Genomic DNA, 288,358 nt, shown 5'->3' with positions numbered 1-288,358 from the left:
CAATTTGTTAAGAATATGTGCATTTACTTATTCAAAACATTCATATCTCACAGCAACACTGAAATGAGACATCACATTTTATAAACGCATCCACCAGCAGTCATCCGTGCCCTACAACAGTGTGTGCATTTACAGTCGTCCTCTCTCTATCTTTGTCTCTCTCTTTTTGCTCTCGTTTACCCCCCAACACACACAGCCGTTTCCCCCTGACACTCTTCTCTTTCAGACTAAACAATTGTGACTTGGCTGGGAAAGAGCTTTGGATCCAGATGCTACTCCTCTGGCTTCCCCCTTCTCTCTCCCGCTGTCGATTGCTTTAATTGGAGTGGCAGGCACAGATACTCTCTCAACGGACGCAATGCACCGGGGAGCTCCCACTCCTGGCAGTAGTCTTCCATTAGCGCTCCAAATAAAAGAAAGTTGAGAGCTGTTTTTCAGGTGTTTATCGCGAACTCAGCTTCAGGCAGCTGCTAACTATTCTCCCCTCTAGCTTTTGCCTTCACATAGGTTGTTCGAAGTTTCTCGACCTTTAACACATGGTCTCTCTGTGGATTTTTAAGTCTGTATAATTAGCAGGTACATATATGTAAAGGTGCAATAAAAGAAAAATAACAATAATTATTATAAGTAAAGTAATACACAGGTAACACAAAGTTAAAAATGCAAAGAGTTGAGGAGGAGATATTTACATATTAATTTATACTATGAAAATGGATAAGTGTATAAAACAAAGAGATTGGTGCCTGGATTGCTAATTGGCCAATATAGTCCTAAACACAAAACATATAATTTTTATAAATATAAATAAAAATAAAAATATATGTTTCATATATAAAATTACATATAAAAATATATAAATTCATTTAAATCATAAAAATTCATAAAATGTATATTTAAAATACAAAAAAAGAAAAATATATTTAATAAAATAAAATAAAAAACTGAAGCTACAAGTTTAACAGGTTAAGTACAACAATAATAATAATAATAATAATAATAATAATAATAGCTACAAGTTTAACAGGTTAAATAATAATAATAATAATTAAATTCATAAAATAAATACATTATTTTTTTTAATTATGCAAAAAAAATACAGTTAATCATGTTACCCTGACATGTACATACATTCTGTAGTAATTATTGAAGCCTATTTCTGCCTTATAAGAAAAAACAAATAATATTGCTTTTTGTAAATAAAATCATTATGTAAAAAGTTTAAATTAAAAAGAAAAATTATGAGATAAAAAGATAAATAAATGTTATAGCATAAAAAGTCAAAATTCATAATTTTATAATTTTCATAATAAAGACATTTTAGAATTATGGGATACTAAGTCATAACTACATTTTGCCTCTTTTTTTATAATTATGACTTAGTATCCCATAATTTAGATTTTCTAAAATTATGACTTTTTATCTCATAATTCCTAATTTCTTTGCTTTTGGGTTGGAAATATGATTTACCAAAGCAATGTTTCCCCCCATATATACAATAATATTTTTCTCATAATCACAGGCAAGTGTCAGGCATAAGGACTTCATAATGGCCACCTATAAAAGCCAAATCCAAGACTAATCTAGACATGCTTATGCAGTCCCCGTCCCATCACCTTAACCCATGCATGACATTTGCAAGCCACTGAATTCATCAAGGCTTGAGTCCTGGAGGGATACGGCACAGTCACAGTCAAAAAAAGTCAAGAAAACCCTAAAACCAGGCCACCTCACACTTTCCTCACCTCTTCATTCAGTCATCTTGGCTCAAAGGGTTGTGTGTATGTGTGTGAGTTTGCAGCCAGACCTCAGGCTTTGAGTTTTATACCATGTCCCAAGAGTATACCACACTGTTACAACTAAATTAACTTTTCTTGCGCTGATTTTACCCGACTTCCCCTCAAATTTGTCCTGAAATAAATCACACACACACAAAAATGGAAAATTGGAAAAACTGGGGCACAAATTTCCTCTGCTGTGATCCACCCTTTGTCAAGAATTGTCAATAAAACTCTGATGTGTAAAAGTCTGTGCTCCAGCTTGAGCCTGACTGGTTTGACCTCCTCCATCAAGGACCCCCAACTTCCTTTTTCTTAATTTCATATATTTTTTGAAGAGGGATAAAAAGAGAGGGGGGGGGGGCGTCCAGAAAGAGCAGTGAATGTGGTCAAATCCCCTAGTGCTCCAAACTCTCTCCCTTTTCAGCACATTTCTAAACAGCACCTCTCCGACCTGATTCCAAAATAAAAGAAAACATGGAAAGAAAAACAAGAAAGCAGCACAAAAAGGCGGAAATGTTATTTAAAAGGTACCAGACCACATCATTTTCCACTGATATTATATACTCCCGGTCCGTATCCAAAATATATACAGGCTAGAGGCCAAGAATGTAAAAATAAAATACATAGACTCAACATCTGGACAGGGCTTGAACAAAACTACTATTTAATCACCACTGAATAACGTATTTTTCCATTTACACTCTTTTACATTTACATTCTTTTTTTTTTTTTTGCACTCATTTATCCTCACAGGGGCCTGCTACTTCTGATCAGGGCTTGGTTTTCAGCCACGTTTCCTGCATAGCTGACAAAATGCTCATTTATAGTATAATTATCCATTGTCTGATGCACACATTGAAGACTTTGTGTTTCCATAGTTTCATTTTACTGCATACCTGGTGCGTTGATGGTTCAATATCTACTTTTAGGGTTTCTGTTGGCAAAATAAATGGGTAGACTTTGGCAGCGCAGTGTCTACTGTAATAGTTTGTTTTAGTTGCGGGTTCATGTCTTGCTTTGAGAGCTCCCTGGATGCTCTCCAGCTCCTTGCCCCATTCCAAACGGAAATATTTACTCCCTTAATGAACTGGCCAAGAGGACTCAGACAGTCAGTGATTACAAGAGTGAACGGTATGTGCAAGGTGTCTGTAACAGTATGATTTGGCTCCCTGGAGGAAACCGCCGAGACTCTTTATAAAGTTATCATGCATGTCTTATAGTTCAAATGACAAAGTTGCATTGGCGCATTTTAGCTGGAAAAATAATGCTTTTAGATATGCTCATCTAGACTCATTTATATAAACATCAATGTCTACTCTGCACTGACAACATATTTGGCCTTTTTGAACTTTGGAAGGATGGAAGGTAAAATGCTGGAGACATTAATCCAACACAGGCCTCTATAGAAATTAAATGAAATTTTACGACGCTACAAGAATACTTTTTGTGTGCAAAGAAAACAATAGTAATGACTTTATTTAACAATTTCTTCCTTTCCATTAAAATTTTCAGCACGCGTTCATGACAGTACCACGACACATGCGTGTGTATTCCTCTGCTCGTAAACAAGGCTCAGCACATCTGGGTTCGATGTCAGAATGCCGGATAGTAACAATGAAATCCCCTATAGTGCCCCATTGCGACCCCTGGAACAGAATCCCTGGTCTTGAAACCAGAAATGACTATTGGGTTCCACTACCTGCAAAGTCCCAGCTTAACCCCCTGCGCATATGCATCAATACAATCTCCATTAAATTTAGCACAGATAGAGCTGTCAGGGCTGTCCATCTGGAGAAGGAAGAGCTGATAAGCATTTATCGCACAAACACACTGTCAGGATCCTCAGGCGGACTCGAGTCAGCAGACCTGCCCAGCGAGAAGACACTACATACAGTTACCTAGCAATTTTTTTTTGTCAACCTAGAAAATGTCCTCTTGGGAAGATCTATTCCAGTTCTTTTCATGGGCCAATTCACAATCACTCTTTAATCACGTCTTCAAATCCGTGGCGCGTGGAGACGTGCGTGTCTGAGCCCCGGTGAGCGTAGCATCATTTGTGTACACATCTCACTTTATCAGATAACCTGGATGAGCTCCTGCGTTATGTGCTAACTCAATTCTGCTCTGACAGGGCAGATCAGAGATGCCGATCCGCCGACAGTCGTTTACATGCTTCGTGGACTTCACTGCGCAACTTATCAGAATGCCACATTAAAGACCCCTGCAGGAGTCCCTCCTGATAAGCATCTGAATATCTATACAGCCCAGTGAGGATGCTTACACACACACACACACACACACACACACACACACACACAAACCCCTTTCACATCACAGCAGCTGAAATCTGACATGCTGATATTCTAACTAATAACCTGGTAAACATCCAGCTAACCTCCTCCTGCACCACTTTTTCACTGTCTCTCTTGTTGCTTCCAGGCTTCCGAAAACTAGGAATGCAAGCAAACACATAACTACTGTATTTACTACTGGTGTAATTACATTAAAAAAACATCAGAAAACATTTGGTAACATTTGGAATTACTAAGATTTCAACAGAGTGCAACAGCTGGATTCTGGAAGTAAAAATCCATTTTTTTTTTCACCAGAGAAAAACTGATTTTTAATGATTCTGTATAAACCTTTAAAGACAGACCTACCACAAGATGTAAGGTTATTGATGGCATATGCTTCTGTTGAGGCATCAGTCAATGTAATTTCAACTTCAGTTTTTAAAATATCCTATATAATAGCCAAAATCCATGTGAAGAACTGCACTGTGAATCCAAAAGAGAAAAATCCATTAATAAGAAAATCTTTCCCACTCCCAAAAAGCATTCTAATGTTGTATTTGAGTCGCTCTCATACTATATAAATATGTCTAATGTTTTCTAATGATGGATCTCTGGACATCTTTTAGCTCAAATAATAAAGGGCGATGTTTCTTTTTGGGGGCTGTTTTGTGTGTTTATTTATTTATTCATTGAAAGAAACTAATACTTTTTTTTCAGCAAGGATGCATTACATTGATCAAAATACATTATTTTGTTACATTGTTACAAAAAAAAAATACATTTGGAAAAAAAAAAAGCAATTCTTTTGAACCTTATATTCATCAAAGAATGCTGAAAAACACTGTATCACCAAACAAAAATATTAAGCAGCACAACTGTTTTTAACTGTTTCTTGAGTAGCATATCAGCACTTTAGAATGATTTCTGAAGAATTGTGTGACACTGAAGACTGGAGTAATGATACTGAAAACTAAAATATATCAAAATAGAAAGAATTATTTTAAATTGCAATAATATTTCACTAAATTATTATTTTTGCTGGGGTTTTAAATTGCAATAATGTTTTAATAATTTGTTAGCATTTAAAAAAAAAAAAATCTACATTTTACTGACCCCAAAGATTTTATTTTTATTATTATTAAAAATATATATTATTTTATCATTTATACTGCAATACATATACTAACTCTCCTATCTGTGCTAACTTCACACACACACTGCCTGAACATCATACACACTACACCCTCACAGGGCAGGGGCTGATATAAACAGAGGAACACAGTAATACAGCCTGTAAAATGCACCAGTAAACACCACAAACAAACATGAAGCTTTAATGAGAATAGGAAAATATGTTTCAAGTCTGCATTGTTATTAAAACTCCTATTAAGCCTGAGTTTATGGCAGAAACTTCTGTAAAAGCCTGTATTACAATAAGCCATAAACCCCAGTCTGACCACTCAATGACAAAATCTGACACCGCAAACGAGACGTGGGACTTGGGTTTCAGCAGATTTCAAGCTTTTCCATTGTCTAATCGAACTGAAACACCACATGAAACCTGCTCTCCTAACAAACCCGGCCTCTCATCTGCATGAGTAAAACTCCTCTGTAAAAGCCATGTGTCTGAGAGCAATTTGTTTGTCCGTACAGATTTATTTGTGTTTGGGAGTTGGAGACGTGCTTCTGTTTGTGAGGTCACTGCACCCCCTGTTCTCTCCTTTTCTCAACAGATCAATGTTGCCCATGCACTCGCTCCCTGTGTCACCTATTTATAGACTCATCAATTGTTTTCCATGTACACATCTTTTCGTCTTTTTGTTTTCGTGTCCACTTTTTCCATCGAGATCTTTTATAAGCTGCTGATGTCAGTGCTCTGGTGGATACTGAAACATCAAATTCTTGGATAGAGAGTGCGATAAAAAAAAAGTGAAAAGAATGAAAGAAAAAAACCTAAATTGTCATGCAGAAGTCAGTCAAAACAGAGGTCATTTACATACAGAAGTCTTAAAGGTACAGTACCAAATGCAAAAATGAGAAATTTAGACATTAAAATGTTTGAAATATGGATAGAGAGTGGAATTATATATGTAATTAAATATATATATGTAATTAGATATATAGATAGAAAGAAAGAAAGAAAGAAAGAAAGAAAGAAAGAAAGAAAGAAAAGAACTACTCTGGCATGCAGAGGCTAATCAAAACAGAGATTATTTACACAATGAAGCCTTAAAGGTACAGTACCAAAAGCAAAAAAGGCAAAAAAAAAAAAAAAAAAAAAAAAGAGATAAATTATGGCTGTTTGGGACCAGGAAACCTTGACTAACATTATAAGTGGACTTCAGGGAACAATGCTACAAATGTTTGGAATATGGCGCCTTTAACATAAACAATTTCACTTGCATAAGATGTGTCACTTCCAAGGAAAACATTACGCAATGCACTTTCTCTCACGTTAATGTTACACTGCCTCTGAGTTGCATAGCATTGATGTCACAAGCAACAAAAATCTTTTAAACATGTTTTATTCATTAGCAGGATGTGCAACATATGTAATAATTCACCCCGCAATGAAGAGCTGTGAAAAATATGTGTGCTGAACATTGAGTCTCTTCTGAAGCAGTAAATATGAGTGTACTGGGAGGAGTTTGAGATGAAGGATGTCTTCCTCACTGCTTACCTCACATGCATGAACAAAAATGCTCTTTGTGCTTGTTTGGGCACAGTCAGCTGTATTGTGCTGCAAATGAACAGGCACACACTGTAGGTCAGCTGGTCATTGAACACAAATGGCCACAATGATTCAGTTGATTGATTTGCTGTCTGAGGTTAATCACGTTCAGAAGTGTCATGCCAATTCATACATTTTTCAAATGTAATTTCCTAAAAAAGCACATATTTATATCATTGAGTGTTGGTCTAAAACATTGTGGTAGAAATAATCTATTTACATGTCTAAATTTGGTTAGTTTAATTGAGCTGCAACTTTCACAGGGCTTTGGCGTCATGTCATTCAAAAGGAGTTAAAAAATAAATAAATCAAAAATAAATAAATAAGGTAATCTTTGGTGTCCTAAATGATTTTTTTTGGCATCACTGATCACGATCCTTCATCGTTATCAAGTGTGAAAGGGGAAGAGTGTAAGACAGCTTGAGTAAAAGGCTTTGAATGAATATCTGCTGCTGGCTTCATGTATTCCACATGGTCAGCTTTCAGTTGTTTTACTGTCCTGAACCCAACAGAATGCTGGAAACACTGCTCTTGGCTAGCTGACCCTCCCTGCCTCTGACCACAGAGCCCTCCTCTCCACCCCGAAGACAAACAACAAACTGTAATAGAGAAGAAAGACATTTCAATTCCCATCAAGCAGACCGCAAACATGTGCGGCTTAGTGAGGGCAACAACTAAATCTTGGTGGAGAAAATTTTTATCAATTCACAAGAGCAGCTATAACCAGTGTTCTCCATAATCTGTAGATTCTGAGGTATTTTAAATCACTTCCTTTCACTTATTTTTTAATTGTGAATGCATCATTCAGATGACCTTCAATAATAATATATATTTATTATTTCCTAATTTTTAGCTATATATTTCTTTTTAGGTCAGGGGTAATACTGTATTTTGATTTGATACACAGAGTTTTTGAGCAGTAGTAATACAACTGCTGATCTGACTGAGAATGCAGAGACCGTTAAGTGTCTGTTTCTGGAATCTGTCAGTCCAAAAAGACCAAAATTGATACTTTTCTTTCTCTGAATTTGAAGCATGCACAGAGCGCTGAGTTTTGATGGACAGAAATCAAGTAGCTTAGTGTCTGAGATGAAGTGAGAATCTAAACAGAATGGGCTTCTTCTTATGGAAAACAAATTGAGATTTCAGTTTAGTGTTTGACTATTAAACAGTAGAATTTCTGTGAGTGGGAATTATTTAGAAACCTGGTCATTTTTTATTAATTTTAGGTATGGTGATTGAGGATTAATAATTCATATCACCGTTCCCCCCTTTACTCATTAAAGAGCATGTTTGAGATTACGTTCCACTGAGCTGAAAAATAAAAGTGACAGATTTGAATAGATGGCTTTATAAATCTTCAGCACAGGGGAACAGATAGACAGAGAGATGGAGAGATACAGTAGCATATGTTTTCTCTTTCTGTTTTTCTCTTTGTGGGGTTCTGGGATCTACAACCTTAAAAAATGCCAATAGAAAAGATTAAAAGAAGGACAGTTTAACCTAAAAATTAAAGGTCTGTCAAAATTTACTCACTTTTACCTGTTGTCACAGACTTTTTTTGAAAATTAATATTTCATTTGAATACATTTTTAATATTTATTTGAATACTTTCTCTGAATACTTTGATTCAACAAGGATGCATTTATTTGATCTGACCCTTACAAAAAATAACCATTAAAATTGTACTTTTTTTTTTTTTTTTTTGCCGTATTGATTACCATTTGTTTAACCATAGTTTTACTATAAATACCATGGTTAGTGTAGCAATACTCTGGTTAATTTGTTAACTACAGTAACTGTTTTTTTTGTTTGTTTGTTTGTTTTATTTGTAGTAAAACCATGCTTGATTTTTGTAAGGAGAAATGACAGTAATGACATTTAAATGAGCAATATCACATGAGTAGACGTGAGATATGGCTGTATATCAGCATGGCTGTGATCCGGCCATAGACATGTGCCTATATAATATAATATTACATATTAGATATGATATAATCACAGCGTGTTGATATACAGCCATGTCTCATGTCTATGAGTGCTATACTGCGTTTATACAACAGTTCGACGGCACGAGTGTGTAATTACCATAGACTGCTGAAACCACACCCACCTAGCTCGACGGCAGTGTGAGCAGCGGCAATCTTCCTGTCACTTTAGTGGCCACGCCCTTAATTATGCAGAACTTTAAGGATTAATATAATTTAAATGGAGTTATAAAAAAAAATTCACCCCCCTCACAGTTGTCATGAAGGGCAAAAATTAGCTATATAGCTATATATTAGCTATATAGATTTTTGAACTAGGCTGTAAACATGTTGTCACAGATTTTGGTGCAACAGCGGAAAAATGACACTAAAATCACCATCACGAACAGGCATAATAAAATATTATTTATTAAATAATAATAAAACAACAACAGCATATCATAAAAGTTGCTAGTCAAAAGTACAGCGTCAGTGCTCTAATATAAAGCATTGAAGTTACATAAAATATAACATGATGAGATTTTGCCCTCAGCCAAAACGATTTGCTCTGGAACAAATAATGGATTAATGTGACCAAAGATTTTTATCAAATAAAATATTCACAATTTTGTAAATTTCATTATCCTGAGTGGCAAATTCTTTATTCGTAAATGCTGATTGTCAAAATCTCCTCTTTTATACAAGGTTTTCTCTAACAAACTTACTTTTTTTAAGTCTTTTAAAGTTGTAAAAAATGTAAAAGCTATGTCAATTGTAAGATATTACAAATCTATTTTTGACGTCTAGTGAATGTCTTTTCTTTAATCATCTTTGGAGCTTCTGTCTTTGATGCCTGTTTTTCTCTAATAATGTTGTTTACAAGTTCTCTAAAATCCTTTTTTTTTTCTGCTGCGGAGCTTACCCCAGTGCAGGCTTGGCAGAAGTGGGCATCGAGGGTGCATAGCGGCCGCAAAGGGGGCACTCGCGAGCACCCTTCTGAAAGCTAAAATGACGAATGGGACACCCTACGGTCTTGTAGACTTAACGGACACACGCACGCTTCCAGAAAGATTCCAGAAAGAACTATTGTATAAAATGTTATCATTTTTTTAAAACAGAATAAAAGTATTTGCTCCGAGGCGGAGCAGCAATCTCGCTCGTGGGGTTCACAGCTGGATTTGGCAGAGGGAATGGAGACGGGCAAGTCCCTATCTTCTTCCTCACCTGCCAGATCCAATGCCCACTCTCAGGGACTGGAAGCGCGCTCCGGCACTACTCCCCCCCGGGGAGCGGGCTCGGCGCTACACCTGTCTTCCTCCGAGGAGGTTGATGTGGTGGGCATCTATGAGGACTTGCCCCCTCAATCGCCCCAGTATGAGGAGCTGTTGGAGGTGGTTACTCGTGCCTTGGCCAAGTTGAACATCGATTGGCCCTTCGAGAAAAAGGCTGAACCGCAGAAAAGCAAGTTGGATGAGCGCTTTTTGCGAACTAAGCCGCCACCTCCATGCCGGAGCCTGCCGTTTTTCCCCAATTTACACAACGAGGTGTGATTTACACACCGAGGTGTGCAAATTGTGGGCGAAACCATTCTCGGCCCGCCTCTTCATTGGAAACTTGGAAACAACTGCCAAATGTGTCTCAATGGGTCCTGCACACTGTAGAAAGAGGCAGTTTGGTTCTCCTCTACCTCGGTTCAACAGGATTACTCCCACCCTGGTGGGCCCTGAGCAGGCTCTGGTTATGGAACAGGAAGTGCTTACTCTCCTGAGGAAGGAGGCTATCGAGGATGTCCCTCCTCATGACAGAGAGTCCGGGTTCTACAGCTGGTAATTCATAGTTCCAAAGAAGGATGGAGGGTTGCGTCCCATTTTAGATCTGCGTCTGTTGAACCACTCAGTCAAGCGACAGAAGTTCAGGATGCTCACACTCAAACAGGTTGTGTTTTAGATCAGGTCCGAGGACTGGTTTGTCACAATAGATCTAAAAGACACATACTTCCATGTCTCTATCCTTCCCAATCACAGGACGTTCCTGAGGTTCGCTTTTGGGGGAAAAGCGTACCAATATCGGGTTCTTCCCTTTGGCCTTGCACTCTCACCTCGCACTTTCACGAAGTGTGTGGATGCAGCACTGGCTCCACTGCGACTCCAGGGCATCCGCATACTAAACTATATCGACCATTGGTTGATTTTAGCTCAGTCAGAGCAGGAGGCGGTTCGGCATCGAGATGTCGTTCTCGCCCATATGAAAGAGCTGGGGTTAAGACTAAACGCCAAGAAAAGTGTGCTTTCTCCATTACAGAGGACCAGGCGTGGTGTGGGATTCAACCATGATGCAGGCACGTATGTCACCTGCTCGGATCGAGTCGATCCTCGCCGCAGTCGCGAGAGTGAGAGAAGGCCGTTCACTCACTGTCAAGCAGTTTCAAAAACAGCTGGGTCTGATGGCAGCTGCGTCCAACTTGATAGCTATTGCCCTGCTGTACATGAGACCCCTACAGCGGTGGCTCAAGACCAAGGGGTTCTCCCTGAGGGGAAACCCACTTTGCATGATCAAGGTCACGCGGTGCTGCCTACGTGCCTTGGACATGTGGAGGAAGCCTTGGTTCTTGTCTCAGGGCCCAGTGCTGGGAGCTCCTTTTCACCGCATAATGCTAGTGACGGAAGCGTCCCTCACCGGCTGGGGTGCGGTCATGAGTGGCCACCCTGCCCACGGTCTGTGGAGTGGTCACCATCTCACGTGGCACATCAACTGCCTGGAGATGCTGGCCATGCTTCGAGCACTACAATATTTTCTCCCAGACCTAAGAGGTCACCATGTGTTGGTCACCTCTTACATCAACCACCAAAGAGGTCTAAGCTCACACCATTTGTACAAACTAGCGTACCAGATCCTTGTGTGGTCCCAGGATGAACTCCTCTCGCTGAGAGCAGTTCACATTTCTGGGCATCTCAATTTGGGAGCAGACATCCTGTCGAGGCAGGGGTCGAGGCCAAGGGAATGGCGGCTTCACACCGAGGTGGTGAAGCAGATTTGGAGAGTTTTTGGCCAGGCTCAGGTGGACCTGTTTGCGACTCATCAGACATCGCACTGTCCCCTCTGGTTCTCTCTGACTCATCCAGCTCCACTGGGGCTGGACGCCATGGTACATACATGGCCGAGGCTTCATCTGTATGCTTTTCCCCCGATTGCTCTGCTCCCAGGAGTTCTGGAGAGAGTCCGGGATGGGGTCCGGCTGCTGCTGTTAGCCCCGTTCTGGCCGGGTCGAGTATGGTTCTCGGACCTGATTTCCCTCCTCAACGGCTCTCCATGGGAGATTCCCGTCAGGAGGGATCTCCTCTCACAGGCGGAGGGCACTATAGTCCATACCCATTCACACTGGGGGCGTTCCCCGAAGCGTTTCCGACGCAGCTTGAGTTCCTGAAGAGGAACTGAAGACTTTAATGGCTGCTGAAAATTCAGCTTTGTCATCACAGGTATAAATTGTGCTTTAAATTATATTAAAATAGAAGTTAACAGTCATAATATGTAGTGCGTTATGAAGAGTTATTTTAAATTGCAATAATATTTCACAATATTACTGTAATGTTTTACTGTATTTTTGATCAAATAAATGCAGCATGGGCATAAAAGACATCTTTCAAAAATATCCTGAACCTAAACTTTTGAACGGTAATTTATATATATTTATAAAATTGTTTTAATTCCAACTCCAAAAAATGTAGTATGGATATACATTTTATTTTAGAGAGAGAGAGAGAGAGAGATTCCAACTCCAAAGAGAGAGAGAGAGGAGAGAGAGAGATATACATTTTATTTTAGAGAGAGAGAGAGAGAGAGAGAGAGAGAGATTTGAAAAAGACAAAGAAAAGAGGTGGCAGGCAACATCAGAGGAGTCCAGGGTGAAAGGACGGGAAGTGGTGGACAGAATCAGGCCGCAGAAAGAGAGAAGAGAGGAATAATGGATGGTAGAGATGCAAATGTATGTTTGTTAATGATGGTGGCGTGATAATGACCAACCATCTGAGCAGAAAAGGAGCCGGTCTTATCTTATACCATTCAAGCACGCCTGGCCTCACCTGCCGTCTGTAGGGCTGCCACATGTCACACACACACACACACACACACACACACACAAGTCACAAAACAAAGGCCGGCACTGGTGGGCCGGAATTGGTGGCAAAAATCCTAAATGAAATCTTTTAAATATGCAACAGCTATTGGCAATTAAACCTGCTTCTGCCTTTAAAGAGATTAGTGAGGCTGAAGAGTTAGACAGAATGATGATCTTGACACACCCCCACCCTCACCCAGAATCCTTTGCTGTGTCCTATTCTTTTGGAAATAATTGCTTGTGTGTGTGTGTGTGTGTGTGTGTGTGTGTGTGTGTGTGTGTGTGTGTGTGAAATGAAAGAAAGATTTCATTCCCAATGTGACACAGTGGGAGGAGTCAGTTTGCAGAGTGTTTATTTTGGGTGTGTTGGCCCTCACTCACTCACTCTCCCTCAATCTTCTGTCTGAACACACACGCACACCGGCGAACAAACACAATCTGTGTGAGCAGTGGGCACGGAGAGACCAGAGCCTTATCTGCAGACACAACAGGGCCGACAGAGGAAACAGGCCGGGGAGAAAAGACAGACCTCCTCCCTGACACACAAACACACACACACAACACACAGTTGTTGAGGAATGTTTCTTGTTCTGAGTGTGTGGTTGAACTCTGCTCTCTGGGGGCACAGTGAGTTTATGCTGTCTGAGGCACTTCCACGTCACATCTACTGCTACATGTCTTGTAAAGATAGTGATAAAAGTTGCATCCAAAACACATACTCATTCTACAGCTGCAACTATAGTTCTTCTCAGAGGAGCTTTTTATTACTCAGAGGTTGCTTAATAAAGTTCTCATTTACAGTATGTGTCATTTACAGGAATAGTTCATCCAAATCACTTGCTTTTTTCCTTAAAAAAAGATAAAGGCGACCTTTTCAGGGTAGTAGCATGAGATCTTTGCTTCCATATAGCGATGTACATCTGAGTGAAAAAGAAAAAAGTAGAGTGGGACTTTGTTCTGTTCTTTGGCTGCTGATCGGATGGGGACAGATCTGAATGAAAGTGTGCAACTGATTTGTAAGAAACAGGTGGGTTTATGTGGACTATCAGTTATGGCATTCTAAACATTACGCCAAATAAATAATAAAATACAGTTTTATTGGGAATTATTGTATCAATAACATGCATATAGAAAATAGATTTCAGTTCATGTAAAGTCTGTGAGTTGAACTGTAGAACAGGATCAAATGGAACTCCATCATTCACAATGATTTTGTGAATTGGATCATTAAAATAAAACCTAAAAGAACAAATCAGACATTACAACTTCCCTCAAAAGCACATGGGAAAGTAAATGAAATAATTTTCATTTGGGCCAGTGTGAACAGAGCATTATTTATATGCTGTTGTAATACTTGTCCCTTTAAATTTTATTTGTCAGGAGTACAACTTGTCAGTAAAACTGAAAAATGAACAGATGAAATAAGAGTATATTGGCAAATCGGAATAGTGATCTCTTCTGAAGCTCTAAAAGATATACTTATATGTGAGATTAGAAAGGTCTATTTCTCAAGTGAAAAAAAAAAAATCCATCTGATCTCCATTTAAAGCACTTTTCCTTAACATTTTTGTGAAACAATACTTATGTCAATATGCTTTAGATGATTTTACAATACCATCAATGACTAGATCTTAGAGTGCCGTCATTGAATATTAAGGGATTGACACAAGCACAGTGACTGAGGCCATAGGGTAGCAAGTGGTACCTTGTTTGCATTCATATCAAATGAGAACCCTCTCTCGTCTTGTTTTTTGCCCTTTATATTCATTAGGGGGAATCAGTCAGTCAAGACCTCTCCCATGGAGAACTGAAATATGTCAAGATGGCTCTTCCAACCAAAAGATGTCTGAATTAGTCCTCAGAGAGCACAAAATGCCTTTCCATCCCCGCTGGAGGCCTGATGCCCTGTACAAGTGAACATCTATGCACTTCAATAACATGCAAAAACTTCAACACACATAGATGTTATTAATTTATGCTTAGGTTTTTCAATTTAATCACCTGTATAAATTGAATTTTCAAAAGGAATTATGGCCAATGTATATTTCAAAACAAACATATATTAACAAAAGAGCTGCTTTTTCTTCTCTCTACGCTGCAAGACCTCTCTTTTTTTAATTGGCACATTAACCCGCAGCAAACACTTATGAAATGAAGCGTGCTATAAAGACTTGAATGCACATATATGGAGGAGTAAATAACTAGATTAATTTTGCAATTAAGCACTTACTGGAATCCAAGGTTGATAGGTAAAATTAAATAAATGAATAACAAATGAATAAAATGAAGCAAAATAAGGTTTAAAAATAAATAAATTATGTGATCGTAATTCTTTCACTGAGATGAGGTGCAATCAGTGCCTAGTGGCTTCAGACGGACATATAAAGAGACTACAGAATTGATTTCATGTCTGTATTACGCTTGCATTTTAACCTTGTCACCTGACAGAAAACAAATAAAGGCACTGGCATTTTATCTCCTCGGATACTGCATTGAGTTTACTCACGCCAGTCAATATTGTGTAAGTCACTTGCCACAATCTTTTCAAAACCATGCTAACATACTGTGGCGATGACGGATTCAGCTTAAACTATGAAGGGAGGACCACCATTAAACGCAAATATTAAAAAAAAAAATCTCAATGTGTAAAAGGCACTTCTTCGAAAAGATGTTTTGAAAAGCATGCAAGCAAAATAGTCAGGGATCTTTTTAAAATATGCATTTACTAATATGTTTTGTGCATTTTGACCTCTGTCCAACGTATAACGTAAGAAAGAAAGAAAAAGTATTTGCTATTCACATACCTTTGCGCAGGCTAGGTGAAAAAAAAATACTTTTTTGTGTAGAAACTAGCAGGCTGTTGCCTTCTAATAACTTGACTAAAACGATCAGTCCTGGAAAAAGAAACATATCTTTTTATCTCTAGTTTTCAATTATTAGAACCTTGAAAGGACACACATATTCCTGCCTTGGATGCAGACTACAATCCTCTCTTGTTTAAGCCAATTAGCGGGTAGCAGAGGCCAGCACCTTGAGAACTCAAAGGTGGTGAAAAAATCAATGCAAGTTAAACCTTAAGTTCAGATATAAACAGCTGGATAAGTTGAGATCAATAGAGTTGGATTCTGGAACAACTGGTCAATATATCATCACTTTAAACGTACAAGCACCACAAGGCAAAAATGAGACGTCGCAAGCGGGTGCGGATGAGTCTAGCATGGCTAGAAGATGTTAATGACTGTGGTACAGCAACCCCAAACCGATAAAGTGATAACAGCCCAGCATTGATTCAATAGCCGTGGAACGTAATGAAAAACTTCTACTTTGTCCGTATTGATTTTCCTCGCTTTTGTTTGATTCCTTCCGGAGGCTAATTCACTTGTTGCCAAGTCTTAACACAGACATCACCAGTCAGCCTGGAAATAAATAGCAATACCACAGCCACGCTTCCACAAGACAAGACATTTATTACTGATTTCGTCCACTTTTTTCTCTCTCTCACGCTTTTCATTTTCTCGATTTTCTACTTTTATCTCATCTCCTGCTATCCAGTTTTTCCCTCTTGGTGTCTGTCAGACAGAACCCCCCTTACATTCACAGGAATCTCAAAATGACTCAGTACGTGTTTATCCAAGATGGTTGCATAAATTATTTATGTGAATGCAGTTACGCACACTGTTCCAGAAATTCATGTGGGAGAATATTTATTGGAACTTGTCGGATTTTCAGCCAAAGCTTCCGCATGAGCTGTGTCATCAAAAAACACTTGCCATAAACAATTCACAAATTGTTTAAACAAACAGAACTCTTGGGAGGCCCTCAGAACTCAGGGTTGTCATAGTAATTTAGTTTAGTTTTTATTACTTTTAGTGTTTTCTAGTTACATTTTATTTATTTATGAAACAATTAGTTTTTATTTTACACTATTTTTCTTACAGTTATAATAAAAAACTTTTTTACAATAAAAATAGATATGGCTTCACACACACACACACACACACACACACACACACTATAATAGGATTCTTCACACACACACACACACACACGCAAAACATCATCAAGGTAGCACATGCATTCCAGTAGCGCAAACAGTAGAGCAAACTGTCAAGGTCACAAGTTCGAATTCCCAGAGAATTAATATACCTTGAACTACATATACCTTGAATGTTATGTTGCTTTGGATAAAATCATATCCTAAAGTGCATAGTTTATAAAAAATAATATTAAGAGGAAGAAGAATGCCATTTTCATTAAATTGAATATTTCATTGACTTGTTAAATATAATGTTCATAATCTTAAATGATCACTTACAATTGACCAATTAACTTTTTTTTACTGTAAATTCTTTTTTTGTTTACTATTGTAAGTACTAGTGTATCAGCATTTACTTTTACATTACCTTTTTTTCAGGCTGTCTACTGTTGCTTCTATTTCTATCTTATGTCATTCTCACATTTGCTTTTACAGTCATGAAAATGTATTTTATTTTAATTCCAATTATTCCTATTGTTTTCATTTACTTTTTGTTTTAGTTTCATTAACGCTCATAACACTGGGCTTGTTGTGTCAGCCTCATCCCCTGGAGCAGCTTGACCACCAGCTATTCTCTTATTCAGTTTCAGTCTACCAGCGCCTTGATTCATAGCAGCCATGCCTATGGAGCTCAGTAATTATTATCTGGCACTGACAGTGACAGTGTACGAAATTCTTGGAGTATGTCAGAAAAATTCTCTTGTCCATGTTCCACGGTCTTTGTCATCTCTCCGCAGTGCCATTCTTTAATAAGAACGCTCTTTTGTCCGCATACAGTGGGGTGAGATCATCTGAGCGGCTACCCATTGGAGTGAGTAAGGGGCTTTTGAACGGCATGTGGTGGATAGATCAGGGAGGCAATTACATTTTCAACAGTTCATTGTGTCTCTGGAAGGAGGAGGACAGGAATAGAACAGCTTCCCTTGCTCTTCAGAAGGATGGCCTGACGTACAGCAGGGCCGCATGAGCCTGGCATGGCAGCCATACTAGGGTCACAGGCACACCTTGACCTTGTGACCTTTGTGAGGGAAGTCCTCACAAAACAATCTGACATACAGACCTAATTAAAAATTTAGCATATTATGTATTATATTAATAAGAAGCGAGCTGTTGTACTGGATATCCCAGTGGCTGTAGAATTATGATTTCAGGAGGAGCATGGCTGCATAGTTTCACCAAGCTGTGTGCTAACGGGGTGTTTTCCACGTGGATGACTAACCGAAGGGCTGTTTTCCAGACAATAACATGTGGAGAGCATTAAGCACACTGTCTCAGAAATCTGCGCCGTTCCGCTGGCCCCTCACCTACTGCACGGCCAAACCTGCCAGACAGTACCCGCACCACCAGGATAGTTTTCACAGCTGGCTCAAATTGACTGGAAAAGAGAGGAGGAAAAAGAAAATGAATTGAATGAAGGAAAGGAGGAGTGAGGTGGAACTGAAAGAGAGAGACAAAGAACAGTGTAAGATTACAGAACAGATGATGTACCCTACACACACACACACATACTGTACACACACAACACATATGTTAACACATAGTGATCCCTCTGTTTAGTTTAAATTAAGAATAGATTATTTTAATGTAAATAATTATAAAGCATAATGCAATCAATGAATGAATCAATAAATAAATTCTTCCTTGGATAGACTGACTCAACACCATCAAAGCAGCACATATGGCCCAAAACATATTTACAAATATTAACAAAACTGAAATAAATAAATAAATAATCAGTGTGATGGTTCACACAGACATTTCCGGGAATGCCCACTCATACATTTGTAATAATAAAATCTTCACAACTTTTAATTTTCATTTTATTGTAAATTAAACACTGTTGAAAATCAATACATATAATTTTCAAGAGTAAATGTATGTATGTATGTACTCATACATTTGTAATAATAAAAAAATATAATTTTCAAGAGTAAATGTATGTATGTATGTACAGTATGTATGTATATATGTATGTTTTTTTACTAGTGGTATCAGTACATGCAAAAGTGTAATACTCTTTTAAAAAAGTTTAATAATAACCTTGGAGTATGAATAATAGTACCAGTGATTTTTGCCTTAGCAAGCACAGCTAATAATCACATATATGAAAAATAGAAACATTGTGCATTAAATTTCAAATTAATTAACAGTGAAAAACACCAACTAAGAACATTTAAAATGTAGCTGGTGCAGTTCTTCCACTTTGCAAAGCATTTTTAAAAGAGCCAAGCATGTAAATTTTAGCATCCATCAGACCCAAATTGGCATTTAAATGTCCCTCTTATTTTATTCCCCCAGGGAACAGGCTTACAGAGGGACTGGAACGGGCAGGAATCATCTAGACTCTACTCTGCATGGAAGGTCCTCTTTGTCACCCAAACTCCCCTCCAATGTCACAAAACAATTAATACACTCATACATTTTTAACTCTAAACTCAATTAGAAGAGGAATGGTAAAATATGGCGGAGGCAGAAGCGTTAGTTGCAGTGGCAGGGATGACATTTGCACTAATGAAGCTGGGTCGAAACACGAGCCACATCAATCATCAACACGTAAGAAGGAGTACGAGGCAGAGCCATAAGGGTAATCAGAGTGGAGGTAGCTATGCGGGAAGGACACGCCAAACACACTAACATCTTGTTCTGTTTGAACTGAGTACTGTGGCGCATGTATAAAAAGAGTGCTGAAGTGTTTCTTTCAGAGGTCATGACCTGCCACTGACTCCAGCTCCATGGCAGATATAGCCTTAAAGGAACAGTTCACCTAAAAGTGAAAACACTGACTCCAGCTCCATGGCAGATATAGCCTTAAAGGAACAGTTCACCTAAAAGTGAAAATCCTTTTTTTTCTAAAAATCGTATAAAAACACCTATTTTGAAGAATATTCAAGCATTTTTGGGTTCCCACTGAATTCCACTATATGAACAATACTGGAAATCTAAACTTTGTAGTTACCAACATTATACAAAATATCTTCTTTTGTGTTCAACAGACACACACTGTACATTTTGTACAATCAGCTTACACCCTACTGACAGTTAGTTTTAGAGATAGACCTTATTTTTTTTCTAAAAATCGTATAATCCATACGTTCAAATTCACACAAAATCATCACCTCATAAAATACTTAAGTTTTCTCATTAAACTATTTTTATGATGAGCATGAGTAAATACTGACATTTTGGCTGAACTATCCAGATAAACAACAGCACATTTGACATCTAACTTACTTCGCCACATACTGTATGCACAAAACAAGCCTTTGGTTGTTGAAAATAATTGCTTATCACCCGCTTTGGAAAATACCTGGAGATTAGCATCACTTCAAAGCTGTGGACATCCATGACCTTCTCCAGATTTCCTGATGCCACTTAATCTCCACACAGGAAGCATGCTTGGACTATTTGTGGAGTAACTAACATGCTGGTGTCATATCTTGTCCGAGTGTTGTGAGCTGTAGGTGGTAGGGCTTGTAATTTTAGTGCAGCAGTTAAAATCTGACACCTCTCTTTGGCTATCACCAGATATGCACATAAGTCTAATTAAATGATCACCTCCATTCTGCGGTAATTTTTTATTTTTATTTTTTTGCTCGCTCTTTTCTGACGCGGGGGTGGGTGCTATAGCCGTATAGGGGGCGATGGGGGATGGGGGCTTGTTAATTACCACATAAGAAGCATTAATGACTCGCCTCACCTCCATCTCTATGAGGAAAGGTCACAGGAACAGTATTCTCTATTAATCTCTCCAAATGTGGACACACACTGACCGTAACATATCACACAGCCACTGCAAAGGTGTTCAAAATTCAAAACATTTGCTCTTTTTCACCTTAAAAGGGCCAGCTTTGTCAACAGGGGGCTAGCACAATTAAAAAAAATTAAAAAAAAAAAAAATACATTTTAAAATAATGTACATTTAAAATAAGTCACAGATATGAGAAACATTCACAATTATTACCTTCTATTTTCTCCTTGGCCTTCATAGTTATATTAAGTAAAATATTATAGCTTGTCTAAATCGTACATTTAGACCTTAAGACTTCCTGAACCACACTTTGAAATATTTTGTGCATAAAGAATGGTTAAATTAGTTAGAAGTAAGACAATCTCGAGGCAAATTATAGACATCATAATACCTAAAGATATTAGCTTCAAATTTTCAGCAGAACACTAACACAAACCAAAACAGCAGTATGAAACCACAAATGAAAGCAGCATCATTACCTATGCATGGATATCTCTATTTGACCTCTTCTCTTTCTCCTTACACTGTGATTGGCTTGATACGATGCATGCCCTATGTCTTCCATGACCTATTAGTATGCTAAAAGCACACTACATATGTCTAAACTCATCCATTATCATATACATATATATGTATCCCACTGAATATTCAGGAGTCGTCAGGGATAAATTTCTGTTCCCAGTTTGCTCATTAAGTCTCATTTAAAATCCAGTATTACAATACTCACTTTTATAAGATTTGTTTACACCTAAATTACATAAACATCAAGGAAGAGGGTTTTTAATGAGAATTAAATAGAATAATTAATTTTAATACTTGATGTTCCCAAATCTAATAAGGAAATGGGAATCCCTGTGTGGCACAGCACCGAAGACGCACATTAATCTAAACAGACAGCTTGGGGAAAGGAAGATAGACCTATTTGTACACTGCGGTTAACTATTACGTTCACTTAACTAGGCTCCTTAATTATTTATTTCTGGTTTCTTGATTAAAAAAAAATACAGCACAGACCAAAGAGACAAATAATAATAATAATAATAAAGTACAAGGGAATAAAGAAAAAAGGCAAAGGAATGGCTATAGAAAAAAGAAGACTGAAACGTTTTTACGCATAAAAAAGATTGCCCTAACCCTGTCCATCCCATCTCCTTTCAAAGTGTACGTACATTTAGAGAGGTAATTGTGATTGGACATTCGTTTAACTCTTAATGACAAGATCACAATTCCCATCTACCAGAAATTTCTGGACATTTTACAGTTCCATTCTTTCACCATGTTCCAGCATTATTTAGATACATTATTCCTGATGCATATTAATGAGAAGCCATGGACAAAATAATGAGAAGGAATAAAAGGCGGATATTGGGGGTGGAATGACGCATCTCAATATGAATTGGAATAAAGCGAGGTAAGTAGGAGGAGGTATGGACTTGAAAAAGACAAATTATGAGAACACATTATTATTCAAACAAAAGGCAAACTTTTGTCATACAGGGACATTCATTTAAAAGACGTCTTTTGATGAGTCCAGGTATGATAGCTTACTTAAGTAGTTTTATTTAAAGGTAAAAAAAAAGCCTGGGATTACATTGAGAAATCAAATGATTAAATAAGTGTGCGAAAGAGCACAAGACCTTCTCCAGGGTCAGATATAAGTGATATTCTTTAGTGGTAGTCTTTGTGCACATTAAAATCAGGTCGCCATATTTCCCATCTCCTTTGCACTTGAAATAAAAGCCAGATTTAACAAGATGCAATTACTGCTGTCTCCCAAACTGTTTTTAATTAGGAGCTTATTCATGGTGTCTAATAGAGTGCAGTTTATCCAATAAAGCTACCACATGAAGCTTCAGTGCACACGCTGAGCTGAACATAACCGCTTGTTGTTGTTTTTGTTGTTGTTTTGTGTCATCCTCCCTGCCCCCTCATGCCCTGCTCTTAAAAAAAAAAAAAAGTGTCTGCTCTAGGGTCGACCGGCTCAGGCTCATTATCTCAGACCCCGGCAATAAAGCTGCAGTGACCTCAAAGGGAAAAGAGGCTTGGTTATGTTTGCCACAATATGACATTTGGATTCCATGAAGAAATTAACTAATAAGGGAGCATGCCTGCAAATAATAGCCCTGAAAATAACCAATGAGACGTGAAAAACACCAGCTCTCGGAAAAGGGGAGAGACTGAAGAGCTCTCCGGTGGTTCTGTACAGACAGACACCAACTGCAGAGAGCAAAACGAAACAAACACATTCACACAAATGAGTCATTTCATTTAGGACAAAGTGATTTGGTTAAGGCATCAAATAAATCAATAAATTAAATTAAATAAGTGATTGTATGACTATAATAGGACAAAAGTCTACTTTCTACAAGTTCTCACAATATGGGAAAGGTGTACTGCAGATCCCAAAAAGTTGACCATATGACAGTATGAACCAAGTCTTCTAAAATCCATACAATAGTTTTGCATGACAAACAAACCAAACTTGAACACTTAAGCTCTTACTCACTAATAATCTCCAATTTCAGGTCATTAACTCAACAAATTAGAATACTTCATAAGACCAAAAAAAAAAAACATTTTTTGTGAATTGTTGGCCACCTGGAAAGTATGTTCCTTTACTGTACATGTACTCAATACTTGGTAGGGGCTCCTTTTGCTTTAATTACTGCCTCAATTCGGCGTGGCATGGAGGTGATCAGTTTGTGGCACTGCTGAGGTGGTATGGAAGCCCAGGTTTCTTTGACAGTGGCATTCAGCTCATTTGAATTTTTTTGGTCTGTTGTTTCTCATTTTCCTCTTGACAATATCCCATATAATTCTCTATTGGGTTCAGGTCTGGTGAGTTTGCTGGCCATTTAAGCACACCAACACCATGGTCATTTAACCAACTTTTGGAGCTTTTGGCAGTGTGGGCAGGTGCCAAATCTTGCTGGAAAATGAAATCAGCATCTTCAAAAAGCTGGTCAGCAGAGAAGAAAGCATGAAGTGCTCCAAAATTTCTTGGTAAACGGGTGCAGTTACTTTGGTTTTCAAAAAACACAATGGACCAACATCAGCAGATGACATTGCACCCCAAATCATCACAGACTGTGGAAACTTAACAGTGGACTTCAAGCAACTTGGGCTATGAGCTTCTCCACCCTTCCTCCAGACTCTAGGACCTTGGTTTCCAAATGGAATACAAAACTTGCTCTCATCTGAAAAGATGACTTTGGACCACTGGGCAACAGGTCCAGTTCTTCTCCTTAGCCCAGATAAGACGCCTCTGACATTGTCAGTGGTTCAGGAGTGGCTTAACAAGAGGAATACGACAACTGTAGCCAAATCCCTTGACACGTCTGTGTGTGGTGGCTTTGGATGCCTTGACCCCAGCCTCAGTCCATTCCTTGTGAAGTCCACTCAAATTCTTGAATTGATTTTGCTTGACAATCCTCATAAGGCTGCAGTTCTTTCGGTTGGTTTGTGCATCTTTTTTCTTCCCACACTTTTCCTTCCACTCAACTTTCTGTTAACATGCTTGGATACAGCACTCTGTGAACAGCCAGTTTCTTTGGCAATGAATGTTTGTGGCTTACCCTCCCTGTGAAGGTTGTCAATGATTCTCTTCTGGACAACTGTCAGATCAGCAGTCTTCCCCATGATTGTGTAGCCTAGTGAACCGAGCTGAGAGACCATTTAGAAGGCTCAGGAAACCTTTGCAGGTGTTTTGAGTTGATTAGCTGATTGGCATGTCACCATATTCTAATTTGTTGAGATAGTAAATTGGTGTGTTTTTTTAAATGTGAGACAAAACCATTACAATTTAAAGAACCAAGGACTTAAACTACTTCAGTCTGTGTGCACTGAATTTATTTAATACACAAGTTTCACAATTTGAGCTGAATTACTGAAATAAATGAAGTTTTCCACGACATTCTAATTTATTGAGATACACCTGTATATATATATATATATATATATATATATATATATATATATATATATATATATATATATATATATATATAAAGCAACAACCAAATAGTTCAGATTGTTAGTCAAATGAATATGTGAGATATTGTTTCAGGCAGATATTTATTTGTGGAATGCTTATCTTAATCTCTGTGTCAAACGATCAGAATAACAACCTCTCTACAACCATCTAAGCATCTCTCTGCTCTCAGCCACTCTCCCCCTCCATCACCGCTGAATGACAGGCTGAAAAGTGCCTCAAGGAATGACTTCCCATTCAAACAATGGCTAGGATGTCTGTTTAATTTGCAATTGAAGGGCATTAAGATAATAAATTCATTTAGTAAATCTAACAAAAAAAGCCTGGCCATCTCTGCTTGGCTGGTTTGAGAGAGAGCAAGTGCCTCATCTTAGGTGCGGCACATTTTCTTTCTATTCCTTTTTTTTTTGGGTGGGGGGGGGGGCTTAATTATTAGTTTTTAACGTAGTTATTATGCAAATGATCCCTTTTAGGGGCTTCGATGTATTGTATTAATATTTCCTTTTTTTACTCTGACTGTTTGTTAACTGTGATCTCAAAGTGTCTAATTATGGACACTAGAAACGAGGGTGAAACCATATCACGCAGGTCCAGCATGGTTGATGATTCCAGTGTCCAGTGCCAGATTTTAACACCTTTTCCACACTGTTAGCTTCAGTAACCAGCCTGCCACCCACTATGTCCCAGTCTGCTTACAGTTGCAGACAGTGCATTGTAATGAGTAAAAAATTCTGCTTCAGTTGCCTCTCTCTTTTCATTAAAATGCTAAGGTACCAAAAGCCCATTTAAAAAAAAAAATATATATATATATATATATATATATATATATATATATATATATATATATATATATAAGAAGAAGAAAACAATTATTTGTATTTTTCCTGCTAAATGATCTCTAACACATTTCTTATACCTCTCCACACTGTAATTTTTTTTAAAATAAATAAATAATATAATTAAAAAATGTTAGTTCACAAAAGTGCAGCTGTTACTATTATGTTAGTTTTCTTAATTGTATGTTTTTCTGTTTTGTTGTAGTTTGCTTTAAGTTTTGTCTCCCCACTATTAGAACACTGCTGTAAACCCTAAAAAGAACCATTTTTTAATTCAATTAAAATGTATAGTGAATAATGTTGAAATAATAAATTTTTTAATTCAATTAAAATGTATAGTGAATAATGTTGAAATAATAATTAATAAATAAATGATATTTTTAGGAATGACAGATGTGAGGAAAACTCTCTAGTCTAGAAAGTCATACAGTTTCAAATTTGTTTTTATTATTAGTTATTAGTATTAGTATTAGTATTATTAAACCATTGAAAGCTATGGCTGTGAATAAAATCATTGTGATTATTCTTTGGAAAGCCTGAATGACATCCGGTGGCTTTGTTTCTGCAAATCATTAACGTTAAAGTTTATCAAATAAATGATATTTTTAGGTTAACAAATTTTTCTTTTCAGTCTGCAAACAAATTTTTCAGTCTAAATACAGAAAGTGTTTGCAGTGTGAATTGTTAAAAGCCTACAGTACAAAAGCCTACTCAGCATTTTCAACATACCAGATACACCAAAGAGTTCGTAAAACTGATTCTCTGAGCTTGGAGAGGGACAGCAAATGGATTCATACTGAAAACCCCAGCCCAAACCTCCTATTGCTGCAAATTTGCTAATTCCAAATCGCTTTCTCCTTGAAGTGAACTGAAGAAACTGATACAATACCATGACAACACAACAAAGATGTGACCACTAACATGACAACTAATGAGTTGTGACGTCCAAACCCAGGGAAAAAGAAAGAGAGAAAAAATCGATAACGCATCTTTAAATATTGTGATTTGACTTTGAACAAAGTGACTTTTGAAGTGAAAGGAGCCGTTTCCCCCGTTTTCATTTTTCCCCCTATATTTTAGTGCTCCCCCGCTCTGTCATGCAAATCCCCATTCAAATTATTCAAGTATTAGAGCCCTCAGCACTAATGTCACAGAGACAAAATGAGATGGGGGACTTAAGCACCTAACGAACAATGAAATTTCAAAGCCCTGGGACAGGACAATTAAGCAGCAGGCTTAGCCAATGATGAAAATTTATTGCTATCTAATACATATTTCTATTTTCTGAACACTAACCAATTTGAATGTGATTAAGGGGGGGAGGGGTCTGTTCATTAAAGAACAGCAGCTATAGAGGTCTATATTGGAGGGTCTTTTGATGTTAAATTACAAATATGCACATGAAATCTTATTTATTGTCTTTTTTGGCTGGCATTGTTTCTTTTGGTGCCTCTTAAATGGCTTTTTAACCCTGCTCGCACCGATTCAATGGGGAAGTGTTAATGAGAGAATCTGAAGAGGAGACGCTTTTGGAGGTCTGGGATTGAGAATGTTACATTATCGTTTTATTCTTTTTTCCTTTCATTTTAATGAAACTGGCCCTCCATTGTTCAGCCACTGGCCTTTTTGCTGTTATCAGAACCCCGGGGTTTGACACGAGCAGGGGCCTTAGAAGGGCAAGAGAACCAGGAATGTCTGGGAACGGCCTTTGTGCTTGACTGAAGTTAGATATTCCTGATCTGGATGTTCAGCTCTTTATCAGCACATAATTCACTCCTCAGAAGTGTGTTTTGACATAAATATGATCAAACGTCACTTTAAGAGCAGAGAACAATGGCTGAAAATGGCACCTGCACTATAGGGCTTCTGACAATAGTGTCTATCCGAGTGACGTACTAATGTTAATTGCACTCTTTTGATAATAGACCTCAAGATCGCAGCTGAACATTTCGCTGGAGAAACTGTGATGACCAAATCCAGGCAGATATCTACTCTAAGACGTCTTCAACCACCGAGATGAAGAGAGAGAAAGGAAAATGAGAAATTTGGTATGGAATGCAGGAATTCTGGGAACGAAGGAACAACGGGGTCTTTGTTATTTACCCGGACAAAAAAAAAATCTAATTTCCAGTGCTATGAAGAGCAATGTGCACACACATCTCCCTCTCTCTGTGCAGAGGGTATGTGCCGATTAATTCCTTTTAATAAATGCAGTCTCAGGCACAGTTTAACAGGGATAAAGGACATTTTCATTAACTTTCTTTATATTTAATGTTCAATTAGTCCTGGGTATAACTGGACACTAATAAGATGGAAATATGGGCAGGAATTAATGTTCCTTCAGGAATAGACCCTTTGATTGGTTTTCACCCCGTGGTGCTGCTGAACCCTTGGTCCACGCCGTGCACCACTGCCTGTATTAACTATGTTTACTGATGCATAGGTGTATTTACATGCATTCATAAGATGATATTATGTATACATAATATGATTTACAGATGTTGATTGAGGTTGATTAGATTTTGAAGTGGAGATAAATGTGTGGTAACGATGCATGATACATTTCAAATATCAAATGAGCATTTCTATGAAACAATTTTCTGTCCTACTGTCCTGCATGCAAAAACAACAGACAATGCAATCAGTGTAGTCTGATTCATGAATAAATGACTCTCATGAACCAGATCATAAGTACATAAATAATTAATATAATATAAATAATAATGATAATAATTAATGTAATGAATGAAGGAATGGAAAGAAATGTATAGATACATGTGCCCACAAAAAAACCAAACAAACATAACTGAATAAAGAAGAGAATGATAATAAAATAATTGCGCAAATATAATGAAGTGCACATATAGTTAATGTTGACAGACACAGTAAGGTTGATAAATAATATATATATATATATATATATTTATATTATATATATATATATATATATATGTGTGTGTGTGTGTGTGTGTGTGTGTGTGTGTGTGTGTGTGTGTGTGTGTGTGTGTGTGTGTGTGTGTGTGTTTATAAATAAAACAAAGTGTTTGCACGTTTTTCTGGCACTGTGTAAATATAAGATTTTTAAATGCAGTTGTGAAATGTTCCTGAAGTTGAACTGATGTGTTGAGTTACTTGTAGGGTCACACATAATTATTGGATTACGGTATTTCCCTGTACAGTTTGTTCTGTTATCTGTTGTTGAGCCTATAATTCTTTATGGACTGAGTGTCTCAAGGCTTTAATATTCCACTTTGCACTATTTTCTCGAAAAACCCTTTAAGATATCAATTTCACAGAGATTGAAAACAGAATGGCAATGAGACATGCTTTCACACTAAACAGGAAAATGTATTGTCGGCGTCCTCCGATTTTCTCGCCAGTGGATTCACACCACTTCATTGCTTTTGATGTGTGGTAATGGTGATTACAGGTCATATTCACAGCGGAAATTGACATGGTGTGCGTCATCTGTTTTATGAATAATTTTCACATGCGACAAAACACACACAGACACATACTTTGGTTGTGTGTAGGAGAACACAGAGAGTTCTGCGCTTTCTGCCACCTCTCTGCACGCAAAGCCACATCCTCTCGGATGTCTTCTCAGTTGTGCCGCCAGAGTTTAAGAGTCATGGCGGCCAAAGGAAAAGGCTGGCTCAGGGAACATATGAGGAAAGACCTACCGGGGAGAGAGGGAGAGAAAAGAGGGAGGGAGGGCACCAAAAACAACTGGAAAGAAACATAGGCCAAAGGAAGCATGACCCTTGAGTTTCTGGCTAGTGGAAAAGCATTGAGAGTGTGACTTTCTGAATCCCTCCCTGTCTGGGAGGGAGACGGGTGGGAGGCGGATGGGGAATCCCAACGCAGCTATTGAGAGGACCTGTTCTCTGGAAGAGGAATTGAGAAAGAAAAAGAGTGAGCAAGAGAGCTGGTCAGGGTCCAAAAACAATGACCTCATCACTGTGTGCCATCACGAGTGGCGGGCATGGCCACTTCACACACTGAAACCCAAAACCGTGTTTACACCCACGTAAGGTCATGATATAATGCAGGTGAATTCCAACTAAAACTTTTTACATTTTAAGCAAGAGTATGGTTGGCTGTTTCCATTAAAAGTAAAATAAGAAGTGATGTCTCATTATGAGATCTAAAGTCAAGTTGTGAGATTAAATAAAGTCACACTTCTGAGATCTAAGGTCACATTGTTCAATATATAGTCGCTACTAAATAGAATTAGTCTTTTTATGTGCTTTACATTCACAATCACAAGAAAATAAAGTTGCAATTGTGAGTTATAAGGTCTGTTGAGACATTTACTGTACAGTCACATTGTGAAAAGTCAAACTGTGCCATATGAATTTGGAATCGGAATTGTGACGAATTGAAATGGAAGTTGCAAGAAGAAATGCAATGAAATGCAAGATAAGACACATTGGCAAAAAAAAAAAAAAAAGAAAAGTAAATAAATAAATAAGTTGCTATTAGAGAGAATCACGATAATGAAAATGTAAGGATGCAATTTGCAATTCCATGATATTAAGTCCCACTGCAACATATAGTCACATTGTGAAAAATAAGTCATATATAAGTCAAGCTGTGACATATTGCCAGTAGAATTAGGCCTCCATATCTACATGTGTCTCACAGCGGTGTCGAGGGGAGCTAGTTGCGTTGTAGCTCATTTGGTGCACTAGCAAAAATATATATAAGAAAAACTTAGAGTGGAACTGGGAATGGTACAAGGGGGTGACCTTGTTGCAAAAGGACACAGGCATCATGACCTCTTTAAACAGCCTTAGGGAGCACTGTAAATCTGTGCTGTTGTCATGTGTCACTGTACCAACAAAGCTCAAGTGTTCCCCCGGTTTCATCAGAGACACACAGGCATTCAGCAGTACACCTATATTCCTGACCACAACCATAAATATCTCTAATTGAAGAGGCATGCATAGGCAAGGGTGGGTAAAGAGGGGAAAAAAACGAGGATTTAACTCTTTAAAGACACCTCAGCCTTACTCTGGATGAGTGATGTTGCTATTTAGCGTGTAATTTCGCCCGGCGAGACAAGTGGCCATCTTTAATGTGATTATTAAGGGAAATGAGTGCGTCAGATCAGATAGGGCCGGCGTTTTAATTTGCCTCCAATTTTGCCTGTTAGTGAGGCACAAGGCTCCCTCGGGAAGAGACGGTGATAAAGAACTTGAGCATAAATAAGCAATCCCTCTCCCTAAGCAGAACAGATAAATAACAAACTCATAACAACACAAATTTCAGCATGCAGCAGGACTACAGAGCTTGGAAATGGTAAATGGAAACTAAATGCATTTTTTAAACTTTTATAAAAATAAATAGTTTTATGTAAAGTTTTGTAAACCCCCCACATAACTCCCTTTTGAACATTTTAAAATTTAAATTTTAAAATTAGGTATGCAAGATATTACAATTATGGTAGATGTTGATAATTATGTTATGGCCATTGGTCGATAAAGGACCATTCATGATATCATTCCTCTGTGCTATTATCATTATAGTTGTGGTGTGGACTCTGCTATTCTTTTAAATTTAGAATGATTTTTACAACTACGGTATATCGTCATCCTTGGTGTGAATGTGCCTAAACTGATAAATGGCCGATATTAAAATTCTATATTGTTTTGTCAATATAGAATATTCTGCAAGCTGAACAGAATATTCTGTCAATATTCTGCTGAACAGAATATTCTGTCAATATTCTGTTCAGCTTGCTTTAGCTTGATCATAATAAAAAAATAAATAAAAAAATAATAAATAAATAAATAAATATATAAATAAATAAATAAATAAATAAATATATATATATATATATATATATATATATATAAAAAATAATAAATAAATAAATAAATATATATATATTTATAATAAAAAAAAAGCCTCCCTTTTGCATTTGTTAGGTGGATAGCATTTCTGTAATTAAAACAAATAATTGATTCAGTAATTAAGTCCTAAATGTTGTGTCTTAAGATATCGCAAAGCGCCAATACTGTATCTGTGATTATGGGGCTAATATGTGTGAAATGCCCACTTACATCTGACAAGCATAGTGATTTATCAGTTTTACAATTAACTAACAATAACAGATAACCTTGGAATCCTCCTACACTCACAGCCAGAGTAATTGGCCTTCAGTCGTGCCCTGTATTGTCTATGGATGAGAATGTACTGAGGAGATTTCACTGAAATTAAAATGCATACAATGCCATTTAGAGCAGAACAAGATGTTTTTGTTTGACTGCTTCTGGGTGATTTCCCCCCCATCCAGCTTTTTACAGAGACAGCCAGGGCTTGGGTGGAGGGGAGGAGGGTTGGCTTGCAAAAAAGTGGAATGGATTTCTTGATTAAAAATGGCCTTTTTCCCCCTTCTCTTCACTCGCAGGCACAAGGAACATAGACACGCGGAAAACATGCCGTGAATCCATATGCCTCAATATAAAGTGTTGCATCGTTGTTAATTCCCTTCATTAGTCTCTTCCTAGATGGAGGATTTAATTTGTGGTTGTCTTTTAGACAGCTTGTGAACCAAATTGAATTTGCAGACACCTCTCCACACACCGACATCTGTGTTGTCAACCTCTCCTCAATTCATTTTTTGAGCCGCTCAATAAATCAACTGAGATTACAAACAGAGTTAAAGATAGGTAATTAAATAGAGACCCTTCAGTCGCTCTCTCATGCTTTCTATCACTCATAAACACAAAGGCAGTGCCCATAGAGAGTGTTTTATTCACTATTGCATAGTAAAGGTGTGTTTATAACAAATTTAAATCAATTCTGTTCTTGCCAGACAGTAAGTTGCCATATTGTAATGTAATTTACATTCTGTCCAAAATAGAATGATGGATTGGCTTCTTAATGGGCAATTCAGAATTTCAGTTGTGCTAAAGTACCAGAAATGACATCAATCTGTTTCCTTAACAATTTTGGTTCATGAAACTTCATAAAATGTGCTTGGTATTTGAAATATTCTTTTGAATTACAGAAATAAGGTACTATATTGATGTATTGTGTATATAAACATAGATAATGGTGTTGCAAGTCATAATCATTTTACAATATAGTACGGTGTTCATACGATAATACAATATTGCTGAATTACAGCAAAAAAAAAAATTTGTTTAGCACAGTAAAATTTAATTTATTAACAATTACAATAAAACTAATTAGTTTATATATATATGATTGACCAGCAGACTGACAACAATGAAATACTCAAAATATGCATTGTACAAGGTGAATAGTTGGGATGAACTGAATGTGTTTTAAAGACACACTAAATAAATAAACTAAGATAAATAATAAATAAATAAATAAATAAATAAATAAATAAATACAGGTTAATTTAAACAATGAATGAATGAATCCATATCCATATACTGTGTGTGTATATATATATATATATATATATATATATATATATATATATATATATATATATATATATATATATATATATATATATATTGTCAAGGAACAAACATACATAAAATTCACAATTCAAATTACTTTGAATCATTTGTCCAAAACTTTTATCCAATGTAATGTAATGTCTTAAAACTCAGTGTGTTATATCATGTGCTGTATCATTGATTCCAACCTTAGCTGTCATTCTGCCATATCACAGAGCCCCACCTCATTCCCATCGTAATTAAACCAATAGTCGGTTTCAGTTAGCGCACACTTTTTTTCTCCACATGCCTTTATAGAAAAATTAATTAGTCAATTAGCCAATTAACATCTGAACAGGGCTTTGTGTTAACAAGCCTTTTACAAGCAGTGGTAACCCTTCAGTAATGACACCGAAGCCTGCTGGCATCCAGGGACTCTTATAGAGCACACACGCTCCCCACTGCTTGCGTAGTGACAGCTTGGCTTTCCATCTGGCCCACATTACAAGAACACTAGCATTAGGGAAGAAAGCTGAAACAAAAACAAATACAAAATAATCGCTGTTTGTTTTCCATGTGCAGCATACTTGTGCACATCTTCCAGCCAAAAGCCCTCTCGTACAGCTGTAATAATTTGGCCTCTGCTTTCCTGCCACCAGTATAAATAAAGCTGATAGATTCAAGTAATGGCTCCCGGATCAAATAAACAGACAGAGACCCCTTGCGATTTGTCATCCCCCCTCTCTAAATCATATTTGTGTACGCGATACATTTCCTTTGCAATAGATTCTGCTGCCATGCACATGCGTGTTCTTGTTAACGCTATGTACCTCGTGTCTACAACAGTTTTGGTGGGAAGGGGTGGAAGGTATAGCACAATCAGGTGAAGGAGCTCCAGAAGAGTGTCCCAAAAATGATCTTTCATTTGAGGATCGAGTATAATTTACAGCATCCCTGCTGATAGTATATAGCAGCTTGCACTCTATTTGGAAGAGAGGGGGGAAAAAAGCAAAGGGCTCCTTGAGAACGTTTATTTTCTCGTCCCGGCCCACTAAACAATCCCTAAAAAGGGAGAGCAGCTGTTTATAGGTTGTTTGCAGAGCAAGCATTGTTTTCTGTCTCACATTTTTTACACCAAACCCAAATAAGCAAAGGCAAGTGCTTTTGATGAACAAGTGTCACTATTATTTAGACTGACAAACTCAGATTCACACAAAGCACTTGTGCCTTAATTTTGGCGGTTTTTGACTTTTTTTGGCTTGATAAAAAGAAAACATTTAACATATTAGAACAGGTATGACAAGCATATAAAGTGAACAGGAAATAGTCCCATAGGATTGCAGCCATAAGTGGTCCACTTCCTGACAATATATCACCTCACATCACTCTAAATTAAAGCTTTGTGTCTTTGAACTGCTTAAACTCGATTCTCAAGCTCTGTCAAGAAAAACACATATCTGCTTTCTCTCCTCAGTGGCTCAGCGATTCAGAAATTCTGTGTAAACAAGGTCCATGTTTTCACCTTACATGGACATGCGGTGCACAGCATGTTGGTGTGTTATGTATGGGGTAAATAGATTCGCACAATTACCCTCATTATTAACCTATTCTGACAGATGCGTATGTCCGTAGCAGAGCTGCACTGAACAACTTTCGGTTCCACTCTGTTAAATGTTAGTGCTTCACCTTTAAGATTAAAGGCCGGGTGTAAACAACACTCTGGGAAAGGCTTTAATAGTTCAGATGTGACGGCTCTAGCACTATACAGACTGTTTTATGTAACTAGCATCTTCAGGAAACAGAGCGAGTGTAGAGAGGATTTGGTCTAAAGGGGATTTATTGCTCAGAGGTTCCTCTTTCATAACTAAGGAGACGTAATGGGGTTCTCAGTAGTATCAACTTTGACTCGGATTTCTCTTAAATTTCTGAGAAGAAATAAAAATAGAAACAAAATGAGGGTTGGTATGCAATAAAAACGCTGCAAATTAGCTCAAATAATATTTTAATCTATTAGCTGTAGAAATAAAATAATTATACAATAATTATAAATAATATAAAAAATACCACTAATAGTTTGCCAGTCACAATACTAAGGCATAGCATGGATAACTTAAGTTCTAATGTTAACATGCATGTATACAGAAGAAAAGTAACTTTTTAATTCTCTTTGCATATTGCAAAACTTTAAATTCACTGTAAGTAGTCAATTTAAACCATTAAATTAAAATGTATATCTTCTATATGAAAATTGATAATCAGAGTCAAATGAACACTTATGTCCAGCCTACAATCTGAAATGATTACGACCTAATATTAAGGCATAATAGTTAACACTTCCACTTTTTTAACAACATGGGGAAATCTTCCAAGCCTTCTTTTAATTAATTTCCATCATTCTCTCTCCCTGACACTAAAGGCACTATATGGACACAGATTAGGGTGGATGTCCATGAAAAATTAAAAGGTTTATCTTTTAACTCGGACAACCCCCGGCCTTGTGATATATACTACTTTTTCCCTTTTCATTTTCTTTCCGACTCTTTACTTTTCGGAGTAGAGGGAGGAAGCCTAGTAAAATGGAGCTGTGATTAAGTTGATATATTCCAGATGATAATAACAGAGTGGCTATTACACATTGGCATTAGGAGAGAGAGTTCCCCGTTCTTCAGCCCTTCCCCGACTGAAGCAGGGAGCTTCCAGAGGAAGGAGCGTGTGTAGTGTCAGACCTGAAGGACTGAGGAAGAAGCGTGAGAATGTGAAAGGGAAGCTGGCAGGCAGTCTCTTTCATCCTGTGGACATGTCAAGGTCAGGGCATCTTGAGTGCTGTTATCATCTCTCGTAAATTTGTCCCACTGTAAATATTTGTTAAAATGCCAACATTCTCATATACAGTATAATAATGCAGGTAACTCTTAAATAAATAGTTGACTCAAATTTTGTGTTGTTTCAAAGCTGTATGTGGTTATTTTTTTCAGTGTAACACATTGGAAAGAATCTGTAAACAACTCTTTCCAGTGAAATTTCACAATGGCCTGCTACAAAAATAACAAAACACCATAAAATCATACTGAAATGTAGTCATTTAAACTTTGCCAAAAAAAAAAAAAAGGCCTGTCATATTTGTTTGCTACTTTGGTGTGGAAAAATGATTTTCTGAAATGTTCAAAACATTTTTTTTTACTCTGAACATAACCAGTTTGGATGTCAATATGCCATTTTTCAATTTGGACATTAATATGTGTCAACAACACTGATGCAAAATTAAAAAAAAAATAATAAAATAAATTACATTTGGCCATTTTTTTAAAAAAAATTACATTTTGTGTTGTATAGATCAAACAACAGCATATGGGTTTTTGAACAACATAACCAAATTTAAATATTGGGTGAACGATTGCTTAAAAGTCCTCATGGTGTTGCACTCTCCTAGTTTATGTATTTAATAAGGCCATAGTAACTGAGCTTTATATCTAAATGAAAAGCCTCTCTGTTAAGTACTCAAATGGTAATTGAATATTTCTCAAGTGTGCTTTTGTATTCAAGATTTATTTCCTATTCACACGCAGCTACAGCAGATCATCTATTTTTCAAAAGGATACATGTAAGCAAAGTGTGCAAGAGGTCAGACGTGCAAGTAAAGGCATGGAGGAGGTCAGAAGTGATGAGCTCTGTGCTCCATAAGATCATAGAGACCCCATCCAGGGTGGATGACTCAGCTGGTGGGGCAGGAAGCTCAATAACCTGCTGCACAAGGGTCAGTCACACTGCCTGAGGGAAGAGGCCACCTGCTGGCAGGGTACAAAATGGCCCTGACCCAGGCAGCCACATGAGTTCAAGTCAAGCGTCTTAACGATGTGTGAGGCTTAACGATGAGAAATATATGTGAATCAAGACCTAGAAAAGCTTTGGGGCCTTACTGTTACCTCCATTCAATTGGTTTTGGGAACATAGACTCATGCTGAAAGGGTAGAGGGAGCTGTTTCCTCACATCAGCTACTGTAATATACACTTTAAAAGATGAATGCATAAAACTCAAATGGTATATTCTAAGTAATCTTTTAGAATTAACAAGTAAAAATTTAATCCTTTATTCACTCTTAAATCAAAACATTGATCAACACACACACACACACACACACACACACTCAGACTACATCAAATATGGTGACAAGAACCTCAAACATCATTTAATGTCAAACATCATTGGTACTCATACATAACTTGTTCAAATTTCTTGACACCTAAAGTATCATGTTGCCATTTTCAGCATTTTAAGTTTAACGCAATCATTGTGTCACTAAACTTCACACTATCTTCATGTCTTTTTTGGAGCTTGAAAGTTTTGGTTCCTATTGACTTTAATAATGGACCATTTTCACAGAATGTGATAATGCATTTCCAGTTATTAACATAAATCTAGCATAGTTTTTTCTTTCTTTAAATAAAATTATTGTACATTAACAACACTTTACTTTGTGTTTTATTACCTTGGAATTAAATTACAGAAAACACTGTTGCCTGATTTATTTTATTTTATTTTTATTTTTTTATTTTTTTATATATATTTTTTGGAAAGTCATAGAAATGTCATTGTGGATTTTTTCTTTTGCTGTTAGGGCAAATGGAAAAGCAAAAATTATATTTATTGTAGTGTCTATTCACCACTACAGAAGCTTACCCAGTTATGACAACTTCCACTTCTGAAAACCTCAGAAGTGTGAAAAGGGTCCATACAAAAACAGCTGAAACATTCTTCACGATATCTTCTTTTGTTTTCCACAGAAGAAAGAAACTCATATGGGTTTGAAACAACATAAGGGTGAACAAATAATTAGAAAATGCTCATGTTTTGGTGAGAGATCCCTTTAATATTATTCATTAAGTTCCTGTGTGACCACTAGCTTCAGGAGGGATTTTCCAAAAGCATGGTGAATAACATATATTTTTTAAATTAAATTAATCATTTCTCCCCACAGATTTCAGGAAAAGGGCATTCATGGAGACTTGAAAAAAACTTAGTGAGCTCACTACCAAGGCTGCATTTTAAGGCACTGACACACAGGCTGCTGGGACTTTTTCCTGAATAGCTGACATTCTATCGGACAGAATGGAGACTTTTCTTTCATTGTTTTGTCTCTATCTGTGTTTCTTCTTTCTCGCTCTCATCTGATGGTTTCAACAGATTCTGACTCAGAGAAAGACTGACAGTTGACATTCTTCTTTTTACAATCCATCCCATACCTTTCTCTCTTCCTTCAGATCAGGAGGCACAACTGTCAGGGGAACAGGAAGGAGGAGGGATGGGAGTGACGTGGCATACAGTCTCTTGTTGTACGCCGTCCTATCTCTGATTTCAGGGCAAAAGCAAACGCACAGGCAGAGCTACTGACGGATGCGTGGCAGTTCTGTGCTATTGTGTTGACAATAACGGCCGCTATCATGGCTACGCATCAGTGTTGTCTTCTTTGCAGGGTTTTGCTGTTTATTTCTCGGCCGTCAGTGCTTATTTCCTCTTTATCAAGGTCAGAGTCAACATGGGACTATGGCAAAGACATGGCCCTCTTTATCACCTGCTGTGTCTCTCTTTGAGGATGGAGGTCTCTCTTATTTTTGTTCTCTCCTTTTAGAACAAATCACTCCCCGTTTCTTGGCCAGTGTTCTTTTTTTTAATGTGCACATGCAAAAAGTTTCCATGACTGGAAATGCTGGCGTTGTAATTGAATTTGTCCATGTGGAAAAATAATACATACAAGAAAAACACTTATTGCCTGGTATTTTGTATACATGTCAGATCACATGAGTGTTAAGCTAAATTGGAGCCATTTGTGCACTGTGTGCAAGAGACGGAAGAGGGATTCATACAGACAATAATCTTGCTCTCAAAGCCCACATCTACAGTACTGTATGCAGTTATTCTGGGTAGAAAAGCAAATGAATATAACTGTATGTTTTCTGTACACTAAAATTTCATTTATAAAAAAATTCACCTTTAATTCACCAAGTTACCTGATATTTTTTCTAATTATTTGTGAGATTTATTAGCAATAATTTGTGCATTATGTTTCTCATCCACAAGCAGCAAATGCAGTTTTTGTAAGGTCGAAGTTAAGTTATGAAATAGTTATATCATCTTGTAGTCAAATTCAATGTGGTAAATGAAATATGAAAATAAAAAAAAAAATGTAGGATGAGATTTGAGAACCACAGCAGATTTTCAGAGAATAAATCATTCTTCAAACAAATCGAAAATAAAAAACCTTCAGAAAACTTAATATGGACCATCCTTTATGGTGATTTTTGACAGCTGAAGTCACTTTAAACAGCCAAAGCCAGACGCATATGATCTTAAGCAAACATTTGCATGCTCAATTTCACAATCACTTTTGTCTGTTTGTGGATCACACCGATTTGCATTAGCACTCCTGAACAGTAGAGTTATGCTGCTGAGTGTAAAGTTTCTTTGTCTGTTCTGTTCTGTCTTTTGGATTTAGTAGAGCTGATTTGACTAAAACCGTGACATTTCAAAGATGAATAATATCATATTCGACTCAGCTGTGACTTAAATGCAACAATTGTCTCGATGGCCCAGCGCAATAGAAATGCTAAGTTTTAATTAGTTCCTCTCCTGATAAGTGCTGCACAGCATTGCAGTAAGAGTAGCGGTAATAATAGCAATAATGAAAGTCTGAGTACTGAAATATCAGATAATGCTGCTGGGTCTTAATGCCAGCAGGGTCCTATCCTCTATAGCTGAGACTACAGATGTGCTGGAAATCGCCAAAAAAGCTGCCATACATCTGAAGTCATATGGGTTATTGAGTTGCGTTTGTAATTCTTAAATGACACTATCCGCATGGTCTTCACAAACTCACACAGGATACAACTGAGCTGTAAGCCAGCTGTCATAGCCTTGATAAACTCAATAGCTTCTGGACAGAATCGACTCACAAAGGGTGCAATAACTGCTAAACAGCTAACTGTCCACATCTCATAACCCAGGTGCTCTGATACCTTAAAAACCCCTTTTTGTAAAGCTCACTGCTTTATCCAGAGAAACACACAATTGCTTGCTATGATAAAAAGTCAAGTCAAATAAAAACATTAGCTTCGTTTACTTGGACACTTTTTGTTTCAATAGGAATGACTTCCTTCTAATTGATGAATCCAAACATAGTTTTTACATGAAATCTAAATTAAGTGATCGGATTAATGAGTGTGTTTATATGTCACAAGCTGTGCAATGATGCTTTTATTAATTCCCACACCCTAAAACAAGATGTCACAAGCAAGCACTTGTGGGACAACGTTGTCCTGCACCACTTCACAGATGATGAGCGGAAAGATAATTGTAGATTAACATAACACTAATTTATTATATTCAACAACAACATCAGCTCATTCCGTGCATCATTATGCTATTACTGTATGTCACTGGACATGCAAAAAACTCTCCAGTTTCAGTTTTCAATCTGATCAAGTGAAATTTTTTATTTACATGGAGCATTTTCTTTTGGATTGGACTTGTAAAACAAATGTAATCAAATACAATGCTCCATGTAAATGCATTTACGGACCAACTCACAACAATCAAATATAGTGACCTGTCAAACTTCATTGGCTCATGTTCATCACTTGACCAAACACTGTGACATTTGAAGTATAATGCTGCCATTTTTAACATTTTGCAGTTCACATCACCATTGTGTCGCTAAAACTTCACGCTACCTTTATGTCTTATTTGGAGCTTGAAAGTTTTGGGTCCCATTGGATTTTATAATATGAACAAAAACAGCTGAAACATTCTTCAAAATATCTTCTTTTGTGTTTTACAGAAAAAAAAAAGAAAATATGGGTTTTTAAATGACATGAGGGTGAATAAATGAGAAAATATTGTTTGGGTGAATGTCAAAAAAAATATTAAATAATTTACATTATTATAAATAATAATAATCTTATTTCAATTTATTAATTCTTAAATATAAACTGTTTATTCATCTATAAATATTTGACTGGTACCTTTGTTCTCAAAAAACTGGACAAATGAATATAAAATGACATCAGCTTGACAGCTGGAAACATGGTTTTCAATTTATATTTGATTTCTCCAATACCTCACTGTCCTCAAATTAGATGACAGTGTTAGAGTCTCTCTATTTCTCTCTCTCTCTCTCTCTTGCACACCTTTATCGCAGCATGATGTCTTATGGACTTTTGCGGACAGAGACATTGTTGGCATTATAGGGGTTACATGAGGCCAAAAGCAGCTCCTGTCTTTCTAGTTAACTTCTTCGATTGATCTATTACACTGTGGCCATAAACCAGACAGATAAGGAGCTCCCTAGCTTTTTGGTAGATTGCACGGTGCTCTTGTTCTGAGGTTAGTAATAACTTTCAAGTGTGGGACACGGCAAATGGACATTGGCACGACAGAAAAAGAAAAAGAGATTTATCTATCTAATGGATAAAGTCTCGGACAGAGCTGCGTCATACTGGAACAAGAGCCGAGTGGCAGAGGGAGGGGTTGGGGGGCTTTATTCCTGGGGAAATGAGAGATCTGGAATCCGTCGACACCTAGATGGATGAGAGTGTAGTTAGGAATGGATGACCTTCTTTCTATCTGTCACTGATATTTGTAGAAATACTGGACCCTGATTCAGGTCCGTGCTGTGCAGGTGTATTCTTATTTATTTCTGGGGGCAAATGCAGAAGCGAGAGATGTATTGCATCTGTCATGTTAAAAACAAATATAAAATACTTACCTTCATGTAGTTTAAAAAAGAAAAACACATTGTGTTTTGGATGGAAAAATCCAATTACAACAGCTTTCAAGGGCAAAAAAAAGACCCAAAAGCAACAGATCAAAATTATAAATGCAGTAATTTAAATGAAAATTTTTAATTCACAAAACCTAATTTATGAATTAGTAAAAATGACCCAAAAGCAACAGATCAAAATTATAAATGCAGTAATTTAAATGAAAATTTTTAATTATATATATATATATACCTAATTTATGAATTAGTAAAAATATTTATATAATTTGTAATTTATATTTTTAATAATTTGTTGACTAATTTTTTTTATAATTTGTTGAATTTATTGCAATTTGTGCTAATATATTTTTTAGTTAATCTTTTTTTTGATTCATTGTCTAGTAGGAGTTAAATTTTTTGAATTATACTACAGTATAAAGTCTTTTAATTGCTAAAAAAACTATAAACTATCAGTCAGACGACAGACGGCATTTAGTAGATTGTGTACAACAGGTTGGTCAAAGTTTTGATTAAGTTAAGAATTTAGAGGCCTTAGAAATGTGTATCAAATATGATACAGTAGGCTGAAAAGGGTTCAAAAGCAACCTGTATATTCTTCAAAATATCTCTTTTTGTTTATACGTGTATGTGTTTATAGACAGTTTACAGGTTTAGAATGGCACAAGATAAGTAAATGATGACAGAATTTTCATTTTCAGGTGAACTATCCCTTTAAGCTCTCTCGCTCTCTTTCTCTTTCTGTCAAGCATCTTACTGCCATCAAAGTCAAACACTCCAATAGGCCTAAATTACGCATGCTGTGCAGGCCCTCTCGCTGGCCTGTGATATGTTTAAGCCAATCCCGTAATAAAAGATGCGGCCATACATATTCATGATAGGAATCTAGTAATTAGTGAAGCCCCCCACAACACATACACACATGCACACATTAAACACACACTTACGCCACTCAACCTCATGCATATTTATTGCTGTGGCCCGGCAAACAAAGACACTGGCAGTCCGGGGCATTCTCCATTAACACAGGCAGCAGTGTGTGATGGTGGTGATAGCAGGCCTGCCACTCACAGAGGCTGCGTTCAGGGCCCACGCGTCCCCCCTGCGCCAGAGGGAGGAGGGGGAGCGAGAGAGGATCTCCTCACTGGTGGCTGCCTTTCCTCTTTGAGTCCCCTAATTTCCACTTTGCTGAAATGCAACCCGGCATCATTATTGCATCAGGATTGAAAGGCAGCTATTGAAAGCCTCTCTGCAATGTCAGGAGCTCTATTCCGGTGCTACCACACAGCTGAGGTCTTCTGCATTTTTGAATCATGACGTTCACTTATGGGCGATTCATAAGCGGATTTTCTACCATCGGGCTGTACGGTGCTCTTTGCTTAACCGTTCTATTCCGTGCCGATCCGGGCCAGTCAGCACGGATACAGTTTAATTTTCCACTGTGGCGCTTATAACGGAGCTCTTTGGAATGCACTACAAATGCGTCAGTCCTTGCCTTGGTCATGCAAGTGTAATAAAAACAGTGATATGGACAATGATCAGATATTTCTTTTTTTTTTTCTTTTTTTTTTTCTGATATTTACTTCGTTCAATAACAGAAAAAAAGACAACTCTCTAACTTACGTGAAAAATAAAATAAACAGAAGGCGACGACAGGTATAATATCAATAAGCACAAATGTTTCCTCCACAAACTGTCTCAAGACATTTTTTGTTCTTTTTTTTTATTGAACGTAGTGTAGCTGTTTACTTGGCTGTTGGAGAAACTGGTAGCCAGGTAACAGAGTGGCGAACTCAAGCACACACACTCTAACAGCACAGCTGTCTAACCGTGCCAAGAATTCTGGGCCGAGAACGGTTTGTAACCGTGCCATGCCATACCAGGCTCACGTGGAAATACAACTGTAACTGTACATGACAGTCCTTAGAACCGTTCGGCTCGATAGTAAAAAAACGGCTATATTCAAGTGCTAATGGAGAGAGTTAAGTGGGGTTTGGTGGGTGTTGAAAGGTGATAGAAAAAAAAAAAAGATTATTCGAATCTCAAAATTGAAAATCGAATGCCAGCCCACCAAACGAAAATTCGAATTTAGAGAGGTTGGTCCTCTATATGATATCATATCCTTTTTTTTTTTTTTTTTTTGCATACCATGACTTTTTGCTGGGAAAAAAAAATCTAAACAAATTTTAATTTAGAAATTGCAATACATCATAGTATAGATGTGTAGAATTGAATTAAATTAAAAGTTTCAGAAAAATTTTTTAACCCATAAACAGATGTATTCAAAGTCACAATGCACTGAAGGTGAATTATGCTAGCCAATTTTCTAAAAAAATAAATAAATAAATACAAGTACACTAAAATAATTAAATAAATAAGAGGTAAAAAAAAAAGAAGGGTCAATTTTATAATGCAATGCTGGATGTTACATGCTATCTGCATTTGTTCCTTAGAGTGTAGCTTTTCATAGAGAGGGTCATAACTGCCTTCGCAGGTGCAGATGTGTTGTATATCTGCAGGGGCGCCCCATGGGCCCCTTTATTATAACTGCCTTTGATTGACTGACTGTGCGATCTGAATGGCCCATTTGCGAGCGTGCGTATTCTTTTGCAAGTGTTCCTATTTACCGAATTTGTGCTTCTCGTCTTTGATTGTGACACAAAGTGAGTAGAAAGGTTGAAAATGACTTTGAAAAGCCTCTTCTGAAGCGCTGGTCACCAGACGTGGGAGTGACTACAGGAGACACTTACACTTGCACAGCGTCTAATCCTTCAGAATGAGTGAGACTTGAGACAGAGAGAGGACAAAGCAGATAAAACACATTTGCGTTAGTGAATTATAGCCGGGCTCTGGTAGACGAATTGCTCTCTTGAGCATCTCTGCATTTTTACTGTCCTCCAGGGTCCCACACCTGTTCATTCCTTCATGGAGACTGTATCTAAAAGGTATGGTCAAATTCAGTGCATAGCACAAAAGGACATTTTACACGGTACACAGTTACTGCAAGTTTTCATTCCATTTTCAATGGAAGAGAGGTACTGGCAATGAAAGTAGCACTGAGCAAGATAAAAAGATTCACATCCTTTTGTTCATAGTGCAGGAGTTATTCTATATGTCTACATTAGTTTCCATAGTAAAGCCTAGAGGCATAAAAGACATTGTGGAAAGAGACCTTGGGAAACAAGAGAGTTTGCCTCTGTTTGTAGTTCTAAAATCATGTGACAGAAGCATATGTTGTGTCTCTAAAACCACTCTCTCGTTCGCTCAATTTACATATTTTAAAGAATAGGGAAGGTATGAGCCAAAAATGGGTGAATTTGTACTAATATTGTAAATAATCCATTCCAATACCCAAGAACACAAGAGGATGCATAAAATTGTCCAGATGTGTTCTTAATATCGAGGATATATTGAATTCAGACTTCACCGAATTAGAAACCGCTAGAACTGTTAGAAACTTTGCCTAATTTTAATGAGGTGATTTATTTTTATTTTTTTTGGGGGGGGGGGGTGTATTAAAAAGAATCTTAACATTGACAAAGCAACATTAAATACATTTTCACAAAAACACACAGTAAAATAAAAAGATTATATAAGAATAGTGTATATAATGTCTATAATAATATGAAATCAATCATGAATTAAAGCATTTGTTTTTGCTGTAATGTTGTATTTATAGTGAATTGGAATTATAATGTGCTGGGACAGTTCACAACACATCTCAATCGCCACAAAAATGCAGTCTGTGTCTTTGTGTCCTTGCAATTTAATTCTTTCAAGGCAGCCTGGCCAGACTGGTTTCCACAAGAACGCATGTCTGTTCTTTGGATTCTTGGAACTGAAAAACAGCCTATAATTCCAAAAACTTAAATCAGACTTATTCAGATGAAAATGCATTTTCAAAATCTGATTTTAAACAACACATTTCGCAAAAAGCTAAACAGGTTCAAATGACACTGAAATCTGATCGTTCAGATTGAGACGCAACAGAAATTGGATTTAATTAGAATTAAAACCACCTACAATTTTTAATTAATTAATTTATTTGTTTATTGCAGATTTAATGTTTTTTTTTTCATTATTCAGACTACAAAAGTAAACCGATTTGAGTTAAAAAAAAAAAAATGGTGAACAAAATCTAAACAAAGAATAAGTGACCTCTGATTTAGCTTACGAAACAGTTATTATAATTAAGTGGCAAAAACTACTTGAAAAACTATAATTTCCCTTTAGGTAGGGACTGTTCAAACATAATGTTCATTTAAAAATATACTATTTATAATTAGAAAATGTAGAAACTTAACATGAACTAAGATTAATAAATGTAATAAAAGTATTACCAATTTTAGGTCATCATATTTAACGCATTAACTCATGTTAACGAACACAATCTTATTTTAAATTATTAAATGCAATGAAGCTGCTCATTTTTTAGAGACAATACGGCACGTTTCATTTCCATCTTAAAACAGAAATTAACTAACTTCACCAGAGTCTGTCTAATATAACAATCAAAACCCTCTTAAATTAAAAACCGGATTACTGCACAGAAGTGTCAGACTCCACAATGATCCTCTAATTGTGTGGAGAAGAATGTATTAAATGTATATTTTTTCTCCAATAAGACAAAAGACACTGAGGAAGAGGGGGAGGTGAGGCAGTTCCAGATGAATCATAAACGATGTCTTACTGAATCAAAGAGCAATGTGGCTCTTCAGAGCTGCATGTCACCTAGACCCTGGATGGCACAGGACTCTGATGCTTGACTAGGTGCCAGTTCGAGATGTTTGCGTGGAGGGATAAAGAGGAGAGGCCCCGAGGCATTCTGTCTCTCCTGTCCTGAAGTCTTACCTGAAACCTGTCTGCTCCAAGCACGCCGAGACCGGACAGAGCAGACTTTGAGCTTTAGAGAGATTTAAGTTCTCTGAAAGGTAGGGAAAAGAAGTGTCAGTCCTGAATGGCTTTGATGTTTTTTTCCACGCAAAACTCTACGATACACAGCTCAAAGAAAAGGGTGTGGACAAATAAGGAAATTGGACTTTCTCTCTCTCTCACATACACACACAAACACACCAGAAAACCCCCTCCAACTGTTAAAATATGGTCACAGAACCTGGGCTCTGGTCCAATTTTAATGCAGCGGCCCCTGATTAACTGGTGCAGTGGTCAAACCCACTTTAACTAAGTATATTACACATCTCCATTTAAATGTGTAATTTAAATGGATCATTGTGCTCTTTTCATAAAGGTGAACATGGAAGAGATTAAACTTTAAGTCATTATGTCTCCATAAAAGAGGATTCTTCACCGCTCAGAATGAGGTAATATTTTTTTTCCCAACGACTTCTGCGAGGGAACGCCGGACCTGTCGATTGGTTTTCATTCACCTGGCGAGCAGCGAAAAAGGTCTATTGCATAAAGACAATAGAGGCACACTGTGGAAGTCAAAGGCTTCGTACCAGAGAGAATGAGGAAACCGTCAAAAAAAATAGGTCACTGGGACCAATTTCATGTTTCTGTGTGGTAAAGACAAATGGATTTGCTCCTCTGTAATTTTTTTTGGACAGAGAGAAATGATGAATAAAATTAATTGAACCATCTAGGCTGCTTTTCTCTTCCATTTTCTTTTTTCTTTTATTTTTTGCTCGTTCGTTTCCTTCGTCAAACGCTTTTGTTAAGTTTTCCAGTTTTGGTTTCTGTATTCTAAACATTGCGAGCCCTAATGGGGATAAGTTAACATGTTTGGTTACACTCAAGAAAAACTGGTTTGAAGTAGTGTACATCAAAAAGAGCTTAGTCTGGTTTAGATGAAGCTTCATTTCTTCTTTTTCTTATTAGCAGTGGCAGAGCATCAAATCCAGTCACAGATTGGTAGATCTCACAAACATGTTATGTCTCATGACAGCTCTGGTCTTTGTTTGCTACTCTTCATTTTCTTTTAAGCCACAGCGCAGCAATTCAACACTCTCCAGAAGTGTGTTTACCGTTGTGCTACGTTAGACTGTTTGTTGAAATAGAGCTCTATCAGATACAGATGAGCTTTTGGAAACAAGAGAGTCATTACAACAAGGTTACTGAAACCTGGTATCATGAGGGCTGTAAATTAAAATATAGAGCATGATTTTCAAATGCAGCTCTCTATAGCCTGCAGACTTTTCTTGGAAGACAAGAACAAGCCTTTGAGGTCGGTCTATCAATAATCCAGGAATCTCTCAATATGGTAGCTAAAACCAAGCCATTAGGAAAACTTGTCTTTTCATTGTGATCTGAAACCAGTTTCACATGTTAGACAGAAGGCCTGGGTCAGTATAAAAATGTGACTTCTCTCATAAATCACTCAGCTAAACAGTGCTCCACTTTCATATATTCTCCTCAAGTTATCAAAGATTTGTGCAATAAGGCCCTCATTTTTCTGTTAATGTCAGTCAGGGAACTATTAAAGCATTGACAGTTCCAAAAGAAAATGAAAGGCTGCCTACAGCGACATGTTTGACCTTATATTGTGTGAGAAAGTTCTTCCACGAGTCTCATTATATCCGTGATTACAGTCAATCGCCTTAACTCTGCCTATAGAACTACAGTAATTACTCTCACACAGCTTGCAACTCAGAGAAATTACGTTCATAAATACTTTTCTCCACCTTTGCTTTTAGCTCACATCTACCTTAATTCGCTGACAAGTACTTTCAAAAAAGAGAGGTGGATGTCAAGTCTTTTTTTTTTTAAACCTTTTTCAGAGTAATCGGAAGACAGTAAAAAGAACAAGTTGAAGCACTAACATGTGACACTGGGTAAACAAGATGTTTTTGGTTGTGTTATGTGATTCTGGTGAGCAAATGCATGTTGCGTTGTCACACTTACATGTTCAAATCTAGTTTGCAACATCTAATTTTTTTCCTGTACTCACTACACTTTCACTTATAATAAAAAGTGCAAACAACTAAGGAAGAAAAAAGGAAAGGGGAGATTGTGGCAAGATGTTCCACTATTTTATTTATAATTAAAGAAATTAGATAATTCACCTAATCATATTTCACATTTGATTACATATATGGTATGACTTTCCAAAAAAAAAAAGAAAGAAAAAACAATCTCATAAAGGGTGAGTTAAAACATTGGCGAACTGTAACTAATTAATATTGCAAACATAAATATGATTATAAACACGTTAAAAAAAACACACTACTAATGCACAACTCCATTATATAATTTTATTTTGCCGCTAAATATAACATCACAAAAATCAGCCAGGAAAAGAGATTTGAGCGTATGTGAGAAACAATGAAGTAAACAGTCAGTCAGGGGTTAAATCATGTGGGTTGTACCTGTAATGGACTTCCTTTAATGACTGCACTCCGCTTAAAGTTGATAATTGAATGAAGAAACAGTCTCTTTTTGCCCTGAGCCAAAGCACTGAGAAAATAATTTGTAAATACATTTCCAAAGCTGAATGAATTTTTTGTCCTTTTTAATGCCTTGTTTTAATTTACCCTGCCATGTGCTCAAGCAAAGCACGCATGTTTAAAAAAACTGAAGTCACTGATAATTATGTGACTTCTTATTAAATAGAAAAAAGGAATAATTAAAATGAATCACTGAACATGCATGAGTGAAAACAGCAACTTTGCACAAACCTCTGAACCAGCATAGTTTGCTGAAAATGAAAATAAAAGAGAAACAGTCTCCGACCTTCACATTTTCTTTTAGGGGCAAGCAGAGGAAAGACAAGTGGGTGTGGGGGGGGATAAGATGTGTAAATCTGAGCATATTTCAGGCATGTAAATAAAAACTGAGCAATGAAAAGACAAGGTAACAGGCTATGTTGAGACAGCTAGACAAAGAAGTTTTATGCAAATATAATTAAGCTGTAGCCAGAGATATGATAATTAGCTGTTTATTGCAAACCGATGTGCAATGTCTCGTTACAAAGACTAAATGTAAACAGCGCTCTCAAGTCTGTGTTGAAAAGACTGAGATTAAAAAAGGGAACATGGAATGACAGTCTATGAGATGCAAGTGGCTCAATTTATCAAGGCCCTATTGTTGGGAGACTAATTAATTTGTTTGTGTGATTGCTTTGCTGGGCAGTTCACACGGCTAAAAACAAGACTGATAACCTCAGTCACCTCAGAAAAAGCCTTGAAATCCCAGTGTGGGGAAGTTTTCATTAAACTGCCGTACTCCCTTCTTCATCCGTTGCTTTTTGTTATAGGTTATCATTCAAGCAGCCTTCCAGAAGATCCCATTGTGTTAGTGCTTATCACACTTTGACAAAAGCTTGAGGCTGACATCACGCTGGCCAATGAAAAAAGTCCCGGCCCGAGATCTGAATCACCCCGTTGTCGGATGAGGTGAGCCTCTAAACCTCAGCCTCACACGGTGGCGTGGCTAAATAAGAAATCAACCATTTCACTGATATTAAGAGAACGGAGATACCATAAAGACAAGCAAGCATTACTCTCACCTGCATGTGAAGAGTTTCATAGTCTCTTAAAGAAACAGCTCACCCAAAAAAGAAAATTCTGTCATCATTCACCTCCATGCTCTTCCAAATCTTGACTGTCTTTCTTATGTGGAACACAAAAGGAGAAATTGTTAGGAATGTACTAGTCACACTTTTCATGCAATATAATAAATAAGGACCTTCTAAGCTTCAAAAATGATTCAAATGCCTACTGTGGGGGATAAGAAAACTTAATATAAGGCAAAATTTAAATAAATAAATATATATATAAACAATTTAGACTTGCTAATGAAAGGTTTTAAAATGATGTATTTATTTGATATTCTTTCTAAAAACAATTCTATAAAGGATATTCTATAAATTCTAAAAAAGATATTCTATAAATTCTATATAAAATATTCTATAAAAGAATATTATACCTCAACACATTCTAAACTAAAAAAGGTTTTCACAAAAACAGCAGAACAACTGTTTTCAACATTGATAGTAATATGATTTCTTTTTTTTTTCTTTTTTTAAGCGCAATGCTAGCATATTAGAATGATCTCACAAGGATCATGTGAGACTGAAGACTAGAGTAATGGCTGCTTTGCCATCACAGGAATAAATTACATTTTAAAATATATTAAAACTGTTGTTTTAAATTGTAATATTTTTCACAATATTACTGTTTTTACTGTATAATAATCTCATAAAAGCAAGCCTTGGTGAGCATTAGAGTTCAAAAATATTTTATAATCTTGCCAACCTCAAATGTTAAATGGTAGTCTGTATTTGAATAGTGATATGAACATTTAATTAAGTATATCTATGCAGGTTTTAAAGTAAAAGTTCCTTAACACCCCTTATCAGAGGAAATAAAGGTCACCTATGCAATGATAAGGTCAATCACAAAAAGACATGTTAGTAACACTTTACAATAAGGTTAAAATTATTTAATGCACATCATTTATTAATCTAGGGTGAAGTAAATTTATAATTGTATTATAGTTCATTTTTAATTTGTGTCATAATATACAAATTTGTTATATTTATACAATTTGATGGGTTTTGTTTTATTATGTTATGAATTGTGTAATGTATTATATTATGATGTGGTGTGGTAAAGTAAAGCCAAACTTAAATTTTGTATTGTATTGTATTGTTTTATATTTGCTATAGTCACTATGCAGTTGTTCATTTTTGACTCATCAACGATGTTCAGAAGCAAAAAGTATGATGACCCTGGTTTAAAAATTATAATATCATGGCTAATATCTTCTTGATGGACTAACACGTTGCCTGCTTTGTTTGTGCAACAGGTATGCAGTATCCACATGTCTGCTTCATAGAATTTCAGAAAAAAGAGAGAGAACTAAATTAGTGTTGTCCCCCCATGAAGGTAATTACAGCCATTCCCTCGTTAGCATTCTGATGATATTGATTGAAAATGTAAGGAGGTGAGGGATCCTTTCACAGACGACAACAAAGATATAAATCATAATTTGAGTTATTAATATCCGCTGCGCTATTAGTTTGGTGATTTATGGACCTTTACAAAGAGGCTGATTAGAGGGGCGAGGTTGGGTAATCTTCTGAGAGGGCTCTTATTAACACATTATTTTTCCATGAGAATATCAATGAATGCTGTCTTGTCATTATTGACAGAGGCGGGTGTAGTGATGCGGCTCTCCGCTCACTTTGTGTGCACCCTCTCGCACGGAGTATAGAAGCTGCAGCATATTCAATCTTGTGTTCCCTCCAGAGGTTTCTAACAATTATGCTTAGGGATACACGCTTTGTTTCTTCTGTTTCTCTTCCTTTTATTCTCTTTTATTAATCTGGATTAATGAGATAAACAGTCAGTCCCAGGCCAACATTCCTTGAGAAATACTTTACCCAAAAATGAATTCTGTTAAAACGTCCCTCTGTTTATCTACTTATACACTATATTTAATTATACAAGTATACCATTCAAAAGTTTGGGGTTGGTAAGATTGTTTATTTTCATTTTTAATTTTTTATTTTTTATTTCTAATTTTTTTATATTATTTTTTTTTATAATAATGATTACAGTAATGTTTTGTATATTTTTTATTTTTTTTTATGTATGTAATTTATTCCTGTGATGGCAAAGCTGAATTTTCAACAGCCATTACTCCAGGCATCAGTGTCACATGATCCTTCAGAAATCATTGTAATATGCCGATTTGCTGCTCAAGAAACATTTCTTACAATTGTCAATGTTGAAAACCGTGATACTTTTTTTTTCAAGGTTTTTTTGATGAATAGAAAATTCAGTTATCCTAAATAAATTAATTTAATTACCATACTTACTGAATAAAAATCTTGCTGGCCCCAAACTTTTGATGGTAGTGTATTATGTATCTTTATTACATTTATAATTATATATATTTAATTTTGATCTGTCTTCTTTTGTGTTCCACTGCAAAATAACAAAAAGCATGCAAGAATTAATCCATGCCTTTTCACGAGCAAAAGTGTTGATGGAGAGCCTGATTGTTGTGTTTGCTGTCCCCTGGTGTGCTGGTGAGGTCTGGGCATCTGGAGGCGAGACAATTCACTGGGCCTCTCCCCTGTTCTGTTCCCCCCTTTTCCGGTACCCCTGACGTGCCCAGACGCTCCTCAAACAACAACTGTCCGCCAGCTACAGCCTAATCCTTCGCAGGTGACCAAAGCAAGGGCCCGTGTAAAGCTTTCCAGGCAGAACCAGGGCCGTGAGGATGGGGGAGAACGAACAGCGCAGAAACGCCCCACTGCATCATCAAACACCATCCCCCCACCCCAAACCCCCAAACTTAACTCCTTAAGAACTTGCCAAAGACACTGTTCTGAGGGTCTTAAATACAAACAAAAGGATGCTTCCATACTTCTGTAAAAGTGTTTTCAATACTTTTGAAGTTCTGCAGCAGGCTCTCTATTGTAAACCTCATAACCTGGACATCACTAATCAATGACTTTGTTTGCATGAGCACCAATAATGCGATTATTTCCAATAATCAGAGTAAGGACTTAATTGCAGTTAGATGTTTATATGACACAAGCAAACCATTCCAGTTTACATATAATTTTCATTATTCTGATTATTCACTAAGAAGTATGGTTATTTTTACCATCATTTTACATCGTGTCTACACTTTAGTTTGTTATAATGAGAGAATTTGAGCACTAACGTGACTCAACACTGATGAAAAATATTGTGTTTTTTTTGGTGGGGGGGGGATTCTTAATTTTAAACATCTGTGTGTGGCCATTGCATTCAAAAAATCAGTAGATATGTCTGTGATTGGCTACATTGCTCAACGTTGCAAAAACATCTCGTAAATGGAAACCTTGGAAGCTCTCCTGAGTGCAAACACAAATACGCATTGGATCATTTGCCAAATCTGTTTAACCAATATCCTGCTTTTGCAGCCTAAACTGAGAGTGCTCTTGCTTTCATTTGAGGGTGCTTAGCGCCCTATAGCACCCCTTGAAGAACCAGGGCTGCTTCAGAATAATGTCACAGAGTTCATTCATAAAATTGTAGAAAAAAGCAGAATGTAAAAGAATAGCCTACATGACATCTGTGTGCGTCTGAGCACATGCGCACAGCTGTAATAATATGATTAAGGCTTTTACATGCCTGTTTATTGCAATGAAAATAGGCGCACATGGATTAATGCAATTATGATTACTACGATTATGAGCTTGAATGGTTTTTTTTTATTGAAATTAAAATTGGCTCATATTTATAGGGATGCTCCACCCCAAAATTCAAATTTTGTCATTAATCACTTACCCCCATGTCATTTCAAGATTTTTTGGGTTTAGTTCGTGTTGCTTGTGACTGTCCCATAGACTGTCAAGTAATATACACCGTCAAGGTCCAGAAAAGTATGAAAGACATCGTCAGAATAGTCCATCTGCCATCAGTGGTTCAACCGTAACGTTATGAAGAGACAAGAATACTTTTTGTTACGCAAAGAAAACAAAAATAACGACTTTATTCAACAATTTGTCTCCTCTGTGTCTCTCCGCATTACCGTAGCACCATTTTGGAGAATATCCACTGAACGCAAACTGCATACACTTTTCTGTGTCAGCTGCAACACAAGGATGCAATTTCTACAGTCACAAGCCTCCCAGTTTACATCCAAAATATCTTAAATTGTGTTCCGAAGACGAACAAAGCTTTTACGTGTTTGGAACGACATTGGGGTAAATGATTAATGACAAAATTTTCATTTTGGGGTGGAGTAACCCTTTAATCACATTATTTTGCGTTTACAAAAACAAGATAAAGTTTAATCGCAATATTGCCAAAATCCCGTTATAATCACATTATGAAGGTGCATGTAAACGCACTCAATGTGTTTTTATCAGTACTCTTAGTTCCCAATGATTGAAGGAAAACTTCAATCAGAAACTGCTGATAACCTTGGACTAGAAGGAACTTTAACAGTTGGTTGCTTTCTGGTGGATTGAAATGGTGAAAAGCTTCAGGAGAAAACATGTATATGGTACAATGAAGGTCAAAGTAGAACAAAGAAAGAGTTTTAAATGAAAGTTTGAAATGAGTTTGTTTCATTCCGTCAGTCATACTGCATGTTTATATACACAGAAATATAACATAATACATGACATATATTGCTCTATTAAGAGTTGATACTGCCATATGCGTTACCTAAGCAATAAAAGGTATGCTGTGATGTATTGAGAATAAGTCAAGGCTGAAGGTCGTTGTTAGGCACAACATGAAGCAGAGTGCTTGCAACCCCTTCAGCCTTGACTCCAGAATACAACACAACCTCTAATACCTTATTGCTTTTATAAAATTTTTATCACACAATACAAAAAGTAAAAAAAAAAAAAATTATGTATTGGATGTTTTTATATTTCACATATGGATTTAAAAAAAAAAAAAATTATGTATTGGATGTTTTTATATTTCACATATGGATTTTTTTTTTATATGTTTAATAATTTTGAAAATCGTACATTTTAAGGATATTTTTATGAAATATAAAGTTCCAAAGAACAGCATTTATTTAAATATATTTTTTGGTATGAATGTTTGATTATTTACTGAAATAAATACAAAAACTTTCTGCTATAGTTAAAAAGTGATTTTATTTGTTAATTAATTAATTAATTAATTTATTTATTTATTTAATTTTTATTAAGTGGTTACAATTGTGATTTTATTCTAATAATGTCACAATGTGAATTTACATCTTAAAACTTTACTTTGTTTCTTATTTTATTATCTAACATTTATTTTTGACCAGAAACATGCTTTGATAAATATGAGAAATTAAGGACTCAAAGCGAAAATAACCAACAGTGACAAGTGTGTCGTTTTAGCTTTTTCTTTCTTATTTGAAGCTTGTGCGAGAGCTATTTCTAGAAAATCACTGAAGGTCCTTCTTTTACATGATTCGGGTCCCCAGACTTTCAGAAGTAATCATGAGATATGGGACTACACCAAATCTTAATCAAACACCATAATGGCTTAATGCAAGCTTCATACAAAGAGATCAAATCAAGTCTCTCATGAACACATAATCAGTTTAAAAGCAAGAGCACTGATCGAGGATTAATTTTAGTCCCCATGTACTAGTAAATAAAGTTATACAAAATGAAAAGGTATTAGCATTTTCCCTCTTATGATCATTATGAACAAACATAAGCCTTGATTAGCATTTTTCAGGCACCTTCTGACAAAATACATGTATATCGACATTTACTCTAGTTTATAATAATAGCAAGCTATACTGTAAAAATCTAAAAAAGCATTAACAACCTCTTGTGACAAAGAAGTCCCCTGTCGAGGTGACGGCGAAAGAACTTGGAGGCACAACATTGGTGTTCATCTTTGTGCTGCGATTCAGCCAGGCGTCTGTCAAGGTTAAAGTGCCCCATCAGATAGTGATAACTTATAGCCTAATGGAAAACAACCAACTATCTCTCAGTTGGTCGGAGAAACATAATGCGCTGGGAATCAGTTGGCCACCAGCCACAAACAACAGCAGGGGAGCTGTCAGATAGCCATGGCCAAAGTGCAAGGTGGACTGGAGGTGCTGTAATTGAAAGTTGGCATGCTCCGGGAAGCATGACACAAAATCAAGTGGCTCGAACCTTATTTTTCCATTGGATGAATGCCGGAAAAGTGGAAACACGAGAGAGAGAGAGAACCAACCCTGTCTCTCTCCACCCGGTGGGCCGCCGGACAGGCCATGGAGGGCTAAGCGCTTGGGGAAAAGTTGTCTAAATGGTGAGAGGTCTGGGGACCAGAGTGTTAAATCCTGCCTGACATGGCTAATGCTTAAATCTTATTCCCCTTTTCTACAACAACACAGGATCAACAAAGCCTCAGCCAAAATCCTTTGAGGCAGTGACACAGAAAATTCCCATCCTGGAGCTTTCTACAGGAACAACAAACAGAGGTGGTAAATACAGCTGCATATTTTTGGCCAGATAACGTGCCACATCCCTTCCTGAGCAGGACCCCTTGTTAGCCCCCGACCCATAACATCCACTTTACTCCCCTAAGACTGGGATCAGCTCTCTTCATGCTTGAGCGGATCATAGCGAGGCTTTGACTTTCACAGTCTCATCCCGTGACACTCTCGCCCCTCCTCCACATTCAGAACTCTCTCTCGCTCTCTCTCCTGTGTGACCCGGGGTTATGATGCTCTACAAACCTGACAGAGTCAGGGGTGGTGCAGGGCCTGCGGCCGTGTGCCCTAAACACATGTGGTGCACAGAAATGGGGAGAAAAGAAGAGAAGGGAAAGTGACAAAGAAACAACACAAGAAATATGACTAGATAATAGATGAGAAGCAAAAATAAGAGATGAGATGAGATGAGATGAGATGAGATGAGATGAGATGAGATGAGATGAGATTAAATGAGATGAAAAAGAAACAAAAGACCCAACAAGAATAAACAAGAAGAAAACAGAATGGATGAGACGAGAAGAGAAAAGATGAAGCAACAGGAAGGAGAGAGATGAGAACAGATGAGAAGAGATGTGAACAAACAAGAAGAGAACAGTCAAGAGTAGAAGAGATCAAAATAGATGAGATGAGACAAGAAGAGAAGAAAAGAGAAAGGACTTGACAAGACCAAGTGAGAAAAAAAGAGAACATGAAAAAAGACTAGAACTAGAAAAAGAGAAGAGATGAGATGAGACAAGAAAAGAGATCAGACCAGATGAAGAGAAGAGAAGAGAAGAGAAGAGAAGAGAAGAGAAGAGAAGAGAAGAGAAGAGAGAGAGAGAAGAAGAGAAGAGAGAAGAGAAGAGAAGAGAAGAGAGAGAAGAGAAGAGAAGAGAAGAGAAGAGAAGAGAAGAGAAGAGAAGAGAAGAGAAGAGAAGAGAAGAGAAGAGAAGAGAGAGGAGGGGAAGGGCTCTGTTTGATGTAATCCAGGAAGTTAGTTCTGTAACTTAAGCCCTCCAACTTGAAAAAGAGCACTGCAGAGAACTGAAGGAGGCCCTTGTCTGGTGGGCGCAAGTTTTCCACATCTGTCTTCCGCATTGTGCCTCTCTCTATAAACAGCCCCCGAACTTGTTATGACTGCATGAGGATTTTTGAGAACATTTTAACACTGATTGCATTTAAGCATTAAATCATCCATATTAAAGTTACCAGAGTGAGAAAACAAATTACTGCACAGCATTCAGCTTCTCACAAAGATCTCCACATGTGTTTATGCAATGCGAGTCATTTCCATGCCCGCAATGGGGATACTTGTTATTCCTTCCTATATTGTTGTTTTTTTCCTCCCTACTTTCTTTTCATATGGAATGTTGTCTAATGTGCTCTCATTTTCTCCAGGACATCTGACACGTCGCTGCCTTTGTAAACATTCTCACTGAGCTATATCCAGTATCTGATACCATGTTCCCTTCTGACAGTAACCTGGCAACTCGCTGCGAATTTCTTGCTTTCTGTGTGAAGTCCAAAACAAACAGGGATGAACATTACCAACAACAAAGTTCCTTTGCAATATTCGCTTGGCTTCTGTCAAAGCAACCCGCAGGCTCCTCCTCTCCCCTCCCCAGGCCAAAGGCCCCTGGTTTTCCCTCTGTGTACTGTCAATTATTTTATTGTGCAAACGACCAGAAGCCAACCCCAATATGAGCTGCACTGAAAAGAATGTGCGGACTGTCAAGACAAAAAAAAGAAAGAGAAAAAGGAGAAAAAAAAGGGAAGATGGTGAAAGCAGGAGTTGTTTTACTGACTTAATTTTTTAACTTTGAAGTTAACTGATCTATGTAATGTTAGCATAAAACAAAAAGCTAATGCTTGTGCAACTTTAAGTGGTTACAGGCTGAACTAGTAAAGTCATCTTTGACTGGTGGTCTATTGCACCTGACATTGAGTGCCTCTGGTGGACAGAGTGGTAAACACTACTACATATGATGGTTAAATTTCAAAATGTATTAAAATCATATATGAGACATCCCATTTTGGTGTCTGCATCAAATTATATTTACAAAATTATATTACATGTAAAGTGTCCACTTTAATGTTTCAAATAACATTTGAGAGAGAGAAAAAAAGTCAAAATATGGGTGAAATAACGTTCCATCATTATTCAGTGTAACAGATATAGGACCACTATTTGTCAAATATGATTGACAATTAGCATACAGTTTGGCAAGAACTCCCTGTGCATCCATGCAGCCTAGCATGGACAAGAGCGGGGAGAGCAGTGATAACCCCTATAGGGTAAACAGAACAGAACCAGCATAAATGTACTGAAGACATCATTAATGTTCAATAATTTAACATTTTAGAAATAAGTCTGATTCAAAGGGGAATCAGAAGGCCGAATCCTGACTGGATGAGAGGAGGAGCTGGGGATGGAGGAGGGAAATTAAAACTGCTGATAAAACTGAAAGACTTTATATATGGATGCTCTTTTAGTCTTTTAATGGCATCTAATGATTCTTATTCTAAATATGCCTTACAATTTATTTTTATTATATGAACTATTGTTGCACTAAATGACATTTTAGTGGGTGTCTTCTGTATATCATGGTAAAAATGTATGACAGTCATTATTAAAATAGTTAAACAGGACACATTTTGATTAATAATTATTTAAACATACATTTACTCAATATAAAATAATTACAATATTTACAGCAATAGGGAATCTGTCAGCTTGTTGAATGTGTATCTGTACAATACCAAACAGATTAATGCAGCTGTGCCGGACTTCCAGACAGACTGTAGATGATCAATAAAACATAGGCAGTAGGGTCAGATTACATACTGAACTACATCACCACACATACATCCAATCCTGCAGTTTTTCTACACCATTCTTTTACATATAGAAATCTGCAATTTAATTCAATTAAAACTTTCAAACATCCTAATTGGAAACAACTGCCTGGAAAAATAGAATTACATAAACACAACTATTTCAACAGATTACATCTAATATTAGCCATCTGGCCCCTATTAAGGCCACAATAATAATAACAGTACAACAGGACGAGGACAGAAAGATTGGGAACCATTTGGCTTACGCGTCTATTCCCAATTTAATTTAAGAAAATAAACATCTCTATGTTTGCAAGTGCACACCTCAACTGCTCTGTGATTCTAAGCTAATATGGCTGAAAATGTTTTGCTCTGACTCAGGATAGAGAACACATGTTGAGGGAATGTTCTAAAAGTGAAAGCAATTATGGGAGTTTGCAGTTTTAGGAGTTTTCAAATGAAACAAAGCTAATTCTTTCAGATCTGTATCTCCATCACCACTGCTGCCTTTTATGACCTCTAAAAGTAATAACATACAATATAGACTGCATGAATACAAACCAAGCACATATTACATACTATGTGATGTACCGAGTTTAAATACTGTAAATTTGGAAGTACTTTTTTACATACATACAGCGCTGCTTGAAAGTCTGTGAACCCCTAAGAATTTCCTATATTTCTGTATAAATATGACCCAAAAGATCATCAGATTTCCACAAGTCCTGAACATGGCACGTGGCACGAACAAAGGTGATCTCTGAGGCCCTTTAAAAAAAAAATAATAATTACCAAGTTGTTGTTGCTAATCAGACTGGAAAGGGTTACAAAGCCATCTCTAAATAATTTGGACTCCACAAATCCACAGTCAGACAGATTGTGTACAAATGGAGGAAATTCAAGACACAAAGCCATCTCTAAATAATTTGGACTCCACAAATCCACAGTCAGACAGATTGTGTACAAATGGAGGATCAAAGGACCCCAGGGTAATTTCTAAGTAACCAAAGGCCTTTCTCACATTGGTTAATGTTAATGTTTAGGGGTCCACCATCAGGAGAACACTGAGCAACCATGGTGTGCATGGCAGATGAAAGAAGAAAGCTAAAGCTCTTGAAAAAGAACATTGCTGCCCATCTGCAGTTTGCTAAAGATCATGTGGACAAACCAGAGGGCTATTGGAGAAATGTTTTGTGTACAGATGAGACCAAAAAATAACCTAATAGAGTATAATAACCTTATCCCATCTGTGAAACATGGTGGTGTTAGTATCATGGTTTGGTCCTGTTTTGCTGCATCTGGGCCATAGACTGTATAAAGACAGATTGTGTACAAATGGAGGAAATTCAAGACACATAGTAGTGTAGTGTCCGTGACGTCACCCGTAGATTCCTGAAGAGCGTTTTTGAAGCTCAAAGTGGGCGGAGCGGGCCATTGCCATCTTGACAGCGCATCACCCCACATCACTCCCAGATAATCGAAAATGGCCAAAAAGGCAGGAGCTGGTTGCTGAAGCCACGCCCACCTAGCTCGACGGCAGTGTCAGCAGCGACAGTCCACCTGTCGCTCAAGTGGCCACTCCCTTATTTATGTAGAACTTTAAGGCTTAATATAATTTCAATGGATGAGTTATAAAAAAAATTCACCCCCTCTTAGTTGTCAGGAAGGGCAAAATTAGCTATATAGACCAAAATTATTTTTTGAACCAGGCTGTAAACATGTTTTTTTTCTGCTGTAAAGTTGGGCATTTTAACAAAGGGAGTCTATGGGATAGACTCCCTTTTGCGGCCATTTGATGAATTACAATTTAAATCAATTCCTTGTTGGCTTCACAAGAGAGAGCAGGAGGTTGTCGCTTGATCTGGGCCAGCACGCCATCATTGACGGAACAATGAATTCTGAATTAAACCAGCAAATTCTAAAGGATAATGTAAGGACATCTATCTGAGAACTGAATCTCAAGAGAAAGTGGATCATGCAGCAAGACAACAACCCCAAGACGTTCTACCAAAGAATGGTTAAAGAAGGACAAAGTTAATGTTTTGGAATGGTCAAGTCAAAGTCTGGACCATAATCCAATGTTTTGGAAGGGACTTAAAGCAAGCAGATCATAAGAGGAAACCCACCAACATCACAGAGTTGAAGCAGTTCTGTACTGAGGAATGGGCTACAAGCCGCTGTGCAGGACTGATCAGGAGTTACAAGATACATTTAGCTGCAGTTATTGCTGCAAAAAGGGGTCAGACCAGATACTGAAAGCAAAGATTCACATACTTTTGCCGCTGGCAGATATGTAACACTGGATCATTTTTCTCAATAAATAAATGACAAAGTATATATTTTTATCTCATTTGTTTGATTGGATTCTCTTTGTTAATGTTCAGGACTTGATGATCTTTTGGGTCATATTAATGCAGAAATAAAGATTCTGAATGGTTTACAAATCTTCAAGCAGCACTGTATATAGTCTGGCTAAAATAGTAATAAATCAATTTCTGAACTATTTTTAGAAAGCCTTGTTTGAGTTATAAATATTCTGAAATTACAAATTTGGTCAAATCTGATATTTCATAATCAATCATTAAACATTGTATAAAAAGTTATATAATTATTATTATTTTTTTTTATTTAAACGTGTTCATTTAAAATTGTATTGTAAAAAAAAAAAACAATAGTAATAATAAAGAGCTAAAAGAACTGAGAGACTGTAGAGATTGCAGTTGCATGCATCATTAGGGAAACACACGAGCTGATTATGAATGGAGATGATCAGTACCCAGGCACACCCTTCATTTGCAGTGCATTGTGGGGAAGTGCATTAGCATCAAGCACTAATCTCAGATCATCCTACATGGGCAGGTTTCAGTCAGAGGTTAGTTTAGAGACAAACAGCTTGAACTGGTTAAAGATGCTGCTTGGAGCTTTGTTATACAGACAACTGACTTTGTGAAAACTGAAATGCATCTCTTAATAATATACCAGCTAACTTTAGCTTTAACTAATTTGTTTTAACTTTAGTTTCTTATCAAAATCTAGAGCCATTTTGGCAACCTGCAGTCAGAATCAATACGTAATAACAGTATAGGCAGAGCTGCCTTGTAAAACATGACAGAGACAGACAGGCCAGATCTTTCATCTTCGTCTCTGTCTGTTCACTCGGCACACTGTAGCCATGGTTTCACGCCAGCATTTCACCGGCAGCCCCAAACACGGTGTATGAACATCCCCACCCCGCTCTTACCCCCATCTGAGTCCATGTCAATCATTGCTTGATCTGAGTTAATCCACTGGTAAGACCAGGGCTTTGAAACTGACAGAACACTGGTGCTGTGAATCAGCCTGTCAGTTATCCACCAAGACTTCCTGATTCACTTCACCAGGACTTCTAGTGATATATCAGAGTACAGAGAGATGTACTCAAGTTTCTAAACCAGGTAAACATACATAGATTGGCTCATCAGGTCGTGGCGTCATATACAAAGACATATTATTTCATAATCATAGCTGATATTAAAATTCTATACTATTCTGTCTAAATAAATAAGTAATAAAACACTAAAAATTTTAAATGCTACAAGTGAATTTAGGCATCAACATTACAATGTACAGTATGAAAATTTGATATTATATTATATATAATATTATATATAAAGGGGTTCAATTAATCTCTTGTATAAGTTAAATTAAACATATTTTTAATCAGCTAGCTACTGATATATCATGTATTCCCAGATGATTCCTGTCACTTCGTCCACAGTCTTAGTCTTACGGTTTACATGTGTGTGCTTGTTCTTGTATTCCTGAGAAAATCAAAAGAGCATTTTTCGAGAGCATGATCTTTAAAACAGCCTTCATCAATACACAGCACTGGATTTTCAAGTAAGCATCACTGACTACTATAAAGTTATTCCTTAAAGGAAGCTTTATTTATTAGACTTAAGAGCATTTTAAGAGTCATTTCTGAGGCAAACTTGAGCTTGCAAGTATCCAATTATCCTTCAAATGAAGAAAAAGAGAATGACCTTTCATCTTCTAGAGATTCATACATCTAAATGGTTTGTGCTCTTGCAATGTCCAACCCTTGAGCTAAGGTGTATAAGATCAAGAATTTTAGCTAATTAAATAATGATGTGTGATCTCAACTTGGCCATGGCTATTTCCACAAAATAATCTTCCACTTTCTGCAACAGACAATGAAACTTGACCCTTTGGAAAGCAAGAGGATAGTTCAAAATTGCACCATGTAAACTCTCTTTTGATAGATAAATATTGATTAAAATTTTCAAAGGGCTCTACAAAATGCTAAATATACAATATACGTCCAACAGATATTTAAAAAAAAAGGTAAGACTGAGGAGCTTGCAGTCCTTCGACAACAAAGCCCTCTGCCCTAAGGCAGCTCATGTAAGATTACAGGATTCCAAAGAGTGACAGTGGCCATACAGTATCTATACATCAGATAGTGACAGGAAGCCGGGGGTCTGGGGGGAGACAGTATACCTTTTCTTCATAGCCTCAGGGAGAACTCTGCAGGAGGAGGGGGCTCGAGCGCATCTTGCAGGAAGCGGCAGCAGATTTATATGCCGTTGATCAAGTTGCGAGTGAGTTATAGCCGGAGACCCCTCCCTGTCCGCAGACCCAGCACTATATCAACTCTTGCCCGACAGGCAGAGTGTCTTATTCTCAAATCAGACATCCATTACAGAATAATAGGGTTGAATAGAAGGGTTGAGTTTCCCTATGGGGGATTAGACACCCATAATTTACTATCCATAACTTGAATGTGAGGTAATTCATACTCCTTACCCTGATGGTGCCCTTGTCAATCAACTGCTGGAAGTGACGGGGGGAAACAAATAATGATAAATGAGGTTTTGTTATTCTTTTAAGGCTATTGAGGGATTACAGCGAGGAAGCGGTGGGGGGGGGGTGTTGTCTGATTACTGCAAGTCAGAGTTATGCACTGACATGTAACTTGTGTAATAATACAACTTGATAGTGTGGTGGTGATGGTGGCTTAGTGAGGAAGGTTCTGAATTTTTGATATTAGTTGGAGACACTTAATTTCACCATGCATCATGGGACTGTCCGTGAAAATATTGTGCAAAAACGAGAAAGAAAGAAAGAAAGAAAGAAAGAATGAATGAATGAATGAATGAATGAATGAATGAATGAACGGATGTACGAAACAAACAAACAAACAAAGAATTGTTTGTCATAATCATTATTATCCTCATCAACACAATTACTAATGCTGTTCATTAACAAAGTTTTCTCTTTTCGATTTCATCAAGGATGCACCAACATGGAAAGAAAAATATGCATTGTGTCATGCATGATGTTAATAATTGATTGTTTACATTAAAACATAACTTAACAACTATGAACAATGCACTAACAATGTTTGCCTTTTTAAGAAGAATATTTTAAAAAAAGAATATATAGAATAAAAAATAGTATTTTGAGCTGTGCAAATGGAAGATGAACAAAAACTGTAACTATAGAATATAACTATAGACTATAAACTATAACTATATAAATATATATACAGTATATATAAGCCCACCCATCACCCACCACCACTAAACACACACACACACACACACACACGTTTGTTTTTGTGAATTGTGGGGACATTCCATAGGCATAATGGTTTTATACTTTACAAACTGTATGTGCTATTGCCCTACACCTAACCCTACCCCCTACAGGAAACTTTGTGCATTTTTACTTTCTCAAAAAAACTCATTCTGTATGGTTTATAAGCGTTTTGAAATATGGGGACATGGGTTATGTCCTCATAAGTCACCCTCTCCTTGTAATACCTGTGTCATACCCATGTCATTATACAAATTTGTTGTGTCCTGATATGTCACAAAAACACACACAAAAACACGCGCACACTCACACAAAAACACACTCACACACACACACACACACACACACACACACATATATATATATATATATATATGGCCAAATCAACATAAACCATACAAAGCCCACAACCACATCACGAGGGGACACACTGCCTTAGAGCTACACAGCCCCTTTTTGACACTGGATTTGAAACCACCCTGATTAAAATACATGGAGAATAACTAATGTTTCATGCCTCAATTGTTTCCACAGCCAAGGACAAAGCACAGCAGCACAAGCTTAACTGCTTCATAAATCTGCTTTAGATTTGTTGACAGACACCATTCAACATGTGTTTTTGTGTAAAAATTAGGGCAAATAATTGATCAGATCGGTTAATATTCATGCCATAGTTATTCTGTTCAGTTCAACACACACACACGATGTTCAGCATGTGCTGAAAATAATTCAACTAAGACCTTAAGAAATTTTTAAAGATCAGCAGAGTATAAAAAAAATAGTCAAGCAAGTGCTAAAGGATTCGTAGTCACTTCTAAAAGTAAACGTGATAATAGTGATGTTGGAGTGATTGAAAGAAAGCCAAAGTACTAGCTGGAAACTAATTTAAACGTCTTTTTTGCATCTATCTATCTATCTATCTATCTATCTATCACTGTTTATTACAGGTTAATGGGTATTGCTGTAGCTCAAAAAGCTTGCAACATCAAATTCATGCTTTTGATTCCCAGGAAATGCATGAACTGAGATTGTGAACACTGTAAATGCAATTTATGTGTCTGAAAAATGCAATGTAATGGGTGACTGGAGCCTCTATTATTCCCATTGAACACGCTTTTAATGGAGCCAGAACAATTAAAAGTTTATTGTAGGGTTCTATCAAATGCTGCTAGTAAAACCAGATGATCAAATACAAGGCTTTATCAATTAATACTATCACACAATCAACTTCTCCTGAGTTGCTGTAAGGATTTACCATTAATGACAACATGTGACACATCAGACGCTACTGTTTGTTCAAATGTATGAATTATACTGAGACATGTCAAAATCAAAATTGGTCCAAACAGCAAAGCAATTAAAATGCAAATATAGAAGATGATAGATTTTATAATCAGACCTACAAGCAATACTGCTGTGAGGCTAGCCCACAACCTTTTTTGCGATTTCTACTAATGCAGTATATTTTTATTTTTTACTTTACTTTTACCCAAAGACAAAATAAATTAGATTTTTATTTTTATTTTTTTTTTTTTATTTTTTGTATTAGTATTATTATTATTATTACATTGGGCAAAGTAATCTTTGACATTGGGCAAATTGTGGCTAAATAAGGCTGAAAGTACCTGGTCTGTGTGTTGGGTAAGTGGGTCGCTGGCTCACCGGCTCAGAGGCTCAAAGGAGCCTGATGAACTAGTCTCCATTTTTAGCCCTCACTTCTGCCAGCATTAACCTGGGGACAACTGCAGTTCTTTAGACGCCCAAGAAGGTTTAAAAACTGCACGCCAAGGGACAACATGTTCCAATGAGATTAGAAAGAGAAGAAAATAGGGTATACACATACACACAGACACACACACACATATGACACACAATCTAATACTTATAAAAGAACAAATAGGACAAAGGCAAAATCTCTGTGCAGGTACTGGACAATGAAAATAGTGGCTACTACTGAGAACTCTTGCAAGGTTATCCTCAGTTGCAAAGGACACCGGGTGTTTAACATGTCACACTCTGGAGCACTTAACAGAACAATTAGAAAGCGTGGCTCCTGTCCCCACACTGATTTACGGATGTGTGCTGGATTAAATGCCAATGCCCCTGCACTAATGTTTCTCACTCCGAGCAGTGTAATGGCCAAAAACAGCTATAGAAAGAGCAAGTTGAGGTGAAAATGATTTCTTAAGGCTATATATAGGTTATATGTCTGCAGTCCTGCAGGCTATTCATTTTTACACTTAAAATGAAAACCTTTAGGTTATTTGTGACATAGCTGCAGCACATCCATAGCCTGTCCACAGTTGCACACATAAATCATTAAGGAAAACCAGTTACTTCCGGGATTAACAGCACTCAGGTTTCTTATCCGCTTGTTAAAAGGGTCATCGGATGCAAAATTCATTTTTACATGTTGTTTGCATATAAATGTGTCTTAGTAGTGTGTGAACACAACCACCCGTACAATGATAAAAATCCATTCACTACTTTTTTTTTATCCACAAAAAACCTGAACAGTCCGTTTTGATTTTCTGAGCAATATGACGTCATATTGCACAAGTCCCACCCACGACCACTGACGGACTGTCCCATATTAGCATATCTCCGCCCTCAGTCAGTTGTATGCTGTCTGCCATTTTCTCCGCGGTCCAGCTACTGTAGCGAAAACAAAATCTTCATCCACAATGCATTTATACACTATGTACTCAATCATGTAGTGTATGAATTATATGTGGTTATTTTGTCATTTATAATCGGAGTCTGATAACCACTCACCCTTCGCTATATAATTAAAGCTGCAACAGTTGAGTGCATGAAGTGTCAACATTCCGATTACTTAAGTGCATCATTCAGGTATTTAAAGTGCACTTCTTATTTTTTCAGTGTGAACACACTACTATTTTTATACTATTTATACTACAAAATGTCATAGAATAGTGCATACGTATTTGATTTGGGATGCAGACTAGAAAGCAATGCATGTGTTTTGTACTTGGATGTAAAAGTGAACATACGAGTCACTGAGGACACTGTGGATTAGTTTTGTTTTTGATGATAATGCACCACCGAAATCATTTTACTCTAGACTGCTTTCTGAATGAGGGACAATTCAAGGCAGGTTTTTCTAAAAAGTTAAAACTCAAGGATAGATCAATACCCACTGTTTGTGATCCAGTTGTACCTCCCAAAGAAGTCTCATACTTTATATTTTTAAAGATTATTTGAAAATCGCTATTTTATGTGATTGTTTAGCGGAGTTTTTTATGATTTTTTGAGACATGCAGTGAAACGGGTCGCTGTGAACAGAGCTGTTTTTGACGGTAAAAAGGGTGTTGTTTAAATTGAACTTATTTTGTCTTCTGGGAAACATGTAAGTATCTTCTGTAGCTTCTGAAGGGCAGTACTAAATGAAACAAATATGATATTTAGGCAAAATAAGAAAAATGTACACTATGTAAAAATGTATCTTCATTCTGTTCAGAAGTTTACACCTCTGGCTCTTAATGCATCATTTTTCCTTCTGGAGCATCAGTGAGCGTTTGAACCTTTGGTAATAGTTGCATATGTGTCCGCAGTTGTCCTCTGTGTGAAAGATGGATCTCAAAATCATACAGTCTTTGCTGGAAAGGGTTCCAAAAATGGTGGCTCTTGATGCCTTGACCCCAGCCTCAGTCCTCTCAATCGATTTTGCTTGACAATCCTCATAAGGCTGCGGTACTCTCGGTTGGTTGTGCATCTTTTTCTTCCACACTTTTTCCTTCCACTCAACTTTCTGTTAACATGCTTGGATACAGCACTCTGTGAACAGCCAGCTTCTTTGGGAATGAATGTTTGTGGCTTACCCTCCTTGTGAAGGGTGTGAATGATTGTCTTCTGGTCAACTGTCAGATCAGCAGTCTGCCCCATGATTGTGTAGACTAGTGAACCAAACTGAGAGACCATTTTGAAGGCTCAGGAAACCTTTGCAGGTGTTTTGAGTTGATTAGCTGATTGGCATGTCACCATATTCTAATTTGTTGAGATAGTGAATTGGTGGGTTTTGTTAAATGTGAGCCAAAATCATCACAATTAAAAGAACCAAACGACTTAAACTACTTCAGTCTGTGTGCACTGAATTTATTTAACACACGAGTTTCACAATTTGAGTTGAATTACTGAAGTAAATGAACTTTTCCACGACATTATAATTTATGAGATGCACCTGTATGTAAATGTCTTTTATGTGAAATATCTTATTCAGGTCAGTATACTAAATAAAAAAATGTAATACATTTTGTATGATCCTTCTATTTTGGTAAACTAATTTACATTTTGCAGAAACTGCAAAGTGTATGTAAAATTTTGACCACAACTGTAGTAATGATTTCATCAGAACAAATATCAAAGTGTCAATCTGGTGCCTGGCATGGAAGCAAAGTTGATGCAGGCAAAGTGAAGGACATAAAGCTCTGGATATGTCAGCTAAAATGTCATTAGCGCAGGTTAAGAGTCTCTCATTACACAATAGTGGTTAACAGAGAACAACAGTAAATGCCACAGCTGAGGCTGATCCTATCGCACCCGCAGGCTATAAGAGCAGAGCCTGGTGCTAATCTGATAGGCCTGCTCTCCATCTGCATGAACAGGGCTGTTATGATGAGTCACCTTATATACTCTATAATAAGCTCGACCTGCGGTCACTGTGATAGATGTAAGCAGATGAACAGCACCTGTAAAAAACTGGCTTTCAAAACTAGCAGTGTTCTTTCACTGGTGATTTCTATGCTAGTTAAGTGGGCGTTCTAACCTTTTGAGCATCTTTGCTCCCAAATTCAAAGTGTCTTATTGCAAAACCAAAGCAGTGAACAACAAAAACTCTTTTTCCTTTTATTGTGTTATTTCACTGTCAATTACTTCAGAAAGTTTTCTCAGAAGTTTGAGAAAAGTGGGTCTAAGAACACAAACTTAAAGCAAGGACATAACGTAATCTACGGCTCCTTTCACAAACTTATAATGAACTATTTTCCATATTTATGTTCTCTAGATTGTTCCTTCCTACAAATAGCGACTTGGTCTCTTTCTAAATCCCCTCTCAACACTTCAAACGCATCAGTGGACCGCTGGATACCCTCCGGGCTCATTTCCCCCAGGTTTGGTGGCATGATTGTCATTGCAGCACATCAAAAAAAAAGTTTTGGGAAAGTGGAGCCAATTTTAATCTCAATTATAGTATAAACATCTGGGTCGAGCATAGAGACTCAGAGAAAGAGTGTTAGTGGTGGTACACAGAATTAGTAGATAAAACAGTTGAATTAATGATTGAAATAGTTAGAGAGCCACTGTCATAAATAGAAGAAATAGTATTAGAAATATTTATTATAATAGTAATTTTTTATTGATCTAGTAATGGATAAAATTAAAATGTGGAAGACAGCTACTGACTATATAGATGCAAGTGAATCAACTAAATTTAAATAATTTATACTACAAGGAGCTCAAAAGAAACCAAGCTTCATCAGTTTAAAAAGCTTTATATACTGAACATTGTATTTATATGTATATAGTTATAGCCCATTAATTTAAATGCTGTTTTATATTAATTGTTAACTCATATAGGCTAATTAATTATATCAATATATTATGTACATTTTATCACTATGAACTAAACGCGAACATACCTGGGTAAAAACTGGAACCTGCTTTGTGCTACAGGCCACTGGATATAAATTTGTGTTTAATTGTAACTAAATTTTCAAAATTAGCATAAAAAGCATAATATGCTTGTTTGAGATGGATAAATTATTTACCAAAAAACATTCACAAAATAAACTAGATAATCAAACTGTGCCACTGACCACCCCAAAGACATTCGCAAGCACTTCTTGTTATATTCTAAATTATTATTATTTATTTTTTTTTTTTTTTTTTTTTATGTAAATTAAATTTGCAACTTGGATGACTTTTGCATTAAAACAAGAAAATGAGATAAAATGCAACTTTAACTGTAGCAGGTAATGCTAAAGATCCCAACACACACTCTTTTGGAATTTTCTAGTTTAGAATTTGCATGATTAAATCTTATAATTTTTGCCAGAGATTTCAGGAAGAATGAAACTACTAAAAATGTCAAATCTGGTAGAATAGGTAAAAAACATTTCTACTTATTTCAGGATCATTGTCATTAATACATTTCTTTACACTTTTTTTATTTTCATGGAACCACTTGTGGCCCTCTGAGGGTCCTCTGACCAAAACCAACCTAATTATCCAAGGCTTCCCTATAAGAACACGTTGACTCTTCATTCAGTCAACTCAAGATGTGAAGTTGATTTTAAAAATTTGCAAATCTTTCTACCGCTCTTTGCTTTGATCTGTGCCATTTCCCCCAATATAAACATGCCATTGTATTGTGTTGCTCTAGTACATCAGTGTTCAGGCTCAGGGATCAGTTTGTCAAAACTCCCTGTAGTAGAATGAAAATAAAGATCTCTCTTCCCTCTTTTGTCTTTCCTTCTCTCTCTCGGTTTCTCACTCTTCCTTGTGCACTCCTTGGCTCTTCTCCTGGCTTGTCAGCTGCCAGAGGTTGACGTCTCCTTTCATGTTCCATGCCCGGCGAGGGCTTTGAACATTCGTTTGATTCTTTTAAGATAATAGCTGGTTAGCTGTCAGGGAGAGGATGATCAGTTAAAACCTTAATCACTGCCTGTCGACTTGCATGACAGTTTTTTTTTTTTCCTGCCCCTTCCTTCTGCCTCTAAAATTAATCCTGGTAGCAAGGCAACAGCAAACACAAGCACACAATTGTTGGTTGGAAGGGTAAGCAGGGGTGGGAGTGAGAGTGAGTTGGCTGTTTTTTCGCCCGTTCTAAGAGGTCTGTGTTGGTTTGGTTAGCTGTGGGAGAAGCGGTAAGGTCATGATGGATCTACTAGTCCTCCTTTCTTCATGTAACCTGTCACCTGCTCCTTATACCTGCCAACCTAAGAACAGAGAAAACGGCCCTGATCTCCCTTACCTGTCAGCGTATAACATTCATGTGACATGGTCTGCCAGGTGCGGGAGATCTCCTTAAAGGCCGCAGAGAGAGAGATGGCCTTGATCAGTCAGGCTGAAGAGCAGAGCACTGTCAACCAATGACATCCTAAAGGCAGAGCGTATATGACACTTGAAGTGGAACTTAAGGAAAAGTTTTACTTATATTAAACACTTATATTAAATAATAAAGTTTTACTTATTTTAAACAATAAAGGGGGGGGGGCTGTTTTTCAATAAATAAATAACTAATTATTTACTAACACTGCTACACACTGTAGCCATTTTTTTTTATTCACTACCATTCAAATTTTGGGGTCGGTAAGATTTTTAAATATTTTTGAATGATGATGGTAAAGGAATTTTCAGCAGCCATTACACCAGTCTTTAGTGTCATATGATCCATCATAAATCATTTGAATAATCTTTTTTTTTTTTTTTTACTAAAATCAATAATATCATCAATAATACTAAACAGCTGCACTGATTAAAACTGCGTAACGCAGAGGTGGGTGAGTGTTTTTTTATCAGGGGGAGAATGGTGGCATTGTTGGCACGTTACAGCCTTCATCTCCAAATAAATGCCCTTCTGACCTTTTCAGTCAGTACAGCAAAACATTACAAAGAGAATCAAACCTAATAAAGCCATTCAGCACTGTGAGGTTACCAAAAGCCACAAACATTAATGGATCTGAACACAACAAACCAAGGTCAAAGGTCGTCTTCAATAAGAGAGATTGCAATAGCAAAACATAATGGAAGCAAGGAGTAGCGTAGAAGAAATATGAGCTAATGTGAGGTTAAATTAGTTATTTGGCCTCAATAGTTAAGTGTTTCAATTAAGGCAGACTTTAAGTCATGGCATTAAAAATATTCAAAAATATATAATGTAATGTAATATAATAAAAATTCATAAAAATTTAAGCAAAATGCCTTCATTTTATGATCACTTAATTTTTAGTTTGTATTAAATCACAAGCAGCTTCTGTCAGCTGAGGTCATTCTGTGTTTGTCACCTGACCCTTCAGGTCTAAATATCTGCTTTCTCTCTAAGATTAATCTGAGTTAGGTCCTCTTGAAGTCATGGAGGGCATCTCATCGCCTGTTGCAGTCACCTCAGAGACACTGAGAATGAGGGTGTGTTGTGACAGAATGACACAAGGGGATTTAAATACATAATATGTGACAATGCAACAAGTTGGAAGAGGGATGCAAGCACGGGCAAAGTGCCATATAAGCTGCCAGCTCCACTGAAGGCTTCATCCAAGGATCTGTGGCGGGATCCTGAAAGTCGTCAAAGGCGGCTCAGTTAGCAGACGACGGGTGCATGCTGCATGTGTCTTCTCCTTATTCCTCTCTTTCATCAGACCCAGACTTAGAAGTGACAGTGCTTTGCCTGACAAAGGGATTTGTAATATCACCGAGAGAATACGCTTCAGTCCTTATTATTTCACATTATTCCTGGTAATGAATCTTAAAACAAGATATGGTGCCTAAATTGCTCTAGTTGTACCGCGTGCGTCCCGTGTGCATGAGCACAGAAAATGGCTAGAATAGACACACAGACAAAGATGCAAATAAATACGTACAAACATAACAAACACCACAGAGGTTGTCAGCCTCTCATGTTTGCAGTTTCTAGGGTCGGAAGACTGCAAAAAATACAAAAAACGGGAAAGAAAACAGGATAAATTGGGGTTTACGGCACAAAAGCCCACTAATCCTTGCATTTGGATATTTGAAACAGAAGCTCCGGAGAGAAAGCATCAAAGACAGCTCTAAATTAGCCTGTGAAAAAAAAAAAAACAGAAGAGAAGAGAAGAGAAGCCTGACGATTTCCACCAGTGTGAAAAGACAAGGGAGCTGCAACCTCCTAGGGGCCCAGATTAGAAACATATACTCATTATTCTCTCTCAGTGGGTGTCTAAACCCCAAAAATCCCGCTTCCAGGGAGAGCACTGAGACATGTTAACCCAGCCGCTGCTCTCCCTTTGTAGCTGTGCATCGTTAGCCGCTCCGCAGATGCATCTCGAAGGGGAAAACCTGACGAACGCTGGCAATTAGAACTCGGAGTATGTGCTTCTTCAGATCCATGAGTGGAACAGTCTTAAACACATTATAGAGGAAAGTTAAACAAAAAGACAAGGGTGCACATGTCTATATGCGGTAATCATCTTGTTTTCTTTCTTTTTTTTACTTCATCATCATTCCCTTTCCATGAAAAGCAACATTTGGCTTTTACAGGAAGCCCTTGCCCCTGATGCTTCCCTCTTAAGAACAGCACCACTCGAGATTATGAAGATGGACGTGAATAGGCCTAATCGCTATGGGTCATCGGGTATGTGTTTACTCCTGACATATGAATGCGGGAATGAGTGAGCTAAAAATATTAATAAATAAATACCTGAAAATATTTCAACACTGATTTCCTGCTTCTGTGTGACCCTGCAGGAATAGTGTTGAGTGCTGCATTCAGAAGAACCTGAATGGAAGTGAGATGCTGGTACCTGAAAATGGAATAAGAGGAACGGGTTCTCAAAAACCCCTCCAGCACAACCGGTAGTGACCTTTGAAATGGGTTTGTGGTGAAAGGCCAGGTCGTGGTGAATGGGGGGACTGGTTGATGAAAAATCTGCTTCTTCTGTTCTTGAGGAGCTATCTGTGACGCCTGGGGAAATGTGGGTTTAAGTTGTTGTTCAACAGTTATCTATGATTCATGTGGAGCGATTTTAGTCTGCTTGTGTGTTGTTATCATTCTGTAGATCTTCAAACACACCATTAATAATTTACCTGAGTGATAATTCAAAACAATAATGAAAGCAAATCCTTTTACCGTTGCCTCAGATGTGTGCCTTCTAATATTGTTCTCAGGATTAATCATGGTTCCTAGACAGGAACAGTAAATATTTAAGATTCTGCTATTTTGTTCAGATTGAATTAGTGTTTATCTCATTAGAGGCTCATCTGGAACGACAAGGCAGCCATGCCATGTGATTTCAGAAGTTTAGTAAATAATCCAACCCTTGCCTTTGAAGTCTAATGACCTAGAATGGCTAATGCAGTTTAGTATCCAAGGAAAGTAATGAGAGTTTGATTCACTGATGTGTTGTAGTGCAAGCCGTGAGACCCATGCTGTGCTGTTTCTAAGCTATGCTGTATCTTTCAACATGCCTTCTGATATTTATTTTGTGCTATCACTTATTAAAGTGGAAAAGACATGCTGCTGCTTGAACTGAGGTGCTACAGCGATCTGTCACATCACATGTAAATGCTTCAAAATTGCATTCATTGTTTGAATTTTGTGATACAATACACAGGATTCGAAAGCTGAGACTTTGTTTCTTATCAGAAGTAAGAAAGGACAAAGCTCTTTGCAATTATTGGATGGGAAGTGGGCTACAAATAATGTTTGGTTTAGAGAAAAACTGCAGATCTGGCAACCCTGGCCTGAACTGCGGGTGATTCATAGGGTCAAATAGAGTCTCGCTATTTTTAACCGTTAATACGTTATTCTCACATTAATTTTGACAGCCCAAAATTTAACACGGAGATTTTTTTCACACACAGTTGGATTTGCAGTCTGACACTTTTTCCACTGCCTTTTGATTGACAGGATATTACGGCCCTCATCATTGGCTGATTTTGAACAATCAGTGTTGTGCTGCTTAATATTTTTGTGGAACTGTGAAATTTTTTTCAGGATTCTATAATGAATTGAAATTTCTAAATAAAAGCATTTATTTGAAATAGAAATGGAGTGGAGTTAGCATGAGAAATTCTGAGGTGAGTTAGTGACTTTACAGTAAACAACAACAACAGTTTGGTTTCTTACACAGAGCTATTGTATGGGTAGACATTTTGGAGCTTGACAGTTAAGGACAGATAAATATAAACAACTTTTGAGCAAATTATCCCTTTAAAAAAAAAACATCTAGAACATATCAGTCTAAACAGTCTCTAATATATATCCTGTTTTTTAGGATCTCAAGCATTGTGAATCCATAGTTATGTCAGAGGATCTGTGGACACTAATGGCCCTGTCCTACCTTTCAACAGGGAACAAAGACCAGTGACCTTATTGTGCTCCCCCCCTCACAGACCACAAAATTAAGGTCAACAAGTGGGCAGATGTGAAAGGGTCAGAGGGGGAGGAATGGAGAGCATTGTTGCAGAGAAAAAAGGTCTGGGCAGGAATGGCCAATGCGCCTATCTAAACCTGCACAACACAGATGTTTCCAAAAGCAGCACTTCTACCCTCTCAGATGTCTCACTCCTCGTTCCCCTTCCTAACCTTCTGTATTCCTTCATTTGGTCCAGACAGAACTGCAGCATGCTGTCATGCCTGGTAACAAGCTGATCAGAGCAGGGCGGGCTACCTCGTACAGACAGTAGCAATTATCGCAATCAACAGCTCAGTCCAATTATAACTTCCTGCTCATTATGCCCAAGGGGCCCCGTGGTCCAACTTACAAGAAAATTAAGCGGCTGCCTCGCTTTGCATAACTTAATTTGAAATGACAGGGTGTGACATCAAGGGCTTCTGACCCTGCCAGCAACCGGCCCCATGTGTGGCAACAATTTACACTGCCAAATTGCTCCCAGGCTGCCCTTGGCCAAGGAAGCAAGGATGAGCCCCCTCCAAACACTAGCTCCCTCCCAAACAAGAATGGTTGGCTGCAACACCCCTGTACAGGAATTTACCACGCTGTGATCACGTTCTGCTCCTCTCTGGCTGATGGAGGATGCAGAACTGAAGAATGGAGGAGATGCATCTGAACAAGAGCTGGAGATGCTAAGATAACATATACTAAAAGATGCTATAATGGTGTGAATAAAATCGACAGTTTATTATTTAATTGCACCAACTGCTCTTGAATGCACATTCCATTCAGTCTTTGTTTTGGAGAAAATCTCAGTTATAGGTGTCCTATTTCTGGTTGCACTGGTTAAAGTGTTTTTTAAAGTTCAAAATGTAAGATTATACTTTTAAAAAAGAAGTATTTTTCATTACAAAATAAATATTCAACCAGTACATTAAAAATCTATGATCAAAACCATGCACTGCTGTCAGTACGGTAAGTGTACAATAATGATTTATATTTAGAAGGGTTGGGTTCAAATTGGTGACAAATTTCAGGCTTACATCATTCATTCTTCCATGTTCACATCATATCCGTTAAAAAAAAAAAGAAGAAGAAGGTCTAGCTATTATAGTGGCAGATATGCTACTCTCAGTGATCTTAGCTTGGCTTAGTCAGATCTGTTGATGTAAAAATGTACCATTTCAAATAACTTGCGATGCTATTTTAGATATAGAGAACACAGAATTCTGATGTGTACACATAAATTTGAAAATGTCCTATTGACTTAGACTGTTAAAATGTTTGCCATTCAAAATTTAATTGTAATATTTGCATAATGAAATGTGATTAGTGTTCAGTCTTCCATATAAGTGCATACTAAAAGGTCTCTTCTTTCTTTTGTATTAATCATCAATCTCTCTCTGTTATTCATATTTAATTTTTCTAACAACATTTTATCTCAAACTTATTCTACACATTACAGCTGCCTTGGGAATCACAAATCTCATTTTATCAACTGACAGTTGGCTACTTTTTACTTAACACAATGAGTGCATGTCAAGTTCTCCCACTGCATTCAACAAAAAAACTTACATCATTACTGTAGAAATGAAAGCAATTCAGATTTTACATTATCTTTAACGTCCAGCTAAATAAATAAATAAATAAATGAAAATAGCATTACAAAACTGGTCCTTTAAATCTTTGCAAAATTTAAAGTGTCTCATCTGCTTGTTTTCATTTGTGCTGAATAAATGAGACAAGTTGATGATGGTAACTATGTTCCCTGATTAGAACAAAGTAGAGGAGAAAAAAAGTGATATCTCACAACTCCTGCTGACTCTCTCATGAGGCTCCTCACTGTTGGGTTTCTTAATTATTATTATTTTTCCTCCATTACAGAAAAAAAAGAGGGAAAATAGGACATTTTTGTGAGTATCTTGGTGCAGCATGTTTCATTAATATGAGGCTGATAAATTGTAGTTGCCGTAATTAAAGTTAACTGATGAGGACATACGTAGAAATTTTTTGTTAGCAGGCTAAGAGAGGGATGAAGTCAGTGAGTAATTGCTTTGGATTAATTATTTGGATATGGGGTACTTGTGAGTCCACCACTCCTGAGGGGGTTCTGGGATAGCTGAGGGCGAGATGTGAGGGGAGGGCTTCTGTATGAGAACGTGTCCGGAGCTCCTGTCTCACTGCAGGAACAGATAGCAGGACAGACCCTCAGTAGTGTCTAAAACTGGGCATATCTATTTCAAGTTTGCCAACTGACCCAAAACACACACACACACACACACACACACACACACACACACATTACTTGATTAGAAAGGTTAATCAAGTTGAAGAAAAAAACTTGAGAAAGTCTCAAGATATTGAAGTTATTTAAAAAACAAAAGACAATCCGATTGGTCTCTTGCCCTGTTGCTGGGGGAAAGAAAACTTAATTTGTAATTCATTAAATATAGGCCTACCTATAATTTCAGGACAATAAAGTGATCAAGACAAACAGGTCAAAGCCAGATAAAATTAAACGAAAGCAGAATTAAATTCGAGATTTTTTTGTCTCATTACCTTATTTTGGCAATTTTTGCACATAAATGCACTAGTACGGGGTTTTATGTTTGGGGCCTGTGGACCCTTTCAGGGCTGCAAAGGAGTATTAAAAATATTGAGAAAAATTATGAATATTTTACTAAAATGATTTGTAGGACTGTCAAAGTCAACATGTAAACTAAATAATTATTATACATATTTAACCTTTTTGTTTTCAAAACATTACTTTGGATTCATATTATGAAATATTGTGAAATTATTGTGAAAAGTGCTTTACAAGTAAATATGACTTAGTCCTCTGCACAATCTGACCTGTGTTGCAGCCTGGAATTAAACCAGGCCATGCTGGATTCGTCTGGCCAGAGGAGAACTGCCCCCCAGACTGAGCCTGGTTTCTCCCAAGGTTTTTTTCTCCGTTTCTGTCACTAATGGAGTTTTGGTTCCTTGCCACTGTCGCCTCTGGCTTGCTTAGTTGGGAACGCTTCACTGATTGCACAGACACTACTGGAAGAGAGCCGAACTGGATGATGATGACATCACTGAATCATCAATGAACTGACTTGAGCTGAAAAATTTGTTATTGTCCTCTTGCATTATTGACAAACTATTTTCTTGTTTTGACACTTAAAGCTGCTTTGACACAATCAGTATTGTATAAAACACTATACAAATAAAGGTGACTTGACTTAAAGTAAATATTTCCATATAAAGAGAGAGAGAGCACTTTTTTCACTTTATTTATTTATTTTTATTTATTTATTTTAAACAAGGTAGTCATATCTGGGGGTCCTTGGCATTGAAAAAGTTTGAAAACCCCTACACTAGTGTGTCTCATCTGTGTGTAAGCTACAACAAAACAATAAAAGATAGAAAAACAGCCCCCTTCACTTCCCTACTGGTTGTATTACTCTGCCCAAGCATTCAACCGTGGCCTACCTTTCACCCGCACAAAAAAAAGCAAGTGAGAAAGAAAGGACAGAGGGAAAACAGAATGAAAAGAGACTCCCGGAGCGGGTGTAGAAATATGTGTGGAGTATATAAAACAGATGTGTGGGGATATGAGACCAGCCAGGATTACCTTACATAAGTAGTTTGCCACGTGAAGAAATAATTTAGTCATATTAATTGACGGTAAACTTTCCCGAGAATCCAGAGCCCTGGCTGCTGCCTCACAGGTGGGTTCTTTCACTCACAGGAACCGAGTGGGTATAAGCGGACCCTGATCAAAGGGGAGATTGACATAAATAAAGAGCCTGCAGGAATGCATTGTGCAAACAAAATATGAACAGGGCCTCCAAACATTCCCCGTGAGTGTGTGGAGAGATCAGGGGGCAAGAGTGGGGGTAGTTAACAGAGGAGGGGGAGTGAAAGAAAAAAAGAAAATTCTCTATTTTCTATCCCCTCATTTTTTCCCCCCAATATATTGTCTGCACTTTTTTGCTCAAGGGGGCACAACTATTTGACAGAGATGGAGAGAGAAATTGCCCTGTTTTTGATAGTGAATGACAAGTGCACTTTGAAGTGAGCCAATAAATGTGTATCAGGGCACAGTGTATTAGGTTTCCCCCTTTTGTTATGGTGTACTTTTCATTTCTAAACACTGACATGTCGTGTTTGAAAGAGAGCTGACATCCTATCCAAAATATCCAAGAATTTGATAGCAAAGCTCTGACCCCGGTGTGCCTCCTACAGTTTATTCTATCCCATACACAATGCAAAAGTGCCCCATGATAAACAACGCTGGCTGGAGCCACTGTGTGCCTCCATGTAAGGCATGAAGTCTATGAAAGAAAACAAAGTGCCATTGCTTGCATATACAATACCATAAGAGGACTTTACGGTTGATGGGCTGAGGTCAGCGAGCCTTTTGACAAGCCGTCTACTTTTTCCAAAACAGAGAAAATTAAAAGAAGCGCAAACATAGTACACAAAAGAGACGAGCGTATAAACGCACAGTTGAAAACCTCTTCACGAGTTCAAGGTACCTGGGAGAATTCATCCCGAGGCACTTAAAGGTTTCTAAAAGTTTTAGAAGACGCATGTTTATTTTTAAATTTAAAGTTTTAATTTTATCTACTTTTCATGACACTTTCTTAGCGGGTAAAAAAAAAAATTAAAAATGACAGACCGTGGCTCGGGAAAGTCGATGAAAGGAAACGTTGTGACTGACAACACAAAAATTTCCCAAGGCGATCGACATCAGACGGTCATTGCCAAAAGACTCCAAAGCAAGCTCTGCGCACACAAGCGAGGTGTGAACCCTACATTCAGGGAGTAGACAGGCTCCCCCTGATAATATACCTCACCCTATAGTGTCTATAAAGAGAGGTGCATCACAACCCTCAGGAAAGGGTGACAGGCCCCTAAGGTGAATGAGAAGAGGTGGATCTGCCTGGTGGCAACCCTGGGGGTTTACTGTGGAGTGCCTGCATTCTCATGGCCACACTGGGGTAAATCAATCCACAAAGAAACACTCCGGTTATCCCTGGAGGTACGGCGGAGTATGTTTGAAAAAGTAAGGAGGAAAAAGCTAGGAAGCGCTGCAGACATTACCCAAACTCTAGCATAGGAAGCTTTTATCTCACTTTAGTTTTTAATACTGTAAACATATTTGAAAAAATCTTCTACAGAACAATAAAACAGTCAAATCTCAGATGTCTGTCGCATTCCCATCAGAGTTCTCCCACCAAACACCCTGTGGTTTACAGTGGTCCACAAAACCATCACCTTCTTAAGAGTAAAGAATAAAAAGCAAGGGTGGAGAAAAAGAAAAACAAGGCAGGTACAATCTTATTAGGAAGGCAGCAACGCAACAGCAGAGTTTACTCTGAAACAATAAACAATGTGTTGCTTCAGCGTCCCCAGATTGGAGAGGGGATATTGCGAGGCAGGGTAAGCTGATATTTTGTTTGTTTGTGTTGAGAGTTTTCTCAGAGGCCCCTCCGAAACTGAGAAATTCCTGCACAGATGAATGACAGATTAGGGGCCTCACTGTGTGTGTCTAATCAAAGCCACACACAGAAGAAGATCTGCCCAACAACCCCAAGAAAAGCTAGTTTACCTCTGCATTTTACAGGTAAACTACCTATAAATGTGTCAATGATGCTGATGGTTCACTTAAAGTAACTGTTGCAGTGTCAACATGCTATAACTCCAAATTAAAAAAAGGTCTTTTATAACAAACTCTCAACACTAAAGGTGCATAAAATTATTTAGACTTCATAAAATTATCAAACTTCAGACTTCTATACTGCAATATTTTCAGTCACTCTTGAGCTGCATATGGCTGTTTTTAGACACTAGATTGACCCTTCTGAATGTCATTTTAAACACATCTGATCAACATCTGCTGGACATGACCCTAAAAGCAGCCATATTTAATTTTTCAATGTAATATAGTTTCAGACAGTTTGCTGAACACATCAGATCACCAAAAAGTTTGGAAAACAAATGGCTGTGTTGTAAATTATTGGTAAAAGAGCATTTTTAAAATTATCAAAACCTATGATTTATAATGAAATCAAATGTTAAATTCTTTTGTGAACATATTTTACATATCATTCAAACATTTTGTATGACAGTGGTGGCTAATAGCTGGTTACCAGAGTTGTATTAATAGTAACGATCACATTAATGTCTATGGTGTTTTGGCAGACACCATGGTTACCAAAGTAAATCTTTATAAAGGAAAACACAGATGAACACATTTGATTATGTTATAAATATATTGCTGTTTTACTCATTATTTTAATTGGCTGATGTGTTTTTATACATAAAAGTCTACTTTTACATTTGTACCATAATGCAGGCGAGTCTATTCTCTCACATAAAGATTTATTAACTTTAACAAAACACCTGTTTTCATTCAAATTAATATGTTTAAGGACAAATAGCCATTTATTGTTTAAGTAAATCTCTGAAGTCAATGAAGAGTGATGAAAAACTTTAAGCTTTAATTGACATTTGAACTGTTTGGTACAGGTAAAAGACCATTAGGTCTATAAAAAATAAATAAATATAAAATACTAATGCTACTACTACTACTACTACTACTACTACCTACTAGTAATAATAATAAGAATAATAATAAGTAAATGAATTAATAATTATGTAAATAAATATAGCCTTTTTAACAACCTAACCCACCAACTCATGATATCATACATGTAGGCAATTTCAAAATAGGTGACGTGCTACAAGCTCATTCAAAAAGCTTTAAAAATGTGTGCAACATCACACTGAGACTACACCAACCTCAAAGACCAAAGGACTGATCCAGTCAGAATAAAGCCCACACCAATCATCCAGACATGTGCTGTCCACCTTCAGAGCATCTTTAATTCATGATGCCCCAGCTCCAATGATTGATTTTAATTGATGACATGCTGCATAATGTGGCATTAGTGAGGTTTAATAAGAAACTTGACTTAATACATTCCCTGTCGTGCTACGCACATATTAATAGCTTTGAAATATGACATTTTCTCCTTGCCTCTTTTTTGAACACTCGGACATAACTTCAGAAAAACCTCACAGAGTTGCCACTCGTCTTGTAATGTCAAGGTTAGAATGTCAAGCTTACAGGATGTGAATGTGAACAATGACATTTTGCCAAACTACACCAAACAGAAACATTTTTATGTAGGTTTAACCAATGTTTTAATGACTTCTGACTAACCAATTTCATTTCATCCGTATGGGAGCTGTGTCTACTTTGAGGACAAATGGTTCTTATACAACCACACAAGATGCCTTGAGCACTTTCAGCTCTTGTCTGATAGCAAAGCTGATGCATTAGTCACATTAAGATAGTTGCGGTGTGTCTGTATGGATGTTTGTATATGTTAGATGCAGATAACTCCTCTTAAACACACTCTCGGACAGCATGCTATAAGTGGACCGAGGGCCGCAGTCAGCAGCGCTCTAACCTAAACACACCTGAGTGAGGCTTTTACATGTCCAAAGTAAAAACAAACCTATGTCAGAGGCCTTTGAGGGTTTCAAAAACACACACATACTCATGTGAACACTTTAAAAGGCACTTTCACAAGAGATTACAAGTGGATGAGTCACAGGATGGTGGACCGTCCTGACACCGGCAGCCCTTGTTGGTACCTCATCACCAGGATCAGAGCGAGAGAGAGCAACAGAGTGAGAAAAAAGACTAGAGAGATGCCATCGCATTAGTGCATATTTGCAAAGGACGGGAGAATGACCATAAAAGGAGACGATTCCCCTCAAAAGCTGCTTACTATAAACACATCACTCTGAAAGTGAGCCTAGACTGTTCCTGCTTGCTTCTACTACATTATTGGGGGGGGGGGGGTTCAGTTCATCAGTGCGAATTTGAAATGAATTGGCCACACCTTATCAGGAAGTTGAATTGGAATGACAGGAAGGGGAATTTATGGAGATGTGTTTCAGAGAAATTCAACACAGGGTAATGCATTCTGGGAAATGAAGTGTTTTTCCATCCAGGTCACCAAAAGTTAATTTATTAAATAATATGATTACATTTATAGTTAAATACAAAGTTTCTGTCTGTAAACTTTTACAATGATTTAAAACTCAAAATTTAAATTTCATCTTGGCAAAATGTTTCAGTGAAAAAAAAAATGGTGTAGAAATCATTTTCGCTCAGAAATTGCTACTAAATTTTACAAACAATTATAAAGAAAAGACAAGTAACAGCGAATTGAACATGAAATTCTTAAGTAGAAAAAAAACTGAAAAAAAGACAAATGCATTCTTAATGGAGCACAAGCCTGTTCTGCAGATGATTTGTAAGCAGCGAACACTTTGTGTTGTGGTGTTTTTGGATATGTTAGAGGTCTGATAACAGGTGTTGGAAGAAAGACTGTGTTTTTGCACTTAAAAAGGAAAAATAACAGAGAAATATGCAGAAAGAAAATGCTGGCTAAATCACTTCTGTTTTCTGTCTAGCTGTGTATAAGTCAGTTTGTACAGCATTAAACAAACCTCTAAGGTTATTATAGAGATATTTTTAGGAATATAATTGTTTATAAATCACTCTTGCTCACTGAGCTGCGTTCAAAGTGTGTCTTCAGTCCCAGACAATTCACTCCACTCACCATGTGAGATTTCCTGACCTCCAAAACAAAATACCAAGTTCCAAGGTACGGATGAAAACAGGGAAGAAAAAAAAAAGACAGAGCAGAGGAAAAATAAATACCCAAAGGTCAGGGCTAAAATTGATGAGTGAGCATCACCGGGGGGGGAAATGCAGCTTTGTGCTTGCAGCCAACCCAAGTGCAACAAACCCCCCAAAACCCAAGCGGTCACAGAATGTGAGCAAGCCCAGAACAAAGAGCCTGCAAATCAGGGGCTCCAGGACCCACCTGTCTCCCAGGTTGTTTTAATCACATCTGTAACTACCATAGTAGGATGTGTTAATGACAAACATGTGCTCTGTAAAATGCTGGGCAAATAGGGGTTTCTCTTTCCCTCTGGTCAGGTGGGCTATTACCCTGGAACCCCAAAGGCTCAGGCATGGCCTTTGATAGTTTCCCCAACGTGGAGATCTTTGGCTGACCTTCATGAGGGCCAATAAAGGAAATTCCACATAAGGATTTGCAGTTTAGGACCAAAATTGCCAAACACCATAAAAATGACCAATAACACACTAGGAATACTTTATGCTTTTTGCTCTCGTTACAGTACACAGCGCTTTTACTGCGATGCTAAAAGGCAGCTGCCATCTGAGGGTTTTCAGTCAGTCAGGGCGAAATGAAATTTCACCTTCCTTGAGCACATTAAATGTCGGCAGGTAATTGCTTTTAAGGTTTGATTTTCAAAACGGTGGTCTGGAAGAGAACAAACACAAATGCCATAACCATGCAAAAGGAAGGAACGCAAGCTAGGAGCAAAACATGAAAAGATCCCCGGCAAGGCTCTGACAAATGAATAGAGTAAACCAGTGTAAATTAAGAGACGCATCAAGGTGGAGGCAGGCAGGACTGAAAAGAATAAGGCTGATTTGCGTAATCTCCTCAATGAAATTGACTTTTAAATACAATATTCAATTTGCGTGTGTCTTGTTTCGAATAATAATAACAAAATAATATCCCCGGGACATAAAAGCAAACATCAAAATGGCAGCCCAGCTTAAATAGTGGAACACAATTCCATGAAGCTTTTCCAAGGTACAAACACTCTATTTGACGGCCTTCGCTAACAAGGGCATATCGAATTAGTTCTGCTCCAGCCTTTCAGGTTTTACAATAATAACAAGGCAAAGATTTGAATCTTGACAAGATAGGAGCTTTGAAATATATAAGTACATAAAGTGCAAAAAAAAAAATAAAACAGAAGAGGCCTTCGTGAAATGTCAGCATCTTACTGAATGTTTTGCACAGTTTTTGAACACCGCCTTTCATGGCAGAATGTCATTAATGTATACAGGACACGGTCTAAATGTAATCATTCATGGCAATAAGTGAAACAGCAGCTTATTGTTTAAATAACAGTGACGCTAAGTTTGAAAAATTGAATTACGCTTCCATTTTTCCAAACAAACTATATATTTATAATGAACGTGGGCCCTGCAGGACCGGGGTGGTTGTGTTACACTATTCTCTCTCTGAGAGGGACGGTGATCACAGGCGTTCATACTACAGCAGCAAAAATCAATGCTTCTCTCAGCCAGGCCTCATTAAGGCTAATAGATTACCTCCTTTGTATTGATGAACCTGTTTCTAGGCCGTTACCAATTAAACACAGGTGCAGCACACCACAAGACCTGTTAGCGCTGCAATCAGTGTGTTTACACCAACTTGTCGGCGAAAGAGTTGGTGCATTCTCCAAGATACAGCTTGGGCACAGACGAGAAAAACAGCTGGAGATAGAGCAGAGACCAGACCTGAAATCACTCTCATTTCTCCCATCAAACAAAGACAGAATTATACAAAAGGGTGAGACAGTCTAGTCAAACAAAAAGAGGACAAATGAAAGGGGAGGAAGCACAGTCATAAAATCCAGGAAGGTAGTGACAGATATTAAAACAGCACGGCGATCCTGGAAGGTAATATGGCAAGATTAGTGTGAGAGGAAAGTGAGGCTGGAGGGAGCCAGTGCGTTTATTTCGCCAGCCTTTAAGACACTAGTGTTGGCGAGAGCTTTCTATTGCTTTACTCTTGCTTTTTGTTGGTTTATTCTTGTTTTTTTTTTTTGCCTGTGTTTTTTTTAAAGTAGTTTCTCTCTCAAAGAAGTATTTTCAAAATTAAATAGTTGTTGGTTCACCTGACCAACTAGTCATTTTAGTCTGTCTTAAGGAAGCTGTGAATAATTAGGCTGGTTTCAGGTCCACCTGATCCCGATCATAAGACACATATTTCTTGCTAGACAGACAGAGAGAATAAATTGTGTAACACAAGGAAACAAGATGTGTTTTTTTGGTTTTTTTATGTTTACAGATTCAAAATCAATTTTACTTATTTTCTGTTTATCTATTTTTCTTATGATGACTAAACTAAATGCAAACAAATTTTTCCCTCTTAAAGTTTATCAAATAATATATTTTGAAATTTGTTTATTAAAATAACTTATACATCTTAATATTTATAATAATTTCTATTATAAAATATTAATACTTATTTAAATATGGTGAATTAGATCTTGGAACCCCTTATGCTCAACAAAAAAATTGGACGAACCATTCATACCGTTCGAAATTTGGGGTTCAGTAAAATTGATTCATCAAACTTTATTAAGGGCACAGACTTTTCAAAAACACAGACAATACAACAGACAAAATAAACAAACAAATAATAATAATAATAAAAAGACAGAATCCACAATATCACATATTTACATACAGACTAAAACGCTATATTTTCCCCTAGTCTTGATTGACTGATTCTTTTTATTCATTTTAATCAAAAGTGACAGTAAAGATATAATGTTAAAAATATTTCTATACATAAATGTTGTTTTTCTTTAACTTTCTATTCATCAAAAAAATCCTAACAAAAAACAATGTGGCATAGTTTCTACAAAAATATTAAGCAGCACAACGGTTTTCAACATTGATAATAATAAGAAATGTTCCTTGAGCACCAAATCAGCATATCAGAATAATTTTTGAAGGATCGTGTGATCCTGTAATAACTATTGAAAAATCATCTTTGGAAACACATGAATAAATTACATTTTAATACATTAAAATAGAAAACAGTTATTTTAGATTGTTCGCAATATTAAGGTTTTACTATATTTTTGATCAAATTAATGCAGCCTTGGTGGGCATAAGAGATAAAAAATAAAAAAAAATGATCAACTACAAATCTATAAAGGATGGAGTAGGTGATCTTTATTTACAGATTTATTTACTTTATCCACTGACCTAAAAATCCCAAGACCTGAAGATACAGGGATGAAGTTATCAAATTAAGTATGTCACAAGTTTAAAAATGACTCTCTCTAATCACTGTGATAATGAGAATACATTATTCTGATGTATTCTGTCAAAAAAGGAGGGTACTTCTAATCATCTTATTGTTTAAATTTTAGTTTTAACTTGAACAAATACCCTATAAAGAGCTGTTCACACAGACAATTTATTTACCGACTACTGATTTTCTATCAAAACACTGCAAGATCGTTTTTAATTAACTGTGCGTAACCTAATTAAGCCACTTTGTGATATCAACCTGCACGTCTGTTCGCTCCCTCCAGCACTTTTAAAAAAAGTGACTCACATGCACTCACATATTAAACAAAGATATGTTATACTCGCTCTGGCCAACAAATAATAGTCAAATTTACTGCCTCAGAGTCTGTTTCTTGTTCTTTATAGCTCTCCTGGACAGATAAACCAGGACTTGAACACAATTCATACAGCTTGTTTAAAGCTCGGATACTTCTGGTCACTATCTGTTGCTCTGGAAGTGTAACTTTTCCGCCATCAGTCTTGTGCTGATTTAGATGAGAGGGGCATTTGATGTCAGATTCAAGCATGCGTCCACACTCGAGCTGTGAGGAAAAGGCTGGAGAAGTCATATTTCAGCTGAGATTTATGGGAGGAACTTCGCCACTTCGTCCGCTCTTTACGCTATTGAAATGAACAAACTGTTCTCCAAAGATGTGGTCGTGAGCACTCAGGAAGAGGAATCGCTTTATCACTCTCGGTGACAGCAACAAATCAGACGGCTTGAGGCACAGGAACACACACTCGCAGACGGATATGACTACAGGCGATCTGACATTTTCCACAACTTTATGAGACAATACAATCTTAATTCAAACAAAACGAACTGTCTTGAATCTTTTCAAAAAATGTCTGCTTCTGTCACCCTCTCTCTCTTTCTTCTGTTTTTCTAACACAGTGTGATGAAATCCCGTGTCTATCCGTGTCCCATGTCTATCCATGTCTGTCCAAGGCTATCAACACACATTTATCTTCAGAATACATTGATCAAAATCACTCATGTTTAATTTGAATATAATGGAGAGCCTCTCCTGGATGAGGGAGGCTTAATTATAGCTCTCTCCTGTGAACTGTTCGTACATTGACAGGCTTAATGCGAGGCTACTCTCACAAGCAATCTTCCCTGTCCAGGTTCTTGCCACCAATCATCCAAACACTACAATTTGACCGCCTTAATATACGGCCCCTCACATCTGAGGGAATATGAAGAACGACTCCCTCCTCACGTCCACCGTTCTTTGTGTCACTCTGATGGAACTTCTGATTGTTACAGATATGATGTGATATCACGCAGGAGCTTCGCAAGGTTCACGATTGTTTGATCACATTGACAAATGAATGGTTTATAATGCAAGAATGATGTGAATTGACAAATGTTCTATATAGATATTAGCTTGTCAAGAAAATGACGTGCTGATGTATGAGGTATGACAGTGCAACGCCCAAGACTAACCAAGAGTTTATCAATGTTTAGAAATGGCTAACATGCTCTTTGTGTGTGTCTGTCACCGTCATTTTCGCTGTGTCTAAAACCTAAGGCAACTTCTTATGATATGGAATAAAACAGAGATGACCAAGGTAATATTTATCAATATTAGTTGATAAAACCATAAGTTCATAAGTCGATAATAAAAAAAAATGACTGTCCTCTTCTGACACAGGATTTTTGGATCTGATTTGAGCTTCAGATGAATTGGAATATTAAAGGTGTGTTCACATTTTTGTGAAATTTTGCAGTCATTTTCTATTGTCAATAGAGTACCAATGTTTGAAATCCCTCTCAAACCAAGCAGCTTTCTACAGGTCAACATGCAAATCCAGAAGAAAAACCTAAACCTGTTCCGAAATCTGCATGGGGAAAACTTTCAGCTTCATGCAAATTTCCCAATCGCATAAAGTTCTATTAAAATGACTTGATTTCACCTGCGAAATCTTCACAGCTTAAGACAATATCTTAATGGCTAAGCAAATGTGCTCAGGCAAAGTAAAACTCATTGATTTTTTTTTTTACCAAACTTCATATTAAACATGGTTAACATGGACAGCAATGTATAAAGAGGTCAAAAAGAATTATTTCTGTTGTTTAGCACTTTAGCCTTGGGCAGCCCATAATATGTTACCACCTGAAGTAATGGCAGTCATTTGTACCATATGGGTAGCTATTTATCCATCATTCTTTCATACATGGTCAATAAATAGAGGATAAGTGTGTTTCATCACTAGAGAAGAAATTGGACACAAAGCAACTTCACTCCAGTCTGATCCCATTCTCCGGCAACAATTTCCTTTCTCTATGTTTCGTGACAAATTATAGAGAAGTGATAAGTGATTAAAACTATAGAAACAGAAAAACTATCAAGAAAAGCCTCCCACTGATTCCCTTTAGCATTTATTTTTACTTGAAGATTAATCTGTGAAAGCACCCTACTCTATCAAACATTTAACAATACTTGAAGAATAATTTGCGCACGGTGTCTGTTAATGCAACCTAAAGTATTATTACAGTTGCACACACTGACAAATGAAAATACACACTTTGCATGAGCCAAAAAAAAAAAAATCTCTAAATCATCGGCAGTGTATATTTCACAGTGAAAAACGACTGTGCCGGTGGTCATAATAATCTATAACAGTGTGTTCATCCTTCATCATTCACCTCATCAGTATGAGTTCAGATTTACACACACTTCCACCACTTGTTTGTCTTCATCCTACACACAGAAGTGTTTGCGCTCGTGTTGTTTTTGTCTGTCACACCAACATTTTCTATTTCTGTCGTTTTGTTTTACTTTCATTTCAAATCTAAACAATCTTACAGGATTTAAGTTTGGCTAGTCCGCGCAAGGTTTGAAGTGATAGTGAAGACAAAAAAAAAAAAACGCATTACCGTAAATTCATTACAGCGGCCCGGCAGTATTTATAAACACGACGAGATGTTGTTTAAAATATCTGACTTAACAGATTACAGATATAAACTTTTTACAGCGGGAAACGAGTGGCGAAATATGCTGTGTTTACACTGGTGGAGGAAAGGTACACACGCGTCTCCTCGGAGCCTTGAGTGGCACGTTAAAAAATGAAATAAACATTCAATAAAATAAACAAGGGCTGCTTGTGTATGCTTACGTGACAAAGGGCCTTTACCTTCTTCAGTGGGAGCGATGGGGTCAAGGAAGGTGTGCGAGAAAGACCTGGACACATAACCTGCTGTCTCCCGCCCTCAGGTGCTGTTAAAGAACCAGTCCAGGATGAGTTTCAAAGCTGTTTAGAGTCTGCAGAGAGACAGAGAGTGGGAGAAAGAAAGGTATGATGTTACAGCACTAATAAGAAATGCCTGAAGGGCACTAAAGGGCCTTTTGGCCCTGGAACTAAAGGATGCATACAAAAGCAATTCTTCAGGGGAAAAGAAGGGAGGATCTCGAATCACATTCAATTAAGGGGAGGTTATAGCTAGGATGGAAAAACAGGGGGAGGATTGCAGGTACATGCCTTAGCTCAACCTATGTGTTTGTGTTTGTCTGGCAAGTTTGTTGTTTCTGGTCTCTAGAGGAGAGCACTGCAGAGCCGTTGCTTTTGGCAAAAGGACGTCCTGATCACCACTTCCGTATATAATGGTTGTCTCAATCCTTACAATGACAGTCCATGCCAGGACCACCTGCTGAGCAGCATGCGGCCACAAATCTAATGTCAGCCAATTATAACAGCCCCTAATCAAATGCAACCAGTTGTAATCACTATAAACGCAAGTTGAGATTTCACACGAACCACGAATCATAGCTGGCAAAGACAGAGCGTGGTTATCTTTGACTAAAAGCCAAGTATGTCAGCTTTAGATTTCGGTCACACCTTTAGGCCAAAACACCAAAACTTAAAGGTGAAGTGTGTTGTTTGTTCAATGTTAAAATAATCGTAACCCATCTTATTAAACAGAGGCAGCTATAAGTTATTCATACACTCTAAGAAAAAAAAGGTACAAAAGTTGTCACTGGGGCGGTACCTTTTCAAAAGGCGCACCTTTGTACCTAAAGAGTCCATATTGGTACCTTTTAAAAAGGTACCACCCCAGTGACAGCTTTTGTACCTTTTTTTCTGAGAGTGTAGGTTAATTCCCCCTTAAAAGTACAAAAATTGTGGTAAAAACACACAGCTGATCTGATGTTAGTCCTATTTCATCTTTAAACAGAATTATGTCATAATTTCTACCTTACAGTCATGCAAAATACAATAAAAGAAAATAAAAAAGGTCTGAGGGCTCAATATTAAAATGTATTAGACTGTGTTACTGGTTCATAGCACTCATTCTAAGAAGTCATGACTTCTACAATCAACAAACAGACTGAAAAATGACCAAGACATACTGATCATAGAGTGAAAGGCTCAGTGGAAGACTGATGATATGCGGGGCTGGAAAAAGAATAGGAGGGAAAACAGACAGGTTGTGCTATGAAAGCACACCCAGCTTTTCACTGTTTAATGTCTCCCTGACATTTCTGCTACGAGCAAGCAAGGTCCCCAATCCGTTCATTTTTTCCCCCCTTCTCCTCCTGCCAGCCCAATGGGGACATACTAGACAGATAAGAGAGAGAGAAAGAGAGAGAGTCAAAAGAGGACCAGAACGAGGCAAGATGTGTTCTGTCTATAACTCAAGCAAGGTTAGATGACCCAGACAAAGTCAGAGTTCAGAGTTCAGTGGGGGGGCAGGGAAACATGTAGCTATAGCTGTGGCTGGATTAGATTTCACTGCAGCCTGGATTCTTTCTGTCATTTTTTGAAGGTTACAGTCGGCTGTTTGTAAAGTGCCTTCCAGAGGACCTTGATGTGTACGGAGCTTCGCATATATGGCCCAAAATACCCCCCAAAAAAAAAATAATAATTCAACCAGTCAAGTGATTTCAAAAAGTTTTTAATGAGAGAGAAAATCTTAAGAGTTGCATTGGTACATAAAACCTGCATAAAACTCAAATTTGTCCATTTATAAATATTATACTAACTTTTAATATTTACAATAATAGCTACAATATTTTGTAAAAGTTTTACAAAAGTTTTCTTTTTCCCCAGCAACGCACCATAAGAATTTTTTTTATAATTACATTTATTATTACATTTATTATTATTATGAATATTAATATTACAAATATTATATGAAATATTATGATAGTAGTACATTTTTCGATTAATAATAATAATAACAATCATAAAAATAGCATTTGATTATGTATTTAATAATAATAACGTTGTTGTTCTTGTTGTTCATTTATTTAAACCAGGCGCTAATAAAAAAATAAACTGCCTGTCCCATAACAAACTCAACATTGTATTACAGACTGTGCAGGTTTAAAGGATTTATGACATGTATAAGCAGAAATTAACTAGCAGTTCAACTAGTTTTAGGAAACATCCTGAAGTAAACAGAAGACATTTAAAATCTGGCTGCTTTAGTTTATTTCCACAGCATGCGTCTAGCGTGCTCGAGCTGTTTACATATCTGTCACTAGCTGTACCTGGTGCGGCCGAGGGTCCATAAACACACTTTACCTTCCCTCTTTCTCTCTCTCCTTTTCTTTCTCATACACATGCGCACATACAGACAGCCCATCTCTCCCTCCCTAGCCCTTTTCAGGACTGCAAACATTTTAAATAACTTGATCAGCCCTAAAACAAATAGAGGTGGAATTGCTACCCCATGTCACATCTGTGTTCTGTTACTGGTGACAGGAAAACGGAGGGGAAAAGGCGGCTGCTCTTGAAAGGCTGCCACTTTAAGGAGAAGTTTTCAAAAACACCATTAACCGTGCATGCAATTAGAGCCAAATAAGCAATGTAGGCAATGTCATTTTCCCCATAAATAAAAACATTTTTCTTGGGTCCTTTCAGGCCTGGATCAGGAGTATTGGAAACGGAAGCTATAGAGGAAATGGAAATGAATGAACAGAGCATTCAGTGTAAGACTTTTTAAATAAGGTTAATCAAACTGATCATCTGACTACAAAGAAAGAGCAACAGGGTCAGGAATCGACCCACGGTGTGTGTGCGCGAGTATGCGACGTGAACTCTGACACTCTGAATCATCGGCCAGATGTAGTTTGGTATTATACACCCGGCCGGGACTATAAAGATGAGCGAGGCTTGACCCAGCTGACTCTTCTCCGCTTCTGGACAGCAATACTCTGAGGAGCATTATTTTAGCACAATGGAAAAATACTCTGATTAATGTGACAAAATAGAGCTATTGTTTAGGTCAATTTTTAAGTGTTTTTATTACAACATGGCACTTTAACTGATATGATGAATGACTGAAGACTTTTTTTTCTTCCAACATCCACGCTGCATGTTCAACCAACAGGTAAACATTTAGATAAAAACGTTCACTCAGAGGAACCCAGAAAATTTAAATTATAGCTCTTACACAAACTTAAACCCCAACCTGTGCAACTCTGGAACTTTCAAATAGCTCCACCTAGTGGTCCATCTAGATTAAACACATTTGAACCTGACATTTTCTAAGTGAATAAAAATAGTACTTATCAGAAGTTCTTTGGCTTGGTTTAATTTTCATCTAGGTCTCTAGTGTCAGATATTTCACAACAAAAGTCAGTTTCTTCCTGGCTCCAGATTTTGGAAGTGCTGTCAAAACAGAAGACAACAACAACTGTTGGTCATCGCTGCAGCCCCTGGGAGCATCGCTGTTTGCTCAGAACAGGCATCTGGCTATTGTTAACAACGGCTGCTTCGCTAACCCCAAACTGTTGACATCCGGTGTATCTTTTACAATTTGGAAAGACAGCAGGGTTTAAAGGAACACAATGTACTTTCTAAATTTAAGGCCATAATTCAATGATGTGTTCCAAGATGTTCTGCCAGATTATTAGTTAGATTTTTTTAGATCAACGAGAAATGAATTTATATTTTTAAAGGTATAAGAAAGCTGAAGTGGGGCTATGACTAACACCCTCTTCCCCCTCCTTTTTTTCCCCTCCATAACCCTTATCGTCTTGGACTAGAGGGACTTGGTAGGCTATAGCCACCTGCAAATTACAACTTAGTACTTGAAGAGTTAAGAATGTGTTTCTTTCAGGCTATTGTTGGAGTGCGCGGGTCAGGGGGTGGGGCGAACAGATTCTGGTAAGAGCCTTTAATCCACAGGCTGTCAGGCCCAAACCCTGCTTGACGCCCTATTGAAGTGTAACAGAACAAAACACTGGGCCCCTCACTAAGCTCCTGCCCGGGCCCCATTCACAGCGACAGGAGAGCAAATTCTTCAGCTGCAAAGAGCCCCCTTCTTAAAGGGGAACACACAAACTTCAAAACAATGCAACACACAGGAGGAACATATAAATGGCCAATCACTGTCGAGAGTGCATTTGTCAGGGACAGAAAATCTTTTTTCCTCTGCATTTTCAAATCACATTCCCACTATAAAACACTGACCCTTACTACAATTAAAACATATTGAATCGACTGCAACAATGCCAGCATACTGCAATGAAAAATATGAAAACGTACCATTGAAATCAAAGCATTTCAAAGCTTTATTTGTGTAATGTGTAATTTCTTTAAAAAAAGACAAATTACACATATCACATTTTTTTACTATTTGAGGTCATCTAAAACTGAAGGTCTCAATATTAAATACTTTGGCAATTAGCAGCTGGCAAAAAAATAAGAAATAAAACACTTTGCCACCCTATGTCCTTGTGAAATTTACATTAATTTGCTTTTAAATGAAGGTTTTAGTATACCACTTTAGCCACACATTCAATCTAAATTGGAGAATGCAGAGGAGACATTCACTGAAAAAAAAAAGAAAAAAAAAGTATTATTTTTATTTTATTTTTTTGCAAATATGCCCTTTAACTCTGAAGGCTTGAAAACAGATGTGAACTCTGCACATTTCAGTACATTTGACCCGACTCAGACTACTGGGAATCAGAAATGGAAATAGCCTACCAAATGTACAACAAAATATGACAAGTTTTATTACATTTTGATTAGCGAGGATTATTTTACCCTCTTATGGAGAGAGTAATAATTTCATGAAAATGAATGTAATACTTTTCAACTAATGAAAGCCCTGTGGAAATATTCTGAAGGTTAACTATATACTGTTCAAATTAGATTTAATTGTGCTATGAGTAAGATCTTGTCCTGTTCATTTTACTCAGGGTGAAAAGTTCATTAATTAAAATGGCATGCCTTTGAAAAAAAAAATAAATAAATAAATGAATAAACAAAAATTGTGTAATTAATTTTATGAACACTGACATAGCTGTAGTTTTAATCACAATTAATCATTTAACTTCATATATCTGAAGTGCTATTCAGACTACAAAAAGTATATCTGGTGTATCTGAGAAGAGCTCAGCAGTTGAAGTCATGCATATATTAGACAAAACTTGCATTAATCAGATGGATCCACTGACCAACCACAGCTCTAATGCTCTAGGTTAAGAGATGCATATTCATGATACATGTATTCAAATGCACGGACATGTCCAACAGACCCAGCCCCCTACACAAGACACCAAACCACCCCATACCTCTTATTATCCTTTTAATTACAAAACGGTGCTGCAGTATTAAAGGTTTGTTTAGATAAAGGAGAGCATCTGCTGAGATTAGCACTACTTTATTCTTAGGGAGCAGAATAAAATGTTAAAACAGAAGACCGGCAGGGATACAGTGACATTTAGGATCCGTCTCCTGCAAAAGAACTGCTGTCTAAACATTGTGTTGATCATTTTGGATCAATAAATCAAAAATAATAAATTATGTATTCTATAATATTCACATGGCACCTGATGAGAAAGAATAATGAACATAATGAATATTGAATACATAATGAGTGAGCTTCACAGGTAAATCTGTAAAATCATGCTGATCAATATACAAAATTATATTGATATATTTGCTTTTTTATCATGGTTAATACAGACATTTGAGAGGCTGAAGGTACAGTGAAAATAGCATGCTGGAAGAAGAACACGGTCCTCGAGGTAAATGGTAACTATAGAACTGAAAATAAAACAATATTTTTAAGGGGGGAAACTGCATTATGTGTTGGAAAATAACGATTAATCAATTTTCTAAACATGCAAAACGATAATATTAGTATATAATAATTTGTACAGCTTACAAAACTAAGTAGGCTACATTTATTTGTCATTTTTATTTATTACAAAAATACAGTCTAAAAAAATGACGCTTGTGGTCATTTTTAGATGACTTCTAGATATTAGACATTTAGGTTTTAGATGAAAAAAATCTAATTCCTCCACAAAATTACAAAAAAAAAAAAAAAAAAAAAAACACGGAGTAATATTCACTGCAATGCTCAGGGTTACAGTACAAAATAAATATATTTTAGCACGATCAAATATGAAAGTCCATTAGGCCTATATGATATAGGCTATACGATATGAAAACGTCTATTATATAAACAGCAATTTGCATGTTAAAAATTACATTTCCGGGAAAAGGTTCTAAGACAATCCGACACAAATAAAATTATAGGCTATATCTACGTATTTAACTTCAAATTATCGTTCTCATACACACACAGTCTGAGTGGCATTTCTCTGATTTAAATGAGTATTTTTAGGCAAAAGATGGACAGCTATTTATCTGAACAGACGTCCCTTCAGAAAATTAATTACAAACTTCAAAAACGCAGTAAAATCAAAGATACTCCAGCCTTTTCTTTTTGTTATGGCGTTGACTGTTGTTTATTTCAAGAATCGTACGTAGAGTATAAAATAGATTCTGTATTATCAAGTCGTTTTTATAATCGTTCAGACCCAAGTGAATTTACAAATACCAGATCCGTTATAATTTTTGCTGATCACCTGTACAATATTGGGAGTTTTGGAAATAGTAGAGAATATGTAGGGGCATTTAAACTGCTAAGATACATAACGAAAATATCCTCATATCAGTCTACAAAACCGAAAGTGATTCTGGAACGAGCTGCGGACCTGAAAAGCTGAAAATTCATCTACAACGATAAAAGTGTACTAGACGATGAATGGTTTATTTGTCCTCCTGAATCCTTTTACTATGGCGCCCTCTTGTGGCCAGTGCCTCTGAGGCTTTCATTCCCTAATATTTTGCCTAGCATCTCATTTTGTGTTCGACTGAATTAAATTACTGTTTATAATATTCAGATGATAAACACTGATTTTAATGCACAGAATTATTTCCACATCTATCCTTAGGACAAAGCATTAATAAACCAATCCTGGTGAAGACAAACTGCATGTTATAAATAACCAGCAGATGGAGCCAATTACCATATAGACACATGCCCAGACAATAAATATCTTTTTTGAGTCTTCATTTGCCTGTACAGGAAACATACCACAACTCCAGTTTGAAACCTCGAAATAATTTCACAAAATCATAAAGAGATAAAGTAGGGTTTACATTTCTTCCATTTATATGTGAATGTAATGTCCAGCCAATATTGTCCAAGCTGTCAACACTGATTCCCTGCTTACCCACCACAAATAAAAACCGGTATAAAAACACACTCATGTAATACAATAAACAGTAGCCTACAAAAGCCTGCGTCATACGTTGTTTTAAATGTCTACTGACCTGTTTAAATATCCTGTCCTGTCCTGTCCGGTTTTTTTTTTTTTTTTTTTTTTTTTTTTTTTTGGCGAAAATGTGATGACGTGCAATATTTGCATTTCTTGTCATCTTTTGGACAAGCTTGTTCCGTCTTTTGTTGTGTGTAGACGCCAATATCAAAACCATATTAGAGTCTGTCAGTTTGTGTAGGCTGTTTTATTTGTGTTCCCCCCTAATAGTTCAAATTTATCTGAGCGCTTGATGATGGCTCTGTTTGATGCAAAAAAATAAATAAATAAATAAAAATAAAAAATACATACTGTTTACATGATAACTGCAGCTGCAAGTAGCAGGTGAATGTTGACTTTTAAGCTGACCCACAGTAATAGCTATTGGTAGAGAAAAAAATGCAAATGAACAAGTATACCCTTCCCAAAAAGTAGTATACTTCAAGTTTATTTGATTAAGTATACTTAAGTAAAGTTCAAGTATATTTTTTAAGTATACTTTATGTAGCAAGTATACAAAAATCAGTGTTCTAGTAGTTTACTTGTAAGTGTACTGTGTCAATACTCCTTGGAACTAAATTGGCCCCCTTTCTAGTATATAAAAGTATACTTTTAAGTATACTTTAAGTATAACAGTAGCAAACTTTGAGTACACAACTAGTTTACCTCTATGTTTGTAGTTTTGTACTGCAATTACACTAAAAGTGAACTTATAGGTATACTGATAGTTTACTAATTAAATACTTTGTACACTTTGAAGTTTAGTCTCAGTAAACTACTAGTTTAGTAGTTTTATACTGCAAGTATACTCATAAGTTTTCTTTAAGTGAACTTTACATCATACTTTAAGTATACTGTTCCTATTTAGGTTTTAATTTGTATATATTTTGTTATATGAATATCTGAACATACAAAACATCCAAAGAAAGAACAGGGTATCTGCTTGTAAACAAAAAACATTTTATTCTAGCTTCATGCATTCTTTTTTTAAACACTTTAATGTGGGTAAAATTCATTAAAAAAAAAGAAATAACATTTTGAACAAAAAGCTGAAAAAAAAGACTATGAATTGGATTCAGAATGATAATCAAAATGTAGATGGAGTTGATCAACACCCCAAAGCTTGACTGTAATTATAACCTCTTCATCGGTCGACATTTTATTCCATAACGTTACAGTTTTGATGCTGTTTCATGTCAGATGATCGTGTTAGATTAGATGTGTTAGTATCTGTTGTTTCTTTTTCTTCTTCACTTGTGTTTTGTTGGAAATTCTGTACAGAAGATGTGTACTAGCGCCCTCTACCGTATAACAATGAAAACACGTATTCTAGGAGCACAAGTATAGCTCAAATATATTTAGACTTTTTGTAAGTATAAGTCAAGTATACTTAAATGTCATTTTAAGTATATTTATGAGGAGTACATAAAGCCAATTTCTGAGAAGTACATAAAAAGTAAACTAAAAGCATACTTTCCTATTTTTGGTTTAAAAGAAGTAGACTAATAGCACACTTGAATAAACGTCTTTTTCGTTAGGGTACTATAACTATTACGCAGTATAAGATCACATTAAGTAACTGTACTTGTTCCAAACTTTCCAGCTCACCTAAAGGAGCACATGCGCACTGTGACAGCCCAACGTTGCGTTTGGCCTTGTCCCAAATGACGCCATAAAATCCATCATGATGCAAAGTACTGTTGAGCAGCTGTAAAGAGCATGTTTGAGGGTAAAGGAAGACGCTAACAAGAAATACAAGGCATGCTACATGTGGCCAATTAACGCCCCATACCATAGATACACATTAATCTCTAAGAGGAAAATGACAGATTAAAAAGAAAAACAAACAAATTTTTGTGTGGGATATATTTGACATATTTTATTGGTTTCCCTGTGGACAACACTCCATTCAAAATCAGCCATTTCTCACAAACACTGACAGACATTTTCGGGTCCACTATTCTTTAGGTGACTCTCGACTCTGAGACATTCTTGAAGATTGACAGGCCCTGTCAGTGACTGGCAATGTAGCAATATAGCCCCTGTTAGAGACGTCCAAAACAACCCCCATACTTTCACACACACAGTTTAAAATGATGCAGTAGCCTACATGTTGAGGCAACACAGCATGCTAAATTAGCCATGATTGCTGAATCTCTATTTGCATGTTTGAACAAAAATATGGGATAAAGGCTTGCACTTCTTTGTATGTTCGATCAGGTATGCTTTGGGCTCTCTGCTTTGGCAGTCCTCATTGTGATTGTGCAGTTCTAAATCTCAAATTTAATACAGATTAATCATTTTACGAAAAAAATCCTACTTAATAGATTGTTTAGTGGATGAACAGCTTTATAAGCAGATGTGTAATGGAGTACTTAATGGTTTTTGAAACTGAATTAAATAATATTTATTTGTAAACTACTAGATTTGTACCCTTAAATTAATCAGAATTAATTAGAAATAAAGAGAGTTTTGGCTAATTTTCAGTCAAGGTTATCTCAAAGTTACAAATAAAATGTTCAGTAACATTAATAGTTCTTTCCAGACTTAAACAAATTTACAAAAATCACAAAATATTAACATGAAAACACAAATCATACTGCATTCAAAGAATTAATATTCTTAGGACATAAAAAATTGTTGCTTATTTTTGTTGCTCATAAATAGGTGTAAGTATTGTATGTTGTGCTACTTTATTTGAATTTGTACAATCAACAATTAAACAAATCAAAAAAAGTCACCCTTGGGGGCATGAGCATGATCGTACAAAAACATACAAAAGAGTTTGTATGAATTCAAACAAATTCGCAACTTATTCACCAAACTGCAAAATAATCATGAGCTATAGTTACCAAAAGTCAGCGACCTAAAACAGGAAAAATTATTGTGGTAGAACCACACCTTACACTCTTATGAAGGGTTTTTTTTTTTTTGGCATTGATGGTTCCATCTCTCCACTGCACAAAAGTGTAAAAAGTTCTTTAGCTTATTAAAATGTTCTTCACACCAAGAAAAAAAAGAGGATATTTGAACCAAAGAACCATAGCTTATCTTCTATGGCATCGCTGCGGAAACCCCCTTCTGGAACCTTTATTGTTAAAGAGTGCGGTTTTATTTTCATAGTGTTTTGGCTCCACTAAAATCTTCTTTTATTTACTGTCAATTTAGATTCAGCACACAAGCCAGTCTCGTGTTTGACAACATGTGATTTTAACCATTAGCAGGTTGCCTAAAGTGGCAGGACTGAACATTTTGTGTGGTATCATTATGTTGAACAATATATTATTTCTAACGTTTATGCGTTTTAACGTTGTGTTTGTCAGGAGGTGTGCACACATACAAAGAGCAGCTGGATTAGGGACAAGCATCTTGACAAATGATTTATTTGTTGAGGAGTGGAGGTGTGTTTATAAAGACAAAGGCTGTGTTGATAGACAGGCCTGAAATACTGAAAGATGTTGTTCGAGCTGATTCTGAACAGTTATTACCATGTATCATGGTAAATCAGCATTTTCCAGAGAAAAATTTGTTTATTCTCATTTGGAAAATAACTTATTTGTGGATGTGGTTTCGGGTTGCTGAAATAGCCCGTGTTTGATTCTAAGAATTAAGACATTCTCGCATCTTCCTATTATGGGCAATCATATTTGCTCATTTGAGATTCCAAATCCAAACCGAGCGAGTCCAAACAGCTGATAAAAACATCACAATAATCCACAACATGACTCCAGTCTGTGAAAAGCTGTAATAAAGGCATCATTAAAATGAACTTGTGCTGCTTGAGCCGTGAACTGTTTCAGAGGGTTCTGACTGATTTGGTAATCTGGTTCCACTAGTTTACTAAAAAGAATCGTTTCATAAGAATGTTACGTTCACTAACCAGACATCACTCCAGACCGTTTGCCTGAGGCTATGGATTACAGGTAATAATGTTGTAAATAATGTTCAGTTTTTTGCAAAGACCGATCATTTCACTTCATAAATCCTCAATATATCATCAGGAGCCAAGAGTATATATATATTTTTTTTCTCAGCCACTGACTTTTATAAATCACCAAGGACCACGGTTTCAGCTAAAAGTCTTCTTTACTGTACTACTAAAGAGAAAAAAAAATCACCTACATCTTGGATGGCCTGAGGGTGAGTAAATTAACAGCAAGTTTAAATTTTAGGGGGGAATTATCACTTTAATTGATGGACTGGAGTCTTGTGGATTATTGTGATTTTTTTATCAGCAGTTTGGACTCTTATACTGATGGCACCCATTCACTTCAGAAGATCCACTGGTGAGCAAGTCCAAATCTGTTCCGATGAAGAAACAAACAAATCTACATCTTGGATGGCCTATGGGAGAATAAATATTCCAGCAAATACAGTGGTGTGAAAAAGTGTTGGTCCCCTTCCTGATTTCTTATTTTTTTGCATGTTTGTCACACTTTAAAGTTTCAGATCATCAAACTAATTTAAATATTAGTCAAAGATAACACAAGTAAACACAACATTCAGTTTTTAAATGAAGGTTTTTATTATTAAGAGAAAACAAAATCCAAAACTACATGGCCGTGTGTGAAGAAGTGTTTGCCCCCCTGTTAAAACTGTGGTTTATCACACCTGTGTTCAATTTCTCTAGCCAAACCCAGATCTGATTACTGCCACACCTGTTTGCAATCAAGAAATCTCTGAAATAGGACCTGCCTGACAAAGTGAAGTAGACCAAAAGATCCTCAAAAGCTAGACATCATGCCGAGATCCAAAGAAATTCAGAAACAAATGAGAAAGAAAGTAACTGAGCTCTATCAGTCTGGAAAAGGTTATAAAACCATTTCTAATGCTTTGCGACTCCAGCGAACCACAGTGAGAGCCATTATTCACAAATGGCAAAAACATGGAACAGTGGAGAACCTTCCCAGGAGTGGCCAGCTGACCAAAATTACCCCAAAAGCACAGCGATGACTCATCCACAAAAGACCCCACAACAACATCCTAAGAACTGCAGGCCACACTTGCCTCAGTTAAGTTCAGTGTTCATGACTCCACCATAAGAAAGAGAATGGGCAAAAATGGTCTGCATGGCAGAGTTCCAAGAAGAAAACCGCTGCTGAGCAAAAAGAACATAAAGGCTTGTCTCAGTTTTGCCAGAAAACATCTTGATGATCCCCAAGACTTTTGGGAAAATACTCTGTGGACTGACAAGACAAAAATTTAACCTGTTGGAAGGTGTGTGTGCCATTACGTCTGGCATAAAAGTAACATCACATTTCAGAAAAAGAACATCATACCAACAGTACAATATGGTGGTGGTAGTGTGATGGTCTGGGGCTGTTTTGCTGCTTCAGGACCTGGAAGACTTGCTGTGATAAATGGAACCATGAATTCTGCTGTTTACCAAAAAATCCTGAAGGAGAATGTCCAGCCCATCTGTTCGTGACCTCAAGCTGAAGTGAACTTGGGTTCTGCAGCAGGACAATGATCCAAAAAACACACCAGCAAGTCCACCTATGAATGGCTGAAGAAAAACAAAAATGAAGACTTTGGAGTGGCCTAGTCAAAGTCCAGACCTGAATCCTATTGAGATGCTGTGGCATGACCTTAAAAAGGCGGTTCATGCTCGAAATCCCTCCAATGTGGCTGAATTACAACAATTCTGCATAGATGAGTGGACCAAAATTTCTCCACAGCGCTGTATCAGACTCATTGCAAGTTATTGCAAATGCTTGATTGCAGTTGTTGCTGCTAAGGGTGGCCCAACCAGTTATTAGGTTTAGGGGGCAAACAGTTTTTCATACAGGGCCATGTAGTTTTGGATTTTGTTTTCCCTTAATAATAAAAACTTTCAATTAAAAACTGCATGTTGTGTTCACTTGTGTTATCTTTTACTAATATGTAAATTTGTTTGATGATCTGAAACATTAAAGTGTGACAAACGTGCAAAATGAAAAACGTGCAATAAGAAATCAGGAAGGGGGCCAACAATTTTTCACTATTTTTATTCGTTAAAAATATATGTGTATTTATATTTTTTAATGTTATTTTTTTGGTTAATTTTATATTTTTTATTTTTTTTTTATTTATTGGTTTATTTTTAATTTTTTATGTACATTAGCCTAAATTTAATAGAGAATGTCTGTGAACTGCAGTGTTCAAGTCATACAGGTTTTTATTCGGATTCAAATCTGGGTCATTCCAGCCTTGTTTATTCAAATGAATTCTTTCACAGTTGCTGCTTTGTGTCATAGCTCTGTCTAGCCACTCTCAGAGGTGAATCAGAGAAATATTGAAGATATTGCTTTAGAGTTTATGCCATTCCAGCTAAATAGCTCTGCATCTGTGTTAGCATTGTAGCTAAACTTACCAACTCCAAACCTATAAACTATAGTGTAGGTTTTGATCTGACAAGCAATGTATATCAATTCATAAGGATTAATGTTTTAAAACATTTGAAAATGACAATATTGACCTTTGGTGAATAAAGGAAATGTAGACAGGCATATCCACATTAAAAGGTTTAATATCAAGACATTCAGCATAAAAAATAACCCAAAGTTTAAACCAACAACATATTGTCAGCGCAGATCAAAAGTATACAAATTATTTTTTTTCTCATCCTCACATGGCGCAAATGAAATCATGTCAGTATAAATACAGCATCATGTCTGTTAATAAATACATTCAAAACACATAACTTAAATCAAATAAATCCTCTGTTAATAAGTTAAAATGCAAAACAGATTTTTCATTGTTTCATTTTGGTCATAAATGCATACTAAAGATCACTTCAAGGCATAAAAAGCCAACCCCTAAAAATGCTACACCTGAAAGCTATCACAATAGTGGTTGTTTATTCTTTTGCTGTTATTTTTACTGAAAATGCAACCTTTAATACAACATGACATAAAATGTCACGCCAAGACATTTACAGTGGGGCATAATAGCCTTCATATTTTTGAAATATTTAAAAATGATCATCACAGTGAAATGGTAAACAGGATTGTGAAAAAAAACTGCTACTGACTGACTATTTCATGTCTTTGTAAATCAAAATCGAAGAGGACACAAATCATTTTGTTACCTCCATGGAAAATAATCAGAAATCTTAAAAATGCTTTGTCCAGTATGTCACAGAGTGTCATGATGAATTTACAGTAATTAAGTGCAGATTTTTTTTTCTGTCATTTCTTTTCATGATTTCTCTGGTGACAAACAGTGAAACATAACTGGAGTACAGAAAGAACACATTTTAAACTATATACAAAAAAAATAAAAAATAAAATCATGAAACTGCATCTATTGAAAAGAGTGTGCCAAGCAAAGTTCGATAAAAATGTTAAATCAAAGTTGTTCAAATGCCAAATGTCACTGAGCTGAGACCGAACTTCTCTACTCAAAGTTACCAAATCATTTTGTGCCACTTCAAATGTCAAAGCCATGAAAACAGCAAAATCTAAATACAGAAAATAATCGGATGAAAGACAAGATTAAGCCTCGTTTAGGATACATGTATCCATTGATATCCATCTTCGGGGGACAATAGGTGACATTCAATTAAAAATGGACAAATATACTGGTTAACCATTAAAACATGGTAAATGTCAGTCATTTTCGTCCTATAAAACCACCTTGTGGAACCAGCATAAATTTGCAAGATTGTTAATCCTAATCTATCTATCTATCTATCTATCTATCTATCTATCTAGGAAAGAAATCGTTAGCTGGGTGAACATTTGGCTGCCTTCTGTACCGGAGCAAATAAACTCTATTAACACCAAAGTAACACTGCTGTTAATCTTCTTGAACAGTCTTGAATGCTGAATAAAGACATATGAGGATAAACTTCATAAATCTTTAAATCAAATCATCATGTTTTGTGCTACTGTAACCGTAAAGCAAAGAAAACAGAAACATTTTTTGGTAATGGCACTCTGAAATGCTTAAACTAAAGTGAGAGAATGCAGAAAAAAAATGCATATAAATCAAGCTGGGAGGGTAAAGATTTTTTTTCTTTCCTTTTGCCTATTCCCAGTCAGCTAAAGATAAGTCAATGTGCTTTAAACGGAGACTTATGTTCTACTTCCTTTAGACGTGTGTTTCTATCTGAGGTACTCTTCTTCTGAGAGACTGTCCAGGCTCTCGTCATCACTGTCCTCCAGTTCTGGAAGATCTCCCCACAGCAGCAGGTTCTGCCCTATGAAAGAGACAGGCTTGAATTATTTATGCTTGAAGCATTTGTAAACACATGTCCGAAATACAATCGTTACACTACCATTCAAAAGTGTTGTGGTCTGTAAGAGCCGTTAACACTCATTACTCCAGTCTTCGGTGTCACATGATCCTTCAGAAATCATTCTAATAAGCTGATTTAGTGCTCAAGAAATATTTCTAATTATCAATGTTGAAAACAGTTTTGCTGCTTAATATTTTTGTGGAACCGCTTAATATTTTCTGCAGAAAAGTTCAAAAGAACAGCATTTTTAAAACAGAAATATTTTGGAAATTCCTTTCCTGTCACTTTTGATCAGCTTAAAAAAAAAAGAAAGAAAAAACAAAAACAAACAAACAAACAAAAAAACACTTACTGGCCCCAAACTTTTTAACAGTAGTGTATGTGTAGTTAAGCTTAATTTTCTCTTAAAGGGATAGTTTCTATGAGAGAAAAAAAACTTGCACAGAAAAAGTTTTTTTTTTCTCATAGATTCTGTGACCATTGACAAGCATTGTAGACTGAGAGAAAACTGAAGTTAAAAAAATCATGATTTGTGTTCTACTGAAGAAACAAAGTCACCTACATCTTGGATGCCCTGGGGGTAAGCAGATAAACATCAAATGTTCATTTTTGGGTGAACTATCGCTTTAAGTACTCAAGAAATGGCTCATATTTGTTGTGAAAAACATAAGGTGCTGTTTGGCTGGGTTTCAATCAGTCATGATAAAATTATAGTGCAAGGCACATCTTCTGATACACACACACACACACACACACACACATTAAAAACAAAAACAAAAACAAAAAAAAAATTCAGCCCACTCTGATGAAGGCTGAATTACCGAATAACATTTGTGTGCCAGTCTAGACTTTTTTTTTTTTTTTTTTTTGTGAAAGTGAAAGTGACGTGACACACAGCCAAGTATGGTGTGACCCATACTCAGAATTCGTGCTCTGCATTTAACCCATCCAAAGTGCACACACACAACAGTGAACACATACACACACCATGAACACACACCCAGAGCAGTGGGCAGCCATTTATGCTGTGGCACCCGGGGAGCAGTTGGGGGTTCGGTGCCCTTTTGTGGCAGACCAAAAGAAAAAGAAAAAAAATTCTGTATCAGAAGATATGCTTTGTACTATTTTTTTTTTTCACAATTCATTTGACATTCTTTCATTGGGTAATATTTCAACTCACTTTACATGCTTCACCAGCATATAAAAACCTATATTGTGAGAACATCCATATCTAATGTGTGTTAAAACATACCCTAATCACAAGCAACTAGACAAGTAAGAAGAAAGAGGCTAGATGCTACTGCTCTTCATGAATAATTATACACATTTGAAGTTTTAAAATTCCATTTCAAAGTCTGTTACAATCTATGGGGGCCTATACAGGATTTTTTTTGATGGTTATGAGCAGATAATCACTGAAACAATGGTATGCAAAAGCTGTTTGAACATAAGCAGTGGGCATAGACAGTGTTTTTGCACCAGACGTCTCAAACCTGTTGCATCCAGTCTATTGATGGTGGACACAGCCTCACTGTTGAACATCCAGAAATGACCATTGTTGCAGGACAGCAAGCAGGGCTTGCATGGGGCTACCACGTGATATCCCACAACATTCCCACTGAATGGGCAGAAAGAGCCAGAGAGACAGTCAGAAACACCTGATTCAAATGCTTTGTGAGACACAATGAAACAGAACAGCAAATGGCTCAGTGTTAACAATGGACTGAACATCACCAAAACACATTTGATGCCAGCCTACGATGCTTAAGTGTAAATAAAAAAGGATAATGCATTACAATTCAAAAGTTTAAGGTTGGTAATATTTTTAATGTGAAATGGTAAAGCTGAATTATCAGAAGTCATTATTCCAATCTTAAGTGTCAGAAATTATTTTAATATGCTGATTTATTGCTCAATAAACATTTCCTATTATTATCAAAGTTGAAAACTCTTGTGCTCCCTATTTGTTTCTGATGAAAAGAAGGTAAAATTCTATTTACATGAAATATATTTTATAATAGTATATATAACTTGGTCACTTTTGATACAGTTAATGCATCCTTGCTGAAAAAAAAAAAAAAAAAAAAAAAAAAAAAAAAATAAAAATATATATATATATATATATATATATATATATATATATATATATATATATATATATATATATATATATATATATATATATATATAAACTTAATTAAAAATCTCGTAATTTTTGAACAATAGTGTATATTATAATATTTGTTTTACATATTCTTTCAGATTCCAAACACTAGGAGTTAAAAACTAAGTGCTAGTAATTATAAAGACCTCTTTACCATTTCAAACAAGCAATGTCTCTTAACTTGCATTTGCAGCTTTCAGTGGAATAGCAGCTGGCCACAAAATCAACTGTCCTGTATGGGCAAAACAACACAGATTCGTTTATATTAGGCATTAAACACAAAGAATATGATGATCATGATTATATATGTGAAATCTGATCACGGAAGCCTCACCTATTTGGTGGTATGTCGGTTGAGAACAACTCTATTTCCGTGTCAGCCAAAAGTACTGCTTTCATCCCTCTCATACACAGCAGATTGTCACAGTATATACAGTTGACTTGCGTCACACACTTATTCTTGAAATTTGAAGTAGACATTGTTGAGTTGAGATCTTCTCGAGTAAAGCTCCTAACGAAACGCCGGGTGCTGCTGGTTTAAAACGATAATAAAGAGTCAGCACCTGCAGTGAAGGACACAGCAGATGTTTAACAGTCTGAATGAGAAGACCTGCACCTGTCTGGCTAGCTCTAGCCTGTTTGCACCTGTATTACGTTTGCAGTAAGTCCAAGTCAGAGTCTGTTGATCGCAAAAAACGGAAAAGCCCTTCAAATTTACATTATGGATATAAATCAAAGTAATTCCTGTGTACGGTAACACTGTACTTTTCTTATTATTAGACAGCTAGCTAGCTAACTAAAATATGAACTATTTTTTTTACTAAGAACGCCATAAAACCATTCTTACCTGGTACCGAATATCAGATCGTTCTAGATCTAGACGGCAGAGAAACACATTGTACTACGGTACAATCCCTCAATAGTTACCGATTGCTAAGCTACGTTTGTTTACGTCCGCGTCAGAGCGGATATACGCTTCCTGAAAGATTTTCAAACAGCCCGATCTCTAACGTTGATTGGTTCCAAATTACCATATCTCGCACATGATTGGTCAGCTCAAATTCCTTGGGTGATTGGTTGCAGTGACTTTCCGCAAGCCAAACCACTAGGTTCTTAATTTGAACGAGTCATTTCAAAGAACTGGTTCAAAAGCGGTTCTGAATCTGTGAGTCTATCATCATCACGTGCTCACTGACACGCCGTTGTGGCGGATTGCATGTCCCAAAAATGCCATTTGTAGGCACATATTGTTGTATATTACGTTATTATTTTGATTAATTATTATTATTAAATATGTTTATTGTGATGCCATGCGTTCCTGCTCAGTTTGCTGCAGCATTTCAGCTTATAAAATCACAAGTCAACTAAAACCTAAAACAAAAATTATTTATGAATACATTTAGCTTTGAGCAAGGATATGAAAAGTCTTTTTTCTCACATCCGATGAGCGCACAGATTATCATCTCCCTTTAAGATAAACATAATTCTTTTAAGCTAATCCTTTTAAGCAAAACATTAAAGTTCACACAGTTTGTTTGACCGACTCGTGAATTCGTCAATGAATCGTTCAGTTCGATTTGTAAACGAAGAATTGTTCATACCGCGGTTGTGAACCGATTCGACTGATTCATTGAAAAGATCCGACTCGCAAGGATTCATTCACGAATCAGACGTCGCTAGAAAAAAAAGATAAATGCAAATAAATAAAAATACATCGACCAAAATAATTTCTGATGATTGTTAAATGTTTTATTATGACGACAAGGAAGATATAAATTAAAATGAAGCAATAAACCAACAGTAAAAAGAAGGATTTAAAATTGCGGTTTGTGAATTTCACACAAGCCTTTTAAAAAAATATCCGGAATGCAATGGCCTTATGGGATAAAATAGAATTAATGCCTCAGAAATCTATCTTTTGCCAATTTGATAGATTCAAGTCGTGTTCGTGTGTTGTGACCGGTTGTGACCAATGACAATAGAGGGGGGTTGTTCTTTCTCTTCCATGAAAAGAGGCGGGGTTTGAGTTTGGGAAAATTTAGAGAAAAGCGTAACAGTAAGTCAGGAGGGAGAAATCTGGTAAATGACACTCGATTTTAAGCACGGAAAACGCCTTTTAAGGTAAGTGACCGATAGATTCGATGGAACAATATATGATAGCGCGCGTTAGGCACGAGAAACCTCCGCAATCGTCCGGAAGAAATGCAGGAATCTCCTTAAGGAAAGCCCTGAACTATTCAGACAGTCACCAGGGGCCTCTCTGCTTTTCACATCACGTTAACTCGACAAACTCCCTCTTACTGCTCATAGCCTCTTTCATTTTAGGACTGGTGATTTAAAGTCCTCAACAACCCTGCAGTCTTCAGGATTGGCAGCCTCTATTTAAACGCGTTTTACATTTTATAACAGCGTTAAAGTACTCTTTAACCTCATCTTTCCATGTATTTCTTATCCTATGGCAACATTTATTTTGTCAAGATTGGACATTTGAATTTTCTTTGATCATCTTAGATATAAAATCATAAATGGCAGCATGTCAGAATGATTATCCACACTTTGGGTTGAAATTATGTTTTTTTTTTAATTGATGTCATATTGTTATGTGAAGTATCTTTGAGGAATGCTAGAAAATAATCTCAGTACAATTTAATTACCATTACTTACTCATGCAAATGACAAAAACTGACCAATCAGTATATTACACGTGCATTATTAATGATTTTAAACCAGTTTTTCATGTACCAGACCCATAGATTGTTATGCTTGTTTTTATCACGGAGTGCTAAATATCGCCAAATACCAGAATAATATCAGTTTTCGTGTCCACATTAGGCGTCATATTATATTTTTTATACCTAAACATTGTACAGAGGAGCTTTGATGAGGTTAAACGTCTGTTTTAAACAAATGAAAGAAAGCGAAAATAGTTTGAGGAAGTTTACTGGAAGGAAGTAGCCTTTAGAAATCTGATCCAGTGAACTTTTCTCTGCCCTGTTTGTTTGTGTGCAGAGTGATGCTGGGAAGTCTAATTCATGCCTTCATCCTGCCCCGAGAAGACTAGCCTCACTCACACGTCTGACCGCTGGAGGAAGGCTGAAACTTTTGAGGGCGCTGCGTCTGGTCGCTCGTTTCCAGTGTGAGTGAACGGTGGGATGAAACTCTTTTCTCTTTTTTTGCTTCGTTCCTCGCGTGCGGTCACGGACACATTCGAACTAGGAAGCCAACGGCAGCTCCAGCTAATAATGCGGCGTGATTGATCATCTGTAGGAGACAATACCCATCCACTCATTTCCATTCCTACGAAATCACTGGATATCCGTGGACGAAGTGCGGGCGAAGAGGCGTTTGTTCCGCGGTGTTTCTCGCTGTGACAGGACTTATTTCGTTTAGCTCAATATGACGTCTCCGGCCAAATTCCGAAAGGACAAGGAGATTATAGCCGAATATGAAACGCAAGTTAAAGGTAAGTGAAATGTGTCGCTAATCATCGGCTACCATTGTGTTTCTTGTTGGATGGGTTACAGTGAATGTATGAGCGCAAGCGGTGCAAACGCAGTCGTGTTACCGAAGAAAAACGCGATTTATTTGACTTTGTGAGAAACAATGCTAGCTCTTCTCCACATGTGGCAATGTGTCCAAACGGAATGATAGATGTGCGATCGGTCAGTCAGTCAGTCGCCTGTGTAAGAAGCAATATTGTCAATCGATACTAACTCAAACTGGGTTTTACTATTAAAAACACGTTATTTATGTGACGTTTGTGCTGTTTTTTTGTATTGTTTCCTTCAGTCAGCTTGTGTCGGTTGTACGTATAGACAAGGCAGGGCGTTTTCTTTCGCCCTGCGCGTCTCTGTGCGAGCTGGTGTGGTGCTGTGTTCAGGTTTTTGAAACACGTCAGGTTGGCTGATGTAGATGTTTTACAGTAGGTCAGGGACTTAAGCAACACGTTTAAAGGCGTTTTGAATTGTATTTGACCGAAAACCGTTGTGCCTTGGCACCTACTGTGCGTGAATGAAGTAACGTTAAAGGTGTGATGCTCGGTGACAGTTCGGTTATGGCTGTAACCTCGTTAATGTTATTCATACTACGCTGTGGTGTTAGTCTGAAGGCTAAGATAATGTTTTCTCGTATTCTGAGAAGTAATGTAGTATTTCATTAAGTCATTTTAATAATACACTGCGCTTGTTTTTGTCTCACTAGAGGGATTCCGTTCCCATAGAAACCTCTGTCTGATGAGGCAAAACGGAGCTGTGTTTAATTGAAAGACCAATTGAATGATTCACTTCATTAGTGAAGCTCCATATAGCGTTATTCACGCCGTTATGTGTGCCTGCTCTGTTGTGCATTTGCCCGGTCACTGGCACTTTGAGTTGAGCAACTGATGAGCCCTGCCTGTTGCTGCTTAGTGTGGGGAAAACTCTTTTAATGAGAGCCAGTGAGTTCCTCATCTATGAGTTTTCATTCAAGTAGGTCATTGTGACAAATATTGCTAAACCGAGAATGAACCTGGTTTAGGGTGTTTAAATGTTTTGCATGGAAATATAGCTAAAATATAGCTAGAACAGTTCAAACTAGCATAAGCTGGTATGATGGTTTAGCTAGTGTCCCAGCCTGGTCTTTTGGCTGGTTTTAAAGGGGTTTTGGTCAGCTTTTCAGGTAATCAGGCTGGAGACCATCTTTAAACCAGCTAAGAGAAGCGGGCCATCTTAGCTGTTTGTTTGTTTAGTTCAGTAAATGGTTGTATATATGGTCAACCTTGATTTATCATTGTTGTGATTTTTTTTCTTTTTTTTTTTTTTTTTTTTTTTTTTTCTTTTTTTTTGTAGAAAGTGTGTTTTAGTAGAGTTGTGTTAATGTTTTAATGATTGTAATTTGCTCCAGGGTGTATGATCTTGGAAAACAAAGAAATATGGATGTTTCAGAGAGTTTTAAAATAGTGTTTTCCATGCCAAAAGTTATGGAAATTAATTAGTCATTAAAAGTCATTACAATAATTGAATATAAATTCTTGTAGTTATGCTCGGCTCATTGGTTTTCAACAAAGGGGGCTAGGGCCAGGGCCAGTGGATAAACTGGTTGTCAATTGCAACTGTTGCCATTTTTTGTCGGCCTTTAAGTTGTTAAATTTACATCATTTTTATTTAGTGTCTTTTACAGATGAACTGCAGAACTGAATAATAATTGCATTCACATCCCTGAGAAATGTTATCCCCAACACATTGATCTGTTTATGTTGATAAAGTAAATGTAAATCTATAAACCTGATATTAATTTTGCACTATTGTTCCTCCTCCAGCTCCTCTCTCTGGATGCTGTGTCATATCACTTTCTCTTGCCAATTTGAACCCCCAGCCTCCCCCACAAGCAAATAAATCCCTATTACTCTGCCATTCCTAAAAAAAATGCTTATGGATCAGTTTGCTCAAATATCTTGAGATGACGGGATCTGGAAAGAAACAATAATAGGCATGATTTCTTCTCTCAGGAATTGCAAGGGCACACTGAAAAACTGGCTAGATTTCGAAAGCAGCCTTGCCTGGTGAAACATCGCTGATTTGGCTAAATAATCTGTCATGAATTAGTTGCAGAAGAGGAAGCAGTAATTGCTTGGTGATCTATTTCTGTGCTGAGGCAACCAGACATGAGGAGAAAATCTGAAACTGGAGAAGTCAGAGAGAGACGCATCAAAGCTGCGTACATTTCTAACTGGATTATCATTGATTAACATCAGCTTGATACGGAGCATAGAGTTTTTCCATCAAAATCATGTTCTTTTTCTCAGTGCACTGGAGTTGGTGTTATAAGCTATTAAAATCCAATGAATACATAGGCTTCAGGCAAACAGTATCTCAACAATCTGACTCTTTTCTGCAAATCTCAGGCCCCGTTTACACAAGTGCATTTTCGTTTTAAAACGGTGTTTTAGAATGAAAACGATCCTCGTCTACACTGGCGTTTCCGCTGCGTTTCAGAAACGTTCTCCGTTTACACTACACAACCTAAAACGCATGTCACATGACCATTCATGCAGGTGCAGCCATAGATATGAATAGGTAGATTCCCTATTATTTAGACCGTGGACTCATCTAACCATAGCAAAAGTTATGCATTTTAAAATGAAGACGCACTAGTGTAAACGGTGCCTCAATACCCTGGGTTCTCCATTCAGATTTTTCATTGATGAAAGCAATCATCAATGAAACCAACTCAAAGGATCACTTATGGCTCAGGTAAGAGCTTCTCTTACCTAAAAGAACTGAAGGAGATGGAAGACTGTGCTTGAAGTTTCCAAGGATTGGCAGGAAATGTACATCTGTTTTTTTACCACGGCTGTTTGGAAGGATTGAATAATGTAGCTATAATCCTTCAGACATGGGAAGTGAGCATGTCAAGCATGTGAAAAGTGACTATGCATATAAGAGCTTTCTCAAGCTGTGGGAAACAAAATGATTGACTGCTCTAATTGGCATCAGTAATAAAAAAAAAGAAAAGCCTGGAAGATGCTTTGCCCCTCTTTTTGTGCTGTGCCTGATGTATTTTTAACAATGGAAAAAGAACCAGAAGGATTTGAAGAAATTGTTTTAGTGAAGATTTAAAGATGGACATTTCCATTAGTTCCTGTAATTTATAGATGGCAGAGAAACCGTATAGTGCAAAATGGATTAGAACAGGCAATTTTTGTAGATTCGTTGATTTTAATAGTAACTTGACGCCTATGTATGTAGGTCACTGTTGAATTCTGTTTGAAGTGCTGATGGTGTTTTGGGGGGAGGGTGCAAAAGCCTACTAACATTTTCCCTCTCAACATATTTCGGGCCGAGTTTCTCACATTTCCCTGTTTTGAATGTCAGTTATCACTGCGTTCATCCGGTTTCACAGCGTCTAAGGCCCAAAAAAGACCGTTGCTGTTCTGGATCTCACTCTTTGACTGCTCATTTCTAATCCTGCAGCAGCATGTGTTTCTGCTGACAAGCGAAATAGTGGAGTCTTCACAACCCAAGCAGCTGTTATTTGGCTTTATCTGGCAAAAAAGAGATGGAATGAGAAAACCTTCACTTGGTTTCATTAGCAGTGGTTTGTTGTTTTCACACATCTGGTGCTTTGAGCAGACAGTGAGATATTGATTGGTTGAGGAGAGTGAAAGATTCAGAGGCTGATCCAATGAAAGACATCATGATGTGTTAACATTATTGATCGATATATGGACCAAGCTGATTATTTGGCTGATATTTGATGTTTAGAGATCGTCAGCATTGGTTGTGCAATGTCCCTGTTTATATATGAATAATAAGTAAATCATTTCTTGGACATATGAGAGAGAGGGCGAAAAAGAGAGTTTTTAAATCATTTTTATAAGTAAATCTTATCAATAAAGTAAAAATAAATACAGATTTTTATATGACTACAGGGATAGAATTGGTTGTTGGATAACTATTTGGCCACTGGGACCCCTATGCTCTCATTGTGATACCTATTATACATCAACTCTATACTGGCTTTTGTCCATTTTGGTAAGATATTGCTTTGAAGGATGTGTTTAAATGGCATTGCTTGTTAGAGGTCACTCCAAAGGTTATGGCTTGGTTGTTTATTAAAAAGCGGCAGCACCTCTTCCAACACATCCCAAAATGTTCAGTTAATCTGCGAGGTCGATGATGAGAAAGTCTTTTAGGTTTATAGCTCTGCATCAGCCTTTGTTTACCCACACTACAGCTGCAACGAATCGTTACAATTCCACTAATCTCTTCTTGTCCTTTTTAATACCCTTCCCATAACAAGTGTGCCTCAATTAGAACAGGGCAGCATTGATCCGTGGCTCCTGCTCCGGCCAAGACGCTCCACTTTAGCACTTAATGAGTCGGTGGAATGGATGGTGTGCCCGGTCTGGCGCTAGAATACAGTATGCAAATGTTCTTTATGTGGAAATGCTGACTTGATCTGAAATGATCTTCCCCAGGAAGGATGTTTGTTTAAGGAAGAAGAGGAGAGGAAGGAGGGGGAGACAGTGCACAACACACATGTATTGTTGCTATTGTGTGCTTCTGAATTGAAAACTCACCCCCGATTTCTGGACTTCCTGTCAGGGGACCAGCCCTGTGGGAGTTGACCTGGATCAGCGTGAATTCTCTGCTGTAATCAGGATACCTTGTTGATTTGGTCCAGATTTAAGTTTTTCTCATTTATTTGATTAACTTGTGGATTAACAGTGGAGGCCAAGTTATATCTGTAAGAGAGACAACTCATTCTTGTAGGAATTGGTCTTTGTAGCTTTTCTCATACCATTGTAGTGGTTCTCACACTTGCATTCACTTTAGAGAGCTCTTTAACCAATTAATCATCTGTGTTTCCAACATCTGTTATGTACTAAATGCCTCAGATGCAGGAGAACTTTTTGGTTGCCTCAGTTCACCAATAGACAGACACACAGCGTAATGTTTGTGGACGCAACAGAAAGGTCATAATTGACAACAGATGCCCGATCCCTCTGGATGCACACGACTAGATGCACAAAACTGTTACCTGACCTAGAATAGGAAGGAATGAGACCGAAATCACACTCCTCAAAACTCCATTATACTGTTTGCACTGCATCAGCATAATTTACTGTGGAATTGAAAATTTCTGTTCCCTCTAATTAATCCCCCGCTGTGCTTCTCAACAAATGAACACCAGGTGAATCCCAATCCAAATGTTAAAACCAGACTGGATCACAAACATACGGATGAAGATCAAGGAAAGATGGATGCTCCGTTTACGCCATCATGAGCCCGCTTCTGCTTGCAAACATGCTCAGGGACCAGCTAAACCACCTTTCTTTTTATTCTTCTATATATTAGCAAGCATGCAATTGATGCACACATGCTCATTTTCATTGCCTGATGGCATTCCATCTCCCTGATGAGTAACGCTGGATTAAATAATGTGATTTCTCTGTCAGTCCATGCTAAATGTCCTGAAGTCCAGCAGACCTTCAAACAGGCACGGTAAAGTCATCAAGCACTCTCTCGGCGTTCAGCCAAGGGAAGGTATGGGGGAGGGTTAGAGAGAGCCTGCAAAGTGGAAAACCATTTACATTCTGTCCTCCATCTACTTTTTTGTCAAATTGAAATGGCCAGTCTTGGTTTTAGTGGACTTTTGCATTCTGCATGACAGTAGAACACATGCCAGTCGTCGACATCAAAACAGACTGTGAGGTTAATTCTAAGACTCGGAACAGTCATTTTTACTCAGGCATTTTTTCAAATTTAAAGAGCAGATCAAATTAAATAGGTCAGAGTGCACACTTTGGATATACTTCCTTATGTTTCGGCTGTTCTGATTGGAGGATACCAGACAGGAAGAGGCTTACCTTTTAAGAAGAGCTAATTATGGATTGCTTGTCACAGACATGGCTGTTTTCCATTAGTCCCACCTTTGAGGATGTTGGATTTCCACAAGGAAGATTCTTGGGGCAAATAATTAAAGTAGGCACCCATAAATGTTAGTATTGAAATGATTTAAGAATTGTTGCACACAGAATTGTTGAAAGTGGTGCAACATCATCTGATCGGTTGCTTATTGATTGTCAAAAGAAAAGGTATGTTGAAACACCAAAGGGAAGTACAAGTTGCTCGATAAAGTGGTTTGGACATTATTTGGTTATTATTATTTGCAAATGAAGGTTAAGTGTGCAATTTTTGCACAACTAAGGGCAACCCCATAGTTGTGCAAAACTGCACACTTTCATGAGCAGTTTACTGAAAAATAATGTAATTTACCCTAATTTCTTTTGAAACCCATATGACTTTTTCTTAGTGTATTTCTTGTGCAAAGCTATTGCTTGGCTCCAGAATGTGGAATATAGTTAATGAACCACTTATATACATATGGGCCACTTCATTTTTTATATTAAATAAATGTTTTATTGTGCTTGTTTATTGTTTTTTTGAGTTGGTCCCCATTCACTTTTATTATACAAACATCTTTTTTTGTGTGTTCTACAAAAGAAAGCAAGTAAATAATGACAGAATAAATTTTTTTGGTTGAACTGTGCCTTTAAGATGACTGTCTTTAGTTCTTTGTCAGCTTGAACAGTGACTCAGTTTGAATGAATCTAGTGGTATTTATGCTGATATTTGCATACTGCCAACAGACTCATTCCTCCATCAGCTTGTTCGCTATGCAAAATTCAAATGGCAGCTCAACGCAACTCTTCTCTTTGACTCTGTGGAGTGTCTCTGAGAAAAGAAGTTACTAAAATGAGGAAGCATTTTCTACTCTGTTTTTCCCAAAGGATATCTCAGTCCCTCCTCTCACTTAAGAACGGAGTCCACGTCTCACACGGCAACAGACCTGAGACCTGTAGGAATGTGCAACATGAGTCAGGACCACCGTCTTCTCCTTTCTTTCCTGATCTGCTGTGGTTCTGGACTAACAATAAGAGCATTGTGTAGAACTGCAGGACCAAAGTGGTCTCTGTTCTTCTATTGTTCTTTTTTTCTTGGCCTGCTCACTCCCACTTTTCTCGCAACTCCTGAAATAATGTCTTGTCAGTCAGGATGAAATATGACACATTGGTTTTTGGTGTTTTCCTCCCCCTCCCCCTTCTTAACCAGACTTTTAATAATTGCAAACACATGACGTTTTAACACACGGTTGACCACACACTTGGGCATGTTGTTTTCTGCTTTGTATTAATTTCCATATGGCGTACTTCAGTGTAGAGACAGTTTAATGAGAGGCCATAGGCTATATTGCCTGTGTAATTATGATCTATCTTGTAAATCCACGTCTTGGCTCTACATTGCTTGTAAATATGATGCAAAATATAGAAAGACTTGGACTTACAAGACTGACAAAATCCGTTCAGGTTTTAGAAATGCACAGAATAAGCGAGGAGCTATAAAAAACCCATGTACATCAACAAAAGCATATTCATATCCTCAATTTAAAAGTCAATAAATAAAGTGCAGCAGTTTCTCTAAATAAGCCCAGCCTAAATGAAAAACAATTGAAACTGAGGTATTGGATGTCTGAGAAGTCCCATGGGTCAGGAGAGGAAACAGATTTTTTCTTTGTGTTAAGGCCTGCTTTGTTTCCTGCCTCTGTTAGGCCGGTTCTTGATTACAGTTACTGACCGCTACGTGGCTTTCTGGCTCACTTCCTTACTCAACATCTAGCTAGATACTGTTTTAATCCACCTTGGTTTAGTTAATGGTTTAAACAATGGTGAGCTCTGAAACTGTGTTAGTAAAGAATACAGAATTGTGGGATTGTGTGAAGAATGATGTTACATCTACCAACCTCAGCATTCAGACACTCTCAAATGTCTTGTTGTTGACTATTTCTTTGTGCTGCAGACTGGAAAAAGTATTGGCTGCCAAAAACAAGACACCTACCTTCATCTTTTGTAAATTTATGGGTGTAAGAATGATATTAGGTGTGTCTCTTTTCAGAATAAATAAATGTTGCCTTCATCTCAATACCACAGACATGGTTTTCCTCCAAACCAAAACTTTTTTAGGTATCTATTTTCCTGTCAACTCTGATCACGAAAGTCTTCTCCCTAAGATTAAACCTTTATATCACTGTTCTTTACCACATGAGTCTTCTCTGTGCCTTTTACATCATTCACATCATGTCATTTCAGAATAAATGTTTTTTAATGAATGCTTTTAATTCATTACTAACCACGAGAGTTGAGTACTTTAAGGGGAGTCTGTATGGTTGTGTTTCCTTTTCTGAGTGCTTAGCCTTAGGGACACAATACTACTTATTAATTTGTTTATATTTCATTATTTATCTGTTTATTTTTCTTTTCATTTTTTTTTAAAGATATTTAGATCAAATCTGACACTTTTATTTGTAGATATATCTCAGCCAGAATTTTAATATTATGTATTCCTACTGTGTTAACAATATAACTGCTAACAGACAAGCTCATTTTGGCTGTAAATGAAGAATATTGGCGGAGATACAGGCCTAGCCATTAGCCCAAATCCACACCACAGAATACAGTCATCAGGTATAAGATATCAGCAGGATTTTCAGCATTGGAAATGAGGTGCTACACTACACTGTTGCCATGAGCCATACGGCAGGACAAGGCTTGTCTGACTGGGTCACACTTCTACTAATGCATTTTTAATTAAGCAATTCATCACTGCTCTTTGTTTTTCTCTTAATATGTGGTCTCTCTTTGTTCCCCCCCTCCACAAACATGCTCAGGTTTGCACTGATCTGATGTTGGGGGAGAGGAGATGAGCCAAATGTATGCCTCATCTGTATTCTGATGTGCTAGCACAAATGACTTGGAGCCATTTTAGGTGTACCAAAGTATCAAAGCATTTTTTATTTTGATTTTTTTCTGTACGCACCATGTGAGCGTAGGCTCAAAGAGCCAAATTCCTCCTCCTCATGAGCCCAGCTTTGCTTTGAACTTCAGATAATGTAGCTATGCTACAGTATGCCCACAGTTACACACGTAAACTTTCTACCTGTGTAACTTCCCAGATTCGCAAACAGCCTTAAGCCAAACACACATTACAGGCAGAGGGTCATCAGTGTGTGTACACTTTACTCAACCAAATCGGACTATTTTCTGTGAGAAAAGGAAAGAATTTTTACCTAGAAAAATATGTTTAAAAACCTAATTTAATCGACTTTTTCTATATTTTATGTAAATATAATTTTCATTGTTAAATGTTTTTTTTTTTTATGAATGGTTAATTCATAAATTATATCTCCTCTTGTATTATGTGTATTGATTGATTGATTTTTTTTTTTTTTACACAGATAATACACATTTATGGCAAATGACTTCAAAAACTGCATTATTTAACTGAGATTTCTTTTTCTTTATGATATCAGGACCAGACCTGTTGCAGACTTCAGTCTTGTAGAGTGCGTTTGGCAGGAAAGAAAAAAAAAAAGCACATTAACTTCACTATCTGTGGACTGAGCCATTGATTGGTTACATTCACTGAAACCAACATTGTGTGTTTTGGATTACTCACAGATCCTTGATGAGCAACCCTTGGAGGTTCCTGTGAGTGGGGTACAGGCGGATCTCAGCCCGCCGTGGGCTTTCTAGACCCTGACTTTGTTTTACTCAAACCAGATGTCCGCTCACCCTGCACATGACTCCATAATGAGAGCCAAACCCGAGACTCTCATTCCTTTGCTTCATGCACATGTCTGTTTTGCACAATATTCCTCATTACATAATAATTTACTGGCTTATTTTAAAGGATGGAGGAGGTTGTGCTCCTTTGAAGTGTTTGCACAGCCCCACTGTGTGCTGGTACTTGTTTTTGACTTCTATCCAGCTCATACATTGACTGCACATCTGCTTCAATGAATATACACCCAGAGATGATAATCAAACCAAGATGAAACTCACAGAGTGTGCTGTAAATGTTTATCATTTTATTGCTCCAGAATGGTGTTGCCCATTAGTGTGTTTTGCATATTTTGACGCATCTTGAAATATTCCTGTGTAGTACAAAGTTTGCATGGTGTAACTGCTAGTATATATACAGTTACAAGAAAATGATGGGTTATGCAACTATACGTGTATAAACACGTCCTGCTGCAAACAAGCAGAGAAACAACATACAGGAAAAGCAACAGTTTGTTCAGTGTCAGGTGACCTAAAATCAACATTATGTGGTAACATCTCAGTGAACTGGTTTTATTCAAGATACAATGTTGCTTAATATGACTGAATCAACCTGTTAAACAAACAAAAGTCATTTTAGGGGTCAGATAAGGTAAAATATAATAATATTTTTATAGACTTCCTATTTGGCAGAGAGTTTTTTATTTATTTATTTTTTTTATTAGTATTCTTATTATTTTTTTAGCTTAAGTGGTCAGAGCCTAGAGTATAATTGTTAACAAAATGTTTTCCTTTGGCTTTTTATAAGAAAAAAAATAAAATAAAAAAATATATATATTTAATAGTTATTTAATAGATCTACAGAGTTTCCTTGTGCTTTCAGATGCACTCAAATGCACTAATCTGAATTATTGACATAACGTCATGTCAATTTTTGTTGCTGCTGTTTTACTAGGGAGAATAGTTCACAGTTAAGCAGTTCATAAATACTATAATCTCTGACCACAGCACTCCCACCATGAAATAGTCACAAATGCCAGTGTGGTCAATGATCAAATGTAAATCTGTTGGAAAGCAGTGGGCCTCTACAGTTTTTCCTCTAAGTGGCAGTTTAGTGTGATGTTTCTAGCCTCTCATCTTTATATGTTGGTTTCCCATGGTTACTTTTTGGTACTTTGAGTGCCAGCTGACAACTTTCATCCACAATATGATTAAATTTGATCATTCTGACATGACTTGAAGGCATCATTAAACACAGAAAAACTTTAAAGGTGATCTGTGATGCTTGCATGAAGATTTGAACAAATCCAACCTGCTGTAAGCAGCAGTCATCAGTCACTCGTTTCCTCATGTCCAATGCACCCTGATTATGTTTTCAGATTATGAGCATACGTTTCCCTCTGTATCTTTTTTTCCATAAATGTTTCACACCTCAGAAACATTATAGGCATACACTGGTGCTCAGACATAAACTTATAAGCCCATGTGCTTATGCTAAGCCTATTCTGCATCAACTCAAGGCACCCAAAATCTCACATGTGCTTACACTGCCTCTCCACAGATGTAAACATGTGCTCTGTCTCCGTCTTTCCTTGTATTTCTCTCACTCTCTCCATGAGTCTGTTTTACCCTGTCACTTAACAAAGGCCCCATTGAAGTGGGAGGTAATTACTCTTGACACTAAGGAGGCCCGGCCATCTGACCCCACACTGGAATGCTGAAAGTACAGAAAACTCTTATAGTGCTATATGATTTAATTACATAACTGTAAGGTATTTCTCAGGAGCTCACTGTATTATTGATAACATGATAATATGTCACCCTCCAGCACCCTCTGAATCCACCAGTGTAACATAGTCATAGGAAGAAACACAGAGATTATTTGTACTTTATAATAAAAAAAAATATATATAAATTACTTTTTTGTTTTTATTTATTTTTTATTTAAAAAAAAAAAAAAAAACTTTATTAACTAATTTTTACATTAACTTGTACATATTTTTTTTTTTTTTTTTTTTTTTTTTAGTTTAACATGTTATGTAAATGACAGGGATATTTGTTTTTTCTGCTTTGTTTTCTAGATTGTTTTCCACATTTTAAAAATGTTGCCTTGGTTTTGAAACCGTGACTTTTCCAAACTGCTGTATACCTTGAAACCAGTTACCGTCCTATGCCTTATTTTCACTAATAATGAGCACAAGACTTTTTGTAATGAAGTTCCATTTTTGAGTGATCCGCAGTTAAAATCTGGTGGTTACAGATCGTAAAGGGCTACTCCAACCAAAAATGAAAATTCTTACATCTAAACTTCTTACATCTAAATTTAAAAGCTTTATTAAAAAATAAAATGGAACATATTAACAACCTAAAGCATTACAACTGGAGAGAGATAATGATGTAAAGTTAACATGACTGAATTATGTTAGGATAACTTAATAAGAGCATGCACTCTTTTCTGATTAACACAAAACTATTGAATGTGAATGTGTAGGGTACTGTGAACACAAATTATGTGGAACTGATGGTCATAACTGAATTGAATACATCCATTTTCAGTTTACTGCTGAAGTTAAATTGAGACAAAATGTTGAATCAGCTCATTTTAATTAAGTAAACTGAAGAAAAGTAAAAATCATGTTGAGTGAATAGAATTTGATATGTCTCAATTTGAACAATTTATTGCAACATGATCAAATCGCTTTTTAAGTCCAATCAAATCACTTTACGCAATATAATTATGTTCCCGTCTCAAACATAAATGTATTAAGTTGACTGTAAGTGTATTGTTTTAGTATTTTCATTAGAGCAGCTTTCCCTTTCTTTTTGTTTAGGTATGTTAGTGGTTTGTGTTTTGTATTTAATATTCTAATGTTTTGACAAATTTGAGGACTGAAAACCTGTCTTGAAATCTATACATTTACTGTACATTGAGATGATGTTTGCTCTATTCCAAAACGTATGTAGTAATCAATTTGCTCACTTATGAGGTTGCATTACATATCTAGGGTGTTGACTTAGGCCCCATTTAAACTAGTGCATTTTCGTTTTAAAATGGCGTTTTAGAATGAAAACGATCCTTGTCTACACTGGCATTTCCGCTGCATTTCAGAAGCGATCTCCGTTTACACTACAGAACCTAAAACGCATGTCACATGACCATTCATGCAGGTGCAGCCATAGATATGAATAGGTAGATTCCCTATTATTTAGATTGTGGACGTGTCTACGTGCTTGGAGCGATCGAATGGGGACTCTACCTATACATCTATGGGTACAACAATGCGCATGATGTTATTGTTTACACAGTCGTCAAGGATACACAGAGCGAATGTGGGCAGCCACGCCATCGTTGTCAAAAGTCTCCGTTTTGGTCCGTTTACACTGAAACACAACCCCGGAGTTTTCAAACTAAAACGGGGTCTGCAGCATTTTCAGAAGTCTCCGTATTTGAGGGTTGTGTACTGGAGTAGTGTAAACGATAGGCATAACCGTAGCAAAAGTTATGCGTTTTTTAAAACAAAAACGCACTAGTGTAAACAGGGCCATAGAAAGTAGTTGGCTTGTCTTTTGCAGATAGAGAGAAAGAGAGAATTGCTGACTGTAGCTCTAAAGTTCAGAGACAGTTGTAGCGTTTGAGCTCAGTGACATCAAACAGCTTCCTGGTTGGATGTGTTTCCAGTCTCCCTTGAATGTTCTTCAGATAAAATGAACATTTAAAGGTGGTCCAAAAAACTAATGCATGCTGGGATCGCAGAATTCTTCCTTTCCAGCCTGCCATTTTGAAGCAGACATTATTTAGTCAGGAAATAGCAGACATGTTACAGATGATCAGTAGCTTATATCTTCCTAGGGGTCAGTGTATCTTTATATCATTGTGATAGTTGTATATCTAGCAGGCAGTGTCTGTTTTTACAGGATGTCTAAAAACAAATATGGCATCTACTTCAATGGAATATTTTGTTTCCGTTTAATCAGATGTGTGATGTTTGAGTGGATTTTATCTTCATATGGACATAGCCACTTCAGTTTAAATATGAGAAAACATTCAGTTTTGTCATTCATGTCTGTGCGTAGAAGATGATCTTTTCCTCTGTACACCAGACCTGTACATGCACTGATGTACCTATTCTGCATATGTAACAAATTTACTATCGCACATGTGGGGAAAAGTTTGTAAATGTTTTTGGTGACCTGATTGGCAGTTTAAAATTGACCCTTTCAATTGTTATGCACGTCTAGTCTTGACAGCTCAAATGGTTTGCAGACAATTAGTCGTGTGCAGTTTTTACTACCATCACTCAATGCGGCTTCCTCTTTACATCACTTCTGATATGTATAGCTGCTTAAGGGTTGGGGTCGCTGGTCCCTAGTGGTTAAGCTCTGTTTATCCTTCATCCTCTGTTTATCCTTCCACTCAGTAGACTGTTAAATTGTTTTGTCAGTGCTTCATTGATTAACATCTAAATTAACTTTTTTTTTTTTTTATTCAAAGCAAAAATATAATGAAATGTGGCTAAATCAAGCTGACTATATCAAACTACACCTTATATATATATAGATATATAGATAGAGAGAGATATATATATATTATATATATATAGATATATAGAGATATAGAGATATAGATATATAGATATATAGAGAGATATATATAGATATATATATGCCAGCTACAATATATACTTGTAGCTGTTGAAGTCTTCAATAATTTTTGGGGTCATTTAGAGGTGATAAACTCTGAAACATCACTTGTTGAAGAAATCTCATTATTGTGTGTGTGTGTGTGTGTGTGTGTGTGTGTGTGTTTGGATTCTTTTACTCACTGGAAGTACATTTTCCCCTCGCCCTTAGCAGTGTGACAAGTGCATCAAAAATTAAGCAGCTGATGAAGAAAACACAAAGCAGGCAGCAGAAGCCACCGAACATCTCCTTTCACTTTCTTTCATCCTCCTCTCTATTTTCTGGCCAGTATAGGGAAACCCAAAGCAAAAGTTAAATAGGTGATCCTCTGCCCTTTACTTCAATAACAAACAGAGCTGCCTGATCCCACGAGCTGGAGATCCATGAAGATAGGTGTGTGGGAAGAGACCAGGGGGTTTTGTGGTGTAAGATGGAGAGGTTGGCTTTCGCTTTGTTTGCATTGGCTGTTACTGCCCTGTTCAAGGCCTCTCTGATAACATAACCCCTCCACTGCAGGAATATCCGTCATGTGGCCCAATCTTATTTGTTCAGCTCGGAAGAGTCAGATCCTTCGTCTTCCTGGTTCCTCAAGCCACAAGAAGGAAAGGGTGTGGCTTCAAAACACAGCCATTGTCTTTCTACAGTATCTTACAGTGGAACAGTTATTGTTTTTTTTACGACTGCAGAAGCTGAATACATATGCAGTGCATCAATGCAGGCCTTTCTCTTGGACTCTTTGTCCACTTTGCATTGATTAATGATGCCTGTTGGGGGTATTCTGGTATCTCACCACTGACCTCTGCTCTTCGGGGGCCCTGAGTCCGTCAGCTCCTTTCCATGGCAACAGTAGACACCCTACCACCATGGCTAGTAACATTCTAAGGCCTCGTTTACACTGTAGGTCAGATGCCCAATTCTTATTTGTTGCCTATATCCGATTTTTTTTTTGGCTGTCCGTTTACACGTTCTTTCAATTGTGACCCATATCCGATTCATGTGTTTACACTTGCCATACCACCTGAAACGTTGCACATGCGTTGTTGTCATTTACTGCCTCCACATGTGCTTCCTCGTGAAAATAATGTGACTTGTGCTGACAAAACGAGTCACAATGAGCAATAAAATAAAAAATAAATGATTTGTTGGAATCGGACAAAATTTACCGGGTCACACCCATTTTAAGTTGATAGTGGTGTCATCTTTTTTTTGTTTTTATTAATTTGTCTTTTCTTATTATTATTGTTTTTTTTTTTATCTTTGCTATTATAAATAAGAACAGATGCAAAAAAAGTAGAACAAATAGCCTAGATCGAATTAGAAACAAATAATGCATTACCTTTATCATTTTATATCTAAACTAGAGCATTCATACATACGAAAAACAATCAAATGTAAAAATAACTTGTGTGTTCATTACAAATAAATTGATATTTAAAACTACAAAAGCAATTCAATGAAGCGCAGTGAGTGATTGCCTCTATTTTATTTTTAGATTAACATTGATACATGATACAGACTTCCTATACTGTAATGCATGGATCTAATATAATGTTACACATCAGATGTTTTCCCCGAACAGTTCCATAAGATTGATCATTAAAACTACAAAAGCAGTTCAATGAAGTTTCACTCGTTTCATACTGTAATTCTGTATATGTGTGTATTTATCGGGATCACACGCTGTTATATGCACGCACTTCGGATGACAGTCAGCGCGAGAAGCAAGCGGAGAAAAGGTAATCCTCTCAGAAAATGTACAAATAAAGATAAGATTTTTTTTTTGCCTGTAGCTCAAAATAGCCCATGCGAATTTACACTAATTTTGCCAGCACGTGTCACATATGATGTCATTAAACCGCGTAGAAGTACCAAATTGTCGCAGTTTTATTGATGTACAGAATGCAATGCCTCAGAAAATCCGATCTGCCTGTTTACATGACAGTCGCATTGGCACATATCTGATTTATATCCGATTTATTTCCACATATGAATGAGGCCTAATGTATGTTTTTATCTAGCAAAAATAAGTAGCTAGAACTGACCTTTTTGCTTTTAAAACAGATCAACTGACCTTTCTATCAAAGCAATGACATCTTTAATTCAATTTTGCCTCAGTAGTTCAGTGCATTTGAGAGAAATACCATCACATGTTTGCAGTTTCTTGGCTATTAAGTTAGTGTAATGGAACACAGATTCATTACCCCTTTTTCTTTCAACTGGCCCACTTCAGATGGTCTCGTAAGACCCCTCCAGCAGATCCAATATCCTGCTTCTGCAATGCAGGGGTCTTCAGTAAGCCTCTCCCATATCTCCCATCATCCTAAACCACATAAACCATCTTGAGATGAATGTAGAGTCGATTGATGCTCGGGTGATCGTTTTGGTCTCATTGTAGATTTTTAAGCTCGGTAGAGGTGAAATGCTCTACAGACACATGCTGATTCTCCAGTGAAAAACTTGAATCTTGCATTGCCATTCGCTGGGAATTGAAGCTAAGCTTTCTGACCTCCAGGCGCTGTGGACTGAGTGTTCCTAAGCTGTTGTGGAGGGGGCTTTGGAAGTCAAACACATCTCAAGAGATCTTTTAAGCAACTTTACACACAGCTGTGTAGTTGCCTCTGGAAACTACGTACAAATAAATTGTAAATTGTTGTTCAGCTCAAATCTTCAGTTGATTCCTGCTGGCTTCAGCAAAGGCAAACAATGCAGCCTCTCTACAGTATTTCCAAAATGTTGAATTCCCTTATTAACGGTGGTTATTCACAAGCAAATATTTCAGCATTACCATAATTACCATAATCACAGCAGGCTAATCAGGTTTTGTAGTTCTCTAAATTGCCTTTTGCCACCATGTGCACAATCTGGAGATATTTAGCGTTTGTAAATCCGATTATTCACATTGGTATTATGCAATGAATTCTAAGGAGCTTCATGGAATTTTCTCCTTGTCACTGAGGGACAATCTTGCACTACTGTGCAGAACCATAAAAAAAGACTTGGGATGATTAGCTCCTAAAATGAAACCTTTAGGAGCCAAATGGCTTTTTTACTTGCCAAATTATAGAATTGCTAGTTAAAGACAGTTGTTCAGAAGCACTTAAGTTCATAGCTTTTTACAGTTAGCGTCTAACAGTCACTGTAATGTGATAAAGGGAATGCCAATCATATAGACTAAAATGATTTAAGTTACATGAACTGGAGTGATGTCTAGTTTTATTTAGTAAAATTGTATTTTGAAAGAATATTTCTGTCTGTTTGAAAATGTTGTGTTTATTGGACCTCATGAGTTAATATGATAACAGTAACAGCTCTGAGTCTAAGTGATTCACTGACTGAATATCATACAAACTGCTAACTCACAAGTGAGTTTCATAAATCTTTTTGAAGGTCTCATTGAAAAGATCTGGTTCAAATAAGTCATTTGTTGATGAATCAGACATTGCACCTAACTAGGGTATTATTCTAGTTGTTTAGTAAAATTGTAGTTGTGCCATGTTAGATTGACTTTTTAAAGAATATTTCTGTTTGTTTGGGGGAAAATATAGGCTAACCATTAATTTTTATTTTATTTTTTTTAATTGTATTTATTTATTGAGCTCTGAGTAACATTGGGAAGTGGTCTGGGTATCCAGACGTCACTGTGGTTCTAATTTTTTGTGTTATTGCCAGATTGATTCTCTCAGTCTGTCAAATATAATCATGCCTCCTGCAGCAGACACAAATGGCTATTTAGTTTTCTCAAGCTCACAACTCGACCCACCCCTGATTAAACCCAAGGGGGAGATTAATTTCTCCTCATGTAGCTCAATGTGCTTGAGCTACAGCCGACAGCTTTCATTTTTCCAGATGGTTATTCGCTTGATTCTTGCTCTAAAAACCGGCAAGGTTTGCAGAGCAATATTGCATCACTATATGATGCCCTCCATCTTTTGTTTATTGCAACATTGAATCTGACATCTCTCCATATATGTCACAGTGTTATAGAACACCTGCAGTCACCTTATGGTGCCGTCCAATTCATTAAACACACAGGAGCAGGCGGTGTGATTTCTAGAGCAATGTGTCCAAATCGCTCCCTCCTGCATTGCAGCTTTCTGTGCCTGGGGGCTGCAGGAACTAGAACAGCACCATACATTCCCCAGCAAGCGAGAAAAAAAAGAAGCTTGCAATGAAAGGAATTGCAGTGGATCTTAAAAGTTTATAAAACCGGTTGCAAAGGATTGCAGAACTTTCAGTGCAAGCCATAAAGAAGCATGCCTTTCATGCAAGATTAAAAAACAGGTCAAGATCTATTTTAAATGTTGTTTCTGGCTTGTATTTTTTTCAGGATTGCATACAAGTTCACATGAAACGCTGGCTAAGTATGCTTTTTGTAATTGTCTAGGCTGGTTTCTGCATCAGTAAAATAACAATGAATAAAGCAGCTTAAACTAGTGTTTGATCTGAAGATAAAAGACTGCTTGTCTGTTTCATGGGATCTTAAGATCTGCATTCTGCATGCCTTGTTTTTTTTTCTTGTCTTATGTAGAAGCTCTCAAAAACATTGGAGCAATATCTAAAATGTAATATATATATATATAGTAATATATATATATATTTTTTTAATCATGTTGTTTTTTTTTTTTATTGTTGTGTTTTTTTTATTGCTGATAATATCGGAAAACAAACACTTATATCAGCTGATAAACAATGTATCGTGCATCCCTAATATTGGTGTAAAATATAATAATCATATATTAAGATATGAAAATATTTACACTTAGGTTGAAATCACTTTCAACAGATTTCATTGCTGGAGTGATTTTTTTTTTTTTTTCCCTCTTCTTTTTATTCTTCTTTTCCAGAAGGTGTTTTGCTTTGCAGAGGTATTATTCAGCATGCCAGAGTGTATTTCTGCTGAGGTGTCATAAGCCTCCCTCCCTTGTTCTCTTTCAGTCTGCATTGGCCTACTTCTTGTGTGTTTGTGCATCTGCGGTAGAAGGTGAGGACAAAGAAAGCATCACCTTGTGCACAGTGGCATTGTGCAAAACCCACAATCCATCTTACATGAACAGGTCATGGGCTGATAATTACCAACAAGTTAGAGGTAGTTTTTCCCTTTGGCCTTTTTCAGCTACCTTTTATGGCCTCTTTGTTTTGCTAAATGATGCTGACAAAGTCTGTGGCTGTGGCAGTTGTGGCATCCTCCATGTTTGCGGTTGAGCTGTGTGTTTTCCCAGCACACCATCTCTCCTGGTGATTGCAGGCTTTCCTCCATCTCTAAATGGCTGTCGTATTTCACCTTGAATGCGGTGTCACAGCCGCCACCCAGCCCAGAAAAACCTGATGCTCTCCAAGTCATTACAGCGACACGTTGCTGTTTCCCAGTCGAGTGGCTAAATCACTCTCACACACTGCAGGCTTCTGGGATGAGTTATACCACCCAAGAGTGAAGGGCGGCGGAGAGAGGAAGCTGCCGGTGATTAAGAGATTGCAGTCATTGGAACAACTAATTCTGATTCAGCTCTTTCTTTCATGCCATCTCTGTTCTCCTTGAGTGTAGATGAGGCTGTATAACATCATATCATGACTACTCATCTAATGAGATTGTGAGAGATAAGTTTTCCTCCCTATAAAAGCCAGATTATTTTGTTCTATCACCATGAAATCTTCATGTTGGGTGTGAGTGGGATGTGTAGGGTTGGGAATGGAGAATCGGTTCTCATTCAGAACCAGGTTTTCATGTTTTGTTTAAAAAAATAAATAAATACATGAAACAAATTATCATGACTTTCAATTTAAGACACATCTTTTTTTCTACCAAATGTCACGATTTCTGACTTAATTTTATAAAGCATAATGAATGAATACATGATTTAATATTTTATTTTATTTTATTTTATTTTATTTTATTTTATTTTATTTTATTTTATTTTATTTTATTTTATTTTTCTTGGTCTAATGACTCACTCCCTCAATGAATTGTTTGGAGAGGTTCATTCAAAAAAATATATATTTAAAAAAAGTAATAGGATAATTATTAATTAAATCGACTCCAGAATCGCTCAACACCATTATAGTACCATAAATGTATTATATATTTTATATTAAATATATTCTTCTAATAAAAAAAATATAGATGCAAAAATAATCATGGTTTCTGACAAATTTAAAAAACAGAATGTATTTATTTATTTAGTATTGTTATTGTTTTATTTTTTCTTGGTCTAATGACTCACTCCCTCAATTACAGAGATTCATTCAAAGAAGCATTAGTCAAATCATTAAGACACTGGAATTGTTTGGTTAATTCTACACCATAATCTTTCATCTTAATATACCCATTCCTATTGCTACGTGCTTTCTGCATCACTAGGGGTGGGAATATAATTTAATAAGCTGCAAGAAGCAAACGGCCATAAACCTTGTTAAGTTGAGAAATGGTACATTGATTCAACGGGCTTGAAGTACCTTCCCTAAATCTTCACAGACGAGCACCATGGCTCTGGAATGTCTTCTATGAATTTGGATTATTCAAAAGCAAATGTTTTGCTGTGGATTTTGGCAAGTCAGCAGCTCTAAAACTCCCTGGGTCAGGGAATAGAATGGCAAGTTGAAAAGGCTCCACATGTTCTTGGCAGTTTGGGCACTTCAGAATGGCCGCACTACTCCAGGCCCGGCCCGCCAGCACAATGCAGGTCTGTGTGTGAGGGCAGGAAGGGGGTTTGAAGTTTTACAGGACTTATAATGTCAGCCTTGTCTGAGCGGAGGAAATGCCGCTCAATTCTGAATGAGTTATGGCACACAAGGCCAGACCTCGACAACGTTCCCCGCTCGATCCAAAGACAGGGTTTGTGAGCTACTGCCTCAGCTTCTTCAAATTTAATTTGTGACACTAAATACTTTTGACACATCTGTGAATGTTATTATAACTTATATTTCTGTTATTTTTGCATCAATTTCCTCTGAATAATAGATGTTCAAGTTGTCATTTGTTTTTATATCATAATATATATTGCACAAAATATTGTAATGTCAGTGTTTCCAATATCATGCAGTCCTGCCACAGGTATTTGGTTTTTATCAATGCACGCCAGGCCATGGGCATTTTCCATTATATTAGATTTTGCTGATGGGGTCACAGAGCTCATCCTGAGATCAAATTGCGTTTAGCCTCACCTGGGATCAGAGACCAGAAATTTATTGACCTGTAGCTATCAGCTTACCATGCTCACCGACGATCACTTAAAAACAAACAAGATGCCAAAGTGAGTTTTTATTGATCGGACGTAGAGCTGGTTAATCTGTTTGTGGTTGGATTGTGGGTTATTAATGTATTGGACGTCTTGTATTCTGGCCATGTTCATGTTAAGGTGGACAGATTAGGACCTGTCAGATATTATCTTCTGTGATCTTCAGACGTTTTTCTCATGGTTATCACCCTGATAACCTGATCTGATCAAATCTGATCTTAAAAATCCTGCAGAAACCCTGTAGGAGAGGCTGGCCCAGGGACAGGAGTAGGATATGTTTATTTGTAATACTGGTTTTAGCAACAGGATGTCTGTGCTGTCTTAAAAAAATGCTGTCAGCTGCACTCTTTGATGGAGCTCGGGTGTTGTGTATTGTGTGTTTATACTTGACAGGATGAGATGGAAATATCTCAGAAAAGCAGTCTAAAAGTGATGCGCTTGGTTATGTTTAGACTAGCCTGTGGTATGTCCAGAAATGGTGTTTCAAGCTGTTTGTTGTCCTCACCTCCTGGCATTGCTACTTGACATCTGTGTATTTATTGTGAACGGGTAGCATTTTTATTCCACTGCAAAACGCATTGAAGTCAGACATGCAGTTTTACTTTTGGCATGTTTTAAGGTTTCATTTGTCAATGTTTCTTGAAACTGCTTAGCTTATAGGTCTGACTGTCTTTTTGTATTTTTCAGTTGGTGTATTATTGTGGTCCTTCATATACGAGTGTTTCTTCAACTTTGCTCACGTTTACGTCCTGGGATTGGTTTGCTGTTTTTATTATGTGTTCATTATGAGCACATATTTGTAATGTAACATTACTCTACTCTCTTTTGGAAGCTTTTTACTAGGGGTGCTCCGATCAGGATTTTTGAGGCCGATCACCTATCATCAATCACAGAAAGCAGTATCTGCCGATCCGATTAATTAATTTGCTCAAGCAAGTGGCAAAACATTTAAACTACCTTTCTTACGTTATCACAAACTTACCATTGACAGAAATAGTCAGCTCTACTGCCTTTCCTTTTTTTTTTTTTTATATATTTATTACAAGCAATCCTGCCGTTCATAAAGAACTTTATTTTTCTTCCTCCATGAGTGCCATCTTATGGCCTTGTTTATCTAAAAGTGCCCTTTCCCTTTAAACCTAGCCAAAAAGACATATGTGTTGACTGTGAAACACAGTTGACTTTAATAATATGCATGAATGGTGTAATTACTACATTTACGTGTCAATCCATGTTCATATTTACTCAAAACAATGTGCTGTTACTTTAATTCAGCGCTTGCAGTGTAATAATAGACTTGGTGCGGAAACGATCTCTACACTACTGCAGATGCGCTGCCGGACCACAACCGTGTGTGCAGTGTGAACGCTTTCCGTTAACATGAGTGTGGAAAAAAATACACACCACATACGCACTGCAAACGGAGTAATGTGAACCTGATGTGTATGGGGCATGAGTGGTTAAACACAGGCAAGAATTAAAAAGTAATGCAATTTATAAACTTTAGTGAAGATGTGACACTGTGGGGATTTGAAGCCATTTGCGTATTTTGAGAGAGAGAGAGATAGAGCGCGCGGCGATTCATTCCCGCAGTTTGTGAAGTTACTTCTCACACAAGGTTTTCAAATTACTTTATAAGTTATTTAATGAAGAAATATATCATTATAATTATTTCACCCGCACCAGACAGAGACTGCGACGGTGCCGCTGTGTGTCATGCCAAACCTCTCACGACAGCATCATCTGCTTGAGATCGTTTTTTGAGATCTGTCTTTTTAGAGACCACCGATCAATCATCCCAACGTGATTATCGGCCGATAGTGATCGGTAGCCGATCAATCAGAGCACCCCTACTTTTTACCAGAAACATTGTCATTTATTTTCAGTACTATTATTTATAGATTTTATTATTTTACCCAATCTTTTAATTATTAAAAACATATGTTTTATAATTTTTTAAATTATGATGATTATTTAGAACTGAGAAAAAAAGTGGTTATTTTTATTATTATTATATTATTATTTTTATTATTATTTTACATTTTATTTATATATATTTTTTTTTATTATTTATAACTATATTTATTGCATGAAAATGATTTATAGCATTTTTTTTTTTTTACAAAAATTATAAGTGTTTGCCAGCTGGGGCGTCTTTTCAGCCACAACCTCCAGTTTTACGACTAATAATTAAAAAAAAAAATCTATTTTAGTAACACTTGGTTGTCGAAGTAAAATATAAGACAATCATTGTGTGAAGAAAATAAAGAAAAATCAATTGTCAGCACGTTTTTGTGTCGTTTTGCAGTTTATCAGGTTCTACAAAAATATTTTTCATTTGTGTATTTAGAATGCATGTCTATAACAGTAGCCTTTGCAACACAGAAGAGTTGACATTTTTATTCCAGCAAGTTATAAAGTTATTTCCAATACAGTGCTGTTATACACAATACATTGTAGTGGAAATAATTAAATGGTCTAGTAAGACATAGTTGTAATGTTTTTTTGGTTTAGTTGGTGTTATACACAATACATTGTAGTGGAAATAATTAAATGTTTGCAACATGCCTGATTAATTCCACATTAATTCTCTCTTCCCATCATGAGATCAGCTTAGTAATCGCTGTCTCTCTTCCCTGCTGTCTATCTGCTTCTGTTGACACATGGCTTATGTTTGCTCAGATGTGAGTCTCAGTTAATGCACGGTGGGACTGTGTTCTAGTGCATGTTATCACACATTTAAAGCACACAATATAATGTGTGCTTTTTTCCTGACAGTTTCCTTTGGTCTGGAGGAATGTCTCTGAGGATATATACCAGAAAGTGTTGAGCGCAGGTAAACCGCCGGTAACTGACACAATTCAACACTGTTCCAGCGTCTTGCTGGAATTCAGTGTATGCCACAGCTTTACTGGGTGTGTGCAGTGTCCGCTTAGAGAACTGTAATTTAATAACCTCTTTATTTATGTAGTATTAAAAGGATGTGTGGATCCGAAGCCTTCTCGCCCGAGCTACTAAATCATCATTACACAGTCGCCGTGCTTTGAAATCTTAATGTGCTTTTCTACCGTGACTGAGGGGCCATCTAATGCCCTCCTCAACACAGTGACACTTCAGGTTAGAGCAATAACACTCCCAACCCACAAAGTTTCATATTACTCAGGCTCCGGCATGCACAAATGTGGCCGCAATTCAGATGTTCATATACCGCTGGTGTGTGCGTGTTTGCTGGTGTATGGGTACCTGTGAGTTTAAGGTATAGAGAGCACCTCGATTTATCATCAAGTTTTTTTTTTGTTTTTTTTTAGTACTGCCCCTGGTGCAAAGTGGAGAGTAAGCAAAGTGTGCAGCTGAATATGGAAACCGACGTCTGATTGTTTTGTGAGACCACAAAATCACAAAATGGCTTTGAAATTGAAAAGTGTGTTTACCCTCCGATATAGTGTGTAGGAAGTTTTAGTGAGATTTACTATTATAAAGTAGAGATGCACAATATTTCATCACTAGATTGGTCAATGTATTTTTTTTAATTGGCTGATAGAAAATATTTTGCACAATATTCCATCCATCCATCCATCCATCCATCCATCCATCCATCCATCCATCCATCCATCCATCCATCCATCCATCCATCCATCCATCCATCCATCCATCCATCCATCCATCCATCCATCCATCCATCCATCCTCCATCCATCTATCCATCTATATATATATATATATACTCTCTCCTCTCCCTATCCATCCATACATGCATTCTTAAATAGATCGTATCGATCCATCGTATCCATCCATCGTATCCATCCATCGTATCCATCCATCGTATCCATCCATCGTATCCATCCATCGTATCCATCCATCGTATCCATCCATCGTATCCATCCATCAGTGTTTCTGTCTATCAGTGTTTCTGTCTTTGTATCTATCGTTCTATCATTGTATCGTTACAGCTTTCATTTTAGCGGTTTATTTTTATATTATTCTGTCTTTTTATTTCTAGTTAAAAATATTAGGCATTTATTAGTTATTGGCCATAACAACTAAATAATTGCTGCCAATCATATCCTCTGAATGTCAATATCCCCATTCCTGTTATAAAGTTATTACACTGTATTATATAAGTATGTCTATACCTCGACAAGCTATACTTTGGGAAAGACAACTAAATCTGAGAAAAGTTCAAATTATTTATAAATTAAGTAAATAGGTATTTTTTATTGAGTTTGGGTTGGTGTATGTGTATAGTAGTTATAATTAGCTTATTATAAAACAATGGGGGGAAAAACAATAGAAGCATACATTGTCTTAATTTGTGTTTGTTTGACTCTGTTATATCATTGGCAAAAAAGAAGCGCACCATCTCGGGACTTGTACCTGGCACACAAAGGCCCAGCACACATCAGCAGAACGACAGCTAACCGTGGGCCCATCAACACCCTGAGTGGGTGCGATAATACAGGCGTACAATGGGCAGACAATGGGCACCAGGCCGTTCTGTGTCCCGCTAATCTCATTTCTGCTTTCTAAGCAGCCAGTGCTATAGTCTCCTCCAAGAGAGGAGGGGGGATCCGCCTGTCAGCTTACCTCACATGCCCGTACACATCATCCCAGAGCTGTGAGGACTGCCTGACTGCAGCTGGTCACCAGCCAGAATCACTCTTTTGTTTATTTGCTCAAGTTTCATTTTGAAGACAACGTGTGGAGGAGAGATGTGATATTTGTCCACTGGTACCCCACAGTATGGCAGAATTAAACAGATCAAGCTTTGTAATGTTGTATTTGATCATTAATTAATGCATATTAGAAACACTGTTCAAAGAAACGTTAAAGCATTTCCATAAAGATTTTTAAGATTTATTTTCTCTATGAAAGCCCTGCAGTTATTTTAGCTTTAATCAATATAGACATCTAAAAGGAGATTTGTGGAATGTGAGGAATGGAGAAAGATGCCTGTGCATGTGAAATGGTTTCATGGCAGTTTAGCCTAGCAATGCCTTTTGCCTTTGTTTGAGGCAGATGAAGGGATGATAGATATTCCTTCAGAATTATTTCTGTGGAATATTATTAGACTGTCTTCAGATTACTGGTTTGTCTTTCTAAGAAAAAAAGTATTTCACTTAAAAAAAAAAGTACCTCACTTTCTGTTATGATGATGTTGTTGTGAGACTGTAGATCTTTATGATTGGAAGGCAGGTGATGGTATCAGTGTCCCACCCCACACTGGCTCCAATGCCAGCTGTTATCTCCAGCATGGGAATGTGACGTTCTGATAAGCTCCCGTCGAGTCCCTGCACCATGACTCCATGCTCATTTTTTTATCCATTCTCTCCGATCTGTATCATTCCCTTTCTTTTACCGTCTCGTCCTTCTAGCTCAGTCATAGGACTAGAAAAGACTGTAGAATGTCAATGAATGCCACTCTTGAATACATAGCACATGTCGTTCCGCCAGTGGATGGACAATATAAAGAAACCATGTTTGTTAATTGGTGATTATTTATAGATAATTAGTATATAATCTATTATAATTATAAAGTTTTAATAATCAGTCTAATTCTTTAAGAATAGTTAAGTCCATAATACTATAACGATAACAACACAGAGGAAGGATATCATTGGAATCTTTTTCAGAATGATTTTTGGAGAATAAAAACCATTGATCAGAATCCTTAAAGCAGCAGACAAAACTGCAGTGCATGCTTATAATAAACATCACAGTAATGCATTGGTGTGGATGCTAATATAGTTATCTTTATAATTTTTGTTCCTGGTGTGAATGGGCCTTTTAAATGTCCTTATTTTAAATGCTAGTAAAATTTCAAAATAGGTTACTGGTGCTGTGACTTCATAATGGGTGAGTTTAGTGATATTCTTTCTACTTTTAGTCAGAATGATGCAGACATACACCGGGCATATTTCTCAGGTCCTCCACAGGAAGTGACACCCCCAGAGAGCTTAATGAGGTCGGCTGTCTACTGAAAGAGCAGGATGTGTCCGTATAAATCCTTTGCCACCTTTTCTTGTTCTCTTTCTGTCCTGAATCGAGAAGAACAGCTAAAGCTGTTTTGTGCATCCCTACATATGTATTCTAAATATTGTTTAGGTAAAAGACCTTTGAATATCAGCTGACAAGTGTGTTAAATTGTGCTTCCAACAGATTTGTTTGCTGGCCCAGTTCTCTGTGTAAATGACAGTGCACCCTGACAATCCTCAGCCTTGTGTATTTATTATTTATTGTGGATGTGCCACTGTTTGTCTAAGTCAAGCATAAAGCTTTGCTTTATTTTTTACTGCACAACACAAGTGCAAAGCCATTTCTTTCTGAAAATATCCATGAAGTTCTCGATTCAGACTGAATATTTGGTTCAGATTACCAGAATAGTTTACTAGAAAAATTTTCTGTCAAAGCTTGCTGGATTAATTCTGCCCCTCCAAAATCCCTGGACTGGCAGAAAAGCTGATTATTATGTGTTGGCCAATTGTAAACACAGACTGTGATGGTGTCTAAGTTCATCAAGCCTCATGGTGGAGTTTTGCATATGCATGCGCGTGTGTGTGTGTGTGTGTGTGTGTGTGTTTGTGTGTGTGTGTGTGTGTGTGTGTGGTGTAACTGTGTGGCTGCCCAGTGCTCAGAGTGTTTTATGTGAAAACCTTGTGTTTTTTACTCCAGATCACTGGCTCTACTTCTTATTTACTGTTAGCGTCTTCCTCCTGTATTTGATAGATGCTGCCTGTACCACTGAGGCGATCAATAGAGCAATCTGTCCATCAGTCTCACATAGAAATAGTATTTCTCACAGATAATCACCGTATGTGAAATTTCACCTCTTCAAGCAGCTGTCATTGTAGACAAAGATTGGCTCAGGGTTTGTTTTTATTCCCTCAGCCAAAAGAGTACAAAGTTCAACTGGATTTTTATATTTTCTGATGAAAATATGAGTGGTGCTTGCACATTCAGAAGGTGTGGGTAGCATGTTGTGGGTGGTTGCTAGGGCAGTGGTATATGGTTGCTAAGGAGTTATGAGTCAATTTTAGACTGATGCTAGAATACTAAGAAACTTTATTCAGCAACTTAATTGTCATCATGAGCTGCTTTTGATGATCAGAATTTAAATATGTAATGAATATTTGTTTGTTTATTTATTTGCTTGTTTGCTGTACCTCCCCCATTTGATCCCAGTGCCAAACCTGTTCTTCTGGCAAAATTTCATTGTTTTTTTCCTTCCCTCTCTCTTCTGAACAAACCAAATATGATTTGATCATTCATTTGATCAGTCTTAGACATTCATGTTAAAATAGTGAAAAGCCCTTAGCTCTCTTTATGAGTAACTCCTGACTAGTAATATTACTGCTTGCCTTTGCAATAATCCCTACTGTACAGTCTGATACATTCTCTAGGGCTTTTAATTAGTTTATTATTAGTTCTTGCTGTACCTTTTCCGTGCTAACCTGGCCATGGTAAATTAGCTTGAGGGAGCCTCAGTATGCCGTCCCATAATTCCTGGCCGCGGTATCTTTCTTGCCAGATGGCTGGTTGGGTTTACCGTGTGTAGAAGGAGCCATGCAGTACATGGCACACTGGAGAGAGGAGCAGGGGACCAGACTGCAGCACAGATGGCCGTGTCCGCTCATGGCATTGGGTCTGGGGAGGGCTGGTGATGCTGGGTGAGGTAAGGAAATGGCACCAGGGAAACAAGCCCTGAAAACGGACAGAAGGTCAACTCATTATTACAGCCAACAGCAGATCAGCTACATCATGTTTGCTCTTTAAAAGCAATCCTGTATGCATGCTGAATGTAAAAGTCTACTGGCTGTGTTCTGATTGGCAAACTAACATACTGTACTTCTCATACTACTTCTGATGTATAATATGATATATGTACACCAGTGTTTTCTACAGAATTTCGTTGCTTTTCAATTACACAATTGATCCTAACTACATGCCAAACAAAACAATATTATTTTTGTAACATTTTAATTATTTCATTTATTAAGATGAGTTTTATGAAAGCAAAACTATTTTATCTTTAGCTATACAAACATCCTTTCAGTACTTGTAGTAGTACGCTGGTATAACCGCTGTCTAAGTATCAGGAAAATTCTGTGTTCTCTTTGGTTGGCTGTATGAAGTAAGGGGTGGAGCTGATAATGTGATGGTTTATTGTCATGGCAGAGGGTGATGGAAGGTCACAGAGGATTTCCTTTAATAATTTGACTGAAGGTAGCTCGCATCTGACCTCAACCCTCGCTTAGACCTCAACTGTGTCTTTTGCGTGGGAACAAACCCTTTAAGGTTTCATATAGTACAAGATCAGCAAATGAGTCAGAATTTGTGGCCAGGGCTCTAAAATCGTGTTTTATAGGTTGAGGTTAAAGAGATGATGTCTTTCTGTGGTTTGTTTTGTTTATGCTTTGCTGTTGGTCTTGGTCTCATGAGAATCATCTCAGTGTTTTCCTTCTTTACTACCAAATGGAACATTACTTCCATGCACTGGAGCACACAGACAGCAGTGATACATTGTGTCACATTCAGTTTTTCTGTTAAGTAAGAATATATTCTGATGAAATAGTAGGTAAATTTTTCCAAATCTGAGAGAAAAGTACAGCAGATTTTGAAACGCATTCCCCCGTCTCATTCTCTCTCTGTTAAGCAACTCATCATCTGTTGAGCTGATTGGCTGTGCTTCTCCTCCAGCGATGTCACAGATAGCAAAATAAATTTAATGAGAACTTGTGTAAGAAAATGTGGTTCAGTATGTTGATGCCACTCATCTAGCTGTGCCGTGTGATCTCAAAGCCTGTTTGGTTGCTGTCACAAGAGAAATTCAAAAAAATGTTAAAAGAAAAAGAAGCACAAACCTGACTGAAACAAATATATATAAAAAAAAAAAGTGATTCTAATAAATGCTATTCTTTTGAACTTTTTATTGATAAAAAAAAAATCCTGAAAAAAGGTGGAAGTTTGCACAAAATATTTGAGCTGCACAGCTGTTTTTAACATTGATAATAATGGGAAATATTTCTTGAGCGTCAAATTTAAAATTTTAAACATTTATTTTAAATTGTAATAATATTTTTCAATATTACTGTTTTACTGTATTTTCGATCATTTCTGCCCTTGTGAGCATATGGAACTTCTTTCAAAAACAAACCAAGGTGCAGTATTGTGCTCCACCTCTAAACTGCCATTTAGTATCAGTGTTAATCAAAAACTAAACTGCTGTTTAAGCTTTGTATTTTTACTGTTGATCTGATGGTAAGTAACGCAGCCTTTCTAAAACCATTTCACTGTTGATCTGATGGTAAGTAACGCAGCCTTTCTAAAACCATTTCTAAAACCAATTGGTTACAGCAATATTTGCAAATAGTGATAGTGATTGTAAAAAGCAGTTTAACACTGGTATGGGTCAAAGTGCTCGTGAGGATGAACTTGATCTTATAAGCCTCCATTCTGGTCATTAAAGGTTTTAACTCTGAACGCAGTTTCTTTGAGCCAGTCGGGCACATGAGCTGTTAAATGAACCCGGTGACTTCTCGATAATTTGCTCTTTCCGCAGTCAATATTTGTAACTAGACTTCTGAAAGTGTTAACCGGACCATGTACCAATTGCTAATTGGAGTAGTCCAGCCACTGATGGTAAGTAACGCAGCCTTTCTAAACCCATTTCTAAAACCAATTAGTGACACTGAAGGAATTTCTACCTTGAGAAAGTAAAGTTTGTGGCAGGCATCGTCGCTGGCTTCGCACCGGCTTGTAGAGTGGAGTAATGGTTGACTCTTGTTTTTCTAACAGCCAAAGAATTTCCATTCCACTCATGCCCAGAGCAAGTCTGGCCTGAGGCCTCGGTAAACAAGACTAGACTAGGAAATGCAATCTACTAGTGTTGATGAGATTGTTTTTCTTTTTTAGACATCTTTCTTTGTCTGTTTCACTCACTCTCCTCCACTCTCCATGAAGTATAACATGAGCGATTCTGAGGCGGGCCTTAGAAACCTTGAAGTAGGTTAATCTCTCTTCCCCTCTGGTACAGTTCCAGTACAGAACTGGGCTTTATGGGAGGAATTTCACGCTGCTGGGTGTACTCTCCTTTGGTCCATTCCTGACAAAACTTACCGGGCAAGAAGAGCCACCCTCCGTCTCCCAGATGTTTTCATTGGAGCTTTGGTGGAATGCCCTGAACCTGTGCCATCAAATGGTGAACTGATCTTTTTAGATGCAAACTGGCAGCTTAACGTGATAGTTCACCCAAATATTTAAATACCTAGTTGATACGGTTCTCAAGTTCAGTTCATTAATTCATTCATTTGGTTGCAAAGGTTAACATATTACAAGAAGTGAAGTGTTTTTGGGGCAGGGGTGTTCAATCCTGCTTCTGTGAGGCTGTGATTAGCAGTTTCATATGGGTTTAATTAGAACCGGAGATAAGGTTGTGTTCAAGTCTTACTGGAAAGTTGTGAAGTCGTACTTACGACTTTAGGTATGTTCAAATCACTTTTATCAGAGAAATCTAGGAATACACCTTTTCTACCAAAAATACATTTACAAAGTAATGAATACAAATGTGCATCAGGTGTGTTTTGCTTTTTTTATGATTGTTTTTTATTTATGAAGGTGCTGCAAACTAAATACATATAGGCTATTCTATCATTATAATTCTATTGTATTTTGTAGTTGGCACTTGGCTAGTAAACAGGGAAAAAACTATTCATAAATTTCAACAAATTTACTGTTCAGAAGCTCTGAGTTTGAAGAAAGACACACATTTCCCAATCGTAGCTATGACTTTGTGGGGACATTAATGTGCACTTAAACTTATCACATTCCTGACGTGACTTAAAGGCATTATAAACTCTGCAGGGCAGTGTCCCTCCAGGAGCAGGTTTGGACAACCCCCGTTTCTAGATGGTTGTTTGGGCATTCTGGGTAGTTGCTAGATGGTCGTTTTCTGGTCCATGTCAAGACCCAGACTCTTTTTTGTGATATTGGTCTATAAAAATGGCTGTAGATATTTAGTGTGCTGTAAATTGGTGGGATCATTCTTTGCCATTTTAGCATAAGACTGGTCAAACAAACTCCTCACTATAAGCCTGAGCAAAAATCATAGTACTAGCTTTAGCAAAACCTATAAAGATTTAGATCAAATGCCAACTGTAAACTACAAGATACTCTTGGATTTACTTTGTAACTGGTCTATGTACCTTCCTTTGTTTCCACCATCTTATTTTTTTGTTTGGTTTGGTTTGTATTATTCCTTATCTAAAGGATTTTCAAGAGACAGAATCCTGTTAAATGTGTGTACGTGTGTGAACTATCCTTGTTTTGTACGGATGAGTAGGTGACAACAGTTTTTCCACCCCATCAGCTCTCTTGGAGTAACGTCAGCTGTGTAGATGGAGCCTTTTCCCAATAGTCTCTCCTGAAGGAAAACCCACGCTGTTTCCTGATTCACACTGAAATAGGCTAGCCGAGGAGGAGGAATTATGGGTCGCCCCTCGCCCTCATAAAGCAATTATCTCCTTTTAAATGTTTAAATGATTAATCAAGGGAGTTCAAGAGGTTTTGATTTTCAATCTCATCCTTCATGTACGAGGTGGTTTCCACAGTAACGGGTTTGGTTATGGAAATAGGGGAGAGAATGAAGGCTATGATAATGTTCTGTCAGCTTGAGTTTATTTTTTGAGCCTGATGTCACACACACACACACACACACACACACACACGCACACACAAACAGTCACGTTTATTTTATTTTTTGCGCACACACACACACACACACACACACACACACACGCACACACAAACAGCATCACACACTTCCTCCTCCTTTTGTTCCACCAAGGAGATGTTTATTTTGTCCTGACAGCTGCTCTCTAATGGGAGCATGTCCCTTTTTATCTCTTCATTCTGATGTTCATTGGTGTAGTCGGTACTGGTGTGTCAGTAGTATGGTGGAAATAATTTTCCAACTCACCCTTCAACATTCTTCTTCCTGACTTTGTTTCATCCTCAAACTGATGTCATTATGTCTCTTCAAAGTTTTATGTTGAAACAGAAACCAGGCATGGGATAGTATATATTTTATTTAGTAGGTTTTGTTTTGCATTGCTGCTTTTTGTTTTTAGTTGGAATTAGGGGTTTTGAAGGTAGAAGTGGTTATTGATATTGTTTATTCATTTTGTTTCGTCACAAGATTCAGTTGAACCCATTGCAAAATCTTCTTTGGAAAGTCTTTCACCCTCGCTTGAATTTCCTGACTGATTCCACATGGACTGGATTTTGCCCACTAAAACTTGTAGCTCAGTGGCAAATGTGACCATACCTGTAAATTATACAGGGCAGAGTTTCAGATTAATTTAAACCAATTTATCATCATTTATCATCTTCAGCTATTCATTAAATGAACCAGCTTGTTAGAGTCTTTTGTTTCCGGAATTGGGTGCCACTGGTTGGCACTGTATGTTTTTGATTCACTAAAAGAACTGGTTCATAAGAGTCATTTGTTTTTCGTTCAGCCTACAAAGGTCATTTTGTATACATTTTGTTTTTGCACGCAGCCTGTTAAGACATATCAGTTAACTTTCCCATTTTTTCGCTGTAATTACAAGTTTTTAAACTCACTTTCACAACTAAAAAATACTCCAATTTTGATGTCATTGGGTCTTAAAGGGTAGGCAAATTCAGTATGCAATTATACATTTTGTTTTTGCACGCAGCAATTTAGTCTTAGTCTTAGTCCTGTGACAAATATAACTTTTAGTTTTTATTCTATTTATCAAGTTGTCCTGTTTCAGTTTTAGTCAAATTTTAGTCGACTAAACGTCTAAGAATTTTAGTCTAGTTTTAGTCAGTGGAAACTTACACATTTTCGTCATATTTTTGTTTTTTTTTTAGTAAAATTTTAGTCGTTTAGAAGTGTAAGTGTTTTGTTCTATGCTGCGAATATGGGCGGGAGCAGGTGTCTCCTCAGTTATCACAACATTAATGTGCTTGTACTGTGTCTACGGCGTCGAAAGCGTTTTATTATGTTTTACTCTCTGTCTGTCTCTCTCTCTTATATAAATACATACACACTAAGCAATAAAAAATTATAAAATGTGTCCTCATTCAAATGTACCATACGGCGTCGAAAGCGTTTTATTATGTTTTACTCGCAGGTTTTTTTTTTTTAATAATCTTTTAAAGATGTATTATATAAAATAGGACACTGCGCTACGGATTAAATTAGCGCTTCCTTAATTTTTGAATTTCTGTACAGAGGTCACGCAGTGACGTATCGATTTTCTAATGGTCCCACGTCTTCACGTGATGCGAATTCGCAGGTCAGAGTTCACCAAACTTGAACTTTGGAACGCAGCGAGATGCGAAATTTTTCGCATGAGCTTGCGTTTCCGGTCTGACGCATTCGCATGCGTATGAATGGAAGTCAATGGAACGAAAAGTGCAGTGTGACCGCCCCTTTACTCTATAATGGTAAAATATATTCTTTTGCTAAATTTGAATTGCAATGATTGTTGTCATTTGGTAAATGTATTTTTACATTTCATCAGAAGTTGCTCTTTCACCAATAAGCACAAATCAATAGAATATTAACTCTTATGCATGGCTTGTTTTACCTCATCTAACATTAGTGTACAGATTTATAGCAGGATATCAATTAGAGGCTAAATAAACACCAAAGACTTGATATGTGTACTCGCCCTGTCTACCTTATGAAAACTGGTGTAATACAAATGTCTTGTTATATTTCCCGGAACCACCATCACAAATAATGCAGTCGAGATTTATGACAGAACACAGACTGGCTGAATGACACTTTCATTTAAACAGAATACCTCAAACGGAGATCGCTGAACTCCAGCTTACTTGTACAGTACTGTATGTCAGTGTTTTCAGATCACGGCGTCTCCGCAGGGGGAGCATATGTGAATGGTTGCCAGATTGTATAAAGCAAAAAGCTGGGCAGAGTTACGTACATATCTGTTTAACAGAAAAGCTCTGATTGGGGGATTTGAGGTCTTGATATCTGGCAACCGCAAACATGAACACTCGCATAATAGAGTCTTGTTGAATGGGGTCGACCAATATATCGCCACGGCTGATATATCGGCCGATATTTGGCATTTTTTAAATATTGGCATCTGCCGATAAGTTTTTCTGCTTGGCCGATGTTTTCGAAGCGGGAATTTTATTTTGACAGTGCGTCAGACTTTTATTTTGACGCCGTTGAGAACGGCAGTGCCTGACCGCACAGTGCTCACATTTTCCCTCTTGTTCGCTGTCATCATTAACAGTTCTGTCTAACACGGATAGAAGTCTGTTTATCGTTTAATGACCTTATTATAGTCTCGTCATCAACTCGTTTTCATCAGGGTAAAAAAACTTTTTTTAATGCAAAATCTGGCTAATTACAGTAGTTCTTCTTTCCCTCCTAGCGTTTTCTCTACCTCTCCTGAAACTGTATCTTCCCCCCCCCCCCATTTCCTGTTTCCTCCTTCATTCAATGAAAAATGCATCTTTCATTTAAGGATTAGGTTTGGCATGTCTGGAACTAATAGTGTCCACCCTGCTGAAATATCTCATAAAATGATGAACAGACCAAAGTGGGGACCCAAAGAACCATACCGCATGTGACTAAAAGTGCTTTTCTTTAATGTTCCCTGTAATTCGGGCTCTCAGTTGGCCTCAAACTGTAGCTCAGGTGCTCAGGTGCAGGGCCTCATCCCAGCCAGCTGTTCTTCCCATTCTCCCAAGAGTCTTAGACCAATTCCTCTTGCATTGTGGAGCTCTGTCTCTCTATAGCCGGCTGCACAAACTGACTTCCTGTCAGCTCCCTTCTGCTTCCTGTTTGCTCTGATGAATGGATGGTTTCCTTCAAGCTGCCTTTGGTGACGCAAGTAGTGTACGCCATCAAACCCGCCTCCTGGAAACAACCAGTCCCTTTCAGATTTGGTTTTTTTTTATTGTATCCCATAAAATGTTACGAAGACAATAGCTCAGCTCAGAGTTGCACAATGCTCTTTTTCACAAACGCACAAGTGCGTGAATCTTCCTTGTCTTCTCACACACCAGCTGTGACGCAAAATGCTACTTGTTCATGTACTTTATATTGAAATTGTACATCTAAATAATTGAAAATGATCTATTTTATATGTTGATTAAGTGTATTAATTCTTAAAGCAACTATATTTAGAGTTGTATGAAAATAAAGTGATCTATGACATTTGGGTGAGGTTGCAACATCCTGTGCGTATCATTTCTTAATCATTTAGTTGATGATTTGGATGCTTTTTTGCATGTTTTTTGGAGATATTTTGTTAATGTGGTATTTAAGTGGTAGTTAAGTGTATGTTATGATTTTGTCATCATTTTGTTGTTCTGATGTTTTTCTTGCTTTTTTATTTGTTTCACAAAATAATATATTTTGAAGAATGAAGAATTTTAACTATTTTTGTTGATGCAATTTAAAGTATAGGACCCCATTGACTTTCATTGTATGGACAAAAAAAAAAAACATCAGCAACGACACAAGTAAATAACATCACAATTTCTAAAACCCAACCACTAATGAAAATTGCTAACAAACCTCTTAATTAAATATGCTTTCTTTCAGATCTTGATTGAAACTTGAGATATTTGTTATTCGCTGTGATGTGAAAGGCGAAGCACAAGAGAAGGGGTGTATTTAGGTGTCTTTAATTTACGATTTTCTCAATGCGTCAGAGTGTTTGCCTGCCGGTGAATACCTTAGACATCTACTTACTAACCGTGTGAGGATGACTAATCTCAAAACAACAGGCTTCCTGAGCTGTTTGTGTTGGTTTCAGACACTTTAACCCATCTTGTTCTCTCTGTTAATGCCGTCCTCGAGCTCAGTGAGGTTTCAGAGTGGCACTATGAACACTAATCTCATCAGCTTAGTCATCATGGCACCCCAGCGTTCACAAACTTTGAGCATGGCCTCTGTTTTTGAGGACAGCAGTCTTGCCGCTTACCTCCTGGTGATTTCTATCTCCTTGCTTTTAAAGCTCTGGCGACAAGCCTGGAGTTTGGAGCCCTTAGCCAGGGTTTGTAATGAGATATGACAGATTTGGGGTGGGGTTTTTAGGGGAGCCGGCTGAGATGCTCTCAGGGAAATGAGCAGAGTGACAGCTGGGATGAAGAGGGGAGGAGGAATGATTTGGCCTTGAAGAGACGGCAACATTACAGACCCCTGATACGCGGTTACACTGTAGTTCTTCGAAATTTAATTGAGATTATTTGTGTAGTGTTTTTCAGAATACATGAGTCTGTAACATGGCACTCATTTCTGTTGTCCAGATTTACATTATAATTGTATTTTTAAACTCATTAAAATGCAATTTATGCATGTAGTGAATTGAATAACACTTATCCTGTGATAAGTGTGTTTTTAATGGCATGTAATTGTCTGTTACTAATTTTTAGCTTTTTTTATGGCCTACGATTGAAAATAGTTGTTGATATATTATATATTTTATATATTTGGCAAAAAGGTGAGTGTGGTACAACTGACCTAATATAAAACTTAGGGAAAAAAATCCACAGAAAAAAAATTACGTTGTTTGGCATTATGTATATATTGTTGCTTCAATATATATAATGCCAAACAACGTAATTTTTTTTCTGTGGATTTTTTTCAAAAATAAATAAATAATTGCCCTAATATCTGATATAATTTGACATATTATGACAAGACAAATGTCATGTGGTATGACTCTCCAAACAATTAATATTTATGAATTATTAAAATGATAAAAAGTACTTTTTTATCTTAAAGTATATTAAAAGTATTCAAGATGTTCAAAAAATATATATATTTATTATTATTATTATTATTATTTCTATTTTCATTGTAATTTAGTCCTATTGTTTTTTTGTGTTTTCTCTTATTTGTCATTGATGTCATGCAACATGCAGTGCTTGTCTCTCAGAGATTATCTTTCAGTCCTTTTTCCAGTGCCAGCTTGTTGGTCAATCTGTTTTGCTCACTCCAGTCCTTCCTTTTAGTTCGAGGCAGTAGAATCAATAATGCATGGCTGTGTAATAACCTGACTGAGCAGATATCTCAGCAGGTAGCGGTGATGATTGTTGTTTGGGGACCAGCAGGTATTACTCAACACTATGTTTGGTTCTGTCCTATAATGAAGGTCCCAGCCAGCGTTTGGTTCTGTCCTATAATGAAGGTCCCAGCCAGCGCTTTGCAACGTGCTTTTGTGCAAATAGATTTATCAGAAGATTTTAAGAGTCGTAAAGGAGGTAGCAGGTTGTAGTGAGAAACAACAGACAACACAAGTTAGACGCAAACTGGTATGTAATTAGATTTTCAGTGAGAATTATAATCAGGTTAAATAAAATATCAGGCAATGATACAAATCTCAAGCATGAAAATCCCCTCTTGAGAGTGCACTCTTTTTTTTTTTTTTTTTTTTTTTTACCCCAGGAAACAGAAAGTAATGTACAGACTGGTAAATGAAATGACAAAAAGAAATAAAATAAAATAAACAAAAATACTCAATAAAGGAGTGGTGTATTTTTTCTCTTTTAAAACACTTTTCTCAAAATATCACATATCAATTTCAATCAACTTATGGCTATGGGTAACCATACACCAAGAGTGTTCAATGCTCTTCAAAGCACGGATCAATTTCCTGTCAATCCCTGTATTTGTCAATCTCAAAAAAAAAAAAAAAAGTATTCAATAGTCTCTAATAGGAATTGTCTTGCTTAAAGCAAGACTGGAGAATGAAAGAAAGGATATTGTCCTCTTCTTTATGAATTGTAGTCTTTTCCTCTCTGTAGCAGATTCGGGTGGCTCGCCATCAAACGTGAATTTCACAGGATATCGCAGAAGATCACAATCCAGAACCAAGGAAAAAAAAATAGAAATACAAGAAGAAAGAAAAAAAAAAAAAAGAAAAGGGACAAAAAAAAAAACCTGGCCTCTAGAACAATCCTATCTGTCTTCCTCACACAGGCGCATGTGACCACCAATAATGGCGCCGGTGAACTCTATATTTAGCATCTTTTACTTTCACCCAAGCACGTCTCACAGGCACGCGTCGGCCAGCAATGGCGTTGGTGAAAGATGAATACCCACGCGATTCACTATAAGCCTGGAGTGAAATGTGACTCAACAACATTCACTCGGCTTCTCCATACGCTGCACGGTATGAAATTAATCAAATTAACGGTTTTCTACTTTTCTTCAACTATATACTTCTAGTTTTGATCGCAGAGATCGACTCGCGTCTTCTCTCCTCTATGCTCAGCTCTCTTCTCGTTACGCAGGCGCGTCCAACCACACACACACAGCGCGTGATGACGGAGCTCGTTCATTGGTCAATCACAAATCAAATAATAATAACTTAAAACGTCAACTGTTTGAGTTAAATCATTTTTTTTTTTAACACATCACTTTTCAACTTTTATTAAGGGAAAATCATATAACTAAATTGTGTAAATAAAATAATTAACTTCATTTAACCTGTGTTACATTCTCCCCTCCTAAATTCATGCAAGTCCCTTTGCATGTTCTGCTCGGCTGACTGGTGACCACACCGTGTAAACCATTAGGTAGCAAGGGAAGGACATTCAGGTTTTCATCTCCACCAAGAGATTGAACAAAAGCCGAATTCAGACCTTGGAACAAAGATTGGACCACATATATTAATGGGTTTCCTGGCTGAAAATAAGTAAGTCGCTCTGGTTTCTCCCTCTGTCTGACAGAACGTCTCGGTAAAGTGTCTCTCTCTTCTTCTGATTGTTGTTCTGCTCTTTCAGGAACATCTGAACTTTCGACAACACTGGTCACTTCAACTTCATCAACGGAATTACCCATTACAGCTTCAACTTGGTCCTTATCAGTTAAGTTACTTTGCTCAAGGTCACCGGAAACATTAAGAGGTAAGTGTTCACCAGGTTTTTCGATTGGTAAGGCTTCAATAAGTAAATTATCACTCTGGTCGCCCTGCAGGATAACGCCAGTGGGGGAAGTTTGTTCAGCCGAGTTATCAGCAAAATCAGCGTTCAATGTCTCTCCTTCCGTCCCGATATCATGAACTGTAGAGAAACGTACTGTCTCTATTTTTGGAGTATGACTGTACTCGCAATATGAAGTTCCTTCTTCGGAATCAGAAACGGAAACGTCATCAATTAACGGAACTTTAGGATTCTGTCGTGTTCGAGGTTTTGAGATGGATTCGTGTAGAGTGGGTTGTTCAACTTCGGAAGACGGTAAAAACCCACACGGGAGCAACAGATCTCTGTGAAGAGTACGCAGAGGGCCGTCCTTTCTCTCTGGACGAACAGTGTAGACTGGCAATTCAGCTGCCTGACTCACCACAACATACACCTCAGACTCCCACTTGTCTGCTAACTTGTGCTTCCCGCGTAACCTAACGTTCCTCACCAATACTCGGTCATCAATCTCCAAAGAGCAATGAGTTACGGATTTGTCAAACCTAGCTTTGTTTCTTTCTACTGCACTTTTTGACATACCACGTGACGCAAGCAAATAACTTTCTTTCAGGTTGGTTTTTAGATGATTTACATACTCCGAATGAGACTGTCGCGGACCATCTTGATACGGCAACCCAAAAGCAAGGTCAACGGGTAACCTGGGTTGACGCCCAAACATCAATTCGTAGGGAGTAAACCCAGTGACCTCATGTTTCGTGCAATTGTACGCATGAGCTAAGGGTTTTACGAAATCCTTCCAACGAACCTTGTCTTTTTCTTCTAAGGTACCCAACATACTGAGCAATGTCCTATTAAAACGTTCGACAGGATTTCCCCTGGGATGATAAGGGGTTGTTCGGGTTTTCTTAATACCTGCCATTTCACAAAGCTCCTTGATGGTGCGTGATTCAAAATCTGGGCCCTGGTCGCTATGCAGACGCTCGGGGAACCCATAGTGCACAACAAAATTCTCCCAAAGACATTTTGCTACTGTTCTTGCCTTTTGGTTGGGTGTGGGGACGGCCACAGCATATTTGGTAAAGAAATCAGTGATTACCAAAATGTCTCTCGTGTTACTTTTGTCTGGCTCTAATGAGAGAAAATCCATACAGACTAACTCTAAAGGTCTTGTGGCTTGGATATTAACTAACGGTGCAGCTTTTTGAGGCAATGATTTCCTCCTCACACAATGACCGCATGTCCTGATCTTTTGTTCTACCTCCGCAGCCATCTTCGGCCAATAGAACCGAGACCTTACCAAATCTAGAGTTCTCTCCACCCCCATATGACCCATACTGTCATGCAAACTGGTCAATACAGAGGGCCTCAGTTTCTCAGGTAGCACGAGTTGGTAAGTAATGAATTCCTCTACCTGTCGTTTCCGGTAAAGCACCCCACCTTTTAACTCAAGACGGTTCCACTCTCTTAGAAAGAAAGGAAGATCTGGGAGCTCCTTCCTGACTGTTGGTGGAGGCTTCTCCCCAGACTCTAAGAAAAGATACTACTTCCCGAATGACTGGATCTGCCCTTTGCTCATCACAGAGGTTCCCTGACAGGTAAGATACAACAGGTAACCCCTCAAAATCACCTTCTTGTTCGTAACTATCAGGTACAGCATCAGGGTAAAGTGCAAGAGATTCAACAAACGCAGCACCACACCCAACGTCTGTTGGCTGTCTGACCAGATGCTTCTCACATATAGCCTGAACTACGTCAGTTGCGGTGTCACAAGAATCTGCAGCTTCCGTGAGATGATTCTGCATAAACTGCTGAATTCGTTCATACTCTTTCTGAGATACCGGATTTTCGGGCAACTGTTCCTGCGGTCGCCTTGATAAACCATCAGCATCAGCATTTAGCTTGCCTGCTCTGTACTGTAATTTAAATGAAAAAGTGGAAAGGGCAGCAAGCCACCGGTAGCTAGTCGCATCTAGTCTCGCCGTGGTTAAAACATAAGTTAGAGGGTTGCTGTCTGTAATGACGGTAAACTGGCTACCATACAAATAGTCTCTAAACTTTTCAGTTACTGCCCATTTAAGGGCAAGAAACTCAAGCTTGTGCGCAGGGTAATTGGACTCACTGCGGGACAACCCTCTACTTGCATATGCAATAACTCGCATCCTCCCTTCCTGTTCCTGATACAGGGCTGCTCCTAAACCCTTGGTGCTGGCATCTGTATGTAGGAAGTAGGTAAGTTTAGGGTTAGCAAAGCCCAACACAGGCGCAGTAGTTAGCTTCTCAATAACAGACCGAACGCTTCCTCGCAAAGTGGTGTCCAACGGTCTCCGAACGACTCTTTTGGGTTATGGTATGGACCCTTACTCTCACTCTGTTTACCACTTTTCCTAGTCGGCGGATACCCTACAGTCAAGTCGGTGAGTGGTTTCACGACCCTAGAGTAATCCTTAATAAATCGGCGGTAATACCCCGAAAAGCCCAAAAACGACCTTAACTCTCTAAGGTTTGTGGGACTCGGCCAGGTTTTTAAGGTTTGCACTTTCTCTGGATCGGTCTCTACTCCACGCTCTGATACTATGTGCCCTAAATAACGAACGGACGTCTGAAAAAATTTGCACTTTTCAAGGGCAAGTTTTAGCCCATACTCTCTGAGCCGAGAAAGAACTTTTAACAGCCGTCTTTCATGGTCTTCCAAAGTTTCAGAAAATATGATCAGATCGTCTAGGAAGACAAGTACTTCTCTGAGATTGATATCCTCCATACACTTCTCCATCAACCTCTGAAAAGTACTTGGGGCGTTAGTGACCCCCTGAGGCATTCGGTTAAACTCCCAAAACCCCAGGGGACAGACAAAGGCGGTTTTAGGTTTGTCTGCTTCTTCCACCTCTATCTGGTAATACCCAGATTTCAGATCAAGTACAGAAAACCATTTTGACCCAGTTAAGGCGGAAAACGTCTCCTCGAGATTGGGTAATGCATAGGCGTCTTTCACGGTCTGGAGATTTAACTTCCTGTAGTCGATGCACAAACGTACATCTCCATTTTTCTTTCGCACCACTACAATAGGCGAAGAAAAAGGGGATTCAGACTCGCGAATAACATTGCTTGCGAGAAGGTCACGCAGATGTCTGCGGACGGCTTCCAGATCTTGTGGATGGATCGGTCGCGCCCTATGTTTAAAGGGAGTTTCATCGTGCAGATGTATACGATGTTTCACCTTTTGAGTATGCCCAAAATCTAAATCGTGTTGGCTGAAAACGTCAGGCATTTCTCTGAGTTTTGCTGAAATGCGTTCCCGCCATTCTGGTGGCAGTGGGGACTCACCAAAATTCAAGGCGAAATTGGACTCCTGAGTAGGTAAACGCTCACTAACAGGCGAAACACTCGGCTGGGGAAGCACGGATTCAACCACATGCAGTTCTGCTATTATGCATTTTGGGGGAATGGCTATATCGTGCTCCGTTTCATTTTTTAGTACCACAGGTAACCAGACAGACTGACTACTAGAAATGGTAAGTAAACAGCGCTTCACAAACACACCACCAGGTAAGGAGGAATCAGACGGGTGTTCTACCACTACACACTTATCTATCCAAACAGGTACCGCAACAGAGCCTTTCACTACGACAGTTTGACCAGCGGGCATGACCTCCGGTACATTGCCTCTTAATCTCACATGACCCAGAACACCACTCGTGTTCTGCTTTCGCCTTGTTTCAAGGGTTTTCAAAACCACTCTATACCCAAATAGAGATGGCTGGTGCGGTGGGGATTCTGCAAGTAACTGCTGCTCATAAAGGATATCGAGAGTGTTTGTACCAATTAAGACCAAAGGCTGAGTGTGAGACTTTACATCTGGAACTACTAAAGCTACTGTGGCCACTTCAATAGTCGCACCCAAAAACTCTTCAGGGAAAGTTATGTCTACCTTTATGTAACCTTCGTACGGGACAGAAAAAACCATTTGCGCCTTCCACCTCCAATATATCGCCAAGAGGGTTAATCGGGTACTCTGAGAGGTGTTGTTCGTAAAAAGACTTAGGGCACAGTTGTGACCTGTGATCCAGTGTCTAGTAAACAATGACATTTCTTACCAGCTATGCTGACTTCGGCAATACATCTAGCACCGACTAAGCCCTTAGGTAGATTTGCACTCTGCTTCCTAGGAGTTTTGGCATTTCTTGAAGACACGATTTACAATGGGACCACTCGATTTAAGCTCAGTTCCTGTATGTCCCGCGACAGGAACAGCCTCTAGTTTATATCTGAGCTAGTAGAGGAATTCTGTGACTCCCACTGTAACTGTTTCTCCCTTAACAGCCTACGTTTAGTAGCGACAAGCTCCGGGTTTGGCTCAGAACTACAGGTAGATGCAATGTGGCCATCCTCACCACATGTGAAACAGTACCACGGTCTAGGTCTATCAGTTGGCTTCTTATTGACCGGAACTACACTCGCAGCAGCCCCTGACTTCCTTTGGTCAGGTGGTGCAGGCCTTTTAACTACTTCTTGCGACGGAGCTCTCTTTGGATGTTTTGGTCGGACTGCAAGATTAGCTAACTGACTCTGCAACTTGACAATCTGCTTCTTTAACTCGCGCGTTTCAGTTTCAAGAGGACTCACACTAGGAGCTTCATCTTGTTCTAACTCAGCAGAAATCCACGCTTTCTGAGAGTGCATAAACGCTCTCTGCTTAGAAGACCCAAGGTGTTGCTTCATTCGAGTTGCTTTCGCAGTATGTCTATCCTCCTCTGTACGAAGCATAAGGAGAAGCTGTGCAAAGGAAGGAGGGTTGTTTCGCTTTTGCTCTAGTCGTAGTTCTGCAATTAAGTCATTGTCCCAGCAGCCCCTGCAAAACTGCTTTAGGAGATGCCTATCTGCCTCTGCTGGGACAATACCATCTCTTTTGACAGTTGCACTTAAAGCTGACTGTAACCTGTACAGATAAGTAGATGGCCTTTCACCTGCATCCTGCAACGTGTTCATGAATTTCGCTAACAATTCGTCCCCGTCCTCCACAGCCCCAAAAGCGGAGTCCAACAGCTGGAGGTAAGCAGAAGGAGGAGATTCGGGATTCAAATGCTTTATAACATCCGCCGCAGGTGGCAAGAGACTGTCTAGTATTCGCCTAGACGCATGCAAATCGGACAAAGAGGGATCTTTTAAAATGAATTCAACACTAGAAACGCCAAATGTCGTAATCTACCTCGTTTCCAGGCCTGGGGCATTTTCCTGAAAACACTCTAAGCCTGGGCTGTATCTGTCCTTGAGCAACCACTTCACTGCTCCGCACAACATGTTCAACTACTAGTCTTTGGACCTCAGGCGGGTTGAGAATTTTGGAAGATGTGCGAAGGGTCGGCTCAATCAAATTGATAGGAGTAGGTTGGGACGGTACGTCATCTATCTGACTTGGCGGATTACGAATTGGATCGAAATTCCCATCCGGAGATGCCCAATACGGTTTCTCACAGGTATTTTCACCAGTACTACCAGAAACAGCAGGCTCTGGTGGGAGGTCAGCACTCACTTGCGACAGCATTTCACTCAGTATAGACTCAAAGTTGTTTCCGCTCAGTTTTGCTATTTCTCTTAATCGGTCCAGGTAGGATTTTGTTATGCTACTACCCAGTTGCTGTGTAAACACACTGGCTAACGCTCTCACATGGTACTTAACACTGGGTTCGCTTGACAGCTGGTGAGTATACGGCAATTTTTGTTCAAGTGTTTGCAATGCTTGATTACTGTTGTACTCAATGATCACGTTTTGGTAGAACTCGGATTCTTTGTCGTCGATGCGCACGGTTTTAGCAAACGACCCGTAACGTTTCAGAGCATCTAACAATTCTTCATCACTCTCAGTGTCAGTTTAAACCACTGATTATTACGGAGTTTGGGATAATAATCCCCTCAGCTTCAATAATCTCCATTATAGGTGCTTGTTTGAGAGCAAAAAAAAAAAAAAAAGACCTAAAATGTTCCTGTTTAATGTGCAGCTGTTAGTTCTCAGCAACAGCGCCACCTCCTGGCTGGCTCGCCAAAGTTTATGTAACAGGTGTTTAAAGAAGAATTTAACAATTAATTAATTAAATGAATTGCTGTTTGTGCAAATAGATTTATCAGAAGATTTTAAGAGTCGTAAAGGAGGTAGCAGGTTGTAGTGAGAAACAACAGACAACACAAGTTAGACGCAAACTGGTATGTAATTAGATTTTCAGTGAGAATTATAATCAGGTTAAATAAAATATCAGGCAATGATACAAATCTCAAGCATGAAAATCCCCTCTTGAGAGTGCACTCTTTTTTTTTTTTTTTTTTTTTTACCCCAGGAAACAGAAAAGTAATGTACAGACTGGTAAATGAAATGACAAAAAGAAATAAAATAAAATAAACAAAAATACTCAATAAAGGAGTGGTGTCTTTTTTTCTCTTTTAAAACACACTTTTTCTCAAAATATCACATATCAATTTCAATCAACTTATGGCTACGGGTAACCATACACCAAGAGTGTTCAATGCTCTTCAAAGCACGGATCAATTTCCTGTCAATCCCTGTATTTGTCAATCTCAAAAAAAAAAAGTATTCAATAGTCTCTAATAGGAATTGTCTTGCTTAAAGCAAGACTGGAGAATGAAAGAAAGGATATTGTCCTCTTCTTTATGAATTGTAGTCTTTTCCTCTCTGTAGCAGATTCGGTGGCTCGGTGGCTCGCCATCAAACGTGAATTTCACAGGATATCGCAGAAGATCACAATCCAGAACCAAGGAAAAAAAATAGAAATACAAGAAGAAGAAAAAAAAAAAAAAAAAAAAAAGGGGACAAAAAAAAACCTGGCCTCTAGAACAATCCTATCTGTCTTCCTCACACAGGCGCATGTGACCAATAATGGCGCCGGTGAACTCTATATTTAGCATCTTTTACTTTCACCCAAGCACGTCTCACAGGCACGCGTCGGCCAGCAATGGCGTTGGTGAACGATGAATACCCACGCGATTCACTATAAACCTGGAGTGAAATGTGACTCAACAACATTCACTCGGCTTCTCCATACGCTGCACGGTATGAAGTTAATCAAATTAACGGTTTTCTACCTTTTCTTCAACTATATACTTCTAGTTTTGATCGCAGAGATCGACTCGCGTCTTCTCTCCTCTATGCTCAGCTCTCTTCTCGTTACGCAGGCGCGTCCAACCACACACAAACAGCGCGTGATGACGGAGCTCGTTCATTGGTCAATCACAAATCAAATAATAATAACTTAAAACGTCAACTGTTTGAGTTAAATCATTTTTTTTTTTTTTTTTTTTAAAACACATCACTTTTTCAACTTTTATTAAGGGAAAATCATATAACTAAATTGTGTAAATAAAATAATTAACTTCATTTAACCTGTGTTACACATTGTGTAGCCAGCGCTTGCCAGCGCTTTGCAACGTGAAGACTGCCGTGTAGTAGGGCTGGTGATGGCGAAGCAGGTGATGGCGATTTAGCGGTAATCAAGGAACCAGATTTACTGACTAGATGCGCATGATCATATCGTTAGATATATCGCCCAGCCCTACAGTTGTGTTGCAAAGACTGATCATTATACAATGTTAGTTCAGCAAATGCACACTCAAGGAGGCAGGGATCACTACTTCAAGATCATTTAATCTTTTGTGTCACCTTAATGTTTATGACATGCTCAACTCATGCTCATTCAAACAGGCCATTTAAATCAAGGTCAGTCACCCTTGTTTGTTGATTCAGAAGAAAAAAATAGGTGCTCTTTCTTCAAAAAAAAAAAAAAAAAAATTAAATGAAGTAGTTGAGGCAAGAGTTGCTTTTTTGTGGCAGCTGCAGAAGTGAAACCTCTGCTTCCTCTTGTGTAGAATGTACTTATGTTGAATGTATGTGCTAATATTTATATGCTTCTACCTTAAATGTCTAAAATTATTATTATTATTTTTTTTAATCATTCATATCCATTTTAATGGCATAGACAGGTTTGTTATATCCACAGTATTGTGACTATCCAAGTATGTTTCTGGCCTAAGGACTGATTGAATGTTTTTAAGAGGCACACTATACTTGGAAAAACTTTTTATTAATTAATAATTCATAGTGTTCAACAAAAATAGTTCAGTTCAGTCAGCCTGTGGAGGTGGATATGGAGCTAAAGAGAGTTTTTAAGTATCATTTTATTTTCGGTTCTTCAGGGATTTCTGTAACTGTGTGTATGTGTTTGTTTTTTCCACTCAGGCTGTTTTAAAGGATTTTCCCGAACAGCAGGATGGCCAGAGAATTGGTAGCACAGTGTTTCTCAGACTTAGGAAACATTTTATGAGCACTTGAGACAAATGCAGAACATCTGACTTGAGTTTCCCTGTGAGTGTGGTTAGATTACACTCTTCCTGCTGTTGATGACAGTGATGGCGTTTACTGCTCTTCTCAAATCTCGAGATAAAGAGGAGTGAAGATCACTTAAAGTACATTTCAACTGATCCTGAGTTAATCAGTTGTCGCGCTTGTTCTAACTTGTATTGCATTTGGCACAAGCTGTTCAGGTTATACTTAACATTACTGTTTTACTTTTCCAGCAGAGACTTGCTTAATGTGCTGTCATTAGATCTATGCCTCAGTTTCTTTCCCTAGTGGCTTCATGCCCTTCACCGAACCAGTCAAGGGCTGAAGCTTTTCACATATACATGAATGAACACATATTCAGCCACAAGAGCATCAGTATCACACCACCACTGTGATCTAGACACTTGAATGGACTCTTTAAAATTCCGAAAATGCTTTTCTACACCACATGTCTAGATAAATCTATTTTTATTTTACCCCAGTTTGAAAACCACGGTTTTGTGGGTTTGCCCACTACATACATAGACTTTTTTTAAGGTTGCCAATATACAAATCTGCACATGTATTCCTCTGTTTCCTTTGTGTCTGTATTTATCTCAATATAAATTAAACAATGAGCTTATAAGTGCATTATTAAACCCATGAAGGCCTGACTGGCTCATTGACCATTCTGTGTCTGTGCGTGTTTGGAGATGCTTTGCTTTTTGCTACAGTTACAGGAGTTATTTTAAGAGCTGAGGCATCACGATGTGCCACTGACTCATTTCCCATGATCATAAATTATACGGAGGGCAGAAAATTACATGTGTTAGTGGTATTGACACATGTTGGCATGTCAGAAAGTCGTTATTTTCACAGACTAGGGCTGCCTTATGATATAGTCATGTAAAAATCATCACAGTGAGTCATATGAAGTGGGAAAAGCCCAGTTCTACAGTCCTAGGATGTAAATGGTGTGATCTTTGTTGTGTTTGACGTGACCGAGACACAGAGGCTGTGGAAATCCCACTTCTGTGTGATGTCAGAGTGAAAGTGTGGTCTCAGCGCAGAAGCACAATAGAGTCGGGACAGCTGGGTATCATAGCCCTGGGACTGTCACACCCCACTAGTCTCCTCTCTTCTCCGGGCTGGAATAATTAGAGCATATGGAGGCAAAAGTCATCAGATTTCTTTACAGCAGGAAATGCAAAGGTACTGTTGATTCTTGGACTTTCTCAGGTTGTTTTCTCATCATCCGTGACACTGGTTCGAAAGCTAACTCAAGACTTGCTGTCAATACATCAACTGAAATGTGATTCTGCTGCTGTAAACAATGAAATGGGTGCTAAGTTGTAGTTTTTCATGTTTGGATGAAGGAGTAATTGAATAATTAAAGTGCTATAGAACAGCTAAATTAGATGGCTCTGCTGTATCGTGTCATATTTTTTTAAATTGGAGCTTTAGTATTCAGGACAAGTATGTATAATCGTAGGTCTGGGCTTCCCAAGAGCTCACGTAAACATCATAATTCAATATTTTAATAGGCTGTCAGGATTGAGCAGAGTAAATTAATTTGGAGCCATGCTTGAGTGCTCGGCGGATGTTGGACAGGGAGAAAGAGAGACAGAGAGAGATACAATGGAAATGAAAAGTGATAAGCCTGGATAAACTCTCTGTAATGTGTGTGTGTGTGTGTGTGTGTGTTGTTTGTGCATGATGGACCTCTATGAAGAGCTCTCCTGACCCTATGCATTGTCCTTCTGTCTATTGAGAAGTGTTAATGTACCAATTTGCTTAATGAGGATTATCATAAATCCTGTTCTTTGAAACATTTCAAAGAACCTTTTTGCATAAAAGGTTGAAATGGCTGCCCACCAGCTATTTTTGACTTGTTTTGAGGAACTAGACTAGAGCCGCATAGACTAGATTGTGAAATGTTTTTGCCTGAATCAGAGTATGATCATGTTTTAATGAGCAGTCCCACATTAAATATTTTGCATTTTAATTGAGTTTTCATTGCAAAACAATGTACTTTCATCCATAGAGGTTGAGTTTACCAGGCGTAAATATTTATTGTTTGTGCATTTGAAAAAGAAATGCATATTTCCCCAGTTAGTTATCAAATTACAGCAAAAAATTGGCATGTCATGATTTTATTCATGCATTGTTGAGTATCACTTTGGTGGCTTAAGGAATATTCTACATGTCATATGTGGAGTTCTATAGGAAACCTAAACCTGAGGCATCCAAGATTAATTAATGATGGCAAACTTTCCACTTAGAAGAAAGAAAAACGTCACCACTCATGATCTAATATGGCCCTTGCTGAGTGGTTATTTTCACCATAAGAGAGAGTTCTTTCAACCCCAAACTTTTAAATGTTAGTGTATGGTTAAGTTTGTAGATAGATGATGGCGGTTAGTGTGTGTGTGAATTTACATTCTGCTCTAAACACCTATAGAATGCATAACCGGAGTGTGAAGTATTGTAATAACTCTGCTTCTTCTCCTCCTCTGATTGGCAGAGATCCGAGCCCAGTTGGTGGAGCAGCTTAAGTGTTTGGACCAGCAATGTGAGCTCCGCGTGCAGCTCCTGCAGGACCTGCAGGACTTCTTCCGCAAGAAGGCTGAGATCGAGATGGACTACTCCCGCAACCTAGAGAAACTAGCCGAGAGGTTCCTGGCCAAGACGCGTTACACAAAGGACCCCCAATTCAAGTAAGAGAACATTTGGCCGTGTTTCCAGCAAGCCTTTTTTCTTGTGATCCAAGCCATGACCTGGGCAAGGTTTGAAATCAATATGTTTATCCATTTTTTTTTTCTTCCAATCTCTCACACAATCTTCTGATTATGTAAGAGCTGTTTTGCAGTGAAAATTGAGATGGTTGAGTAAACTCTCACCAAGGTCATGTGATATTCAGTCAACACTTCCCTTTTGGCTTATTCAAGATACATTCATTAAAATCTACGGTAAAAGCTCATAACAGTCATATTTTAGTGAGTAGGCGTAAATAGAGTCTCCGTCTTTCACCAGAATGATGATGAACCAGCTTCTGGCAATGTAAATACAGTAAGTCCTTTGAGGATTTCACAAGACCCCGCTGTTATATAAGAGGTTTGTTTCATATCTCTGATGAGATAGCAGCAGGGATTTTGATCGTGGAATTAAGTTGAGGATTTTCTTTGAAGTTCTTGGTTCTGCTCCAGTGACCCATATTTGATCCTGATTCTGAAGCGGTTAGTGTTATTACGCCATATTACGAAGAAACAGTTGGCGTAACGTTAAGAAAAGCAGTGGAAGTGGAGCATTTATGTTCTTACTCAAGATATAAATGTTTTTATTATCCTGTCTGATTGGCTATATTAGCTTATAATGCTAATTTTATTGTTTAGCATTAAACAAAACAGACTTTTTAGTGGCCCTGATATCATTTTTATACATAGAGCTAGACTTTCGAACAGGCTTTTTAAAGCTTAGTTGTGCATGTGGCAATTATACCGAAGAGCTGGTATTAAATTAATGCAGGTTTCCCGATACCGACCAGCGAGCTTTGAGAATGATGCGGTCTCACGGCAGTCATTATGACAGGATATGCTGCAGAAGAGCCTATTAATCAGTGTTATATAGTGTCTAAACGGATCTCTGTGGTCAGACGCTTGGATCCTGTTGGATTCAGTTTGATCTTGTGAAGATGTGTTAATCTCATCCTCAAAGAATAACAAAGAAGAGTTTAAAGACCATCTAAAACTCAAAAGTTTTAAGTATAATTCCTTGCCCTGGCTTATGTGAATTATGACTCGTCTTGTTATCTGAAGCAGTATGTGATGAGAACCTTTATGAAGGTAACAATAACACCTTCCCTGTCAACAAGCTTCCCGATAAAGATTTTGTTTTGCTTGCGTTAACATTTATCAAGGTGCTTTCATAACTCCCAGTGTTTTGTATTGGCAGTGACACACTGTCACTCTTTTATGCTTGCTGTGTAAATAGGTTGGACTGGATTTGAGTTGTTTTCCAGGTTCTAGTGTGCGTACCTTGGCAGGTTTCTTTCTGGCGGTTTTGCCCCAGGCACTGTTTTGACATGGGGGATATCCAGTGTTTGAACTTTTCCTTCATTTCATTGTTTCTTTCATTTTCCACCTTGTTATGTGCTTCTCTTTGCTCCTTCCATTTTTCACTCTCTGACTTTTCGTGTTGTTTTGCTCTTTGTATTTGCACTTGACTCTTGACTCAGCTCCCAGTATAATGGTTTGGAGTGTTGGAGGCTTCAAGTCTGGGAAAGTCAACATATGGCTCTCTGACAGCTTCTAGAAATAATCAATAGATAGCACATGTTTTTTTGAGAGTGGTTTTGTGTGACAGCTCTGTGCCTTATCAGACCATGGTGCACATGTGACCCCTGTGTACCTTAGACCCTGGGGGAGGTTCAGCTTCAAATGGAGAGCTACACATGCGCTAGAATAAGCGGTGGGTGTACACCACAATATAAATTTTTGGTCCACAACAATATGTCATAATATAGACATTTAAAAAATAAATAAATAAATCAGAAGTTGCTGAAAAAATGTAAAATATATAATAATAAATTAACTATAATAATATTGATAATTAAATCTTTTAAATAAGAGCATATTTTATCTGAACAATTATCTACATTTTAATTAAAAACATTTATAAAAAATTATGAAAATATAGAAAAATATAGAACTAATGAAATAAGAAAAAATAGAAGTTAAAAATAATTTATTCATATTAATCAATAATAATAATAATAATGTGTGTATATGTGTGTGTGTGTGTGTGTGTGTATATATATATATATATATATATATATATATATATATATATATATATATATATATATATATATATATATATATATATATATATATAATTTTTTTTAATATATTATATAATATTGTAATTATTTCTGATTTTAACCATTATCTAAATTTTTTAGACATAAAATATGTTTTATGGAAAATCTTCCAGAAAAAAATATAGAAATAATAAGCAAACAGTAATAATTAATTATAATCAATAACAATAATTATAATAAATTATTATTAATAATAATAATACATTATTATTGGATAATTAAAACTTATAAATTGTATTTGTTTTTTATTTGAACTGTTATCTACTTTTTAATTAAGCTTATCAAAAATTAATTAATAATCATGGATTGATGGATGGAAACTAATAAGAGAAGAAGAAAATTAATGAATGAATTTTCATTTTCTAATCTTAAGCATTAAGAAGACTTCTCCATCAGGCATTTTTTGCTCTTTTTTTGCTTGCATTTCCTCTCTGAGAACTCATTTCTTCATTTTAACTTCATTTCTTCTGCTTGTCTACTGATTTCCTCATAGCGCATTTTTTTTCTTCTGCATTAGCCCCGCATTACACCATCTCTTTCTCTGAACACCCCCTCACTACACCAAGACTCCAGTAACCCCTGCTCATGTCCGCCCTGATACCAGTGACCCCACTGAGATAAATGTTCTAATCGGATCGCAATCTCGTCCTAAATACCATCCCCTGCCCTCCGTGGGTCCCCTGAGCCCCAGGAATCTAGTTTCAACATCTGCATGTTTAACAGGCAAAAGGGAACATCTGGGACTATGATGCCATGAAGGAATGTGAGGTATTTTCCGGCCTCGCTCTTCCAGAAGAACGTAGCTGTCGGTGGAGATCCCTGATATGCTGCTTATGTTCTAACAGGGTAGAGTTCAGCTCAATGCCTTCCGTTTTACCAGTCAAGGGTCAAATGGCACCTCTATGTGTGGTTTGACAGTGTGCGTCATTTGTTTAGCAAGCCAGCAGGATGCCCGATGACGAGTCTCCTAGCAATGAAAGGAAAGCATGGTTAAGAAACACACGGTCTGGAATGATAACACGCCGTGGGACTGACCTAATTTCTAGCATTTCTGATTTTCTACAAATGGACTGAGTTGATACAAAGAAGCAACTGAAACTCACCACAACGTCTGCACTCATGACAAATAAGAAGTCTGGTGGTTACACTGGTGCCACACAGAAGCAGTGATGTGTCACATGCTTAATGGTCCACTGTGCTGATCCAAGACTACACCACGAGCCAGTTCTCAACTTTTCCCCCTCAAGAGTTCGAGAGGAACAGGTTATGGACAATGGTGGTTTGTCATTTCATAGTTTTTCAAATGTTGTCTATGGTGTTACCTAACTTCCCTAATGTCTTGAATTTCTTAGTCCAATCTCTTATGGTGCGTTAAAGTCATGTTGTATAGATCGTATTTACGAGTTGAACACACATGAACACCACCACAAAGTCGTTATTATGAGTGGGAAACTCAGCATTTTCTTTAAGCCTTGAGTTTCCGAGTTGGGGGCATGTTAGTGAGAAAACATTTCGGATGCAGTGGATGCAGACAAATACTAGAGATATGCAGTTTCTTTACTGACAGTAAATTTGTTGAAATTAATAAAATATTATTATACAATTACCATTATTCTGTTTACATCACCTTAATAAATTAAATAAAAACAAAAAAAAAGCAAAAATACAATGATCACATTCTTTATCATCGTTTTGTAGATGTAAAAAAGTTTTAAAAAAAAGTTGATTTTTAAGTAGAAAAGTTAAATTGCCACCTTGTTCCGACGAACAAGTGACTTGATTGCACCTGACATCGTAATTATGACTTGTCAACTTGTAAATATGAATTTCCAAGGAGGACTTGAATGGTTAATTAGGGTTCTTTTACGACATATCGGAATTCCCGTAATTACGAGATACCAACTTGTAAAAAGCACTCACGTCCTCGTAGAACTCGTAATTACAACTTATGAACCAGGAGTTTTCTGAGAGCTACGACTTGTACCACCTGACCACCACAAGTTCTGTTTTGGCATTGATGGTGTTGCCATAGAAAAGCATAATGTGTAGAACGTCACGTGTTGTCATCTCGAAATTACGGTAATTACGATATGGCGTGAATGCAGCATTAGTCCAGGGTTATCCAATTCTTCACATATATGGCAACCGTCCTGCAGAGTTTAGCTTCAAACTGATCCAAAACACCTGCCTGGAATTGTCTAGTAATCTGTAAGACCTTAATTAGCTGGTTCAGGTGTATTTAATTAAACCATGCATTAATGGTGCATTCAAGTCCTCTTGGGCAGTTTGTTTTTAGGAGTTGGGAGGTTGTATTGGCAAGGTCAGGTGCATTCAAATTAATTTGGTCGGAGTAAAATTGTGATATACCTTTTCTACAGCAAGATGTTTAACTCTAGTTCTACAAAATGATGTATGACAAATGTGCAGCAGGTTCTTTTTTCTGGTTTTATTCAATTTACAAAGGTGCTTTAAAGTGAGTAATTGTACATATTATCAAACAAATTTACCATCAACTACATAAATCAACAAATTTACTGACAGTACATATATTGTGAACAGGACTGGACACCCTTATCTCGCTGGAGGCCAATGAACTTAGCCTGTGTTAGACTTCCCTATACAAGTGTCGTAATGTTGCCTGTTCTGCAGTATCCAGTCTCATGATACCTCCCAGGAGGTGTGAGGAGGAGCTCAGGGTTTAGTTTGACAAGAGGAAGTGAGTCTGTCTGGTCTGGTGTGTTTGCCTGTACTTCATAAGTGTGTGACGGTAAGAGAAAGCAGGCAGGGCAAGTTTCATTTCCTCTCCATTCTGACTAGCTTGACTGATGTCTTTCTAAGCATCATGTCTGGACAGTAACCGAGGCCTTGTAAAACACTTCGCACCAGAGTGAAGAATTCCCCTCAACACTTTCTCATGTACCTTCCAAACAGGACTGAGTGAATGAATCGGTCACTCTTCACAGTTTACATTTGACTCTGATGTTAACATGTTGCTACGCATGTGTTATATCATTGATCAAGTCCCATGATTTGAGTCCAAACAAATGTCAGGAATTCCTTAGTATTCTTCATCTCTCAAATTCTTCACATGCCACCATGTCACGTCCCAGGTGTATGTCACCTAGTAGCCCTTCTCGGCTTTGTGGACCATTCCATTGGTGAAAGACCAGCTCTGTCTGCGATAACCTTGCTGTTAATTGGCCAATTTCTCCTCTCATGTGACCTCAGCTTTTTCATGGCCTTCCAGAAATGACCTGGAGCTCCCTCGTCTGAATACCCATTTAAGAGCCCTTTCCGTCAGGCCATACTAATCTCATTAACGTCCCTTTGTTCATTTCTCAAGAGGAATTGTGTTTCTCCTAGGACTCCATCTTATGTGGTTAAGCATGTGTTTTGCTTCTTTGCATATGAAAAAGCAAATTAGTGTGTTTGGGAGGATGTTTCTCAGGGCTGTCAATGCATCAGGTTGGTTTTAATCATTCACAATTAATAGACTTCTGGTTTCAATCTTGTATTCTTAGTTTTTACACACAATTTAGAATTTTTGAAGATTTAAAGATTTGTTTTGTTGGTATATTCTCATGCTCCGTGTGTTATGGTATGTCTACACCATGTGTGAATTAATGGAGGTGTTCCCACCATTTTTTGGCACACATCTCCGTGGGTACTCGCCTTCTTTGAAGCCTTGTTGTGCAAGACCTTTATTTTTGCTTCGCTTTTTGCTACATGCTTGAACCGGTTTCATTCTTCCCTGCTTCCCAAGTCTTGCTTTATACCAGCATGTTGTGAGATCATTGGCAGAGCCAGCATCAAGATCTCATTCCACTCTTTACCTCAGCCGTAGCTTCCAAACATCCAAATGCAATTATTTCTGCTACACTTCTTAACCGCTGTTGTTTAGAGGGGGGGGGGGGGTGTCTGGGAAAGCTGATGGAGAGAAACATTATTTGTAAGAGTGGTGTGCACACAGAAATGTTTTAAACATGCTGACTTTAGTTGCATTTGTAGTTGAATTGTGACTGCTACCTGTGTACTTGTTTTTATTCAGTAGGTCTGTTTTAAAGTGTGCTGCTATCTGCTCCCTATGTAGTCAGCTTTTTATAAGGCAACATCCTAACCAAAAAAAAAAAACCTTGAAGTGGCTGAAGTTGTTAAAGATTTTATTGAAAAACTGAAACTTTTTTTTGTATGTATGTATGTATGTGTATATATATATATATATATATATATATATATATATATATATATATATCTCTCTTTGAGACTGCATTCTTCTATATTTTTTTTTTTTTTTTTTTATTTTTTTTGTTTTGTTTTGTTTAAGTATTTTGTACTTTTTAAAATATTTTTGTATATTACACATATTTGGTTTTTTGGATGTAATATTTTTCTGATGAATAACAAATTGAATGTAGACCTACATTATTGTTATTTTCTGTATGCTTTCATTTACAAAAAAAAAAAAAAAACAAACAAACAAGAAAATACTGTTTCAGTTTTTCTACTTCAGAATGTCATGCTTAATTCAATTTGTTACTTGACTTTTCTTTGTGCTTGTTTTTGAAATATAATAGCAATTACTGAGTGAAATTTGTTTCCACATCATTATTTTCTTCAGTGTAGCATATATTTGAGCACTTGGGCTCCATAAACAAGCAAACAGACGGTAGTGAGGTTATGAAGTTTGTCAGTATGTTTAATATTTTATTATATGAATCTCTTTCCTTTATCATCTGTAGAAATACCTTGGCTGTTTGATGACGACAGTAAATTTGGTGTTTTAATCTGATCCCATCATCAAAAGAGTTGCACGATGAAGTGAGATGTGTCCTGTCCTTTCCAGAACACTGACAGATGTTGAGTGTTGAGCGGGAGAACAGGCTGTGATGTACCTCCGCAGAGCCCCCCACTGAGCTCTGAACGCTGGCTGATTTCCCCTCTCTTTGAACTCGTTGGGATTTTAGGCCGTTGAAACAAACAACATCCTGTTGCGATTAATTGATAATGCTTTTGTCATGGTATACGGTATTATCACGGTATTGAAAATTTAGTTTGTTAAAAAAAAGTGGCCATAATACAGTAACAGGTTAAATAACTTTTTTCTTATAACAAAAATAACTGAACATTTAAATACAATAAAGCAATACAGAAAAAAATATATAAAGTTAAAAGTTTTACACATTAAAGTGCAAAAGAACTATAAAGACCAATAGGTATCACTTTATAATAAGACATCATTAGTTAACCTTAGTTAATGCATTAACATTATGCATTAACACAAGTCAAATTTATTTATATAGCACATTTTGTACACAATGGTAATTCAAAGTGCTTTACATAAAATAAAGTAAAAAAAATCATGAAGAAAAATAACCTCAAAAATAAAACAAGCGATTTAAGAACTTTGAAAATGATTTAAAAATTGATTTAAAAAGAATTTAAGACAGTTTAAAAATAGAAAATGATTTTACATAAAATATAGTGCAATACATAAAATATAGTAATCAGTTCGGACATCGCATAGTGCTTATTCAATAAATGCACAGCTAAACAATGAGCAATAGCTACATTTGCTATAGAAGTTATTAATCTTTGTTAATAAAAAATACAAGTCTTAGTTCATGTTAGCTCATTAAATATTATTGTTTAAATTTTCATTTTTAACAATGTGTTATTAAATATTGGAATACCTAAGATTAATGAATGTTCAGAATAAATTTTCATTGGCAGTTTGTTAACTAAAGAAGCCCTAATGCAAAGTGTGAATGAACAATAAAGAATCAAAACACTTTCAAAACAATATCTAGAGCATGTTGTAGTCCAGATTAAAAAAAAAAAAAAGTTTGAAAATAAATAGCCTATTAAGTATAAATATTTAAGTATTTGGCGCTGTGAGGAATACCACAGCAAATCCACAAAATCTGAATGGCTATTTAAATCTTTCTAAATAAGTTTTAAAAAGTAGCAGCTGCTTTATTTATGGTGTTTGGAGTGTAAGGGCTGCATTTTAGCGCCATCTGCTGTCAGAGAGTGAATGTGATTTCATTTAGCGCGTCTCTCTCACGTGTTCCCCCATGTGCTTTTCTTACGTGCTTGTTTATATCAGAGTGCACGCTTCTTTTCAAGCAGCAGACAGTGGTGTTGTGCATTTTGAGCAGTTGATGGGAAAAATATTCTTAAAATGCATTCCAAATTCTGAATAATTTGTCATATATAATAATTATTCACGGTATTTAGAAATGCCCACGATAACAAATACCGTGCATATTCATTAACGCGATATATCGCATTACCGAATACCGCACAAGTCTCTGATTTCCCCTCTCTTTGAACTCGTTGGGAGGAGTGTCTGTCTGAAGTTAGAGGGAATGTCCTGTACAGAGAGCCAGGGTCCCCGTTGAGTGATATGATTAATCCAGCGTGCTGTTGAGTGTTGATGAATGTGTGTGATTGTACATCACTTGAGGTTTATTGCCCAGACTCAGACTACCTTATTGCCCAGACTCAGACTGATTTAGGATGTGATTGGTTTTGGTTTAGAGTGTGTTTTGTGTTTTTTTTTTTTATTTTTATATATGATGTTAAGGTTCAGATGATTCTGATGTCGTGCTATTTATGTAGTATGATTTGTGGAGCATATTCTGCACAAAAGTTAATATGTTTTTTGAAAAGATACCATGATTTTGGACGTGTGCTTTAAAATAACGTGTTTGAAATGCCATGTTTTTGGACATGCACTTTTTAAATAATTTGGACAAAGGTTTGGACAAAAAAGCTGATTAAAATGACTTGTTTCTTACAAATGATAGTGTATGCCATTATGTAAGGAATGATTGACAACAGGCTGTTGAATTATTCGAAAATAATGCACACCTGAGTCTGTGTGTCTCTTAACAGTGTTCAGCAGAAGTGGCTCTACTAATAGCATAACGAAGTTGAACAAAACTGCTTCAAGAACACACCATTATTACCTGGGTAGTGAGAAATGTCATTTAGCTTTTAAGTTGCTAAGCTATTTTACTGATAAAATCGTCAGAGCAGGATGTTGAAGTTGAATGATTCTGGTTCAAGAAATTATTTAAAAATTCTCCCCACCATAAATTAATGTTTTCCGTTCCGATAATGAAATGATACCATCTAGTTGTTGACATATTTCTGTGTGCGACTGTGTGGAGTGATGTGAAGGAAGTCGAACATGAAATTGAGCAGCTCCTTCTACAATCTGGAACACAGGTTTGGATAACACTGAAAAGCTGACAAAAATCGGTCTGAGCCTTGAATAAATGTACTACAGTAGCACGTGTGCAATACAGTTTTTACATGTGTATGAGTCGGTTACAAACCTGTTGTCCAACAAAGATATTATTTATTGACATGCTTTTTCTCCATATTAACTTAATAACATAGTCGAGTGTTTGAAATAACTTATTTTTGAGATCAGATGTGCTTTCGTATCAGAATAAGGCAGAAATCATTCTATTTTATAGCATTATATACAGTGATAAAGGCTATGTCGATTACCCATTGCATTATAAATATAATTTAACAAATACCCAAGATTGCTTGAAGAACACAGACCATGTGTTTTGTGCAATCGCATGTTTATTGTCTTCAGGTTTCCTCACTATGTGTAAAGATTTCTCTATGTGCTCCGTTTCAGTATTCAGCTACAGCGATCACTGGAATACCTCTGTCCAGGACAGCATTAGTGATTTCTCTAATGCCAATTTTAGCATCCATTTACTGGTTTTTTTGAGCATTTTTTTTACTTCTACTTCTATGCATGATGTGGAGTTGTCTTCTTTCTGCGCAAGGGCGCCCTCCGGCTTCTAGAATTAAACAGTCCGTGTTGTACTGCTCACAACACCCTATTTTGGGTAAAAATAGGAATATAATACTTTTCTCTAGTAAAAAAACAGTCGTGTGTTGCTCACTTCCCCTAAATGGGTATCGTCATTGATATCGATTTATTATCGCAATAAATATCAGAAATTATCAGAAATTATCATGATACATTTTAAAGCCCATATCGCCCATATCCCTAAAATCGTCAGAGCAGCGCTGACAACATGTTTCTGTGTGTGTGTCAGTACTGTATGTGTGTGCGTTTGTAAGGGATAGAGAGCGGGAGAAATAGAGTATGTGCTTTCTGTACATGATAAAATGTAATGTTGTGGCACAACATGGAAATAATTTGTTGTTTACTATATTAATTTACTTGGTTGGTGTCTTTGTGGGTTTAGTTTCTTTTGGAATGCGGTCAAAACCTGCCTGAAACTACTTTAGCTGTGCATTTCCCTGAAAATAATTGCACACCTTAGAACGTTCGTCAGCCAATCAGATTCAAGCATTAAACAGGCCCGTGGTACTGTATAAATCTGTTCAGCCCACCCCGTGAAAGTGTGTTTATGAGTTGCTGTCTTTCTAAAATGAGAGTGGAAATGGATTTGCCCTTGCAGGCCACAAATTGTTTAGGAATTAAACGTACACATTTGAATCACACTGTTGGATTAGGTTGCTGGTTGTTTGGGTAGATGTGATGAATGGAGGTTAGATCATTTTAGTTCTCACAGATGCTCAGTGTTCGCTCGAACAGCAGGACCAAGGTCATGTGTTAGCTGTTCCTCTGTAAACAGACAGTCTGTAATACATTAACAGACAGCCAGATGACTTCTGCGGGCTCTTTAGATGCAGTCCTTCCTGATTCTACCTCTCTGCGGACATTTCAGACTGTCTGGTCTGAAGAAACCTCAGTTTCTGCCCCACCCGTTCAGAGGCATTTAAGCAGCAGGGAACGGGCCCCACCTCATGGGCTTCTACGGGACCCTCAGCATCAGCTGTCTCCTCTGGCATGCAAAGGCCGCTAGGTCCATCCCTCCAGCATATGCCCGGAGTAACGTAGGGCTTAGCAGAATTCCTCTTTGGCGTGACATCCATTACTCTGTTGTCCATGAGCTAACTTCACAAAGAGGGCAACAGGTTTATCAGGAGGAATCTATATGCATGTGTAACCTTCTTAACCACACCAGGACTGCATGTGTTAGAGAAACATTTAACGTCCTGGACACATTCCCTATTAGAGCAGGAGTCTGCAGGGCTTTTTTGAGTTGATTTATCTGTTATGACGATGTGTGTGTCTCAAGGGCTGTTCACAGTGATTTGTAGTGACAAAGTGATTTGAAGTCATTAGTTTTCAAAAACAGTTGACTGTATGAATGACTGATGGCGATGAGACTTTTTGCATGTATGAGCTTTATATGAGCAATTGCTCATCTGCATAGAACTTTGTGTGTGTGTGTGTGTGTGATTTGAGTATTGTTTTGTGATTGGTTTTGTTTGTGTGTTTGTGTTTGTTTGTGTGTTGTGTGTATTATATTGTGATTTTAAATTTATTGGGAAATATTCTGAAGATTGTGTCTGTATATATTAATATATATTTTAATAGTTCATCTCATTTAAACCACAGAAGCAAATTGTTTGTTTTGTTTTCAGTTGGAATTTTTGTTTGATGTGTTTTATTTTAGTTTTTCCAAGCTGCAAACTATTTCAGTAATTTAAATCAAATCAGTGTTTAATTATTATTTTAATCCTTGTTTTCTGTATTAAAAATGTGTGGGAAAATATACCTTTTTTATTTAAGAAATATATATTATTTAAAAAATGTAGTTCTTATATTATTAGACATTTTAAATCTATTTTGCTTAAAATTATTTGACTGAATCATTTGGTTATGTTTAAATGATTCCTCTGATTCCTTTTGATTATGGATTGTGATTGAATCACTGTCCGAATATTTTTTTTTTTTTTTTTTTTTAACTGCAAAATCATATAAACCACCTAGAATGTATATTTTAAAAACTGCTTCTTTCAGCTGATTCTTCTGCTCCCTCCTGTATAATGAATGATAATAAATGTGTTTTTTCTTTGCTTTTCTCTGCAGAAAAGAGCAGAATGTCTTGTCTCCAGTCAACTGCTGGAACCTTCTCTTGTCTCAGGTGAAGAGAGAGAGTCGAGACCACGCCACACTCAGCGATCTCTACCTCAACAACATCATCCCACGCTTCGCCCAGGTCAGCGAGGACTCAGGACGCCTCTTCAAAAAGGTGACATTTGTCTTTACATACCAGCCGATTTCTCTATAAAAGCCTTGATAGTGGTCACTGAGCTTGAGGCCTCATTTTTTACTAGCTTTTCAGTTCAATCAATAACCTCTCTCTCCTCACTGACGTTTTCTTAGAACACATTTTCATTGTACATATAATTTAGTTATTTTATGTCTCATACATGATATAATTTGTCAATATTTATATTATTTGGGGCTAGTAAAACTAACATGTTAATAGTTTGGTTCACAACTATCTTCTGTTGGTTCTTATGCATTCTTATGCTCATTAAAGCTGTTAGTGAGATGATCAGAATCTAAAATCTCAAGCTAAAAATCTGTACCCTGTTATATTTGCTCAGGTCAAGCTAATAGATGTAAGAGAGCATCATTCTCATTCCTCTTGGCTTGTCTAGACTGGTTAGACAGACAGGAATTCAGGTCGCTCACTATCTAGTCCCAGAGCTGTGAAAGAGATGCTTTTTTATCAGCACATTTCCAGTGTCCATTGGTTATGCAGGTGAATCCAGTTTGATCTGGTCTGTTTAAGGTCAAATCTAGTTTTATTTATTGGGATGGAATCTCCTTAAAGTGATAGAATTTTTCATTTTTGAGTACACTATCATCATTTACTCACCCATTTTTTGTTCCAAACCTGCATGAATTTCTTTCTTCTGTTGAACATAAAAAAATATATTTTGAAGAATGTGTGAAACCATGCATTTGTTGGTCCCCATTGACTTCCATAGTATGAAGAAAAAAAAAATGCTATGGAAGTCAATGTGGACCAGAAACTGTTTGGTTGATGATGGCTGAATTTTCACCTTTAAAGCAAGAACCCATCAGTTAAGCAGGGTGTTTTGGCACTTTTATCAGAAAGAGATTGAGAAGCTCATTTCGAATGATGTTCATTTGATAAGACCCCTTGTGATATAGTCAGAGATCTCAGCTATGCATAATTTAAGGTTTATTGCAACTTTCTCTTCTTAACTTAAAAAATTCCAAATCGAGAGGGAGAAAGGACTCACCTCAGTCTTAAATCACATTTTCCCCCCTGTATATCTAACAGCAAGAGTCTCACAGACCCCAATCAGCACTTCTTTCTCTCCCGCTGTCTCTTTGTCTGTTCCTCCGTTCCCGTGAGAGAGAGAGATGAGCCTCCCTATCAACATTCTCCTCAACTCTCTGCTTCTCTCTCTCCTGTAGTTTAGCTCACTGACTCTCCATGCTGCAGAAATAACAGTTCTTTAATTGAACGCTCCTGTCCTCTCTCTAGAGGCATGCTGGGAATCGCTGAAGTCTGTGCAATTGGACTTACCCCATGTTCCAGTGGCGTGCACCTCCAACCTTTCTTAAAAGCGCTATGACATGCTGGAGAAATTCTGCACTCTAAATGCAAATATAGTCAACGGAGCTGTGTCCGGGGGAGGTTTACGACTTTATTGAACCATAAGCGCTGACACACAATAAAGAAAAAAACACTCTTAGAAGTGGAGAAAGAGAACTTTTGGCCATGAAATTTTGTATGAATCTTATTTCCCTTATTTAGTGCCTAATGGGAAATGTAGCACAATTTAATTTGAACACGTTTAGCTTCTAATATAATGTGATATGTAAATAATTAATTAATTTACATTTTAACACATTTTCATGAGTAAGAATAAATAGATTGTAAAGTAATTTTCTGCCATTTCTTATTGGCAGCAAATAGTGGAGAGACACAAAATACCAGTTATACATTGGTTATCATAGGTTGACATTAAAAAAGGGGCGCTATTATTAGGAGATATTTTATTTAACAGAAATCACTTTTTTCAAAAACTACAATAAATTACTCATTTGGATTACAGTGCATATTTTTTCGGGATTTTTGATATCACGAAGATCGACGAATGGGATGAGACCTAGTTGAGCTGCATTAGAGAAGGCAACGAGTGTTATCACTATGTCGGAGACATGCTAGCTTTCCCAAGGCAGAAGAACTTTGTTACAATCATCCGGGTTTAAATTGCGCTCAAATTGATATGATTTTGACGCAATATTTACACTGAAGCTCACAGCAGTTTGGAATAATTAAGATGTTTTAAAGTTTAAAGAAAAAGTATTTTGTGCTCACTAAAGCTGCATGTATTTGGTCAAAAATATAGTAATACTGTGAAATATTACAATTTAAAATGACTGTTTTCTATTTGAATAGATTTTAAAATGTTATTTATTCATGTGATTAGATTAATAATTTCACTCACTCACTTAAAAAAATAATCTTTACAAACAGTAATCTTTAGCAAATCTAAAAATGAATATCAGTTTTTCATACTGTACTGTGTGATGTGTAAATCCACTTGTAGCGTTTAATTTTTAGTGTTATATTTTTTATATATTTTGGACATACGAGTGTAGGATTTTAATATCTGTCATTTACAGTGTTGTGTAAGTTAATAAAAATAAAGTAAAAAAGTAATCCACTACAAATTACTATTTGAAATTGCAATTTGATTACATTACTGATTACTGCATTTAAAAAGTAATCAGATTACTAATTACTTTACTTTCCAGTTACTTTCATGTTTACTTTTCAAGTTATCAAACCTAAAAAACACACTACAAAGTGAAACTCACTGTTATTTCAGTCATTTAATATTGACTGAAAAATTACTTAAAGGGTTAGTTCACCCAAAAATGAAAATTAGCCCATAAATTACTCACCTTCAAGTCATCCTAAGTGTATATTACTTTCTTCTTTCAGACAAATTCAGCCGTTCTTCTTTCAGACAAATTCAGTTATATTAAAAATTGTCTTTGATCTTTCAAGCTGTTTTAAGGAAGCAAAGTTGAAAACCAGTCTCCCCTTTGCTTATATCGAAATCCTCCGACATTCTTCTTTACAAATCCTCATTTTGTACTTCTAATTAGTGACCATTGTTTTGGTGTGATCTCTGCCCTGCGCTTCCGCATTTGTCACTTCTGAGCGGCGTATGCGCAAAGCCGACCTCCATATGTCACCCGCCCGGAACTGCTTCCGTGTAAAACAGTGAGCGCAAACTAGATTAAATTGATTATTACATTTTAAGTATGGTTCTTTTTCTTACAAAAAACAATCGATTCGCTACAGGAGGACTTTGTTCTCCTCCGAAGCTGTGTGAGACACTTTTTATTATGGATGGGTGCTTTTTATTTAACTTCTTTTGAACTGATGCACTGCAACACCTGAGTGCCATTAAGCAGCTTGAAAGATCACAGACAATTTTTAATATAACTCCGACTAGATTCGTCTGAAAGAAGAAAGTAAAATACACCTAGGATGATTTGAGGGTGAGTAATTTATGGGCTAATTTAAATTTTTGGGGGAACTAACCTTTTAAGTATGAAAACAGCAACTTGAATGATCACTTGCATTTTTTCCTGATAACAGCAAAAATAACTTAAGATGTTCCATTATTTTTTATCGTACAGATAAGAGTTATACATCATTTGAAACTGTAAAAGGTCTACACTCACAATATCAGCAGAACGCTGTGCTTTTGTAAAATAAAGAAAACAAACAGGGTGCGCTTTCTGCCGTCTCGGTCTCTGTTAACTTCTTTCTGAAACGCATCACAAAAATGAACAAATACTTCACACACATACATGAGAAATATATCTATAGAAAGACTGAATTGTATATTTTTAAATGAAGTTTATAATATTCTCTGATAAAGTAATCCATATGAAATCAACACAAGGTTCAGTCTTTCCTGTCTGAGCTCATTATCTGTAATGTGGTCACACCCACTCGCAGTGCAAGCTATTCATGCCGTATTAATTCATGCTATTCATCCACATGAGCTACGCAAACCTCTAAACACCCACATCACATCCGTAAGCAAAGCTGCAAGATTCATCTAGCTTTCATTTCAGTTTTGGAAGAAGATGCGCTGTGAGGAATCAACCTTGCATTTACCGTGTATTTGCCATGTGACACGCAGCTTGATCCAGTGGAGGATATCACTCTAAGTCATTTATTCTTACTTATATTAGTGTTATAGTGACATGAACTTTTACACATTTTACTAGTAGGACTTTTCCCAAATGCCACACTAAAATGTGAAATCAAGTGCAACATTTTGAAATATGATAGACAACATTTCATTGCATCTAAATGTAGTGCAACATTTTAACTCGCATTCTCTGGTGATTTATTAAAGGGCATACTGTCATGCAAAACATGATTTTAAAATTTTACTTCATATTTTTTCTTAACACTTTATTTGAAAACTTAATTTTATTGACATTAGTTACTATAATCAAATTATATAATATTAAAATCTAATGCATTATGTCATTGCGTTATCAGGAAAAGTAATTAGAATACAGTAATGTTATTGTGTAACTCATTATACCCAGCTTTTTTGGAAAACCTCTTTAGAGACTCATTTAGTGCTACTAACACTAGCTGTGATGAAAATAAATTAAGAAGTTTTTTTTCTTTATTAGGAAAAGACAATACACTGCAATATTGGCTGTGCTTTGGACTTTAGTAACCAACAAACATTCATGTTGTGGACTTATTTCTCAAGCATTTCTCTGCTAAAGTAGCTCTGATCACTGAGTACAAGTACTGTGTGTGTGTGTGTGTGTGTGTGTGTGTGTGTGTGTGTGTGTGTGTGTGTGTGTGTGTGTGTGTGTGTGTGTGTGTGTGTGTGTGTGTGTGTGTGTGTGTGTGTGTTTTCTAAACATAGTACTTTGAATCAAGACAAAAGATTTTCATCAATTTAACCACATGGTCTTGTTTTTGGGGGGAATTAGTAGCAAAGGTGTAGGAACAATCCTTTGACATGTGACTGATGTTGAGTGCCAGTAAACCAGTCCCCTCACACACCCCCCAAAGTAATGCTTCTTTGACAGATTTGTGCAGAACCAAAACCAATCTCCTGCAAAGCTCACCGACAAACGTGTGATTGTTTTCATTTAACAAGTGCATCTTGCCATTAAGGCTCATAAATCCATGTCCTCCCATTTCAGTGTCTCTCCCGTTTCCCAATAGATTTAAAGAGGCCTTCATGGAAAATCAATAGTTTGCTCCCATTTTTTGCCACTTTGTGTGTTGTCTTTGGAGTGTGTCTCTGAGCAGATGGAGCAGCTCTGCCTGCTCCGACTGCACTCCTCAAGATCCATTTCACCACAGGAGTGTTATGCTGCTTAGAGGGGAAGTGTTATGTGTGTCTGTGAGCGGCGGAGCAAGAGAGAGGAAGGAAAAGTGGAAAGGAGTAGCTTAGACCAAACAATCCTAATAGAAAGAGCAGACTGAATAAATCCATCAAATCCATCTTATTAAACTCATCTGAAGTAGGGCGACCAATAGGGCAGACTGGAGCAAGACCCCACTGCATGTGTCTCCCCCAACAACTGGGGAGACCATATGCTTCTGAACTATCTCCCACACCTTCAGTTTAATGCTCACACATGACAGGAAAATATAATGGGACAACATCCTCATAAATAAAGTATTTGGATGTTTGTTTGGAGGTATTTTTAGGCCTTTCCACTGGAGAAATCCATCAGTCTGAGGTTGTTTCCAATGTTGTTGCACTAGCCATTTATGGCCTGAGTGATTATTATGGGGCTTGTGAATACCTGGAACAAGAGCTCATATGTCTGTCTGTTTTCCTAATAATGATCTTTTTAGTACTAAGGCACTTAAGTATTTGGAAATTAGTCTACACTTTTACACAAAATGTGCCCTACCTGAGGGCCACCACATGCCAAAAATAAACCTGATTTATCATTTGCTTTCATTTTATGTCTTAATGCAGTAAAGAGTAGTTTGGTCTTCAGTGAAGTGGATGGAACTTCAACATTGTACAGCAGTGTTATTTACATTTCGATTTTAAATACTATTTTGGTGACATTTTAATATTTTAAAGAATTGCATGCATACTTTGCTGTTTTATATTATTAAACATAAAATGTTTAAATAAAAAGTTTTTTTTTTAAGTTTGATATTTTAATTTATATATATAGCCAGCGAAGACAACACAAAAGAAGAGCATCTTGTCTTGGCATTGTTTCAAATTGTCTTTAACTTTTTGTCTTCTTTTGGTGTATTTTAGTGCCAAGTTATGAGCTCAGTCAGCTTGACTAAATTCTTAAGACATGTTTAGAGAGATGAGGTGAGCATCTCTAGACAGGCAGTTCATCCTCTGCTCTGAATCTGGGTATTCTTGTGCATTCTTATATATTACCCAGTCCACTGCCTCCAAATAAAACCCATCAGAACTCCATTATGAATGACTCCCCAAAGGGGATCTCCTATGGGACGCCTCCCCACAGCCTACTCATCCATCTCAGCTTTCAAATGGTTAAAATGAACTCCAGTCTTTCCATACTGGATGAAACAGAAAGGGAACTGTGTGACTGCACAATCACTGTTTGTGAAGATTGACTGTGTGAACACTCTCAATTTTACTCTTTCACCCTTAACTTCCCTTCTGTCTTTTATGCCTGTGCACACACTTCAACTCCCTTAAGTCTCATATTTCCTTTCTCTTCCATCATTTCCATCACTTCTCATCCTCAAGAACTCAGGAGCTGATTGACATCTGTCCAAAAACATCCATAAAGGCCTCAATCAGACCTTCAAAAACAGGAAAACCCACAAAAATGTCAATGTGGGGAATAGGGAAGGAGTGACTGAGTCAAAGCCCACAGTGAATGCTAGACATCTTCTTGGCTGGCTCTCAAGTTATCAGCCCACAGCGATTGAAGTTTGGACTTGAATTCGCAAGCACTTCATCTTAATGTCATACTGTGCCTTCGTTCCCAAACTTCCTCTTACAAGACACAGCATCCACCAGAGTGGCAAACCATCCTTTCCATCTCACACAGTTTATCAGACCTCTTTATTCCACAGTCTCAGAGAGGAAGTCTTATCAAATCACAAGTAATGGTTTCCAGTTTCAGTTCAGCTGCAAACTTTTTGTCATTCATTTAAATTGATTGACACTGAACAGAAATTCAGTACTTTTACGTTGTCTGTATACAGTTTTGGTAAACCTCTCTAACAGAAGTGTAACCTTTAGACAAGTGCATAAGCGGAACTAACTGAAAATAGAGATGCTTGTGACTTAAAGGCATAGTTCGCCCCAAAACAAAAAGTTTTTGGTAGAACTTTAAAGGCATAAATTAATTGGTGTTTCATCCCATTTTATTTCCATAATAGGACATATTTTCCAACTGAAACACAATGTACAAGTAAAAAAAAAAGATGATGTTACCATTGTGTGCCATTCCTCATTCTTTGAAAATTCTTTGAATGGACCATTTTGGATGTGCCCAATTGCCCATATGGTTAAATCGGCCCAGTGTGCGGTGTTCCGGTATAATGTGACGGTTTGGGCAGGACTGTATTGAGCTAGATGTGTTTGAGGTTAGTTGGTGCTGACCTCCATTACTGAGTGAGCAGAAAAGTGTCTCATCAGTCTAACAGTGACAGCTCCAGGGCTCACAGCCCAAAAAGGATGGTCATGTGTAATAATAGAGAACAGGGCACTACTGTTAATCATGATCTACACAATTATCTCCCTCTGTTTCTCTTATACTAATGTTTTTTTTCTTTCTTTCTTTTTTCTTGCAGAGTAAAGAAGTGGGCCTCCAGCTGCAGGAGGATCTGATGAAGGTCCTCAATGAGTTGTACACGGTAAGATACATACAGCCTAGTCGAGGATGTCCTCTGTCTCTCTGGTTCCTCTGCATCAGCCTGCTGCAGCGATGAGGCATCGAGTCTCTACTTCAGCCGCATGGTTATTTTGGTCTCTTGTGGTTGTAGTCCAATCAGTATTTTTGAGGCTTGGGGTGGCTATAGTTACTTTTTCTTCTTGTTGAAAATATTTTGAGAGCTTTTAGTCACTGTGTGCCCCCTGTGTGTGGTTGTTTTACAGGGTGTGTCCGAATTGTAGTTTTAAAGACGCCTATTTTAACCGCTCCTTAATGTTTGTGTTGCTTGAAATGCATTTGCGTGTATGTGAACAAAACAATGTTTTACCAGACAGTCGTTGTAATTCTTTAATAAGACAGAGAGACATGGACAAGTAGTGAATAATAGTAATTATAGTAGTCAGCCAGCAATGAATCTAACCTGCTGGCATGCAGATTGACGGCCTGTAGCCTACCTGAGACTCTAAAGCAGGTCTATTGCATTTGCAGTGGCACAGAAGAGCACTGTGGAGTATAAGAGCTCTCCAAACAGTGATGATGCTCTCTGGATGGTAATGAACATCAACAGCTGTGGGTCGAAAGTGCTAGATGAATACAGACAGTAATGTGTTAAATACTAGCTCATTTTCATACTATGCTAATTTTAAGTAATGATTTACGCAACATGTAATCATTGTCACTAAAACAACATGGGTTTTGTGGCTTTTACGCTTCTTTAAAAGTAGTGGAGAACCAACATGTTCTCTATTTATAGGGAACTCATTCAGTGTTTACATTTTAGCATGAAGAAACCTTTAATGGTAGTTAACCTCGGTTTTAACCCTCAATGGCAATATGATTACTGTCTTATAGACTAAGTGTTGCCGTATCCGTACCACCACAGAGACCCATGTTCCCTGGCAGTGCTGAAATTAGCTGTGGTGCACGGAAAATTCAGGGATGATTCAGTGTATTATAAGTCATGTTATTATCCTGCTGTATAGTGGAGTGCTGCTATCTGATACATAGCACAGTGTTGCATGGGGCTTCCACGCATTCATGCCTTTAATTAGCAGCACAGCTTAAATAATCCTAATGATCTCAGGCTTTTATTTTTAGCTTTTATTTTTAATTGGATTAGAAATTCAATTTGTTATTTTCTTTTTTTTTGGCCACATATTTTTTTTTGTTGGTTGTTTAGGAATAATTTGGGGTTTTCAGGGTGGGGTGTTCTAGGCTCAAATGTGGTAGGCGGAGGACCCGTGATATTGGCTTACTTTAAATGGTGACTGGATTCCCCCCCGTACACATCCACACATGTTCTCCTGGGAAATGACTGTAACCGATTTCAATACCCCATAAAAAGTAAGCAAATCCTTTAATTAAAGAGTTAAGGATGATGAAAATAAACCTGGCACCATTTTTAGTGACATCTGTGCTTTAAATGACGAAAGGAAGGAATGAATGGAAAAGCTGATGATGATTATCTCAGCCTTTTGGATCTGAGAGGAACCCCACAGGGCCGAAAATAGTGAAAAACGTGACGAACTGAGTTTCCTCTTTATAATCTTTGCCATTCTTTTTCATAAGCTCAACAGTGGCTAGTACAATATTTCACCCAAAAATTAAAGTTCTTTCATTATTTACTCATCCTTGTGTCAATCCAAACCTGTATGACTTCTGTCTTCTGAGAAACATTTTTGGGTGAACTTTTCCTTTATGAACTGGACACTTATTTGCATTTAACAAGAGCAAAAAAAAAGCTTTGAGACCTGCCCACATTTATGTTTGCCAAATTCCTTCTGTAAGTGTTTCCTATTAATGATGACATTGCAAAGAGCTTATTAAATGTATTATGCCCAACCATCATGGAAGCCGACACTCTCATGAAAGCCAGTGTAAATGGAGGGAAATGGATTCCATTAACTGTCTCTCTCTGCCACAGACAGCGAGTGATGGCTTGGTATCATCTCTCCGGTCTTGGCAGTGTGTTTGATTGCAAGCATAAGAATGGCATCACTCTGTGACATTCCTCTCAAAGGAGCAGAAGTTTGGAATGAGATCCTCCCTTCAATCCCATTCCCAAATTTAGCATCTGCTCAATACTAAGTATCAAGCTTTTCCCATTGCTTCTCTTCCTGTACAAGCACATTGAGCTTAAAAAGTTCTGCATGTCTGACTGTGAGTATAAAGCATCTGTGTGAATGATTTTGGGCCAGTAGCAGTTTTTTAGTCGGATGTGTTGTGAATAAGTGTGTGCTGTTGAGGCTTATGGTCATCAGGTCAGGTGTTTTCCTCTTTCAGCCCGGTTCTTGCCTGTAATGTGTTTCTTGTCAAGCTGCCTTTATGAGCACGACCTCTGTAAGGATCCTTGTTTAAAAAAAAAAAAAGAAGAAAAACCACAAAAAATCAGCTTGACTCGTGCTGAAAAATATTTGTTGTTAATTATGCTTAATTGTTTTTACTGCCGTCATATTTCTATGGAAGCTTGATTCTGCCACAGGGTAAAAAAAAAAAAAAAAAAAAAAAAAAAATGGAAATTACAACTTTTTATCTTATAATTCATACTTTTATCTTGCAATTCTGAGTTTATACCTCACAATTTAGACCTTTTGTCTTGCCATTCTGATTTTAAAGAATCAGATTTATGAAATATTAACTTTTTAGAATTGTGAGATGTAAACTTGAAATTAAGTTTATATGTTGCAATTCAGGGCTTGACAGTAAGTACTGCCCTATGGCCCGGGCCTGTGTGAAAGACGTTCGGGACAGTTGATGGATTCATCGCTGGCGTGATCGGTCCACTGCTGCATCATCAAGAAAGTTTATCACTTGCATGTGTTTTTAAACCTTGCCCATGTAAACATTCAGGCAATTTTATTTTTTTATTGAGTTCTCTTTAGGGGCTTTTTGCACTCTAATGGACAAATACACCTGGCCACTTTGAACATTCACGTGATTTTAAAACATTCAAGTGCAAGAAGATGCAATAAACAACTCCATTCAGTGTGTAGAGCTGCTTCTCAGGCAACACACAGGCAGCCTCGCTTCTTCTTGCGCTTGAACCAGTAGAAAAAATCCTTAGCGTTGAGCCCTGCAATTAGAAATCTTGCAAAACAATTGTGAAATAAAAATCACAAATACCTTTTTTTGTTGTATTTTATTTTATTATTATAATTATTTAATTGTATTTTTTTCTGTGGCAGAAACTGACATCCGTATATTTCTCTGCAAAGTCCAATTCATCGTATTTAAACTACATACATCACTGGGCATGATGCATTTACTCTGTCTAACCTACGATTTTATGCACATTTAACTTACTTTTTCTTATTGCACAGGTGATGAAGACCTATCACATGTACAACATGGACAGCATCAACGCTGAAAGCAAACTAAAGGAGGCAGAAAAGCAGGAGGAGAAACAGATGAGCCGCAGCGTCCGACACGAGGACAGGCAGACCCCTCGCTCACCCGACTCCCTGACAAACATCAAGATAGAAGAGAAACATGTGCGCCGCAGCTCCGTCAAGAAGATCGAGAAAATGAAGGAGAAGGTGAGCAGCGAGGTCAGAGGGTTCAAATGAGAAGGGAAGAGTTAACCCAAGGAGAAATTTGAGTTTTTGTTCAACAGTTTAAACCGAGAATGTGGAGGAAAGGTGAACGTGGGCCAGAGAAGAATGAACAGATGGAGGGAGATTTCAGGGAAATGAGAAAGGTGATAGAGTGGGAGTTGAGAGACAAAGGCTGAAAGAGGGAAAGCATAGGGAGCAATGAGCTGGTGAGAGATACAGAGAATGCCGTCACTGCCAGATGGTTTTGAGGGTCTTAAACCTGATCCTGGACAGCTTTAATAACCTGTTGACAGTGGTTTAATCAATTTATAACATGTGTCAGATACGTAATCCATGCTTATCATGCCTAAATAATACTATGCTTATCACATGGCTCTCTGGAATACTTGATTCACTGCATGCTGTAGTCAAATAAAATGAAAATAAAATAAAACAGGTGACAAAATAAAGTTAAATAGGTGCCTAGCAATGGTGCGTCCATATTCATTAAAAATAATATAGAATAGCTAACCACCAGTGGTCTTTTCATGTCCAAAAACTAAATAAATAAAAATAAAATAGGTGACCAACTGGACTTTTTATTAAAAAAAAAAAGAATAATAAATAATAAAATAAAATGGTGACAGTGGTCTTTTCATGTCCTTTTACATATTTATTTTTAAGTAGCAATATAACATACAGCATAACATACAATCAGCCGGTCATTATCACAAAATAAACTCTTAGGGTAAAATAAGGCTGGACCTAACATTCTCATATTTCTGAGATTCCAGGCTGCAAAATTCCAGAAATGTCCAATTCGATATGGTAAACCTTAGCACTAAACGGCAGTTTAATTCATCATATGAAGGACTCCCCCATGACTGTATATGCTGTGTTGTAGAATGTCATTGGATGATGTAATGAGATGACATGGGGTCAGGGGTCAGGCATTAGCATGTCTGGGCCTGATATTGTTGTCAATCCATGCCTTTGTTCTTCTGGAGTCCTCTGGTTACCATCTCTGTCCAGTACCACCAGTTTACGGAATGATTGATGGGATCATCGCTGGGTTGTTCCAGGGCCACCTCTGTTTCTACAAGACCAACAGAAACGCCTCTAAGTGCGTCCCACTAGAGAGAGCCTGTGGTCACCCCAGCGGCGTGTACAGATGGAAATGTAGTGCAGTTTGTGGTGGCAGCCTATTCAGGGAGGGCTAGTAGAAACTAAACAAGGTGCCATCCATCATGAGCTCATGTTTAATGTTAGCTTTAAAGGTTTTTTTTCACTCAAACATAGGAGGTCTGTTATTATTTACCTACCATTATGCTCTTCCAAACCGTTTATGCTTTTATTTTTACACAAAAATATAACTTTCCCCCATACTTCTATGAAATGTTTGACTTATGATTTTTGGTTGCAAGACAGAAGAAAAAAATGACATCTAAAGTTATCGACACCCAACTTGAACCATATTTCAGAGATTTTGGTCCTTATGATTTTTTTTTTTTTTTTTACTTGATAGCCTTTGTTTATTATAAACAGTGTGAAAATCAGCTCTTGTCTCATCCATTGTCTCATCCTCCTGGCTTTACTTCTGTATTGTCAGCGGCAAGCAAAATACACTGAGAACAAGCTGAAAGCAATCAAGGCCAGGAATGAGTATCTTCTGGCTCTGGAGGCCACCAACAGCTGTGTCTTCAAATACTACATCCATGATCTGTCTGACCTCATAGATGTAAGTCACATTTATCTCATTCGAGTGTTTTGACATAATTAAATGTTTCCAAAAAAAAAAAAAAAGCTATATCACAAGTATTCCTATGTAAATCACTTGATATTTGTTATAATGCAGTTAAACTCAACTTGTTTGAACCAATGTTATTTTAGTATTATTTATGTAATATTAAAGTTTTTATTAATATTTTAAATAAGGTTTTATTAGTTAGCTAATTTTAAGTGCGTTTGTAATTTTACCTGCTTTATATATATTTGTACATTTCAGTATTTTTAGTTCTTTGTATCTTTAGTATCTTTTTAATTCAATATTATATTCTATTTAATTTCAACTTTAATTCAGTTACTTGAAATGATTCATAATAATTTTATTTAAAGTTTTAATTTAATTAAAAATATATATAGTTTTAGTTGAACAACACTAGTTTTAACTACTAGTTTGATCTAAGGGTTTGTAAAACTTACAGTGCCAGGTTTTGGTGTCTCACTATCGATTCTAAATCAATACCTTATGAAGTAAACAAGCTCAGGGCAGTTAATGAATTGAAACTAGGGCTATCAATGCATAAATAATGATTAATCTTAACATTTTGAGTTTTTTTTTAACAGTTCTCACAAAACTTTTCTGTTTCTCAAACTGCTTCACTAATTCAATAATTTAAAAAATGTTTTTTGAGCTGTCATATGATGGTCTTCTAATTCATTTTTACATAAAAATATAATTAATAAGTAATTAAGTTCCAATTTCCCTTGTGCAAATGATTGGACTTCTGTTAAAAGCATCAAGAATTTTGTACCCTGGTACTTTCTTTATTTCAAGTACACTGTGCAGCCCTAAAAGAGTGTTTAAGTGTAATGCCCTAAATATGTACAGTGTCCCACAATGCAGTAATACCCTCTGATAGTTTGCTGCTTCATCAGACTACTTTATTGAAATGTGACCCTGAAGGTAGATCTGTAATAGCCCCCTTTGTGAGCTCCGCAAGAGGGCCTACTTGTCTCATCAAATCTACATCAGGCTCCTAACAACGAACCCACAAAGTGCTGAAAACTTTTCCTCATATTACCTTCAACTGTGGCACACACGGAACTGTGAATGATGGATTAAGTCTGAACAGTCTTCATTTAAAGTAATCAGAGCGTGGAAGTTAAGTTGTAACCATGTGCAGGTTAATAGCCAAAAATGGGTTCTTGGGTTCTTATTTTTAGCACTAATAAAAATGTACTCTAATGTACTTTTAAGTTCATTTAAACAAAAGTCTCTGCCAGTTGCATAAATGTTGTATTCTACCGCCTTTCTCAACTCAAAATTTCCATTCACAGCTCAAAATACCAATCAAATAGCTTTTCCTCCTCTCTCTCAGTGCTGTGACCTGGGCTACCATGCCAGCCTGAACCGTGCACTGCGTACCTACCTCTCGGCTGAGTTTAACGTGGAGACTTCCAAGCACAGTGGTCTGGAGACCATTGAGAACGCTGCTGAGAACCTAGAGGCCAACGCAGACAAACAAAGGCTCATGGAGACCTACAACAACGTCTTCTGCCCTCCGATGCGCTTCGATTTCCAGTCTCACATGGGTGATATGGTCAGTTGGTGTGATTATTATTGTTTATTATGTGATGATGGTGGTGAAATGAAGTAATGGAATATGCAGTGATGGTAATTATTCTCCTGCCCCAAGCAATATACCAACAGCAGAGTCACAATGTGGGTAAACAACACACAGAGATTCTTTGGCAACTGAGTGAGGCTTTATTGATGCCAAGTGCTTTTGCTCCAATATATCAAACATCTTGATGATATCAAGAAATCAGCTCCACTAAATACCAGTCAGTACTGTTACATAACGATCAGCACCGTCTCTGCTGTTACACATGACTCTTGCAAGACTGTGTCTCATTGCATGTCCAAACAAACCCAGACTCCTCAAGAGGAATGAAGCGTTTCTCAATCAGATTGTTGCACAGTGACAGGCATGCCTGCTGAGAGACCTCTGCTGCTTCAGCCCTGTATTATTATATGTTGTCTGTAGACAGTCTAGTTATTATGATATATATTATTCACTATTAATATGGCAAGTCGACTGCTAACATTATAGGTGCTGTACTGGGACAGGAGAAAGTATTTTATCATTGAAAAAAATTAGAACCTACTGCTCAACCTAAAAGTTTACGTTTTTAATTGTACTGCATTTTTTTCTGTGAAATCAATCAATGGGGTTTTCTGCAGTTCTGAACTTTATGCTGCTGTTTTTGTTATTAGCCAACCTTGCATCAGGGGTCCTGGATGTTTGTATGTGTGTGATGAGCAGAGCAGCTGGTTTTCCCCTGTGCACATGTGCCCTGTCGTGTTTTCAGCCCTCAGGGAGAGGGTGAACCACAGTGAGCCAGAGGTTCCCCAGCTGTTATGGGCAAAAAAGAGAGAGAGAGCAAGCAAGAGAGGCAGATTGGGTTACTCTGTTCTTCAGAGCGTATGGGGATGTCACCTTTGTTATTATCACTGCTGGAGATGGACTTGCTTTAGCTCTCCTTCATTCTGTTGTTGAAGTTTTCAAGCTCTTTCTTCTGTCTTTCTTCCTCAGGTGGGACATATGTGTGCCCAGCTGCCCGTGCAGGGAGAGCTGATCCAGAGATGCCAGCAGCTACAGTCCCGCCTGTCCACACTGAAAATAGAGAATGAAGAGGTGATGTACACGTGGTCCAACAAATACAATATGCACAACAAATGTGTGCACATTCATTCTTTGTTTATATTACAACTCATCTGTTAAACTTTACAATTCTTTTCACATCAGTTTCCTTTTTTCTGTTGATGTGCACTGTTTCTTATCAAAGCATTGGATTGAATCAAAGCATTTTTGATTCAGCTGTCATCTTTACACACAATTGTCGGATTCCACAGTTTACCATTCAAATTATTTACATTTATACATTTGAATGTTGATTTTGTCTTTTGTCTAAACTATGACTTTGGGGTTGGGGCTACAAGAGTGTTTGGTTTTTGCCTCTTAAGTGCTTGTTTTTATTTTTTTCTGTATTATTTGTAATTTGGTTAAGGTTAAGATCAGAGTGTAGCTCTGTTTAACATTACCATTAAACATGATTACAGCAGGAGGAGAAATTGCTGTTGCTCAGTTTCACTCAAGTACTCAAGTGTAGTACTCAAGAACTATAATGGACATTCTCTTTCACCAGGTGAAGAAGACAATGGAGGCCACTCTACAGACCATCCAGGACATGGTGACCATTGAGGACTTTGATGTGACTGACTGCTTCCACCACAGTAACTCAATGGAGTCGGTCAAGTCCACTGTGTCTGAATCTTTCATGAGCAAACCCAGCCTGGCCAAGAGACGAGCCAACCAGCAGGAGACGGAACAGTTCTACTTCACGGTAAATGAGACCGAGGGAGAGAAATCAGTTTAATACAGGGTCACAGGGTTGAAGAAAGGGTGTGGAGGATTGGATGGTGGGAAATCTGTAGCTGGGGGCATGGAAGGACATAAAGAGAAATGGGAAAGAAAGGGTGATGAAGGGAGAGATAAGCGATTGAGTGTTTGAGATGCAGCTTAATGTCCTTCCTTCTCTATCGGAGTCTTTTAAGAAGCCTTTGATTGAAAAGACAGTAATTAGAGAAGACTGCTGTTCATTGATCTGTGCTTCTTTGTAGACAATTTAAACTGTTACGACAATTCGACAAATAACATTACAGAGGAATTTGTTATTCTGATAGATTTTACAAAATACCCAGAACACAGTAGCAGCAGTATAGCAATGCCCAGGGAGCCACAACTTCATAGGAGAGACTAGGGTTAGATAGGTGTTGGTGTCAACTCAGTAGCTGTTGGATTTAAAATAAATAAATAAAAACAGTTAAATTCTTGTTTTCTCTATAAATAGTTTTTGTATGACGGTTTCAAACATCTAGTTCAAAACCCAAAAAATATTATTATACAATATTGGTTATTTGAAAAATATCTTTTTTTTTATTTATTAGTCAATCAAACTATATAAATATATATTCTTAACTATGGTTTAATAAAATGTATTCAGTATTTTTTAATATATTGTATATTTTTATAATTAGTAGTTAATAATAATTTCATAATCGTTTTAATGTTTTGTTGTTTTAAAAAAAATCTATTTTAATGGCATTTAATAGCCTCATATAGTGTGAAAGCTATCGTCGATGTGTGTTCAGTGAACTGTATTTTTTTTCCTGACCAATAATTATTAAAATGTTTGATTGCTTTTTGTAGCCCAGACTTTACAGTGTATGTCTAGACAGAAATTGGTTTTCTGAAATAAACCTGCTTTAAAAAATAAACAAATTGATCATTAAAGGTAAGAATAGAACAGTTAGAATATGAATTTCCATTCACTCTGGCCTAACATTACACATTTGGTCAATGGAAGGACAAGATTAGCAAGCAGAGATTTGTCACTTGATGTTGTGCAGGCTGCTTTAGCACATCCTCTTCATTATGTCTTATCCTGATGTATTCCTTCCCTATATCTCCCTCTCTCCTCTTTCTCTTTAACTCCTTGTGTACATTCCGCTTGTCTCTTTCTGCCAAAAGCACTAGTGCATGGCTTCATGTGTTGGCTACCCTTCCTGTGTCTGCATGACTATAATGCTGGTATGCCTGTGATATATGATGGATGAAATTGTAAGCATCTGTCTGCCCAGCTCCCTCATTCCCTCCGCAGTTCAGGTTTCTCTCTATCCGTCTCCTGACTCCTCTATCTGTCTCTCCGCTGTCAGGTTTCCATCAGGTCAGGGTTCTCGCCCCCAAAGAGCCATAAGCTATTAGAGCACATATAGATCCGATGCCTCCCTGTGCTCCAGTAGATATGAAATTAATGTTTACGCCAACAAGATATATAGTCTCAACACTACACAGCAAATTGAAAGGGGTGGAGGAAGGATCCTGTGTCAGAAAGCTGAGAAAAGGAAGGAAGATTGATTGTACTGCGCACTTAATAGCTATTCAGAGGAAAATTCACAGTCATGTTTATTCACAAGTGTTGATATGGTCTAACAGTTCAAAATGTTTCAAATGTTTTATATTCTCGGTTTCAGAAACTGAAGGAATTTCTGGAGGGCAGGAACCTCATCACCAAACTACAGGCTAAACATGACCTGATCCAAAAGACTTTGGGAGAAAGTGAGTAATCGTTCTCGATTGATGTTTGCATGTGTGTTGATGAGCTTTAGTTTGGGGACATTTTAATTGGAAATACTAATGTCATAAAATATTGTGGGTGTAATCTAGCTTTTCTTCAGAAACATTAATATGGAGTAAATTATATTTTAGACACAATAGTACCAATTAATTTTTGTTTCACAAGAGAGAATACTTCAGAACGAAGTCAAAGCAAAATCCACCATTGTGTTTCTCAGAGATACACACAGTTCTCTAAAGGAATCAGTGTTTTGAATGAATTGGTTGAGAAAATGATTAGGTGAGTCATTCATAAAGACAGACTAAATTATCCGTCAGTAATCAAACTCAATCAGACTGAAAAGTCTTCATGTAGACACCTCAAGAAAATAGTCGAGGGAAAAAAAGATGCTTGTCTGTATATAAGATGTGTGCAGGTCTTAAAGTGACAGCAGTCTAATAGAACTAAACATGCTGCTGCTTGTCATTAAAGGGTTAGTTCACCCAAAAATGAAAATTCATCAATTACTCACTCTCAAGTTGTTTTAAACCTAAATGAGTTTCTTCTCCACAATCAAAAATTATGATATTGCACACACCTAGGTTCATATGAACAGAACTTTCAGAATCTGAAAATGGATTGGATTCACTCGGATTGCTGAAAATTACTGCGTGTAAACCCAGAATCTAGTTTCTGCTTTGTTTTGTTAGGATTGTTGGGAATTGATTAAAACTGTAATTCATCGACAGGCCGCTTGAGGCTGGCTGCAAAAGGGAGTCAGTCCCATAGACTCCCCATGTTAAAATGCCCAACTTTACAGCAGAAGAAAACATGTTTACAGCCTGGTTCAAAATATGATTTTGGTCTATATAACTAATTTTGCCCTTCATGACAACTGTGAGGGGGTGAATTTTTTATAACTCATCCGTTTAAATTATATTAAGCCTTAAAGTTCTGCATAGTTAAGGGCGTGGCCTCTTGAGTGACAGGTGGAATGCCAATGCTGACACTGTCGTGGTGTTATGTCTTGCTGGCTTCAGCAACCAGCTCCCGCCTTTTTGCCCATTTTCGATTTTCCGGGAGAGTCGCGCGGGTGACGCGCTGCCAAGATGGCGACGGCCCGCTCTGCACACTTTGAGCTTCAAAACCGCTATTGAGGAGTCTATGGGTGACGTCACGGACACTGCGTCCATATTTTTTTTACAGTCTATGGTTTAGTCGGTTTTTTTTTAATTACTGCGTGTAAACCTACCTAGTCTCTTGTTTCATCCTGGAATGAATCAATGTTTTTGAACAAATCAGTTGAGTGAATGATTTAAATGACTCCCTCCTAAAGACAGTCATGTGCTTTGTTCCCAAATGAATCAGTGTTTTTGAGTGAATTGGTTGAGTGAATGATACTCAACCAATCAAATATGAGTACAGAAACACAATGTTGTTTTAATTAGCCAATGTTTTTTTTTATTAGTCTGTTACGTCCTCATTTAGATAGCCAAGTAAATGTGTGTAAAATGATACATCAAATTATAAAATTATGATTTCATTATTTATCTAAAAAAAGAATGTTTCTTTTACGTGTAGGGTTAGTGTTAATATGCATGTGTGGGGTGTTGCAGTGTCAGGCAGAGAGGGTACTGAATTGTGTGTGTGTGTGTGTTAGCTTGAGAGTGGTACTGATGTCATCAGTCTCATCAGAGCATGAAGCTTTAACAGTGCAGTGCCGCTCTGTACTGCTGTCCTCTGGACCTTAGCGTGATCTTATTCGCTCACTCATAGGCAGCACTTGATGGTGGAGGTTAAAGGTCATGTGCCATGCTACAAGACAGAGAAAAAGAGTCTGTGCAATAAAGAGAAGAGCACAGCAGGGATTTCCTGGAGTGTTTTTCACTCTGATGTACCTCCCACATTCATTCCTCCAGACTGAACGGAACTGTCACCCAGTTGGTCGGAACTGCCAGTGAACAGGAAGTGAAACCGAGAGAATCACTCTGATGGCACATGATAACGAAGAGATAATTATGTGTGTTGGAGAGAATAGTGGTGTTGATTACTCTATCGTGAAATAAGCATGCTAGCTGAGGCTAGTTCAGTCAGAAAGATGATCTAATAGTTTTGATTTAAAGTAATCATTTTGTAGATGTTAACTTTCTCCTCCATTACTCCAGTCTTCAGTGTCACATGATCCTTCAGAAATCATTCTAATATGCTGATTTGGTGCTCAACATTATGATTTTTTCTGACATTTTGAGATTTACATTTAAGAGTGTTAATAAAGTGTTGCTTTGATTTAAATAAGCATTAGATAACTGCAAATGTAATCTAAATGTAAAGAGTAAATATCCAATATTATTCAATACTAATATAAACGTCGATTTGGATTGGTTTCAAAGTGACATAATGGTTTATTGGATTTGTTGATCAAATTTGAAACGCCTTAGTTATTCACAAGCTTTCTTATTCATTTTGTCCAATGACAAACACAGATTTTAATGTCAGAATGCCTCAGTAAATAGAGGCTTTGGTGTGAAATGGTGCTGAGTACAGTGTGTGCAACCCCAGCTGCTGTTACTGAGGAAACTGACAGAATGTTCCAGCACAGATTGAGGGAAACAAAGTGGTTTGGATGATTAGCTCATTGAAGTCAGTTGCACGTTTGGCATTTGCTGTGTGTAACAGGAAAATAGCACGTTGTGATGACGCTGAATGTGTTTGGAGGGGAATGTGTGGATATGGGGTCACGTCCCACAGGAAGGTCCTCTGTGACAGCATAGACAAGAAGCGGGATGATTTTTTATTTTATTTTTGGTTTTATTCCCAAAAGGAAACCGTGTCCAGCTGTGGCCTCTTCCTCACACATCCAGCCTCCCTCTAACTGGTTCCTCTGTCTTTTTCCTTTTTTTTCTCCTTATATCTCTTCATTCAGGTCAGAAGACCGACTACTGCCTTGCCAGGTGAGTGCTGTGGGACAGCCAACAAATCCAAACAAGACTTAAACCATTTATGCACAAGAATTAATTTAGTACGCATGTAGATATTTAAGGGCCATTTATAGATGAATATCTTGTCTAGACATATTCATCTTTTATTCACACATCTGCTGATTTATTTATTGAGGCCAGGGGTGGGTGATTTAATCTGCAGTTATAATGGAGTAAGGAAAATGGAATGTACCTTTAAACAAGAGTTCACAAAAGAGACAAAACAAGCACTTTCACAACAAATACAGCTGTGTGTGTGTATTTACGGCCAGTGTATTAAAATAGGACCCTTCTCGGTAGGGTGATTTCTACTGGTCTAATGGCGAGCAGTTTGAGAAAAAAATTATCCATTGCAATGACAACTTTCTCTTGTTCTCTTGCTTGTGTCCATCAGCGGACGGAGGAACTCCACTGTTCAGAAACAGGTAATTATCACCACTCGCTGGTAGAATTGACTCGGAATTGATTCTGTATCAATTCACAAACAATCATAATCAGCTATTGTTATTGAAATCAATATACAGGACAAAATATTACAATGATTTAAACAGTGCATTGGCATATATTATCAAAAAATAATTAATAATGTAATTAAATACTAAAAGAATGAATCTACATTAAATAAAGTAATACATATATTATCAAAAAATAAATATATACATATATATGTGTGTATGTATATATATATATGTGTGTATGTATATATATATATGTGTGTATGTATATGTATATATATATATGTGTATGTATATGTATATATATATATGTGTATGTGTATATATATATATATATATATGTATATGTATATGTATATATGTGTGTATGTATATGTATATATGTATGTGTATATATATAAAAAACATTAAAATATTAGTGATATATATGTTTGTATGTGTTTGTATTTGTATATATATATATATATATATATATATATATATTTTATATATATATAAAACCATATTAAAAATAAATAAATTGTGTGAATGCTATTTATCTATATTATAAATAGTATAAATTAACATATCTATAATTAAAAAAAACAATCAAGAATATCAGAGTTCAGTGAGGTCACTCTGTGGATATATGCACATATACATAATCCAAGATTTGTACTGAGTCGAGACTCTATGAAATCACAGTTGAACATTGCCAACCTTACTTGCATGTGACATGTGTGATGTATGTTTGTATTTGTATTACTGTATGTGTACATTTTTTGCTGTAATTATGTACTTGTGTTCAGTGCATGTCTCTTTAGGATAAATTATATAACAGTTATATAGCAGTGCCACCCTTTAATCATTATGCACATGGCAGTGGGTTACATTTGTAAGTTGGGCCAGAGATAAATTTAGTGTACACGTTCTACCACCTAGACCCTACAGAGGTTTACCTCCCTGCAGTATAGGTGAACAAAGAAAAGGACCCACTGCATCTCCTCATTTGACCACCCCAATGTTCATGTCGCCCTCTAGTGAAGGATAATGATAGAAGAGCAATATTCTGTGACTTAAAGACAAATGATTTGAGAAAAATGGGTTAAAATGATGCTTTATACTGATGTAAGAGTATGTATAAGAGTTTGTGAGCGAGACCTTCGAGCAATAAAGTTCAGTTTGTGAGCGAGACCTTCGAGCCAGACGTGGCCCAAATTCTACTTCACTTGGCTGTTTCTTGCTAACCCAAATAAACAAAAGGAAGCTGTGGAGAGAAGCTGTCTCCTAGCAACCGTTGCCCCATTCCCCATGGCTCAAACTGTGCTGCTTTTTCATCCCTCCCAAATTCTGTCTGATGCCTGCCTCCCTTTGCAAATATTATTATTATTTAAGCACTCTGCCGAGAAACAGAGACCCTTGTTCAGAAAGGTTTCCTGTGCTGCAAAATGTCCAGAGAAACCCCCCTGAAACATTTGAACAGACCTGCATATTTTCTCCTTCATGTTTTGTTTTCAATTTTTTTTTTTTTTTTTTTTTTATTATTTCCTTCTTCTAGGAGTCCTGCCAAATCATTCCCCTGATGGTGGAGAGTTGTATTCGCTTCATCAGTCGACACGGTGAGCTCTCTCTCTCTCTCTCGCAATTTTTATTTCTTGCCAAAGGCACTATTGCTGAGCGCTCTCTAGACTTTCCCTGATGAAATAAACAAAGTGTTCTGTTATGCTTCATTTATTTTTCTATCATACAGTTTATACCTCTTCTATTCCTGTAGCGATATCCAGTCTTTCCATTTTTTTTTTTTTCATTTTACTGTTTAGTCCCAACTGAGAACTAAACAAAATAATGGTATTTATGTATTTATGAACTATCAGAGAATGTAGTTTTTTCCATAAGTTACTGAAAATATTAAAAACGTTTCTAGTGAATATAAATGTTTCTCATTGTGAAAAATAGAGTAAACTCAGAGAAACTCAGGCATCTAACAATTCAACACAATTGATTTCTTTTGCCAAGATGCTGAAGATTCACTAGACCCAGCTTGAGTTAAGATTATATCAGTATCTACTCTGAAGTACAAACACTTCAAGTGCCAGAGTAAACCAACACAACACTTCCTATCATGTCTGTGTCTGTACAGGTCTCCATCACGAGGGGATATTCAGGGTGTCTGGCTCCCAGGTGGAAGTCAATGATATTAAGAATGCTTTTGAAAGAGGTGAGTCTGTCTGGACTGTCCTATGCTGAGCCTTCATTTCTCTATTTTGAATCAAGCCTGCATTCTTAAAGGGTTCTTACTTTCTTCTCCGTCGTTGTGTCTCAGGTGAGGACCCGCTGGCTGGGGACCAGAATGATCACGATATGGACTCCATCGCTGGAGTGTTAAAGCTCTACTTCAGAGGCCTGGAGAACGCCCTCTTTCCTAAGGAAGTCTTCCATGACCTAATGTCCTGTGTCTGTGAGTGTCCGCTTTATTTCCTACACCCAGGGTACACGTGCGTTTTGCAGACCAGTCTTACCAGATTAGACAATGGAGGAGCTTTTGTCCTAAATTAACTTGTTTCTTATGTTGTTTTTTTTCCAGCCATGGAGAACCTCCAGGACAGAGCTGTCCACATCCGCAAAGTCCTGCTGTCTCTACCCAGCAACACCCTGGTTATCATGAGATACCTGTTCGCTTTCCTCAACCAGTAAGCTTGAATCTTGAATAAGTTTTCCCACCAAAGTTATTTTTGTCAGTGTGTGTGATTTCAACTCAAGACAAGGTCTGTGACAATCATTTACTCCCCCTCATGTCGTTTCAACCCCGTATCACTTTCTTACATCCAGGGAATACAAAAGTAGATGTTTTGCAGAATGTCCCAAGTGCCCTTTTCCATATGAAAGTGAATCGGGGCCAATACTGTCGAGCTTCAGAAAGGACAAAAAAAGTTTCCATTCATTTGAAATAAACCTGGTCCATATGGCTTGTGCTCAATGTTCCAAATAATTCCATAGACTATTATGTTATTATTCAAATTAAAATTCCACTTGCAGCTCTAAAATCTGATGTCATTGGCACCTGCGTTTGGTTAAAGAGTGACTTGTGAAGATGCATTGCAAGTTTGATGTCAGCGATGCCAAATGCCATTGGTTGACTGTGTGTCGTAATTGACCTTGCCATACAAAGTTTGATTTGTGGAATTGTAAATAGGATTAGACATGAGTAAAAAAATAAATAAAAATAACAATTCTGCCAAAAAAAGCTTTATGGATTAACATTTGAAAGCAAAGATTATGTCCACAGAACATATGTCCGTGTGTCAGCTTTTTTAGCCCTGATGACTTTGTATCCCAGAAGATATGAGATTTTCAGTGAGTAAAGGAATAAAAACAAAGTTAGCGGTTTGGAGCGATATGAGGGTGAGTAAATGATGCCGGAATTATTTGGGTGAACGATTCCTTTAAACCAGTGCCAGTTTATGGTGATGTCTTACAGCTTACCTTACCACAGCATACAAAAAGCTTATATACAATCTAAACTTACCATTTTACATGACCTTTTTACTACAAATTTAAATATTGTATTACCAAAAAGAGAGGATTGGCCCATACCCAACCTCAGCTGAGGGCTACAGCACTCAAGCCTCTTGGAACGTGTCCCTCCATATCTTTGCCTCTCGTACATCCACTTTTTTCCACCATGTGGTCCTTTTGAAAGCCACTCCAGACCACAACACGATCTTAGCTTTTACTCCAGCCCGCCGTTGTGCACGCAGGCATGTCTGGTTTTCCTAAAACAACTGAACCCTTTCCAGCTCTCGTATCACAGCCAGGAGGGGGAAGCGAATGTGTGTTGAAGTATGGTGTCGCCGTCAAGCCACCATTAGTGTTCCTATGCGGGACGTCTGTAGCCCTCAGTGAATTGCTTCTCTGTTTACTCCACGGCTGATAGATCTTTCCTCTGCTATAAAAGTCAGTGGAGGTGCCAGAAGGGGTCTCTAAAGAACTGCTGCTCTCTCTAATGTGCTATAGCCAGTGTTTCAGCCAATCACGTGCGTCGTCTGTAGGAATGCATGGTATACACTCACAAATAAACATCAAGAGAGCTCACTTTGATGGTATAGACGTTTGCAGGCAGAAAAAAGAAAGAGAGATGGGTAATTGGAGACCCTTGTGCAGTTGTAACTGTCTGGGCTGGACAGTACTCATAAATTTGGTTTGGAGCCTTTCCATGTGGACTTTTATGTGCCCCTACTGCTTTTATCCCAACCCCCCATCGCCCAATACACAAATACAATTAAGGATACCTATCCAAACTTTTTGGACACATCCAAGTTTTCAGTAATCAAACAAAGTGGCCGTATTGTGAAGTAAGAAGGGAAACAATTGTAACAATTCAGAACAGTCTCATAGACACAGATAAATGGGAGAAAGCTGGCTTAGGCTCATGAGAAATGAGCTGTCGTAAGGAAGTGTAGTTAGAGACTCTGTCTGGAACTTTTTTTCACATTAGTCCAGCAGAAGCTGGTCTCTTCATGAGAAAAGTCATATGATCAAGGATTATTTTAACATGTTTCTGGATAGTATGACTATTTTGTAGTGTTTTTTTATTTTTTTTATTTTATTTTTTTTTATGATTTTTTTTTTTTTTTGTTTTGTTTTTTTTAATTTTGTGTGCTTTTAATATTTTTTTTTATGTTTAGTATATTTTTTTAGATTTAGTTATTTTTTTTTGTAGTTTTTTTTTAGGGCTTAATTTTTAAGAAATCTTCATATCTTTGAAGCTGTTAAAGTGCCATCTTAATGTTTTTGTGCAGTATCTGGTATCTCATATAATCTTGGAATAATAAAAGATAAACAAAATGCAGGGGTCTCAATGCAGAAGTTTAATAACTTTATCTTGACACAGCATCCGAAAAAGCAAGCGGAAACATAATTGCTAAAATACAGGCCTTTCTTAGCAAATTTTAATATACACTAAGTCAGGGTTTCCCAAACGGGGGTTTAGAACTCCCTAGGAAAGCTAATAATTAATTAATTAATTTAAAATACTTTTTATTTATTTTTTAAATAAATATTCATAAAATTAAAACAATCAGGATGCAACACTCACTAAAAAAAGATACAAAATATTTTGTGATGTGATGGAGGAAGAGTAAGGGGTTGTAGGAAACCAGTGATTTGCTGTCTGTTTATTGGATATACATTTTTTACCATTATTGTTATTATTATTATTATTATTATTATTATTATTATTATTATGATTATTTTATTTGTTTACCTGCATGTCATGTGACCATTAACCGAGATCAAAGAACCGTGAACACGCAAATGTGTTATTAAAATATTAGTTTAAAATTCAAGTAAATATAAAAAAAGTCAATCTCTGTTTACTTAATTAAATCATTTATTTTAATAATTTAATTCAAATCAATTCTTATCAATTTATATTCCTATTTTTTGGTTTACTGTTTTTTTTTTTTCTCTTTATTTTAACTAGCCTGTCTCAGTACAGTGACGACAACATGATGGACCCTTACAACCTGGCTATCTGCTTCGGCCCCACACTCATGTCTGTGCCCGAGGGCCACGACCAAGTCTCCTGCCAGGCACATGTGAACGAGCTCATCAAAACCATTATTATCCATCACGAGTGCATCTTTCCAGGGCCCCGTGAGCTGGAGGGGCCCATCTATGAGCGTGGAGGAGCCGCTGAGGAATACTGGTGAGTCTAGAATGAGCGAGAGTGAATTTGGTTGCAAAAAGAAAATATAATCTTGGCAAAATTCATTGGCAGTGAATACCGGCCCCACATTTTATTTGAGCAGCTGCTCAGCCAAACCACAAAACCAGAAATGAGTTGATCAGACGAGCTTGATTTAATGCAGGACCAGTCAGACATGAAGGGTTGAGCACTATAAAGATAAAGAGATATTATAAAGACCAACAGAGCCCTACAGGGAGTCATTCGCTTTTTAAAGTGTACATCCTTTGTATATTATGCTCATTTAAGCCATCAGTTCAATGGTTGAGGACAGATACATTTCTGACCCTCAGCATGTATCAGCACATGACCTAGTCTCCCAAAAGATGTCACAGTGAAAGCAACCAGAATACTGGCAGGCAGCCAGACTCATAAAACACCATCATGAGGTCTGTTTTGAAATTAAAAAACGAGGTTATCCTTCCCTGCTCGAGGGCAAGTGCTAATGAAATGCCCTCCTACAGCTTTTTAATAACTGTTTTGGATTTCATAGAGGAAATGACTTCAGATTGCTGTCACCGTGAAAAGAAAGCGACGTGTCAAGATCAGGTTTGTTTGTGAGATGCAGGCTTAAAGACGTGGCTGATTTCATGTGGTTTTCATGCACCGGATTGTTTAGATTGCATGGGCGGTGTAATTAAGACTTTGAGCTGCTGAGATGATGTTTTTAGCTTCAGAGTCTCGTTTCAGCTTCCTGAGGCTTTAGGTCACGTGAAGTCGAGACACGTTAACAACATACTGTAGTTAACACATAGCAAACCAGTTCCTGTCCTGGGATGAATTACTGGTCATTCTGTATTTCAACTTCATTTAACATCTGTATAGCCTCAGGTCTAAAGTGGAAGTGCGTATGAAAATTTTATTGAGTAGTGTAGTATAAAAGCATAAATGTTTAAACATTTCCCCCCAAAATGTTCATTTCCGTATTGTGAAACAAATCTCATTCAACAAAGATGTATCCTGTCCTATTAATACTTTTGCATTTATTATGGTGATGATAATTTGGGGAGACTTTTTTTAGACAGTCAAATTAAATTTACGCAGTGGGATCACCGCGGTCCTTGCAATGCAAAAGTAAAGATTTGTCAAAGACTGATTCTGAGAGCAGAATGAGACATCCGGTGTCTCTGGGGAAGATCACAGCGCCTTCTGACCTCCATGAACACAAACTCATCTGCTCAAGGGTGAAGAAGCCATGCGGATCATTTTACCTTAAGAGCCCAGATCAAAGCTACACTCGGTCTCTTAAATGGAGTGACAGGAGGATCACAGGATCTTCTTCGGCAGCTAACTACTCAATAAGGCCAGTCTGTCATTTTAATGATTCACTGAAACACTGATGGACGTGTGCATTGCCAAACCTGTGGGACAGTGTCTCCCTACACACAGCAGGCAGAGATTAGCACATTATATAGTCATTAGCACCAAGTTCCTTCTGTCTAAAGCTGCTCTCTAATGAAACTAAGCTTTTCATTAGCCCAGACTTCATGCTTGCCAGCTGTATATGTAACAAACCGAGATGGCCTTCGTGAGATATATTCCAGCTGGGAAGAGTACTGCACTTTCACTCTACAGAGCTTGAATTTCCTCCAGCACATGTTACGAGAGAGCAGCTTTTATTGATACAGTGATGACAGTAAATTAGGCAGTGTTTTTGCTTGAGTGCTCAATAGGAGATCAGGTTGTTCAGTTGGATTTTGTGCTAAATGAATACTTGGGTTATTAGAGGGTTACTTGGCCTGTGAACGGCATAACAGAGCTGTTATCAGCACTGAGGGCTTCGTGACTTTTCCTGTGCATTAGTACAGTGTTTTCAGGTCACATTAGATTCCCTACTGGAGTTGAGTGAGGGCAGGTTCAGTTTACTTTGGAGTCAAGAGGCCACAGGAAAGTCCAGCTTTGATCCTTGTATCTTGTGGTCTGTTTCCTGTTTTGCTTCAAAGAAGCATGAACACACTGTTCCAGGCCTGAAGAGTGAGGCATAGAGAGATGTAACTGGTTCTCAGAAATGTCCTCATTCACCATTTTATGCCCTTATTTTAGCTTTCCTTCTTCTACTCTTCAGTCCCTCTTCAGTTTTTTACAATAGCGGTCAAAAGTTTGAATATAGATACCTATTCTTGATTATTGCTGGTTTCCTCATTTTTGAATGGGGAAAACAGTAATAATCTAAGGTTGTAAAATCTATCTGTCTGTCTGTCTGTCTATCTATCTATCTGTCTGTCTGTCTGTCTGTCTGTCTGTCTGTATTTATTTACATTTTAGAAGTTTGGGGTCAGTAAAAAAATTCTTTAAAAATATATATATATATACTTTTATTCAGCAATAATGCATTAAAATGATCAGAAAATGAGGGTAAATGCATTTATAACGTTGCAAAAGATTCATTTCAAATATATTAAAATGAAAAACAGTTATTTAATTTTATTTTATTATTATTATTATTATTATTATTATTATTATTATTATTATTTGTAGCCATGATGAGTCTTGAGACTTTCAAGAGCATTTAAAAAATCTTGTTTCATTATTTCACTTAAAATGGAAATTCATGCCTTCATACAATTTATGTCTACAAAATGCTCTGCAAAAATTTCAAATAATTTCAAGCATTTAAGCCGAAGCCTGTAGATCAAAAGGTCTTCAAGATCATTTTACTCTGGTGTCTAGTCAACTTTTCATCAGGTCACCTTTTTTAATTTAATGTAGATATAAGTGTGTATTGCATGTAAATGTTGCTTTCTGTATTAATGTAATGGTTAAAGTTTATGTTGTTATCATTTCTAATGTCTGTAATTGAGGTTTCCACTGATTGATGTTTCTTCTGGTCAATTCAGTGATAATCCACACATTGAGCCCCCCCTAGTGGATGAACCTGCACCTGACACCGCCTCTGAAATCCACAACAGCGATGATGGTGAGTCTAGATGCAATTCAAATGACCGTACTAACAAGCACACAAATCTTTCATAAAAACACTATCATGTTCACTATCATGGAAGCTTCTGTTTCACGTACCCCATCTGCAGCTCCAAACCTGTCATGATGAATGTGCTCTAACCTGCCTGGCTTCCCATGCAATAACCTTTCCTCTCTCCCTTGGGCTCTTTCTTCCCTCTCGCTATCTCCCCTTCCCGTGCTCTCTCTTTTTGTCTTCCTCTGTTTTTTCTGTCTTTAGTAGTAAAGTCCAGGTCCTTGAACGTTTCAGAGTCTGACCCCATTGAGGCCATCGCACGTTTTGACTACTCTGGACGCACCAACCGTGAGCTTTCCTTTAAGAAGGGGGCGTCTTTGCTGCTGTACCACCGTGTATCTGAAGATTGGTGGGAGGGTCGGCACAACGGCACTGATGGACTGGTGCCGCACCAGTACATAGTACTGCAAGACATGTAAGCTGTCCGGTTTACTGACTTGAACTGCTGATATTAGTAGTTACTTATCTATTAGTAAGACCGCTCTTAGTGTATATGAATTCTAGAGATGTCTGTGATTTGGTGTGATAGGCCGGATGGCTATGCAGGCAGAGGAAGTCCCAAAGCTGACCTAGAGGCTGATGCTGTGGAAGAGAAGGTGTCCACCAGAGCCAGTGCTAGCTCACCCACTGGAGGTCATGTAGCTGATATCTACCTAGCTAACCTCAACAAGTAAGTTAACTGTTCATATGATCTTCATTAATAAAAATGGTGTGCAAAATTTCTAAAATTTAGAAAGGCAGATTATATATGTTAGGTATTTAGTAGTAAGTATATATATATTCTATATATATATATATATATATATATATATATATATATATATATATATATATAAAATAATGACTTTCATATGATTTTATCACACTTTATCCATCTCAGGATGGGAAAACGGCCTGAAGCGACCAGCATCCGTAGAACAATCCGGCCAGTGGAGGGACAAGGTGAGGGCTCATCCGGAGCAACAGGGGGTTTAAAGACCTCCTCCATGCCGGCGGGTGGATATGCCAAGGAGGGCACAGAGAAGCGGCCGGTCAGTGCTCATAGTGTCCTAAACTCCATCACCCGACACTCCTCTCTAAAGACTAAGGTAGAAGGTCCTCAGCTCCGCAAGTCCACACCTGCAGGACGATCAAAGAGTTTCAGCAATCACAGACCACTGGACCCGGAGGTCTTCGCTCAGGTGGAGCACAGCTCACAGGTACAACAAACCCAGAATCTGGGCATGTCATTCAGTGTGGCACTGCTTATTATTTAAATTCAGAAACACTCAGACCCTGTTAGTTTTCGTACACAGTTACAATGAATAAGAATGACATGCATGTAAACGGAAAATCCATTTTCCACTCCGGAAATAGTGCTGAGCTCTCCAGAGGAGTGCCTGTGTTTTTGAGAATGTCCTATTTATCTTTCTTTGAGCTGTAATTTCACGGCTGGATAGAGGGGCAGAATCGATCCCCGCTGTGGTTATAATTGAGTTCGAGTTCCTGCGGTCCAGTCATTCTGAGTGTGGACATCTCACAGTTTTGTTGTTGTACTTGCTACAGAAGAGTTGTTGTATATGTGCATCGAAGTTGTTGGATGTTGTCTTTTTGAAAAGGAGTGAAATACTAGAAAATGGCACTAAACTCCATCAAACTGTGGTTACCATTCAAACTTTTTCATAAAAAAAAAAAAAAAAAACCCAGCCAGTTCACCAGTAACTTTTTTGAAATTGCAGCATATACTTGGTTTAAACTGCAAACAAAATGTTATATACAAAAATATTACAAACAAAATATGATCTATTAAACCGGTAACCAGGCTTTTATAAGGAATACTTTTATTTGATGTTATCCGTGACCTTTTTAAAATTGTTTTAATTTCTTTATGAGACCGCAAATGTGTGAATTCAAGTGTTTTATTGTAAATTAAATTAAACTGAATGAAATTATAAGAATAAAATAAGAAACTATCTTGTGCTGTTCATCACAAATATTCATTAGAAAAAACTGATAAATAATTCAAAATAAATTCAAATTAAACTCTTTTATTGCTGTAAACAAACATAAAACAAATAATAAAATAAGACAAAACTTTGTGTTCATTAGAAAAAACTGATAAAGATTTTAAAATAAAATAAATAATAGAATGTTTTTATATTATGTTTTATAATATATATCCATATTTTCTCTTTTCTCTATCTTCATTTATCTCTCTTTTTTTCAGGACATTGAGGCGACTATGAACACGGCTCTAAGTGAGCTGCGAGAGCTGGAGAGGCAGAGCAACGTCAAACACACTCCTGACGTGGTGCTTGACACTCTAGAGCAGCTGAAAAGCGGCGGGGCGTCTGAACCCTCCAGCCCGCTTCATTCCCGCCTGCTCCGTGAGGCCGACACCTCCCAGCATCCTCTGCAGCGCAGCGCCAGTTCAGCCAGCGACATGCCCTCCACCTTCCGGCCCGGCAAGAGCTCGGGTCCCAAGAGTCCTCTGTCCTCAATGTCTACCACAGGTCTGTCCGCTTCCGCCTTCAGAGATAACAAACCCCCAGCCACCAAACCCAAGCCTGTGGTGTTCCCAAAAAGCAGTTCGGCTGGGGGCAGTCCGGCGATGGGATCCCCGACCACCACCATACCTCCAACACCACCACCCCCTCCACCACCCACCGACAAGTCCTGCCCCGTCTGAGGGTTTACAGCCTCCATCTGTGATCCGTTTCTTAGGAATTCCAAGAGCACCCTCTATTAATGATTATTTGGATCTAAACAGAAAACTGCGGACAACTTAACAGACTCAAACTGATATTGGATGCTTGCGTGAGTGAACATGTGTTTGTGTGTGTGTGGAATTATATACACTTGTGGAAATATTGGAGTGATTTTAAAACACTGTTTTAGTTTGGATTGAGACATGGACATCAGCAATCATTCCTCTCTAATCCTAAAATTAGTGGTTTGGAGTTTTTCCGCCTGTGTATAGACTGATTTTATAGGAAAGGGGTCAAACTTTGAGGACGAATGAGCAGTGGACACTTTCTTCCTCTCAGACTTTGGTGCTGGTGCAGCTTGAAGCAGGTTATAGACAGCACAGCATCGTAGTGAATAGAAACAAATTTTCCTGATATGAATTTGCAACTCCTTGTCACATAATAGCATTACAACCTGATGACAAATCTGTCTTTTTCTACAGATTCTACAATAATCAGTAGTATAATCCATATTGGCTCAGCCTCTGCTTCTCTTTTTCCAAATCTTGCCATCAACAGACAACTAAACACACCAAATAAAGGATTAGGAACATCTCTGCATGAGGATTCATGATACAAGATAGTTGCATGGTGAATATGGATTCCCTAAGAAACCGATTCATTTCCATACACATCAAAAGCACTTCTGAAATTATTATCATTTTATTCTACTATTATATCTGCAGGCACATAAAAAGAGGGTGTTGTTTTGTACAAGTTTAATAATCATGATTATAACTGGAAAAAAGTATCTAAAAATGAGGAATGTCTCGCAAGCACATTATTTCTTCATAGCCCGTGTATAAAAATAAAAACAGATTAAATAAAAAAATCATTTTATTTAATTTTCCCTAGGTTATTACTCACCTTTGGGTCTGTATCATGGTATCTATGTATGTGTGTTTTCGTACAGTATGTATATTCTGAATCTTAACAGCCTAACAGCAGCTTTTAGAGATTTACGGCTTTACGGTGCAAAAAAAGGGAAAGACTTCAAATAGACTAACATGCAAAAACAGCTTGCTTTCCGCAGTTTTTCCAACTCAGAAAGGATAAGCGTGCAAAAAGCCTCTTTAAAGACTGACAATCTTCATCACACGGTCTGCCTGATTACGCCTTCGACAGAATGGATCAGACAAGTCTGTATTTTCCTAAGCGAGGCCTTATTATCCTAGAAAATGAGTTGTGGTGGTTTGCAAGAGTCTAACATGCTGTTACTCTGTGACTCTGACTCCTGGAAAATACCTACGGACAGACTGAGATGTTTACGACCAAGGCATTTTATTCTCTCCCCCAAATAAGATTGAATTTTTCGAGGACAAGCCTTTTCCTAACGTCTTATTTTCTGAATGTGTTGTCGTGTTCTGAAAATGTCTTCACAGGTGGTTAGATTTGTTCATGTGTTAATGATTGGACGTATTCTGTGTGTTGTTCCTCATACCTCATAAAGGCAACTGGAAACTGTCTTATTGGAGTTCTTTTGTGAGTGGGACTTTTACATGCAAATGACAGCAGGAAACTCATGGTGTGTGTTTAATGTGTAATGTTATAGTATGCTGTTGGCCGAGGCCTCTGTTTACACACATACTGTTTTCTTTCATTGTGTAAATTGAAATCAAGCATTATACACTTGAATCTGCATTGTGTGTTTGTGAACAAATTAAGTGAGGGTGATTTTCTTTCTTTTTTTGTAATCATAGCTATTGTTAAAATGTCATTTTATGTCCAATTGAAACAAGACTGTAAAATGAATAGTCTTGGCAGATATATTTATAGTTGTCCATTCAGATATCTGTTACCTGAGAAACCTGTGTTCAGATGTACTTTGTATATACAATAGTGTACATTACAGAGGTACATTCTTTTTCTTCATATTTTGTGTTTTTTTTTTTTTTTTTTGGTACAATATTGTACAGTTAAAGCAATAGTTGCCACTCAGATATACATTATATAATTCCACGTGTAGTTCCTGTAGTAAACATTTTTAAATAAATAAAAAAAAAATTGCCTGCTAAATGTGTAATTGTTTAATTGTTTCAATAAAAAGGTGCACAAATTAGAAATTTTTATTTTTTTCCTAATATTGCCAGTTACTTGTTCATTTTAAATAAAAAAAGCTTGGTAAACGTCTCTTTCATTGTTTAAAATTAATAATTTATTTTCTTTTTTTTTTACATTTTAACTGGCCACTTGTTTTTTTGTCTTTTCATTTAATAAATTTCTTGCTAGACATGTCATTGATTATTTCAATTTAAAAAAAAAGAAGAAAAATTGCTTTTACCCAATTTTAAAAGATGTATTTTTGGTATTTTTATTATTATTTATTTATTATTTATTTTTATTTTTTTGCAAATACTAATTTTTTTCTTGTTTGCCAGCTTTTTAATTTTTCATTTGAATACGTAAGTGGCCATGGATCTCTTTCTGGTGCATTTTAGCATCAATCCGAGATGGGATATCTTATAGCCTACCCACCATTACACAAAAAGTACCCACGTTTATCTTTCACACATTTGTTTCAAACACTTGTTGTCTGTCCCAGCAGCTATCATGTTTTAAAAATACCTGAGTGACTGCATCACACCTGCAGGTGTTCCTTCCCAGCGGCTCTCATTTCTCATGAACTTCAGGTCTAATTCCTGATTCTTTAGAGTTCATTCACTGGATCAAAAAAAATAAAATAAAAACTCCAACATAGTATGGAATTTCATTAGAAGTTTGTCCACTTGCTAAGGGTTAAAGAATATAAGGTTTAAAAATTATTTTTTGCAACATATATCATAGAGACAGAAAAACAAAAAAAAAAAACCTGTCATTAAGAACCTGGAGACACCTATTCTTTTCTTGAGGAAATTCAAAATATATTTAAAGTGCTACAATTTGATTAATAATTTATCCTTAGCAGGAAATAAGGACAATTTATTCAGCTTTAGGGTTGTTTTTTTATCTACAGAAATCCAGGAAGACCTTGTAAAAATGTTCTAGAATATGCAAATCTAGATAAAAGATATCTTCTTGTGTCATACCTTAAATTTCTGAACAGACGTCAGACAAAAGTGCGTTTAATAAGAGAAGTATGAACTTGCCTTTCTGCCTCATATTGCTGCTTTAAAATCCATCCACCGGAGGGCGACATTCTTTTTTGGTTTATTGTCACTATTAATATAGTGGAATAAAATGGTTAGTGGTTTGCACATCATTCACAATATAATATTCTCACTTGTGTTATGTCTTCTATCTAACTTGAAGATAAAATCATATATTAAGAGAAAATGCACGAGTAAGTTAGCCTTAATTTAAACGCGATGCACCGAACAAGGAAGTTCCTGACAGAAATTAAAGTTTCCGTCGAGCTGCTCTCTGAACTCTGAAGGACTGCAGGTGTAATTAATATTAGTCCATAAAAAAACTCAAATTGGGATTAAAGTGGAAAATGCGCTGGCATGTAACACAGCAATGGTTGGTTTGTTCGTTTTTTGTGATTTTCTTGTGCTGTCAGTCAATCAGTGTGATGACGATAACGATGATGTTTGTGATGATCCTGAGGGGAAATCCTCCTCATAGTCAGTGTATGTAGACTGACGCCAGTTCATCCACGGGGCGGCTTTCCATAATTTACTTATTTTTGGAGAGATATGATTATGTTTATGTGTCTTCAGTGTTTGTAGGTCAAATAGAAAGGAAATGGACTTTATTTGACGCTTCTGTTGTGATGTGAGTGACTTTTGAGGCGTGTTGAGTTCACAGATAAACCGGTGAGTGAGTCACTTTTGCTTAATATAACAGTAACTTAGTTGGATGAGAGAAATATTTAGATTTAGATTAGCTCTAGAAAATAAAAGCACTTAAAACTTAATTTCATTCAACTTTACATGTTTATAGGTAATAACCAGGAGTTCATTGGCATGAACATTATTTACATCTACAGTATGCTGAAATACATACACACAGGGTTATTCTTGGTTTCAAGGTTATTAATACTTTGCTATTACTTTTTTAATATAGGGCCATTCAGTAAATGAAAGCGCCTTGACTCGTTTTGTTCTAAAGTGAAGTTCTGAGAAAAATGTTTCTTAAATGTATGTTTTGGGGACACTGTGGATACTTCATTAATCCAATGAGTGAAAATGCAGTAATTATTGGAGGACAGGTAATCATGAGGGAAACTTAGCATTAAGTATTTACTGCTCTAGTGAATCTTTGATTATGTTTCTGTCATACACAGATCCGATCATGTCATCCGCTAGTGTCAACACAATGACAACAAGTACAGCCAACTACCTTTGGTCGATGTATGATGTTCTTGGTCAGGGAACTACAGCAAGCATCTACAAAGCACGAAACAAAGTACTTTATCATTATTACAGTTTTCCCATTTCAATTACACAAACAGCTAATAGACTTGATACTTTAATGACACTTTATATTGCTGCAGAAAACAAGTGAGGTGGTTGCCGTGAAGGTCTTTAACTTGGCGAGCTACAACAGGCCATATGAAGTTCAGACGAGGGAGTTTGAGGTGCTGCAGAGACTCAATCACGTCAACATAGTTAAACTCTTTGCTGTGGAGGAGGTACGCATCTGATGTGGTTTGTGATGCTGTTGAAGATTTCACAGCCATGGTAGCGCTGTTTTTTCAGACAGTGCTTTGATGTTTGAGTTTCTCATGATGCATTTTATCAGGGTCATTTATGGCCAAATTTCTAAAGAACAGCACAAAATTACTGTATTTACTGCAGTGAAATTGATTTGATAAGTATTCACCTTTAGTACTCAACTCGTTGTATGGTTTAACAGTAAGAAATAACCTAAAACAAGGATGATAATTCTGTTGCAACCTTTTGTATTGAAAACATTTATGTACACTACTGTTAAAAAAAAAAAAAAAAAAAAAAAAAATCAGTATGGGTCAGTAAGATTATAATGATTATTATTATTATTATTATTATTATAAATTATTACAGCAAGGAACTGGAGAGTCAGTAAATATGTTTATAATTGTACAAAATATTATTTTTATATATATATATATATATATATATATATATATATATGTATGTGTGTGTATGTATATATATTAGATTCAATATCATATCATGGTTTCAATAAAAGACTGATAATAAAAACAAATGTTTATTGAACTCCAAATCGGTATATTAGAATAATTTATAAAGGATCATGTGACACTGATTCAGCTTAGCTATCACATAAATAAATAAAATTTTAAAATATTTTACAATAGATTATTTTTTTAATTGTAATAATATTTCACAATATTACTGAACTTTGATTAAATGAATGCAGCCTTGGTGAGCGTTAGAGACTTACTGACCTCAAAACAATAAAAATGTAATATTAATAATAATTATAGAAGCTTTTAATTTTAATCTTTGCACTTACATTCGGATATTAAAATTGAGTAAAATGACAACAATAAAAGCAAATAGGTTAGCTGATTACCTTAAAAGTCCATAGATCTCACCATCAGTTCATACTGCTGTTGGTGATTTTTTTCAACAAGCGGATGTGATGAGACCTGTTTTCTGGGTTTGGTCAGGAGATAGTCAAACAATTATGTTAAACTTGTTTGACTCTCCACCTAAACTAGATCTGAGAGATGAATGTTAAAGGTGACATATCACGAAAATCTGACTTTTTCCGTGTTTAAGTGCTATAATCGGGTCCCTGGTGCATCTACCAACCCAGGAAACGTGATAATAAATATTAACCCAGTAACTCTGTTTTGGTAAGTCTTTTTCTGCAAGCGTCTAAAAAACCAGCACATCAGATTTCGCTCCCTGTGTGACGTGGCAAAGGGATCACCGCCCCTCAATCTGCACGTTTCCACCCACGGCGCCACTTTTCTGGTTTCGTGTAATTCGCAAACAGCGTGAAAACAGCGTGTTTCTGCTTCCTCTCAAAATAAAATTTTTCCAAATGATATAAACTATTATTTTGAGCTGAAACTTCACAGACACATTCTGGGGACACCTGAGACTTACAGTATATTACATAATGTAGAAAGGGGCATAATAGGTCAACTTTAAACGCACTGCCTTCAGTTCTATTTCTGTGCATGTCAGTTACATATGAACCCAAAGCAGAAGGTTCTGGTGATGGAGTTCTGTTCAGGTGGCAGCCTGCTGAACCTGCTAGAGGATCCAGAGAATGCCTTTGGACTTCCTGAGTCTGAGTTCCTCATTGTATTACAGTGTGTAGGTAAGGACCAACACAGGAAATTAAATAGTTAAACCAGTAGTTTCCTCTCCATTACACATGAACGTGTTACGAGGCATTACTGTAGATAGTTAGAGCTCTTTTCAGATTTTGTCTTTCTCCCATTTGCACATATACAGTACAAGGAATGAACCACCTGCGGGAGAATGGGGTGGTGCACAGGGACATCAAACCTGGCAATATCATGAGACAAGTGGGTGAGGATGGGCGGTCGGTATTCAAGCTGACAGACTTTGGTGCCGCCCGTGAGTTGGAGGACGATGAGAAGTTTGTGTCCATATATGGCACAGAGGAATATCTGGTATGGAGGAAATGCTATTACATTTCTTAAAATGGTTAATGCAGAAAAAAGACTCACAAGGTGCCTCTTCCTGCATTTTTTAGCGATTCATAGAAAATACTGCACATGCAGTTGCTCATCAGAAATGTAATCAGGAGTTTGATGTTGCTCCTTTCATCTGTATGTGAATAAACGTATTATCTGATATACTCACTTTGGTGAACTTTGCTTGTGTGGTTCAGCATCCAGACATGTATGAGTGTGCATTGTTGAATAAGCCCCAGCTGAAAGCTTATGGTGTGTCTGTGGATCTGTGGAGCATAGGTGTCACCTTCTACCATGCTGCCACTGGCAGTCTTCCCTTTATACCATATGGAGGCCCACGCAGAAACAAGGAAATCATGTAAGAGATTGAATCTGTAAATTACCTTTAAAATTCTTTAATTCTGTTTATTACAATAAATTACATATTAATAATAATGGTAAAAAAAAAAAAAAAAAAAAAAAAAAAAAATATATATATATATATATATATATATATATATATATATATATATATATATATATATATAATGAAGAAAGAGCTACTAAAAGATTGTCTACTTTTGAAAAATAAGCATAAATAATATGACTTTTATAGTTGGCGACTTATGGTGCTCTCTTCAGGTACAAGATCACAACAGAGAAGCCAGAGGGAGCCATAGCAGGTATGCAGGAGGTGGAAGACGGACCCATTGAATGGAGCTACCAACTGCCACACTGCTGCCAACTCTCAGAGTGAGTTTCTCTATGCAAAAGTGTGGGAAAAACATTGTGGACAGACAGTATTGTCAAGGAAATTGTAAATGGACCTCAATCAGTAATGCTATTTATTTAAATGCAAATGAAATTTTGACTTTGAAAGGAAAGCCATTCCTTCATTGTGTTGTACTGTTTTAAATGGCTATTCAATAACTATATAACTATGAAGTTTTAATAATTATTCCAATTCTATGGGAATGGGGATGTCCACACCACAACAATAATGATAATGGCACAGAAGAACAATATTGTTGGAATCACATCCAACTGATGAATTATAGAATGCAAAATAATAAACAATGTGATCATCTGTTAGTGTGGACAAAAGTTTTGTTATCCTTATATTTATAGTAATCATTCTTGGTGTGAACGGTCATATGTCATTTTTGTGTTTGCCTGAGTTTTTCACTGAGAATTTTACTGATCAACAACAAGGTCCATAATATTACAGCTCATTGCATTGAGTTGTTTTCATTCACATCAAATTAAAAATAGGCATCTATTGTGACTTGTTTAAGTCTCATGCTTTTATGCATTATGAGTAACATGCAGGAAAGAAATCCTTGATAGTTATAAGAACACTGAAGCATCTTGGAGTTTGGCAGCAGATCACTAATGACTCTGTTTTTTGTTTCGTATTTTTTCACAGGGGGTTGAAGACCCAGCTGGTCCCAGTGTTGGCCAGCATACTGGAGGCCAATCAGGAGAAGTGTTGGGGCTTCGTCCAGTTCTTTGCTGCTACCACTGACATCCTGCACTGCATAACAGTCCACATCTTCTCTCTCCAGCAAGCCACAGCACACAACATCTACACCCCCTTTCACAACACGTATGTGGGCACCTTGAGAACAGATTTCTTATCTCTTCACTACAGCATCTGCAGCTGAAGTACTCCATGCAACTTCATTCAAATGTGGCCCAACAATTTTTTTTAGTTTTCTCAGTATAAGAAATTCAGTTTCTTTTAGTAAATACAGATGCCATTTGATTGTAGGTGCCCAAATGATCATAATTTAAAATCCATTTCAAATGATTACCTACAATTATATATAAGTATGAATAAGGCTTAGACTTTTCACAATGGTTCCAAAAAGTTTTTGTTGTTGTTCTCCTCAAGGGTCTCAGTCTTTTTTGAAGATGTTCAGGCCCAAACTGGAATTGAACCAGCAGCTCAACAGTACCTGTTTCAGGGTCATCCTCTCATATTGGAGCCAAGCATGAAAGTAGAGAACCTTCCCCCCACCACTCCAGACCACCCTATCATTCTCATCAGCCGAAAACCAGAGAAGCTAGTAGCCCATCCATACAGAGAACGTAAGGACACAATAAATGTTTTTTTGTTTTTTTTTTCTACCTGGTGGCACAGTGCCAATTTTATGTTTAACCCTTTGTCTATAAAATAGCTGTTTAAGTGTGTCTTAAGCTTTTCAGTGTAATTTAGTTTATGTATTTTCACAAATAAATAAATACAGGTAACATTGTCTCATTTCTTTATTTATTCTTCTGCCATCCCTTCTATTATCATTTTTTTATGTAGCTGAGGCCCCCGCGATTCCCACAAAGTTTGACGTCGTAGCAGATTATTTTTTTTCCAAGGTAAGCAAGCCCCTTTGCTATTTTGGTAAACATTATAACACAATTATCCCCAAGCCTCACACTGTGTCCTGTTGTTTTTGTTCCTCCTAAAGATCATTGTCGGCGTCATCCATCAGTACCTGCAGATAGCCCGCTCACTCCAAAAGTTCAGGGAACTGATTCTGCAGGGGTTCTATAGCTACATGTGAGTGCTTATATACTATTCTGCATGAGTTGGTCGCCTGATAATTATTGCCACAAGAAAACAGAACCTGATCTTGACATTTTAGTGTCCAATAACAATATTCTTGACTTTTCAGTGAAAACACAGGTTTAGAAATCAGTAATGTGGCACACAGGATTGCCATGGTAAATATGAAGCTGCTTTCTTCTATCAGCACGGAGGAGCATCTCCATCGATTGTAAGAAACCACCAGTGAGATACAGACTGGATCTGTGTTTTAGTCTACTATATGGAATCATGAATCTAATGCTAACACCAGTTTAACAAGCATTATATGTAGTAAAGTATTAAGTGATGGATGTTTCTTGGTTCTTCCCAACTAGCACTCAGAGGTTTGCACATGAGATTCCAGACTTTGTAGACAATAAGAAGAAACTCCTACTGGTAAGACTTGTGCTTTGTGATATGTATATTGAATAAATGAACTAGAACACACAATAGTTTGCATCCTTGTGGTTTATCATTGTGTGTAGATTGAAGAGGACTTGCAGCGGATGTATGGCAGTGGAGTCAGAGAGTTCCAGAATCAACTACAGCATTTGCGTGTGATGCTGTCTAAACACTCTGAGACACTGGCCCAGGATAAGAGGTACCACAGCCTGGTAGGATAAGTTGGGGGAAAGTGATATCGTTTAGTATCTTCAAATGTATTCATCACAATTTTGAATCATTACCCTGGTACCAAGAGATATTCCTTCATTCTTTGATTTTATTTTGATTGAAAAACCTTGAAACTAAACTTGAAAACTTTTTCTCTCTCTATGGATAGATAGATAGATAGATAGATAGATAGATAGATAGATAGATAGATAGATAGATAGAGATAGATAGATAGATAGATAGATAGATAGATAGATAGATAGATAGATAGATAGATAGAGATAGATGGAGAGAGACATAGCATTTTATCTTGCAGTACCATGACGTTAAAAATTTCAACACAGCATTTGTCTAAATGTTGCTTTAACTCGTTCTATAAATTTAATTCAATAATAGACATCACGTTAGCACATGTATAACATAAAAATACATTATTCTCTAATTATACATCTATTATACATCTAATTATATTTCCAATGTATAATCATAATGTTGTAAAATCTGAAACAAGATTTCTGTACAAATTTGTGTATTATTTACTGTAAAGTTTTATAAATAATAATATGCATATGTATTTACATAATAATTGAACTAATTTACATAATAAATGGTTTAATTTACATAAATAGTTCATTAAGTTCTATACATTTAGCATATTATTATGGAAGTTTATGACAAAATTACTTTCAATTATATTAAAAATATATTTTAATAAATATGTTAATAATTAAAATGTCCTTCCTCTTAATGCAGCATCCAGAAGATGGAGGTTTTGCTGGGGAAGATTGTTGCAGTACATCAGCAGTATTACAACGACAGAGAGACAGAAAGTAAGTGGATGCATGTTTTTTTTCTGTCATATTAATATAACACAACACAAATTACAGATGAAGCTGCAGTACGACACCTGTCAAAAGACGCAGATTATGTACTTAAAGCTTTAAAATTTATGATAAATGTTCTTCTCAACCAGTCTTATAAATGGACGCTTAGCAAAAATTCACCAAACTGTGTGAGAATTTACTGCACGTTAAACAGCGACCCATTTCTGTCACTCGCACTTCAGGAGCTGGACTTGGAGTTTGATGAGTGCAGCCAGTGCTGAGATTAGTCAGATTAGTTCTCAGTCCTGCGCTGCAGGGAAGGGAGGCACTGTTGTGCTGCCTTATCTGACAGCGAGGACCATTCCAGACAGGCAAGCGTGGAGACAGAAGAATATAACCCCCTTTCTGCCTGGCTGCAGTGATGATGTTAGATTTGACTGCAGAGGAGCCACTCAGCTAAAATAGTGCTTATCTTGAGCAGTCACACAGAAAAAAGAAGTACGGTGTTGGGTTGAGGGTTTAAAATATTTCTCTCACTGCTATTAATTTATTCACTTTCTGTTCCAGAGCTCAGCTACAATGATGAACAGATTCACAAGTTTGAGAAGTAAGTATTAACACCAGGAGCATCTTGAATGAGGGTCTGTTCTCACTGTAATTAAACTGAGAAACGGCTGTTTTCTGCCCAGGCACAATCTGCGTTCATACATAAAGAAGGTCAAGAGTATATTCAAGGATGACTGTTTGCAGAAATACCAGGATGTTGTGATGTCTGTTGGCAGCTGGAACAGGTATGATAGAGATCATATGGATAAAACAGCAAAAAAGCAGTCTTGGGGCAGCATATGCAGATGATCATGTGAGTGTTGTTTCTGCAGGGTTCTTCATGAGATGCAGACGAGTCTAGAGAATTTTGGAGTTGTCCTGCAGCAGAGGATGGGGGATCTGCATGTGTGTGAGGCCCAGCAGAACAAGGTCAGCCCTCTGTTTCCCACAGAAGACACACACACCGTCTGTCTTTAGCCCTATGTAGGCGTGACTAGCTGTCCCTGAGGAGGTTAGATACATTTTGTGTTTCACAGACAGTGAACATGTCTGTATTTTTCCTAACATAATCTCTGTAAAGTTTGCAAAATACATTCATTTTTTGGCTTACTGGGCTCATTCCCATCTGGAAGTGATGTCTGTGAGGGCAGAATTCTATTTTTTTTTTAAAGCGGTTCTTGTTTATTGTGACCTTAATTACTGCTAAATTTCATTATGATTTATAAGTAATGATTTTTTTTTTCTTTTTTGAGTTTCTTTCTGGGTAAAAGTTTTATTTCAAGTAGTACTGGCATCACTTTCCATTTTAAATGAGAATTAATCAATAAACAGAGTCTAATCATGGCTGCATTAGTAGCGTCAGGTATGATTCTCTCCTTAATTCCTGCCCATAATTCACATATTTTTCTGCTTTAGCCAGTCATATTATTCTGAAGTCAGAATTTTATAAGCTTGGATATAGAGCAACCTTCCCTCCTTCTTTTCCATCTTTGCAGGTTGTGGACCAAGCTGTGCTCAGAGCTCTCCAACAGCCAGCAGAAGCTGAGGGGCTGGATGGAAAGATAAAGGATGAGCACATTATTCTCAAGTAGGTCACTGCAATGAAGATGACACAGCATTTATTAATTCCAACTAATAAATGAAATAAAAATTGTTTCCAGAATGAACAGATTAAAGGATGAGATGAAGGCTGTGTCACGGGAGCTACAGAATAGCAACAACATGATAGAAAGGTACTGTATGGTATATGGCCGTGAATATTGTATATACAACCAAAACATGTTTTGTTTTTTGTGTGTGTAGAAAATCCTTTTCAATTTAACAAGACATCTTCTTTTTAAGGCTTGCAGTAGTTACTGCTACACTTCCAGTGGAGAAAAAAGTACCTCAAGCCAACAAACCATGAAGACCTCAAAGAATACAGAATGCACAACAATATTTATATTCACAGAGCCTGGATCTCAAAGCTAAGGGAGCTCAAAAACTGACCTCAGTTGAATCTCTCAAACAGATGAATTGCTTAATGACTGTTACCGGGACAGGCAGCTGAAATTGCATGATGCGTACTGATTTGCAAAGCACAAACTGAGTTACGACTGGACTCGAGTCCCTTAGACTATGAGCTGTCCTGTGACGGGAGGGGTTAAAACTGAGCTTTGATTTAATATCAATCACAAAAGTCATATTTCTCAGATTCAGTGTTAATGTAGTTACTGCATTTTGTTTTTATACAATCTAGTAGTGTTGACTTTAACAGCCAGGAAAAAAAGAAATAGAGATCTATTGTAGCAACTGCAGCAGTTTTCATGAATAATTTCTGCACTGTGCATTCAGCCGACAATAATGGTGTAATTATTGCACACTCATGGAATAAAGAGAGAGGGATTCCATCTGCGCTGTATAATTGATTCTGTTTTTGAGAGATAACTGCAATAGCACTAATGTAATTATTCTGTTGTTGATCACAGCAGAGGATCACACGCATGAGCATTAGAGGAAGTTTTGTTTGTTTTGAAAAATATGAACAGAACAGATGACTCCAAATATTATCATCCTACAAATACTGACATGAGTCAAAAGACTCGTAAGTTGCTGTATTACAGATAATTACAATATAGAAAGTGAAAGAAGTGTTTTCTGATGTCACGTTACAGGGTTTGAGTTGCGGGGAATTCCTCGCGCTGGGGGAACTGCGGGGACCTTACAGAGACCACGCTGTGGTTCGCTCTCGACGTTTGGCTTGTCGTGGAATTTTATAAATGTCCCTTTTTGTCAGTTTGTAAAAAAAACGTTTTAAATGTTTTGTATTGTGTTTGTTTTTTAAGATCTCCACTTCTGTAGTATGAGGTAAGAAGAACACTTTAAATGTAAAGTGGTACTTGACAGACTATATATGGCGCTGATACAAATATCAAATAGCCTACGAGATGATAATCGGTGAAACTCAATTTTTTATTTAAAAATATTTTAGTAAAATTATAAAAAAATTTATACAATAAACTACGTATATGTTATGCGTGTGTATACATTTTTACATTTTGAAAAATGTGTTTGCATATTTATTTCAGATGTTCTAGATAATGAAGTATATAATAATACGATGTGTGTGTGTGATGTATTGCAAATATATTTGTAATTATACTTTTCATCTAAACACAAAATAAATTAAATATGATATTCGTATACACTTAGTTCAAGTGACAACAGATTATTCGTGACATTTTTAAAATTCTCTGTTTGTTATATTTAGTGAAATAACAGAAGCGATCGACAAGATCATGAGTTTGTGAGGGGCGGGTCCGCGCGCGTCCGCTCAGTCAGTGACATTTAAAGCGCGCGGCTGAATCATGCGCGTCACACGCTCGCCGCTGGGGCTTCAGTTTAGTTTGTATTCTGCTCACCTAGGCGAAAGATATGGCGTCCGTCACTTTAGGACAGCACCCTGCTCAACACCACCTCGACTCGGATCAGCAGCTATTTCAAAACCTGAAGTCGAGCGACGGGAAGAAGTTCACGCGTAAGTGGTCGCTGGAAAAGATCATGCGAAACAGAGCGAGTGATGTGGACAGCGAGAGAGCCGCAGTCTCAGCATCGCTCGTGTTATTCAATCACGAGCCCCCTTCAGCATCACACAGCCGAGGCTGTACTGCCGGTTCGCCACGTAATAATACGGACAGGTCGATTGTGGACATGGACCGAGAGAACGCGAACAATAATAACGGAATATTTCGCAGGCACAGTGCTAGGAGCCGGTGTAGTGGAGGATTTTGTGCCGTTTCAGATTATGCACCCCCTGGTATTGGTAGGTTTAGGAGGGCATAAAAAATGGATTGGAACACAGCCAAGAGGGCTTGGATTAGGCAATCAGGTAGTGACTTCAACGAGGGGATGCAGAATCTGGCAGGGGTGAAGAATTCGGCACAACACGGGATGAATAATATGGGAGTGTTTAGGAGTTAGGGTGATAGGACATCACCACAAGAAGTTCGCAATTCCTCGGCGCGGTCAAACTTCAGCTGCCCGCCAGACGAACTGGAGGGACTGCCGATCGACAAGCTGACACAGGCGAGGTCAGGAGTAGTGAAGATGCGAAGCGAGTCTCTCAGGAGAAAGGCATGGTCCATCTTCAACCAGAAAGACCCGAGGGTGAAGGCAGAGAAGGGAGAGGGCCACATCTTCATCTCCAGGCAGCTGAGCCAGGACTGGTGCGACGCCTGCAACCATCAGATCAGCAGCGCTGCGCTCAAGTGCCGAAGTAAGTGACCGCTACCTCTCCTCTCCTTACCCGAGCTGACCTTAGATCAACAGAGGGATGAATGAATGTAGGATGAACGGAAAGGTGGATGGCCTGACGGATAGATGAACAGGTGGAAGATAAGATGGATGAATGCGTTGAAAATGAATTGGAGGGTTGATTGGTTTGTAGTTGGATTTGTGGATGGATGGGTTGGATGGTGGGATGGATAGGTTGGTGGTTTGTTATGGTGGGACAGATGAAGGGATGGATGGATGGACAAATAGTTGTAGATAGATAGATCACTGGATGGATTGATGGAAGGATGAATTTGATTGATGAATGCATGGACAAATGTTCTGAGAGGTACTGTAGAAAGATAAAAATAGATACTTATTGTTTGGATGTAATAATGGATGGACAAATTGGTGGAGGATTAAATGGATGAAATGGATGGAGGGTTAGCGGAATAATGGATGAATTGGTGGATGGACAAACAGGTAAAGTTACTGTAGATGGACGGAGAGATGGGGATGAATGAATAGATGAATATAGAGTAGATGCATGGACGAGTGATCAGAGGGATAAAGAGATGAATGAATAGTTGGCCTGAGTGGTAGATATGTAAAGTATTTTTGCTTGTTTGTTCATTTGTTGTAAGTTTTTGGCATATGTAAGAGACTCTAAACATAAAGGCTTCACAAATGTTTAAGTTGTAAAAAAAAGTTGGGGGGGGGGATCTGTACTTTAATGAGCAAAACTTCTTCAGAAAACTGTTCAACATTATTTTATATATTATTTTGTATAATTTTTGTTGTTGATATAGAAAGAAAGAGAAAGGAAAGGACAGAAGAGAGAACCATGTACACAAGTGCTTGTTTTGCTGCTGAAGGGGTTGTTGGTATGGCTCTACTGCTATAGGAACTTCCAGTACTGTGTGTTTAATCAAGATAAAGCATGCTGATACATGTGGAGGGTTTACAGAAGCTGAGGGGGGAGTTCCCAGCAGAGGTCATTGTTTGTTTTTCTGTTTCATTATTTGTCATGTTTGATTAGTTTTATATGAAAGGGAGGGGGGACTCTGACAACCCCATCCAGATCCTTGGGGATTCCTAAATGAAGTTCTGTGACCCACAGGGGTCTTTGATTTTCTTGCTAGTAGAGATAGAAATGAGAAACATTTGAAGCATGTGAATGAGGTTCCTTTGCCTTTTAAATAAAGTAAGAACCTGAAGTGGCACTTCTATCACTGGATCTAATTATTTGAATTATTTTGAATTTTTCTTAATCATTTAGAGATACTTGCTCCCTCTCTTTGCATTCTTTGCTTCTGCATTGATGTTGTACATGCCGCCGTCCCATCATGCCCTTCAGCTAATTCAGTTATTAAAAGCCCTTTTTGCTTTTAAAGGGCTGCTATGACAAAACCCTCTGTTATAAATAAAATTTCCTTGGATAGCTTTTTTTTAAAAAGAGAAACAAAATTGAATTCCGTTTAATTCAGCTTGAGATACAGAAGCAGATTTGTGACTGTGAATGATGTAAAACCCCCCAGGTCAGATTCCAAGTGAAATGCTCTCAGACAGCAAATGCATGAGTTTGCTTCCTTCTTTTCTGAGAAGATCATTAATATCAGGAAGGCGATTAGCATATCCTCAAGTTATGCAGAGGTCAGACAGATTCGGCCGCAATATCAAAAAGAAGATACTATGTCTATTTTTGTAGCAATTGATAGCAAAATTTTGGAAGAAATAGTGCAGCACCTAAAATTGTCAACCTGCCATCTTGCCACACTTCCAACATCTTTTTTCAAAAGGGTGATTATCTGTTTGGAAGCCAATCTCTTAGAAGTGGTCAATGCCTCACTTCTTTCTGGGACTTTTCCAAACTCCCTGAAAACTGCAGATGTTAAGCCCCTTTTGAAAAAGAGCAATCTGGATAAAATTTTGAGCAATTATAGACCAATATCAAATCTTCCTTTTATAGGCAAGATTATAGAAAAGGTAGTTTTTAATCAGCTAAACAAATACTTAAACTCATATGGATACCTGGACAATTTTCAATCTGGTTTCCAACTGCATCACAACACAGAGACAGCACTCATTAAGATAATAAATGATATTTGCTTAAATTCTGATTCTGGCAAAATTTCAGTGCTGGTATTGCTAGATCTCAGTGCTGCGTTTGACACTGTTGATCATAACATACTACTACAGAGACTGGAAAACTGGATCGGGATTTCTGGGATGGTACTCAAATGTTTCAGGTCATATTTAGAAGGGAGAGGTTATTATGTGAGTATAGGAAAGCAAAAGTGGACGTTCATGACATGCGGAGTCCCACAAGGCTCAATTCTTGCACCGCTCTTGTTTAGCCTTTATATGCTCCCACTAAGTCAAATAATGAGAAAGAACCAAATTGCTATGCTGATGATAACCAGATTTACCTAGCCTTATCGCCAAATGACTACAGCCCCATGAACTCCCTCCCATTGCATTGATGAAATTAACAGTTGGATGTGTCAGAACTTTCTTCAGTTAAACAAGGAAAAAACTGAAGTCATTGCATTTGGAAACAAAGATGAAGTTCACGAGGTGAATGCATACCTTGACTGTAGGGGTCTAACAACTAAAAATCAAGTCAGGAATCTTGGTGTGATTCTGGAGACAGACCTTAGTTTCAGTAGTCATGTCAAAGCAGTAACTCAATCAGCATACTGTCATCTAAAAAACAAGAATTAGATGTTTTGTTTCCAGTCAAGACATGGAGAAACTTGTTCATGCCTTTATCACCAGCAGGGTGGTCCACTGTAATGGTCTCCTCACCGGCCTTCCCAAAAAGACCATTAGACAGCTGCAGCTCATCCAGAACGCTGAAGCCAGGATTCTGACTAAAACCAGAAAATCTGAGCATATCACGCCAGTCCTCAGGTCCTTACACTGGCTTCCATTTACATTTAGGATTGATTTTAAAGTACTTTCACTCGTTTATAAATCACTCCGAAATACATTGCAGATATGCTCACTGCATATAAACCTAACAGACCACTCAGATCATTAGGATTTAGTCAGTTAGAAATACCAAGGGTTCACACAAAACAATGGGAATCTGCTTTTAGTTATTATGGTGAGTTAGGTTTGAATAAGCTTCCAGAAGAGATCAGATGTGCTAAAACATTAGCCTCCTTTAAATGCAGACTCAAAACTCATCTGTTTAGCTGTGCATTTATTGAATGAGCACTGTGCAATGTCAGAAATGATTGCACTGTATTTTATGTAAAATCATTTTCTATTTTTTACTGTCTTAAATTCATTTTAAATCAATTTTTAAATCATTTTCAAAGTTTTTAAATTCCTTGTTTTATTTTTGTGATTATTCTTTTCATGATTATTTTACTTTCTTTTGTGCAAAGCACTTTAAATTACCATTGTGTATGAAATGTGCTATATAAATAAACTTGCCTTGCCTAAAATAAAATGAAGTTAGCTTTAAAAAAATAAATAAAATAAAATAAAGTTGCCAATGTGGTTTATTTTAGAGATTAAATTCATACAGTGCTAGAATGTCCTACTTTGATCTGAAATGATTGAGTTTACCCCAGTGCACCCTGAGAACATAAGGTTCAGCCTGTGTGTTTAGTTTTGTGTGTTTGTCAGTGTGTGCACATATGGTGCATCTGTTCGCTCGTGTATGTGTGTGTGCATGTGTAAAGCGTTGCTGAGTTAGCAGTGTGTCAGCAGTTCTCTTTTGGAAAAGGTACTGCAGCGAACAGCTTCATAAGAGGCAGACAGTGAAATTGCATGGGTTTGTGGAGTGTATCATTTAAAAGTTGGGGATGATTCTACAGTAGGATTATACATTAACCCCAATGACTTTTCTGCCCTTCCAGTGCAGTGACAATTCAAATTTGGGCATCTCTTTAACCCTCCCTTAGTCTGTTCTTTATTATTTTCTTTATAATTCGTCCTTTTAAAGTCACAGTTCACCTACAAATGACAATTAAGCTTTTCTTCTATTTTTTTGACCATACAATGAAATTCAATGGGTACATTGTGTGTTTGCAGAAGCTCTTTATCACATTTCATAGAGTTCCACTATTTTCATTGAAACCACAGGAGTTTTAAGCACTTGTTCCTCTTTCTCCTCAAACTTTCATTGTGAATGTCAGGGTTGGGTGTAATTTTTCCTGGTAGTTTTATTGTGGTTTGTCACTAAGATTAACTGTGGGATACATTGGGGATTTCCAAAATCGAAATTTTGCCATTTTCAGTTCATGGGGGTTTTGTGTACCATTCCATGAGCATGTCCTGATATGACTCCACCATAAGCATTGGTTTCTAGTTCCTATGTTGACACACCCCTAGCAGAGTTATTGCACATGACCAAAAGTCACTCACGGGGAAAGCACAACATTGTAGTTTGTAACTGTTGCTTTTTTTGTTTAGAAGTGTCTTGGAGCATGCTGGGATATGGTGTATTTAAGAGGTTGAAGTGGTGCAGACGGGCTAAAGATGGAGCATCTTGACTACTACAGATCACTATTTCAGTACACACAGCCAGTAATTATAGACACAGGATAAAAGAGTGGTTACGTTCGCCTAAACATTTCCATGTGCTCATACACTCTCCAAAGGAAAGAAAAATCACAAATCAGTTCTCTATAATATCTCAATTGTTTCTCCTAGACAACATTACGATTCAAAACAGAACAAATAGAGACTTTGCTGAAGTCACCTGATTCTCAGATGTTTGAGGGGGAAAAAAGGAATAGTTCAAACAAAAATTAAAGTTCTGTCATCATTTATTCACCCTTATGTTGTTCCAAACCTACACAACCTTCTGCAGAACATAGAGTAAAATATAAGGTGTTTTGTCCATAAAATGAAAGTACAATGTTGTTTGTACCCCCGCTGGCTTTCAAAATATATATTGTGTGTGTGTCTATGTATATGTGAGTTTTCCATAAGAAACGAAGTCATACAGGTTTGAGGGAGAGTTTTCATTTTCAAATCTGAGCTGTGGTATTCATTGCTCAATCAACATACACTGTCAAAACCTGAAAGCTCTCATTAGTCATCTCATCGATTGAACAGAAGCATAGCTAAATGGATTGTGAAAGACGTACTTAATGCTCTATTGCATTTAGAACTACCATTATAGAGTTCTGTTTCTGAATTATATTCCCTTTATATGAAGGATATGTGTAATGCTGAGTGAGAATCACTGCAGGTTTAATCAAGGAGAATGAGTGTTTTCTCTTCAGGTAGCCTGTTCATGTGACGCTCCACCTCCCTGCTAGTGTGACTCGGAGAGTGAGTGGGTGTCCTTCCTGCATGGGCCTGTCTCAAAGCATCAGTCTTACCTTTTCTCTCCCTCTCCTTCAGTCTGGCTTTGTTTGCCTAATCTGGCTGGGTTTTTGGCAACCTCCCCCACCCAATTCTGTACCCATCCCATCTGCAGTGGAGGGATGCTGCCTGTCTGCCTTTGAGTTTAATCCAAGCTAGAGTAAAACTGTGTTTAGCCATATTGCAGATGGATTATGGTTTATGGACGCCAGTCAGATATCGGATTGATTTTTAATTAAAAGTTTCAGACAGACTGTAATACTAGAAAGAGGAATGTGTTCCTTTTGGCCTCTGTGAGGTAAAGGGATGCTGCTGGGGAATATGTTACATGTCTTACATTGGCATTATACTTGGCTGTCCTTTCTTTCATCTAAAAGTAAACCGAGACCTTTATAGCTTTTGCTTCCCATTACAATTCAATTCCTTTTTTCTCAGTTAAACAAGATGAGAAAATGTGTAAATCAAGTTTCCTGCTTCCCCAATTCTTCATTTTTCAATCTAAATCAAACCCCTGGCTCAAGCTTGACTGTGCACACCAGAAAAAAACCCATTGAAAACGTGTTATTCATGTCATAGATGTTTTAGTGGTTATGTGTGCACAGAGTCAACCTTGTTGAAACACACAGTTATACAGCAGAAGCTTTGTCTACTTTCTCAATACAACATTCACCTCAAGCGACAGATGGACTGAGCCTGTTAAATCATCACTTCCTGTTTCAGTACTGTGGCTTCACGGTATTCAGAGGCCGGATAGGCAGCTATTGCATGAAGGCTTCATTGGTTGGATATTAGTATCAGGCAGTCAGTTTGAGTTGGAGGTTTAGAGTGGGCTGTGTTTCATGCATGTGTGAAGTAAAGATGTGTTAATGAGGTCAGTGATGGGGCGTACGGGGCAGTGAGTACGCAAAAGTGTGGCAGGACTGTTGGGAGTTATCTCAGGCTATAATTAGGCTGCCCTTAGCTACTTCTGTCTACCTCAATCGCTCTCAGACTCACTCTCTCTTCTGGTTGAGGACAGCAGGAAATGTGCCCCATCTATTATAGTCAACAGAAGTCAAATGCAAAATATGCATTGCTTAGTATTTGTTCTAGGTTTTGTCTAAACATTATGATATTATTTGGTTAACTGGGGCAAGTTGTGTTTTATGAATTTAAATGAGTTGTTTAATGGTGCAAGTAAGGTGTTTTGAGGTGTATTATTCAAGTCACACATGAGGGTGAGGTGATTCATGGAGGTTATTAATGCTATAATAGTTGTTGTTGAGAGAAATGGAGCAAGATGCTGCTCTCAATTCTCTTTTTTTTATAAATATACATAAGAGAGAATAAGGCAGGTGTAGAGTGGAGGGCTAACATGTTCAGAAATCACAACTTGAGACATCCTTCAGGACAACAGGTTTCTCCAATCGTGGGACTGTATTCTCACACAGGAAGTGGCATGATGGCACAGAGTAACAGGAGAGAGGCACAGAGGGAGCAAGAGAGAGATTGACAGATCGATGGAGATGGAGAGAGAAGGGCAGGGAGGGAGAGGAAAAAGAGAGTAGGAGGCAGGAGAGCAGTGCGGCTGTGCCTTTAAGGATTCACTGAAAAACATGCTGCAGAGAGCAGGACGAGTGGGTGCAGTCTGAGCTGGTACGAGTTCTGCACTGCGTGAGAAAAACAGGACGCAGAGAGAGAAGAACTGGAGAGAGAGTACCAGTCAGCTGAGGGGGGGATTGTGTCAGAGGGTAGGGGTGCAGGGTGGCAAAAAGGCAGGGAGGGGGGGCATTCAGTGCACAACACAAAACCGAGCGCAGCCCTGCGATGGTGGACACACAGGAGCGACTGGTGCAGGGAGCCCACACTGCGACGCAACGGAGCTGCAGGCGCCCAGCCCCAACCGGGACGGTGCCCGCTTACGGACTGGCACCTGGAGCGGGACGCAGTGGTGGCACTGGGGTCATGGCCGCAACAGGCCGCAGATAGCGGCGGTCATGCTGCCGGAGATGAGGACGGAGGAGGCGGTGGCCAGCGCCTGCTTCGGACAGGTCTCCAAGCGCCTGGGACGGGTCTTCCGCCGCCTGCCCAAGTCCCGCTCCTGGTCCGAGGGCCTCCGCATGCTGCGGCGCTCCAGCAGTAGCGGGACCCTCATGTTATCAGGTAACTTGAGACCGAGAGATGAGAAATATGTGGAAGGGGACTGAGATAAAATGGGGTTTAGGTTAGTAAGTGACTGTGGGACTATCCTCTGTGAATAGACCTGGCAATAAGGCTTCAGTCACTGAGCTCCGCAGTGGCTTTCACCTTCCTTAAATAGCCTTGTTCTGTTCTTGTTGCCGCATCACATTCTCGTTCTCGTTCTCCTTTCCTGCTCTCTTAGCCTCTTTCTTTCCTTCTCGGTCTCATTTTCTCTCTCATGTTGTATCTATTGTTGTCCGTTCATGTGTTGAATAGTCATTGATCTGTATCTCAGCCGCTAAAAGCTTCTGTGGTTTTTGAATGTGCCAGTAAACCAGGCAGACAGAGTGCAATGTAATCATGTATGGAGTCAGGATAATTCTTAGTTGTACTATAGCCACCATTTCAACACCAGATTTACCTGATCCTGTTCAGAAACATGATGCAAACTAAATTTACATCTTCTAAACAAAATGGCCTTGACTGTGGAAAAACTTGCTCAAGTGTGGTGGGTGATTGACAGGGCGTTATGCAGTAGCTTCATTGTTTTAAATGGTTGTAAACATGTTGCTGTGCAGTTGATTGAGTGCTCTGAATGATCTCTAGGGCACTGTTATGCAGTTGTGTTCTAGTTGATCTCTAGAGGTTTCTAGTGGGTTCTGGGTGATCTTTAGGGGTGTTCTTGGTGATTTCTAAAGTGTTGCCTATAAATGAATAGAACCTATTTCCTCAACAAACCACCCAAATTTTGAAAAATGGCTTGGCTTACAAAGCACGACTTATTAATTTTAGGAAGTTTGTATAAAGTCTCTTTGTCTGTGTGTTACGTTGTTTTTGTGGAATCAAATTGACCCAATATATCATATCATATGAATTCCTGTCTCTATTTCTCATGGATCGTTTGTCTATGAAGTCAAGTTAGACGCCCAGGCATCCATGGATGAATTTGATATCAGTGCTGTCTTGAATTTCCCATCGATCCAGACCGGAATCCCTCTGTGAATAGTCAGAGACTGGGATACAGTACACCAGCCTAATGAAAAAAAAGTGATCTGCGTTAGTGCAAGTTAACTTCCATTCTCTTCTCTTAGTATCATACTTGAATAAAAACATATACTAATGAGAATTTTTTCTTAGTTTCAAAGAAAGTCTTTGCTGAGATTGATGGTTTCGCATGTGAAGGTGATGGCGTGTGTTCTGAAGTTTTCATAACAGTGCTTTTTTTTTGTTTTTGTTTTTTTATGGACGTGGACAAGTAGCATGTAGTAACATTTGAAAGTGTCAGTTCAGAACCACAGACTGAGTGCTTTGGTAATGGTGTCACATCAGGCGCTTAACTCCTAATAGACTACACTTTCTAATCATGGCCATTCCAATTAGCATTAAAGCTGTTTGGCAAATATGAGCCTTTTTTAGTCACTGGTTCGGAAATGCTTGTGAGTTGACAAGTGCATGAGATGACGCAGTACTTTTCTCACCCTTTCTGCTTCATGATGACGCACACACTGAGACACTGCTGTAGATGACACATGCTGAGTGAGACAGAAATCAGCAGCGGGTGGTGTGAATTTTACTTGAAGTAACTAGCCAACTTCTCAAGCAGAATTTAAAGTTTATTATTGAAGTTTTGAGTGTTTGAATAAGGTTAACAAATGCTAATAGTCCAGATGAATGACTAAAACAATCAGTCAACTGTAATCATGTTAAAATGTATAGCATATATAAACATAAATTTATATTTCAAATTATAGCATATGTGCATATATGTATTTCATTATGTTATTTGTCACTAACGATTCACCCTTCACAATTATTTTCCATTTCAACTGACAATTTTCAACCCACAGCCTTCTGCAGTCAGGCTCAAGTTGACATTCTCTGTGAATAAGCGAGCTGCACATGTGAGGCTGTGTCCGTGGCATGTGTTCAGGTCCACAGTGACCTGACCAGTGCAGCTAATTAAATCCATTAGATTGGATTTTAGTTCTCTTTCTGCATCTTTAGCATCTAAAAGGTCTTGTCCATGCTTCACAAGACAAAACATCTTGATTTGCACTGTCGATACTTTACGCCTCGGTAGTCCTTGCTTTCCCTAAGCTAAGCATTAACGGGATGGGGCTATTTCTGTTCATTATGTTTTAATAGGGTATAAACACAAAGTGCCAGACATTGTTTTACTGTGGGTTTATTCCTCCCTGGATAACAACAATATTTTCTTTTCTCTTGCAGTATTCTAATAAGAGCAAGGAACTAAAAGAGCATTTTGATTGTGTTTGATTTTTAAATAAAAAAAAAATTAATATAGAAAATATAAAATATGCTATATATATAACAATACAACAATAAAATATTTTCAACATAGCCTATATATATATATATACTATATATATATATATATATATATTTATTTATTTATTTATTTATTTTTTTTCTTGTCAAATTCTATTTTTTGCATGTTTTTTTTTGAATTGGAATCTCATATTTCAAATTTTGGATTTTTGGACAACAGTATATAGCAGTGGGGAGTTCGGTCACTTTTTTTGTTTTCTGTGTTGGGTTGCTCATGTTTTTCCAGCGGCTAAACTAAATGTGATGATGTCTACATGGAAAAATAAAAAAACAAGGAAGTGGTGGAGGAAGAGAATAAAATGAGAAATGAAAGAGAAACAGTGAAAAAGAGGAAAGCTGTAATAATAAAGAGAGGTTTGTAGTTTCTGAATGTCATATGTGAATGAAATATTCATATGTTTATATGTATTTCAGCCTCAGTATCCTTATGAGTACGGGTGTAAATGGGATGAATGACCTGAATTAATTTGACTCCCTGTGTAGTATTAGCAATAGACTTTATAAACTGAGAGAGAACTATTTATGTGCGAGGATGGATGGATGTAGTGGTGTGAAGGAGAGTGTCAAGGGAATTTTAGTCACTGCCAGGTGGATAAACTCAGTCTAACAAATATCTAAAATGTGATTTGACTGCTTTCACTCACATCAGATTAATCAGTAGATTAGGAAATAGGAATGCAATTTACATCAGTAACATACCGTTTTAAAGATGTCCCTTATTTTTACATGTTGAATACTTTTCCAGTCATCAAACACTCTCTTACTGTTAATCTTTCAAGAAAACACTTTTAAATGTATTCTTTAGCAAATCTCAAAACAAGTATTAATTTTTCATACTTTATAATTTTGTGATACATACATACACTTTTAACATTTATAACAACTGATTTTAATTTTGGGGTTTCATTTTCTCATTTATTTGGACCAAATACATTGAGAAAAAACTGGTGTAGGATTAACAATTTTCACTCAGTTCTGAAGTAGACTTACCATAATTATCTGCTCATCAGTAGTGGCCATAATTTTAATATCAGCGCATTTCTAGTAAATAACTGCAGAACTGCACACAACTTAGTCTGAGATTTAGAAAAAAATTCACTTGGAAAAAAAGGTCAGGATTGTTTTGTGGTCTCTCTTAAGACAGAAGAGATCTGTTCAGTTTAATTACAGACTAATTACCCACGGCTATTATCCCACGAATCTCTATGAATGGTAAAGTATATCTATTCTTGCTTGATATAACAGAACCACACGTTTTAAAAGACTGCACTCATCAGACCTCTGATAAAGAGAAGTCATTGTATGTGAGTCTACAGAAAAATTCTTTACTTCAGCACATTTGTTGCTGTTTCAATGAACCACTGTGTTTGTGTCTGTTTATTGGAGCTTTATTGTCTCTGTTTCTAATTTAGAAACATTAATTTAGGCTTAAATTACAGGTTTCAGTTTGGTTTTTGTAATGTTGTTGGTTTTTGTGTGTTAGGCTTAAATTACAGGTTTGAGTGTTTTTTTTTTTTTTTTGTATGCCAACCCAAAAGTTAGCATCACCCTGGTTCCCTCAACAAAAACCAATATGATTTTTCCATTGCTTTTAGATTATTGCAGAAAATAAGCTTTGTGACCAACAAATGTTTATGATTCTTGAATGCAAATCAAGCATACTATATCCAGCATCAGTTGTGTTGCTTCACCATCATTCACAAATCCTCTCCCGTGGCCTCATGGGATAGTAAAGTGTCCATCAAATGCACACTCCAGAATCTCAGGCAGAAGTAGTAGTTTTTGACTACTATAAATTCAGACATACTACTCTTTACACATACTGTATAGCTTTAAAGCAGGCATATTCAGACGCACCAATTGACTTCAGGACGATGGAACTGGGAGTGCTAAAATACTAAGTTGTTTTCAGATTTTGACAAACAGAAATATGTCTTCCCTTCAGTGCTCTATGAAATGAGCCAATGAATCTTCACTTTTGTTACGAAAGGCATGCTTGAATCATGAAAAAGAAAAAAAAAAAAGCACAGCAAGGTTATAGGGTCAGGTTATCTGAGCTTGGCCGAGAGAAAGAAATGGCAGAAAATGCTGCTGACTGATGCAGAATCTGAGAAACAGAGAGCGAAACGGAGTAAAAGAGGTGGTAGGAGGGGTGCGTACAGCTGGGATGCATATAAACTGTGGCTCTATGAAGGAACTGTGACTCCTGAGGTGGAAAAATGCTGATGTATGGAATAGAAGGGGGAGATCAGAAATGTCAGAAGGAAGTGGGAGGCGAGAAGGTGCGTGAGGGACAAAAAGGCATCAGTGTTCTCGTTCCCTCTATAAACTCCCCCTTACATTCCAGCTATCGAAGGGGAGTTTGGCACACTTTTCCAGCTAAACAACCAAAATGTTTCTTCTGATCAACAGACGTAGTTAACTTCAAGAGGAAGTGACCATGTTCTAATGGGAAGTGATGTTTTAAAGGGACAGGCCAAGAGATGCATTTTTGACCTTTTGTACTGAGGAAATTCCACACATGCCCGAATAAACAGTGTGTTTAATGTGACAAGGACAAGAGTTTGACCTCTTCTGTCACCGGCACTCCTGTTTTATAGCAGCACTGCAGCATTTCCAGGTTGTGTAAACTATGCTGCAATACTCTATCCATGGGGTTCTCTTGCAATGACCCTAATGTTACCCAAGAACATAAGTATGACCGCTCTCTGCACAAGGGTCTGCGGCTAAACAAATAATCAGGGGTCAGAGTTTCATGTGCCTCTGGGAAAATTTATGGAGTGTTCATTAGACTTTTCTCTACATGAGTGTGTTTGACAAACATATTGAACGAACATTTTTTTTCAACACATGAGTGTGTTTGACAAACATATTGAACATCAGGACTTTAGATTTTAGTAGGAAACATGTAATGTTTATACTTGTTGTAAACTGGTCACAAGTACAAACAAGCCATGTGCTCTGTGCTTTAGTTTACCAGTTTTTATTAACAGGGCATCTTCCATTTCCACATCTTATAATTTAACTTTTTTTCTTCTTCTTAAAATTCATTGTTAGTACATTGTTCAGATCTTGTGATTTTTTTTTTCCTCCCATCAAGCATGTTTTAATTTAAAGGATTGTTTTAATTTAATTATTGATGTGATGTGTTATATCTCTTTGCAGTGTTTGTGTCTGGTACCCCAGAATGTGACGGTCAGTGATTAGCGGTTGATGACACACTCATCAGATTAATCAGGTTTGGGGGGTTCAGAGTGCACTGCAGATTGGACATGTGATGATAGAGGGGGGCATACGTGAGTGCTCAGTTTGAGGGGTAAAGACATCGGCTTCAGGAGCATCCTGTGGCACTAAGTGTTTCAAAGAGGATTTGGCTGCTGTAAACCTCCAATCTTGTTTGGGACATTTAACTATGTCCCATTTAGTTTTGGCTGGAATAGACTGATACTACTGAAACCCATCTGGTGTTTTGATTTCTAGTTTGCCAGTACTCTCTGTATAAACTTCAACACCTTTAAAGTCTTTGACCCATATTTTTATTAGAGTTATTATATGAAACAGATGGATTTTCAGGGTGAATTTTAAAGTAAAATGTTTTAATATTTTGAACTTCTATCTTTATAATACTTTATGAATAAACTGCATTGTACTATCTCAAACTAAATTAATAAATGTCAGTATCATTGCACATTTAGGAAGATAACAGGAATGATGGTAATAGGGGTGAAAGTTGTCCTGTTTAATTTGTCATTAAAAATCTTGTGCATAATCTCATGATACTACAAGATGCTTTTAAAAGAGAATTTATTTTTTTAATTATCAGTTGTTTGCTGGTCAAATGTTAAAAAGGTTGACAATAAGTGCTGTCTTTTTGAAAAGATGATGTCATTATGACTTTTTTAATGTATTTAATAGTATATTAGAAGTAGAAAATTGGTACTAATAGGGCTGATACGCAACTTATTTTTATTAATACATTTTAAATAACTTATTAAATCTTTTAGTAATACATTGTTAAATAGAATGATGAGACACAGATTGCAGGATGACCCGTTGCCACCTTACTGCTGCTGCACGTGTCAGGTTTTTCATTTAAAAATCATTGCTGCGTAAAGTTATCAGGGTGTTGCATTAAACCACACTGTCGATATCAGGCTGAGGTTGAAGGTGAGAGTCCGAAACGGACGGAAGCCTCACCTCCTCCCAGAATGCATTTCCTGACCCTGAGTCATTCAGTTTGGTTTGGACACTCTTTCTCATAGTCTCGCCCAACACTTCCCTGAAGATTTATATTTTGCCAGTGCTCTGTTGACAGACCATCGAAAGTGACGTCCATGTTCCATGTGAGTTATCAGTGTTGTGTAGAGGCTTTTAGCATTTGCAATCTCCATTCCACGATGACAGTAGCAATGTGTTTGGCACTGATAATCAATCCGCTGATAATTAATCAGCATTCAGAGACAGAGACAGATACCTCAGTCCTCTTTGTTATCGTTTGACTGTATTAAAAGCGAAACAAAAACCCATTTCTATGCAATTATCACTAAAGAACATTGTGTTGTTGGACTATTTATACAATATATATAACACTGCATGATACCTTGTCATGTAAAATCACGGTCCGCCTGTGCTGGAGAATATTCAGTGGGCAGAGTGTCGTTTCCTTGGTTACCGTGTGGCTGTGAGCAATGAATATACATGCTCAGAGTGATATTTTTAGCACACAAATTTACTTTCTGTGCTGGTCTGAGGTAATTTTTATTATCTCTGTTATGATGCTAATGGGAATTTTAGGATGATGAGGTCAGTTTGCGCCAGTTTTTAAATAAAATATGCTACTTTCCAATGCAAATATATGGAAAGAGATGACTGGATGGGCAATCACGGGAGGAAAAAATTAACCCCATTGTCAATGAAACGTTTCTTGGCTCAAATTAAACAGCAGCTGTCTGTTCCAGCACTTTAATAAAGTTATTTACTTGGCCTCCGTTAACATTTGATGTCGTTGGTACAGTGGCGCCATCTAGTGATTGTGCCTTTTCCACACTGTTACCATGTGAACCAAGAGTGAGTTTAGCTCACTGATCTATAATAGAGAACATCTATAGATCAACACACCTGCCTGGAAGTTTCTAGTATGCCTAGTGAGACCATAGAAAGACGTTCTTTTATCACATTTTAATTTTAGTATATTTTAATTATATTTATATAATATATTTTTTTCAAAGAACATAATAGCATTTTTTTTTTTAATATTTTATATTTTTTATTATTTTGTATTATTATTATATTAAATTATTCTATTTTGTTATATGTCTAATATTATATATAGGCATATATTTAATAGATTTTTTATTCTCGAAATGCGTCTCTTAAGAAATAATAAAGTGAAAGTGAAAAACAAATTTTTGGTAAGTTAATCTTCCTGCGCAAACTTTGCAGTATTTTATATCAGACATCCACTAGATGGCACCACACACAGACTATGCACTTGATATAACTGTAAAAAAAAAAAAGCAGGATTGCTATCACTGTAATAAAGGTTACAGCTGCTAGACTTGGCACTGAATAAAAGAAACAAGGTCTTCTGATTTCTATAAACATCTGTTTTGGGGTCAAGTTAGTTGAGATTGAATGAATAGGGCACTATTTAACCAAGTCCTGACAACCTCACATGACTAAATTCCTCTTCATGATTAATGTTTATGTGGAGGACACATCAGACATTCTGTCTAAAATAAATGAGACACTGTCACTGCAGAGCTGTTCATTCTGAAGCGTCTTTGCTGTCTCTAGTTTGCGGAGTGCATGTGTCTGATACAGATGTCTGCAACACGATTATTGTCAGTTTATCATCACCAGTTCCAGTCTAGTTTTTCCCCAAGGCGTTGGCGCTCATGCTAATGCAGACATTTGCAGTGAATAAAACACATGACCTAGTCCTCCTCCAGCATATTCAAACCTTCTTCGTTTAAAGGAGCTGAAAGAGTGTTGGAAGCCCTGACTGGCTCTCTAAACTGTGCTGTTTGTCTGTGCGCTTAGTGACTGTGTGTGTCCTGTTTGTCTCTGGCCTCCAGACTGCAGCTACACATGTCATTTGGAGTGTCAGGGGCTTGTTCAGCTGGACTGCAACCAACTAGCCCAGCCGGCAGAGGATGTGTCTACCCCCGCTCCACAGAGGCCCGCAGCCAAAGACCTTCAGGAGACGGTAAGTTCACTCAAGTTCAGTATGACTTTATATCTCATTATTGTGACTTTGTTGCTTGTAATTGTTACTTTATATCTCACAATGTGACTTTGTTTCTCACATCTGCAAATTTAAATCTCACAATGTAACTATATTGTATCTCATTAAATGGCTTTTTCTTACTTTTGCAAATATATGTCTCCCAGTGTGACTTTATATCTCATAATTGCAACTTTTTCTCATAATTATGACTTTATAGATGTATTTCTTGTCATAGCAATGTGACATGTTTGTAGCTGTGAATTTATATCTCACACTGACTAATTGCAAATATGTCTCACAGAGTGTGACTTTATATGTCATAATTGCGACTTTATATATTGCAATTTTATGACTCATAATTGCAATGTGATTTTCTCACAGCTGCGAATTTATATCTCACATTGTTACAACATATCTCATAATTGTTACTTTGTTCCTTATAGCTGTGACTATACAGTGTGTTATTTTTTTTTTATTATAAACTTCATCTCACAATTAACTTTTTTATGTTTTTACCATAAAGCAAAACAGGTTTTCATATAACTGGTATCATATAACAGTAAAATTATGGTACTTTGACACATACCATGGTACTAAATGATTGTGCTATTTTATAGTTACTTCAGAACCCCAGCTACATGTGTAAAAAGTGTAGTAGCACCAAAGTAGATGTCAAAAATAATTACATAAAAACATAATGCGTTGGAATATAGGAATATATTGATGCTTTCATGGCACTTTTGTGATGGATGATACTTTTTGGTACTTTTTTATAAGTAAAGCATGCAGAGAGTTTTCCAAATTAAGAAAGAGAGCATGAAATTATGCAGTGAAATGCAAGGGATGAAGCTGAAATTGAATCTAATCCTCCCTAAGTTGCTTGGGCTGGGACACATTATCACATGGTTCACTGTAAAACTGCATGTTACAGTGGCAGTGAGTTTAGTCCCAGGTACACAGGAAGTGACAGCACTGTTGGGACTGAGGAAGAGCAGCAGGGGCCTGCCTGGGGCACACTGTCCTCAGCCACACACACACACACAAAGGCATGCACTTACTTTTGCCCAAGTTTCTAGCAAAGCCCATCCTCTTCAAAGCATATGATGCCTGATCAAAAGGTCAAAACAGTATGACCTAAAGCCCAATCAGATACCCAATAACCTATTTCTCTCCAAAGCGTTTATATTGTCAGAATAGTAATTACTGAAAAATAAGCTTTTCCGTAACTTTTAGTGTATCTGTCTTATTTATGAGGCCCCTCCTGTCTGTTCCTATCTCCTCTAAATCAGGAAAAGAGCAAACCCAGCTGGCCTGTGCTGTCAGTGAGATTGAGAGCTGTTGAATGGTGAGCTGTCAGCAGAGGGCATTATGCTTATTTCTCAGCGGAAATGAAATTCACATTAGTGGTCTCGTCACACAGGGTGGGGCTTTGGTCTTGTGAACTACGGATTCTATCAATAATTTGATGCAGTTCACAGAATAAGAGAGAAGGTTGGATTGTGCAAAATGGGTGGGGCTTTGGTCTTGTGAACTACGGATGTGTATATAATATATTATATATATATATATAGATATATATAATCTATGTATGTGTGTGTGTTTGTGTGTGTGTGTGTGTGTGGTGTGTGCTTTTTTTGTGTGTGTTTTTTGTTTGTGTATAGTGTTGTTTTTAGTTTTGATTTTTCTTTTGAAGTGTTTGTTAATTTGTTAATTTATTTGGATGATTTGTTGGGTGATATGTTGTTTTTTGTGTTTTTTTTGTGTTTTGAAAAAAAAAACTGTTACAAAACGAAGAAAAAAAAAGTTTTGAACGGGGTCATTTTTTAAAATTCAACTATTATTTCTCTTGTGGACTATATGTCAGTGTCTTTTATGTGAGTTATATTTTTAATGTAAGTAATTTTGTATGATCCCTTTTATTTTGGTAAAATAATTAACATTTTGCAGATACTAAAAAGTGTATGTAAAATTTTTACCATAACTGTATATATTATGTAGAACGATTCAAGGATGATTCAATGTAATTTGCATGTGAATGCCTCCATTAAAAAGTCTGAATAAGTGTCTTTTGCAATGAAACACATGAGCCATGCCTATAATTAATTTGTACATATATAAGCTTTTGTTGGTCCATATGGTCACACTGGCATCAATTGTGTTGTAGTTGTCTTTACTGCCATTCAGACACCCCAGAGAGATGTACTGTTGTGCACACAGACAGACATTGGACATGTACAGGAAATACAGATAGCCCATAAAGAGTGCCTCACAACGTAATTACAGCCAAAACAGAAGCTAGACACCCCCTAACTGGCTTCAGGGATTTAGCCAAGAAGCATTTTATTTGAAACAGAGCTCCAGTGCCAGGGGGACAGGGAGGCGGGACATTGACTGATGTAGATGAATCAGATGAATCACAGAGATATGAGGAGTCTGTGTTGTGTGTGTACTGGTACAGTAAGTAAATATGGTTTTGAGGACATAGATGTGTATAATGACATGGGTACTACAATGTAAACATGGTTTTATGAGGACACTTCCTGTGTCCCTGTATAACAAAAATACTACAAAAGTGTATGTAAAATTTTGACCATAAAACTGTTTATATTATGCAGAATGATTCAAGGATGATTTAATGTAATTGCATGTGAATGCCTCGATTAAAAAGTCTGAATAAGTGTCTTTTGCAGTGAAAAACACATGAGCCATGCCTATAATAATTTGTACATATATAAGCCTTTGTTGGTCCATATGGTCACACTGGCATCAATTGTGTTTTAGTTGTCTTTACTGCACATTCATTCAGACACCCCAGAGAGATGTACTGTTGTGCACACAGACAGACATTGGACATGTACAGGAAATACAGATAGCCCATAAAGAGTGCCTCACAACGTAATTACAGCCAAAACAGAAGCTAGACACCCCCTAACTGGCTTCAGGGATTTAGCCAGAAGCATTTTATTTGAACAGAGCTCCAGTGCCAGGGGACAGGGAGGAGGAAATTGACCTGATGTAGATGAATCAGATGAATCACAGAGATATGAGGGAGTCTGTGTGTGTGTGTACTGGTACAGTAAATATGGTTTGAGGACATAAATGTGTATAATGACATGGGTACTACAATGTAAACATGGTTTATGAGGACACTTCCTGTGTCCCTGTATAACAAAAGGCTTAAAAAAATTTATGAAATTCAAAAATTGCCAGTAGTTTTCTGTAAGGGATAGGTTTAGGTGTTGGTTTGGTGTAGGATGATAAAAAATACAGTTTGTACAGTATAAAAACCATTACGCCTATGGAGAGTCCCCGTAAAACACAAATGCAAGTGTGTGTGTGTGTGGTGTTGGTTTGGTGTAGGATGATTGTGTGTGTGGTGTGTGTGTGTGTGTGTGTGTGTGTGTGTGTGTGTGTGTTAAAACACAAATGCAAGTGTGTGTGTGTGTTTGTGAATTTAACAGTTGGTTTTGTATGATGTGCTTTGGGATTGTGTCTTTTTTTGATCAAATGTAAGTTTAACAACAACAGTTTTCCATTTTAATATATTTTAAAATGGAATTTATTCTTGTGATGGTAAAGCTGAATTTTAAGCAGCCATTATTCCAGTCTTGACATGTCACTAATCTTTCTGAAATCATTCTTGATTTGTTGCTAAAGAAACTTTTCTTATTATTATTAATATTGAAAACAGTTTCATATACTTAATATTTTTGCTTAATATTTTCATTTTTTAAGATTCTTTTGAAAGTTAAAAAGAAAAAGAACAGCATTTTTGTGAAACCAAAATCTTTTTATAAATGTCTTTACCGTAATTTTTAAATCAATTTAATGCACCCCTGCTGAATAAAAGTTATTATAAAAGTTATTAATTTGGTAAAAAGAATTGTATTGACCCTTTTGAACTGATGTGTATGTGTTTTGCACAAAGAACAGAAAAGTGGATACCTATAGGAAAGAGAACTCACAAATGGAATCTCATTAATAGCTCTTTTGTTTTTCTTAGACATCACTGAGGTTGAGTGAGAGCAAACGGACTCTTGTGTTTCTCTCCTGCTTTTCAGATTGAAGTGGTTTCCAGGGTCCAGTGAAAATCTGAAACCTTAATTTTTAGAGAAATGTTAAATATTTTAATACTAATATATAAAATTGTTCTTTTTTTTCCCTTACTGAATTAAGTTGAACAATAAAAGAGAAAAAGAGTGTAATTTACCTCTGGATATAGACTATAATTCACAGTATTAGCTGTGAGAGGAGAATATATTATTGTTATTATTCAGTGGGGTGAATCTTCTCCCCCCTAATTGTAAAACTCCATATTCCACACACATTCCTCTCATACTTCACACTTCCCCTTTTATCCTTGTTTAGTAGGCTATATTACACAAACCTCAAGTGTCTCTCCCTCACTTTTTTTCTTTGTTTCATGAAAATACAAAATGTTCTTTATGCACATTACCCTAATATCCCTCATAACATGCAGGCACAGTGCACAGGCTCTCATAGCCTCCAAAAACCTCCATCCTGAGGTCTTGTTTATCCCTTCATTTTCAGCACAAAAATATCAATGATTTGATCTGAAAGCCTCTTGTGGTCTTGTTTATCCTTTATTTTTCAGACATCAGGCACAAACAAGAATACATTTGCAAGTTCAGAGGCACTGTTTTTATTTTCTTGGCATTTATTGGCTGTGAAGGTACTGTAGACCATGCGCTGAGGGTTTGCTTCCTCAGCTGCTGGAGGTATTTCATCGGCTTTGACTCTTGTATAGTAGTGCAGATAGTCTGTTGTCATCTCACTTCCTTTTCCTGTCCTCGGGTGTGTACACATGCACAGACACACACAGCAAACACACTCTTTATGTGTCATATGCACTGTGGCCCCCTCAAACCAACACAGCAGCCGGAGATATTAAATGCAGTTCAATAGTAACACAATATGTTTTTCTATTTGCATGTGCCATTTTCAGATTTTTGATCAGGTCTGTCATCTCACCGTAGCATTTCCTGTGGAGTAACTTGCGTGATAGTTCAGTGCAGTGTGCATGTTTGTGTGTATGTGCAGTTTCCAGTGTCCTCGAAAACTAAATAGTCATGAAGTGGAATGTTATTCTTGATTCCTGAAAGCCATGCAAGAGATCCTGGAATGCTTATGCATGTGGGCTGATTTCATCATTTGTAGAGAGAGCTGTAGTAAGGCACATTTACACACTGATCTGTGTGGGTTTTCTCAGTGCATTTTTGCACTGAGGATTCCAAAAACAGAATCTATGTAACATCTTCCGGTTCTGTGGTACTATAAGACAGCGTAAAGAGCACAGGAAGTGAGAGGCTGCTGACAAGGATGAGCTGTTTAAAGTCAACATGAAACAGAATCTAGGTTGATTTCACTTCAGTAATGTGACGCATTCTAGAGTAAAAACAAAATTAACAAATTAAAATAGGGTCTATATTGTTATCATTTTACCTAGTTTACCTCATAACTGAATAATTGGCAAGCTTTCAACTCGTAAGTGAGAATTTGATTTGCATTGGCCACAGGAAGTTGGAATGACAGGAAGAGGATCTATCTATCTATCTAACTATCTAGTTATCATTCTCACTTTCAGTAAGGCCTATAAACCTTCATGCTTCAAGGGTTTTTAGATTATTAACACATTGGTAAAGCTTTTAACACAGGAAGTGTTCTTCCTGCTTCTAACCTTTCAGCCTCTGCGTTCAGTGCTTGGATGGTCTGAAAACATAGAAATGATAGATTCAGTAGGTACTGACATTGGTACTGCCTGATGATGGGTTATAAATACTGTTTCTCCTCCACCGTTTGTCATCACCAAGTGTGGAAATCAGAGACCGTCTGCATTTTTTAACTAAGTACAAGAGAGGGACAGAGGTGTTATAGCAGTGTCAGAAACATATCACATGGAGCGTCCTAACGCTACTTAACACCGTTGTGAAACAAGAGCTGAGTCCAGTGTCAGGACCTGTCCAGGCCTCCAGTAACTCCTCACAGAAAGTGTCACCAGGACAATTCCAGAGCGATTACAGGAAGGAGCGTTTAGAACAAAATTGTAGGGAGAATACAAAAACCTCCTGCTTCCCTGTAGAGAAAAATGCCTGTGCTATTGATTGTTTGAGAACCATTTTCATTGTCAGGCACAATGATTTACCCACATTGGACCTCTTCACTCCATACTTCATACAGCAGTGAGACAACTTTAGAGCCTGTATTTGACAGTGACAAATGACACTTTCTGCTCGCATTTCTAGCAGGAGGTACCTTGCTTTATTTCAGACCCTTTAGCGGTTACAGTGTGGCGCTTTTAGTCTGGGTGATTTCACTTTGATTTTGCACACTCCATCCATCCATCCATCCATCCATCCATCCATCCATCCATCCACGGTATTGATTATGTTTTTCTGGCCAATTGCATTATCCCCCTTGCAAACTCTTTGGAGGGAACTATTGAGTTCTATTGAGAATTAATTGGGGTGTATTGACAGTAGCCAAAAGAGGACCTTTCTTCTTCCCAGGGGGTTTGGATATCGAATGTGTTCAAGCCCCTCTGTCTTTCCCAGTGATCCGGCTCATTTATTTTTATAATGCATCCCAAGGCCACCACTTCAGGTAATTTTTCATAAGCTGCTAGTGATGATATTTTTATGTCCATAGCTGCTTAGGCACCACATCAGCCGTCAGAGTTTATGAATATGGACTCAATATATAGTTCACGACAAGAGAAGCGCCTGCTGCAGTGAAAGAAGATGGCAGAAATGTGGCCCAGTACAGTGTTCAATGAGAATCTAATAAAGCTGACGCGGGGACTCCAAAGTGGCTTTCTTCTTGTCTTTTATCTCCCTTTGTGAGGAATTGTCTCCCTGCTGGAGAAAGCGAGCTGAGGAAAGCAGCAAATGAAAAAGAAGTGATGAATGATCTCATTTCACGCTGACATCTTGCCAGTGTTTTACCATAGTTACATGTGGAATTGTATTGCATTTAGTCACTAAAGGAATGAAAGGGAATTTTGTTGACATAAAGTAGATACATTTAGATCATTAAGCAGTTATCGTCTAATCGATGGTGCAGATGTGAAAAAACGTAATACTTTGATGCATTTCTTTCATCTGTGAGACACAGGAAGATATTTTGAAGAACTTTGGGGTCCAAATAATATTGTACCCCATTAAATGGACAAAACAATATTGAAACATTTTTCTAAATATCTTTTGTGTTCCCCAGAAGAAAGAAAGTTTTAACAGGTTTGTTCTGGAGAGTTTGTCAAGATTGGTTTACCATGCTGAATGACTGCTGCTTATGTATGTGTATATATATTTATATATTAAGATACGTTCTTATCTTGCACACACATTTAACATACACTGGTGCTCCAGCTGGACTTTGTGTCTAATTCCCTCAAGGTCAGGGTCAAAGGTTAAGACCAAAAGCCCTAATGGGTAGAAGGAGAGATCAGATGTCACTTTAATTTTGACCTCCAGTGGAACATATGTACATTTAATGTTGTAACACTCTAATTTCTGTTGGTCTGGTGCTTACAGTGTATGTGTGTTAGTGTTTTCAGCTTTAATTTGTGTCCATTCTTTTTTAGATGTTTTTTAGATCAGAAAGACATCTATTAAAGGTTCCCTGTAAAAAGCACTACAAAAAGCTTTCTCTCTGTGTGTATTTCTATTAGCGGTGCAGTGAAAAAGCAAAGGGACATTACAGTGTGATGAATTATTTATAGAATGTGCAACAGTAATGATGATCAGTTAGGGCTCTGAGTTCTACCTTTGGCTTTTAAAGGCTCTCTGGCTTACTTACATTTACATTTATTCATGTAGAAGACACTTTTATCCAAAGCTACTTAAAAATGAGGAACATTACAAGTGATTTATCATTAGAGCCAATAGTATTTGCACTACACAATAGCAGATTGTATGGATGGTAATCTAGTACACAAGCAAAAGCAGAAATGAAAAGCAGGGGAAAAAAAGAAACAGACTTGATTCTGATTGGCCACGTGCAACATAATACTGTCAAATATTTTTTAAATAATAATTCCTTCCTTCCAACCAACCAACTAATGAACTAACCAATTATATATTTGGTAAATATTTTTATTTGGAATATTAGATTCGGTTTGGTTATTCTGCAAACCATTTAATTTGCAGGCAGTGTAGTTTTATGGTTTCTCTTTTTTTTTTTTTTTAAGGGGGGGGGAGTGTAAAGAACATTGGACTGTTTAATTGACCATTTAATTAATGGTTTAATTGGCAGCTAATCTAGTTTCATGTTTGACTCCATGGTCTCTTTTTTTTATTACAGTATAAAATAATTGAAACTCAAATCAATATTTAATATTTATTTGTTATTCAACAATTTATTCCAAATTATTTTTATAATGAGCATTAATCTGTATAATTGAGCGCTATAATTATTTGCCAACCAATTTATGTTTATGCACCTCATATCACTCCACAGTCTCTTTTTTTCCTCACAGCATAAAATAATCAAATTATGGAAAACCTTTTCACAATGATACAAGACACCTTAGTCACCTTTATTTTGTAATTATGACCGCATTATACGTTGTCCCTTACTTTTTCTAGTCTGAAAGAAATGTAAATGCTTTTTGCAGTCCTGCCTGTCTTAAAGTCACAGTAACATTTAACAATACTCTAGATTCACACTGCCTGCCATCAGAGGCATTTTGCATATCAGCAATACTATGCATACTATGTAAAATAGCCTCTAAAAGACAACATACAGAGAGCTCTCTCTTTCTCTCTCTCACTCCTCCGGTCTATTATATTTTGTCATTTCTTTCCTTCCTTCTCTCTCTTTTTCTCTACAGTGGGAAGTGTCTTGAGTTGAGCAAAGAGCAGTTGCATGCAGGAAGAGTGATAGTGGAGGAGGGAGGGGGAAGAAGGAGGGTGTTTGCGTAAGCTTGTAGGCAGATAACAGACCCAACCACATATGGTAGAGCGGGTGAGAAAGAGAGAGAGTGTGCGCGCTGGTGTGAGAGAAGGAGGAAGGGAGGGAGGTGCAGTACGTCAGTTCTCTGCTCACTCAGTGACTGAGGCAGGTTGATTTTCTGGTGTCTTTCTAGCAGCCGTCGTAGCCTCACTGTGGACTGGAGACTTCTGCATCCATCTCAGACGGCTGAAGGAATATTCAACACAATGTCCATGCAACATTCTCACGTCTTTAGTGATTTTTACAGCAAGACTGTGTGACTGTGTGCCAGTTGGTGGACGCCAATACAAGCAATTTGTGTGCAGTGACATGCTTTCCTCCACCTTGGGCTGATTTTCTCATCTCGAGCGGTCGTGGGTTTAGACAACCAAGCTGTCGGCTGAATAGAGCGGGAGAAACTGCTTCTGTTCAGCTGCCTGTTTGTGACCTGTGGAAACAGGAACTGAGCATCAGATACCGGCCGCAACGCTCACTGAGCGTCAGCCTGCAAGTTTCGGAGCTCATTTCCGGAGGCACGAGGAGCTCTGGCCCTTCATCTGAACCTGTGGTCCCTCGCTCCCAGCCCATCCTTCACTTCCCAACCCTGGAGCCTGGAATGGTGCGGTTTGTCCCCCGAAGACCCGCATAGGGAATCCCTCAAACTGGATCCGTCCCCGCAAATGACTGGTAGCAATAGCATGAGCAGTGGGTACAGCAGCCAGGATGAGGAGAGCGATGACTTCAACTTCTTCACCGCCAAGACCTCCTTCTTCTCACAGCCAAAAGCAAAGCAAGAAGTCAAGGTAGTGTATGAACGAGAGGAATAATGAGCGAGTATATCCACACCTGATATAGAAGATGTGCACGGAAGCGTGTACACGGAAGTGCATTTTTTCTTCATGTTTCTGAGACAGGCTGTAGAAAAAGATTTTCCTACACTCTTAGTCACTGTTACTGGGGTGATACCCTTTCGAAAGGTACTAATATATACCATTTAGGCATTTACATACAGTATACACTTTAGACACTAATAAGTACCTTTACTAATATGCAGCCTTTAGAGGTTAATATGGTACAAAGGTGTACCTTTTGGAAGAATACTGCCAAAGCTTTTGTACCTTTTTTTCTGAGTGTATGTCTATGGAAACACTGTCGGTAGAAACCTTGTACTGTTTAGAGCAACTAACACTAGCTCTCAAGGACTCTTGATTGGATAAGAAAAAAAAGCTTATCCATTACTTTTCCCTGCTGTCACTTAATATGATTTATATGGCAACTTTTTTAGTTTGAAGTCATAATTTAGACAGTATGTTTACCATTTTTGAAATGAGCGGATAAAAATGAAGACCATAATTTCTGGTAACTAGCAACTAGCACTGTAAGAGCTTCGGGTATGATTCCCATGGAACGCATGGACGGATAGAAAAATGTATGCCTTGAATGCCCCTTAAGTCACTTTGGATTAAAGCGTCTGTTAGGGCGACTGTCTAAAGGGGGAAGTAGGTGGGCATTGCACTGTTAGGTGTTACGTTACTCAAACTTACAATGATAATAAGAGCTTAAAGATGTTCTTATGAAAGATTAAGAAGTGTACAAGTCTTTGTTCCACACCAATTTAGTAAGTATTTCATAATTGAACTGAAGCATTGAATGGACTTATGTTATACTGTATAAGTTTCATTTACTGTAAGGTTCATGTATTTGCATTAATAACATCCACCGAATGCATTAAAGCAAACTGCTTTTACTTCAGCTCATTACCTGCATATCTGATATCAACATATTATAGACTCTTTTAAACATAGCATTGTACAAAGAGTGCACTCTCACACTCTCAGAGCTCTCTAATGCTGTGAGGGGAAGGAAATGGCTGCTGATTGTGCCAGAAAGGCCCGTCCTTCCCTGAATCAGAGAATGTGTTATTTTACAAGACCCCACAGCTTTTACACTGACTTCCTGTTAGTGTAGGCCTCTCTTAGGCCTCTTATAGACGTAGATTTAGATACAGTTGTTTAGTGACCAAAACGTCAGTCAGAATTGAGCTTTAATTAGATTTGTTTTTTATAAGCTAGCTAGCAGATGCAGCTGTATTCTGAACACCACAGAACTGGAAATAATATTTCATGTCATTAAAGACTTCAAATTACACTCCCATATCTGAGCTGACCAGCCTTACATCACTTTCTGCAGTATCAGGTTAGGAAAGAGCTTCTCGGGATGTGAATTATTTATCCTGTTCGCATCTCTGTCTGGACACAATGTGAGCTGCCGGTTTGAGGGCATTCAGTGGACACAGTTTAAATATTGTTGTTGGGTTTTTTTTTTTAGTTTTTGGTTATTAGTCTGTTTGGGGTTGGTATGATTTTAAATGAAGTCTCTTATGCTCATCAGGGCTGTATTTATTAGATATTAGATATAATTAATATATTTTAAAATATATTCATGTGATGTGCTGATGTCCCTAACAGATTTCCTAATTTGCTTAAAAGTAGGCAAAAAAAATAAATAACATAAAAATTAGAATCTTTTTGAGACATTTCTTGTGCTTTAGTTTAGACCATCACCAAACCAGTTTAAACTAGCCTAACTCAAAATAAAGGTCATGCTGGTCTAACCTGGTGTTTCCAGCAAGGTTGTTATGGTAGATTGTTTGTGTATTGTGTTGCTAGGTGCAAGGCGTTACTTCTAGTCATTTCAGCTATTGGGTGACAGATGTTTGATTTATATATTGGACTGAGGTAAGATCTCTATTGTTCGCTGTTTGGATTATAAGACCGCTTTTACATTGTTTTGCTTTTACTGAACATAAATAAGTGCAGTTTGAATAGGCAGTCATAAGCACACAGAAAGTGAAGTTAGCTTGTCCTAATTCTTCTTAGCATCTCTGGAAGTCCTCTTAGAAGAACCCCAGGGATGGATAAATGGGAGATTAGCCTACGTTCTCGCTTTAGTGTGCACATTCTTCTTGTCAGTTATGGGATTAAAATTGCTTTATGGATCAATAATACATTTCCGATTTACCTCGCTGTGTTAAACATAGTAGACAGAAGGCTTTTAAACCAAGAGCACTGAGAAAAAGTGCCTTTATAAATGCTGCTGCTTCAAACTCATTAAAGACACATTTAAGGAAGACATCCATTGCACATTTTGAATTCTTTTAACCTTATTTTTGTGTAAATTTTAGACCCAAATGACAGCTATTAGTGAAGGGAACAAACAATAAATAGCTTTCTCTTCAAGGGCAGAATTTAATATTTGAATAGGGAAAGTCATGCAAACAAGAGGCCGTTTGCTCAAGGTTTTGCACTCCATGAGTACTGAAAGTTATGAGCCATCTCATAAACCTTTGTGCGATTGAAGAGAGTTTATTATGGCTCAAATCTGGTAGATGTTGCAGCTGTGGTGCCATTTCAGCAAGTGGCTGCCTAGTTTGTAAGCTACAGCAGAATGAGTCAAGTTTTCTCATTTCTAAACTTTATAATAGCTGTTTAGTTGAAATGCTGTTGAGTCAAGTTTTCTCATTTCTAAACTTTATAATAGCTGTTTTGTTGTAGTGATGCCATGGGTTAATGATGCATAAAAGCAAAACAGATCCAAGCACAATGCATTGATAATTAAGACCTTCCTTATCAAAGGCATTTGAATGGATTGATAGCATAGGGCTTGTGTTTACTGGTGTCATGGGCTCTGATGATCTACGCTGTTTATTCAAGCATGCAGATGATGGGCTTTGCATTTGTGCAGGGCTGCAGAGAGGGAGGGGAGAATCTCCTACTGCACACTTGACCCAGTAATGAGAGAGAGAGAGAGAGAGAGAATGAGTATATGCAACGTGTGGGAGGGAGCAGATCACAAGGCATCATTCCTACACTGCGGGAGAAACAGCAGAGAGACGCACAAGAATGATCAATTAAAAGCATATAAATCTTTGAAAGTATGCTGAGAAATGCAGTCTTACACCTAACAGACACTAAGGACTAAGGATGAGCATTTTGATTACTTTGTCACATACAAAATGTAAATGGATTACTCTAAATTAATGAACGTGAAAGAAAAATTTTAGTTTTTTATTTGTATATTCACATATATGTATATTGTTTGTGTGTGTGTGTGTGTGTATATATATATATATATATATATATATATATATATATATATATATATATATGCACCCTCACACACATACATACATGCATACCCGTACATAAATATATTGTAAATAGACTACCGTTTGCTTATTTGTATCTGACTAACCATGGTTGATTTTACTGCAGCTAAAGCCAGTGCAATAAAGTACATTATCAATTATCATTAGCACTAACATTGTAAAAAGAGACTTCCTCTAAACATCAGGCTTCCCTAGAACTGATGTCGGCTAACACCTACAAATCATACTTCCTGTATTTTTTGTTAGTGCAGTTCTCACGGTGATAAGCAGAACGTGCAGCGTCTAACCAAATTATTATTGGTTTGAGGCCATTCAGTAGGTGCAGACGTAGAAGACTGGCACATTGCCTGAAACTGACACTAAGGGCATCATGTTCCCTAATCAGTCTGAGTAGCCGTGTGCTGTGCTTAAGGACACCTGCTTGACATGCAGTGATGACTTTGAGATGACATTCCGATAGCATTTACAGCCGTGCCCTTTTCTTTCGTGTCATGAGGGCTTTGTAATTTGATATTTGCTCAGGTCATGCCCCAAGGCACCCTTATGTACATGGTTAACACCCTCCACTTGGGCCTTCTATGACTTTCTTTCCTATGTTTGTTCAACTCTTATTTTGATTTAAAGAATGGCCTGAAGCGTTTAACAGTGAAAGTCATTATTCAGTAGAGGAAAGCATATTGTTCTATTCATACAGGTTAGGTAGGTTTATCTGTTTGATTGCTCAAAGCAGGCTTAATTGTTGTTTCCTAACCCTGTTTATCAAAGAAATGTTCTGCCAGACATTTCCGGTTCACCACAAAGTGCATTCTAGAGCAAATTTATATATGTTTATATATAATTGATCAAAAGTGACTGCAAAAAGATTTTTGTTTCAAATAATGTTTTGAACGTTGAATCTGCAGTGAAGCGTTTTTTTTTTTTTTTCTTCTTCAAACTAACTAATAAGGGTTTGCTTTTTACCTTCAGTGAGGAGGTTTGTTTCAGAGAAGTGGTGCACTCGTGCATGTGTAGCTCCGATGTGGGTCAGCTCTCTGAATGACAGCAGATACTGTGAGCCTCAGTGAATAGACAGGAGAGATCCCACACATTACCCACCCACTTACAATCACACACACTTATGATGGCCTTTATTCCAATTACGACTCCCACGCTCACTCACATACACTCTTACACACTTTCTCCAGCTGAAAACCACGAATACACCCACAGACACACACATCTTTGCTCTTTGATTGTTACAATATAGGATTCTTCCCTCTCACTGTGTTTTAAGAGAAGATCAGAACTCATTCATATAGTCACACTCAAAATGTGAAGATGATGGGATATGATGGCCGAGCTTGGATTGCTCTTGGATGTTGTGTAGATACATGTACAGTCAAACACATACAACATGTCTGAAAGCAACCATCAGGAGCAGAGCAAACTTTTAAACTGGTCTCCATTGTTTTGCCCCATTGTTCCAAAAGGCCACTTTCTCTGCTTTGGATGTGAGGAAGGGACGGAGAAAGATATATTTAGCAGCTCACAGACCTGTGGTCACAAATACAGGAATTCCTGAGAGATTTTGTTTGTGTGGGATTGAAGTTAGTGGGAGAAGAACGAGGATGCCACAAAAATCTAAGTTGTGTCTTTGCTTGTCACCATTAATAAATTATATTATTGTTGTAGATTGATTTTGGTTTTGTAGTGGTTTTGGTTTTGTTTTACTTTAGTTTGTTTGGTGTGTAAATCTGGTTTATTGACCAGTAATAGATGGAGGGACTGGAAGTGTTTGGCAAAACCGCTTTGAAAACTGTCATTATATTTGCAATACCGTTTGGTGCCACCAGGGACACAGAAATGACACACCTCACATGTAATTGACGTTAGTTTAATGTTGCCTTGCATAAAAAAAATATGGTACAAAAACAAGCTTCATTTTCTATATGCACAGTATCATTTTTTTAGTTTTCTGTGTTGTGTTTTTGGTTTTTTTCTATTTTTTGTTCTTTGTTTGTGGTCTAAAATATTTTTCATATTTTAAAATGTTTTGGTGGTGCAGAGACATTGGTAGATATTACTGTTCATTGTGTTATTATTATGCACTCTTACATTTGAGCTTTTACAATAAAATAATTAAATAACATTATCCCTTAGCTAATTTAGCAAAACAAAAAGTGCATTTTACTTGTTGCATTGATCGTAATAGCAACAATGCCTGAAATGATTGAGAAAAAATCTGCAAAATCTGAATATATGTGGCTGTATTGCCTATGTGGTGCTACTGTGCAAAAGTAAGTCTGAGATCGAAAGCAATTTATCCCCTCATTGAGGATTTAGCATCGCTTCGTTTGATGAGACTTTTCTTTCGTGCCACCACCACATACCACAAGACACAACAGCACAAATGCACCAGTATTGCACATTTCCTGTCTGCAGATTCTGTCTTTCATAACAAGCTTTCCCAAACTGTCTTATTTGAGAAGATTTATGAGCTTTCTGCCCATTGAGCTTATCCATGCCAGGCAGTTGTAGTGTGTGGGCCAAGAAGAAGCTAATTTGTTTGCTAAGCGTCCAGATAAATTCTTCTTCCTCTCCGCTCAGGCTTAATGTTTGTGTGTTCATGTGTGTATGAGTGGATCTCTTTCTGCTCAATGAGATATAGAGCTGCCATGCTGGCGCCACAGGGATCTCCATGAATAAATGATCTTGCTTTTTTTCATTCTTATTCTTTCGTCCTAGAAAAGAAAAGAGAAACTCACTTTGCGTGTATTACGGGGATGCAGCTAGTAGCTAAAAATACCTCCGACAGAATCTTTGTTGCTAAGGCTTGTTCACCAACTATTACACCCCCTAGAAAACTCCTCCAAGAGTACTGTTTCTTTGTCACTGGAAATGATGGAGTATTTAGTGTCACATGCCCTGTCATCATTCCTTCTGCATTATTTTTACCCATTAGAATGAATGTGTGCCCTACAAAGGTTTTTGTCATATAAGTGCTCATTTTTAGGTATTTGCAGGACAAGATTTTTTTATTGCCTTTATTTTTTGTTGGAATGGATTTGTTTTTTTCTTTTTTTTTTTTAAACTTAAAAACAGCAATATTATTGTTAATATTATAATTTTAAAAAGCTGTGATTTATTTTAATATATTTAAAAATAATTTTCAGCATCATTTCTTCAGTCTTACTGTCTGTTGATTGTTCATTAAGAATTCTTTTTTGTTTGTTTGTTTGTTGATAAAGATTTCTTATTATTAGCATAGTTAAAAACAGTTCTGTATATGTATTTATTTCTCTGTAAATGCCATTTTTTCATCTCTTTTGCCCTGTTCTGTTCAATTCATGGAAAAAAGAGGGGGAAAATAGCACATCATTTGAGATTTGACCACACAAGAACATTAAATGACAGGTGTTTCTTCCTGTTGTTTATTAATGAATCATTATGGATTGGTAGAGCGTTCCTTAGAGGCCAAAACTGGCTTTGCATAGACTCTAGTCCTGTCTTGATTAACCTGAATTTGTTTAAAGAAGTCTCAAGAGGCATTCGAACTGTTACTGTCATGCTGTACACACACACACACACACACACACACACACACGCACACACACACACACACACACAGATTGGTATCTCAGTGAGTGACATTGTCCCCTGGAGTTTGATCAATAAGAGTCATAGTAATGTTCAGACTTAGAAATATCAACATATTATAATGCCTGTTGAAGATATTGTTACACTACCATTAAAAAGTTAGGGGTCAGTAAGATTTAAGTTTCCACAAAAATATAATGCAGCACAACTGTTTTCAACATTGATAATAAGAAATCTTTCTTGAGCAGCAAATCAGCATATGATTTCTGAATGATCATGTGACACTGAAGACTGCAGTAATGATGCTGAAAATTCAGTTTTGTATCACAGGAATAAATTGTCAATATAAAATCTTCTAAAGTTTAATTTTGCCAATATTTAGCAGTACTCTTGCGAATAGATAACAGTCATGGATTAAAATCCACTAAACTCATTTAAAGTTGTATGTTAAAGGCATTAAAGTCATCCATAGAGTAGATCTATTATTTAGATCCTATAGCATCATGTATAGGATCTCCCATCCTACTATGTTTCGCTCAATACAAATCCAGCAGAAGCTTCATATAAGCACCATATGTCACATAATAGCTTCTTGTGATAACTGGTTATCTTGATAACGTAAGTGTCTGTAATCACAGCAGCAATCAGTTGTCCCCTCTTCCTCTCTGAGAGAGGTTCTGCTCTCTCGACACTCAACACCAGGGGTCAATACAAAAATAGAAAAACTAGAGGAACTACCTCAGAGGAACTCCGAAAAGCAAAGTTCACTAAAAATGCAGCTAGCTGAGAATCCAACCAATGCAACTAAAACAGTACCTTCACATCAGTTCGTCTGTACTGTCGTGTTACATCATGACAGATGCTTATAATGTCAAGCATATCAGCATTTACACAGTGTAGATGGTCTTTTCTACCATAGCTCATTAATATCTCACAAGGCCTCTATAATGTGTTTAATATCAGGATGCCTCTAACCTTGGATTCACTTTTACTTTTATTTTGGTTTTAGCATGTGACAAAAGAGGAAGAGGAAGAGAAGCCAACATCCCTCACAAAAGAAGAGATTCAAGCGAAAATAGATGACTACAACTCCAAAGTGTCAGAGAATGGAATGAAATTAGTGAGTATTGATTTGTCAACAAAGCATGTGCGCTCATTTGCAACATTTGTGTTGTTATTTGAGAATTTTCCTGTGAGAAATGACCTGACTCAAGTTTTTTTGTTATCCCCCAGAGCTCAGATGGCACATACACTGGTTTCATAAAGGTTCACTTGAAGCTGCGCAGGCCTGTGACTGTATGTTTGGATGGGAAGCCACCAGGACCATGTTCCTCTTCTGATAGTTCAGATAACCGCACATCCTTCTACCTGCCCAGAAATTCTGTTAAACAGCTACACATCAGCAGTACCACCACAGTCAGGGAGGTCATCCAGGGCCTGCTGAAGAAGTTCATGGTACAGGATAACCCGGGCAAGTTTGCCCTCTACCGCCTGACCCGTCGAGACAGCCAGGGTGATTGTTCAACTGAAGATGAAATATACTGTAGTACTGTACAATACTACTATAATACTAAGCTGTTGTTTGCTTGATTTTTCAGATCTTTTCCAGAAGTTGCAATTATCAGAATGTCCACTCTGCTTGAGGCTGTTAGCAGGTCCTGATCTAGAAAACTTGTCCTTTGTACTCAAAGAAAATGAGACTGGCGAGGTTGAGGTGAGCTTTTCTGTTCTGCCTAAATGTCTTATTTTTCTCTTCTGTAATATTTTCCACCACAATAAAAATTCTCAAGTATTTTAATCATTAAATTAATTCATTTAGCATATTTAGGCTGTGTGTCCACCAAAGCATTTTTGCCCGAGGCTAGTGTATTTTTTCCGTTTTCAATGGTAGCACGACGTTTTTTAAATATTTTTTACACTGAGCACCAGTGTTGCCAAGTACACGGTTTTCCCGCGGAATTGGGCTACTTTGACACTGTTGCCGCGGGTTGTTTTTCATGTCTGTGGGTTGAAGAGACACCAATAACGCAATATTTAGCCCCTGAGATGCTAAATTTACATGGGAGCCCCGCCAAAAAAAACATGTATTTTAACCCCGGAACGCAATTTTTAATGGGAAAAACCTGGCAACTCTGATGAGCACTGAGTGCTCGGGTATAGTTTCTCGGCGCCGGGAGTTGAAGAATGTTCAACTTTAGGTAAAACGCAGCACTCATTCGCTTTTTAGTCAGCCGTCCAATCACGATGAAGGAGGGGCGGGGCAAATACCACTCTAACCAACTGTCACTCATTCTGTTTGTACTACAACTAAACAACAATGGAGGAGAATTTAATATTTCTTGTCTCTGAGTATTCATGTCTTCTATACCTGGACTACTACAAATATTAATATGAAAAATAATGATTGCAATATTTAATTCTCGATGCGTCTTCCACATTACTTCTGGGGATATTCCATATCATAACAAACAAAGCATCTTAACTGAAAAACGGTGCTCTGCTGAAAACGCCTAGCAGTGAGCGCTTGAGAGTGGCATTTTTTAGCTGGCTAAAAACATTTTAGTGGACACACGGCATATTTAACTTTTTTTTTGCATATATATTTTGTCTCTTGCTCAATCATTATGACAATAAAATGCTTTTTATATTACTAATCTTATTTATTAATGTATATTTAATGTTTTTTTTTCCCACCTGATCTATCATTTTGAATATAAACTCATTTTTATATTTAATCACCCTTTTATTCAAAGCAGTTTACAATGCATTCAAGGTACACATTTACATTTTATCAGTTCTTGTTTTTCCTGGTAATCGAAACCATGACCTTGGTGTTTCGAGTGTGTGAACTACAGAAAACTCTACAAAGCAAAAATAAATAAAATAAAATAATTTATACATACATTTTTAGCCTGCTTTATCATTATGAAAATTAAATTATTGCTATGTTTTTTATTAGTATTATTCATTATTATGTAATTTATATGTAAATTATATATAAATATAAAACATTTCATAGGCAAATCTTCCTGTTTTCATTCTTTGTTTCCACTGAAACTCTGAAAAGCAAAATTAAACTTCCTTATATATATATATATATATATATATATATATATATATATATAGAAATGATTAAATGCAATTTAATAAAAACCCCATGCAATTAAAAGCCATGAAATTCTGCAAACAAAAAGAAAGGTTTAATAGATGGTTCTGTTTCAGACAAACAGTTTTTTTTCTGGCTATAATTTCATATGTCTGGCTTTACTAATAAGGATTTCTGTCTTTTTTCAGTGGTATGCGTTTTCAGTCCCTGAGCTGCAGAACTTCCTGATCATCCTGGAGAAGGAGGAGAAGGACCGTGTGCGGCTGGTGGAGCAGCGTTACGCTGCCTACAAGGAGAAGTTGCTACAGGCTCTAGGTCGGGTTGAGAGCAAACCGGGCTAATGTAAGACAGAGAATCTCCTTCACCCCACTGAGCCAACACCGGGCCAGCCTGGAGGACCAGTAGCCCAACAGACGAACTCACAAAACCTCCACTCAGGACTTTGTACAAGCTCTCAGCATGCTTCTGTGACCTTTAACCCCCAAAGATGGGCAAAGGGATCCAGACATGACTAAGATGAAGAGGAGGTTGGAACTAAAGATTAGTACTTCAAGAGTAATCCTTCTCTCCGGAAATGGAACACTGTTGAAAGCCCAGGAGTATGTTTCTGGGAGTAATGCTTTTTGATATTTGAAAGGGTTTTGTTTAGTTTTTTTCTTGTTGTTTTTACATTGACCTCATCTGTCTGTGTTTTTTACATGCTGCTGCTATTGCTGCTACTGCAAGTGTTACTTAAAACATGACTTTCCCTTTGGTCTCTCTGCTTATGTCTACCGCATGTCCTCTATCAGGGAATATCTATATGAAAGAGCAGAGTAAAAAAGCACTTCCTGTCCGAAAAATTGGGAAGACTTAAAATATGATGACTGCAAGATATAAGAGGACAAATAGTAATCTTGTCCACATATCAGATTATACAGTTCATAAAAAATTATAAAATGTTACTGTAAACAAAAAGAAAAGAAAAAAAGTTATACTGTTTATACTGGAGATTGTCTTAATATAACTATACATTTACTGTATTACTGATAATGTTTCACCCTACAGCTCAATATGTCACCCCACTGAGTCAAAATATCTCTTTCTTTCTATTTAAATTACCAAAATGGCTGTGTATCTCTATGATAGAGCGGTCATTAAACCCACTGGCCACTATATTTATAAAAAAAGTGTTTCAATTGTTTTTGTATGAGAGGTGTTTATGTTGATATGGGGTCATTTTGAGCTCCTCTAGAAATATGAAATGGCCCCATGCTGACTGTTACTCTCTGGAAAGACCCATTGTTCGTTCAGGTGTCCCATGAAAGCTTTTAGAAACACTCAGCACTGACAAATCACCTCAGTCTCTCAAGTGGGCCACCAGTACTTAATGTGCAGGAAGCATCAGTGGATGTGAGGATTGTGAGATGTGGTTATCCGGTAAGCTTTTCTGAATCATTTCAGCTTTTAGCACATACAGTAATACACAAGGTCATGTTAGATTAGAGGGCATCTCCTAGATCAGCCTTCTGAACAGCTCTGCGTATCTGAACCACAAGCATGTCAATCTGTATTACACCAAAGGAAAACAGAACAAGCTCCCCTTATTGTAATTACAAAATAAAGCTTTTATAGAGATCTTCCTGCTAATGTAAAGTGGAGTCAGGATGTCTGTGATTTGCACACCAACACAAACCACTGAGTGGTCCACCAGTATAGTCAATATTATTCTGTACATGGAACATGAGATGGATGTAACTTTTTTTTGTTGTTGTTGCTTTAATTATAATAATAAGCATTTAAAGGGATATTTTTAATGTGCATACTTTCGTTTGCTGAATTATGCAGGTGCATATGAATTGAATGTGTCTGTGACACTGAGGGAATTTGCTATTTGTTAAGAGCATTCAAAAGCACTGAAGCGGTTTTCCATATTGGTCGGGAATAACTGTGAACCTTTCAATATGATGCTCCAGGCACTGATATTTCTCTTCTCCCTTAAAAGCACATTTACGTCCCAAACTATTAAAGAACCATGGATTTCTAAACAGGACATCTTTAGCAAGCAGTTTATTAAAGTCATATGTTTCCATTTGGATCACTCTGCCCCATGTGCTCTGTCTGTATATTTTGATCTTGTATGGGTACATGTCCTGCTGGACTGGAAGTATCACTTCCACCCTTTAGCAAGCGGCAGGGCCTTGTATGTCTGCTCAGGCTGTGCCCCCTGACAGCCATATTCCTGCTGGCAGTGCCTTTAGTCTCTGTAGCTTATCTTGACTGTGTACTGTACATATGCTCTAGATGTCTGGCCCTATAACTCTACGTTGAGAGGTTTACACACATTCAGTGGCAGTAGGCAGGTGCTTTCAACGTCTGAGCCATTGGGTCTGGTGCTTTAGGATTTTTGTTTGTGTTTTTGAGTTGTTTGTTTTGTTTAGTTTTATTTTTTTGTTTTGTTTTTTTGTTTGTTTTCTTTGTTATGTGGACAAATCAGTACTATTGGTCAATATTTTTTGTTTTGGAGTATCGAATGTTTCAAATATCTAGTAAGCTGTAAATATACGGTAGAATTAAATAAAAGGTCACCCTTTCTTGGTGATGAGTCTCTTTTATTTAAATTAAAATAAATGAAGCAACTAACTGGGGTTATTAACAATTAAACGTAATTTTAGAAATAATATGCTTTTTCAAAGTTACAAATAACATAAAGTTTATTAAAGTACGTTTTACAAGTCTTTCTACTTAATAATCTCGTTTTATTCAATGTGTTCCTTGCTGTTTCTTTGTAATTAGTTTCTACACCAATCTTTTTTGAATGTACCAACAATTCAGCAGTTTACATTATGAATAAAAGATAAATATATGTTTAGAAATAATAATAAACAAACATTTAAATTGAAATGAAACAACTAAATTGGGTTACACATAAATTTGTGGTTTTAATTATTATAAATATGAAATATAATTTTAAAAATGGTTTAAGAAATAATTTATGTTGTAATTAAAAAAATCATTTTAATTATTATAAAAACAAAAATAGCATTTCAGATACACAATATTACATTTTCATTTTTTTTTTTTTTTTTTTACCTTTTTACCTTTAAAAAGCTATTTACTACAAGTGTTTTACATACAATGCAACAATAGTGGAAAATATGGCAAAATAACATGTTATGGTAATATTAAATTCTTAGTAGTAGTTCACAAATTCTTCAGTTCTGTAGTATCATGGTTGCACAAATCATACAGCAGAGGGAACATAACCAGCAGAGGGAACCCTAATCATGTACAGTAGTTCAAATGCAAACATTTGCTCCAAGTGCAAAGGATGTCCAAAGATTATTTGTAATTGATTGAAGCATAATTATAGAATTTAGATATTATATATTTTGCATACTAATATATGTATTTATATGGTACTGTGTAGCAGCACACAGACAGCAAGGAATTGTCACAACTGTTGTCACAACTGTTGTGTCTAGAACAAATAAGAACAAGGGTCAGCTAGCGCACGTGTAGTGTATTGTGCACACTTGTGTACACGTGGCATATTACAAGAAAAACCTGTTACTTTTAGTTGTAAATTCGTTTGAACCAGCTCCATACTTTAAATTAACACACAGTAAAATCCACCTACAGATGTAACAGCATGACCATACTTGGAAACGGCTTGCAATATTTTAAGGACACCCAGAAACCTTTTAAGTCACCACAAAGAGACAGCAGTTGTGAGTGTCTGTCATTATGTTAAAGAGCCCTCATAAGGTGCAAGTGCTCACCCGTCCAGTCTGCTACTGAGAGGTCAACCTGAAAACAATGTCAATATGTCATCTGAAGACACAAATATAGACAGGTCTCAGCTTCCAAGACTGAGAATAGCATACTATGGCTTCAGTCCTGTTGTAAACACACCCAATTTAGCTTGACATGTCTCACCATATCACCCCTGTCACCCCTGTGTTGATATATATCTGGGCTGTGAAGAGTTTGACAACAACACCAGACTTGCCAAGGCAATTTAAGATTTGCAACACAGCTTAGGATAACACTAGGATAGTTGTGTTTTGATATTTTACATTTTTATTTTCCAATATTTATTTATTTTTGGAGACTGCCCTTTTGGTTGTGCTATCTATTTTTGGTTTATGTTTATGTAAATCTTTACTTCAAAGTTCAAAATTTGAACAAAAAAATCTTCCACTGACATTGAATTTTTGCTATTCAGTGATGTCATCATAATTTTTGTATACTGAGTCATAGTTGGTCTTCCTTTTTACATTTATTTGCATACAGATTTTTCTTTTTTATTCTCATAATTTTTTTATTTTATGTTAAATTTTGTTTTACTTTTTAATTTTTTTTCTTCCTTTTTACATTATATATATATATATATATATATATATATATATATATTTTTACATTTATTTGCATACAGATTTTTCTTTTTTATTCTCATATGTGGCCCTGTTTAGACTCTCTCTATATATTTTTTAATTTGTATTTATTTGTATTTATTTATTTTCACAAATATACAAACAACTTTGTACAAAGTTTGGTTAAAATAGTCTGAAACCTAAAAACTGATTGGTGAATGAAAAAAAAAAGAATCATTGTTTTTGCATATACTGTACTTGCCTTTTCATGTCTATTTATTTATTTATTTATTTTTTTTATTTTAATAACTTAGTCCTGACGTCCTCTACGACATAGAATAACATATAAAATTTTTTTCTTAAAAAAAAAACAAAAACAAAAACAAAAAAAAAAAAAAACATTTGTTTCTTATGCACAATGACAAAAAAAATCACAAAACTTTTTTTATGGTTCTCAGGAGGATATAAAACACACACACAAATCATTTTATTGTCATCACTACGGGAAATCAGTAACATTTTACCTCAACAAGCACTTCCCTGTGCCCTGACACTCGTTGTTTTGGCCGCGCCCCAGCCAGTCCCCTCACGTGCCCTGTTTGATGACGTCGCGCTGGGCGAAGCCGAAGAGGCTCTTAGCAACAAGCTAAGGAACCATTACGGGATGAAACGCGCATCCAAAACACTCAGACCATTCGTGAGAACACTTGTTTGACATGTCGGAAAGTGTTCGGAAGGGATTATAAGTTCATTTGACCTTCTTGTTTTTATAATGAAAGTAAGTTAGGTGTGTACTCTCCGGGAAAGAGGAAACGCTAGCCTGAGCTTTAGCTTCCCGCTGGACTGTGTGCTCTGGCTGGGATGACTCTTCTGTTCAAACCGACAACACGAAATTCAAGCGAGGCCGAGAGTGGAGGTGGTCGACATCGGTGTAATGTTTGGACTCAATCTCATTATGCTTTAGAGAGACGGAAACGCTTTTGTGTCCTGTTCAACTTTGATTCTTCATCTTCTTCATCATCATCATCATCATCGAGAACGAGCGCTTCTCACCCACCATTATTTGGTTTCGTCTGATGCAGTTGTGAATTTATGCACATCTAGCTCTAGTATCTATTAGTTGGGACCTTCTTGGTGAAAATACAGATACCTCTGTTACTTCTCCAGACTTGCAAAATTGATAAGCCTCGTGAAAACAGCTTAAAGGGGATCATGCCTGAACCCTGCAGCACTGTGAAGTAGTCTATCTAGCCCCTGAACATCTGACAAGCTTCTCCTCGGATATGAGACTACACCGACACTGAATTGCTGTTTTGGATGGATCTCGTTTCAGTGAAAACATTTTTCAGAGGAAAAAGAAATATTTGATTTCGACTGCATGCAACAATGATGATATTGAGCAGAAAACCAGATGGCCCCATAACTTCAGGTAATGAAATGTAATATCCAGCTCTGAGTTTGCTGTGGCTGGTCTTGGTTCACTTGGCAAGTGAAAACAGCCGATTAATAGTTATGAATTGCACTGTCTGTGTTAATATTTCTTTGTTAATGTAAGCAAAATTCACAAGCTTGCAACCACATTTTTTTTATTCCAGCTGATGAAGTTTCACATACACGTCAGCAGTTAAAATGCATGGGACAGTGGGAACAATGGCCCCTGTAAGCTGTATCATGTCCATATTAACAGTTTATTGAATTGACATGTCAGTAAGTTCTAGTAAAGGGATCTGAATGCTCAGTAAGTGTATTATATGTGAGGGCTTGTGTAGATGCACATATTTAAAAATGGCACGATTTTTTAGTTTATAATGTTTTAAACACTTTAGTGCTCATTTCATCAATCATGTTGTAATACAGCCTACTGGATTCATAATTTTAAAGGGATGCTTTACCCAAAACTAAAAATGTTCTCATTTACTAACCCTCATGTTGTTCCAAATGGGTAATTTCTTCTGTGTAACATAAAAGAAACTCTTTGAGAAATGTCTGTTTTTTTTTTTTTTTTTTTTTTTTTTGTCTGTGCAATAAAAGTCAATAGGGTTCGTTCATTGGACAGAAAAATAAACATTATTCAGATAATATCCTTATGTGTTCTACAGAAGAACTAAAGTCATGCAGGTTTGAAGTGACGTGAAAATTTAATAAATGTCATTAGGGTTCGTTAATTGGGGCCTAGGTCATTAAGATGATTTAATAACATAATCGTTCAGAGTTGTGGAAACTGCTGAAACTGAAATTAGTCATGAAGCTTTGTTTAATATGTAGCCACCTGCTGTGTAATGTGCTCAAGGAACTGTCTGTTGTCTGGCACACCTGTGACTTGTTTACATACCTCCCTAAGGGGATTTGTGTGTCTCAGATGGGAACATTGTTTTTTCCCTTTCTTCCTTGTGTAATAGAAATCCTCATTTATGTAATGGTTATATTGGATGATGATGTGGCGAGTGTATTAATATTTTGCTTGTGTATTCACAAACCTCATTTTCACTCTTTCTCCACAGCTCGCCACGGGGATGGTCTCTATGACTCCTACATGCGCACCGATCATGTTGTAAACCAGGACGCTGATGTGAATGGCCAGAGTCCCTCTGGACTGCCCCCTCTCCCAAAACACACTGTAAGTCCTGACTTCCTCTCCCCCCAGACCCAGTGCCCAGGAATTTCTAGGTGTCATCCTCTCATGCAAATCTTTTAGTGAGCCCTAAATGAAAATATTTCCCTAGTGCTCGCATGAACTGTTCTAAAGAACACGATTAAATTCTAAAGAACAGCTGAGCTTGAAAATCTGACCCACTGTGACGTATTTTGTATATCAGATTTCCGATCTCTGTTCTTTGAGCTCATTATGTTCAAATGATTTTTCACCCCTGTGGTTCAGAGTCTTAGCTAAGCACGTTCTGCTGCCACTTGTGCATCTTGGAAAGTCACGTATTTAAGAAAAGCTTTCCTCCCACATTCTTATAGTGGTACAAGTTACATCTGCAGCACATCAAGTCTGTTTATTGTGCCTCACAGCATGTGTATCACATGGAAAGCCAGTGCTTTTAATCTTTCAATAAATAAAATTTTATGTTGAGCTAATACACTAAAACAATATCAGGTGTTCAAACTAGACAGATTAAGCCTTTCAATGAGGTTCGTGTAGCTTACAGTATGATACGTCAACATGGGACTGGAGATGATAAAGGATATGATAATCCGATTCTCCACTGTACTATTATGCAATAAATAATTCTGTGTAAGTGTTGGATCTGGTGACATTATTTCCTGTATCGCTTCTTTGCATGCTCCTATACTGTGCTTCTGAGATCATAAAGACTATAGATAGACAATGTAATTGTTATTACCCTTAGTAAATAATTAACTAGCAATCTTCTCCAGTAAATGTTAATAATAACAATCTGGGAGGGGACGACTTTGATTTTCTGGCATTTGGGGAAATAAACAGTCATAGCAGCTTCCAGTAGTTCCAATCATTCATTATAGCTACCGACATAACAGATTTCATTTAAGTCATGTACTCCTTGTTGAGTCAACCAAACTCTTTGAGTTTTTTTGTTGTGATTGAACAGCTGATGCATTTGGCTTGTCTCTACAGTATCCTTCAGTTCCCAACACACTGGTTTCTATTTTTGTCTCACTCCTTGGAACTGCCTTTCCATGCCCCTCCCCCCTCCAAAACAATTGGCACAGTTTACTAGGCACCTTATAATTTTATCTGCATGACCTAATTTTTTTCCCCTTGCTCTTCTTCTTGTGCTATATGCAGAGCCAAACAGACAATATCTTGGGGTTAACTATAAATCTTTGATAGTGGAATCTTAAATGGAAATGGGACTTGGAGCAGCTATGGTGCATTAAACGTCCTGAATATGAAAGAGAGTTCCTCTATTCCCATTCACTCAGGAATGCCCATTGTGACTGGTATAAGCAACCACAATTAATCAGGGTTCCCACTCGGGTATGATGGTGAGGAAATATTCTACCAGTTAATCGACGTGTTACAACACCGGTATCACCTGGGGGGTGGGGTTCGTTGGAGTTTTCCTTCTTCTCCTCCCTTTCCTTCGCTTTTTATATAGCTTAATGCCTGTGCACATTTTACTTTCACTTTCAAATTAACGTCAATTCGGTGTCAGTTGCTTGAATGGACAACAACAAAATGGATATATTAAACAGAACTTTTGTTAATAAACCGAATAAAATTACACCATGCTATAGGGCTAATATGAAATTAATAACTTACACAAAATTTAAATCTATATATATATATATATATATATATATATATATATATATAAATTAATAAATAGGTAAATAAAATAAATTAAATACTATGGTACTGAAATTGGTTCTGAAAATCATTTGTTTTAATGTATAATTAAGAGCTCATATTAAAGAGCTGATTTTATAGTTCAGTCATGGCCATAAACTATTTTTCTAAAGACTTCTCAAGCAGAGGAATATATTAGATCCTTGTGTTTAATTGTCGCTGTAATTAAATTAAAAATGTCCTGGAAAAGTCCTCAAAGTCCTGTAAAATGAATGGTTTTCCCAGTCTACTAAAATGCAGTTAGTTCTGTATTTAAATTGAATTATGTTTTGAAGCATTCAGCACATTTCAAGGTCTTAACGATTAGACCCTTGCCTTGAAAGTTTTTTTTCTGTATGCCCTGTGAGTATGAAAGTAAAATCCTTTTCCACCAGTTTTCAGTTCAGGTTCCAATCAAACTGCAAAGACTGTGTCTGGTATTCTCTGTTGCTGCAATTATCACTCATGCATCAAACCTCTGGTCTCATGTTATTCCCAGGGTTACTAGGCAGCTGATCAGTTCTGCACGTTTGCACTATTGATTGTTTAACACTGGTCTGATAAAACCTTAGTTGCAGTACATAGATTTTTCAGGTCAACGCAGAAACCAGAAGCAATAAGAGATTGATTTTGAACATCCACTTGGCTGAAAAAATAATGGGGGCTTTGGTCAACCTCATTTTTGTCTTGTACAGCTTGATGTTACTGTTTGACAAACTTTTAAAATATTTCTTTACTTTTGAAGGTGTCAACAAGCCTACAATGAAGGATCACCAAGCAGTCCGCGGAGGACAGAAGGTGAAGTATTTTTACGAGGACACCTACAGTCGCAAACTCAATGGTGTGAGCCAGCACAATGGCACAAGCCAAGTACCTGCGAAGCCCCAACCTGCAGTCTCCAAAGACAGAAGCGTGGACAGCAACGGCTCTGTTAAGTCATCCGAGAGCGCAACAAAAGTCTCAAAGCTTGGCAGCCCAATGACCCCAGAACAAGCAGTCAAGCAATACCGGCAGCAACTGACTACCTTGGAGCAGCAGGAGATCCACAACTATCCTGAGATCTATTTCCTGGGACCAAATGCCAAGAAGAGGCAGGCAGTAGCTGGGGGCACCAACAATAGTGGATATGACGATGACCAGGGAGGATACATCCACGTACCTCACGACCACCTTGCCTATCGCTACGAGTTCCTCAAGGTGATCGGCAAAGGTAGTTTCGGACAAGTGGCAAAAGTTTACGACCACAAGTTACAGCAGCACCTCGCCTTGAAGATGGTGCGCAACGAGAAGCGCTTCCACCGCCAAGCTGCTGAGGAGATCCGAATTCTGGAGCACCTGAAGAAGCAGGACAAGACAGGCAGCATGAACGTAGTCCACATGTTGGAAAATTTCACCTTTCGCAATCACATATGTATGACTTTTGAGCTGCTTAGCATGAACCTGTATGAGCTCATCAAACGCAACAAGTTTCAGGGTTTCAGTCTCCCGCTGGTACGCAAGTTTGCACACTCTATTCTCCAATGCTTGGAAGCACTCCATCGCCATAAGATCATCCACTGTGACCTGAAACCAGAGAATATCTTACTGAAGCAGCAAGGCAGGAGTGGGATCAAGGTCATTGACTTTGGCTCTAGCTGTTTCGATCACCAGCGTGTCTACACGTACATCCAATCCCGCTTCTACCGTGCACCCGAAGTCATCTTGGGATCGCGATATGGTATGCCTATAGACATGTGGAGCTTTGGTTGCATTCTGGCAGAGCTGCTTACTGGATACCCTCTGTTTCCTGGTGAAGATGAAGGTGACCAGCTGGCCTGCATGATGGAGCTACTGGGTACACCACCTCAGAAACTGCTGGAACAAGCCAAGCGTGCCAAGAACTTTATCAGCTCCAAAGGCCACCCACGCTACTGCACGGTCAGCACACTTACTAATGGCACTGTCGTCCTCAACGGGAGCCGTTCTCGCCGAGGAAAATTGCGAGGTCCCCCAGGAAGCAAGGAGTGGGGGGCGGCCCTCAAAGGCTGTGAGGATGCCGTGTTCATTGACTTTCTAAAGAAGTGTCTGGATTGGGACCCTAGTACTCGAATGACACCAGTTCAGGCCTTAAGACACCCCTGGCTCTACAAGAGACTGCCTAAGCCTGCAGTTGGTGGCGAGAAGTCCATGGTGCCCAAACGGATCACAGAGCACAGCACCTCTTTCCCTACTATCATGTCCAAGGTACCCCCTGTTATGGGCTCAACCAACAACAAACTGCGGACCACCATGATAGGGGACTCCACTGGAAGTATACCTTTTCGCACAGTGCTACCGAAGCTTGTTTCATAGAGATTCTTTAGCTTTTCAGGGATAAAGACACATGTAGCAGTTTTAGAAGTGGATTTTTTTTTTGGTTGGTTTTTCTAAACGAGTGTCAAAACTCACAGTTTAAAATTTTTAATGAAGTATAACAAGCAAAAACAATTTTATACAACTATACTGTGTTTTTATCAAATGGCCTTCAGAGTGAAAAATTCAAAGTTGACATCAGGGCTGTTTTTTACACCTTGGTCTTGAAATGAGTGCTGTTTATTGGAGTGGGTGAAATTTTGATGCTGACTGCTCATCCTGTCTTTTCTAAAGTTTACACTACTTCTGCTCAGACAAACATACAACTTTTGTATTTCTAAGGGCTGCTTTGCAACTCCTAGTATACTTTTTGAGGGCTTAGAGTGGATTTTTTGCAGTTGTAGGTCAATCATCTGAGTCTAATCTTCATTTAAAGCAAATTGAAAATGTCTGTTTAGTGTTCTAAAGCCCATGTTATCATCTTAAAAATGATCTTGAGCTAATTCAGATGAGCACAATTCTTATTTTAGTATCCTCACCAGTCACTTGCATCCCAGTGAGAGGTCAAACTCTAAGCTATTTCTGTCCACAGCTGTTTATTTTTTGAGAAGCTGTTGCTTTGAGTTATGCTAGAACAAGATGAAGAAAGTTATATTTGTTTGTAAGTAGTAGATTAATGCAGGTCACAATGCTGTCTAATGGCCATTCCTGGGAGGTATTGGGAATGATGGGCACTATTTAAATGTCGTAGGAGCATTTTTTTATCATTGTTTTTTTTGAAAGATATTGGTCAGGTTTCACTTGAAGACAACAGGCAGTATCACGTGTTTGGCTGTACATGGCGGTATGTATTTCCCCAAAGCTGCTGGTGGGGGAAGGGAATTGTTGGCAATATTTTCAATAACAATGTGCTTGCTGTTTGCACTCAGTGCTGATGGATACCAAACAGCTAGTGTAAGGACTTCATAAACATATTCAAATTACTAGCTAACAAAAGGTTGATGACAGGCATCCTTCGGGATTCTGTTTGTCCTATGAAACACTCTCTTGTCCAGTAACTTTTAATATTTAATTTTTGCTTTGTTTGCAACTACAGCAACTATTCTTGTCATGCATACTGTGATAGAAGAGAGCTCAGCATCAGTACATATATTGGTTAATTTCCATTGACTGGTTGATTGGGTGGTCTGAAATATCTCTACACAGTGACCTATTTTGTTCCCTTCTGTTAGGTTTACAAGAGAATCTTGTTCTTTATACAGTCAAGCATGCAGCACGTTCACCCACCCACAATGGCGCTGGTCAGTGTCTGCACTTTGAATATTTGTCCATGTGAAACCCATTATTAGGACAAACGAGATATGCATTTGCTTGTTCAGAAGGCTGTTGTATGATCTAATGTACACATGTTTGTGACACTGCCACACTCTTTCTAGCTGTGAATTGAACACTTAATGCTTAGAAGCTAATTTTTGCAAGGTAAGACACTAATCTGCTGAAGGACTGTGAAAATGAACTGCGCTTAACCCATTGCCCCTGACAGGTGAGTGCAAAGCATCTGTGTGCTACCTGGACCAAGTGGACACCAGGCAAGTAGTTGTGAAAGTCCTCCTAATTGGAAAAACAACGTTGTCTTTTCACGCCTCTTTCTCAGGTTTTAACCTTCCTTTGGGATTTAATGGACATTTATACATGATTCCACACACCTAGCAGGTGTAAAGATGATGATTTGGCACTCAATAATGCTAGGTTTCAGAAAAACTTTATAGCTTTAGAGACGTTGGTGCTCCAATTAGACTATACACTCCAGTCATCTATGGTGTCTTTGTCCAATCTCAATCATTTTTGGGTTCATACGTGGTCTCCTGCAAAGTTTCAGTTGTTCTGTGTTCTTGGAATACATCAGGGAAAAGTGTCCAGGCAAAAGTGGTTTTAGTGTTTTTCTACCTCTTTCTTGCTTTTAAAATCCATCTTGTATGCTCTAGAGAGATCTCTACCACACAGATAATACCATTTTTCATATTTACATCTTTCTACTTCGCTTCAGCATTCCTGCCTGTTTGCGTTATCTTGAATTTTTCCACCAAAGCACCCTTTCACTTGGCTCTTTGTGGTTTGTCTCGGTGCGTGAACCCCTCAGTTTGGGGGGAATCTAGTCTTGTGCCTTTAACTGAACACACTTGACTAAATCGGCACTAAGCACAGGATGACAAGTGTTTCTCTTCCAGCTTTAATGGTCAGGTTTTTGTATTGCTTTTATTTCACCCTTTTATAGAGTTTTTACTGTTAGTCGTGTTTTAAAGAGAAGTAAAAAAAAGAGATAATCATGTAATTTTCCTTTAAACTCTTGTCTGTTGACTGCTGGCCATGTGGTTCAGAGCATGATAATCACAGAATGCATGAAAAAAGTGATAAAATTAAACCAGAGTAAATGACAAGATTTAAATAATGGCAGTGTGTGTAAGTAACCAAATGAGCTTGTATTAGTTTCTTTTTCTAAAAGAAATAAAATCAATATTACCAATCTTTTGTTTGAAATCTGTCTGTTTTTCAAACATTTAACAACATTCAAAGGTTAGTTTACTCAAAAATTCACTATTTTTGATGATCTTTTCCCGTAAAGATGGCATGAACTGAAGATTGAAGATGATTATAGATCTTATGCTAAATCATTCATCCAAGCGTTTCATTTTATGAAATTTTATTTGTGTTTAATAACATGGTGTGGTGTTTTTTTTTTTTTTTTTTTTTTTTTTTTTTTTTTTTGAAATATGTGGAAAATCCAACCCACATCTGGTGCATATACCCGAACTACATTTTTTTTCTTTTTGGGTAATTCATTACTCTCAAATGTATGTCACAGAACGGGTAAAAGTACAGGATCTGGTGCTACTTCCAGTTAAGTGCGACTTTAAGCTATTTTAACTTCTCCAGTTTAAAATGACTGAAGGAAGTGCACTTCCAAAATACACTACACAGTTGTAGTGAAATCTGAACAATAATGTTTTAGTCCATGGTAAAGTGTTCTTCCATGGTAAACTTTACTCAACAAACCAGCAGGCTCCTGAACACACCTATGAAATACAATATGTGCACTAAAACATCATTAGAATTTGTTTGAACATCGTTTGCATACTTTCATTATTATTAATCACACAAGTGTGCATAACTTCTAGAAGTGGTCTTTGCGTAAATGTTAGTCTTGCCCAAATATTCAAGAGGTGCTTTGTGCTGGTCCACATGTCCATAGTTTTAATAAAATTGAAGTCGGGCTCATGTAAACAAGCCTGGTCCCATTTTAAAGTGACCCTAATATGCCACTAGACACCAAAATTAGACAAAGTGATGTGGAGAAACAACAGGATACTTGAAAACGTGGCAATATGACGCAATATATGAATGTGTGTCTATTAGACTGTGATCTCCGGCTTCACTGAAACTTGTTGAACTCCCCTGAGGGCAGCAGCAGAGAGAACAAACCGGTTGGTTGGTATATTTACATATGATGAGCTCATTATAATGCCACAATATTAACATGTTCAAAGCGGATGTGCCCTGTATAGGAACAACATGAAAACTTATGTAATCTTTTTATGTACCAATATCCCACTTAGTCACGATATAATTTGTCAAATAGGTGGTTCTGGGGATATTGGTGCATTTATAATGGCAAAAATATCCAAATTACTTCAACCACTTTGTTCTCCCAGCTAATGTATCATTTCTCCAAACACGTACAATTATAAATTCAAGAGAACTTAATTAAATTTACCCTTCTCCCTTTTCCTTCCACCCACTTCTGATTTTCCTCAATGAGCTTTTTAAACATGTTGTTTGCCTAACCTCATAAAAGCAGAAATATCTTTTGTTGAACTTCTAATGAAATTTTCTAATGAGCTTTGAGTTCAGTGCTGTTTAAAGTGAAAGCTGTTCTGACAGCATTTCTAGCAACCTTGGTTCATCTACCTTTGTGTTACCAATGGCTAATGTTTAACAAATAGTTTTTAGAATATGCATAGTATACGGGTGTCTCATTTTACATTCAACCACCGTTTTGTTTGAAAAGTAGTCAGAGAAATATATTTACACTGGAAAAAAAAAAGTGTTTTTTTTGAAAAGTAGTCAGAGAAATATATTTACACTGGAAAAAAAAAATGCTTATTTGTGACATTAATTAATTGAGACATACAACATGCATTTGGGATTAATCAGAGCAGCTGTGTGACTTTAAAATCCTGTCTGGGGCAAGTCATGAGCGTCTCTTCTCCAGTCTTCAACGTGTCCAATCAGGCTCAGAACAACAGTGCGTCAAGCACTCGTTTCTCATTGAGATTTAGGAATGACATGGTTATTTAGCCTCACAGAACTGTCCTGCTAGAAGAGAGCAGATTAAGTCAATCCCATTAAGGATCCAACACACTGAACGTATGGCCCTCATCGGTGGCCAGGCACAGCTCGAATGGTCCAAGTAGTCGCATCCTCCCTCCCTTCACCCTTTGTGTCAGGGACAGCCTTCCAGGCTGAGGGGTTTACAAAGACTTAGTCCGGTAGCCATATGGAGCCTTCACGGGGGATTGTAGACCAGCTGTTGTGATGAGAGTGTGACCGTTCATTAATGTTACAGAGGAGTATGACGAGGAAAAACCAAACGCTGCAATCCTCTAATTAATGTACATGCATAGCACACACACATGTTGAGTAAGAATGTCAGTTTCAATTCTTTTCAGTACTGAATGAATTCTAAGTATGCTTCTAATCAAAATTTCTCTCACTTTGTCCACTATTTTGGATTTATATTTTTGCTGAGCTCATTGCAGTGCATTTATCCCAAATTTGGTGTATTTGGAGGCTCAATAGACCCATGGGAACAAATGAGTCCTATGATGCCTTAAAATTCTGTCTATGTAGGGAGCTCACTAGGAGTGGTTATTTTGCATTTAGTCCAAAATATCTCTGAATTCTCAAGAAAAATGCAGTTGTATATAAATGTTATGCTCATGGAGAAACATTTGTGTGTAGGTGCATCCAAAATCGCGTACTTATGCACTATTCCATGACTTTTTTTTAGTATGAATAGTGCGAGTAGTGCAATTCACACTGAATATTCCAAAAAGAAAAAGGTAACTTTAAATACCCGGATGATGCACTTAAATAACAACAACAACAAAAAAAGTGAAGTGTTGGACACTTCATGCACTCATGTCGCAGCTTTAGTAGTGAAGGGGGAGGGGCTATCAAACTCCAATTATGAATGACAAAATGACCTTATATAATTCATACACTACTGAGTTGAGTACATAGTGCATAAGTACATTACATGAGTGCACAGTGTATAGTGCGTCATTTGGGACGCAGCTTGTGTGTTTTCTCTGGAAAAGGCATGATCTCGTGAATGAATTCATTAAACTATCCTGCACAAAATAAAAGAATCAAAGCAACACAGCTGTTATGATACAACGACTTCAGGGCAATTCAATGAATGATAACCAGAAGGAAAACATCCTTTTTGTTTATTCATATTGTTGTCACGCACTTCAAGCTTTTGCATGCCTCTTGATGCACTGCTTTTAGAGAATGTGATTAGCTTTGGTATGGTGTGTTTCAAAGTCACATGATCTCGTGCTTGGTTTACAGAATACAAGCAAGAATGCACCCATTGACTTCATTTAGTTCTTATAAAGGCATTAATTGAGGAAGATACTTTATTTTTTCCCTGACATTTTTATTGTGATGATGCAAGCAGTTTTATAGAGCCTATTTTGAAGCCCACTATTGTTACAGTTAGTTTAGGATTTATATGCTTGTTACCTTGAGGTGATCTAATAAAAAGAACTGTAATGGATCGAATGCATCAGCGATAAACACACACACACACAAAAGACATATTACTGTATGCTTCCCTGGATCTGAGTGATAGTCATATTGACATCTTTCATGCTAACTGAACAAAATGCGTCGTGAGTCACTGATGTATCATAAAGTTTTCACACACTGTTGTTGTGAACTACTTTCCTATAAACAAGCCCCTATAAGCCATGACCCTGTAATTATTGTGACAGTTGTTCTGAGAATCGACCACACAGGTCTAATTTAGCTGGTAAAAATGTGGCCTTCATGAAAGGATGTTTTTCAAGAATTAAGGACTGAACAACAGACCTGGGAAGTCCTGATTTACAGCAACTCTTCTAGTGAAAATGTTTCAGGATTGACAAGATTGCTAAATATGAATCATTCATCTGTGGTATGTGCTACTGGACAAAAAAAAACAATGTGTTTGTCTGCGTATGCCCTCATTGAACTTCTTTGTTTCCATTCTGATAATGTTTCGAGTTTCGCTATTGGGTGGGAGGAATACTTTATTAAAGCTCAGCAATCTCGCACCACCCCACCCCCCTCACAAAGGCATTCGTTCAGCTGAAGTCTAACACATGTCCTCACAAGCCGTACAGAGGTCCCCACAACTGTGGTGGCAAACAGTTTGAAAGGTGGGGCTGCATTTTAGGAACATTTGTCCCACAACCCGAACATTCCGCATTCCAGCCCAGCGACCAGAGCCACAGTAACAGGAGCACTGCGAGCACTGCTCGAGGGTCAGGATGGGACTAGCACACAGACACGGAAGAAGTAGCTATACTTATGATAAGTGTGGCCTACTTACTGTATAATACCCCAGCAACGGGTCAGATGTATAAATATTATAAGAACATGGCGATATTTCACTTTAACAAAATGTAGTGAACAAAACTGACAATTATTTAATTACTAAAAATAACTGAACTGCAGAATTCACAACATGTACAGTATATGATTACCTTTCATTTCTTTAATTTCAGCTTTTTTAAATGTATCTTAAACATATTTTAATTTGTTGCCAAGGAAAATATTTTTAAGGTAGAATTTTTCATCTAAGAATCAGATTTTTTTTTTCTTTTTCAGGTTTATTTCAGTTAACAAAATACATTTTTAATAGTTTTACTTTCAGTTAATAATAACAACACTGTTATTCAGAGGCTTTTGTACAGGTATTCTTTATCTTATCAATGTTTTTTTTTTTTTTCTCTGGATGAACTTCCTCATTCCTCTGTGTCTTACCTTTGTCTCGTCTCTTTCTCTGTGACTCTTATGCTCTGTCTGTCATCTGTTTTTTTGTTGGTTTGTTTATGGCTGAACTCAGCACGCCTCAGACAGCACTGGAATAGCACATGACCCCACAGTCTGCCTGGAGAGCAGCAAAATGAGATCATGTTCCTCTTCTGGAGTGTTCATCCGAGGAGCATCTGCCCAGGAACCCCATATATTGTGCCTCATTATGACAATTTATTTCTGAAGGAAAAAAAAGAAAAATAAGAGCAGATGCTGTGAGTTTTTCTTATTCTTTCTATTCCTCTCATGGAGACCCTCAAAAAAAAAAAAAAAAAAAAGAAACTCAGCATCTGCTCTTATTTTCCTGTCTTCCTGGCTCCCCAAAAGTAATTTCCTCCCTCTTTTCTGTTTTCTGTTGCCTTGCATAGTCCTTAAAGAGGTCACAGAACCAGCATCACTGTTCTGTGACGCAACTCTCTCAAGTAGCCCTCTCTATATCCTGCCATTCTAATGGTGATGTTTAAATAGCTGGGGCAAGAGACATCAACACCAACTGACTCCACACTTACAGGGCAAAGTATCTTTGTCATCATGGCAACAGTCTGGCCCCAGATTTGTTTATGTAAAATGTTTTTAATAATGATATCATTATTTGTTTGTTACATAGGGCAATATCAAACCAAATTAGAAAAAAATGTATTTGGACAACGGAGTGTTGACATCAGCACAGGGAATAAATTATGGCTGACCTTTTAATGCACTGAGCAGACTTGGTGACTGCAGTATATACTACTGTTTACAAAAGAGAAATAACTTTTGGATTGCAGCCCCTGTTCTCTCAGGAAAGGATTTTTTCTAAAGCAGTGTTATGAAAATTGCTGTTAGCATCCTGTGAGTGGCCTACTTTCCCCCTGGGCAACCTTCTGGTTCAGAGTGTGCTATACAAAGATGTAACTGGGGTATGAGTCTTGTGCAGATTATGCAGGGCCTTCACGCAAACCTGATTCAGTAAAACTCTCCTTAGTGCACAGTGTTGGATATTGTTAGTGATGTGTCCAAAGTTGTCAGTTTGATTTCCAAATTATGTGACAGTGTTTTACTGAAGATAGTAAAGTGAATTAATGTTAAGACATATTTTAAAACAGCTCAGTGATGTGCACAAACTGACTCTGTTTGGGATTCAGCTGTGCCACATACACAGAAATCAACATACACAACACAATTAGGGTTATAACCAACAGATGGATTTGAATTTAAACACTTGGTTTTGAGTAGAAAAATATATCCAATTACCAACAAATAAATACATAAATTTGACATAAAAAACTAAATGTGACGCAGTGAAGCTTTTTTAAACTGTAAAAAAAAAAAAATCTAAATTGGAAATAAAACAAAGATTATTGAATTATTTCAGATTTAAAATTGCATTTTTAATTCATTGTGTTGCTTGATGTTTATTTGTCACTATTTGTGGAACTTATTAGTCATTTTTTGAGTGAAAATAGTTTCAAAGTAAATTCTACACTAATTTTTTATTTTTTATTTTTTCAGTTATGCCCCAGTACGTGCTGGGAGCAAAAGATTTTATTTAACTTTATAGCTAACTTGTTATTATTAAACAGTGCTAAGTTATTTCTGCTGTATTTATTTCACCACACATTTCACGCATGTTTATATCACCTTTTTTAGTGCATGGATCTGACTGCAATAATCTAAGTATGACATTTATGTTATGTTTATGTTATGTTATGTTATTATTTATTTTTTATATTATTATTGTGCATCTTTATATGCAATAACAGTCAAACTGACTCTAGGCCAGAGCATATTGTACATGGACATTGTCTCATTTCACAGGAAGCTTGTTGCTAAGCGTCACTGTTGCTAGGTAAACAAGTTATTTGTAGCCAGTGTCAGATTTCAGTTGGGAGGTTGCAATGCAGAAAAAACATCCTGGACAAGATTACAGGTGACTTCGATCCTGCCTTTCCCTGTGGTTCATAAACAGGAGTGGTGGTTTGTTCTTCTGAATAATGCAAATAATAATTCAGATCGTAACTACTTTTCCATTGTGTACTGGGTTCACCAGGGTTGAGCTTTTTAAAATGATGCTTTCAAAGAATACAATAATATACAATAATGATTCTCCGCAGGTCTTTGCAATGCCGAGTGGCATATTCACCTTCATTCAGCATGTTTGTCTTATATAACATATAATGTAGTTATAAAATGCATTTAATGAATCATAAAACAATAATCAACACCTAATTACATTTTTGACATTATGCACCACTTTTCAAATGTTTGGGGTTGGTAAAACTTTTCAGTGTTTTTGAAAAAGGTATTTTATGATCACCAAGACTGCATTCATTTGAAACTCACTCAAGAAACATTTATAATCAATGTTGAAAAAAAATGTATTTTATTTTAACCAAGACTGCATTCATTTGAAACTCACTCAAGAAACATTTATAATCAATGTTGAAATAAAAAGAACAGATTTTTTTTTTTTTTAATTTGATACAAAAAAATTATAAATGTCTTTACTATCACTTTTGATCAGTTTAATGTACCCTTGCTGAATCAAATTAAATTTCTTTCAAAGAAAACAAATCTTGCTGACCCCAAACTATTGACCAAGACTGCATTCATTTGAAACTCACTCAAGAAACATTTATAATCAATGTTGAAAAAAATACATACCGTCACAAAACAGGAGAGTAGTCTTCGTCAGTGCAGTGCTACAGGCTTTATTAACAGAAATTAGCAAAACAGGCTGGAGCAATTGAGTTGGTATATACTAGTGGTACATAGCAACTTAACTGGCAAAACAGGTTTGAAATGGTGTCCTTGTTGAGTAAGAGATGGATGAGTAATAGTAGATCTGAGTCAGGACAGATGATGAAGGACTGAAGATGATTCCAGGACGCAGTAGATGACAGCGAGCAGAACTAAGAGAGTCGGGAATTAACACACCTAGGTGGTTTTACGTGTTGTGACGTGGAACTGGTGAACTGAGTCAGAATTCAGGTGATTGAGATCATGTGGGAGGATTTATGGGATCTGGTCCGTAGCACATATATATAAAAGTCAATAAGACATCAAATTCAGCTAGGGTCAAGATGTCAAGGAAATTAATATTTTGTGTGTGTGTGTGTGTGTGTGTGAGTGGTTTTCAGATGTCTATGTTTGTTGTCTTTGTTTGTTGCATATGAGCAAATGGTAAAAGAAGAACAGGGTTTCTATGGCCAGGCCTCCTGCCGAGCAGCTGTTGGCATGCTGAAGGAGCAGCTCAGCTTTGTTCTCCTACCACACTGACTGCTGAGTGCTTTCCCCTGTCAGCAGGACTGGGCTCAAAGCAAGGCCTTGAAGGACTCTATATCCTTCTGCTCATGACAGGGTGCTGTTTGCAAGTCTCATTTCCACTGGTCCGAGGTCAGTTTTGTGGAATATGTCACACTGATTAATACAATTATTTGGGTCAGCAAAGCTAGTCATGGATCAGTATAAAAGGAAACAAGGCAGCAGTCAGGTCAGTGTAAGTGAGGGACTCCTGCTCATCTGCTCCATCAGAGCCACAGCAATTACAGTCAACGTCACAAGCAGAATGACAACCAAACAAACTGCCATAGTATATTCTGTTACGTCCGATTTAAGTTTTCAATTCATCTTTTTTTTCTTTTTTTCTTTTTTTTTTTCGTGAGAAGTATTTAAACTCATATTTCACTTAGGTTACAGCAAATGCACTGTAAAGGACCAAATTATGAGTTGAGAATATTTCGATTTATTCATTTAGCAGATGCTTATGTCCAAAATTACTTATTAATGAGGAATACAACAAGTGATTCATCATAAAGAGGCAATAAATACGAGAAATTTTAGGGATAGAATGTTTCAGATGTTGCTTATAATAGTACAACTATGTCTATGTCATATGAGTAATTAACTGTTGTATAAAAGCACTCTTGAGTGATTCTGTTATTTATAACCTGATGAAGGCTCATTAGCCGCAACGTGTCAGTGTGCGGTCGCTTGTTACCTGCTTTTAAATACCTACGCCATGACTGAATAAATGCTTTTTATATTTTTTCCTTAAATTGTCAAGTTCCTTGTATTTATATGATTGTAAGAATTATACCACACCCAAAGAGCACCAAGAAATTGATTTTACACCCCGCACAGCACTTTTTGCATTCTTTGTTTTCTAAAATAATGTATGTAAAGTGTATCTCTCTCCATCTCTCTTTCTATATATATATATTTCAATGGCTGTGAATTTTCCAGGCCTGGATGTCTTTATATTACAGGTTTTCCATGACTGTGCAAACCTCGAATAACCATTTCTTATCTCCTCATAAACATCTGAAGTGGTCTGCATTATCTTGCGTTGGGCAAAATGTGATCAATCTTGAGGACAAAGAGAGTGAAATCAATTTGATATTTGGTTCCATGTTCCCATTCAACTTCTGCAATAAAAGATTGCCGAAAACAACCTTACAAGCCTCTGTAAGAGAGAACAGACTAAAACATCACAGTGCCATCAATATGAGATCTCTAAATAATTCAGCTCTTTAGTTACCTCAAGTAAATGCCAGTCTGTTTTGATATTAAGAATGCAGAATCGTTTTATGTAAGTCCCACTATTATATTCGGTTGTAGCACAAATCTTACAAGTGTGCTTTTAGCCGTCTTGTGAATAATGCAGCTTGTTGAACACATCATCCTGGAACATTGTCTCATAGGTTAACCCTAATAAAGAGTTCAGATAATTTTAAATTTATATCTCTAGTCAAGCTACATTTGTCAGTCATTGTTCATATGCACCGTTATTGCCATGTAATTCAAATATAGCCATTTATTTAATCCAAAACAAAGTGTCACATTTATTCTCTTGTGACTTGTACTGAAACCGACTACAGTGCATTGTCTCTCAGGCCAAAGTGTAGCTCAGTCGACAGTGTTGACCACAAATAACAAGGTGTAAATATTTGATTTGAGGTGTAATGCAGTGCATTCTATAGTTCAAGGTTTGACTGGTCAGCATTGCATTATATCCATTACAGCTTGCCTTGGAAAACTCTGTGCAGGAGACATCTGTGCACACTATTTGAGCTGAAGTGTAATTGGCCAAGAGGCCTTGCTAGGGGTAATTCAGTTAATCCTATTAGGCAGTGACATCTACACTGAAACATGAGGCTTGTATTTGCAGCAATATTAGAATGTGATACTTATGCAGATGTCTGAGGCATGGCTGTTTATTTAGAGCTATCTCTGGATGACATGGAGAGGGATTAGCTTAGAGAGAGGTTAACATTCATGCAAAAATGATAAGGAAACACCTCAGATGGCCTTTGGTTCAAATACCCCAAGATGGCCATTGCGTATGTATGAGCGGAGACTCATAGTAGTGCCCATCCCATGTCTGCGGAGTATGTCTGAGGGACGGACACCATGATGGATAGGAGTGGTAAATGTAGCCCAGGTGAACAGCATTCAAAATACATGCACAGAAAAATAATAATCAGTCTTAAATCCATACAAATAAAGTAAGTGAATTAACCATTTCACCCTCAAAACCTGAATGTCATTATCATTTCAAGAGTTAATTTCATTTATTAATTTCACCCAACCCCCCCAAATTATTATTATTTTATTTACTATTTATATATATATATAATTTATTTCAATTTTATTACTACAGTTCTTTTCATTTTTAATTCTTATTTTTATTTATGTTCAGTGATTGGAACTTCTGGTTTGGTTGGGGAGAGGTTGAAAAAAATTTTAAAAACATATTCGGGTCATTCATATATGTGTACTATATTAGAAATATATGAATTATTTGAATATTTCAACTTTAAAAAGTTGCCCCATGTATCATCAGCCTTAGAGTATGAGGCCTAGAATGGGGAAGAGGAAAACCACATTTTAAAGGCTCTAGGTGAATAATGGCAAAAATCTCATCAAATGAAATACTTTAAAATTTTCTTCATGCTTGCCTTAAATTACATAGATTATCCACAAGCATTGTAGCATATAAGAGTGACTTATGTTTCAGGGGTAATCTTGCACACAAATGGCTCTTGTAATCTAAATGCAGGATCAGAAGGTTTAGCCGGATTTGCCGTCTGTGCCCAGAAGCACCTAACACATGAACCGATAGATCTGTAAGATGAAGCAACTGGCTCACATTTCCTTATTGCTGCTGGACAGAACTGATCAGAGATCAGCTGGGAATTGTAGAAAAGAGTCGGCAGCAGGTGTGTGGATCTTTTGTACGTCAGCATGTGCCTCTTAGACTGGATAGACTGCTAATAGGCCAAAAAGCCAAAATAGGAGCTACTCCAATACTGCTGCAAAAGCACACTGGTATGACTGATATTGTAAAAGATAATGCGATATATATCTATCTATCTATATATATATATATATATATATATATATATATATATATATATATATATATATATATATATATATATATATAAATGGATTATTCATATAAATATACACATTTTATATTAGTACATATTAATGCAATATAAGTAGCTACTTTGACTGTTTTCTTCCATGCTTTCAGTAGTTGAAAACATAACCACAGCAGAACTAATGTAACACTGATCAACAGTGGTGTTTTGTTACTGCATGATTTGTATGAATAAATCGAGTAAATGATTCAATGACTCATGCATAAAGCAAGTCACTTCTTTCATTCCTCAATGAATTGGTATTTTTGAATGAATCAGTTGAGTGAATGATTAAAATGAATCACTTTTTTCTCCACTGGTTTAACTATTTAACCTGCAGAAATTTTGATTAATACATATATTTTAAGGTGCCAGTTGCTGACTGGGGAGAAATTCTGTAAAGCTGTCTTGATACAATTCTATTGCAAACAGAACTATAGAAATAAACCTTAAGAAATCTACTAAGATGTTGGAAAATTCAGTATATATAGGTCATCAGTGATTGTACCACTGAAGGAACGACAACTTTAATTCTGTTCACTATTCTGTAACCCAAGCTTCTGCCAACCTGGCTGGTTCCCATCTAGAGTAGTGGGTTACTGGGTCTGGAGCTACAGACATATAGCTCTGCTTGAAAGTTCATCTGAGGCCCATTTGGAAAAACAATTCTAAATTGGTTGTACATGACAAATGGAGCATCTTAGCCTTGTCATCAGTTTGCTCCTGTGACTGAGAAGTGAAGTGTAAGTGGGGCAGTGTTTCTAGCTGAGTGAGACACAAGGGAACCTGGCACCCAGAAGTAGGCTAACAAATTTCTGCCATCAAGCCCTTTGTTGTTTATGGAAATGACAAAAGGGGGAGACGATGGGCATTTTAATGTGACTCAAACGTGCAAGTGCTGGGACCATCCACACAGCCCCTTTGATGCCCTACTAACCCAAGAGCACTTCATGGCATTTTGTTAGCACCCTTCATTGTACACCAATAAAATCTTGGTGGGACAGTTTCAAACACTCGAGCACAAAGAATCTTATTGTTTAGCATTTGGGTTAGTTTTCATGTAGTAAAAGCGTTCACTGAACAAATTATGCCAACAACCCTACGGAGGATAAGCAATTTGGAGAATGTAATTATGGATGGATAAACAACTTAAGAGTCTTTGATGGCTGTCTATTTAAAAAAAATATTTACATTTTTTAGACTTCATATCTCACAGTGACTTCTTATCCCACAACTGCTAATCATATTTCACAATGTGTCTTTATATCTTGCAATTGCAGGTTTATTTTTCATATTTTACAACTTTATATTTCAGAGTGTAAATTTGTATATCATAACGTGACATTATTACTTATCTTAAACTTTATCAAAATAAGGAAATGAAGTACAATTAAATTTATTCTGCAACACTGGAATCAATCAATATTCAAGCAGTTCACATGTTTTCTTATATATATATCATGTGACCTACCAGAATGATAGCCGGAAATTTTATGGGCAGGGAACTCTGCAGGAGTTCCTTATTAGTGAGTTTACTCTGAGCATGTCAGATTGTTCAGTTCTTGATGCTTTGATTTCACTTATCACTTATCAATTATATTAAATTCAGCAGTACATAGCTGCATCTGAATGAACCATTGTGCTTTTAATGGCTTACTTTGTGTTAAAATGTATATCCACCAAGGTTCTGAACTTAAAAAATACATTAAATACGCTTGAAAAATACATGAATAAACTATGATGGAAAACTCCCCTCTTGCACTTTCCATAAAATGGTGCATCACCATAGAAACATTCCACTTTAGCAAGGACACTGTCACATGCAGATTGGAAAGACACCAAGAAAGAGATCAAATGGTAAACCATAAACATTTTACATAGTCTTAATGTTTTTATTTATTTATTTATTAAGTCAATTTTATTGCTAGATAATTGCGCAACGTTTTATGACAGTAGCATTTCAAACATTCCTATGAGTCTATCTACTTTTGTATGTTTGGCCTTAATGTTAATATAACGCTACAGCACCTAAATTCCACAGTCTCTGGATAAATTGGAACATGTCGATCTGTCTTCTGAGCTGGCGGGAGGGGGAAGACATGTTAACTATACCTGGGCTCTGACTGGTGTAGCTTATGTATGCATACGGCACTTCCAAAGGCAATTTTTTTGTTTCCATGCACAAATAAAGCTAGAAACAGGCCCGGTTCTACGGGGGTGCTTTGGGGTGCTTGAGGGTGCTAAGCACCCCCAAACAAAAGCAAAAGCACCCTCAGGTAAAATTATTAATAGCGTATTAATTTTCACCATCAATAAACACACAGACAGCTGCACACACATACACACATTTGCAAAATTAATGCATAAACACGATCTTTCAAATTATAATATTATTATTTTCATCATGCTTTCATGCACAGGCGGAGGGTGAACCAACTCCAGGGTAAGGCTAAAAGCAGACAAATCTATTAAATACAAACATCATAAACCTGTCTTTTTAGGCAAGAAACCAGACATGGGTGTCATGTGAAATATGTTTAATTGGACTGAATTTGTATTTAATGTGATTACCTTTTAATTAAAACATTAGAAATTGATAACGTTTCCTTCCCACAGTTATTCAAATGGCGAATAAATTATGTACAGAAATTATGTACAGACATAATAAAAGCACCTAAAATGAACACTTTCTATTAATTTACACTTTGTTAGCAACAGACGCAATAGATTTAATTTGTTTGTGCAGGGGCATTTTTGTCCAATTTAGTGGCAATTTTGCTTAGAGAGGCAAAGCAGTTCTGCTCTGACTTTGTTTGGAACTATTTTCGTTGGCGAAATAGAACAAAAAAGGCAGTTGCCTACTGTGTCTGTAAGTTACTTAATATTAACTTGTTTATTCAAAAGCAATATAAAATCATCATTACATTTGCAGTCGTGCTGATATTTGGGGGAAAACCAGCACTCTTCCTGTGATATTGCTAAACTATAGCTATGGTATATAAAAGAAAAAAGCAATCATACAGGGGAGGGGAATTTTACTCCCATATCTTGCTATCACGCAGCAAAATGTGTAGTCTAAATGCGCATACAGTAGTCTAACCTATCACACCTACCTATTTTGGTTTTTGCAAAGTGATGGACATGCTCCATTATGTTAGACTGCACATCGTTGAAATTAAGCCCTTTTTGGTGATACTATTTTCACACAGTTGAAAATTAGGATTAATATTATTTGTGAGCACCCTCACAATTTTCAGAAGCACCCTCAGTGATTTGGTTCTGAAACCGGGCCTGGCTAGAAAAAAAGCCTGGCAGATTTAACTGTGTGTGTTCGCCAGTCATATCGTGCTTACTGCCATTAGCAGGAGGTGGATAACATATGGTAAACACTGGCTGAATTGGTTGGGTGCAGTGGGTTCACACACACACACATCTGTCCACACAAACAAGCCAAGTCTGTTTTCAACAGACTACGTGTGAAATCATATCCTTCTCCCAGTATAAAGTGCTCCACTAGGCTCGGTTGTTTTTAGCTTTTGGGAAACAAGCATGACTGGAAGCAGGTTGCAAAAAATAGACTCCATAAATGTGACTTTATGCTCTTTGTAGACTGCAGAATTCTCTGCATATGTGAAAGGACCAGACATAAATATACAGATCTGTTTCTGTTGCTCTCTCTTGTGGGTTGCTTAAGATAAAAGCTGCTAAATGAATACATGTTATATAGACTGTAGGGAATATTGTATAGAGTTTAAAATGCTGTGAAATGAGAATAATAGACAAG

General features: G+C 37.3%; 5 protein-coding genes across 17 annotated transcripts; 4 read left to right on the top strand and 1 right to left on the bottom strand.

The window, feature by feature from the left end:
• Positions 1 to 105,173: 105,173 nt before the first annotated feature.
• On the bottom strand, positions 105,174 to 110,017 carry LOC109083628 (protein FAM72A-like). 6 transcript variants are annotated; one of them, XM_042766275.1, is made up of 6 exons: positions 109,916 to 109,987; positions 109,685 to 109,747; positions 109,403 to 109,600; positions 109,223 to 109,300; positions 108,398 to 108,522; positions 105,174 to 106,865 (listed from the first exon to the last, which is right to left on the bottom strand). In XM_042766275.1, exons 3-6 carry the CDS (start codon positions 109,546 to 109,548, stop codon positions 106,771 to 106,773), a joined length of 444 nt encoding a protein of 147 aa, XP_042622209.1. In that variant the 5' UTR covers positions 109,549 to 109,600; positions 109,685 to 109,747; positions 109,916 to 109,987; the 3' UTR covers positions 105,174 to 106,770. The 6 variants fall into 6 exon arrangements, with proteins under 6 accessions (XP_042622209.1, XP_042622210.1, XP_042622207.1 ...); XM_042766276.1 differs by having other exon boundaries at positions 109,403 to 109,597; positions 109,916 to 109,985; XM_042766273.1 differs by lacking the exon at positions 109,685 to 109,747 and having other exon boundaries at positions 109,916 to 110,017.
• Positions 110,018 to 111,059: 1,042 nt separating this feature from the next.
• On the top strand, positions 111,060 to 211,320 carry LOC109083865 (SLIT-ROBO Rho GTPase-activating protein 2-like). Of its 4 annotated transcripts, none has more exons than XM_042766271.1 (23): positions 111,060 to 111,189; positions 112,078 to 112,531; positions 163,862 to 164,054; positions 176,157 to 176,319; positions 183,931 to 183,993; positions 187,331 to 187,546; positions 189,153 to 189,281; positions 190,645 to 190,866; positions 191,863 to 191,964; positions 192,476 to 192,673; positions 194,364 to 194,448; positions 197,370 to 197,397; positions 197,819 to 197,849; positions 199,417 to 199,477; positions 199,999 to 200,076; positions 200,182 to 200,316; positions 200,443 to 200,548; positions 203,341 to 203,565; positions 206,442 to 206,521; positions 206,813 to 206,993; positions 207,108 to 207,248; positions 207,459 to 207,777; positions 208,785 to 211,320. In XM_042766271.1, the coding sequence occupies exons 2-23, from the start codon at positions 112,465 to 112,467 to the stop codon at positions 209,244 to 209,246; spliced, it is 3,285 nt and encodes a 1,094-aa protein (XP_042622205.1). In that variant the 5' UTR covers positions 111,060 to 111,189; positions 112,078 to 112,464; the 3' UTR covers positions 209,247 to 211,320. The 4 variants fall into 4 exon arrangements, with proteins under 4 accessions (XP_042622205.1, XP_042622203.1, XP_042622202.1 ...); XM_042766269.1 differs by having other exon boundaries at positions 206,786 to 206,993; XM_042766268.1 differs by having other exon boundaries at positions 206,783 to 206,993.
• Positions 211,321 to 212,598: 1,278 nt separating this feature from the next.
• LOC109083867 (inhibitor of nuclear factor kappa-B kinase subunit epsilon-like) lies at positions 212,599 to 222,300 on the top strand. 3 transcript variants are annotated; one of them, XM_042766265.1, is made up of 22 exons: positions 212,599 to 212,763; positions 212,964 to 213,059; positions 213,530 to 213,651; positions 213,740 to 213,877; positions 215,388 to 215,523; positions 215,661 to 215,842; positions 216,064 to 216,224; positions 216,488 to 216,598; positions 217,272 to 217,451; positions 217,740 to 217,936; positions 218,160 to 218,218; positions 218,311 to 218,402; positions 218,518 to 218,619; positions 218,765 to 218,825; positions 218,915 to 219,030; positions 219,795 to 219,871; positions 220,433 to 220,472; positions 220,555 to 220,656; positions 220,744 to 220,840; positions 221,407 to 221,498; positions 221,572 to 221,643; positions 221,753 to 222,300. In XM_042766265.1, exons 3-22 carry the CDS (start codon positions 213,538 to 213,540, stop codon positions 221,814 to 221,816), a joined length of 2,193 nt encoding a protein of 730 aa, XP_042622199.1. In that variant the 5' UTR covers positions 212,599 to 212,763; positions 212,964 to 213,059; positions 213,530 to 213,537; the 3' UTR covers positions 221,817 to 222,300. The 3 variants fall into 3 exon arrangements, 2 of the variants coding, with proteins under 2 accessions (XP_042622199.1, XP_042622200.1); XM_042766266.1 differs by lacking the exon at positions 212,964 to 213,059; XR_006161120.1 differs by lacking the exons at positions 212,599 to 212,763; positions 221,407 to 221,498; positions 221,572 to 221,643; positions 221,753 to 222,300 and having other exon boundaries at positions 212,801 to 213,059; positions 218,915 to 219,043; positions 220,744 to 220,780.
• Positions 222,301 to 223,250: 950 nt separating this feature from the next.
• LOC109083869 (ras association domain-containing protein 5) lies at positions 223,251 to 261,661 on the top strand. Of its 3 annotated transcripts, XM_042766267.1 has the most exons (7): positions 223,251 to 223,681; positions 223,871 to 224,165; positions 240,076 to 240,206; positions 257,930 to 258,040; positions 258,154 to 258,433; positions 258,519 to 258,634; positions 260,215 to 261,661. In XM_042766267.1, exons 1-7 carry the CDS (start codon positions 223,325 to 223,327, stop codon positions 260,365 to 260,367), a joined length of 1,443 nt encoding a protein of 480 aa, XP_042622201.1. In that variant the 5' UTR covers positions 223,251 to 223,324; the 3' UTR covers positions 260,368 to 261,661. The 3 variants fall into 3 exon arrangements, with proteins under 3 accessions (XP_042622201.1, XP_018954150.2, XP_018954151.1); XM_019098605.2 differs by lacking the exons at positions 223,251 to 223,681; positions 223,871 to 224,165 and adding an exon at positions 231,131 to 231,631; XM_019098606.2 differs by lacking the exons at positions 223,251 to 223,681; positions 223,871 to 224,165; positions 240,076 to 240,206 and adding an exon at positions 249,231 to 249,979.
• Positions 261,662 to 264,921: 3,260 nt separating this feature from the next.
• Positions 264,922 to 273,548, top strand: LOC109083868 (dual specificity tyrosine-phosphorylation-regulated kinase 2-like). Its single transcript, XM_042766264.1, has 3 exons — positions 264,922 to 265,810; positions 266,883 to 266,998; positions 269,438 to 273,548. Exons 1-3 carry the CDS (start codon positions 265,768 to 265,770, stop codon positions 271,022 to 271,024), a joined length of 1,746 nt encoding a protein of 581 aa, XP_042622198.1. The 5' UTR covers positions 264,922 to 265,767; the 3' UTR covers positions 271,025 to 273,548.
• The last annotated feature ends 14,810 nt before the right edge of the window (positions 273,549 to 288,358 follow it).

Source organism: Cyprinus carpio, chromosome A11 (genome assembly GCF_018340385.1).
Source record: "Cyprinus carpio isolate SPL01 chromosome A11, ASM1834038v1, whole genome shotgun sequence".
NCBI classification, from domain to species: domain Eukaryota; kingdom Metazoa; phylum Chordata; class Actinopteri; order Cypriniformes; family Cyprinidae; genus Cyprinus; species Cyprinus carpio.
Note: the sequence above shows the minus strand (reverse complement) of the source record. Positions and strands in the feature narration are given on the sequence as shown.

What these genes read in the sequence shown, in the direction of transcription:
- LOC109083628 (XM_042766273.1), bottom strand. Translation starts at nt 109,548, where the DNA reads ATGTCTACTTCAAATTTCAAGAATAAGTGTGTGACGCAAGTCAACTGT. An exon ending in ACCGACATACCACCAAATAG is followed by an intron (nt 109,301 to 109,402) that starts GTGAGGCTTCCG and finishes TTGCCCATACAG; the next exon opens with GACAGTTGATTTTGTGGCCA. An exon ending in CAATAGACTGGATGCAACAG is followed by an intron (nt 106,866 to 108,397) that starts GTTTGAGACGTC and finishes TCTCTTTCATAG; the next exon opens with GGCAGAACCTGCTGCTGTGG.
- LOC109083865 (XM_042766268.1), top strand. Translation starts at nt 112,465, where the DNA reads ATGACGTCTCCGGCCAAATTCCGAAAGGACAAGGAGATTATAGCCGAA. An exon ending in ATCTGTCTGACCTCATAGAT is followed by an intron (nt 189,282 to 190,644) that starts GTAAGTCACATT and finishes CCTCTCTCTCAG; the next exon opens with TGCTGTGACCTGGGCTACCA. An exon ending in CCAAAAGACTTTGGGAGAAA is followed by an intron (nt 194,449 to 197,369) that starts GTGAGTAATCGT and finishes CTCTTCATTCAG; the next exon opens with GTCAGAAGACCGACTACTGC.
- LOC109083867 (XM_042766266.1), top strand. Translation starts at nt 213,538, where the DNA reads ATGTCATCCGCTAGTGTCAACACAATGACAACAAGTACAGCCAACTAC. An exon ending in TCTACAAAGCACGAAACAAA is followed by an intron (nt 213,652 to 213,739) that starts GTACTTTATCAT and finishes ATATTGCTGCAG; the next exon opens with AAAACAAGTGAGGTGGTTGC. An exon ending in TACACCCCCTTTCACAACAC is followed by an intron (nt 217,452 to 217,739) that starts GTATGTGGGCAC and finishes GTTCTCCTCAAG; the next exon opens with GGTCTCAGTCTTTTTTGAAG.
- LOC109083869 (XM_042766267.1), top strand. Translation starts at nt 223,325, where the DNA reads ATGGCGTCCGTCACTTTAGGACAGCACCCTGCTCAACACCACCTCGAC. An exon ending in GGTGTAGTGGAGGATTTTGT is followed by an intron (nt 223,682 to 223,870) that starts GCCGTTTCAGAT and finishes TTTAGGAGTTAG; the next exon opens with GGTGATAGGACATCACCACA. An exon ending in ATGAGACTGGCGAGGTTGAG is followed by an intron (nt 258,635 to 260,214) that starts GTGAGCTTTTCT and finishes GTCTTTTTTCAG; the next exon opens with TGGTATGCGTTTTCAGTCCC.
- LOC109083868 (XM_042766264.1), top strand. Translation starts at nt 265,768, where the DNA reads ATGATGATATTGAGCAGAAAACCAGATGGCCCCATAACTTCAG. An exon ending in AGATGGCCCCATAACTTCAG is followed by an intron (nt 265,811 to 266,882) that starts GTAATGAAATGT and finishes CTTTCTCCACAG; the next exon opens with CTCGCCACGGGGATGGTCTC. An exon ending in CCCCTCTCCCAAAACACACT is followed by an intron (nt 266,999 to 269,437) that starts GTAAGTCCTGAC and finishes TTTACTTTTGAA; the next exon opens with GGTGTCAACAAGCCTACAAT.